At 38.2% G+C, this 283,152-nt stretch overlaps 20 protein-coding genes, 1 long non-coding RNA gene and 2 other non-coding genes across 35 annotated transcripts; 11 read left to right on the forward strand and 12 right to left on the reverse strand.

Moving 5' to 3' along the window:
- Positions 1–3,423: 3,423 nt before the first annotated feature.
- LOC148971506 (uncharacterized) lies at positions 3,424–5,074 on the forward strand. The gene has a single exon (XM_089122048.1). The coding sequence runs from the start codon at positions 3,579–3,581 to the stop codon at positions 4,980–4,982; it is 1,404 nt and encodes a 467-aa protein (XP_088978174.1). The 5' UTR covers positions 3,424–3,578; the 3' UTR covers positions 4,983–5,074.
- Positions 5,075–6,291: 1,217 nt separating this feature from the next.
- Positions 6,292–27,809, reverse strand: sun1a (Sad1 and UNC84 domain containing 1a). 8 transcript variants are annotated; one of them, XM_089122055.1, is made up of 23 exons: positions 23,555–23,681; positions 21,609–21,785; positions 19,917–20,113; positions 19,786–19,812; positions 19,161–19,394; positions 18,784–18,888; positions 17,092–17,211; positions 16,585–16,662; positions 15,819–15,899; positions 15,063–15,161; positions 14,020–14,068; positions 13,687–13,742; positions 13,443–13,585; positions 12,019–12,282; positions 10,794–10,886; positions 10,508–10,581; positions 10,255–10,399; positions 9,313–9,579; positions 9,125–9,209; positions 8,434–8,549; positions 8,152–8,319; positions 7,287–7,379; positions 6,292–6,968 (listed from the first exon to the last, which is right to left on the reverse strand). In XM_089122055.1, exons 1-23 carry the CDS (start codon positions 23,602–23,604, stop codon positions 6,852–6,854), a joined length of 2,838 nt encoding a protein of 945 aa, XP_088978181.1. In that variant the 5' UTR covers positions 23,605–23,681; the 3' UTR covers positions 6,292–6,851. The 8 variants fall into 8 exon arrangements, with proteins under 8 accessions (XP_088978181.1, XP_088978176.1, XP_088978178.1 ...); XM_089122050.1 differs by lacking the exons at positions 15,063–15,161; positions 23,555–23,681 and adding an exon at positions 27,636–27,809; XM_089122052.1 differs by lacking the exons at positions 15,063–15,161; positions 23,555–23,681 and adding an exon at positions 27,206–27,362.
- A 2,242-nt stretch (positions 27,810–30,051) lies between these two features.
- Positions 30,052–66,955, reverse strand: myof (myoferlin). 2 transcript variants are annotated; one of them, XM_089122057.1, is made up of 54 exons: positions 66,504–66,955; positions 66,348–66,403; positions 65,995–66,086; positions 61,079–61,187; positions 60,139–60,232; positions 59,705–59,838; positions 59,482–59,610; positions 58,184–58,246; positions 58,052–58,102; positions 57,930–57,960; positions 57,730–57,845; positions 57,190–57,316; positions 55,034–55,137; positions 54,889–54,957; positions 54,748–54,791; positions 54,349–54,431; positions 54,162–54,197; positions 52,903–53,027; positions 52,672–52,785; positions 52,412–52,589; positions 52,204–52,328; positions 51,330–51,439; positions 50,966–51,158; positions 49,809–49,964; positions 49,578–49,709; positions 49,328–49,491; positions 48,866–48,980; positions 48,596–48,698; positions 47,084–47,223; positions 46,831–47,001; positions 46,636–46,738; positions 46,469–46,546; positions 46,181–46,362; positions 45,753–45,911; positions 45,204–45,305; positions 44,847–45,008; positions 43,437–43,602; positions 43,087–43,163; positions 41,760–41,825; positions 40,249–40,347; positions 35,656–35,787; positions 35,235–35,390; positions 35,033–35,124; positions 34,770–34,940; positions 34,526–34,674; positions 34,268–34,407; positions 34,093–34,181; positions 33,922–34,017; positions 32,226–32,367; positions 32,043–32,142; positions 31,757–31,944; positions 31,282–31,391; positions 31,045–31,192; positions 30,052–30,947 (listed from the first exon to the last, which is right to left on the reverse strand). In XM_089122057.1, exons 1-54 carry the CDS (start codon positions 66,589–66,591, stop codon positions 30,909–30,911), a joined length of 6,198 nt encoding a protein of 2,065 aa, XP_088978183.1. In that variant the 5' UTR covers positions 66,592–66,955; the 3' UTR covers positions 30,052–30,908. The 2 variants fall into 2 exon arrangements, with proteins under 2 accessions (XP_088978183.1, XP_039509145.2); XM_039653211.2 differs by lacking the exons at positions 41,760–41,825; positions 54,162–54,197 and adding an exon at positions 40,472–40,480 and having other exon boundaries at positions 66,504–66,953.
- Positions 66,956–68,011: 1,056 nt separating this feature from the next.
- tubgcp2 (tubulin gamma complex component 2) lies at positions 68,012–82,012 on the reverse strand. Of its 2 annotated transcripts, none has more exons than XM_039653307.2 (18): positions 81,897–82,012; positions 81,517–81,689; positions 81,318–81,446; positions 80,408–80,584; positions 80,161–80,320; positions 77,185–77,392; positions 76,647–76,846; positions 75,744–75,933; positions 74,737–74,882; positions 73,663–73,843; positions 72,544–72,724; positions 72,057–72,229; positions 70,968–71,096; positions 70,765–70,885; positions 70,502–70,645; positions 69,076–69,159; positions 68,787–68,950; positions 68,012–68,264 (listed from the first exon to the last, which is right to left on the reverse strand). In XM_039653307.2, the coding sequence occupies exons 2-18, from the start codon at positions 81,664–81,666 to the stop codon at positions 68,189–68,191; spliced, it is 2,613 nt and encodes an 870-aa protein (XP_039509241.2). In that variant the 5' UTR covers positions 81,667–81,689; positions 81,897–82,012; the 3' UTR covers positions 68,012–68,188. The 2 variants fall into 2 exon arrangements, with proteins under 2 accessions (XP_039509241.2, XP_039509242.2); XM_039653308.2 differs by having other exon boundaries at positions 81,870–81,986.
- A 2,469-nt stretch (positions 82,013–84,481) lies between these two features.
- LOC148971507 (uncharacterized) lies at positions 84,482–86,090 on the reverse strand. The gene has a single exon (XM_089122058.1). The coding sequence runs from the start codon at positions 85,942–85,944 to the stop codon at positions 84,541–84,543; it is 1,404 nt and encodes a 467-aa protein (XP_088978184.1). The 5' UTR covers positions 85,945–86,090; the 3' UTR covers positions 84,482–84,540.
- A 481-nt stretch (positions 86,091–86,571) lies between these two features.
- On the forward strand, positions 86,572–91,036 carry rac1a (Rac family small GTPase 1a). The gene is made up of 6 exons (XM_039653248.2): positions 86,572–86,890; positions 87,609–87,680; positions 88,307–88,424; positions 89,660–89,722; positions 90,138–90,297; positions 90,497–91,036. The coding sequence occupies exons 1-6, from the start codon at positions 86,856–86,858 to the stop codon at positions 90,625–90,627; spliced, it is 579 nt and encodes a 192-aa protein (XP_039509182.1). The 5' UTR covers positions 86,572–86,855; the 3' UTR covers positions 90,628–91,036.
- Positions 91,037–92,041: 1,005 nt separating this feature from the next.
- On the reverse strand, positions 92,042–97,630 carry crym (crystallin, mu). The gene is made up of 8 exons (XM_039653247.2): positions 97,409–97,630; positions 97,175–97,325; positions 96,711–96,773; positions 96,526–96,627; positions 96,255–96,438; positions 93,464–93,585; positions 93,249–93,333; positions 92,042–92,453 (listed from the first exon to the last, which is right to left on the reverse strand). The coding sequence occupies exons 1-8, from the start codon at positions 97,573–97,575 to the stop codon at positions 92,389–92,391; spliced, it is 939 nt and encodes a 312-aa protein (XP_039509181.1). The 5' UTR covers positions 97,576–97,630; the 3' UTR covers positions 92,042–92,388.
- Positions 97,631–98,379: 749 nt separating this feature from the next.
- Positions 98,380–100,138, reverse strand: snu13b (SNU13 homolog, small nuclear ribonucleoprotein b (U4/U6.U5)). The gene is made up of 3 exons (XM_039653249.2): positions 99,933–100,138; positions 99,536–99,656; positions 98,380–98,798 (listed from the first exon to the last, which is right to left on the reverse strand). The coding sequence occupies exons 1-3, from the start codon at positions 99,933–99,935 to the stop codon at positions 98,536–98,538; spliced, it is 387 nt and encodes a 128-aa protein (XP_039509183.1). The 5' UTR covers positions 99,936–100,138; the 3' UTR covers positions 98,380–98,535.
- A 399-nt stretch (positions 100,139–100,537) lies between these two features.
- Positions 100,538–108,737, forward strand: uqcrc2b (ubiquinol-cytochrome c reductase core protein 2b). 2 transcript variants are annotated; one of them, XM_039653317.2, is made up of 14 exons: positions 100,538–100,656; positions 102,195–102,281; positions 103,487–103,636; positions 103,727–103,791; positions 104,042–104,098; positions 104,192–104,316; positions 104,447–104,544; positions 104,865–104,922; positions 105,013–105,108; positions 106,473–106,672; positions 106,755–106,835; positions 107,197–107,273; positions 107,385–107,538; positions 108,323–108,737. In XM_039653317.2, the coding sequence occupies exons 1-14, from the start codon at positions 100,624–100,626 to the stop codon at positions 108,404–108,406; spliced, it is 1,365 nt and encodes a 454-aa protein (XP_039509251.2). In that variant the 5' UTR covers positions 100,538–100,623; the 3' UTR covers positions 108,407–108,737. The 2 variants fall into 2 exon arrangements, with proteins under 2 accessions (XP_039509251.2, XP_039509250.2); XM_039653316.2 differs by lacking the exon at positions 102,195–102,281 and adding an exon at positions 102,316–102,417.
- A 1,772-nt stretch (positions 108,738–110,509) lies between these two features.
- mosmob (modulator of smoothened b) lies at positions 110,510–115,480 on the forward strand. The gene is made up of 3 exons (XM_039653306.2): positions 110,510–111,124; positions 114,499–114,711; positions 114,817–115,480. The coding sequence occupies exons 1-3, from the start codon at positions 111,013–111,015 to the stop codon at positions 114,999–115,001; spliced, it is 510 nt and encodes a 169-aa protein (XP_039509240.1). The 5' UTR covers positions 110,510–111,012; the 3' UTR covers positions 115,002–115,480.
- A 1,787-nt stretch (positions 115,481–117,267) lies between these two features.
- trnar-ccu (transfer RNA arginine (anticodon CCU)) lies at positions 117,268–117,340 on the reverse strand. The gene has a single exon. It is a non-coding gene; the product is annotated as a tRNA-Arg (tRNA).
- A 1,490-nt stretch (positions 117,341–118,830) lies between these two features.
- Positions 118,831–125,151, forward strand: rangap1b (Ran GTPase activating protein 1b). Its single transcript, XM_089122061.1, has 16 exons — positions 118,831–118,974; positions 119,451–119,582; positions 119,675–119,802; positions 119,879–119,938; positions 120,028–120,207; positions 120,379–120,513; positions 121,515–121,673; positions 121,771–121,884; positions 122,005–122,104; positions 122,649–122,733; positions 122,862–122,991; positions 123,094–123,195; positions 123,289–123,391; positions 123,784–123,872; positions 123,967–124,091; positions 124,440–125,151. Exons 2-16 carry the CDS (start codon positions 119,471–119,473, stop codon positions 124,516–124,518), a joined length of 1,701 nt encoding a protein of 566 aa, XP_088978187.1. The 5' UTR covers positions 118,831–118,974; positions 119,451–119,470; the 3' UTR covers positions 124,519–125,151.
- Positions 125,152–125,277: 126 nt separating this feature from the next.
- Positions 125,278–133,432, forward strand: chadlb (chondroadherin like b). The gene is made up of 8 exons (XM_089122060.1): positions 125,278–125,733; positions 126,479–126,644; positions 126,744–126,938; positions 127,018–127,319; positions 127,825–128,326; positions 129,948–130,634; positions 130,709–130,875; positions 132,906–133,432. The coding sequence occupies exons 2-8, from the start codon at positions 126,483–126,485 to the stop codon at positions 133,171–133,173; spliced, it is 2,283 nt and encodes a 760-aa protein (XP_088978186.1). The 5' UTR covers positions 125,278–125,733; positions 126,479–126,482; the 3' UTR covers positions 133,174–133,432.
- A 152-nt stretch (positions 133,433–133,584) lies between these two features.
- On the reverse strand, positions 133,585–142,182 carry l3mbtl2 (L3MBTL histone methyl-lysine binding protein 2). Its single transcript, XM_039653332.2, has 18 exons — positions 142,103–142,182; positions 141,493–141,882; positions 140,596–140,737; positions 140,371–140,504; positions 140,008–140,122; positions 138,284–138,363; positions 138,016–138,133; positions 137,052–137,186; positions 136,628–136,716; positions 136,280–136,529; positions 135,480–135,556; positions 135,248–135,352; positions 135,003–135,150; positions 134,808–134,890; positions 134,464–134,698; positions 134,311–134,376; positions 133,952–134,131; positions 133,585–133,859 (listed from the first exon to the last, which is right to left on the reverse strand). Exons 2-18 carry the CDS (start codon positions 141,814–141,816, stop codon positions 133,747–133,749), a joined length of 2,394 nt encoding a protein of 797 aa, XP_039509266.2. The 5' UTR covers positions 141,817–141,882; positions 142,103–142,182; the 3' UTR covers positions 133,585–133,746.
- A 194-nt stretch (positions 142,183–142,376) lies between these two features.
- trnaq-cug (transfer RNA glutamine (anticodon CUG)) lies at positions 142,377–142,448 on the forward strand. The gene has a single exon. It is a non-coding gene; the product is annotated as a tRNA-Gln (tRNA).
- Positions 142,449–145,680: 3,232 nt separating this feature from the next.
- Positions 145,681–176,684, forward strand: ep300a (EP300 lysine acetyltransferase a). Of its 2 annotated transcripts, none has more exons than XM_089122062.1 (31): positions 145,681–146,121; positions 150,602–151,224; positions 154,112–154,288; positions 154,389–154,710; positions 154,828–154,941; positions 155,148–155,354; positions 155,725–155,830; positions 156,005–156,136; positions 156,334–156,451; positions 156,563–156,704; positions 158,631–158,708; positions 159,421–159,509; positions 160,246–160,398; positions 160,640–161,053; positions 161,491–161,721; positions 163,444–163,612; positions 164,806–164,924; positions 165,522–165,761; positions 166,078–166,166; positions 167,449–167,559; positions 168,338–168,394; positions 168,479–168,556; positions 168,656–168,723; positions 168,833–168,983; positions 169,192–169,338; positions 169,435–169,548; positions 169,665–169,830; positions 170,050–170,217; positions 170,300–170,461; positions 170,616–170,897; positions 171,027–176,684. In XM_089122062.1, the coding sequence occupies exons 1-31, from the start codon at positions 146,028–146,030 to the stop codon at positions 174,048–174,050; spliced, it is 8,145 nt and encodes a 2,714-aa protein (XP_088978188.1). In that variant the 5' UTR covers positions 145,681–146,027; the 3' UTR covers positions 174,051–176,684. The 2 variants fall into 2 exon arrangements, with proteins under 2 accessions (XP_088978188.1, XP_088978189.1); XM_089122063.1 differs by having other exon boundaries at positions 145,682–146,121; positions 167,479–167,559.
- Positions 176,270–181,839, reverse strand: cbx7b (chromobox 7b). Its single transcript, XM_039653327.2, has 6 exons — positions 181,488–181,839; positions 180,781–180,824; positions 180,454–180,519; positions 180,302–180,368; positions 179,897–180,209; positions 176,270–177,499 (listed from the first exon to the last, which is right to left on the reverse strand). The coding sequence occupies exons 1-6, from the start codon at positions 181,554–181,556 to the stop codon at positions 177,300–177,302; spliced, it is 759 nt and encodes a 252-aa protein (XP_039509261.2). The 5' UTR covers positions 181,557–181,839; the 3' UTR covers positions 176,270–177,299.
- A 2,915-nt stretch (positions 181,840–184,754) lies between these two features.
- Positions 184,755–188,188, reverse strand: josd1 (Josephin domain containing 1). Its single transcript, XM_039653318.2, has 5 exons — positions 188,054–188,188; positions 186,949–187,623; positions 186,716–186,844; positions 185,741–185,935; positions 184,755–185,650 (listed from the first exon to the last, which is right to left on the reverse strand). Exons 2-5 carry the CDS (start codon positions 187,230–187,232, stop codon positions 185,551–185,553), a joined length of 708 nt encoding a protein of 235 aa, XP_039509252.1. The 5' UTR covers positions 187,233–187,623; positions 188,054–188,188; the 3' UTR covers positions 184,755–185,550.
- Positions 188,189–188,999: 811 nt separating this feature from the next.
- xrcc6 (X-ray repair cross complementing 6) lies at positions 189,000–195,066 on the reverse strand. The gene is made up of 12 exons (XM_089122065.1): positions 194,710–195,066; positions 194,472–194,584; positions 194,239–194,380; positions 193,914–194,165; positions 193,643–193,829; positions 192,611–192,797; positions 191,476–191,648; positions 191,197–191,354; positions 190,781–190,910; positions 190,602–190,702; positions 190,403–190,519; positions 189,000–189,414 (listed from the first exon to the last, which is right to left on the reverse strand). The coding sequence occupies exons 1-12, from the start codon at positions 194,777–194,779 to the stop codon at positions 189,215–189,217; spliced, it is 1,830 nt and encodes a 609-aa protein (XP_088978191.1). The 5' UTR covers positions 194,780–195,066; the 3' UTR covers positions 189,000–189,214.
- Positions 195,067–195,528: 462 nt separating this feature from the next.
- Positions 195,529–198,981, forward strand: desi1b (desumoylating isopeptidase 1b). Its single transcript, XM_039653275.2, has 6 exons — positions 195,529–195,913; positions 196,109–196,130; positions 196,325–196,394; positions 196,893–197,002; positions 197,788–197,910; positions 198,008–198,981. The coding sequence occupies exons 1-6, from the start codon at positions 195,826–195,828 to the stop codon at positions 198,096–198,098; spliced, it is 504 nt and encodes a 167-aa protein (XP_039509209.1). The 5' UTR covers positions 195,529–195,825; the 3' UTR covers positions 198,099–198,981.
- Positions 198,982–208,212: 9,231 nt separating this feature from the next.
- Positions 208,213–234,512, forward strand: shisa8b (shisa family member 8b). 2 transcript variants are annotated; one of them, XM_039653199.2, is made up of 5 exons: positions 208,213–208,504; positions 208,834–209,417; positions 218,404–218,525; positions 228,510–228,632; positions 233,131–234,512. In XM_039653199.2, exons 2-5 carry the CDS (start codon positions 208,858–208,860, stop codon positions 233,589–233,591), a joined length of 1,266 nt encoding a protein of 421 aa, XP_039509133.2. In that variant the 5' UTR covers positions 208,213–208,504; positions 208,834–208,857; the 3' UTR covers positions 233,592–234,512. The 2 variants fall into 2 exon arrangements, with proteins under 2 accessions (XP_039509133.2, XP_088978192.1); XM_089122066.1 differs by having other exon boundaries at positions 208,213–209,417.
- Positions 234,513–236,835: 2,323 nt separating this feature from the next.
- LOC148971508 (uncharacterized) lies at positions 236,836–237,731 on the forward strand. The gene is made up of 4 exons (XR_016147050.1): positions 236,836–236,873; positions 236,952–237,039; positions 237,439–237,576; positions 237,668–237,731. It is a non-coding gene; the product is annotated as an uncharacterized LOC148971508 (long non-coding RNA).
- Positions 237,732–239,487: 1,756 nt separating this feature from the next.
- Positions 239,488–241,518, reverse strand: LOC120463937 (uncharacterized). The gene is made up of 2 exons (XM_039653205.2): positions 240,443–241,518; positions 239,488–240,236 (listed from the first exon to the last, which is right to left on the reverse strand). Exon 1 carries the CDS (start codon positions 241,209–241,211, stop codon positions 240,585–240,587), a length of 627 nt encoding a protein of 208 aa, XP_039509139.2. The 5' UTR covers positions 241,212–241,518; the 3' UTR covers positions 239,488–240,236; positions 240,443–240,584.
- Between the last annotated feature and the right edge of the window lie 41,634 nt (positions 241,519–283,152).

A 283,152-nucleotide genomic window follows, 5' to 3' on the forward strand; every position in this document is an offset into this window, starting at 1 on the left:
AAGATGGTCTAATTTCCCAGGCTAGTGACCTTGAACTATAAACCAACAAGAGCACTTCATTTCTTTCACCATCCACTGACAGTTTCAAGATTATTTGTGGCTTAATGGCATCATCTCTATTTTTTATTCACCACCTGCCTCTTTCACACATTATTCTTCAAAGGATCCATTTGCAAGCGCCATAAGACATTTGGATTCGATTGGTGAGATGGCACTTTTTCACAAGGTAATGGCTTGAGTGGTGAGTCAACGATTGTGTTTATCATCCTGGCAAGCTGTGCTCTTTACTGGGCTAGACATTATAGAGAATCATTGACAAATCTTCTGGCCTCAAACATCTGCATTCTTTAGATTAACACCAGAATTAGAACGAATGAACTCTTTTGCTTTTACTCTTTTGCTGTTGGTCTATCAAGTACAATAGTGCAAAAAGCGCTGGATAGGGTGTAAAAATCACTGTGTTCTTGTAGAGAAAATGAGACTCATAAAAACGTATCAAAGGCATTTGAGAGTTCAAGTAGAAAAAAGTATTTTGTTCATTATGGCTTTAGGTAATTAAAAACAGTTTCCAAATACCCGCACAACGATGCAGCCTTCATCATGGTGTGGATAGCAAACACACTTAGGGTCCTTTTAAGCAGCAATTAGTCATGTGATAATCACCTGATTACGTAATATAGAATAGTCACAATAGAGAAGAAATCGTTTGATAAACAGCGAAGACATATCTCACCAAAATGTTCCAAAAAAGGATATAATATAACAATGTATTCCAATAACATAAATATATAAATATACAATGTATATAAATACAAGTACATCACATAAGATATCAATGAAATATACGAATCAGAATCTACAATATATTCTCAGTTCCAAAACTTGGATATATATTTAAATAATATATCACCTTCCTTAATTTAAACCTGGAAATTTGGTTGTTTTCAGTGTATAGACTCTCTCTATTACCCTCTTTTTGACTTAGGAACATGTCTATTATTTTAAATGTACAAGATTTTTGGGCCATGGTCTCTTACTGTAATTATTTTTTCCATTCCACAAGAGTAAATGTTAAAACTTCATGCTGATTTGCACTTGCCTTTCGCCACGATGAGCACCAACTAAGACGTAGCTTTAACTATGTGTCTCTATCCATTTACGTCTGGTGTTAATGGCTGAAGTATATTTCCTGATCACCCATAGTGCGGTCTCCTTAGTGGACCAGCACGACAACTGTCTGGATTGAGCAGAGTAGGGGACATCTTCCGTCGACTAGCCCACGACACCTCAAGAGGACTCGACGGTGATTCTCGACAGAGTCATCCCCCTCAAGGTAGCTGAGGTAGCTCCCTCCTCGTAGTTCAGTAGCATAAACCCTTGATGTGACCTAACCACAATCTCTAACACCACAATCTCACGGCAACCCGACCATATGTGCCAACCCTGTTTGGGTTTGGCTAAGGCTTTTGAAGCTCCACTGTGGTTGTTAATGCAGGTTCAATGGCAACGGTTCCATACGTAAAACACAACAATATCTGTCCAACACAAATCCTCATTCACGCAAAATACAGTACACGGGATTGACTATGCAAACTATACAAATAATCCAACAAGTTTTTCAAGAATTCTCTGCTGCTTCAGATAAGTTCTTCACTGTGTGACGCAACTCTTGGCCACTGAATCCGAATTTGAACCCTCGACAACCCACTTCCACTGGATAAACCTGGATTCTCCATCCTCGCTGTTCTGCTTCAGTGGCCAGATGAGCATACCGCAGTAGTGATGGCCGGTTCGTGAACGAATCGTTCTTTTGAATCGTTCGGTCGAACCAGTACACTAAATCGGACTGAATCGTTCGAAACAGTTCGCGTCTTGCGTCAGCGCTGAACCACAAGTTAGAGTTACTCACTTTCAGACATGCCTGACAGTCCCTCCGAATCGAAATAAACCAATCTATCTATCTATCTATCTATCTATCTATCTATCTATCTATCTATCTATCTATCTATCTATCTATCTATCTATCTGTTTTACTTAACCAAAACAGTCTTTCATATTGAAAACATTCAAACTTCATGCTTTTAAAACTTCTTCAAACTCTCTGGTTAGGCTTTTTAAAGAAAACTTAACGTTTGTCTACAAACCTTTTTAATCAAATTGTAAAGTGTTACCTTATTATATGGTAAACATCATGTACACATGTTACAAGTACAACACTGCATGATTCAAGCTTTTTTTAAAAGCCAGTCTATTACTTTTCACCTGTGAACTTTCTTTTTTTTTTGAGTGTCATCCTTTTTCTGACCTGACAACCCTACGCTCCCTGTTTCTTGATCAATCTTGACAACACAGAATAAGAAAAAAAAACATTAAATTAGTGCAATAATATTATTGAGCCCTATAAATTAAGACCTAAATCAGAACATTAATGCATACAATTGCATACTGCATTTATAATGAATGGTAACACTTTACAATAAGGTTTCATTAGTTATCTATCTATCTATCTATCTATCTATCTATCTATCTATCTATCTATCTATCTATCTATCTATCTATCTGTCTGTCTGTCTATCTGTCTGTCTGTTTTACTTAACCAAAACTGTCTTTCATATTGAAAACATTCAAACTTCATGCTTTTAAAACTTCTTCAAACTCTCTGGTTAGGCTTTTTAAAGAAAACTTAACGTTTGTCTACAAACTTTTTTAATCTAATTGTAAAGTGTTACCTTATTATATGGTAAACATCATGTAGCTACACATGTTACAAGTCAAGTGCAACGCTGCATGATTCAAGCAAATAACAAGTTAGATGGCAGAAAATTAGGCAAAGTTATTCATCAATGACAATGAGCAACAAAATTCGGATACCACATTACAACTTACAGTTCTTGACTTTTTTTGCGAAAAAAGTGTGAAGTGTTTTTTGCCGTTTTGAATTCCTTTCGACCTTCGACGATGGATTCAGTGCGGGTGCGAGCACGGGCGTGTGGTGATGCACGAGCGCGAGTGACTGATTACCATGGCAACGTGAAAGTCACGTGTAGCTACAGTAGATAGGCGATCTTTTCTCTTTGAATTTTAAATCTGTATCTATAAATACACATTGGCTCGCGAAAACCTCAACATGTCGTGAACACTTCCCCTATGAAAAAGTGCGGGGGACAAATTTACATTTTATAAAATGTGGGGGGGACACGTCCCCCGCGTAATCTACGCCCTTGAGTTCAAGAATAAACGCAATTTTAGATGAATTATTTGAAATAATTTAAAGAGCAGTTTCAAGTTGTATTGGTCAACTGGTCGAGGTTGATATGGGATTTAGAAAATAATTAGTAGCCTAATAAGTGATTATAAGTAATGTGTGTGTTTGAGCTGTCGGACTCTGAGCAGCTCCAGAAGCGGAGTTCGAACTGTGGTGACATCATAGAGAGATTTCGCCTTGGCAACTGTAAACACAAACTTTGACTTTTTCTGCTGTTGGTGTGATATTACTGCATAGATCGAACGACTTTTGAGACTTTCTGGCGAAATTGACGACGAATATTGAATTCAGCTGCAGCAATTCGGTGCCCACAATGGTGTTCAGTAAACTGTTTGGGTGTTTTGCTCCCTTCTTGCACAGAAGAAAGACACCACCGAGAGAACAGCAGTATGAAGAGCAAGGAGTTGCGGCTGGACATAGAGAAGATGGAGAAAAGAAAAGGAAGAAGAGAGAATGGAAGATCAAAAGACCAACACTTCTTAAGGAGGTCAAACCTCTGCGTTCACCGATCACATCTTCCTTCTTAAAGCCACTAGAGGGAGAACTCCCAATGCTGCCGAGTGTCTCCGGACACCTCGCGCTACCTCGCTTCAAACCTCTGCCGGCAGTGACTAAACCATCCGTTTATCCTGGGAAACCAGTTCCAGCACCTGAGGATGAGTTAACCCTGCCATATTCTCCACTTCCTCCGCAAGTGGATTCTCCTAAACCATCGGTGGCTCCTTCATGTCCAGATGAGGTTGTTTTCTTCCGACACTCTTCCTCCAAGATGCATCCATTTGCTGTTCCTCCACGTCCCACTCCAGCACCTGAGGATGAGTTATCCCTGCCATTTTCTCCGCTTCCTCTGCAAGGGGATCTTCCTAAACTGTCTGCGGGTCCTTCATGTCCAGATGAGGTTGTTTCCTTACGACTCTATTCCTCCCAGATGCATCCATTTGCTGTTCCTTCACGCCCCACTCCAGTACCTGATGCACTGTTCTCCATCCGACACTCTTCAACCCAAGTGTGTCCTGCAAAACCACAGATGGTTCCATTGGCGGTTCCTCCACGTCCCACTCCAGCACCTGATGAACTGTTCTCCATTCGGTGCCCTTCATCCCAAGTGCGTCGTCCCAAAGGACTTCCTCTGAGCCCCTCTCATGCACCTGATGATGTCGTTGCTCTGAGACGTCCTCCCAGCCGGAAGCCTCCGCTGTTCCGTTCTTCCCCGTTTGAGACACCTCCACAACTGTTTATGCTGGTTGACATCGAGGATGAGGAGAACGTGTACATGGAGGACACAGGGAAGAGCATCCTGGCCAGTGACTTACAGTCTGAATGCTCCCTAACACCAACGGAGGCTGAAATCAAACCGAGGAAGATGATTGCTTGGTTGGAGAAGGACAGTGAGGTGCAGGAGGAAGCGTGGGCGAGTGAAGTGGAGGAGATCAAGCGATTTAAGGAAGAGGACCACCACAATGAAATGGGAGACTCCAAGGCCATACAAGGCTATTCGGATGAGGCGTCTCGGATCGATGAGCACATGAGGAGGCTCTTCTGTGTAGCCTCTCCTGACGGTCCCAAGAATGAGACCCAGCACAAGGTGAACATCCAGAAGTGCAAAAGAAAAGTGCCACTTTTACTGTTCAACTGGTTAGAGGAGACGGCCAAGAAACGGGAGGAGAAGAAAAGAATCAAAGAAGCGAAGCAAAGAGATTTAAGAGTTGCTGCTTGAACGGTCGTCATCCCTCCTCACCTTTAACCTGTGTAAATAAACCTGTGTAAATAAACAATATTGCTAACTAAAAGTTGACTCTTCCTGACTATGAAAACATAAAACACGTGTAATATGAAGTGAATCAATTTGAACTAATTTGAATAAGCTAAAGGTTTACCTAGAACAGCAGCAGAGAGTGAATCATTCAATGCAGTTCATAACAGTGAAGTTCACAGATGTGGTCCTTCCAATCCATCACCTCTATGTTTATCTTGTCATGTTTCTTGTTGTTGGCAACAATTGCATCAGGCCTGCCTCAAATTACTTTTTTTTAATTAGATTTTAGTTTTAGACTTTAACTCTGTAAATCTTGGCATAAGAAATAATTGTTATTAATTATTTATTGAACCTCCAGACAAAACGGTGTAATTTTTTTTAAAGTGTCAGAGGTGTTTCATAATTTGATACATCAGGCTTTTATGGCTCAAATAATATATGATCTAGGAGAACATTGGTGTTCACACTCCAGGAGAGAAACCGGTTTTATTCCGAGCCCCAAACTTTTGAAAAAAAGATATGGTGCTTTTCATGGCCAAAAAGTAAGATGAAATTCTTGAAATAGCCTGTAATGTAAATAAATGAGATATTATTAAATGTTTTTAATAACAGTATAGCAGACTACTTACATAACATGCAAATAAGTATCAGTTGTCACTATATTCCAAATAATGTCTCAGTAAGATCATATTATAATACTTCAAAAGGTCAACATTTAATGCAATGTTATACAATGCTAAAACGTAATTAACAACAACAAAAGTTTATTGGTAAGTAAACCATAGTTGCTTCAATCCAGTTAATCTCAATCTTGAAATAATATACAATGTTTTCTTATATTTACTTTATATAAAAAAAAGATTTCACTGCAAAAAGCCACAACCTAAAGATGGACATCTTTACAATTCTACCAAAAGGCCTTTTATTTGCTTTCAAAAACAAACAAACAACAGAAGGCATTTAGTAGACCGTAAACAACAGGAGTTGAAGGATGATTTTAATGTTTCATTTTTGACGTGGAACAACATATTAGAAAGTCTCAGTTTAGTGCTTAACTCTTAGTGCAAGTCTACTGTTTATTAAACTAAAGACTGTTTAAAAATAATACATATGCTACACATAATTAAATCATAACTATTTATTTATTTTGTTGGCAGTGAAGTTTGCCACAAAGCAGAAAGACTTGATTTATCAGCACTAAGTAGGCTATTCTCTATTCTCTCCTGTCAAAAATGACTTTACCTTATACACAATAAATGCACCCAAATCCTTTTTTAAAATAATAAAAAATAGAATTTTATTTGAAAAGCCAACCTATAAAGATCACATGGCAATTACAAAATCCTTTGCATAAAGATCATGAATATCCAAACTCACTAACTTAAATACAAAAAAATAAATAGTTATATTTCTCTAGCCATTCTTCAATAGGGCACATATCAGCTAGCAAAAAAAAAAAAAAAATGAAAAGCACAAAATTGAACTTATAAACAAAATTTACATTTAGTCTAAAATACATTCTGCACTGGTTTGTTCGTAGAATTGTCATGCATTTTTTGCTGGTGAATTCTAACAGATATATTAAATGATAATAATAAATAAACCCTGATGACAGACAAAATTGGAAACAGTGTGATGCATCAGAATGAGACGAGTGCAAGTGCCGATTCTGACCTTGAGGCCTAACAGTACATGTACCAGCATGCAATCATATATTAACTGTGTAGCTCTATGGCACATTATTTGTTTCTTAAGAGTGACTATTCCTCTTTTTTCCAGTGCATGAGTGACAAATTGTCAGGAGTTCATAATGTCCCAAGTGCCTGTAAGTCATTCATCAACAAGCTTCCCATGCACCCGGAAACGGTACACACAAGTGTATTCAGGATGACCCCAGTTAGACAACACTCTCATCTCAATGATCTGAAAAGCTCTCGTCACCTCCTCCTTGAAGACAGAGATACAGAATTACAAGTTTAGGCAAGAGTCATCAAAATCCAAAAAAAGACTACAAATAAACACCGTCTCAACACCAGAGGTGGCTAAACTACTACTTTTTTTTTTTGTAAATTTACATGCCCTTGTATTCTTTAATCTTTAAAGTAATGGACGAGTAAATTTCATAATTTTAATTTCCGGGGAAACTACTCCTTTAAAGCATCCGGCTCCATGACAGTCCATCAGCCAATCAGTTACGGCTTGATTTAATTATTATGACGCAACAGGCTGATTAAATGACTGAAATAACAAAATCACAATACTTACAGAGACCAAGAAGGTCTGAAGAGCATCTCCATCTTCTTCATAGACAAACTGTCCGAGCAACTGCCCCTCTTCCTGCTGCTCTTCATCAAGACCCTTTAACAGAACACAGACTTTCTTTTTACTTTGACTCCAAGTCATCCTTTGTCTAATATATTGAAAGTAGTCAGTCAGTGCTGGGTAGTAACTGCTTATATGTAACCTGGATTATGTAATCAGAGCCAACATTTAAATGCTTGTAATTATGCAAGAATACAGTTACTTTTTTATTGAATTCATTATTAATTAATAAAAAATGGCTACAAATTATTCTTTAAATTTTCCTTTATCAAAAGTTGTGTGGAATTGCACACAGATCAGCCACTAGTCAGGCTAGGCGACTATAAATAGTGAGCACAGCATAAAATATTAATCTTTAGAGGAAAAAAAAAAATTTCAAATCAATGTTATAAACAAGTCCGGACAAAAGTCTCAATCTATTACATTACTAAATACAAATTACATTACCTAAAATGTGTAATGGAGTACAATTTGCAAATCTACTCAGCACTGTAGACATTTGAAAACCAGGAAACTTTATATAATAAAAAATAAAAAAGGTTTGGGAAACTATAGATATCATTTCCTCCAGTGGATATACACTACTGGTCAGTTCAATCAAATAAATGCAGCCTTGCTGAACAAAAGATACTTTCAAAAACAAAACAATCAATTATCCCAAACAAATGAGTGGTAGTGTACTGTATGTTGTTCTAGTTTTACTTTACAATATGTTATTTGCCAAAAGAGCTCATTTTTATTAAAAAGGAAAATCTTATTCATTGAATATATTCACTGGAGAGATGTATAAACCCTGATATGTACTTACATATACATTGAAGTCTCGTGGGGCACTGCTAATGTTGCCGGTGGGCGACAGGGATTTGGGAATATGATCCAGAGAAAAGGCTGTCGGCACGATCTTCATGGACAAGCCGATCACCAGATAACCATATGAACCTTTAAATGCCCAGCAGTTCCCAGGATGCACGTCTGGCTGAAGGGACAAATGGATGAAGAGAAACAGTGATAAATACAAGAGAAAGTGACCATTGGAAATCAAAGCTTGAGTTTACAAATGAATACATGTGAATTCTCCAAAGTTTCAGACCTGTATGACTACACGTGGTGACTGAGAGAAATACCACAGCGGGACACCAAACAGACTCATCAGTGCTGTTTTGGTGTTGAAGGACTCTGAGCAACGAGTGCTTATGATGCTGCCCCCTACAGACACAAAGAAATGCAGATCTCGTCACATTTAGGCTAGTATCATGCATTAGAAGTTCGGCCAACAGTCTGTGGGCGTGACGTCTGAGGCTAAGGCATACAAAATGGGAAACACTTTCAAAGTAAACATGAGATTCAGTCGTCATGTGATTGGTTGAATTCTACAGGCTTTCAAGGAGACGTGTATCGCGTGTCCGCCTGTCGTGACGGCAAGCCCCCTCATGGAATAAGAAGAGTTGTTCACAGCTGTGACAATGAGCGCTTATCATGACCAACTAAACCAACCAACTTTCATTAACTTTATATTTTCAAGCCACTAAACATAATGCTGAAGAAAGCTGCAATGGAGCCGTCAGTCTGAAGGACTTGATCGAACTGATGTGACTTCATTTGAAGTCAGTTTTGAGAGTTCCGGAAAAGTTTGCTTTGGCTATTAAACACCTTTGTACTACCATTGGCCCGTGGCGATTACATAATAGGTAGGTTTCCCAATCTCTAATTCGGTGTTGTACAGTCCTATGATAAGCGAAAAACTATTTAAAATCCACCCATAGTTAACATCATTACTATACCTCCAGATTCCAATGCATAGTCCACCAGACCAGTGCGGTCTTCAGAATAGAGTTTCATAGCATTGTTGACAATCAACTGTACATCCTGTGGAGAAAGAATTCAACAAAACACAAAAGCAGCATTACATATCCGACTATAATGGGTTACTTATTAATTAGCATTCTCAAACAAGTTCTCAAAAGCTTACTTTTTCAGAAAGGCCTGCCTCTCCTGTGGCGTGTAGTACAGTTTGAGTGATTGTCTCTTTAGAAGGCCTTGACTTGCCCTCCTCTACCTGAAGGGACAGGTTACCCAGAATGCTGCTCTCCAGCACGCTGAGTGAAGCCTGCAGTTCAGTGGTGCTCACAAAGTGATCAGAGAGCCACTGCAGGAGAGATTCAGGAAGCTCCAGCTCTGCTGCTCGGTCACTGCCGTAAAACAGAGACTTGATTTCCCTTTCCACCTGCTCCGACACCTGCAAGAGAACAGATCCAGGAGTTAGGACACCATTTAAGACGGTTCTGACTGAGCTGCCTTTTGGTATATTACAACTCATGTTTAGTTGTCATCTCATTTAGTTGTCAAAAAAAAAAAAAAAGATATTCTTTGAAACCTTAAATAATACTCGTTTCAACTGCTGCAAAGCAAATGTGATGCAATACATTTTATTTTAATATACATGAAATTTATAAGACCATATAATAGGAGATGTACCAGTATTAATCACAGATTAATTCAATCAACAATGAAAATCCCATGGTCATTGTTTCTCCTTTGGCTACTCATGAACAACAAAGTGAAAAACAACTGAAATGGGCATCACGGCGATGCAATACGGAATGCACGATGAGGTGGACATAACCAGCGATCGTTGCCAGCTGTTTTACGGAAGCCCGGAATGTTGTCCGTTGCTCTGATTGGTTGTAGGGCTATCCAATTGAGTAGAGGCATTTTCTTTCCCGGTTCGGTTGAAACGCGCCCCATAATCACAGCCCAATGGAGCAGTGTCAGACTCACATTCTGACTAGAATAGGAGTAAGACGACGTCACGCTAAAAAACTAGGTGGTTTTTAGAAAGGTTAAACATTTCAGGTATAAAAACTAGGCACTGCCAACACGATAGATAACAGATTGCATAGAGAGAACTTACTGAGGTTGAAAAGGAGGCCAGCTGCTCACATTTGTCTCTGCATCCCACCAGCCCCTGCACATCATCTCTGATGCGCTCCAAAGCCTCCTCTAGCCTCCTCACCTCTGCCAGCAAAACCTCACTGGAGCCGCTTTCATCCTCCTCGCTGAAGAGAAACACACGTTTTACATTACTATATCCATTTACATGGAGTAGCAGGAATATTACTTAAATGTTTGAAAGACATCATCGTTGACCATTTAAAGATATTAACCTGTGAGGATCAGGGGTGGGCGACTCAGCCTCAGGAATCTTTTGTAATGCAGGCTCTTGTTTTCTCTGCAGCTCCTAAATTGAACATTAAATTGAATCAACAGTTCTGCTGAAACTGTTGAACGTTGCTTATTGAATTAGAGGTCATTATATCACTATCAAAAAGCATGGGTGATGTAAAAGTTCAGAGTAACTTTGGGCCAGTGGTTTAGAGCCTTCCACAACAAACTAATTCCAGCAGCATGCTGATATAAACCAGCTTGTGTGTTCCTGGGACAATGTCACACCTCAGTTTTGCGTGCCAATTTCTGGAGCAGAGCCTCAGCTTCAGCAAGTCGAGCATTCTCTGACTGTTGCTCTTCTGCGTGCTTTTCCTGACGCTGCAGACAGAAGCAAAAAAAAAAGATCAAATCAGGAACTAATTTGCTAAACAAGGACTTAAGTATTCTTCAATTAACTGAATTTAATCACAAAAGAAAGGTATTACGTAACGTATAACTGAAAATTAAACCAAAAACAATATTAATGTTATGTCAGGATATTAATCTCCAGTCGTCTCTGTGCTCTGCACAGCTGGGAGTGAGTTTAGCTCACCCAAGTTACTCTTTTAATGTAAACATAAAAATTGAGAAATATGCAGGTAACAATATACACTACAGTTCACAAGTTTGGGGTCAGATTTAAAAAAAAAAAAAAAAAAAAAAATGACGTTCTTGAAGCTAGTCTCTTACACCATGTCTTAACCAGTGCAATGCGATAAGATTCCAGTAATTTCTCTGCAACTATGACACACAAAAAGCCTGCCCACACACTCTTCTGATTGGCTGTTTTATTTTTTTGCAAGCACACTGCACTAGCAACGAAGTGGTTAAGTACATGTTAAAATGCTGTATGTTTATTTAATTTGATTATTATGACCATAATCGTTTCAGTACCTCAATTTGTTTTTTAATGTTCAAACGGTTAACTCAATGTGAACAAAAGTTTATTAATTATAAACAGTATAGCAGTCTACGTGCATAAAAATAAAAATTGTCACTATATCCCCCAATACTATGTCTTATGATAATTAAATGCTTAGTTTTGTGTTCCCCTTGATACAAAGTCAAACAACCGATGCAATGTAATGCAATGGTGATTGGGAGATCTTAAAACTGATGCATCATATTTGATACTCGCATTTGAACATGATTTTTACAAAAATTATGCATTAAAGCAATCCCAAGTTGCTGCACTCCACTACACTCTCATCTTGAAATATACAAGTTATTCTTACGTCTACTTAATAAATATCTAAAGATTTCACCACAAAAAGACAAGTGTACCACGACCTGCAAGACATTTTTTACAATTATAATAAAAAGGCCTTTTACTTGCTAAAAAAGTATGAACTATTAATCAGATGAAAGGTTAACAGGCTTTTTAAAGTTTTATCATGCTGATAAATTAGAGGTCTTAGAAATGTGCATAATTATGAAGCAATAGGCTTTATGGGATTAAGCATGTTGTCACCTGTCGGGTGTTCTTGGCCTCTTTCTGCACTTCTCCCTTCAGGAGGCTGAATCTCTCCTCCAGCAGGTCTCCTATCCACTGGCCCAGGCTCTCTCGGTCTGTGTGTCTGTGAAGCTCTGATCGCAGTGTGTTATACAGACTGAGAACTTCAGTGTGCTGCTCTTCCTGCCTGATCAAACCCCCTGCCACTCGATCCCACAGCTGAGACAAGCTCTCCTCCAAATGCATCAGCCTTTCTGCTTCTACTGACAGCACTGAGGGCTTCTAAGAGGAGTGAGACATGGAAGGGGAAGATGAACACCTTAAAACAATGTGCTTATACTTTTACATGGTAACACATTTAGATCTACATTAAGCATCAACCAAAACATGAAAAAAACAAACAAACAAACACATTTGCTCATTAAAATTGGTCATATAGCCCTACTACTGGGATGAGACTGCCCCCTACCTGAGCCAAGACCGCCTGGCTATTCTTATTTATATATATTTTTTTTAACATGTTCAAGAGCCCCTGTGATGGAAATCATTGCTTTAATGTTGTTTATATGCCTATGTGATTTTTTTTTTTAAATATGCTTTAAGACCATATGCAAATTCACCTTATTTTTTCCTTAAAACTGCAGTTTACCAAAGACAGTCTCAAAAACACTGTTTGAAATCACCCATTCTCTACTTCACAAACATGTAACCAATTACATCTTGATTGTGAGGGGGGAGATTTGGGGCTTTAGCATTTCATTACTATGCTAAGAAATGGGGAGTCTCAAGAAGCAAGAATATCCTGGCATATTTTTCTGGTGATATGAAACATCTGGTAGATTTAGCAATACACTGGGTGAATTATGTATATTGTTTCTAAGGATAGTCATTTTTTTAGAAAGCAGCTGTCTGACTCTGATATGGCGAATCGGAACATGGTTTGTGTACCATTAGAAACAGATTATTAGCTCTTTGCTAACAGTCAAGCAAAAGCCTAATCTTATCAATTACCATTATGTGTCTGACGTTGTAGAGCGATACATAAAATGCGTTAAAATTCTGATACATCGAATTGTAGACGAACCCGTTTAATTCACTCCTCCTCTTTCTTCTGAATCAAATTCTGAATTAAAGCAGTATTTCCATTTGTCATTGTGCAGCGTTTACTACAGTAAAGTGAGAGTGAATCATGTAGTTAGAAGCTTGTGATTAAGTGGCGACAGGGACCAATTCGCATTTGTCATTGTGCAGCGTTTACTACAGTAAAGTGAGAGTGAATCATGTAGTTAGAAGCTTGTGATTAAGTGGCGACAGGGACCAATTCGCATATTTATGGGTCTGCATATACTAAATGAAGCAAGGGTGTAGTAATATTTTGGCATTTGTAAAGTCTACTTAACTAGCTACCATACTCAAGTAATACCTTGAAAGCTAAATACTACCTGAGAGGCCGAGTCAGTGGGAGTTTGTCCCTTCTCGGAGTCGCCCATGATCGGAGGGTTGAGATGGGATGAGTCCCTCCACTGCATCACATTAACAGCAGGCAGCATGGCCACCAGTCCAGAAGGCCCCCAGTAGCACAGAGCTATCAGGAACAGCACAGAAGAAACATGTGGAAAGATGAGGATGCAGGATTTCATTTCCATTTAGACCAATAGCCAGTAACAAATAGTATGGTATGCTCACCAAAGAACAGAAGGAAAGGTACAAGAAACAGGACTTTTGAAAGCATAGGGAGAGCCCTGGAAGAGAAGATGGTGACCAGTTACATTTTGTTAGTCCAGTTGTACTTCAACACACTGGCAGAGTTTTGGCCACTGCTCAAAATATGAAATTATTAAATTGACAAGCTTATTTAACCACACTGACTGGACATGCATTTGACACTAGATATGCATCCATCCACCTACCTATTTTCATATGCATTTTGGGATATTACTTAAAAAAAAAACACAACACCACGGTGGATTAAAATGGCAAGATGCGCTTAATTTAAATATGCATAAAAACAAATCTTACTTTGCAAAGAAATTGACAAGCCAAAAGAAACTTCCTGAGGTTGCCCTCCCTGGAAACAGACACACAGAGTACAAGATGATTAAAAACTGACTGAAGTGTGTACACTAATATAGAGCAAAGATTGGGGTTAGGGTGCACAGCGGGAAGTCATGCTCATTCACAAGAGATTGGAAAAAAGCTGACAAACTGCACAGATTTTGCACTTAATAGTTTTCATCCTGTAAAAAGACATGCCTCCTAAAATTAGAGTACATGAAACATACTGTACAGAGTAAGGTCCAGATATTTGAGACTATTGAAAACACTTCCATTTTGCATTTTTCTAAAGTCATAGATATAAATTCAATGTAGTCTGAATCCGATTTTTCTTGATTTTATAACAAGTTCATTGTACTACGAAAATACTGTAAAACTTCAAAACATCCACCCTTATCCATTCATTAAAAATCTAAATATCTTGCTCTAAAACAGAGGCTAAAATTAAGGTATGGGGAGGTTCAAAATGAAAGTGCAGAATTTCACATGCAAAGAGGATGTTTACATAAATGTGAACTGGCCCTTTTTAGCTGTTGTGCCTTTAAGACATTTAAGGACAAGACCGGATGAAAAAGGCTGAAAATATCAAGAAATGGTGCACATCAAGAAAAGACACTCCACCTAAAAAAACAGCAAAGGGGTTTAAGAGGGTAAAAGCACATGTACGCAACCCTCAAATAAATTAATATGGTCCTGAGAGCAAAACTAAAAAGGAATGTTATAACTACACCAAGTGGATATGCAGGAGAGTCCCACATGGAATCAGACCATTAGAGCCACAGACAAAAAGGGGGAGAGAAAGCAAAAGTAGCCATGCAAGGACATCTGAAAGCTCTTCAACAGGACGAACCCACAACTGCTAGGGAACAAACTGCCCTGACCACAACCTGAAAGACATTGATGCGGGGAAGGAGTTCAGAGCAGCATTTATGGGCTTGCCCACCACTTCCAAACCAGAAGCTCTAGGACGGACCAGGACTGAGGGTAAGAAGTGATAAGCATATAACCTGTCAAAACTATGAGCCACCATAATGTCCCTACAGGCTTCTGTTCCTGGGAAGACTGGGTGTCCTTTGCAAAATTATGTTTCCTTTTGCAGTCATCACCTGTTAGGATCAGTGTACGGTTGAAAATGAATAATCTGTAGGCTAAAGTTTTACTTCTACAATTGTTTTGCTGCCGTCTTCAACCAATGTAACGTCCACCACTGTAACATTTTAAAAAGAGGCTGTAACAGTGTTTAGTGTGCAAACACTGAGCCTGTGATATCTACATTCATATATGCATCACTAGCATTATACATGACATGAGGGTATACAACTGGCTCTGCTACACAACCCAGTGAGCCTCTCTAGGCATCAACCTACTAAGGTCACATTTAAACAATCAGTTTTTCCAGTTACCAATGTGGATGCACAGCAAGCGTGGCTTTCTGAGGGTGGATTAAACCATTACATCTACACTGATTTATTTGCTAGGGTAAGGGATCCAATTTGCATGGCAGTATTTCTCAATCACCAATAGTAATTGAACTGGAATCGAATAAGCGGCTGATTGTGTAAAAAGCGCAGGGATTTTGATGCACTGATTACAATTATGTTTGTTTCATTTTGAATTGTAAATCAACATTTTTATCGCTTTTTTTTTATTTGATCCAAACAATCAATTAGCACAGTTAATAGCATGCCATTAAAAACATATGACTTTCAGATATTTTTCCACCTAAAGTTGCTACTATAGGAAAGTCAAGAATGTGTACTTACACAGTATGCCGCTGAACTTTGGCTGCTCCTTTTGCAGCACTACCTCTTTCACACTCATACTGCTGTAGTATTTCTGATTGCCTATGACGGATCAGAAAGAGAACAAACAAACATTAGATGAAATCAAGAGTTCTGTACCAGTCTCGCTCCATCCCTCCAATCATAGCTCTGCAAAGACAGACTCGAGCACAAAGAGATTTGCATGTAACCAAGGCAGTGCTCATAGTGGAGAGGCACATTTGTTTATGCGCAGTGTAATCATGCTTGGCAGAACATCTGCAGGAGAAGAAAAGTTTAAGGTTATAGTGGATGTAGGCGGCCAAACACCATGGAAGACATGTGGAGACTAATGCGGCCTGTTAAATGAGTGCGAGAGGGTGAGAAAGGTCCATCAGGAAACAGCTGCTCTGCATACCCCAAGGCACCATGGGACTGCTGATGGGTAAAACCTAAAAGTGATTGTCTCACAGATTCCTCGACCAATTTAATGATTTAAAGAAAGTGTTCAGGGGATTTTTTTTTTTGTAGAGATCTTGAGAAATTTTGGATAAACTAAATCGATTCGTGGAAAGTGCTCTATAGTACACTTCCTAAGAACAGATAAAAATTTAAAAAGCGATGTGAACACTACGAACACTTGAACACTGTTGAGCCATAAAATAACAAAACGGCCTCTGTGGTGGGTTCTATTCAATGCCACAAGTGACAAAGATACACTTCCCCTTTTAGGGTGACTTCAACACGGTAATAAAAACCACTTACTAACCTGGGTTACGCACGGTTATATCCATTATCGCAACTTCAATTTCAAGACGATGTAAAGCTGGTAACCTTTGCATGATGCCTGCAAGGATACCAGAAAGGGGCCATTTACATCAGGGCTCCTCAACTGCATTTGCTTTGAGGACCAGATTATTAAACTGAAAGATTTAAGGTAGACAAATATTTCGAGGAGTATTTTCCTAGCCTCAAACAAGCCCTGGTCCAGCAGTTCATGATTTAGAAGCGTTCCTGTAAATCGTTTGTTGCAGAGAACAGGTCAGTCGCTTTTCAAGAGCCTAGTTGAGAACCAATAACCAAACATTTCTATAAAACCCAGAAAAAAAAATAGCCTCAAAAATCCCTAAATGAATAATTTTCTCTGGAAATTTATTGTCACACCTTTAAGAGTGCGAGTTCTTTAAGATGACGTTTCTGGTTGTTTGTACAGTGTGCACAGTAGTTAGGTTAAGTGGACATAATCCAGTCACCAGAGGGTCTGAAAAATCAATACCTCTGTTAGTATAGCCATTTGTAGCTCTCTTCTTCAGCATCTTCTTCAGCACAGTGGCTGTGGAGCGAGCAACTCCATTACACACTCGCACAAACCAGTGAAACACTGATGACAGCAGGCCTGGAGAAATAGACTGATATTAAACCAACACAAACTGATGGAGCTGTCTGGAGAGACTGGACTGAGTAACATGTTCCTGAAATCAACATCCTTGTTGATCCTGGAACATCACAAACTGTAAAACGATCCATCAAATCTGATTGGTTGATAGTAAAGTTTAGGCTTACAACAAGGGTTAGGGGCTTCTACATCTTTCTTATTCACCTATCATTGTCTTCACCTCAGATTTTAGGGATAAGTTATGGGTAGGGTTAGGTATAGGTTTGGACAGGAACGTTGTTCCAGGATCAACAAAAGACATTAAAACCAAGGTATATCTCTCTAACGCAGCAGAAATCACAATGATCAAGCAGAGAGCGAGTGACAGTGGTTGTGGAGAACATCTCTCCCTAATAGGCTGCTTTGCATGCATACAGAGAGTAGCTCAGCCAGGCACATGCTTTGGGTGCTCAAGCCCTTGCCCTTTTTCAAAATTAAAAGTAATTTCTTTCAAAAAAAAAAAAAAGAAGAAAATTACTGACCCAAAACTTTTGAATGGTAGTGTTTATTGGTACAAAAAACTTTTTATTGAAAGAATCCTGAAAAAAAAGTATCCAAGTATTTCACAATATTACTTTTTTCTGTATTTTGATCAAATAAATGCATGCTTGAAGAGCAAGAGACTTCTTTTAAAAACGTTATAAAGAGTAATGCATCCAAACTTTTGACCGGTACACAAACAAACATGCATCCTTTTTTTTACATTTGAGCCCCAACCTATGAGGAACTCTCTGCATGTCCCTGGGTCCTACATGTCAAAGTCCCAAAACAAACTATGCAAGTACATGAACACAAAAGCATTCTAGTCATTTGAAGGGAACTATCGCCCCCTTGAGTTTTGTGTGTTTCGTTTTCAATGCCATGTCAGCTTTTGAGGCTTTTTTCATGGCAAGGAAAAAACGAAAATAATGGTAAAAATGGTTAGTTTTTTTACAATTACATTTTTGGCTAAAAACTCAAACTACATTTTCACCCCCTTGAGCACTGATGTCACTACATTAAAGCACGTACAATCAGACAATGTTTGCAATTTTGTAGACTTCAAGTGAGCACATGTACTTGCATTAAATGTCTTAATGGTTCAGAGTCTCTACTTAACCCTGAAAGATATCCCGTGAGATTAGACAAGATTTTCCTATCCTCTTGATATCTACAGAGGTATAAAATGTCCCCATTAAAGTGAAGAAACTAGTGAAAAATGTAAAAACATTAAAGGTGCACCATGCAGAAATTTTGCAATTTGTGAGTAAGTTTAGCCACCTTCAGTATAGCTTGCTAATAAACAATTATCCTGGGCTAATCCTGGGCTATAAACCTGGGCTACACCCCAGGCCAAGTAAAAAAAAAAAAAAGGGGGTTGAGATTCATAAAAAGAGGGTTGAGATTCAGCATGGTGCACCTTTAAGTATTCAGTTAGTTTTATGTCCCGACAGTGAAAACATGAAGCAGGTGAAAGATTCCCAAACAGGCATAAACCATCAGTGAGAAACACCACAAACTACAGAGGTGAACACCAGACTAAAAGGCTGATACCTTTGAGTAGAGTCACCTGCATCAGCAGTGTGCATATGTACACCACAAATGCAGCAATTCGCCCACTGCCATGAAGGCACATCTCAGACAACATCCCCAGTACCCCTGCAGACACAATGAAGCCAAGCCTGCTCGTTTCTTTCAATATTACTTATAACAGACATGTTATCTCAGAAGCATCCAAAGAACGGACAGACTCGTGAGGCACGTTTCCAGACACCAGGAAGAACCTGACGACATGGACGTGACAAAGACAGTTGAGTTTGCACTACATTAGGAACGCATGCATAATGTAATGTGCTTCAAATTACCAAAAAAGGGGGACAGAAATGCTTACACTGCAGGTGTGTAAAAGACTTGAATTTTCAAACACTCACCTGGCTTGTGTCTGCGATTGTTGTCCCTGCAGTACAATGTAGTCTTTGGAAAGGAATCTGTGCTGGGTTTCTCCGTTAACGACGCCTGATGGCCAGGATTAGGATTATTAGGAAGGAAACTGTCGTTCTTGGAGGGAGAGGTGATGGGGCAGTCTTTGCAGAGGTAGCCATTCTGTGCTGTAGAAGTCTGTGTTTTGGCCTCCACTGTGCTGTGGTGTGCAATGATAGTTTGGTCTGAAATAAAAATCCCAAAATAGTTCAACCAAAACCAACCACAGGATAAAAAAATCACAACATAAAAAAAGCTATATTGATAAACAAATCACTAATACCAAGATCTAATCCTCTATCTCTCCCTCTATCCTTTTATCCCTCCATTCATCCTTTTATTCCATCTAATATCCATTCCTCTACCATCCAATCCCCTCTCCATCCCTCTATCTTTCCATCCACACCTCTCTCCATCCATCCATCCATCCATCCATCCATCCATCCAGCCATCCAATAGAAGCACATCAATAAAAGCATATGAACTCATGGTCTGTCTTTGTTTATTGGCTAATATTAACCCACTTAACCTATTCTCTGATCTAAGAGAATATGTTGAGCTGGAGCACAAACTTACCCTTGATGTCACAGTCTTCATCCAAACCTAATTATTAAAAAGTAAATAAATTCACAAATCAATGCTTCAGCTGTCCATCAATCTCAGTTCATTTAAACTCAAGAGTACAGCACTGGCCTGTTGGCACTGACCCCAGAAGCTGTCAACTACAGTGCGTTCCTGTATAGAGGACTCATCTAGCAGAGAGGACAGCAGAGAGGCATCACTGGGGGCACAACTGTTGATGGTGCTGTAATGGGCTTGGAGGACTGACGGTGTGGCAGACCTTGGTGTTTGAGCAATCTGTGTTGACCCTAAAACAGAGTGATAAGCTCTTCTGCTTAGAGTCCTACAATAGAAAGAGAGAGAATAAAAGCAAAAATATAGATAAATGGGAGCTTGAAATAAGTGTACAATATTCATAAGCATATCTAATGTGCTTCTACATATATATACACACACACAACACACAATTTAAATGCTATAATACTTTAGTCATTCATAACTCTGCTGTGCTCTAAGCACGGTCAAAATAAAATCTTTTTTAAGAATCAGACTATGATCATCTAATTGGGGAATACATATCAAAGTCTACACCTTTCTTAAAGGGATACTCCACCCAAAAATGAAAATTCTGTCATCATTTACTCACCGTTAAGTTGTTGCAAACCGGTATGAGTTTCTTTCTTCTGCTGAACACAGAAGATATTTTGAAGAACGATTGGAACCAAACAGTTGTGGGGCACCATTGACTTCCATAGTTTTATTACTATGGAAGTCAATGGCGCCCCACAACTGTTTGGTTACAATCATTCTTCAAAATATCTTCCATTGCGTTCAGCAGAAGGGGAAAAAAAAAAAAAAAACTCATACAGGTTTGCAACAATTTGAGGGTGAGTAAATGACAGAATTTTCATTTTTTTGGGTGGAGTATCCCTTTAACTTTTACCTCCAAATCCTGTTGCAATCTGTACAAGCAATTGAAATCAAGACCGCACCCAAATGCACATTGTTTTTTTGCATGACTCAATACAACACAGGTCCTGTACACAGCCAACATGTTATTTTTATCTGTCATGCATCTATCAATGAGTGCTTGAGATTGCTTGAGTGTGTGGAATGGAGTCATTAAGTGTGTGACAGTCGCTTAGCGTATGATGCAGAGTTTTTCCTCATTATCAACTGTATGCTGCAATATGATGACATGTATCAATTTCTTTTACAATTGCTTACAACACACAACGAGGATAATCACATATTCAGGCATTTTGAATTCATTTTAAAATTAATGTCCATTCAAGCTCAAAAAGAAAAATGAATTCGGTTTACACTGACTGTGTGCGCACAGTAAACAGCGCGTGCCAGTGGGCAGGGACAAAGACGCATAGATGTAGTAGTAGGTGTTGAATTGATTCTGCAGAGGCAGTCTTTTGTCAATGTGACAATTCCAAACAAGCTGGTTTTCTGAGATTGTTTCAATAAGGCATTTTTGGACTTACAGAATGTTTTTACAGTAAAATGACCTTTACATGTCAAATAATTGTGATTTCTCAATTCATGACCCCTTTCAAATCCGTTCAGATTTTAAAACTAGGCATATTAGTGAATTCCAGCCTTTAAGCTCCAAGACTAAAAAACTACTTAGATTTAGTTTATTTAGTTTAGTACAACAATGTAAGTTTTGTTTTAGTTTTCTACAATGTCATTTAAATTGTAGCTTTCCTCTGCATCTTCTCCAATTTCAGTTGATCATTGATGTCTTTTCCTCTAAACTTTTGTCAACATTAAAAGTTTCATCCTTTTGCTTAATTTACTGCTGATTTTTATGTGCAAACTGTACTCACTTATTATCACGGCTGTAGACGGCGCTGTGGTGGAGTGCCGAGTCAAGCAAACTATCGTCTCCATATTGACTCGTGGTGGTGTGCAGACGGAGACTGCGTCTGGACATCCTGGGCGACTCGTAGACGGGCCCAATCCTGAGCTCGCTCTCAAAATCTAGCACTGAAGAGTAGCTGGAACTGATAGAGAGAGAGAGAGAGAGAGAGAGAGAGAGAGAGAGAGAGAGAGAGAGAAAAGTGACAGAATTATAAACATCAGCTACAAAACAGACAATCAATTATACCAAGGGGGTGTAGAATGCTTGATTATGAATGGTGGACAAATGTTCTAAGTTGCAATTATTTTTTAGCAAACACACAGTATGAAATAGTTCCAGGTCTGTCACCGGAATTACAATTGCATAATATCACCTATAACAGCAAAAGAATCATAAATTCACTGACTGAGCAAACAGGACATAATATAAAAATGCTGAACTCTTTCTGTGTTTTCCTCCCAAATTATCTTCTATGGAAATCACATTTTCTTTCTCTGCATGCAAATACACGCAGGGATGTGCAAGTCAACTTGACAACCGCCGCACCACAGTAACACCAAAACATGAACATTACAACTGAAGTGAAGCACACAGCCATATCTACAAAAGAAATAAGTTGCAATTAAATCGATCGCAACCATGGAAACATTTGGATTTGTGCCGAATAAGAGGTACTCGAGTCCATAAATGTCAGCCATGTCGGCTTTGTATTCAGATTTGCGATCTGGTCACCTGTTTTTTCACAAATTTAACTACATTCTATCAGCTGGACATGGAATCTCTTTCTTTTGCCAAATCGTCACTCGCGTCTCACCCATTTTAAAAAAGGGAAATATAAAAATGTATTTCTTTCATTCACTTTTAATTACTAAGTGGATCCTTTACACTGGCAAAGTAGAAAACGCTGTAGGAAAGATTACTTGCACATCAAATTTTATTTAACAGTTTTTCTTTGTTATTAGACTTGGTAAAGCACATTTCCCACACGGCAGTAATTTAGTTTCACTTTGCTGGCAACGACAACAAGTTGCACATGAACATCAGGAGAAGCTAAAGATATCAGACAAGACAAGAGATGGTCTCTGTCCTTGAAGCATACATATTTATGTATATAATCTTTTTTTTTTTTTTTTACATTTGACCAGTCAAGAGCAACAATCCGTAAAATAACTGAATTTGTGATCGTATTTAATACATTTATTAAGAATCAGTGTAGAGTTCATTTGAGTGAAGACCAAGCAAATATTTTTCACATATTATTGTAACAGTTTATGCTGAACAAAGTGTAATCTTTTGTTACAGTAATAAGCATTAAAGTTACTGTTACTTTAACACATTAAAGTAACAGAAACAAGCACAAATGTCAGGGCATGTCAAAAAACATCTCCAGGGCCCAGTAACCACCTAAGAATTGGATTGGACAGAACAGCTGATGAACACCAAAAAAAAAAAAAAAAAAAATCTGAAGACAGAAAATGAACTCCAAACCTGTAAACCACGCACTTAAGACATCACAGCAATACACTAAAAATTAAACAATGGGTCTGGTGACTGGTCCATTAACTGTGCAGTCACCACTTCAATGTTTCCAATCAGACAGTGCCAATGGTTTATGGGCAGAAGCCACTGCCATCTATCTCTCCAGGAACAATCCCAGCATTCACGTCTGTGAACTTTGGAGCAGTTCTGCTTGCTTGAGGTCTGACAGTATGACAAAGGCCATTCAGATAGCAGCTGCCGAGCAAAACGCACTGCAAACGCAAAACAGTAACCTGCCAATATAGAATTAACTTCAGCTTACCGCTGCTAAAGTTCCAGCCTTAAATTAAAATGTAAAAAATCTGGATTCTGGCTAATGCTTTATCAATATATATATTCAAACAAAGAAAGAAGAAAAAAAAAAGAACACACAGTACAGTCCAGCCCCAGCTCTCCAGATCCCACGAGTCGTCACTGGTCATCCCATGGGAAAAATCTGCATGCACTCACAGGCACAAGGAGCTCTGGAGGGATCAAGCGAATTAAAAAGGCTTGCTCTACTTCCTGTGTTTATCTCCTGTATACGTGACATGTGAGCCACTAAACATTCCCCGTCACTCCCTCATTACCCTCAGGATCTCTGTTGCCATGTATTCATTTTAAAGGCGCATCGCTGTACTTTGAACGGGTGATGAATTGCATCTGTATAACTGCTAAAGGAGGAAATCCAGAGTCAGACCCAGTTTACACCTGCTATTAATCTCTGGTGATCCAATCATGTGATCAGCCAAGAGACACAATGTGGTGTACACCGTGCAGTAACATGCGGGACTGAGCGATGATTTTCTTCTGATCCAGGGTCAGTGAGAGTGGATTTCAGGTTAGTTAATCTGTTATTTACAGGCTAGTTGTGCCTTTATGGCTTATTTATGCTAATGCTGGTTTTCTGAATGTTTAATCTATTGTTGTGAATTCTGTTGAATTTAAATTGCCAGAATGATTGACAATTTCGATGCATTGGCAGCAAGAATGCTTAAAAAAAATAAATAACCAATCAGTTTGTCATACCAAGACAGTCTGAGACTTAAATTTTAGCTTAAATAATTAAAGTCAAGAAATTACTCGGACAAGCTATTAGAGGACAAAAAATTGCAGAACAGTCACATTTTTGCCAATAAGTCACCAGGAATGTTTCTCAAAAACCTCTTCTTATGCACAAGAAGGTATGCGCGCAGCTCCTTCTGCAATCCAAGGTTCATTCATGCTATGTCCCAACACCTGCGATGAGATGACTAGCCTGTGAAGAAGATACGACTCAACGCCAGCGATATGTTATGCCCTAAATTAATACATGATTAACTAACTGTATTTTTTTTTCTATGTACATGTACATTTTCTATGAAATCCACTGTAAAGCTGCTTTGAAACAATATGTATTGTGAAATGCAGACACTGCAGACCTATACAACTAGCCGAGCTTTCGTGCTAAACACGAAGACTGTCGCGGTTTGCTCCTATAGCTTAGGATACTAGGGAAAAAACTAACTAACAAAAAAAATCAATAAAAATAGTGCGCAAGTGATTTGGTGAAAAGCAGAGAACAGCACAGCAATTCCTTCTCAACAAAAACAACAAGAGTATTGAGCGCGGTAGCCACTGGGTTTTAATATTCATAGATCATCTAGCATATGTGATGAAGGGGATCATTAGATTCTCTTCTCAGCTTGTAATTCCTCTCATACAACAAGAGTCACGCTAGGGATGGGCAACGATTAATCGTTGATATATGTGTGTGTGGTGGTGTGTATAATTAATTATTTTGTATATATAAATACTAACACATGCATGTATATATTTAAGAAAAATGTGTTCTTAATATATCAAATATTTATACATTATATATATATTTATGCATAATTAATATAAAGTATATACATGCAAATATTTCTTAAATATATACATGCATGTCTGTGTGTATATACAAAATAATTATACACACCACACACACATATATTACGTAAATTCGTATATTACGTACACACATATTACGTAAAGGTCGATTTCAAAGAATTTTGAAAGTGACACTTTGTGCAGCCAGTTGGTGGCGCCATGCCTTTCACTCACAATGGTCTATGTAGATCAGGGGTGCCCAACCCTGCTCCTGCCTCGACTGTCCTGCACAGTTCATCTCCAACCCTAATTAAACACACCTGCCTTTAATTTCCAAGTGACCCTGAAGACATTAATTGGTTGCTTCAGGTGTGTTTGATTAGTGTTGGAGATAAACTGTGAAGGACAGTCCATCGGCAGGAGCAGGGTTGGGCACCCCTGATGTAGATCAATGACAAAATATCTAAAATATCCAGGTAATAAAATGTTAAAACAAAATATTTATTAGAAGTCACTGGATTAGATAAAATCAAATTAACAAAACATTTCGGTGTTCATCCAAACACAACCTTTAGTTGTAAACAGGAAGTAACTCTGGCAAATATACAACTACTAGTCACATGAATAGCACACAAGTATAAGTCCCATGACTTCAGTTAACCACATAGTATGCTTCCCAGAGTAGATGGTATTCCTCGCCGCTTATGCTGTATGAACAGGTCTGAGTGCTCACTGCTCACACTCGGCAGGAGGGTGACCAGCATAAGTGGCAAGGAATACCATGTACTCTGGCAAGCATAGTAGCTCTAGTTCATTTAAGTTATTTGAATTTTTCTTGGACTCAGAATAGTCAAATCTTTTGATCAAAATCAATGCATGCAGAAGTTATGCATTTCAAAAGCCAACATAAAAACAAAACAATAGGGCCCTTTGCTACTTCGGGGTTGTGCCTAAAATAAATAAAATGCCAGCAAGCTCATACAACAGCAAAAATTGTACAATGTTGGCCCGGCTTACAATTTTCTTTACGTGTTGGATAACATATTTCAACCTCTATCTAAAACGAACACATACAGAGTGATGTTTCAGACTCTGACTCCCCCACACACTCTTACACAGACAGAGAGAGAGAGTGAAATGAGCATCTATGACTAAGCATTTTTAGAAAGGCTTTTTAGAAAGGAAAATTTGAGAGGAATTTGAGAGAATCATTAAATTATGAATAACTGACAGACATTTTGTGAATATTAAGTAATTTAAAAAAAGTAACTAGCCTAGTCTGATTTTAAAATGTAGCACTTTAAAATGTAATATAATCAATTTATAAGTATTTAATGTTAAGAATCTGATTACATATGATAATCATTTACTACTCTCATCACTATAGTGTGTGTGTGTGTGTGTGTGTGTGTAATCCAAATATAACCAGCCGACATTTGCTGACAATAAACATCTGCATGCAGGTGTAGAAAGAGTGCTCATTGTTCATTTACTGCAGACATTGTAACAATCCAAAGCTGGTTAAAAATTGACAAACTTGTCCTTTTAGTTTTACACCTGAGAGCACTGGCTCTTTTTGGAAGAACATAAATCAAGAAAACAGTAAATCTTGTACTCTCATGCATCAAACTATCAGCAATGTGCTAATGCATTCAAAATACAAGCAATACAGGCCAATGTCGTTGTATTATAATCATCTTAAGCAAGTACAGATAGACTTGGTCAAACTAAATTACAGCAAAAATACAATGCTCTACTAATAATAGTGAAGAGACAAACAGGACAAGCAAATCAGGTCTAACCTCTACATGAGTGTCTGATTCTCATAATACAAGAATTAAAGACAAGCTATTTACAATTTATATTATAAAAACACATCTTTTAACAACAAAAATCCCAACACAAGTTTAAGTCTTAGCTTGTGTGGACTAAAGGAGGATGCGAGCACAACGACAGACACTCTCTCATGAAATTGCAGTATAAGCATAATGTTTTTTTTTCTTCACATAATGCAGTGTAGATATATTAAAGCTATACAAATATGAAAAAAAAATATATAAAATAATTCTAAATATTTTAAGCAACTGTAAATCGCCCAGCAGTGTGTTGTATTATTACCAAAGCAGGTTTCATGATAATAACACGCGGTCTTCTCATAGAAATGCAGCGTCTATGGAGAAACGGGAGACTTACTCGGACGGGGCAGGTGGCCTCCAACCTCAAAATCCCAGCCTTCAACAGACGAAAAAGCACCAGTTTCACCGTTAAACCATTTTAATCCATATGTGGCTGCTGCCCTCCACCAGCTCAAATATCACATCATCAAGAGCGAGCGACTGAACGAGCCAATGAGAGGAGCATCGGCGTTCCGCCGCCAAATACAAACACTGATATACACACGGCAAACAGATCCAACATTAAATAAAACACAGCATTTCACTCACTGATGATTAATTAAACCGCACAAACCACATATGTAAAATGTATAATTTCCTATAACGGAAAAGGGAAAACTAGTTTTGGGTAACGTTAAGTTAAATATTGAATGTTAAATATTGAATCAACAGCACCTGTGGAGTTGACTAGCCAGTTAGCAGCTCAAACAGAACTTAAAGTAATTTACCTGCTCAAACGTCGTTATTTTTTTCTCAGATCAGATAGGAAAGCTGACTATAAGGACTGAACTATAGTTTAGCTTTGAACGTTCGTGAGTTGAATCGTCTTCGCATCACATTACAGTATGATATCGCGGGGCTAACAGTTGACTCGTTTCTCTAATTACGCCTCAGGTGGCGATTTAAATATTACGTCACGCACTTGACCTTGAGAAACGACATCATATCCGCCAAGTATTATTGCCTTGTTTTATAAAGTTTTATTTATACAGCACCTTTATTTTTATAGCTTATATTATGACATATCCATTTTTTTTAATTTATGGAATTTATTTTAATTTGATATACTTAGGTCATAATAGAGTGCCGAAGTGATGACGTCACTTTGTAGGACAACTCGGAAGCTAGCGGCGGATGGGTTCCCTCGGTCGAAAAGCAATGCATTTTCCCCAGACTTTGGGAAAATCGCAAAAAATAAGATCTGTGTTCAACAAAGAGTTGTGACCCTTACAAGTCAATTTGAAGCCTATATAAAGATTTTAAAAAACACAGACACAATAAAGTTTAAAAAACCACAAGCAGGTTATAAATGTGTGTTCTATGTCATAGATCAAAACGTGAAAATATTTAGAGGCTTTGTTCACCACAGACCTTATTTCAGGCGATTTAGCAAAAACCCATTCAAAAATCCCATAGGCTTTAGAGCGAGGGAACCGTAATGCTAAAACGCTAACTCACTTCCGCGTTTTGGCCTATGTACACGATCCATAGTTGTTTGATCTCATTTGAATTGTGCCCTGAATTACACACATGGTGTTTAACAATTTAAAAGATACATTTTAAAGTAAAGAAAGTCGCAGTTTGATGTAAAACCGTTGAGGTATAAGACTGTGAAAATACGTAATTACAAAGACTACACATCCCAAAGGTGCACATTTTCTCTCAATGAATGAAGCTAACTTTACTGAGGCTATCTGTTATTGTTTCTAACAGTGTTACGTTATAATCGTAACGTTACGCCGTCATGCCTGAGTGTTTTGTACCAGACTGTACACACACGAGCAGCGGATCTCGTTTCGCTTCCCGGGAGATGTAGTTCATAGAGCGATTTTCACATAAAACTACATGTTACTCTTCTGTTGTATGACAAACTGTGACGTTTTTGACTTTCAGAATTATCTTTTAAATTGACAAACATCATATGTGTAATTGAGGGCACAGTTCAGACGGAATAAAAAGATAAGTTGTCTCTCGCCATTGACTACCATTCATATTTTTTGCGAAATAAGGTCCCATGAGCCGGAAGCGGAGGGGCGGGACTTAGGCTCTTATGCAGAGATGGTCCTACTGCGGAACATGCTCTGTATATTTCTATGGCATCGCTGTCGAGGAGTAATTAGCTGGTGAAGTGGATTTACTTATTGTAGAGTTAATAAAAGTTATCATGAGCATTGTTTATCATGATCAGTGTAAAGTATATGTCTTAACAAATGTCGGAAATGTTTTACGAGCAGTTCATTCATACCTATGCAAGTCAAGATCGCTGTGGAGATAAAGACCGGAAGTCAAAAGACAACGAGCACAACGCTGAAGGGGCGGGGCTACATAAGGTCGAAGTGATGACGTCACTTTGTAGGACTCGGAAGCTAGCGGCGCATGCGTTCCCTCAGTCGAAAAGCTATGCATTTTCCCCAAAGACTTATGGAAAATCGCAAAAAATAAGATGGTAATGGAAATTTCCAAACATTTCAACGACGACTAGTTGTTTAAGTTCAGACAGGTAATCTTTCTCTCAAAATCGTTCAATAATGTTTATGCATCAAGTCAACCCAGTGTGACTAAAATATCAACTTCACATTGTTTCTTTTAGTAGGATGAAAAAAAAAACATATTTAAATTAGAAAGCGATCAAAGAACTATATCTTTCCACACAGCGCGAGTTTATCTGGACACTCACTTGCCAAATAAATAAATTAGTTAATAAGTAAATAAAATAAAAGATATGCATGTATAGTATTATTTTCCAGTATATAAAAATTGCAAAGTGGCCAGCCAATAGTATCATTTAAAACACAACTTAAAACAGATTAGTATTGAGGTTGGGGCCTATACACCTTTCGTGGCATGAAGGATCACGAAGTGTAAGTCATTGTGGCATCTCAACACACTTTTTTTTTTTAAATTTATGCTATCTTTATGTTATTATTACCACATTTTCTTTGCACATAGTGCATGATCCAGAATTCAAACTCAAAACTACCACAGTTAACACAAATTAACACATTTATTACACTTTTCTAGAAATATGTGCATATTTACGGCCATTAAATGGCACTTTCAGGAGAGTTGTGTGCAAAGAAATATAGAAAAAGTAGGTCTAGCAAGTCTTATTTTTCTGTAATTCACACAAATCAAACACAAATATGCTGGCTGAATAGATTGCTAGTTGAGAAACACTGCTTTAATTATTGTATATTTATGATGAATTTGTGAAAGGTTAACTAAACAGCAGTAAAGGGCGGTAGGACCAGAAATCAAAAGAAAGGCATTCAACATACAATCCAAAGAAAATTCTAAAGAGACAACCAAATATGCCAGAAATTATTAGACTTCTGGTGTAAAACACAAGTTTGTTTTCAAATGATAAAAGGGATGCAACTTGACAGCTAAATATTACAGGAGAGTGAACCATAACAAAAGTTGATTTTTTTTTTCCTCGTCAAATAGTTACAAAAATGCAACACCCATTCTAGGCCATGGTCAAGGTGTAAATCGGCTACTCCGACAAGGCAAAATATTTACCATTAATCTTCTGACCAGTTCAATGAATTTCTTTCCAGTACATGAATATGCAGAATATATCAGTACCAATATTAGACTTACACTTGGACAATTTAAATTGACACAAAAACAAATGGACACAATTTAAACAAACATATTGTGTCTTTATTTAACAATGTTATAACTTTAAAATGATCTGAGAATATAAAACAATAAAATATTTCCACAATAGAAAACACTTCATGGTTTGTGTACAAATGTTGCCAAACATCAGTGAAACCTCAACAAAAAAAGTGAAAATTCATGGTAAAATTGAATAAAGGGTGCAAAAGAGTGATTAATGGAAAAACCTAAACAACCACATGAAAAATTAACAACCACAACAAAGCAAACACTGTATTGATTGTCTGTATGAACCCTTTCTGTTAACTGCGTGAAACCCTGATCATGCCAAATACATTGCATGGATAAAACAACAAAAAGTTGAACTCCTCCTGCACTCAATTGAAGGGTTTGACGATTTTCATGGAGATGTAGTTCTGAAAAAAACAAAAAATAAATTAATTAGCATTGTACATCTTAAGCGAAAAGTCTGAACATAACCTCTGTGAAAGGATTGATGAAGTGCGTCCTTACTGGTAATGAATACAACAAGATCCCAATGAATAATAGCACTAAGACTAGCACAATCAGGCCGATGAACATCCACTTAAACTTTCGCCACACTATGAACTTGCACGTCTTGCACGGACTTGAGAACCAAAAGAACGAGGTTTCGGGTCGCCTGAAAGGTTTAAAAGAAAAACAAATCTTGAGGTCATCTTCTGTTAACACTCAGAACAATAAACATATATAAAGCGAGAACTAAGTTACTTAGGAGGATCCAGTTTCGGATTCATATTGGGATCATCTCTGCCTTTTCCAGCAGGTCTCTCATCCACTTCCTTCTCATTCACAATCTCCAAAGTCAACTCTACCTTTCCCTGAAACAACATAAACAAGCACCAATTTTAAGGAACACAGTTGATGGACCCCATTGACTTCCATAGTAGGCAAAAAAATACTATGGAAGTCAATGGGTCTGCTCCTATTGAACAGGAGTCAAATAGCACCTTGCTTAAGTAGGGAATACTTTTTAGCAAACTAATATAGTCACAATGGTGTTGACTAGTAATATCGCAAAGTGCAAGTCTCTAAAGTAAATATTCACCACTTTTCAAGCTGAAACTTGTTAAACAAACACATAAATAAATAAGAGGATTTAAGATGCATTGGGAATTGAGTTTCCCTACTTCCTACTAATACTGCACCATACAGGAACACGATTATTTGCATTAGCTGTGCTTACACCAAGCTCCCTCTTCCCATCTTTATCCATGTAACATGGCCACCATCCTCTAACTGTCTTCTGGTCAAAAAGAGACTTGAACTGGTCTGATTTTGGATGCGTAGTTCCATCCGGCACCATGGTAAGGTTACATTTCTCGGGTGTTTTGGAAGGGTTGATGAGGTGGTGCAGATCAAGTTCAATCGCACCTGTAACACAAGATATATAATACACAAGAGGACCTACAAATGTAAAGAAAAATAAAATTGCCAAAACCTCAGAAAGGAGCTGCATACAGACATCTCACCTAAGTAATCATCCAGTGAGAATTTGTCATTATCCCATATTTGAACAATCAGCTTGGGTGGGATTCTAAACTCTGATTTGTCGAGGTTCCAGAAATGTTCCTTTTTTATTGTAAAAGAAACAGAATATTTCAATACATCCCAGTGCTTTTCATTACACATATTAAACAGCCAATCTAAATTACCTTTTTAGATACAAGACAAAGCTGCTCCGCAGGCAGGTATTCAAATCCAAAGACAAATCTCCAGTTGAAATTTCCTTCGCCATCCAAAGAACGATAATGGACATCTGTTTTTTGCTTATCTTCTTCCATACCTGGCATCCAACTAACAAAAGACACAAATGCATGAATGTATTGAAAAATGTATTCGTAAAAACACATTCAAGTGCCCCATTAGGCTTTTTTGCATATTACCTTTCATGTGGTGAATAATATAGCCATTTGTTAATGTAAAAGATTTTGAAAAACATCAAAGATCAAAGTGTAGATGGTTCTCGTCTCCAAAAATTAGCATTTCCAGTCTTATTTCCTGCTCGAACCTACGCATGTTTCAGGCTTGTAACAAATTTGCATTATCCCAGCCTAAGGCGAGATGGTCCTCACTGCACAACATGAAATCCACAGGGAGGAGTCGGATCCAGATCCAACTCCTCCCACCTTACATATACCTAAACCTACCCAGCTCCCTAACCCCACCCCTAAACCTACCCAACTCCACCCCTCAGATCTGGATCTGACTCTGCCCCCTGGATCTCCTGTACTGCAATGAGGTGCTACTGCCTAAGCTAAGGTCCTCATGGCTGCCCGTGAACACTGTCTACATTGACTCGCCCTCAAACACTAGTTGAAGCTGAGGCCTGGAAGAGTTTGTTTCATGTTGCCGACATGTAGAGAAGACACCGTTCTGCCCTACGAAAGCAAATCCACTTGCGAAGGATGAGGACTATGGTTCGAATTGATACTGTAAAGCCATCGTTTCTGTTCGAATCACTGTGTTTCAAGTGCTGAGGAAGCCTCTGGAGCTGAAATTCAGATATGGTAATGGCGGTTTCGTTTCTGACACCACTAGACCAATCACAATCTGACTAAAAAAAATCTGACCATTAAGAGCAGAGTATGCTCTCGGATTGGAGGGGTTTAGAGAAACAGAAACCTTCAGGCGCTGTTAGAAAAGAGGTAATGCTGCAATGTATATTGAGAAAATTTAAGTGTTTTTTTGAGCTTGGATGGATGTAAACCTCCAAAACAAAATTATGAATCTTTAAAAAAAGCATAATAGGGGCACTACACCAAGTGATTAAGGCTAGAAATTTAACCTATCAATCAAAGAAATATGGGGATATCTTTTAATCATAGCACATTAAGAAAAAAAATGTGTCTAAAAACATTGTGTTTGAATATGCAAATGACACTGTATCTTTAGAACTATGAACTCATTCGCATACAGAAGATAAAGCCAGGTTCAAAATGTTTGTTTCATGTTTCTTAAATGTTAAATAAATCAATCAGGGGAACGATATGAACAAAACCCTCTGTAAAATCCTTCAGTATAGAGATAGGTAAAAGTTTTGTGTATGTAAGTGCTACAGAAGTGGAGATTTTTGGCTCATTGTTTGAGAAAAACACATTTTGAGAAAACAGTTTTTAAAGATATGTACTGTTATTGAAATCTACAGAAAGACTTTATATATATATATAATTTTTTTTAAAGTGTAAAAAAACAAAACAAATCAGCACACTTAAATGTGGATTTTGGAAGTTTTCTTTCCACTAGTCTGAAAAAACATCTTATGAAAGCAAAATAACCTAAAATCTCACAAACAAATTGTTTTGTCAATAGTGTCTTGCCTTAAGAGACAGCAAAGATCATTTTACATACCCCTTTACATAGACGTCACTCATATTTTCACCAGTAATGCTGGTTTCATCCAAAACTACGTCAGACGTGTTCCAAACGATGACTCGCAGAAAGTATCTGATAAAAATATTCACCATGAGTCAATCGTCAATAAACATAGAAGTAGAACCGAGAGTACCAATTTCATCTCACTTTTTTGCTTTGCGAGGAGATATGTCAAAAGGAGGTCCAGGAGGCCCAAGGCTTTTGGGGAAAATGTCTACCCACATCTGGAGTTTTCCCTATAAAACAGATAAAGCAGTATTTTGAGCTTGCTTTCAAACAAAAAGGGGTCGATAAAGTATCACAGGAAGAACCAGGCTCACACCTGCGGGAGAGTCGGTTGGAAGCTACTTAAGAGAGTTCTGGTTTCAACATGCTCCGGAACAAAGCCTTGAGTTCTGAGGACGTGCAGAGCGAGCCGTTCACTTGGCGGACCCAGGTGTTCGTGAATTTTCTTGTTCGCTTCTGAAATGCATACATATAAGGTATAACTAGACAGCTTTGAAAGTGAAAGTGAACACATTAACAGTTTGTCAAGCCATCATAATGGTGTAAAAAAAGAACAAACAGCTTTTAAAATCACCAAAGTCAGAGAGGGAATACAATCGGCCACCAAAGGATAAAGTGTTTCCATTGTCTTCACTCCTGGGTCGACTCAATCCTTTCAAACGGGCATGATGTTCAAGAATCTGAGATGGTTTGAGCTGATCGCGCCACTGGTTTAATCCAGAACTATTTAATGGATAATACATTAGTTAAGTAATGTCTTTACTGTTGTCCTCAATGAAAATACTAAGTTTGCGTTAAGTAAATTGTATGGGTCTTACACGCAGTATGTCTGGGGTAAACCACAGTAGGAACCGAAGTGAGAAAGGAAACGGTTTTCCAAGTCAATCACCGTCTCCCCAACTTTCTCATCACGGGTGAGCAAATCAAAGTCATATACTGCAATTTTCAGGTCTTTGTCTTGTGGGAGGAAGCATGTCATTTCAAACATTCTGTTGAGAGAACAGAAAACTGAAGGTTATAGGTCAGACCTCTTCAACAGCTTGACCATCTGAATGCTCAATAAATCTATGGCATTTATTACCTGCCAAACACTGGGTTGAGTGAATACGGCACATAGTTGTCTCTGTCCTCAATAGACTTTTTCCCCAAAGAGATTTTGATGTATGGGTCACACTGAAACAGAAAATGAACGTCGCTTTTTCTTTTTACTTAGAAGGAACTCAACAAATTGAGTAACTGAAACTCAAAATTAGTTTTCTAAAATGCTAAATGGTAAAAAGTACTTTGCCATTGTTGTCTTTGGGTTGCAGGTCGATGGCTTGAACCACGTAGATCCTGACCACACACTCCTGAGAGACGCTGTCGGGCAGCTCTCTGAACTGACGTGGCGGAGGAGCCACCCCTGGATCATCTGGCAATGGGTAGACCTTAAAGGAGCCCTGAAAACAAGCAATTGGAAAGATTAGAATTAGCCTCAGCATATTAGAATGAATTATGAAGGATCATGTGACACTGAACATTAATAACATTTTATACAACCAAGAACATGAAATGCTGTTTTCAACCCATTTTAATTCTATAATGGTGACACTTCCAATTGACACAGAATATTAAAAAAAATAAATAAATAAATAAATAAAACATTGTAGCATGTAATAGTACAAAATCCATTCATTTGTAGACCAAATTAATAAAACATCTTGCCTTGAATTCTCCAACTACAGCGGGATCATCATCATCGTCACATTCCTTTTTCCCACGTTGCAATTTGAATGTTTTGCAGAAATCGGTAAGACCCATGAATTCATTTACACTTTCAAGCTCACAGTCATAAACCTATGAAAACCAACAAAACAAGTACATTGCTACAATTACTAAACAATACAAGAACTCCAGTAAAAATTCACCTTTGCGGAACTAAGTATTCTAAATTCATACAATAGATTTGTTTAAGGAACACACCAAAATTGAAGTTGTTATTCAGGGAAAATCTTTTTCCCTAATGAGTCAACCACTCTGTGAGTTGCACAGTTTTGAAAATGAACATTATAGTGGGGCGGCTAAGCGCAGATTTTCCTCAGAATCGATCACTTTGCGATAAAAGCATGAAATTTGGTACGAAGGCTCACAAAGGGGGTCTGATCAGATTTAGGACCGTAGGCGCTCAAAATTTGGCCCCTGGGGGCCATGTCGGGCATTTTTCAAAATGGACGCCAAATATGGATTTCTTAATGCGAAAATGAATTTAAAGCTGCCAGAAACCTAAAATGCAATAACACAATTCAACATAAATACATGTAAATATGACCACACTTTCACATAGAAGGTCTTTAAACTTTCAAATATAAGATATGTTTAAAAAAAAAAAAAATGGCCGCCAAATATGGATTTCATAATGTCATAATGGATAGACGACAGAAATTAACAATTAAAATTCTAGTTAAATCATTAAAAAAATCTAGTTCATTTTTAAACAAAAAGGAAAAGATGTTATGATATCTATCAGAAATTATGTACTTTTTAAATGTACATTTAAATATTTAATATTAAATTGTGAGCATATACTATCATTTTTACTTGGTAGTTTGTCAGGGACTCCTTTTTATTCCGTCAGTAGGTTTCATCTTGTGGTGGCCACAGTTAAATATTATTCTCTTTAAAATCTAGGGAACTGGTGGGTTGTTTTACTCTTGACTACAAGTGAGATAAAGGCAAAGTCAGTTGAATGTGTTTCTCACTGTTACTCAGTAAAAATAGTGTAGGCTAATACTGCAAGTAAGCAAACATAACTCAGACAGGCAAATATAACATGAAATAGATTTTAGTCTGCATGAATTTAGAGTTAGGATTCTGTGAAATAAAGTAGGTGTACATTTCCACAGAATTTCATTTAGGCTGGTTGTCTAAACTAGCTACAATTCATCCCATTTATTTCATTGTAACTCTGTGCTCTTGTATGACTTCTTTGCTCTCCAAATGCTCTAACCTTGACTAGAAATATTAATTGTAAGAACTGTTGAGTCCTGCTGGATTATTTGCAAGTGGTTTAGTAGGTAGGCCTACAAATCACATTGTAGACCGAGTTTTCCTTGCAAGAAAAATGTAAATTAGCACGATTATCATTATTACCACAATTAGGCCACTACACAAGAACTACTTTGATCCAATGCAATGACTAAAACCTTCAAATTATTTAATCCTAGATATACTGATCCCCCAACACAAATAACTGACTGGGAACTGTTTCATTTGTCAGAATAATACTCAAGAGCCACTCAGATGCCCATCAAATTGCCAATGGCAGGTCAATACTGAACGTTACAAAAATCTGGCAGGGAATCTATTAAAATTTGATTAACTTAAACAACAATATCTTAACAGATTCCACCGTTAGATAAAGGGCAAGGTATAGAGGCCACATTTATTAGGAACAATGCAAAATATCACAAATTATACATGTCGCCTTAGATTCAACAATCAAATGCTACAACAAAGAGCTGAGAAGAGAGCTTCTACAACTGATGAGCATGACACTAGAAAATGAATAAAAATTAGTTTTAAAAACCTCATTCAATGATGACATCGATAAGACTTAATGTGGAGAACCTGCAGGTAGTGAGAGACTTCATAAGGCTGCTACATTTCAAATTGATGAAAAAGTTCGAAAGTGTGCTGTTGTCCTCAATGACATCAAGCTTCTGGCACAGCTCAGTGGAGGTGACATGTTGGCTTTAGAGGCCAAGTATCATTCCAAATGTTTGGCCTCTGTAAAATAGGGCTAGATCCCAAATGACACCTCACCAGGTGAAGAGCAGTTAGGACCAGATGTATCTAGTATGGTCTTTGCATAACTTAATTAATAATAATAGTTCATTACATTTATATAGTGCTTTTTTCAGCACTCAAAGCGCTTTACATAGAGAGGGGAATCTCCTCAACCACCACCAGTGTGCAGCATCCACTTGGATGATGCGACGGCAGCCATATTGTGCCAGAACGCTCACCACACACCAGATTACTGGTGGAGAGAAGACAGAGTGATGAAGCCAATTGGTATATATATATATCTATATATCTATATATATATATAGATGATTAGGAGGCCATGATGGACAAAGGCCACTGGGCAAATTTGATTTGGCCAGGATGCCGGGGTTACATCCCTACTCTTTCAAAAGACATCCTGGGATTTTTAATGACCACAGAGAGTCAGGGCCTCGGTTAAACGTCTCATCACAACAGTATAGTGTCCCCATCACTTTACTGGGGTATTAGGACCCACACAGACCACAGGGTGAGTGCCCCTTGCTGGCCTCACGAACACCTCTTCCAGCAGCAACCTGGCTTTCTCAGAAGGTCTCCCATCCAGGTACTAACCAAGCTCAGCCCTGCTTACTCTAGCATCAGTGGGCAACCAGTCTTGGGCTACAGGGTGATATGGCTGTTGGCTATATCATGTTGTAGACTTTACAGAGAAGAAAACTGTCCACATGTGGTCTGTCCACCAATGATGGGGGGGGGGGGGGTAATCTATTCACAACTGCAGCTATTGATAATGTTGATCATGATCCATCTTCAACAACATCTCCCTCTTTCAACATCCGTCTTCAGAGAGGAAAGGAGTGAGTCGAAACATTGTTTCATCTCATAAGCCATGATGCTTCAAAAACAATCTACCATTTGCCTCAAAACTATACATAGTCTTCCCTGTCAACTACAACATTAAGACCTCATCTGTACCATCATCCCATGTTCAGTCCTTGAGCAGGCACAATGCTGGGTATATTAAGCAGGAGTTTGAATGGACAGAATGTGTCAGATCAACAAGTGACAAAGCTGGAGATCTCAGTTATTTGTCACGGGCTGCATACCATGCAACTCAGCAGTCACTGGACATTGATGCCACCTGCATTACATCATGCACACAGTTGCAATGATCAGGCACTCAATGGATGTCATCAGAAATGCAATTAATCATTTGCATCCAGAGCAAATCCCTGTGAACCCCTTTGACCAGCCACTATTTGCCTTGGCAAAGCAAATACAGTGGAAATGGCCAAATTGATATGGTGAAATTGTGATTCTTTTTGGGGGTCTCCACATTGAGATGGCATTCTCGAGGACCAAAGAAGTGGTTGGGTAGAGGCTCTTGTTCAAGCAGACGTTACCACAACAGGCACAGCTGACTCTTTCTTAAAAGTGGCCCATGTTGCTCATACGAAGAGAAGTAACAGAGGCTGCATTGTACATTTTGCAATGTGCTGCATATGATAATTACATGACTATGCATTCCTCCACTGATGTGCTGAGCTTTTGATGAATGGTGCAAGAGGCAAAAAGATAAAAGATCAGCTCTTAATCACTTGTCACTATGATGTCTAATTTTGATCACATTTACAGATAATTCATGAACCCATGTATAGTAATATTTAGTATTACAGGAGCAAATATTCAAACATATCTTATATTTTAAAGTTTAAAGATCTTCTATGTGAAAGTGTGCTCATATTTACATGAAATGTGTTATTTTATTTTATGTTTCTGGCAGCTTTTAATCCATTTTCCCATTACGAAATCCATATTTGGCGGCCATTTTGAAAAATGCCCGCCATGACCCCCAGGGGTCAAATTTCAAGCGCCTACGGTCCTAAATCGGATCAGACCCCCTTTGTGAGCCTTCCTACCAAATTTGATGCTTTTATCGCAAAGTGATCGATTTTTGCGCTTAACTGCCCCACTATTAAGGGTTGTTTTATGGACATGTTTGTGCATGCCCATAGACACCCAGTCTAAAGCTGTCACAGGCAATTCTAAAATAGTCAAAAAGTCGAGACAGGACCCATTGTCAAAATTTCTAAGTCCACCACTCTATTTCATTCAAAACAAACTACAAAATAGACTCAAGGTGTTAAATACCAGAATTATCCTTAAACAAGTTAATTAGTCCTGGTGTTAAGAACTCATTCATTCAAAAGATCAGATTCAAAAGAAAAATTTGGTTCAAAATCAGACATCTGCACTTCTCAGGACCCTTCATGAACGCACAAAGGAAAGTCAGGGCGGACATTATGATCTCCAGTGAATGACGCATTCGAAAATCGAATATAATAACGAAAATCTGTTCCTTACACAGCAAATGTACAGCTTGAGAAGTACAACTTTCGTGGTGCTTTCAAAGCCTTAGTCTATGCAATAACATACCTTAAATCTATAAAGATATTCAGTAATTTATTAAATGTAACATTAAAAAAAATATTCAATAAAATAATGTACATTGTTGAGCTAGACAGAACTCACATGTAATGTGTCATAACCTTTGTCAAGGTATGGGCGGCATTTCTCACTCTGTCCAACAGAAGCATAAAACTTACTCCACCAATCAACAGTCTCTTTCTCCTGTAAGGTAAAAAAAATGAACAGTTTCATTGTCATGATAGAGCTAATAGACATAAGATAAATTATAATCAACTTATCAAAGTTTTGTTAATTGGAAAGTGAGTAAACTTGTCACAAAACTCACCTTCTCACGCTGTTGAAACACCAGGAAATGTACACACACACACACACACACAGAGAGAAAGAAAACAATGTTAAGATTTGTTAAGATGGAATATTATTAGGCTTGGAAAATCTTTTACATATATGTAAGGTTTCAGTCTAATTGAAACTTTATCAGTGTAACAAGACAATGTTCCTTTTTCTTATATTTGAGATAAACACATCAAATTACACTAGCATTTCAAGTGTAGAAAGTAAATTTAATAACAACTTTACAAACAAATTGACAAATGTATACACTGATCAAGTTTATTTAATACTTTCCTTCATTATTAAATACATTTAGTACACACAAGGGAGTTTTACATTAATCAATAGGATAGTCAGTTAATTGAAAGCAGACAAGCAAATATGACAAAGAAAAAAATTAAACGTTGAATTCAGAAAGGCAGTAGAGAAACTGAATGTGAAAAACCCCACACTTCAATGTAATTTAGTATGATTTCATGTATAGAAGATCAGCTGCACAAAAATCAATGAGATTGATCATTCCGAGCACAACATATTGATTAGAGATTCCCTCAATTTAACCCATTGCTAACTACAGAAGATTCACACAATCAGTTGAGCGGGAGGTATGAGGTAAACTTAAAGTCCCCGTGTGTTGAAAATCAAGCTTTTAATGTTGTTTGATGAATTTGCACATGGTTTGTCTTAAAGCGTATTAAAAACAGTCAACACATTTGCTGAGTATTTTCTCCTTAAAACTGCAGTGAACCAAAGACAGTCTCAAAAACACAGTTTGAAATCAGCTGTTCTCGGTCACAAACATGTAAAACAATCTCGTCAATGTGTGATCATCAACGAGTGGATCTCTGAGCTGGTGTGAGTGAGTGGAGGCGGGGCTGATTTGCATATTCATAGAGAGACACATACTAAATCAATCAAGGGTATAGAATTACATTTAAGATATTTTATGGCATGAATAATCTGTATTTTTTTTCAAGGAAAAAACATTTAAATATGTCATTTTGGTGATCCAAAATTAGTTAAGGGATAAAATTATTGACAAGAGGACTTTAAGTGTTGGTGTTGAAGAATGTAATTTCAGTGCCTCTAGTGGCACCAAACAGAATTGCAATCTGTTCTGTGATCAGCCTGACAAGGCCAGACAGAACACTGGCTCAACCACAATGGCATCAGTTTGGTGCCGTTAGCGCTAATTCAGAAATTACACACTTCACACACACTCTGAATTACATTTACAATAATTACACAAGCCAGGCATTTTGATTGAAGTGCCTTATTACTATACATACTTGAAGTTGACTAGCAGTGCCCATTTTGTCAACAGCAGCTGAGATGCCATACATGTACTGAAATTCACAAAGTTGAAAATAGATTCATACAGCAGATGCGTACCACCATTACCGTTATGTTCCGAAAAGATTATTGTAGTCTACTTATTGTAGTAATGCTGAAATCAGGGGTACCGTCAAACATTAAGTCACGTACGTACGAGGGAATTTTGGTCCTGTCAGTGAGGCCCGCAAACATGACATTCACGAGACTAAACTTTTCTTTGACTGTTTGTGTTTATAGAAGAACCGCTTTTTGCACTTGTGATCGAACATTTGTATGCTGACACACTCGTTTTACGTGTATTTGACGCCACCTATTGTTGCGGGTGTATTATTGACATTTAAAAGTCTACACCACGGGTAGCGAACGTTGTTCCTAGAGAGCCACAGTCCTGCAGTTTTGCTCCAACCCTAATCAAGCAAACCTGAAGGTCAGGTGAACATCAATGCCTTAAGGATTACTAGAAAGCTACAGGCAGCTGAGTCTACACCATGAATATAAGACAACCCTGTTTTTTCAGATGTATTTCTTAAAAAAAAATATTGACTTGTATTCAGAACAATACGGTACATAGTTTTTCCTCACAAGTTGAGACAAAAAGGGATAATTCACCCATGAATGAAAATTACGTCAGCATTTACATACCCTCATGTGGTTCCAAACCCGTCAGACTTAAGAACACAAATAAACAACTTTTTTGTGAAATCGGAGAGCCTGCTTATCCTCCATTGACAATCCACACAACTACCGTTTTGACGCATCAAGAAATTCATAAAGAGATTGTAAAACTAATCCATATGAATCAAGCGGTTTATATGATGAACAAATATTCCCTTTTATTCGTGAAACCTCATTGGTTTTTGCAGAAGCTCAAACGTGTTGCATAACATGAGAATGAATCTAATTGGTTCTCGCACTGCACATCAGGAGAACATCCTTGAGCTTCCATTTACCACAACGGATGTGTGAGTTGATGAATAAAAGACTAAATTAAATCTGTTCAGCATTTCAATTAATTGTGTCTCTCTAGAAAAATTGGACTAAACCACTAAATTCATATGGATTGGTTTTACGATATCTTTATGAACGTTGCGATCGTCATTGCATAGCTGCCAATGGAAGGACAGAAAGCTCTCAGATTTCAAGTTCTGAAGATGAAAAAGTATGGTTTGGAATGACAAGAGTGTAAGCAATTAATGACAGAATTTTTCTTTTTGGGTGAACAATCCCTTTCAGTTCCTAAACCTACTAAACCGAGTGACTTGGTACCAGTACCTGAGCTTCTAGAAGATGCTGTCTGTCGTCATCAATGTTTACATGGAGGTCTCTTGGACCAGCTGCCATCAAAGACACTGCAGGAAAAGAGAAGAAAAGAAAAGGAGACAAAAAAAAGAATGCTGATAAATATTCTTTCAAATTTCCTGAAGGCTGTACACAAAAATCAGCAGTGCTAAGGCGACTATAAATAAAATAACACCTAGAAATAACCAATTTTGAATGAAGTTTGGACTGAATTAATTGCCAAAGTTTAATAGTTAAAAGGTGATCTAACTCACAGAATGTTTTAAGAATACCAAAACAAAAAAAGATAAATCAGTAAACAGAAAAGTGTGAAGGGGACATACTTTTTGAAGACAAGGCGACATCAGCTACTGTGACATAAGGGTCACATCGAAACTCTTCCAGGGAACTTATCGTGCACTGACCCACCACGGGCTTCCTTCCAAAGGGTCTGTGATCGATGACTTTCAGCACTATAGGGGGAGCATATATCTCTTCTTTGGGTAGAAGCTAAAGACACAAAACAAGACACTGATCACATATGGTCTATGGGTTCAAAAAAGCATTTGGAAAATTAAACCATATTTAAAGCCACACTTCGCAACTTTTTAACCTTTATAATATATTACCAAAACCCATTGAGATGGTACATCGACTTACAATAGGTTGAATGACACGTCTGCCGTAGCCTGAAGGTGTCTGTATTGCTTTTACAAGCACTTTGTAACTTCGGGTTTCGGGTAGGAATCAGAGCAAAAAAAGAACTACAAAATTCGACCGCTTTACGGCATAAGTCACTTCCCCCACCACCCACAACTTCCTCAGATTCTGACGTTAGTGCTCAACTCGCGTTGCCATGGCCGAACAAGAGCTACAAGGAAGAAGGCAACGGTTTTATCAGAGCAAGCTAAAAAAAGAAAAGTGGAGAGTGACGAATTAAAAGCTAGGACGAGGATTAACATTAGTCCAGCTTTCACTTCACTCGCTGGCGTGAGAGGAAGGGTGCTCGACCGATGCGGACGCTTGTCTGAACACAAATGCCGTTTCCAAGGTAACCCAGATAATTTCATATAAGCAGTGTAGTATTTTCTGGTATTCCAGCCATAGCCGATGGTGTTATGAGTGTAATAAAATGCCCACAGCCCAGTGTTCATTTCTACACACAAACACAGCCCGCCTCAGTGCAGGACTCGCACTTATAAATTCGACTCACGTCAAATGTAACGTTACATTAAATGTAGTGAACGTGCCCACGACTCAGTAGTACCCACAAACGCTACACACCACATGTCCCACGGTTTCTGTAAAAAGAAACCAACACACATAGAGTCAGCTCAGGCCGACAGAGTTTTCAGTGCAGTGAATGTGCCCGCTATCCCGCGCCCACATTCCCTCACAGACATGATAAGTCCCACGGGGCTCACCCCGCTCGCTCTCTCTCAGCCGACTGCTATAAGGGAATCGAGCGCGGCAAAGCTGCCCGGCCCTCCTCAAACAATGCAAGCACACACACAGGAAAGACACGGGAGGTTGACTGTTTGTTGACTTTAAATTGCGACAGTGCTGCGGAGCTTGTGGCCTCTAGGGACGCTAGACGTGAAAGTTACAGGTCGAGCGCCCCTAGTGGCTAAAAATTCCACAGTGTGGCTTTAAATTTATGTCATTGATTTTTTGCTGTCTAATGCAAAGCAAGGAAAGTTTTTATTTGAAAGAATTACTATGCCTTTTCTCAACAGGTAGAGATGGATGCTTACCACTTTGAAAAAGAGGACATTTCCTTGGAAATTAGGGCACTTCTTTATGTTCTTGATGACAGCTGTCTGAACACTCTCTCCTCCGCACTCCACCACCAGACTGGGTGAAGTAACTGGAGCCAGCTGATATGTCTTCATGTTACGTAATCCCCATGCTAGAACCTGCGAATATCAAACATCATCGTGTAAAAATTGGTGTTTGTGTGCATGTTTTGATTAAATAAATTATATTTTTTGGACTGGAGAGGAAGCTTTAATAGTACATTATCTCGACAGATTAAAGAAATAGATTTGGCATGATACGACCCCTTTTAAACAACTACCAAAAAGGACATAACGCATGAAAATGAAACGGACCTCTATGGCAGTGAGCTGCACCACCGGTCGTACCCCCTGAGGAACCATATAGAGCTTCTCTCCTCGTTTAGCAGGAGCAAGGGGAAGCTCAGTGTCATTTCCCTAGAGTAGACAACATTGGAATTATCAAGTAGAATTTTATTTTAACCACAGAGCAGTCATTAAAGGGATAGTTACCCCCCCCCCCCCCCCCAAAAAAAAAAAAAAATCACAAAAAAAAAAATCTAAATTCCTAGCATCATTTACTCACCCTTACGTTGTTCCAAACCTGCATGAGTTTCTTTCTTCTGTTGAACACAAAAGATGATAGACATCTACTGATGGTAGATATGGACTTCCATAGGATAAAATACTACGGAAGTCAATAGCTACTGTAAACTTTCTGGTGAACAACATTCTTCAAAATATCTTCTTTTGTGTTCAGCAGAAGAATGAAACATAAATGTTTGGAACAAGTTGAGGGTGAGTAAATTACATCACTTTCATTTTTAGGTGAACTATCCCTTTAATATGGTTAAATGACCCAAATTCCATGAAGAAGAAGCATACCTTGGTCTTTAAAATGAGCTCTGCAGCCACTAGAACCTCCCCAGCAGGAGCATTTTTGTACATTACAGGCTCCCAGAGGAGTTTAGGTGATCCATCTTCACCTGAAGTCAACTTCACCAAAGGTACACATGTACTTCTGCCAAGCATTTCATCTTTACCCTAACAGGATGAACAAATTGCAAATTTGCAATGCACTTGCATTCTAAAAGGCAATAATATTGAATCGCTTATATTTGTCAGGTTTAGCAGTAAACAACAAATTCTGTTTATGTGATCCATTTTTTTATTATATATAAAAAAAAGATATAAGATATTTTGTGTTGTAAATAGTGAACCATTTTTAACAATTAAATAGGCATCCTGATACAATATTGTCAATATTGTCAATTGAGTGGAGTAAAGTGAGAGCATAAATATATCAGACTGACCACTTGATCGTTGTCAAAGATTTCCATTACCACTCTGGGAGGATTCTGGGCGAGAGACTGGGGATCACCATAGATTTCCACATTTTTAAATATAAGAGTCTGATCCCATGTCGGGTTCAAGGTGCTTCGGATTGTCTCTGTTGTTTGGCTGTTATGCAAGAACGACACATGGACGTATGGATCTGCAATTTAAACCAATATGATTTTTAGTTATAATAAAAGCCAGGTCGCTTTTCCAGATTATTGTAATTTAAAGACAAATCAGCAATATCAAAACTGCAGTGGGACCTGAGAAGCTGTCTTTGTCCAGAGCAAAAAGGTTTCTGGCTTGGTAAACATAAACTCTCAAGTGGTACGCATTGGGTCCTGAAAGAAAATCAGGCGTAACGTTAATAAAATGGATATACAGAGAGAGAAAAAAAAAAATCAGGAATCTCTATCCTTAATGAACTCACCATCAAATGTGCATGATACAGTTGGCCTGTTTGCACCAAACTGCTGAACTGAAGCTTCTGCTTTGGTGCCTTTTTCTTCAACTTTAGATTCCATGTCGACGCCCTGTCAAGTAAATCAACAGTGAAAAGCTCATTATGCGGAAAATAAAAAGTAGGATAGTATTAGGATAAGAAATGGGAAACTTTGATGCTAACCAGAGCCCCCTCCAGTTTAAAAATGGCAGAGGCTCCAACTCGACCAGAGGGTGCCATCTTCCTTCTCCAGCGCCGTCGGCGGAACGTGTCAGAGGATCGCTGCTGCCTGTGGAACTTCCAGCCAATGAGAGAGGAGTATTCCCATCCTTCTGCATCTCCTGCATCCTTCTTCTGCATTTCAGACAATTAGAAAATACATTTTTATAAAGGCAAAATCTAAAAAAAATCTTTTAAATTCACAATATACACTTGCATCAGTGGCTGTTTTGACACCAGGAATCCTTTTGCGAGGGCGGATCATTCTTCTGCGACGATGAACATGGTACATCTTCTCAGCTGCCACCCAAGATTTGGGCTTATCATCAGGTGGAATGGTGACACCATATTCCCAACCTAAACTCACAAATACACATTATACAACTTTAAATTTTTAGGTAATCAAAATTAAATCTCGGTCATTTAAAACATAAATCACTTTTAATTGTGGATGCCATGTTAAAAACATTTTTCACAATGAAAGAAAACCAGGAGCTCCCAGGCTCCAGAAAAAGGCAAACGCATGTCATAAAAGGTATCTTAAAGGGATACTCCACTTTTTTTGGAAATAGGCTCATTTTACAACTCCCTCAGAGTTAAACAGTTTTACCGTTTTCAAATCCATTCAGCCGATTTTCTGATATTTAGAAGAATATCAGTAACCAGATAGTTTCTGGTCTCATTGACTTCCATAGTAGGAAAAAATATATATACTATGGAAGTCAATGAGACCAGAAACTGTCTGGTTACTGATATCCTTCTAATTATCAGAAAACCGGCTGAATGGATTCGAAAACCGTAAAACTCAACTGTTTAACTCTGGGGGAGTTGTAAAATGAGCCAATTTCCAAAAAAGTGGAGTATCCCTTTAAAAGTAGACAATTTGATTTGGGCCCTAAATTCCTTTTAAATATTCTGAAGCCATACGAGAGCTATGTGTAATGAATATACCGCATTTTTTCGCTATGTACCGATAACCTTCCCTTCTGATGAAGCATTCATTTATCATGTATGTTTGTCTGGAAGAACCAATAACGTGTACATTTACACATAAATATATATATATAAATTTATGTACATTGTATGCATATTTTAATTATAATGAAGAACTAACTTCTGTAAGAAATGCTGCAGTGGCATGAACAGGTATATATAAATCCTGTAGCAGATCTAGGCAGGTGGAGGATTTCAGAGGAACTCTGATAGCGCGCTACAGAACCAGTTTACAACAAACACTGTGCCAGACTATTTACATGTTGAGCAAACAATCTCATTGTCTGCACAATCAGCAGAGGCAGAAGTTAGCTATAGAGGAAGGCAGGATTTCAAGAGACTAGAACATTAAGTGCCAGTCTGTTTCTTAAAGCCATGACTTGAAAAGACTTGAAATATAATGGACAAGTCATATGGTCTAATTTGTGCTTCTAAAGTGTTTGTTTTTTTAAATCCATTTTATAGACATGAGAAGAAAATGAGAAAGGAAAACCGCAGTAAAAATTCGGCTAAATTTCTCATTCTGTGTTTCACAGAAGAAATTCAGTCACACTGGTTTGGAGTGACATGCGGTTGAGTAAATGACAATTATAATTCTTTAATTATTAATTCTAAATGGAATTTCTTGGAAACAGATTAAAAAAAAAAAATCCTGAATTAAAAATTCTTTTAAAGATGGCTCATTGAATATTGACAAAATGTAATATTTCTAAATAAAAAGCAAAGACAAACTTACCTTTCTCATCGACGGCCCGATTACCATCAAAAGTCCAGTTATCCTCCCACTTCCAGCCAGGTGGGCATTCAATCTCTGTAGGGCTCTGAACTTTTTCTCCATTCTGTAAATATCAAAAGGAGAACAATGAGGAATAGGATTTTTAAGGGATAGTACAAACTTTTCTGTATGTGCAGTATATTGTATTCAAATATAAACAATGAAAAAAAAAATTATGAATGTCTTGATTAGACATCTGATGTGAAGCTAAAGTTAGACAGGCTCTTTTACCACATCAGTGTAAGGCTCCGCAGCAAGCTTCCATTCTCCTCCTGGGAATCGAGTCTCATTCTCATAGACCTCATCCACAAACTCTGTGTGTCCAGCATCAGCCTCAATCAGCAGACTACCCATCCAGCCAAGGAAATCACAAATTAATGACCAAAATGTTTCTGAAGGAAACTCGTCACTATTATACTAGGTGTTTTGTGTGTGTGTGTGTCGGGGGGTATAGGGCAGATGGCCTAAATGAACATTTAAATTCCCTTTCTGACTTATGGAAAAGCAGAAATACAATATTTACCCCAGATACTACGTTATAATTTACAACGTTTACTAATAATGAGAAATACATTTGTTGCCGTTTTTATTCATCTTATAGAAAAATAGCAATAGTAATAGTACATGGAACCATCAAATAATAATTTGCTAACTATTTCTTAATGTTTGTGCTGAGGGTGTGGGACAACTTACGTTTTCTCTGGTTCAACACGCCAATCGCCTTCCCACTCCCAGCCAACAGGGGGCATGAAGTACTCCTGCTTGAGCTTAACTTTGCCTGTGACATCAGAGAACTTGCTGCGATTAAGCAGACCAGTGGTGCCCCATTTTCCCAAAACTTGAGCCTGGTTTTCATACTATAAATGAAACAATTGACATAATTAGCTCAATGACTAATGACTGCATTTCTTCATACCTCAAAGCAAAAAAAAACAATCTTTACCAGTTCTGCAAATACATTGAAAATCCCCTCTGCATAATTATTGAACTTCTTTTCTTCTGTTGCCAGCCCAAGCCACATGTTCACACGTATCTGGACGGGAATCTTCAAACCTTTTTTGTCGTCCATGGGATACTGTAAGGAAACAGTCATCATGAGGTACAGAGCATTTCATAGAGCAAAGCTTAAACGTGTTTTATGCCTTGAACAGAGCATAGTACAATCTCTCAATACCTGCATAAAAACAGTCTGATTCTTCCCGCAGAACTGCCCACATGCCTGCTCACAGTAGGATGAATGCAGCACTTGATAGGCTGGGATGCGGGTGTATGCTACCCTCTTCTCTCCTCTCAACATCCAGATAATCACATCAGGCATGCTGTTCTGAGGCTAAAAGATGTTGATACAAATTATGTTTAAATGCGATGTCTGATTAACAAGAATTATCACCTAAATTACAATTCTAATCCAGCACCAGTCCCCAACGTATACTGTACAATTAAAATACAAGCATTGGCAGAAAACCAGCTCCACACAACTTCCTGAAAGTGCACCAGTTCGCCCAGAGTTGCTTTTACTAGTAGAAAATGTTTTTCAGGTTTGTAGCATCTTTAAAAGTGTTTTGTTTGTGACTCATATGACCATGTTAACTTGATAAACAATTTTGTATTCAATTTTGTTTTCTGTGTATAAGTTCTATCTGTGAAATAATCAGCACATTTTAAATGGACAGAAAGTTAAATTCTGCTTTTTATTACTTGTATTATTATTATTATCAAAATTATTTGAGCATTTTATTTCAGCTGGTCAAATATTGTCTTGGTCAGGTTTCTTGTTTCTTACATGAAAAGTTTGGCTATGTAAGGCTAATCAAGCACTGGTGAAGTATAATTAAGAGCAATGGGTTGATTTCTTTTGTGTTAGTTATTTTTATTTAGGAATGCATCAATATTAAAATTATGTTTGATAACAAGCCGTTATTTATTTATTTTTATTTAGGGATGCATCAATATTAAAATTATGTTCGATAACACGCCGCTAATTATTTTAATTTTCATATTTAATTTATTCAGAAAAATAGCAGATTCATAAAATTCTATACTAATTTGTCTAAACAAATAAAATACAAACTTTTAAATGCCACAAGTGCATTTAGCCAAAACATTAATGTACAGCATAAACAGCAAAATGAATAGGCTACTGTTGTACAATGATTAGGTGTCTAAAGATCACAGCAAATGGCAAACAAAATATGGTAAATGAGCAAGCACAACTGAATATCTAATATTGATATTATTTATAATTGACCAATTAGTATATTAGTAAAAAAAAAAAAAAAAATCTGTGTATTTCTAATTGTAGCTCCATTCCTACACAAAATAAAACCATACCTCCTCAGCAAGTTTCAGGAGTTTGTCAAGCCAGGTTTCAATGATGCTCAAGCACTTAGTAACATCTGTGGCCTCCTCAAACAAGTGTTTGGCCCCCTCCATGATGCTTTCCAGAGCACTGTCCCGCAACTTCTTTATCTGAATATCCAGGGCTGTGAGATTGGGCTTCCCCTCCAGGTCAGGAATTTTTAAACTTGGCACACAGTAGTTTGTATTAGTTAAAACATGCTCAACACAAATAAAACACTTTCTCTTTGCCCTACATACAAGAAAATCTCCCATATTTCAATTGACAACATTCAACAGTGCATGTAGTTACATCTTGATGACTGTGGATCTAAATAAGATCTTAAGTGTACATTACCTGGTGATATCTTCCATTAACTGATTGATGAGCTTCAGCCAGATTTCTACTAGTCTTGCATCTGTAGCTTTGGACAGTACTGCAGACTTCAACATACTGAGGTTTGTTTGCTGCAAAAGTATTAAAAAGTTTCATGCTCAAAGAAAGAATTATACCCTTTCCTCACTCTCACACACACACTAAAAGTTTGGGGTCGGCAAGAAGTCTCTTATGCTCTGACAAGTGCATGTCAGAACCTTAGACTGTAAAAAAAAAAAAAGGACATTATGTCCATGATGTCACCCCGTAGGGCAAAGAGACGGGATTAGTTAAGGTGACGTGACTGCTAACAGCAGACAAACGGCTAGTAACAGCAATGGCAATCCACCTGTCACTCAAGTGACCATGCCCTTATTTATGCAGAACTTGGAAATGCACCTGTCACTCAAGTGACCACGCCCTTATTTATGCAGAACTTGGCAATCCACCTGTCACTCAAGTGACCATGCCCTTATTTATGCAGAACTCGGAAATCCACCTGTCACTCAAGTGACCACGCCCTTATTTATGCAGAACTTGGAAATCCACCTGTCACTCAAGTGACCACGCCCTTATTTATGCAGAACTTGGAAATCCACCTGTCACTCAAGTGACCACACCCCTTATTTATGCAGAACTTGGCAATCCACCTGTCACTCAAGTGACCACGCCCTTATTTATGCAGAACTTGCGTTCCAGTAACTGCAAATAAGAATAGAATGTACACCGAGGCATGATACTACGATCTCTCTTAAAAGCAGATTTGACACATTTTAAACGTTCAAGATTATAATTATTAAAAAAACAAAACAAAAAAACACTCATAAAGTCAATGTCATACAAAACATTCACTTACCAAACGGTTAGATATATACAGAATGATGTTCAGTGAGTCTAACCGGTGACTGATATCCTCCCAAAAGGATGTGATGGAAATCACAGGTTTAGTGTCGCCCCATGGCAGGTAGTAGTAATTATTACCTGGAAGAACCAAAGAAAAAAAAGAAAATAAATACCTCACATCCTATTTTTACAAACACCATATAATTCCAACTCTGCATCACCATCAAAAACAGCACAGCTGTACTGTGTGGTCGAAGCCAGAGGTTTGCACGTTTGGTCCATCTTGTTGCCATAGTTCCCGATGCTAACTTCAAACTGAATGGGCTCCCCCGGTTCTTGAATCATGGTCGCACTGTGAAACACTGCACACAGACAATACTTCCTTCTGCGCTGGTATTTCTATGCAAAGAGAAGTACACAAAGCTGTAAATCTAGGCTTCAAGAGAAAACCTAATCTGTAAGGAAACTCAAAGAGCCACACCTGAACAACCAAGATATCGTCGCTTGATATTTCTTCCACAGACTTGTCAGGCTTTCCATCAAGTTTAGTAGAGAGTTCAACAAGAACTCTCCCTCGATAAGCCGCCCCTTCACCCTGCGAATATTCACAAATCCTTCAGTGCATTTGAAAATAATTTTTTAACTAAAACATTTTTGCTGCAAATTCTATTTACTTGGGAATGTAATCATAAAATTAACCATCTGCACTTGCCTTTCCTAAATTAAGGTCGTCATATGGGTCAGGTAAGCCTGAGAACTCTCTCTGACTGCCATACAGACATATATAGCAAGGCCCAAAAGTAGGCAGGAAGCCCATCTCAGATTCCCCAGTCTCTCCTGTGGAAAAACACATCCAATTAAAAAGTTTCCAGTGGCATGATATTAGTTAGTAGTTAGATTAGTAAGGTTTGTTAAAGCATCTCAAAAGCAGAGCTCTTTAAATTAGTGTCATGAATTAAAACAAATCATTTTTAAAATGTACAGAAACCCACAATTAATGAAATAATTATTATATTAATATATTACACTCATGCTGTGATTTCAACTACATGGATAAACAATGTTAGTGATGATTTCCACACAATATGGTTCACAAATGGAATGTTTTCACAATAACAGTCGTACATTACCAGCCATTAAATAAATAGACAAATAAGTAAATAAGCATCTCTAACAAAGGCTGCATTTTTTAAATAAAAAATAGAGTAAAAGTAGTGGTATTGTGAGATTACTTTTTTGTTGTTTTTTTAATTTTGAATATGTTTCAAAATGTAATTTATTCCTGTGATGTATAGATAATCAAATTTATACATGATTTTTGAACATTTTGCCTTAGGACAACTTTAATTAACTTTTTGGATCCATTTCAAATGTTGACTACTGTATATTAACCTTATAATGACAGTGTATAACAGTTTCCACACAAAAAAGTATTAAAACAGTTCTTAACATTGATGAGAAGAAATATTTCAGCAAATCAGCAAAATAGAATGATTTCTGAATGATCATGTGACACTGAAGAAAAATCATCTTTGCCAAAGAATTAAAGTAAACAGTTATTTTAAATTTAATAATAATACATTTTTGGATCAAATAAATGCAGCCTTGGTAAACAAAAAACATAATTATGCAAGTCGGATGCTCAATTATGCCATGCCATTTTATTAAGGTGATTAAGGGTATAGTAAACGGCATTGTTCAACTTTTTTGTCATGTTGCATAACATGAAAAAAATAGCATAAGCGCTCTGTGCTAATGCTAATTCGAAAGCATGCATAGACATTTATAGTGTGCAAACTAACTGCAACCCCTTGGGTACCACATCCTTGAGACAAAAATTTGAATAAAAATAGTTGGTTTGAGAGAATAACCTGTTTACTAAAAAAAAAATTAAAAAAATGAAGTACTGCATGTTAATTGTGTGTTTGGACACAAGGGATTGCAGATCTGGAATCAGCGCAAATATTAAACCTTTTTTTGCTGAAAATTCATCTCCTGGATAATCCTCTATCACAAAGAAAACAAATAAAGATGAATAAAATATTATTTAAGTTTTGACTTTCATAGTACACAACTCAAAGGTTCAGGACACGACCCCTTTAATTAAAAAAAAAAAGTGAGAGTTTGACATGAAAATAGTGTATTCTGAACTTTATACCTTCAACTTCACCACCAGAGGATGCTATTTTGGACAGATCCAAATACGTGGTGCCTATGGCATCATTTCCAGAGAGGCGATCCCTGAGAAAGAGGGGGAGTCAGCGTAAATGTTCCAGTATGTCATTGAATCAGTCCAGCTAGGGGAGTTATCAGTTTTTCCACTGTTCCCTAAGCAGCTGTAGTCTGGTTTATGGGGAGGAATGCATTGTGGGAGAGGGTGGGACAGTCCTGCTATGACTCATACTGCCTGCCTGCGTCCTCCCAGCTCAAACACTGACCAAATTTTGACTCCCAACTCACATTCCTAGACTAACACAGGAGATTCTCTCAACACCAATTTAAAATGTTCATATCCATTGTGGCCGTACAACTTTACCACCACCACGCTTATCCTCACCAGTCAAATACAGTCAGTTTGATTCTTTCACACATGGATGGGAACTGTAAAACATGTCAAAAGGGTTTCCAATTAGAAACTTCAGGGGGCTAACAAATTAATAAAGTGCAAAAACAAATCTTTCCCAATCCAGCCAATTACCTTGACCTGCAGATTGAGCTGCTGGTTCCACTCTGGATTTGCATTCTTCTCAATTATTTGTGTACAGAGCTAAAATACATGTAACTGTAGTTCAGACAAAAGGCAGAAGAAATATGCGTGTACAGTGTGTCTGTGTGGACTGTACCTTTTTGCCAGCAAAACAGGCCTCAACAAATGGATCCACTAGATTTTTCTTGTTTTCTTCACCCCCAAATGCTGCTTTTAAAGTCTGGGTGATGGAGTCATCCACTGAAAACAAAAAGTACTTCAATGTTACATCTTACTTACAATTAAAAGTGCAGGGTTTATTCTTTCACAGTCTGAGAAAAGAATAAAAGTTATTAATTAAACAATAAGTTAACAATCTTTTGCTGCTTAAAGTGCAGTTCATTCTTTCAGTCTGAGGAAAACTACTTCGTAAGAAAAATAAGTAACTTATTTTATTATTTAAATTTTACTTACAACTTAGTTAGCAGATGTGGTTGAAGTATTTTGATAAGCAGTAGTGAGATGCAAACAGTGTTACAAATTCTGCCACTATAAAGTGGAGTTTATTTTTTCACAGTCTAAAAAAAAAACATTGGTACAACTTACTAAATACAACTTACTTTACAAAATTGTATCTACAGCTCATCTAAATATTGTCAACGCCCAGTTTAGGGCCTATATTAAGCCAGGATCAGGTTTTCCTAATGTCTTGTACCTTTAAACATGTTATCATGTGGATGAATAATCATATGCAAATCATGATATGCAGATGAGGATATGCATTGTAAAACTAGGCGTTGTGGTCTCCATATACAGTGGTCTGAATAAGTTGACACCCATGCTAAAGTTGCCTAAAAAGAGGAATAAAAAAAAAAATCATCTTTTGGATATTGATCTTAACGCCTTAATTAGAAAAATGAGGAAAACTCCAACGTTTAAGGACACCAATTTTCTTTGTGAATGAATAATGTAATCATCATAAATAAATAAATGTTTTTCCTTAAAATACAGGGTGCATAAGTCAGGGCACCCCTATGTTAAATTCCCATAGAGTCAGGAAGATTTTTTATTTTTAAAAGCCAGTTATTTCATGGATCCAGGATAATATGTTTTATGATAATATGATAATATATTAGCCTAATAGCTGGTTTGATTTGCATTGAAAGATGATCTTATGGAAAGTACCCCATGCCAATCTCAAGGCATGGTGGACTGGAAGGTGTGTGATGATGTGGGTCTATTTTAATTCCAAAGGCCAAGGGAACTTTATCAGGATGCATATTATCCTGGATCCATGAAATAACTGGCTTTAAAAAAAAAAAAATCTTCCTAACTCTATGGGAATTTAACATAGGGGTGCCCTGACTTATGCACCCTGTATTTTAAGGAAAAACATGTATTTATTTATGATACATTATTCATTCACAAAGAAAACTTGTGTCCTTAAAGGTTGGAGTTTTCCTCATTTTTCTAATTAAGGCATTAAGATCAACATCCAAAAGATGATTTTTTATTCCTCTTTTTAGGCAACTTTAGCATGGGTGTCAAAACTTATTCACACCACTGTATGGTTATTTCGGGGAGGAGACGCATATGCGCAGAATCTTCGGCTGACTGGGATTTATAAAGTGAATTCTGCGCAGGTTCTGTCGTACGCACGGTTTTAGAAGTCTGAATATTTTTTTGCGTACGACATTTTTGGCTTTGGGCGTACGTACACTTTTAGTGAGGATTCTACGCACAGTTTAATAAATGAGGCCCCAGGTCTTAATTCAATTAGGACATTTAAATAGCTTTTATTAACGTGCCTTAGATAAAAAAACATTACTGGTGTACACCGAGACAAAACAATGGCACCGACATGTCAGTGCAAGTTGCTTTCATTTAAAAATGTCTGTGAAAATGGGGGTTTATCTACTAGTTAAACCACATACTTAACTTCAATACTTAAACTACATAAACAGAAAAACATTCTGTATGATTGGTAATAAGAACGATATAAAAAAAAAACAGCTTTCTCCGATTTTTTTTCCCCAGTCATTAACTTAACTGACAGACATCTGAGAATCAGGGAACTCTATGCACGTGTTAACAGTCCCAGTCACTCAACAGTTAATGGCAGGGAACGGTTTTGTGTAAGCTAGTAGGATACCACATTGAGGTATCAGGAAGTGACTAAATGTGCCAGCTCAACAAATACAGAATCCTCAATGTGGGCCTTTCCTGGACTAACAATTGAACCCAAATCAAACCAAAGAAGATTGTCTAATCTGTTACTTCAGAGAACAAATACATAAGGAATAACTGTCATACTCTGGGGGACGTCCTCAGCCCGAAACACTTTGAGTTTAAGTGCAACCCATCGGAGAGCGACGCCAGCGGGCAGCAGCAAGTTACTCTCCACATCATCTTTATCATTGTCCTCCTCCTTCCTTTCCACCTGTCAAATAGACATTGCACAATAAGACCACTTTATACAGCGTGTATAGCATGAGCTTACACATTTTTAGGAGTTTTTTTCTCTCCAAAAATTATGACAGATAGAAAGCAGTCTTTAAGCGGTTTATAAAGTCTTCTCGTGCACTGACGTGTACCTGGGTCAGCATATTTTGTTGTTCCTGGAACAACATTCCTGTCTGAAAATCTAATCCTAACAATAGCCCTACCCCTCAACACTACCAAATCAGAGGGAAATAATAGGTGAATAACACTGATGTAGAAGCACCCAACTCTTATTGTAAGCCCAAACTTGACAAACTGTAAATGTGTCCCTCTCAAATCTGATTGGAATGTTGCACTTGGTGAAATCAGCCGCGCACAGATGCTAATATAAATGATCTTCAGGGGACGTACCGGCGGCTCATCTCCTGTTCCCAACACAAACATGCTGACTTTGATATAACCCTTGGCTCCTGAGCTTGAGTCATCTGGGTCACTCAGGAGAACCCATTTCTTCATGATACAGTGAGCTGGGGTTTAAAAAACAAACCTTTAATGATCCGTTAAACTACAGATAAAGTGTAATGATTATTTTGTGAGTATCAGATCATTACCTGGTTCATCATAGATGTAGCCAATATCAAGCTACAAAAAGAGAAATGAATTAATAAGATCATCTTGAAGTACACTGCGCGTCTAGTATAATCAAAGCACACTTTGAATTTTACTGAATTACCTTGAATTCACCCATGAGACAGTCTGATCTAAAAGAAGAAGAGTTATACACCTACACAAAAGAAGAAAAACAACATTACCGATAATAAAGAAAGGAACACTGGTCACACAAAAAAAAAGCTTTTTTTCTTACCCGGAAGCTTACAACCTCATCAAACAGTTCAGAGGGCAACATGTTGACATTGAAAAAGAATATCTGGAAAGAGTGACACATTCAGTATTTAGTGACATTCTATTTAGACTTTAGGAAATTATGGCTTTCAAATAATCAGGAATAGAGTCTAAGGCTACATTCAGACTGCAGACAAAAGTGACTCAAATCTGATGTTTTCACTTATATGCTTGTTGGTTTTTAATTAACCGCTCAAATCATAAAATCTGATTTATTCGATTCTGATTTAGACCACTGATTTGTGCTTGAAATCAGCGTATGAATGTTTTCACGAACAAATCATGATTCATCAATAACTTTCATTCTAATATGTATATTAAATTTAAAGCACTCATACACAAAATATTCACATATTCTTGGTGGCCTAGATGAAATTTAATACTTGGGTATAGATCTAGATTTTCAAATATTTAATCATATATATATGCATACAGTAAAAGTAAAAAAAAAAAGTGTGTTATAGTATGCTCTGAATAAAGACACAGGTAGATGCATATACAGCTGGCCAATCAGAAGTCTGTAAATCATAAAATCGGATTTATTCGATTCTGATTTAGACCACTTCAATGTGGAACTAAGTCTGGTACAGTTCAGATGTTTTGTAATGCAACCTCAGTCTGAACGGTCATATTGGAATTCATGTGTTTTTTACGCCACTCTAGATCGACATTAGTCGCAATCCTGCGCTGACTGGAGTCACTCCAAAGATTTCACTGTAGTTTTTTGGTCCCTCGGTTAATATGGAAGACAGCAGTGACAGTAGTCAGTGGAGGGACTGTATCACGGTGAAAGCTCTATACAAGCAAAGCTTGAGGGAAAACTAGCGTCTTGTTATTGTTCTTTTGGGGTCAGTTTGGGACTGAGCACACTGGAATCTGATATTGATAATCAGATCTCACATTTAAAAAATAATGACAACAGCCAAAAATAAAAAATTATATATATAAGATATAGATCCTATATATATATATATATATATACTGTATATATATAGGAGCAATAAATCAGAATTGAGCACTAAGGCTTGCGGTGTGAAAGTAGCTTTCAAGAACAGTTCACCCAAATATGAAGTTTGTCAATTTTTTGTCCAGTGAAAATGAGCAATTACCAAGATTACAATACAGTACATGAATAGAATTGTGTACTTAAGAATAGAAAAGGTTCTTAAAAAAATAGCTAACTAAATAAAAAAAAAATTCCATTTTAAATAAATAAATAAAATAATAATACAAATATATTCTATAATATTAATCGTGTACCTCATCAAAGTATGGGTTATTTCCTTTCCTGATCCTAGTTCTGTGTGTGTCTCCACACACATGGACTTTGACCACAGGTTTGATGTTATTTCCAGGCAACTGACGTCCCTCAATCACCCGCACACGTATCTTTGACAAAAATAACATGACTAATAAAGCATATGCAGTCAGCATTTAAAATGGAAGAGACATCTGTATATATATCTACAGAACGCTGCTATACCTGAAAATCCTGAGGTTTGTTGGCCAAATTATGACGTTTCCTTGTCCTAGTCCGAAGTTTCTGGCCAGGCTCACCAGGGGACGTGGCAGCACCCGGTGCCCCAGAATCAGTGGAGTCACCCTCTTCACCCCCAGCTGATCAGTGCACATCCACAAAGAAAAAAAAATACATAAAGCATAAAGAAAGTAAGTCATGGCATGTATCAGTCAAACATATGCAACATGGCAAACATGCAATACACATATTCAAAGCTAAAGCCTTTCACAAAATGATCTTCACGCATTCCTGCAATCGACATATAACTGTAAAAGTATCTGAAAATGCATTTCAAACAACTTTTACACATAATTTCACACACCATCAAGCATGTCATCTGCATAACACTCCATTACAAGGTCAAACAGAGAAAGCACTGAGCCACACACTCAGCTAACCTGTGTTTCCACCCATGCTGCCATCTTGTTGATCTTGTGGATTCGTCACAGCACCGGCAGGCGGCTCATAGCCAATCATCATGCTGATGGTCCCCTACAAAAGGATGCAGCTAATTATCTCATAATAATGAGTCAAATAGACTACATAAATACTGAAAAGTGCCTTGAATGTGTAAATATTGACAGCAATGTGTAAATATTGACAGCAATGCTATCATCACAAAACTACATTAGATTAAAACATTTTAATTGTTGTTTAAATATGCCTCTCAGGTTTAATTAAGGTGACGACCTAATTAAAATGAACTAGTCAATTAAGCCAGTAAAGTCGTTCATTCACTAACCAAAAGTTCACATTCAATAACTTTGCGCTTGAAATCAGCGTATGAATGTTTTCACGAACAAATCATGATTCATCAATAACTTTCATTCTAATATGTATATTAAATTTAAAGCACTCATACACAAAATATTCACATACTCTTGGTGGCCTAGATGAAATGTAATACTTAGATATAGATCTAGATCTTAAAATATTTAATCATGTACATATACATTTTATCTGGGTATGTATTAAATGGGTATAAATAGCTTAAATAGCTAGAATGTGATTTTACAGAGCGTTGTGTTTGTTGAGTGACGAAAGGTAAGGGGTGTGGAAAGTCCTCATTTTCTTAAGAAGTTCTCCTGTGCATATAAATACGAATAATCCATGCAATTATTAGTGAATGAGACCCAATAATACTTATTTGTTAGCTGAAAGTATTTTCAGGTATTTAATAAAAGAAATCGCAAAAAATGAGGATATAAGGGACTTTGAATGGCGGAATAAGTTGTGCAGGTGTAGATTAAATGAGTACAATAACATTTATTTAAAATATAACAAATATACATTTGTATGTCATTTGATTTAGGAGATTAAAAAGGAAAACAAACTTACTCCTATGCCCTTGCCATTTTCATCCACTAGAGCCAAGTTTTTCACTGGGAGAGATTTAACTTGGCTACTGGCAAGGTCTTTTAAAGAGACTTTAGCAGATCCAATCAACCTAAAACAAACAAAAAAGACAATTAAAAAAAAGGCCTGTGGAAAATCAATCACCTCAACTGATGTCCCATGTTTCTGAAGAACATAATATCTGGACTCAGTTTCAAATACTGATTGTGAATTGTGTGACTTTATTTGCATTTGAAAAACAAAGTGCAGTGCTCCATGACATCAAAACTTATTTTCATAATTTATGTTCCTGGTCTCACTGGGAATTACTCATCAGTTAATATTATTTTTTAAAAGCAACAAACAAACCAAGTTAGCCATTATAATCTTTTATAAAAATGCCCAAACTTGGTCCACCTCTGAAACAACTTTTCTTTTCAGCTGACTTCATGAATTCCTTTTATTTCTCAACCCTTTGCCTTCATAATATATTTTTTAAAAAAAAATGGAAATATATCCGATTACTCATTTAAAGTCATCATTTGATCACTTAAAACCCTTTTCTGTCAGTCCATTAAATGCTACATAATAAACAGAGGTGGCACACAACACAATGCGTAAATAAATATTATACGAGGGAGAAAAATTCTTTGTGTGCTTTCCGAAAGTCACAAGAGAGATCTCCTCCAAAAGTAAATAACGCCACCCAGATTAATAATGTGACTGCGATGACGCGTAGTAGGTCAGTATCCAGGAACACTCTCAAAGACCATTTTACATCTGAGCATTTCCCTGGCTATGAGAAACATTTGCTTTAAAATGCTTTGATTATTAATTTTTCGGCCACAAACAAAAGCACATTCAGCATTCACCTTCTTAAACCTCATTTGATTAGTGGGCTGGTGTTGCATCATTTCACAAATAACGAAGGTTGCATCCACAGACATTAGACCTGAGGCCTATGCCAGGAAGCCAGTTTAGGTCGCTAGCCAGGTATGTTTCTGTTTAGTATGTGCCAACCCTAAAAACCATGAAAGTGGTTTGGCTTTTAGCAGTGGTCATCACCACAGTAACTTACGCTTCATGCTGCTTCAGGACAGGCTATGTTCTGGGTAAGGAATCGAAATTACACGAGCAACTTTAGTTTAACTATTAAGCAGTTTGTTTTAATGTATATAAATATATACAGATCATATCTCTTTATATCTATACATTATCAACTATATAAATTAACTTCACTTGCACTGTTGTAGCAAGATATTTTTTACTTACTGTGTAAATTGTTTAACGGTAACATGGCATTTACGGTTTTACAAAGTCTTAAAATTCTGCTCTTAAATGCACTAATGTGTCAAATTCAATGTTAAATTCAATTCAATGCATATTTAAATTAATAGTTTAAAAAAAAAAGTTTTAAGAGCAGATATTACCATACTTCCTCAGACGATTAAATTAAGAAGTAATTTTTTTCCCCAAGTTCTCAAATGATATGTTTAAATATGCAGATGATGCACTATATAAATATGCACTAATTTGCAAATATTTCCTAGAACAGAACAAACTAAACACTGGATAAAGTCAGGTTCAAAATTCAAGAGTCAAGGGTTTTTACAGAGGAGATTTTGAATCTCTTTTCCATCACATTTCCGTTTTTTTCATCAGAAAATACAAAATGTATAAAATGAAGCAAGTGATATGAACAAACCCCTTTTTAAAAAGCTTAAAAGGGATCGTTCACCCAAAAAATAAAAATTACCCCATGATTTACTCACCCTGAAGCCTACGTGTATATGACTTGCGCCTTTCAGACGAATGCAATTGAAGTAATATTAAAAAAAATGTTCTAGCACTCCCAAGCTTTACAATGGCAGTGAATGGGGGTCCTGATTTTAAAGCCCCCCAAAAATTGCATCCATCCATGATAAAAGTGCTCCACACGGCTCTGGGGGGGGTTAGTCTTCTGAAGCAAAGTGATGTGTTTGTGTAAGAAAAATATCCATATTTAAAACTTTATAAACTAAAATAACTAGCTTGAGCTTCCAACAGATGGCCGGGCACATTGATTTACGGTGAAAGAGTGACCCTTGACCTGACGAATGACATATTGACAAACACGGAAGCGCAGAGTACAGAGCAAAACAAACCCCCAGTCATGAATTAGAAATCTAAAACAATAATTTTTAAAGAGAAATTTTGGACAACTAAATACTTTTTTAGATTTAGATATGTTTTACACAGACGCATCGCTTCACAACAGGCCTTCATTAACGCCCTGAAACTGTATAGATTACTTTTATGATGGATGGATGTACTTTTTGTGCTTCAAAATCTAAACTTTCATTCAATGCCATTATAAAGCTTGAAAGAGCCAGGACATTTTTAATAGAACTCGCCTGAAAGAAGAAAGTCATATACACCATAGAATGGCTTGAGTGCGAGTAAATCATGAGTAAATTTTCATTTTTGGGTGAACTATCCCTTTGTCATCAACAATTTACACACAAATTAATTTTGCCAAATAAATCTTTGCTTATGAAACGTTAATTTATAATTTTATTTAGAAGTATTTCATTTATTGTAATTAATTCTATGCAACATTCATGCAATTGGTTTTGAAACCAATTCTGCTTGGGTTCCTTAAATGAAGCCCATGTTTTCATTGTAAAAGTTCTTACAAAATGTTCAGGGAAAGTCTCACAACATCTTATGACAATTAAAACAATAATTGCATTGAACAAAATTCTCAAACTTCAACCTAATAGTCAAAACCCAATGATCTCAAGTTTCAAACAAACATGGCAAAGCAAACATATAAAGCAAAGGTAACCACACCCTCCAACATGTCCCCTCATCCCATTTCCTTTAAGGAATGTCATTTCTGAGATCCTTAAACTGAGGTGATTCCAAGTATGATTAATATTTATTATCCTCTTAATAGCAATGATCAAACACACTTCCTGTACTTTAGCACACACATTAGAGTAGGCTATTTCATTGGGAATTAAACTCTAAGTGCACTGCTCACTACAACTCTGAGCCTTGTGGGAAGCAGACTAGATCAGTGCCGTGATGTTCTTCATTTGCCAGACTCTCAAACGGAATTGATTTGGAATGCCACAATGCTACTTTTGTTCCAAAGAGAAAAATGCATGTGTCCCACAAAATGTTGCCAAATACGTTGCTGGAACAACATCTCAGCAACATTCTGGAGCTAAAATCTCAGACTGTCCAAAATTATAATAAATTTGATCAGCCTTCCCCCATCTCTAAAATCTGATTAATTGATAACAATGTTGTTCCAAAACTAACAAAGATGTTGATCCAACAACATGTCCAACAGGAAAATGGCCAACAAAATCAGTTAAAGATCCCATGAAATTTAAAATGTTGAGTTTTTAGAGCTTGTAGTTCATGTCTATTAGGTTGGTAATGCAAGTTAAAGGCTATTAGATACGTTCTGCTCCAAATTCCTGTTTCTGCTAGTCCAGCCCTTTCATTGTCATTATACACAATACATTGCCACTGTCTGGGAGACTCTTTAAATTCCACTGATATTAGAGATAAACTCAACTGAGCAATAATGTTGTTGTTTTTCTCCGATTAGCCCATATTAACTACTTATGTGCTATCCTGCAAGTTGCAACACCATAACTAGTGCTCTTTCAACATAGAGACAGGTAAACAAAGAAACATCATATAATGGTGTTCTTGAGATCAGTAAAATAAGCTACATGTCAAGGCCCAAAATATTAGCTTTTTCCTCCAGTATCTTCAACATAATGGTTCTTTTACTTTGGTAACCTAGGTATAGTTGTCAGAATAATAAAATGAGAGAGAGAGAGAGATCTTGCTTTATAAGTATCTTAATGTCACTAGTGTAATTTCTATAGTAGTATATCAAAATACCACAACGAACTGAAGATGGTGATTAATAATTGCCAGCATTTGACAATAGAACATAATTATATAATGTGAGTCAGAAATGATATGGGGTCAGGGGTAAAATCTAATATAATGTATATAACACACATTATATTCTGTTTTAGACACAGTTATTGCAAACTATTTTGTTAATGTCAATATTTCTACTTATTAAAGCCTTTTCGACTATTCGAAAGAGAAAGGAATAAAATTAATCTGACAAAGTATGACAAAATGATAAGACAAAGAATGTCAGGAAAAATCAAAGAGAAATGAAAATGAAAAACCTATGGAATGAATGAAAGACCCACTTGACGTCAGCAAGACAAATTTGCATGAAATTGCATGAATGTAAATTTCAGAGGGAGTTATGTTCCTCTTTGTGTTCGCCATTGGATTTTCTCCAATGCCGTTCTCACAGAAAAAAAAAAAAATCTAGAATAACTGGAAATGCATGAAACTTATAGCCAAACATGGTGATAAAGAGTTAAGACCATACTATTTACTTCAAGTCATGTCTTTATAGAAGAACTGCATTTCAGTAACTAACAATCATTTTTATTCATCCAGTACTGTGAACTAAACACCTCAATTCCACCCCGCATTGTGAGCAGGTCTGAACACAGCCGTGAGGGTGTGTTTGAGGTGCATGGTATTACAGTGTCGGACTGAGAAAACCAAGATTAACATGGTCCATAACTACCCAGAAATGCAGCGACAACTTTAAACGGTGACATCAATACAGAAGTGACAGGGAATTAGACGTGAATCTAACCAAGAGAAAGAACTTATGCAAAACTTTTGTATTGAACTCTACATTTTAATGAATGGCAAGTCACTTTGAGTCCATTCCAGGAGGTCAAAACTCTTGAATTTTATAAGCTAATACTTCTGTAGTCACACAACTTGTATTTGATTAAGGTGGGAGCTAGAGTTCAACACCACACTGTTTAACACATTGAAGGTATGACTCAATTGAGCAGTTGAAAAACACTCACTTGTCTTTGCCAAGAGTCTCGTGGTCTTTCACAAGCACATCAATGTAGGAGGAAGAATCAAGAGGAACACCTTTTAAATCAAACTCAAGTGTCTAAAGGGGAAAAGAGCATTAATTACATTTTTTTTTTCAAAAACTTGCCATGCACAAGATTCCTACGCATGCAGGTAGCTCAGGTAGCAAATATGAAATTAAAAACACACAAATTATTAAAAAAGGTTAAAGAAAACAAAAAGACAACAATCAAAATTAAAATAGTTTGCATTCAGTTTGTAACTTATGTCATAAACAGCAACTTTAATCCCATTCATTTGTAATTAGCGATAAAGAGTTTCATACAAAGCATCAACAGACCTCATTCCACACTGGGTTCACTTCATTGCTAATGGACTTGGTTTTCTTCTTTTCGTCTAAAAATTACAAGAAAGCCAACAGGTCAAAACTAACAGTCGGTGCCGCTATTTTGCAGTTAAATTGCTATACATGGAAAAAAATAACAGACTTTCTTACCTTTAAACACGACAGATGCGATGGGGTCTGGACTGCCCAGTTTCTTCTTGGGCAAACCCGCCGCAGATTCCACTGCCACGCGCAACATGACAGTAAAAAGCACAACAAGCTTTCATTCAATGCACTTTCATAACGATGTCTCTCTGTAAGTGAGACTGTGGGCTCATTGCAGTCAGTGCCCTTATCCTTTAGAGTTTGTAAAGGGTGTGGACTTCTCTGGCACAAAGTGGCAGACTGCCTACCTGTTCAAGTTCACTTATATTTGCAGAAATGATGCGCAAATATTGGCTTTAAATTACGAAATTATTTTTTATATAACATAAATGTTTGCCCAAATACACGTAAAATTATAATCTCTGCTATTTTAAATTAAAATTTAAGAGATGAGACACAAGCGCCACCTAGCAGTGCATTGAACGAATCACATAGATCAACTTAGTGTTGTACACGTCAAATGAGCATACTGTCATATTGTAAACGGTTTGGGTGTGTTGTATGTTATGAGGGATAAGTAATTGGACATCATTAATTCTTCTACTACCTTCAGAGAGCCTGGGTTCAGATTCTGAATCTGCACACTCGAGTTTAGGACGAACAGATTTTTGTGCGGCTTGAAAGCACCACACTCTTCCCTAACTTGTAGTTCCGATCATCGAATTTGATTGGCTGAGCGGCGTCCCACATGGACAGAACACTTGTACTGTTTGTATCCCTCCGCTTGTGCCTGTTTACGCGTTCAGATCTATTATTTCCAGTCTATGGTTCAGAGACCACTGGCTGGAAGTCTGTGTGCATTCATTTTTCTGCAGTTTAAATTATATAATAATACCAGCAATTGGCATCTTTATCTGTATTATTAGTAACTGAATAATCCACTCAACCAACTTGGTCAAAAGGAATTTGATCAGATTTCACATATCGATTGAGTTAAATTCAGAAAATTAGTTGTTTGGAAGAAAAATACATATTTTGAAATTGGATGAGAAGAATTCAGTCTTCAGCACGTGTTGTCCAAAACATTTTAGTAGAATTGTGATACCTTCCATCTTAAAAAATTATAATAATAATACAAAAATACCAAGAGAATGATGGATTTCAGGAACAAAATGTATAAAACTGAAAACTGGTCAAATAATTCACCATTTGTATCACTATATATACATATGTATAGCTCACACTTGATTTAACTGTTAGATTGATAAATTATATAAAGTAGAAAGATTAAGCCTTTAAGTACAATAAAGATTTTGTTCCCATAAAATAATTCCCCAAACAGCTGTCAAACATATTTATGCTGTTCTTTACATAGCTAGAAGCCAACATTGTCATATGTAGTCCCATTTTGAGCACTGGTAATAATTTGGATTTTGTAATCTGGAAAAGTTTGTATAACTGTCAGAGACATATTAAAGTATGCCACACTGTGGCTCCTCCTTCTCTTATTAGTCGAAATAAGTTTATGAAAGTAATCTGGGTTTAGAATAAGAGGCAGAGAAAAACAAATAAAGGACAAAAGACAAAGCAACATTTTTACTTTATTATATTTGGTTTTTAGTCAGATGGAATTTATATAAGACCATTAAATACATTTCCATTATAGAGGAGAAATTCTTAAGTCCTTTGTTACAGCACCATGTAAAACATTGAACACTTTTAAAACACAGCAGACTTTCAAATGGACAACGCTACGAAGCAGTCTTTTGGCTCCTTTCAATGGCCATTCGCTCCAGTCTCTCTGTGTAAAAGCCATTGAAGTCCAGCCTATAAAAAAATCTCATTATTCATCAAACCTTCAAGACTGAATTTAAATGAGGATCGTCTAAGCTCTTAAATAGTAAGATTTCAAAAGCTTGTGCTACACATTTCTATAATCACTTTTAAAAGGATAGTTCACCCAAAAAAAATGAAAATTCTGTAATTATTCATCCTCATGTCATTCCAACCCTGTAAGATTTCGTTCATCTTTGGAATGCAAATCTCTTTGATGAAATCTGAGAGCATTCGGTCCCTCAATTGAAAGCTACTCAACTACCATTTTGATGCTTGAATAATGTGAATAAAAGCCTAAATTAAATCTGTTCATCATATAAAGCCAACATGCAGAAAATTTAGACTAAATCGCTTGATTCATTTGGATTAGTTTTACGAGGTTTGGAACGACATGAGGATGAGTAACAAATGACAGAATTTTAATTTTTAGGTGAACTGTCCCTTTAAGACCAGGTTAAATCAGTAAGCACTAATACATTTACGATTTACTGAAAGGTTCCTTCCACAACCCACCTGTAGATGATGTTGATCATGCTGTGTTCACAGTCATTGGTGCTGTAAATGCTGAGCTTATCCAAAAGATCCAGCAATAAGGTGCTGAAGTTACTGTCAAACTTGCTGATGGTCCCCTCGAACCCGGAGTCAGACTGGAGGGCATCCACATACTCAGCTAAGAACTGAGATGAAGACAAATAGATAACATAAAAAGATTAATTTGTTTGGGTTTTTTGTTGTCTGTTTTTAAAAAGCTTTTTTTTATTTTCGGTATTGTAGAATTACTGATTAAATGCCAGTGACTCACTTTAGTGGCCAGTCTTTTTTTCTCAGCCTCGTCTGTCCGTTCCGCCTTCATCTCGCTGTCTATCTTCATGCTCTGAGTGAACCGCTGCAAAACAAATCAACATGAACTCTCCAGCATTATCCTGACCTTAAAGAATAAACTGCATGATTAAATATTAAAACAAAAAAATAAGTTTAGCTAGAAGATCTATATTCTAATTATGTACACTACCTTTCAAAAGTTTGGGTCATTGAGAATATTATTTTTAAATAAATTACTTTTTTCAATCAAACAAGAATGCATCATCAAAAGTGACAGTAAAGACATTTATAATGTTACAAAAGATTTATACTTTTCGATAAAAAAAAAAAATATGTGAATTAAATCTGACATTTCTAATCAGCATATAAAAAATGTATTACGGTTACCACAAAAATATTGAGCAGTAAAATTATTTTAAAAATTGCTAATAATAGTAAATGTTTTTGAGCACCAAATCATCTTATAAGAAAGATTTCTGAAGGATCGTGTGATACTGAAGACTGGAGTAATGGTGCTGAAAATTCAGCTTTGCATCACAGGAATATTTTAAAGGGATAGTTCACTTTGAAATTAATTTTTGGTTTGTTTTAGCTTACCTCAAGGGCATCCAAGATGTAGGTGTCTTTGTTTCCTTATTAGTTTCAATTTTGATATTTTTAGGTCAAACCATTCTTGTCTGTCAGTCATATAATGCAGGTCTATGGTCACCACCTCAAGGAGCATACACAGAGAAGTCCAAATTAAACATGATTTAATGACTCGTGAATATAAGTACACATTGATGGCCTAAGACACGAAATGAGCGGTTTGTGTGAGAAAACGAACAGTATTTATATGGTTTTTACCTGATGTAATCACAGCCACGTCCAAGTGATCTGAGGGCGCGGACGCTTTGTGGCTGTGGTTACAAGAGGTAAAAACTATGTAAATGCTGTTCATTTTCACACACAAACCACCCGTTTCGTGTCTTAGACCATCAATGTGTACTTACATTTACGAGTCATTGAATCATGTTTAATTTGGACTTCTCTGTGCATCCTCTTTGACGTGGTGACCGTATATCTCCATTATTTGACTGATAGACACGAACGGTTTGACCTAAAAATATCAAAATTGTGGAAACAAAGACACCTACATCTCGGATGCCCTTGAGGTAAGCTAAAACCAACCAAAAATTAATTTCAAAGTGAACTATCCCTTTAAAATGCATTAAAACAGAAAACAATTGTTTTAAATTGTAATACTATTTCACTGTACTTTTGATCAAATGCATTCATGGTAGGCATAAGAGACTTTCAAAAACATTTAAATAAATCTTACTGACAGCAAACATTTGAATGACAGTATATTTGCCAAACAGGTTTTTAGTATTCTCAGTTATTTCTCCAAAATGTCTGTATTTTACCTGCATGCAGTTGGTGAACATAACACAGACAGACATGAGCTTGGAGAAGATCCGCAGCAGCTCAGGATTGGTGAGCATACAGTCCTTCAGACAGTTATCCAGGAAACTGGTGTGATGACACAGCACGTCGTCAATGTTGGAGGCCTAAAAAAAGACAAGTGATTTAAGCACACAATGTGAATTCATTTTTAATAAATTATATATTATAAATCTCTTTCTAAACATATATAAATCTAGACAGACAGATTGACTCATTGACTCACAGACTTCAAGTTGTTCTCCATGATGTGCCATGTGGGCTCCATAACCTCAAACATCATGTAGTACTGAATGTTCTGAACAAAGTTGAGCATCCGTTGTCTTAATGCAAAGGCCGCAGCAAACCTACAATCAACAAGAGCTACTTAATACGATGCTCACTTGAAGATACACAGACTAAAACTAAATGTATGTACAGTAGTCTCACCACTTAGCAGAGTGAAGTGAATATTGCTTAGCTGTTTTATTGCTGATCCACACATTACAGAGCAGCCTCTCCACATGCTTGCAGTAGAACATGTGCCTGAAGAGCATCTGGTATCTTGTCAGGGCTTTCCTGTACAACAGAGCATTGCTCTTGTTACTTGAACCTACTGAAACATCTACAGAGGGATATATTTTGCCCTCAATGGTTAAATGTACATGGGAATGTGCATTTCCGAACTGAAACATTTCCGATCGCGTAGTGTGTATTGTGCGTCATCTCTGATCCCATGGATTCTTATCGCAATGACTGGATTTCCCCCTACGAAAGTTCACGAACAACAGTAAATGTGGCCACTCTTTAATTGCATGGAATATAGGTTTGGAACAACATGTGAAGGGTACATGACCACAGGCACAGGTCCACAGCAACAATCACAAGCTGAAGCTGCTTGAAATGAAAGTAGAGCCCGACCAATAAAGGATTTTGAAGGCCGATACCGATACAAATATTTTTGGGTTTTAAAATCCGATATTCCGATATATCGGCCGATATTTTTTTTTTATTAAATATTGTTGGATTTCACACACATGTAAAAGAAAAGCTAACGTTTCTGCACAAGATACGTTTGATACTTTTTCTCTATGTCTAAATGTTCACTCCTCGCAAGTATAACTTACATTTTACAATGCAGGGACTGTATCTAGAGATATGCTAGTTATAAATACAGTAATCATTACTTTATTTAGGCAGAGAAAGTTCATTGTGGTTTCCAAGCTCATTAATGTTAACGTTAGCGGTCTTCCACTGATGATAGTGGTATTAGCTAGCTTTGTGGTTGGCTAGTCTATGATGAGCCATAATTTGCAATAGATAACATCATACTGCAAATTGTAAAACATACATTTTCAATATAACAGGCCAAGGAGAGATGATTAAAGCGTGTTTCGTCCATTTTTTTTATTTTTTTTAAATATTAATTTATCGGCCATTATAACTGCCGACACCGATATTATGGAAAATGCCTAATATCGGCCGATATATCGGTCTGGCTCTAAATGAAAGCTATCCAGCCATATAGGAAAACCGTACCTGTTGATTATGAGCGAAAGTGGCCACTTGACGATATAGTCGAAGGAGAAAGCTTCCAGGCCGCTAAGTGACACCTCTGTGGGCTCTGCATTAATGATGGCTTTCTCTTGTTTGGTATCTATAGCAAGAACACGTAACAGCTGGGTGATTACGTCATGGGGCATCAGGTCAATCTGGAAGAGAACCATTATCTTAAGTTAACGATGAACTGTTGCCTATTTTTGGACTCTTGTACGTCATTTTACATACGTAAAAAAATAACCTCTTACCATCCCTCCAAATAATATAACCATTTAGATGGGTGAAAATAGCCACTTTCATACACGAAATGTTTTCTTGTAGGGCTTCATGATTTGTGGTGGAATTTTGCTGATACATTTATCACAAACTAAAAATCTAAATTAAAATACAACATTACTCCTGTAATATTTAACTTACAGTAAAATAAAATAAAAAGAGTATTTAAGAACACGGATGAGCATTCAACCTTTAAATCGTCTTTGAAGGGGTCTGTGTTGGCAGTGCTCATCCTCAGGGCCAGCTCCAGCAGAGCCTCCAACCGTGGAGGAACGATGTCATCAACCTGCTTCTTCAGTTCCTCCTCCGTCAGGTCCATAAAATGCACGAAAAAGTCTCCTTTATCCATTAAAAAGTAATGCTTGATTGACCTGCACCATAAATATAAGAAATAAGGGGATTTTGAGATATTCAGTACACCACTATTAAACAATTCCAAATAATCTGTTTCTCATATTATGAGAATACTTTGGTTTTTGCACGTATACATGTTTCTCAACTGGTGGGTCATGACCCAAAAGTGAGTTGCAAGACCGTTCTGAGTGGGTTGCAGAGTGTGCAGTTAAAAAAAAACCAAAAAAAACTTAATTCTCAATGTTTTACTGAAGCGAGACTTTTATTTTGAAAGACAGAAAAACTACTGATTTAGTATTTGCTGTCAGATGAGATATTGTCAAGCTATATGTCCTGCTTTAGCTGGGAAGGGTTTGCATGCAGTTATGATGTACATTCGATTCGTCAAGAGTAATTTTTTTAACTGTTCATGTTAGTAGTGTGTATTTACAATGGTCATCAATTTAGTAACTTTACTATATCAACAAAAACTAGTTTGGGACTGCTATTTAGTGCATTCATCAGTGTTAGTGATTTTATATATTAAAAAAAAATATATATATATATAAAATATAAAAAAAAATATAACAATATAAAAAAAATATAAAAATATATATATAAAAAAATGTTGTATTAAGTAAAGTGTACTTGGTGAGTGTGTGCATTTTTCAAAAAAAAAAAAAAAATTTAAAATAAAATTAATATTGGCTTAAATTCCTAAAAAAATGTAGTCATTCAATGACCGTGGGAAAATGTGTATACGTTCTGTACGTGCACAGCCTGATTTTTCTAACTGCTCTATACACGCAACTTGCACTAATTAGTTTGCACTAATTAGTTAGTTTACAAGTCACAAAAGAAGCAGAGCAAACGACAACCAGCTACTGCAGATGGCAACAACCGATCCCAGCGCTCATAACATTTGTGTGAAGAATTTCAGAGATACCCACAACAATTTTAAACCTTTACGTTTTACCTCAGGCGTGAAACAAGCTCCTTTTCCTCCATCAGGAAGTCAAGCAGAACCTTGCTGGCATAATAATATGCTTTTTCAATCTGCTCCACATATGCTCTCTCTTTAAGTGTGTAGAGAACCTCTTTAGCATCTGGACAGGTAACGTCACGGCCGCACTCTCGCACAACATTCAGATACTTGCCTGAAATTAGAAAAGTTAGGACTGTTCATGGAAAAAATGCATTTAGTCACTTTTCAGCTGGGCACTCAAATCATTAGAAATTGTTACCATCGTTCCAGAATTGCTCTCTAGCTTTCTATCTACATTTTGGTACTGCGCTAGCCTGGATGCCAGCCCGAACTCCACCCACAACATTTTTTGGTCGGGAAGTTCGGTCTGGACTCGATCCATTGAGGAGTAATTATGATCAGGCAAAAGATGTTCGAGCCAATCAAATTGCCAGGGCGGGCTTTATACGATGATGGACAGATGATCTTCAGGGACGTAATCATCACGTTATCAAAGAGCGCTTAACTGGTTTCCCTCAGAGATGACTGCAGCTGGAGAATTGAGATGTATAGATTCTGCTGCCGCGTCTGTTTTTAAAATGAATCGACAGCACATTAATTTTAATAGACAAACAGAAAACTGCAATCAAGGCATTTGTCGATCGGAAAGAGTTTTTGCCGTCCTTCCTACATGATTCGGCAAAAGTGTAACTTATCAGCTGGCTCCGACGATCGCTAAGAAGATGGGACGTAATGAAAAGCCTGGGGTTGTTGTGGTTTCTCCTTTGGTCACACTCATGGAGAGGTAAGTAAAAGAAGCAACACTCGTTATTTTACTTCTAAAAAAAGTAAGTTCTGTTGACAACTGTGAAATGCAAAGTAGTTGACTTACTGCGTTGCTCTGATTGGTTCTAGGTCTACCGACTATCCAATTGAGTGCAGAGTTAGTTTTTTTCCTGGTTCAGTTAAGACACGCCTCATAATCAAAGCCCAATGAAGCAGTTTCAGACTCATATTCTCACTAGAATATGAGTATGACAAAGTCAAGCTAGAACTGAGCTAATGCTTTGTATAAAAAAGCCTCACCTGTGTTTAATATCTTATCTGCCATTTTCTGAAGGAATGATGGGATCCTGTGCTGGACGATAGTGTATCTCTGATCCCAGTATTTGTCATTATAATCCTCCTGAATCTTCTCTTTTTGCAGCTCATGCTCCTCAACCATGAACTCACTATAAAAGCAAAAAACATAAATGTAATAAAGTTTATTTTACTAAATTTAATGTGGTACAATGTGGTCGTATCAAATCATTTTTTTCATGGTCAGCAAAATGCTGAATTTAAGAACTGGCTGCCTTTCAAGCCACGAGTGTGAATTTGACTGGAACTGCCCGAGATCTACAGGATTGCTGAATTGGAATTTAAATGGGATGACAGGATGCATCAAAACAAACTATTATAATAATATATATAATATAACAAAATGGAGCATTCTCAAGTTACCTGATACATGAAATATAAATTAAATACAAATTTCAATAGGTGGCATCTCATAACATATCTTACTAATACCCACTAAATGTTTCTGGAAACACTCAATGGACACTTTTCACAGACTGTGATTATGAGTTATTAACATCATAAATCTAGCAACATTTTTTTATATATTCATTTTTTTTTTATAAATGTAATATACATTTATAACACAATAATTTGTGTTTTTTTTTTACCTAAATTTCAGAGAACAAATTAACTCTTTAACAGCTTAAGGAAATAACAGCAAGTTTGACATCTCAAAATCACAGAAAAACTATAATGAATTATTATTATTTTTCTTTTAAAGCAAATGGGAATGCAAAAAAAAACATTCCGCTTCTGAGAACCCCAGAAATGTGAAAAGGGTTCATATTGTGTATAACATGTTTATTGGTAATTCAACAAGTGACCCTTACAGCACTAACACATTCAATTCAAAATGCAATTATAATTCTGGATCCTTTGCAACCTCAATTCAAATTCAGAAATATTTAAAAGGTGTTCCCAATAGAGTTCTAAATATCTCAAAGCCCAGTTGGTCAGAGGTCACATTGTACCTGTATGGGTCTTTAATGATGCCCCTGTAAATCCACTTCTCAAGTATTTCAAAGTACGGGACGCTGGCTGCTTTAGTCAGATAGAGGCAGAGCTCTTGAGCCTGGCTGTCTCCGGTGTAATTGAAAGTGCGATCGTGAAGCAGGCTGAGGGTCGAGCCACCCATACATTCACCCTTGTCAACAGAGGTGGCTGCATTAAAGAGACCAGGGAGAAAGCACATTAGCATGTCAACAATGCTATTTATTTACTTATGCTATCTATCTATCTATCTATCCAGCAGCTTCAGAACAGTCAGTCAGTGCGCTCAACTCATACTAATTTTTTACGTCAGTTTAATATAATTTAAGTTGAAATTACTTATATAGCCAAGTTGATTGTACTAAACTTGTACAGTGTATTATGTAAAGGATAATGCTAGCAATTTGCTAACAATATTGTAATGACTATTGCTAAACCAATATACATTGGTTGAGACATTCTAGCAACATGCTAAGATGTGCAAGCAAAATGTTAAACCATTCTAGCAACATCTTAAACCAAGTTACCACCATGCTAAAAATATATGTTAGAAACATGTTAAAGCATGCTAGCATTGTGTTAAAATACACTAGAAACATGCTAACAATATTCTAAAACATGGTAGAAACATACTAGCAAAATCCTAAAAGGTGCTACCACCCATCAAACTATAAACTTCATTTGAAACTTTTCAGATAAGGCTTTTGTCAAGCCAACATCAAAGTTTGTCCGGACCAGAATGCTGTTGCAAAAGATAATGAATTAAGAATGAACATGAAAAATATATTATGACAATTTATAAATGAACTCGTTACTCCTGTTGACACATGCAAAATGCTGAGCGCTGCTCTTTTAACAGTAACCACACATGTTGAAAGCGTTACCAATGGAGGCCAGGATTTCCATGGTGCGCATGGTGGGCTGTATGTAGAACCAGAGCTTCTGCAGGGAGAGCGTGCCCTGTCCGTGGAGATGCTCCAGCTGTGTCACCAGGATGAGGTATTCCTTCATCAGAGTCCTCATGGCTGCAGTCAGAGCGTGATTCACCTGACCGTACTCAAACGATGACTTCTCCTCTGTGAAGCTGGCCATGGATTATGCAAATGATTAGTGTGAGAAATGAAAATTTGACCATAAAATATCAAATATCTTTTAAGAGAATCATTTCAATGGGCCAATAAAATCCCCTGACATTATTAGCCACAACCCTGCAGAGTTTAGATTCAACCCTAATTAAGCACACCTGATCAGCTAATCAAGTCCTTCAGGCTCATTTGAAAACTGCAAGTGTGTGTGTGTGTGTGTGTGTGTGTGTTGAAGCAGGGTTGGAACTAAACTCTGTAGGTCTGTGGCCCTCCAGGAACTGAGTTTGACACCAACACAGGACTAATATATATATTAACCGTAATATCGTTCACAGACCGTGTGATAGTGGAGTAACAAGATGCGACCGGCAATATTCGGTTGACCAGCTCTTTGACGGACATGTCGAGGGAAGGGTCTACTATGAAAGATCGGCTCTGTCTGCCAAGCACAGGCTGAGCTGTGATGTCTCTCCCATCCACACCAATCAGCACGAAAAGCAGGTCCTCAACCAGAGCTTGTTCCTGTGCTGCCAGCGGCATTGTACCTGAAATTAAACTTGTTAAAGTCACCATGAAATCAATTCGATTTGACGCTTCTTATTTTTTTATATATAATATTACAGTGTTAATTATAAATGATTTATCCGAGCACATCTTTATTACTTTTTTATTTTATTTAATTCATGTCCCTTTTTAATCAAAAACATTAATTTCCCCACCTCATGCAACAATATCTCTTCTCTGATGACACGTGCTCTGCCACGTAGGCAGGGGAATAAACACACTTTTCCAACATGTCTAAAATGTTATTCACCTCTAAAAATATCATTGAGGTGAACACTGATATCTTAAACATGTACATTTTCTGAGGAAACTGTGTGAACATGTTTTATTGAACTTGTCTTAAAGGGTAACTAAACCTTAAACCAACTGTTTTTAGTTAATGATCTGTAAGACTGGGGCTTTATTAAAGTGATACTCCACCGGGTTTTCATATTAAACTATGTTATTCCCTTAACTAAGACGAGCTGATGCATACCTCTCTCTCGTCTCAGTGCGTGCACTCTATCGCTCTATATTGCCGCAAAACTATGTTAGCACTTAGCTTAGCCCAGTGCATTAAATATGGGCCAAAAAGAGAAGCGACCAAACACTTCCTCGTTTTCCCTATTTAAACACAGTTACTCGATTAGTGTAACTCGACCTAGGCTGGAGACACAAAATAAAACGTTGTGTTTTTCTAAGCGTTTAAAATTGATCACTATATTGTATGGCGGAATACCATAAAAAAGTGCTTTAGAGCACTTCAACTTGGCGCAATAATACCTTCACTCGTGAAAAGTCCTCTTACCGGCTCCCGCTTCCTCGCTCTCCCCCTCCCTCTTATTTCCGTCAATGCAGCCAACGTGACATGCGACAAAGCGGAAGCCAGTAAGAGGACTTTTCACGAGTGAAGGTATTATTGCGCCAAGTTGAAGTGCTCTAAAGCACTTTTTTATGGTATTCCGCCATACAATATAGTCATCAATTTTAAACGCTTAGAAAAACACAACGTTTTATTTTGTGTCTCCAGCCTAGGTCGAGTTACACTAATCGAGTAACTGTGTTTAAATAGGGAAAACGAGGAAGTGTTTTGTCACTTCTCTTTTTGGCCCATATTTAATGCACTGGGCTAAGCTAAGTGCTAACATAGTTTTGCGGCAATATAGAGCGATAGAGTGCACGCACTGAGACGAGAGAGGTATGCATCAGCTCGTCTTAATTAAGGGAATAACATAGTTTAATATGAAAACCCGGTGGAGTATCCCTTTAATGCTGTTCATCGATTTAAGTAATTTGTCTGACATTTGGGTATAAAGTGTTTTTTAAATTCTACAATATATGGTGTAAAAATGTCTGAGTGCTGCCCTCTTCAGGTTGAACAATGGCTACTGCAGTTGAAGTTTCCTATTGGAAGCTGTGGTGACCTGTGATGTAAGCAGGCACCAGCTAACCACGTCCTTGCCTACAGAGAGACGAGTCTCAGGTGCACGCCCCCCGTCCGCAGTTTTCCAGCATTTATACTGCCAGTGGGTGGAGTCAGGCTCTGACCAGGGGTTTAGTTCCCCTTTAATGTTCCCCTATGATGTCCATATAAACGACCAGGTGCTATTCAGTGTGTTATATAGCTGTTTGTGAATTTAAAACGTCTGCAAAGTTTCAAAAATCATAGTGCCTGATAAATAGTTAACTTCCTTAAACGAGTTGTCAGTAATTCCATTCCTACTTCTTGTACAAACCTATGAAGGTTTGAAACAAATTTGCATAATGCCAGCCTATGGTCTTCATTGGCTGCTCACAAACAACGTCTACTTTGACCTGCAAGAGATTTTTAAGGTTTATGTCGGAGAAGTCTGGAAGGTTTACGTCGTTGGTTTACATGTCGTGTTTTCTGTATTGTGAATGCAAATCCACTCTACTTGACGGTAAAACCGAAGCCATCGTTACTGTTTGTATCGTTGTGTATACAAGTGCTGAGGAAGCCTCCGGATCTGAAATTCAGATATGATAATGTTTTTTTTGTTTTTTTTTTGTTTTTTTTACAACACGCGCTATAAGCTGTAGACAAATCACAACATATTGGGCCATCTGACCAATCAAAGCAGAGTCGGCTCTCAGAAAGGAGCCGCTTAAAAAGACAGAATCCTTGATCAAAACCATTTCAGACACTATGAGAAAAAATGGTGCTAAAATATATATTACGAGAAAATTGAAGTGTTTTCATGTAAACATATTGAACAATCCAAATTCGCAGCAAGATAGTTGGGACTGATTAAGTAATATTGCACAAATATGAAATAAGAGTAAGTACTGAAATTCAACTTCTGCTTTCCAGCCGGGGTTTAAACTTTCTAAATGTAAATCAAATAGACAGAATTTGTTTTTTGTATTGTAACTGCAGCGATCACATTTTAAATGCTTGATTATAATGTGTGGTATTGCATGTATGCCGCCGTATATGGATTTACTTGGTGCCCTCAAGAACAATAAAGTAAAGAAATTGCAGAAATTAGCAAACCAAACTGATCCAATCAATTCCAGATTGACAAAATCAAGTCCTGCCCTAAATTATTTTGCTCAAGAAGTGGTTTCACTTGGATAATCATCACAAAAGGGAATAAAGGAGAATTCTGTCACATCTATAACCAGATATGGTATCTACTGTTTCTTAAGTGAAATCAAAAGTGTCCATATTATCTATAATCTCTAATCAACCACAGTAACAATTCCCTATTCATCTAGGGCTCTAATTTTAGAAAGGCCTGTCACATACCAACAGCCACCAAGTGATCTCCCACAGGGGTGGGGCTAGTGATGAAATCCCCAATCAGTGCAGGCCGGTCATACACCCAGTTTGGAAACACAGGGTTCGGCTGAGTGGGGTTCTTCTTATTGTGTCTGTCTCTCAGCATTTTACGGATTACTTCAGAAGACTGTGCAGGAAAACAAAACCATTGTTCATTGATGCAATGTACTGGATTAATGGACATTAATGTCATCTTTGCGTTTCGTCATAATACCTGAGGCACACTGGAGCTGGCCGTGACGTTTCCCAGCTTTTTCCGCAGTTCCTCCAGTTCTTGCATGGACATTTTGCTGCTGGTTGCAGGAATGCTGTACGACGTGGTGGTGCTGGATGCTGCATTTGCAGACATTTCTGATCTTTCTTTGGCATTCTGCTGCAGGAACTTCAAAGTCTGAAGAGTAGAAGCAGCCATGGCTTAGAAAAAGTGTTCCACAATGCCCCAACATCAAAAGGAAAAAAAGGCCTGGTTTTAGGTCCTAACTTTCTAAGTTTCTAAGTCTTACAAGTTATTCATCAAAATTGTTTTAGTCATCAAAACATTTCACTTTGATATCCGTCACAATAGCGAAGAAAAGACTATCGTAACTTCTTTTTCATGCTGACTTTAAGTACATTTTCCCTCCAAATTCGAATTTCCATATTGCTTATGGATGTTTTACTTTGAAGTTCTATTTTTGTAAGCCCAGTATGTGATTTGTATTACTGTAATGCTGTTATTATATGGTTACTACAGTAAAACCAAACACAATCCATTTTTAGTTTAAATAAGAATAAATTGAAGGCAGTGCAATATATTCCGCCATGCCATGTTTAATTCGAAAAATATATAGCATCATTTATTAGCATTACTGTAATGACAATTGTGATAATTGTCATTAGAATAATGTAAAAAATAATCATTCAATATCAATGTTCCTAAAATAGGTTTCATCTTCATCTTGCAAAATATTATTTCTTATTTACTTTTGTGTTTTTGGTGATATTATGCGACCTATACGTATTTTTGACAAGGTTTTGGAAGATTCAAATATTGCTGTTTAGAATGTAATAATGAGTAACATTCATTGATCTATATAAAGACTTTAATGTCATTTTATATAGATCAGTGGTAACATTAAACATACCTCTTTATCCTCAGTGAGTTTGGAAAGCAGATACACCAGTGGATCAAGGTTGCGTGCATTCTTTGACTTCAATTCATCATGTTTCCTCAAGAAGTCTTCAGGTGTTTTGGAGTGTTCTGCCAATTTGACCTGTAAGACAATGTGAATTAGTCTAGCAGTGCATCCAGAAAACGTGTAACGGGAGATAAAACACGTTCACCTTAGCACTGTGTGCAGAGACTGTAGTGGTCACATATCCAGTCCTGTTCTTCTGCAGTAAATCAATGTAAACCTCAGCACCATCTCCTCCGCGGACATTAAGCAGTCCGAGAAGTTCATTGACATCATGATGAATTCTGAATTCACTCATGACTTCTGAATAAAAATCAGAACCTGAAAACAGAAATAGACACAAGTGAGAAACGAGAGCAAGCTCAATGAATGAATGAATGAATACATCAGGTAACAACAACACTAACGTTATATCTGGATCACCGAATTTGCTGATGCTATTTATTTACAGCTAGCAATCTATGTAACGTTATACATTCATAAATACAACGTTTTGTTAACCTATAAAAAAATACCCTGTTATTTTACCTAGTAGTTGTCTAATTAGTCCTTTTGGACAACACGTAACGCATTTGTTGATAAACCAGCAGCGTAACTGACAACACCATAATAATAGGAAGTCGGAAACTGTGTCATTTTGTAAAATTCCGCCAAAAGGCATTATTTTTCAAAATAAAGGTCCTTCACTTGTATTCTACCCATGATTCCACCAGTCTATGGATTCCACCCGTATGATTCCACCTGATAAAATATAGCAGAATATTTTTTTGTTGTTTGTTTACAGTTACAGGTATGTATTTTAAATGTTAAATTTGTACAATCAGTATAACGTGTATTTTTACAAATATTTTAACATGCCTTTTTCTGCAACCTGCCTACGTTATGGAACTTAGTCTGCACTCTGCATTAATGCTGCCTCTGTGGATTGTTTTAAGAAACTTCTTTTTAGTCAAGGTTTTTTATATGTAGCCTTGTTTGATTTATTTTGTTCTGTATATGTTGTAGCGCTTTAGTTTGAGAAAGGTGCATAAATAAAATGTAGGCCCCTATTATTGTTGTTGTTAAAATTATTTTAAAATATCCACAACAATTGTTTAATTTGTACAATTTGATGGCTTAGATTGTTCATATTTAGGCTACAGCATTAATATAATAATAATACACAATAATAATACAATTTCTTATAATGGAAGAACAACAAAGGAAACAAACAGGGTCATCAGCTGAGAAGAAGAAGAGGAGTGAGGATATGAAAAGGTATGGGAGGCAAAACAGAGGAAGAGGTGGATAAGACAGTACATGTTTCTGATGAAGTAAGGACCACTGTGGACCATGTGCTCATTCATGACCTCACAATGGCTGAGGCGGGTCCGAATGTTGGGAGAACAACAATTTCCTCAATCATTCAAGCATTTCTTAAACAGCATGTATTTCAACAATGTGCACTCTACTCTAATACTGTACTTACTGTAATGCTCCATATTACTGTAGCATATTACATTTGCATTTTACTGTAAATTGTACAATATACACTTTATAAAGATACATATCACAAACAAACTGCGGTAGAAACTGCAGCAGCAGAGAGTGTGTTTATTGTTTGGGACGGGTCGGGATATGTGTGTGTAGACCGGGATCTGACTGAGATTTTAGGGTGGTGGCTGTTTGTTTAACTGGAGCAGCAACAACAGAAGTAAATGCGGTGGAATGCGGTCGGCTAGCTAACTTTACTCCTGTTTAAGTTGGCGAGTTTGGATATATTTATGATCTTATGCAAAGGATTTTGTAACTGCCATGTGATCTTTATAGGTTGGCTTTTCAAATAAAATTCTATTTTTTATTATTTTAAAAAAAGGATTTGGGTGCATTTATTGTGTATAAGGTAAAGTCATTTTTGACAGGAGAGAATAGAGAATAGCCTACTTAGTGCTGATAAATAAAGTCTTTCTGCTTTGTGGCAAACTTCACTGCCAACAAAATAAATAAATAGTTATGATTTAATTATGTGTAGCATATGTATTATTTTTAAACAGTCTTTAGTTTAATAAACAGTAGACTTGCACTAAGAGTTAAGCACTAAACTGAGACTTTCTAATATGTTGTTCCACGTCAAAAATGAAACATTAAAATCATCCTTTAACTCCTGTTGTTTACGGTCTACTAAATGCCTTCTGTTGTTTGTTTGTTTTTGAAAGCAAATAAAAGGCCTTTTGGTAGAATTGTAAAGATGTCCATCTTTAGGTTGTGGCTTTTTGCAGTGAAATCTTTTTTTTATATAAAGTAAATATAAGAAAACATTGTATATTATTTCAAGATGGAGATTAACTGGATTGAAGCAACTATGGTTTACTTACCAATAAACTTTTGTTGTTGTTAATTACATTTTAGCATTGTATAACATTGCATTAAATGTTGACCTTTTGAAGTATTATAATATGATCTTACTGAGACATTATTTGGAATATAGTGACAACTGATACTTATTTGCATGTTATGTAAGTAGTCTGCTATACTGTTATTAAAAACATTTGATAATATATCATTGATTTACATTACAGGCTATTTCAAGAATTTCATCTTACTTTTTGGCCATGAAAAGCACCATATCTTTTTTTCAAAAGTTTGGGGCTCGGAATAAAACCGGTTTCTCTCCTGGAGTGTGAACACCAATGTTCTTCTAGATCATATATTATTTGAGCCATAAAAGCCTGATGTATCAAATTATGAAACACTTCTGACACTTTAAAAAAAATTACACCGTTTTGTCTGAAGGTTCAATAAATCATTAATAACAATTATTTCTTATGCCAAGATTTACAGAGTTAAAGTCTAAAACTAAAATCTAATAATTAAAAAAAAGAAGTCCTAATTTGAGGCAGGCCTGATGCAATTGTTGCCAACAACAAGAAACATGACAAGATAAACATAGAGGTGATGGATTGGAAGGACCACATCTGTGAACTTCACTGTTATGAACTGCATTGAATGATTCACTCTCTGCTGCTGTTCTAGGTAAACCTTTAGCTTATTCGAATTAGTTCAAATTGATTCACTTCATATTACACGTGTTTTATGTTTTCATAGTCAGGAAGAGTCAACTTTTAGTTAGCAATATTGTTTATTTACACAGGTTTATTTACACAGGTTAAAGGTGAGGAGGGATGACGACCGTTCAAGCAGCAATTCTTAAATCTCTTTGCTTCGCTTCTTTGATTCTTTTCTTCTCCTCCCGTTTCTTGGCCTTCTCCTCTAACCAGTTGAACAGTAAAAGTGGCACTTTTCTTTTGCACTTCTGGACGTTCACCTTGTGCTGGGTCTCATTCTTGGGACCGTCAGGAGAGGCTACACAGAAGAGCCTCCTCATGTGCTCATCGATCCGAGACGCCTCATCCGAATAGCCTTGTATGGCCTTGGAGTCTCCCATTTCATTGTGGTGGTCCTCTTCCTTAAATCGCTTGATCTCCTCCACTTCACTCGCCCACGCTTCCTCCTGCACCTCACTGTCCTTCTCCAACCAAGCAATCATCTTCCTCGGTTTGATTTCAGCCTCCGTTGGTGTTAGGGAGCATTCAGACTGTAAGTCACTGGCCAGGATGCTCTTCCCTGTGTCCTCCACGTACACGTTCTCCTCATCCTCGATGTCAACCAGCATAAACAGTTGTGGAGGTGTCTCAAACGGGGAAGAACGGAACAGCGGAGGCTTCCGGCTGGGAGGACGTCTCAGAGCAACGACATCATCAGGTGCATGAGAGGGGCTCAGAGGAAGTCCTTTGGGACGACGCACTTGGGATGAAGGGCACCGAATGGAGAACAGTTCATCAGGTGCTGGAGTGGGACGTGGAGGAACCGCCAATGGAACCATCTGTGGTTTTGCAGGACGCACTTGGGTTGAAGAGTGTCGGATGGAGAACAGTGCATCAGGTACTGGAGTGGGGCGTGAAGGAACAGCAAATGGATGCATCTGGGAGGAATAGAGTTGTAAGGAAACAACCTCATCTGGACATGAAGGACCCGCAGACAGTTTAGGAAGATCCCCTTGCAGAGGAAGCGGAGAAAATGGCAGGGATAACTCGTCCTCAGGTGCTGGAGTATGACGTGGAGGAACAGCAAATGGATGCATCTTGGAGGAAGAGTGTCGGAAGAAAACAACCTCATCTGGACATGAAGGAGCCACCGATGGTTTAGGAGAATCCACTTGCGGAGGAAGTGGAGAATATGGCAGGGTTAACTCATCCTCAGGTGCTGGAACTGGTTTCTCAGGATAAACGGATGGTTTAGTCACTGCCGGCAGAGGTTTGAAGCGAGGTAGCGCGAGGTGTCCGGAGACACTCGGCAGCATTGGGAGTTCTCCCTCTAGTGGCTTTAAGAAGGAAGATGTGATCGGTGAACGCAGAGGTTTGACCTCCTTAAGAAGTGTTGGTCTTTTGATCTTCCGTTCTCTCTTCTTCCTTTTCTTTTCTCCATCTTCTCTATGTCCAGCCGCAACTCCTTGCTCTTCATACTGCTGTTCTCTCGGTGGTGTCTTTCTTCTGTGCAAGAAGGGAGCAAAACACCCAAACAGTTTACTGAACACCATTGTGGGCACCGAATTGCTGCAGCTGAATTCAATATTCGTCGTCAATTTCGCCAGAAAGTCTCAAAAGTCGTTCGATCTATGCAGTAATATCACACCAACAGCAGAAAAAGTCAAAGTTTGTGTTTACAGTTGCCAAGACGAAATCTCTCTATGATGTCACCATTCGAACTCCGCTTCTGGAGCTGCTCAGAGTCCGACAGCTCAAACACACACATTACTTATAATTACTTATTAGGCTACTAATTATTTTCTAAATCCCATATCAACCTCGACCAGTTGACCAATACAACTTGAAACTGCTCTTTAAATTATTTCAAATAAATAATCTAAAATTGCGTTTATTCTTGAACTGACCAAAGTATTAAAAGGGAGAATGTTACATAGGCTACATTTTTTACATGTTATGTTACTATTGTTTTATAGCCTATAACTTAGATATCTATACAGCCTTAACTGGAATTGAATCAGGCATTAAATTAACTACAGTTACTTCCGATCATGCAAGGCATGAAAGTTTTGATAATATTCATAATCGAAAACTGTATTGTTTCCGGTTACAGTGTGAGACGTAGATCCGCTCCAGTCCACCAAGAGGCAGCAGAGAGTGTGTTTATTGTTTGGGACGGGTCGGGATATGTGTGTGTAGACCGGGATCTGACTGAGATTTTAGGGTGGTGGCTGTTTGTTTAACTGGAGCAGCAACAACAGAAGTAAATGCGCTGGAATGCGGTCGGCTAGCTAACTTTACTCCGTCGAGTTTTAGCGAAAATTCACATTATCGCTCAACTTTTATCGACTCATCTGTTGTTTTGTGCGTGTTGAATTTTGAGGACGGGTCATCCCGGTCAGGTCAGCGTTTATTAATTCATTCACAGATAAAGCTAGCGGGATAGCGTGCTAAGTGAACACAGATGCAGGCCATAAAGTGTGTGGTCGTCGGGGACGGGTGAGTTTTCCCATTTTTTCAGTATTATATTTGTCTTGGAATAATGTTTTACAGGTATCAGCCGTTTCTTGGTTTGTTCTCTTGTGTTTTGAGTTTAGGTAACTTGAGGGCCTTTGATTTGGGAACTTTTCGTGCGTGTTGAAACGTTAGCTCACAGAAATTTTAAAATCACGTCTATGTAACTGCTATGTGTATAACGTTAAGTTATACAAGTTAGTTAACTTACATATGAGAGGTAGCTTACAAAGACGAATACAAGTTCCCATTTATATATAACGTTATAGCTCATTAAATCTGTTTTCCACTATGTAGCAGCGAAAAGTACTTGTGAATGATTCTGGACTTAAGCTTTTAAATGTCCGTGTACTTGTGGACTGAGTCAAACTGTTTTATTAGTGTTTTTCGCACGGTGTTGCTAAACTAACCTTAGCCCTTCCCTAAGAGTTTTCCTTTAAATGTTACGTCATACAGTATACTTGAGCAAATGCTGTCTGTCTGAATGTGTGGGAGTGCTGCAGTGATTAATGAAGTCAACCAAACCCACTTCTATTATTCATATGCAGTGTCATGTTTAAAATAATGTTTTGCCCTAGTATATTTTAATATGGATATGAATCATTGTTTTGCTGAAAAGCAAATATAGAAGATGGTATCAATTTATATCACACAATCAGATGTGTAATTGGTGATTTTTGAGATGTTTTATTTCTTCCCTCAGGGCTGTGGGAAAAACATGCCTTCTGATCAGCTACACCACCAATGCTTTTCCTGGGGAGTACATTCCCACTGTGTAAGGCGACCTCATTCTTAACCTGAGTTTCTTAAAGGGACAGTTCAACCAAAATGAAAATTGTCATTATTTACTCGCCACCATTTCTTTCAAACAAGTGTTCTTCAAAATATTTTCCCTTTGTGTACTGCAGATTGAGAATCATACAGGGTTGGAAGTTTTTTTTTATTTAGGAGTGAACTGTCCCTTTAAAGTAAAACAGAAAACTTTATTAATATGAGTATTAAATATAAAATAATGATTTTCAATATGTTGTCAATTTATATTATAACATTTACTAATTATAATATTTAATAATTAGTTATATTACAATCCTACATTAGTATTGTTTCTGTTCTTGATTCCAACATCTACTTTGTAAATCTACAGTCCTGGTCTTATTGTGAGAGTTTCAACTGTGTGTTATTCTAAGTAAAAAAAAAAAAAAACTAGCTCCACCATAACTTTTTTTTAAACACCTCCCCTTCATCTACCTGGTAGTCTCTTCCCAATGGATAAAAAAAATGTTTACCCATGAAATAATCTGTTTATTCATAAATATGTCAGATATGAAGCTGCATTTCACATTAATTTTAATGTTTGCACTTGCAGTGTCTCTGAAATATATGCTATTAACTTTCATTCAGTTTTGATAATTACTCTGCCAATGTGATGGTCGATGGAAAGCCGGTGAACTTGGGACTGTGGGATACAGCAGGGCAGGAGGATTACGACAGACTTCGACCGCTTTCCTACCCTCAGACGGTACTGTCATTAATAATAGAGCTGAAACTGGTGTATTGCAATATATAAAAAATTAGATGTTTATTTGAGTCTTATCAGTGGACCCATTATTTCCAAAATGTTATCCAAATGGCTTTTTGCTGTTACAGCAAAAAGCCATTTGGATAACATTTGAGAATTGTGACTCTTTGCCTTAACAGGATAGTTCACCCAAAAATGACATTTCTGTAATTAGTTACTCACCCTCATGTCGTTCCAAACCTGAGACTTTCGTTCATTTGAGCGGTTTAGTCCAAATGTTCTGAAGAGACTTGATCACTTTATATGATGAACAGACTGAATTGAGGCTTTTATTCACATTTAAACATTGACAGCAAACAAACAGAAGCTCACCCGAACCAGCTTGGTACGCGAAAACAAACCTCACTGGTTCTCTCTGAAGCTTGAACGGCTGCGTAGCACGAGAATAAATCTAATCGGTTCACACTTGAGCTTCCGTCTACCACAACTGATGTGTGAGTTTAATGATTATATGTCAATAAGAGCATAAATTCAACCTGTTCATCATATGAATTGAGCGGTTTAGTCTGAATTTTCTGAAGAGACACGATCACTTTATATGGATTAGTTTAATGGTCACTTTATGAACTTTTGAAGCATCAAAGTGCGTAGCGTAGCCAAGTAGTTGCGGAGGGACAGAAAGCTTTCAGAATTCATTATAAAGATCTACACTTGTGTTCTAAAGATGAATGAAAGTCTTACAGGTTTGGACAACATGAAGGTGAGAAATTAATGACAGATTGTTAATTTTTGGGTGAACTATCCCTTTATGTTTTGAGAGCAGGAAGAATCTCAAATAGTTTGATGACATACTGCTTAGGAAGTGTGATAAACACTAAGACTTAGGATGGTGAAATGTTTAAAAATAGCCCAGGTCTTGATTCCTGGCAGGCTAAAGTGATGTTGCTCAGAGCATTAATGGCTGCTTTGTGTGGTCGTTGTCTCTTTTACTAAGGCTGTGAGAATGAATGGCTCAATTCTTTGCTGTTGTCATCTAGGCACAAACCTCACTGTGTTTTTTTTTGTTACTCTGTTTCACTTGGGCAACAAGTGAAGTCAATTTACAGTTCATTAATGCAACAGTCTAGTCAATACTGTGTTTTACAGATAGTTGTATAATTCTAAAAGAAAATAGTTGAACATTAGACGGAATAAAAGGAGGGTTTTGTCTGATTTGTGTTTTTCATATCTTCTAGGATGTGTTCTTGATCTGTTTCTCTCTTGTGAGTCCAGCTTCGTTTGAGAACGTCCGTGCGAAGGTAAGCAGGCCCTTGCATATTTTGTTCTTTTAGTCAATGTAGACGACTTTCGCAATGATCACAATGAATGGAAAAGAGGAAGAAGCTCTAAAAATAGTCGTCTGGCTTGACAGATTGAGCAAATGTGATTTTAAAGCCTCAAAATAGCATGTTGATGCTGTAATGAAGCAGACAGAAGGTTCTTTTAAACTATTATATCTGTAAAATGTGACAAATGACATTTGCTGTTGCTGGTAATGAGTCTGTGGTGTTTATCCACGGGTAAAACATAGGTTAGGTTTGAAAATTGCACACTAGCATACTGTTAATATTTCTGGAATTTAGCGCATGTATATTGTGCACATTTCCTCTACCAATTGAATGATTTTGTGTTCAATGGAAGCTCAACGTGTGGCTTTTTTTTTCCCCTCAACAGTGGTATCCAGAGGTCAGACATCATTGCCCCAACACTCCCATAATTCTCGTTGGGACTAAGCTTGATCTGAGAGACGACAAGGACACCATTGAAAAGTTGAAAGAGAAGAAGCTCACTCCCATCACCTACCCTCAAGGCCTCGCTATGGCCAAAGAAATAGGTCAGCACTTCAATAATACACTGCTCTTTACACGTGTGTATGTTAGGGCTGGGTTGACGATATTGCTGCATCGATTTTATTTCATCTTCAATTCAAAATCTCCATTTTAAATTGTGAAGTGCTCATCCGAGGTTGAGTATACTTCGCCAAGCCGTAGCTGTCTGGATCCACTTTAAGTTTTCTTTTGTTTCGGCCGCAGGAGCTGTGAAGTACCTGGAGTGCTCAGCCTTAACACAGCGCGGCCTTAAGACGGTGTTCGATGAAGCCATCCGTGCGGTCCTGTGCCCGCCTCCTGTGAAGAAAAGAAAGAGGAGGTGTCTTATCTTGTGAACTGACTGCACAGACAGCACCAACTGCAATCTGAGCTCACCTGAGAGGAGAACAATGGAGGCAGGGATGATGGGAAATGTGTGTTGGGGAAGAAACATACAGATATTTCTCTCTCTTGCATTGTAATTAGAATTACACCACTAACTAGCTGTTAAGACACCTGAGTATGTGCTTCTGAAGGATGGGACCAGCATTCATAGTTGTTTCCCATCATACATTAAGAAATTCCTGCTGCCTTCTAATGATTTTCTTTATTTTCCCCTCATTTTGATGTTAAGAAACTAAATACTCCTTTCTGTTCCTTCATCTTTGTGAGCCCATTTATATTGTTTACAATCTGCATTTTTGTAGAAAATGAATTATTGCCAAAAGTTAAACCAAGTCGTTGATTTCAATTTGCTCACACTAACGATCTCTTTTTCTTTTCTTTTTTTATTTCTAAAGGGAGGGGGTTTTAATTGTGTACTTGTAAGAGTCAGAGATTGCAGTAACATTGAAGGAACTACTTTACTAGAGGACAGCTGAAGAAAACACTTTATTGGTTCGATGTGTTATGGTTCCCATGTTGGAGAGTTTATTTTGTTTAACTGTATAAGAAACAAACCTAGTTAAAATGCATATAATAGCTTTGTTTTGTCAGCATATAGCCTATTTTCACTACTGTATCTGAATATTCCGAAGGGCAGATCTTGTTTATTCTCTCTCTGTATTTTAGTCAGTCTGGCAGTGTTTTATCCATTTTACAGTCCAAGTATTGTATTTAGACTACAGATCTACCAGTGCCTAGCTTCAGACCAGGATTTTGTTGGTAAGCTTAGCATGTCAGAAATATCTATATTGTAGACACTGTCATGGGGTTTATATATCCTCTAAAGATTGATATCCTTCCATGAACATTGCTACTGATAAATGCAGTGGATATTTGAGAACAGTAATTCAACTTATTTGTTGTAAGACTTACGGACATCAAGTATTAAACTTACAGTTGGTCTTGGTTAAAAAGAAAACGGTTGTAATTTGGCACATGGAATGTTTCAATTAGAAAATTCTGTAACAATGGCAGTTTGAAATGCTTATTCTTGCTTTACTGTCTCCACTAAAACTACAATGTATTAACCTTTATGTCTGAAATAGAAACCCAATCTAAAAACGTTTGTCTTTGTCTTTTGTTTTTCATGTCTGCTGAAATCATTAGTTTATCTACGTAACTAGGCCCAGGAATTCATTTGTCACAGTGTTGGCTATACCTCATTGTATTTAAAAAATGGTTTTTAAATCTAATGTAGTACATACAATAGAGTATGTGATATCTGATGCAGCACAAGTCATTTTTATGTAAAGAGGGAGAGCGGTTTTGTTTGCATGATTGTTCATTGTGGGAAAGACACTGCCACCACCATGGCAGATGAGACTATTCCAGTCAAGTCCCCTTTATTTATATAGGAGATTGTTTCAAAGCAACTATAAAGTGACAACAGGAAAAGTATGCATTTCAGCTTAGGTCATTTGAGTGTTAATTCAGTTATCATTAATTATTAAATTAGTTCAATTTGTCTATAAAGCAGCTCAGCCAAAAATGATGTCATCGTCCAATTCAGTTCTCAATGTACAGTAAAGTGTCCCCAACTAAGAAAGCCAGAGGTGACAGTGGCGAGGAACCTGAACTCCATCAGGTGACAGAATGGAGAAAAAAGCCTGCAGGTTCAGTTGGGGCCAGTTCTCCTGTTGTGCAATCAGCGGAGGAAACTGCTGGCTGCTTCTTCAATGTTCGCTGTTCCACTTCTCCAGCACAAGTTTGGCTGAGACAGCATCTTGTATCCCCATGCCTGCATTTAAAAATGCAAAATATCCAGTCAACACAAATAGCTTTCTCCAGTTTCCACTGACACAAGACAAATTTATCCTTCCAGGAGCCTTATTTTTGTAGATGTGCATAGAATGATCTTAATTGTGAACGTACAACAATTTCCAAACGATTCATAGAACGACCGTATGTACAAAAATGTTCCTAAACGCATCTCCCTTTCTAAATCAACTTAAGTTCAAGCACATAAGTTTATCAATGTTAAATGTGTGTATGTGTACTATTTACAATGCAGTTTCTAATTTACAACTACTAATAATAATAATGCATATTGTGATTGTCTTATTATCATTTATTAATTCAATTTTTTTAATCGAATTACTATTTAAAATGTATTTTATTTTAATCACTGGTATATATATATATGTGCGCAAAAGGTTTGAATGCACAACGTACACATTTTCACATCAAATTTCTTAATTTCGAAGTAGAATGAAATTCATTGAATTTAGAATCAAATCTGATCTCGTGTGTTTTATAATTGAGGCCCCTGGACTAAATTGTGCTTACCAAGAAATGCAACTCAACCCAAATTTCTGGTTAAAGATCAGCAGGCATTGCTTGAGCTTACATAATAAAAATTATAAATAGGAAAAAAGTCTTTATCGTCTCTTGAGAGGATTGAAATGCAAACATCAAGCTTTTTAAGGCATGTTCAGCTACTATGAATTCCTATCCTATCAGTGACGAGAATGCTTTTCTCTTTAGTACATTTTGATCTTGATTTTTGGATCACAGCTGTGGAAAAACAAGTTACCCAGTGACTTGAATACCGTAGTCTTCTCACGCTGAGCAGGAAAGGATCCATTTATAACTTCTCCGAGCTCTGCGAAAACTTGAGCCTGGGGAAAAAAATAATGAGAATTTAAATGTTTAGGACTTTGGACATGTATTGTAAGGTAACTCAAATAAATGTTGGTGGAATAAGTTGCATTTTATTGATCCGACAGCATTAGAGGGAGTGATGCATACTCCAGACAGAACTATGTCTCCTGACTCTGCTGTAGCCCCCTCTCTGCTGTCCACATACACCACAGCCTCTCTCATCAAGACGTCATCCAATTCCCTCCAGTCTGGACGACAAGCGCCAACCGCTGTTACAAAACATCACCGCAATATATTAAAAAACGATGTAGTAAACAACTATGATGGAAAACAACAGTTTACTTTCTTATTCTATTACTGCACAGCACCCAGAGAGGCCACTATTAAGGCAGCGAAATTAATCTGGTCATCTACATTTCATTTTGGCCTTCAATACATGTTAAAGTCACCATGAAACCCAAGTAGCGATTGTTATTGTTTTCCATATTGTGACTATTTAATGGATTGGAAAAAAAAGGCCTGACTTGATTCTATGCATCGGTTATTGGTTGGATTTTGAGAATGTTGGCGTTGCACTCAACAATGGTGGCAGGTAAATCCAAGCTTGCAGGGGTGGGGTTCACAGATCTAATCAAAATTATTCAACCCCCATTGCACATCAGGGTTATTGGCAAAATGTATGACTTTCAGCTGTTGGCAATGAACAAAACAAACGTAATTGAAATAGCTTTTGGTAGATTTTCTGCTACACACCTGACGTCTCCAGTCGACACTTGCAAAATTCTACTTGGTTGATGCCTAAGAGTAGCTATTCTGATCACATAAAATGTGAAATAAAATTGAATCCCGCCTAAGCGTCTCACACTGAGTTGAACAACGTCTCGTTCCTGGCATGGCAAAGGTGACATGATACATTACATCATTTTCCTATAATATGATTATATGCATGATTCAGCAAACCCTTCTGTTAACGCAAACTCTGATTTCTTGAGATGTCATGAGTTTATAAATTTAGATATTTGTCTAGTTTCATTTCTCCTTTTGTTATGTTCGGACCTGATTCAGACACACTGATTGACTGAGTGTTTGGAGACATTTCAGGTTTCAAAAGCATATAATTGTTAATCCTGCAAAAACACAACAAATGTTTAATTGGTTTCCCCAAATTCAACTGAAAATGTCACTTGACTCAAAATTTGTCAAACGCCTAAATAGAATCCCTCACAACAGCACAAATCTGCAAAACAGGTTGTCTCAAGTACATCTGATGCAACTAACCAAGGGCTTCATTAGTTGCACCAAGTGTACTTGGGCTAGAACACATGAAATATCTGACCTGGCTGGGTTTGTTGAGTGTCACGTTTGACTGCCTGTTAGAAATATGGCTAAGTCAAAAGAGTTGTGCAAAAAGTAAAGAGGATAAATCGCACTGCATGTGCCCTAAATGTTCGGAGAAGTTCTACATATGTCACCAGAGAGTCTTTCATTTCATTTGACTTGATTACCACAATAATTTCAACTCATCCTTTTTTTTTTCTTTTTCTTTTTTTGAAAGAAGCAAAATCGAGGTTCCAGTGAGGCATTTACAATAGAGGTGAATAGATTTTTGAGGATTTAAGCAGAAATGTAAAGCTTATTTTTATAAAAGCACTTACATTAACTATTCTATTAAAATTTGTATGTAAAGTTGCTCATCAATTTACAGTTTACAGCATTATACTGTCAAGGGAACAAAGTTGTAAAATTGAATACGACTTTACACAGACAAGATAACAAAAGTTATTTTCTAAAAACTAAAATCATGTTACTATGCACATTGTTTACTTTACTTCTTGTGACTATATTACTTAAACAGTATTTAGATGCAGCTTGCCTGCACAAATGGAAGCAAAGTGTCCATTGGCTGTACCCTTCAAAATCCTTCATTCTGAAGGGCCCTTTGAAGTAGCCAGTTTAGAAAAACCCTTCAATATGTCGGCCATGACTGTTTGAAGTGCCCTTTGGAGGTGGATTTTTCCTGTTTGGAATGCAAACTAATAATTAATTAGTGTTCCTTGAAGTCATTGAATTTCTTTATGCGACAGTCAAATCAGTTTGTGGTTTTACGTGAAGGTGAAAATGTTCCACACGCAGATTGTGACGAGAAGCAGGGCGGGGAAGAGAGCCATGAGAATGGAGCGCCACACACGCCACACCCGTCTCGAGTCCCACGAAGGAGCTCCGGAAGGATAAAAGGATGAGTAATGACAGTGAAAGATGAAAGAGGATCAGGTGACACGTCTAGACTTTATATTGTTGCTTTATTTTTGTTTTTACGGCAGTCGTCGTTCCCGTCGTCGAAACTCGGGAAGGAGGAACGTGCAGGAGTGACGTGAAGGAGGAGAGAGGACCAGGCTCGGACTTTATGTTGTTGCTGCATTTTTAGTTTATGTTTTGTTTCAGTTATCCATGAAAGGCTGGAGTTTTATTTTTGCTCCTTTTTCCCTGAACAATGAACATTGTACTCAGATTAGGTTTGTGTTCAAGTTGGTCAAGCAAATTTGCCACTTTCACCAAAAGAAAACTGCTTGGTTTGAAAGGGATTTCTGTGGGAGCTGTGATATGTACAGTACATTACTACACAATTTATTTTTAAAGCTATATTTTGGGGCTTTTCATAGAAAATCATAGGAGAATGAACTTAAGGTAAGGACCTTAAGCTGGAACATGTACTGGGATTGCCCACGTAGTTATGGCTCTGTAATATTGCTACACTTTTGACAATGGACGTTATTTTGCCTGCTAAATTTCTCATAAATATAGCTAATATGACGGCATCTTTACAGTTAACTTTTGTCGTGACTATATTCACAGTATAGCATAGGCACTTGTAGCGTATTGCATAACAATAAACAATATCCTAACAAAATATCTATTGGAAATCTGTGGGCCAACTGACCTGCTACGTGGGCACCTGATTTGACCCACTCGCCAAAGAGTATCGGTTCACTAGCACCTGTGGCAGTGACTATTACATCAGCTCCCATCACAGCCTCCTTCACCGAAGAACAAACTCTAACAGGGCCTTGGAGATCATTAACAAACCGATGAGCCATTTCTCTCCTTCGACTCCACACTCGGACCTGAAATAAATACAACACTGGATGACACACAAAAAATTGTTTATAACCTGGATATATGGACATACTTCCCATGTTCAGACTAATTACCTCTTTGAACTTAAAGACCTTAGTAAAGACATCATAATGGCTTCTAGCCTGTTGCCCTGAACCAAGGATACACAACACCTTTGAAAGAGCTGGCATGAACAGCTGGAGAGAGAAAACATATTCAGAATAAGTGACTTTATATGTTACAACATAACAAATTTAGGTTCTGTTTGAGATGAACCTACTTTAGCTGAAATGGCTGACACTGCTGCGGTTCGTTTGGCTGTGATGGCCTCCCCATCCATTATCTGACATTAGAGATACAGTTACAGAACTAAAGCATTTCTAGAGCAGAACTACTGTATGCTGTTCTAACATTTACTTTCCTTTATATGCTCTGGATTTATCCAGTTATTTATTGTAGGATGGTATTGTGGCCATCCATCCTCCATAGTAAAATGACTGATCATCACTAATGGATGGGTGGGAGGATAAATGAAATTCAGACATCCAATGATATTAATATTTTCTATGGTTAACATGTTTTACCTCTATGCTACAATTTTTTTTTGTTTGCAAGTTTAGTTCAAGGTTTTAAATAGACACTTGTGATTGACAAAGATGGCAATTTAGTAAATCTCAGACATGTGCACACGACGATATGAAGGCAATCTGTTTTCCCAAGGAATGAATGAGCTTTATGTCTCACCGCTGTGACATGCCCATGCTCGGGATCGAACAGTAACAGTGTGGCTTGAGTTGATGGTAAACTGGAGCCCTGTGCACGTTGGTAGAAAGTCACCATCTTTGTGCATAAAATACCCTCAGCGGCCAGATATGAAGGCATCACGCCTAAAAACCTGACGAATGCATCAAGAGTTTACTTCTATAGAAATATGTCAGTAAACGATAGCAATATTTTGAAACATGGATTCATTCATACCCATTGTGTTGCTGTATGGGGACCACAGATCTCACAGGCTGGATAATTTCAGAACTGTCCCGTTTAGAAAACGTTCCCATGATAGACTCCAGTCTGGGAATCAGATCGTCGTAACTGAGGCAATGTTCCACCTCATGTTTGTTTAATAAGACGGGAGACTCTGCCATATTGGTATCAAAAACTTCTCGGTTTGTTTGTTTTGGACTTTGGTTCCAAAGTCACGTGGTTGGTTCGTTTGAGTCCAACACGCGCATTTTCACCTTATATCTAAAACAAAAGTCTTCATACATAACCACAAAGAAAAACAAATAAATAAAACATTTGAAACGCGACTTTAAACGTTTATGTTACATATGCATATTTACCCCCAAACACAACATGTGGCGTCACACTTCTTTGTGAACAGCTCACTGGTGTCATTTTCAGACCTTCGTCCAGTTATTTATGTAACAAAAATGTAAAAACTAATGAAATGTAATACAAATATTGTTTCTTGTTTGGAAGTCACATGGCTGAATGTACAGCCAAACAAAACTACGTTTTAGTCTTTTTTCTCAAACTCAAATTGCAATGCACAATTAGTAACCATCAAAAACCCCCATCACAATTAACCTAAGATGTTTTAGCTTGAAGAAAATGTATTGGCTTAATGGAAGATTAAATGCTTCAGTTTTGTTCACTTTCATTTTGCGTGACTTGAAAGTCATCAAGAAAAATTACGCATTAAAAATAAAATAAAAAATAGACCAGTTTAAGATGTCCACCAAAATAATCTTCAATCTTATCTGGCATCTGTCAGTATTTATTGTACTTGTATATACCATGGAAAAAAAATGCAATAACATTCTCCAGTTAGCATTAGATAACACCAGAAAATAGAAGACCATTTTACTTAAAAAAAAAAAAAGCCAGCGTTTAAAAATGTTAGATGGGTTTGATAAATGTTCATACTGCACAAACAACCAAACAAATTTAATTTTAACCGAACTTTATTTCGGCTGTCAGAAACTGAGGATCATACTCAACATTGCTTAATTTTAGCATGCAAGAAAAACAAACAAAAACAAAGTAAAAAAAGAGATCACTGTTTAAAAAAACCTGAAAGCAAAGGCGTAAAAGGTATGAGCTCAAACTAAGAGTCTTTCAATAGACATCTGCACAGACTGAATCTGAGGTTTCAGCTGCGATCCCTCTTTGATGGTGACTGATGTGGCAATGACAGGTCTTGACACTCCACATGCACGTCCGAGAGCTTGTTTAGAGCGCACAAAGACATACGGCACGTTCTTATCCTCACACAGCAGCGGCAGGTGTAGAATGATCTCCAGAGGTTCAGCATCAGCCGCCATCACAATGAACTCAGAAATCCCACGGTTAAGAGTTTTAGTGGCTGTGGAAGACAACGAGAGTCAGAAAAGGCACAAGTAACATTCCCAATATGTAGATAATTTAGCTGATCTTATATTAAGTTACTAATTTTGTGTAATATTTGAGGTTATCAGTTATTTTTGTCTCCCATTCTAATAAATTCTATCAAGTTCTATTAACTCTATAAGTTAATATAATGAAAAATAAATGTATAATAACTTTGAATGGATATATTAAATGAAATTACACACTTCGGTCAAGCAGGAGCGTGAACGCTTAAGATTCTTTAAAAATGTGTATCAAACTATGCAAATATGACAAACTTATAAATTACATCTTTTACAAAACCAATTAAAAATGTTTTCATGAAAGTGGAATACAATAATACATGAAATTTAAAGAATATGAAATAATAAGTGTAGGGCTAGATGAATTACACATAGCATATTCTTATTTGTATGTATTGTACACGCAAAAGTATTGCGATTTATTAGATGAACCTATATTATATAACTGAGCTGAGATCAGTTAAAACCATTAAATACTCATCCATGGGATCACCAGATCAACGCCATCCAGCGGCGAACCATCGGAATTTAGTTTTTTATATATATATATATATATATATTAAAAAAAAAAAAAAACTTCACGAAGTGTTTCGAAAGCGCCCATTGCTAGTAGCCTAAAATGCACTATTTTTTTTATCATAGATGTTACTGGTCTTAATGGAGAAACATCCATCACGTGGAGGTACTTTACCTTCATTGGCCCCTTTTCTCAGCTGTTTGTAGTTCGACGCCTGCTGCACAAGGTCCAAAATGGTTTTGGAGAGCGTGGCGTCTGCCAGAGGATAGGCTTTAGGGTTCACTTCAGCTTCAGTCTGTGTGAAGAATAAACACAAAACAACAAATAGTTATCAGCAAAACACCCAACTAACGTTACACAAATTTAACCGGGGGACACTTAGAATCAGGTCAACAATGTTTGTATTCAGATATACAGCTAAAATGGATAAAAACATAAACCTTAACTTTTTAATAAATGTTTACGGTTATGAACATTCCTTTGGCAGGCATAATTAAAACATCTAAACGTTGAATGTAGTGAACGAATCAGAGAAATAACGTTACTATAAAGTCCCACATGTGATACTCACCATCGTGTTTGTTGCGTTTGCGCCGGTGACTAACTTGGATACACACAGGTCCTCTCGGCAATAGCTTCACGGAGGAGAGTACTATTTACGTGAACAGAAAAAGGCTAAAGCTGACCAAATAAACTAAATAAATCGTTTTAATGACCAACGCAGCTTAGAGATTTGCCCTGCTACCCGCTTTCCTGCGTCTCGTAACACGTGTTAGTGAAAAACATACTGCGCATGCTCACGCTTCAAACCACTTCCTGTAGTCGATTTTTTTTTTTTTTTTTACATTTCATCATGAAAGTCCTCTATGTGAAAGTCATGGCTTACAAGATGTTAAGGTTTAAAAAATATTATAATAAAATATTTTATAAAATATCTTATATACTAATAAAAATGATTCATTAATCATTCATGAATCTTTTGTTTGGAGCTTTAACTTACTGGAGGTTTTAACTGCATTATCTCGGGTCAGTTTTATCCATCGCTGAACATGCAGCGTCAGCGGGTTTTTATTTTATTTTTATTTTTTTATTTTTTAAGGGATCAAAAGAAATGCAAATAACACGAACAGTAGGTGGCGACATGTGCTCATGACACCAGCACGCCATTAAAATAAAAGAAGAAGAAGCAGAGAGCGAAGCATTGTGGGTAGGACATCTTTAGGTCAGCCATTACTGTGGTCTGTCTGAAGGAGAGAGAGAAGATGAGGGGGATCCGGGGAATAAGCCAGTTATCGGTGAGAATTTTATTAACACGGTTAAAGATGACTAGTAGAGGTTCTGCTGCATAGTTTTGTGTCTTGTTTTGTGAAGGCGGTGCAGACTTTGGGCTTGGTTCTCAAGATGATATACCCGATGACACACTTGGTTTACTAGAGATAGAGTTGTCGGTTCAGCTCTCAACATGTCATTTTATAATTAATTTGGTCATTATATCCATATTTTAAATTCAGTTATGTATTGCAGCGGCTTTCAGTGTTTTAGATGCAACGGAACCACATCCTAGATTTAAAAGACATCTATAGTTTCTTGAAAACCAACGATTATTTTTATACTCATTATAGCACTGTACTGTTAGATGTATAGTTTTTTAATTTTATTTATACTTTCGTTTTATTTATTTGTATTTATTACGCATTTTTTCTTTAAACATTTCAATAGACCTATAACGTTAAGCATTCCTTTCCTGATATGACAGCACTTCAAGCCAGCAGTATTAGAGCAGGAAGAGTGACATCATGAAATAAAGTGTGTGTGAGAGAGAAATGTTTACTCATCTTAGTTATCATGCTATTTATTAATCCCAAAGTTTAATAGCTTGTATGCACACACACATACATGTAGAACTGGTACAAATATTTTTGTGAAATATTATTACAAGTTTTAAAATACTGGTTTTCTATTTTAATATACTTTAAAATATAATTTATTTATGTGATGTAAAGTTGAATTTTCGTCAGCCGACTCCAGTCTTCAGTGTCACATGATCCTTCAAAAATCATCAATGTTGGAAACAGTTGTGCTGATTAATATTTTTTTATGACCTATGATACCTTTTCAGGATTCTTGGACAAATAAAAAGATTTTAAAAAGAACAGCATTTATAAAAAAAAAAAATAATAATAATAATTATTGTTCAAAAGTTGGGTCAGTAATTTTTTTCTTTAAAAAAAAGAATTAATACTTTTATGGATGTGTTAAATTGATAAAAAGTCATATTAAAGATTTAGTCTATCTATATTGTTTGAAAAGAATATTTAGAATAAATGCTGTTCATTTTAGCTTTTTATTCATCGTTGAATCCTGGTAAAAGTATCAGGTTACAAAAAAATATTAAGCAGCACAACTGTGTCCAACATTGACAATAACTGAGTATCAAATCAGCATATTAGAATGATTTCCTAAGGATCATGTGACATTAAGACATTAAGAAAATTCAGCTTTACATCTCAGAAATAAATAAAAAATTTTAAGTATATTAAAATAGAAAACCATTGTTTTAAAGTGTAATAATATTTCACAACAACATTACAGTTTTTTCCTGTATATTTGATCAAATAAATGCAGGCTTGATGACCGTAAGAGACTTTTTTCATATACATATATATACATGCATAGGAAGGCCTGTATCTCTCTTGTTTACCCAAGCATCAACCCTATTGTTTGTGTGAAATACGGGTTAAGTAGCCATCCTGTGCCTCGCTCTTCCCCTCTTTATTCTGTTATTTTGCACACACTCTTTCTTCAGAGGCGTGATGTCTTTTGTGATTTTCAGAGGAGGCTTTATGCAGCCCAGGCTGCCCGTAAGGTGGATGTTGCGGCAGCCGTGGAGCCAGTAAAGTTTCTGCCGCAGGAAGTGCAGGTCAGTAGATGATGATTTGTCTCTCTCTCCACAGAGACGCTTCTATGCGGCCACTCAAAGGGACCAGCCCTTAACTGTGCCTCTGTCAGGCGTCAAGGTCTCGGCAGGTGCTCCTCGCATATACCAGGATGTTCATGTATGTGTGCGTGGGGGGGTTCTGTTCTAATATTAGGAACTGTCTATGAAATTTGAAGATTTGAATTGAATTTGCCTTGCCCGTGGTGAATTTGAAATATGTGCTGCAATACCAGGAAGAGTTAAGTAGTTGGATGCAAGTTTGTGATTAAACAAATTATTTTATTCAACTTTTTTATGTAAAAGTGTTCCCTTAAATGTACAAGCCGTCGTTTTTAAACTGAACAGATATGTTCCAATAATTTGTTTGTCATTGTTTTCAGGTAACTTTAAATAAATGTTAACATCAACATTTTCACATGATTACATAAGCTATATCCACATAAGTGCACTAATATTAAACTTATTCCATAGTCTATTAATTCTATTCAATTATTTATTGAATAAATATTATAAAATATGTGTGAACTTAATCTCTATAAGCAGTATTTCAAATGTTAAATTTCAAATCTTAATTGTTATCATTTTATAGAAATAGTCTATGTTGTGTGATTGTTCACGTTTATGCGTAATTAACCTGAAAAATTGAATTAATTAAAAATAAATCATGCAGATGCTATTTAGGTGTTTATTAATGTTGATTGTTTGTCTGTTTATAGAGAAATATTGAATTAAAATGCAAATTTCAACTTGGTGATATAAATTTTTTTTAAATATTAATTTTTATTAACTCCCATATACAAACAAAATATAATATGCAATTAAGTTAAACAAATTCTCTATTCCTTTTGGAACATCCATAAGAAATACACTTTCTAATAACATAGAAAATAAAATAATGAAAATTTACAGGTGAAATCAATCATCTGATGACGGGTCATCATTAGCTTGTGCAATGAGATGAGTAATGACAAGAGTCTTTTAGTCATCTGTGCTAAATATAAATAAACATAATGTTGTTAAACTTGTCAAATGTTTGATGAAAATCAAAACAAGTCTTCTAGTCTATTGTGTCACATCAGTAATTTTATATTAATGTTCAACCTAGCTTGTAAATGCCAAAACAATATTAGTAAGCAATTGGAACAAATTAGAAGGTGTAAATACACTCTTTCTTTTCCTCATTCCAGGTGACAAAATTGTCCAGTGGGTTAGTGATTGCTTCCTTGGAAAACTATTCTCCTGCTTCTCGGATTGGTGTGCTTGTCAGGGCCGGAAGCCGATATGAGTCGATTGACAACCTCGGTGTTACACACATGCTTCGTCTGGCTGCCAGTCTGGTATACATCGATCATGACTCTGTTTGACTGCTGTTCTGCTAGTGTGCTGTGACTCTATTAGCATTCACTTCTTTATCCTGCTGATTCCAGACAACCAAGGGAGCATCCGCCTTCAGGATCTGCCGCGGTGTTGAGACTGTTGGGGGAAGCTTAAGGTCAGTTTGACTGTGTCACAGAATATTGTCTTCTGAACTTCTATTATTTATGAGATAATAGTGATTCTCAACTGGTTTTGCTTCAGGATCCACTTTTACCTTCTGTTCTTTGCCCTTTTCCTGTTTAAGACCTTATCAGAACAGACCTGCCAATCACTGGCATAATATATTTGGTGCATTACTATGCTCAAAGCATATCTGTTATGGTATACTTAGTAAGTAAATGTGTATACTATATTTTTATGTGCAGTGTGTCAAGCTCCAGGGAGAATGTGGTGTACACTGTAGACTGCCTGAGAGATCATATGTGAGTAGTAAATATGATTAGTTTGATCATGTGTAAAGATTAGTGTGATCTCTTCTTCCACCGAAATCATGTTGTCTGTGCGTCCTCTCACAGTGACACTGTAATGGAGTATCTGATCAATGTGACCACTGCGCCGGAGTTTCGTCAATGGGAAGTGTCAGACCTCACTGCCAGGGTGAAACTGGATAAGGCACTTGCCAATCAGACTCCACAGATTGGTATGCAGTGTTTAACCCTCTGATGGTCACTTTAGACCTTTTTAGTTCTGTCATTGGTTTATGATACACTTTGGCGGATGGCAGTTCTAATGTTTCCACTTCCTGTTTCTATTTTTTATTTGTGTTTCAGGTGTCATCGAGAATTTGCATGCTGCAGCTTATAAGAATGCCCTGTCCAATTCCTTGTACTGTCCAGACTACGTGATTGGCCAAATCACCACAGAACAGGTCAAACAACATATTTGACTTAAGTCACTTAATAAGTCTAATTTATATAATGCCTGAACAGTCAGTAAACCACTCAAAATGGTAACACTAACATAATAAAAATCCATTCTTCAGTCTTTAAAGTTTAATTTTGTTGCTTAATAGCTGATAGACACGCTTGTGACCACACATCAATCCCAACATTCTTTATTAATGCATGACGTTGCTTAAGAACAGTAAACAAACAAATATTTCTACCACAGCAAATAATTGTGTATAACGCATTACAAATAAAAGTTAAACGTTGCTGTTTTCTGTATTTTTTATGTCCTCTTACATAGATGCACAGCTTTGTTCAGAACAACTTTACAAGTGCAAGAATGGCCCTTGTTGGTCTTGGTATGTAATTATATTTTTTAAAGAAAAACATTCAATGTGACCCCAAAAAGGCAATGAATTGAGTCATTTGTACTGTATGTTATTGAGTAGGTGTGGATCATGACATACTTAAGCAGGTTGGCGAGCAGTTCCTGAACATCCGCAGTGGAGCAGGCACTGTTGGATCCAAAGCTGTGTACCGGGGAGGTAGAGAGCATTATTACTACTAAAACTGTAATAAATGTTAAAAATACAACACACAAAACACATGACATTATTGTAGAACTAGTGAACGATCGATCGTGCCATCTGCTGCCTACATGGACAGCGACACTAAAAGGAATAGTTCATAGTTCAATAGTTGGTTCCAAACCCATAAGAGTTTTGTTTATTTTTATATTTTTTATGAATTCTGAGAGATTTCTGTCCCTCAACTGAAAGGCTATTCACACAAAACTCTGATGCTTCAAAATGTTAATAAAGAGATTGTAAATTAAAAAAAAATAAAAAAAAATCCATATTTCATTAAGGCTTTTATTCACATATTGGTCAACATTGGTCAGAGAACATACATACGCACTGAAATGTGGTAAACGGAAGCTTGTAATGTAAGATAGTGTTCCTCACACAAAAGACATGAGAGCTAAATAACAATCCAATACTTTTATTTAAAAAAAAAAAAATTAACTTGTTGGGTTTGTCTTTTTTTCTTTGAGTTAATGTGTTTGTTAACGAACACTAAAAGGTTGACAAAATCAACTTTTAGCAAAATACCTTTACAATGTATAGGCTTTCTCAGTTTGCTTAAAGTGTTTATATATATATATATATATATATATATATATATATATAATGCATTCTAAATGTATTTTTGTGCATTAATAATGTCTTGTAATGCACCTTATAATACATTGTACAGTTTAATGAATAATTGTAACCACAGTTGTATTACATTATAATACTTATCTATTCACTGTTAGGTCTTTAGAAAATATAATGCATTGAAACACATGATAAACAACCAATTTCAGATGTATCTAGGATTTAGCTACATGTTATTTATGAAAAGATATAATGCATATTAACATAAGCCACTTTTCCACTTTCTGGCCAAACCGTTCTCATTACTTAACCGTTCAATTCAGTGCCGATCCAGATGTGGTTTAATTTTACAATACATATTGTTTTAAAGCAGCTTTACAGTGATAGCAGGAACAATTATGTTTAAGTCAGTTTAGTGTTGATTCATTTCCATTTGTAAAGGTCATCAATTATTAAATATTTTCATTTTGTCTATAAAGATAAAAAAATTATGTAATTCAGCTCAGTTCTCATACATGGCATTAGTACAGTCAGATCAATAATTTTGTTGAATATTAAGTGTTCCCAAATAAGCGAGCCAGAGGCGACCGTGACAAGTTAATACAAATTCTCCTCTGCTGTACACTCAAAAGTATGTATGTGTTCTTCACAAAAACAGTGCATAATTTTAGGAAATATTATAAGTAGGTGAATTGGAATGCCGCATCTGACTCGCTGTGTAATGCTGGTCTCTGGCTCTGTTTGTTCAGGTGAGGTGAGGCATCAGACTGGACAAGGACTGGTTCATGCGGTGGTGACGAGTGAAGGTGCGAGTGTAACATCAGCTGATGCCACAGCGTTCAGCATACTGCAGCATGTGCTCGGTGCAGGACCGCGTGTGAAGAGAGGCTCCAACACTACAAGCAAACTGAGTCAGGCCATCTCAAAGGTCACAGCTCAGCCCTTTGACGTGAGTATCACTTTGAGACCTGTAGCTCATAAAAGGCTTTTATGAAGGACTCTGTAACTGTGTCTGTCTGGCTTTGTTGCAGGCCTCTGCCTTCAATGCCAACTACACTGACTCTGGTCTGTTTGGAGTGTACACCATCTGCCAGGCTAACACTGCCAAAGACGTACGTGTGATTTACATTACGTTCTGGTTTTAACATTAATTTAAGGCCCTCGGTTTGTTTCCAAGAAACATCACATTAAATTATGATTGAAGAAGTCATAATTAAGATATTATTCAAGAAGCAAGAAATTAATATCTTGATTTTGGGAACAACATTGCCAGTTACTGTTTTTGGAAATAGTTCCACCTATCTTTATATCTATCTGTCTATCTAGAAACTTTATTAAAATAGCCAGTGATTAATGTACATGCAACATTTTGTTTGTAATAACAAATTAGGCTGGATTTCACAACAAAAGCTAGTGGTGTTACCCATGAGAGTAAGAGTTTTCTATTTAAAGTAGGGTTTTTCTTCTGTTCAGGTCATTAAAGCAGCGGTCGGTCAAGTGTATGACATTGCACAAGGAAACCTTGCAGCGGCTGACCTCAGTAGAGCTAAGTAAGTTTGCATCATCTTGATAGCTTGAGAATTAGTGCAGTACTTTTTATATTGTACACATTACATATTTGTTTGTTTTCCTGTGATTATTAATGTATTTCGTCTGAGCAGGAATCAGTTGACGGCCGAGTACCTGATGTCTATTGAGAGTTCGGAGGGCTTAATGGAAGCGATGGGATCACAGGCACTGGCAGAGGGTACCTACCATCCCCCTGAGGCTGTGACCCAGAAAATTGATGCTGTGTCTTCGGCTGACGTTGTCAATGTAAGCAACTAGGGTGACGGTATCCCAGTGCAAAGGATCTAGTATGGGAACAGAAGAATATCATACTATATTTCAATCCTCGGTGAAGACAACCTTTTACCACTTTACTCCAGGTTGCCCCTGGGAAACCACCGACTAGTGTACTGTACATAATGTTATGGTCAAATATAATTCCAATATCTCCATTGGTTTTATTTATAATTGACTTTTCTATAAAGGCCCTGGTATACTTCGTTTTCCGTGTTCCGCTGTGTCTCGCGTCGTGTCCACAGTTTTCAGAGTATACTCAAGCGCAGATATTTGCATCGATGGATAAGTGACACATGCACAGCTTTTTGTCATTTACAGGGCTAATGAAAGTTGCAGATCTGTCACTGCATACAAAGTTTGCAAGAACCAAAACAAAAACAAAGGAGAGGGATAGGCAGCTTTATTTACTGCTTTGTATCTGTCTTTCCACACTCTTTTTTGACTAATGCACAGAAATCACAACTGTGCATATTGCCACCTAGTGGACTCTTCTGCATGGACACAAAAACTGTGTCCTGATGACAAAAATACATCAAACGGACAGTGCGCAGGCCGTCAGAGAACATGGATGGGCCTTTTTGAAGGCTTTTCTAAAAATGTATTCTGAAAATAGTAATAATAAATAAGTGGGTTAGTGTATATTGCTAATGTAGTATATTTAAGGCATTTTTAAATACATGTATTTTTTTTCATAAGGCTTTTATCATTTGGATTTTAATTTTGCATAACAAAATTGGTCTCATTTGTTTTTCAGGTGGCAAAGAAATTCATGTCTGGCAAAAAGACTATGGCCTCCAGTGGAAACTTGGTCAACACACCTTTTGTTGATGAAATCTGATGGACAATCAGTATTCTCGTACATTTTATCTTTCAACAGTGTCTAAATCTCAATTTCACTAAAATAGAAAATGTCCTTTATTGTTCCTGTAAAAAAAAAAAAGTTATCAACAGTTGGTCTTGATACTTATAAGTAAGAACTCACTTGTCCATTTGAAATGTATAGAAGTAAATTAATAAAGTATATGCCGACACCAACAAATATTTATGAAACAAGATTTTGATCCTTAAACCTTGAGATCTGAATATAAAAGAATAATGGTAATAGACAAGAGGAATATTACTGGGTTTTGGCAATAAACTGGGTTCAAACCCATATGAAACCTTTGAAATGTCAGTGTTTGTTTTTAGATTTTGATAAATTGTAAGTGCAGTCTCTGTAAAATTATTTAAAAAATCATACATTACGCAATACTCATGAATGACTGAATATCAAATGTAGCTTTAGTTCTGGCAGGTCAAGCTCGCATCAGCTGAATCTCAGCTAATCTACGTTTACCCATAGCAATACAATGCCTATCTCATATATAAGCTCCTTCAGTATTATCAACATCTATCACGTTTCTCATTTAATCTAAATAAATTAAATGTTTCTCCTTCAAAAAAAAGATAAAATAATAAAATATGTTATTTAATAGCCTTGTTGCATATTTTACACTTATACAAACATTAGTTTACACACATTAAAATGGATACAAAAAACCCCACTTAATTTCATCATCCATTAAAGCAGATATTATTTCCACCCGGTTATAATTAAATTTCCAGAATAGTACAGTTATTGTTTTCTCCTTATAATATTTTAGGTCAGTCCAAAGCATCTTTGCATGCATATATATATATATATATATATATATATATATATATATATATATATATATACATGCATGTGTGTCAGTAGCTTTTAAAAATGTTGGAAACATACTTTTTTAAATGTTTTTGAAAAAATGTCTAATGCTCATTTATTTGATCAAAGATACAGGAAAAAAAACAGTAATATTGTGAAATATTATTACAATTTGAAATTGTGATTTTCTATTTTAATATGGGTTAAAATATAATTTATTTCTGTGATGTAAAGCTGAATTTTCGTCAGCCATTATTTCAGTCTTCAGTGACACATGATCATTCAGAAATCATTCTAATATGCTGATTTATTATCAATATTGGACACAGTTGTGCTGCTTAATATTTTTTGTAACCTGATACTTTTTAAGGATTCATTGATGAATAAAAAGTTAAAAAAAGAACAGCATTTATTCCTAATAGAAATCTATTTGAACAATATAAATCTTTACTATCAATTTTTAACACATCCTTGCTGAATAAAGTATTCACTTCTTTAAAAAACTTTGAACAGTAGTGTATTGTTGCAAAATATTTCTATTTTAAATGTGTATAAGATATATCCTCTCACTTTCGACTACTTTTTTTAATCGAGACAAATTTCGCAGATATTTGACGAACAAAAATGGAACAATGACTCCCTGAACAGAACAAGAGTCAATATGAAAAATCACATATTAAACATCCAACAAATCACATTTTCCCACCTTAGGCATTAAAGACCTTTTATTATTTTAAGTTTTTTTTTTCTTCCAGATTTAAACACCTTTTATTCTCAACCCTGTTAACAAACAAAATGGAATTGGTTTAAAAAGAATTTTACACAAAACAACTTCTAACTACTGCTCACGTGTCCCTCATTACCATTTGACAATAGCATATGTGTGTATGTAGTCTCTTTATTTTTTGTAAAAAAAATAAAAAAAAGTCTTCAATTTAGATGTTTACCTAAAATCACAATTTGTTGTCCTTAACTATACAGTGGTATTACTGTATTCTACATAATAAGTAGGCCTGTACTGAGTCCTATTAATAACGTGTATACTCTAGGGTTAGTGTTTAGTTTAGGTCAGGTCAGTTGCATGCAAGTATGCAGTGATATAAATTCAAGCAAATATAAGATAACTTCTATTTTGTTCATTGGCATTTCTAACGAGAGCACAACTGTCAAAATCAGACTGGTGACGTCATGTGTTGCGTCATGTTCTCCTGCCCCCTCCGTTATTCCTTACAAAGGGAAAACATCTCGCGAGTAGGGTTTTGTTATGAAAGCTTCGCGGACGCTGTTTTACGGTATATTAGTTTAAGCCGAAACGCGGACAATAAGACAAGAAGAAAAACTGCAGTTATCGGCAAAGCACGACATATTTGCCAGCGTATCCAATAGTGATGCGTGAACAGACTCGTGCGCTGTGGAATCTTTTCCAATGATATCCATAAATCAAGAGGGAAGATCCAGCACGGACGTAACATCGGAATACTTCTGATTTTCCTCACAGCGATGCTCAAGTATTTGATGTTGTAAATGGTCAGCTCTGGAGTAACGTTACTTGAGGAGTAATACTTCATAATGGGATGATGTACTGTGTGTTGATACTGCTGTTTGCATCATAATCCCTCAACTGACAATCAGATGCTATCTTACTGTGATGAACTCAGATCATCTCCATGAGGTTCCAACTGGAAAGAGAGAGTGAAAGTTGTCTCATACAATCCCAAACATTTAACAGACCTCAACTCATGAAGGTCACAATCTGAACTATGAAAATGGATAAACTCACCATTATTTCAGGATGTCTCTTTCTCGCAGCAGATATCTTTGCTATTGCAAGTATTGCAAATCCAGATTGGATCAATACAGGCGGCCAAGAGGGTAAGAAACTTAATGTTCAGTTAAATACTATGGTAACTCTCTAACTCTTTAGGTAGAGCACACGTGTATCTGCATGTGCAATGTTTTTACACTTGAGCATGAAGAGCATTGTGTTTGTCTGCAACACAGATCCATTTAATCCAAATAAAACAATTAATCTGGCTCTAATGCATTTATTTATGCATTAAACGAGCACATTTTCCCTGCTGTAGTTGTTTGGACACATTACAGGTCACAAAAATGGCTCTATAATTTTCCTTTCTCTATACACAAACATTTATGGGTAGAACAAATAAATATATAAAGCATCTGGCATTAGCTGTTAAAAGCCAGTGATTAAATGTTTTGCATTTGCATATGTGCAGAAGAACGCTTTTAAGGGAAATGTGTTGTTGATTATTCAGTGTGTTTGTTGCTGTATTAATGAAATCTGCTGGGAATTGTCTTCCACAGAGATGAGATCTTCAACACAGCAATTATTTAGTTGGAAAATTGTTCTGTTATGCAAACGTGGTAATAATATTAAGAGAATGTTGTTGCTGCAAATGATTTCACAATGGATCCTAACAATTTCCACTCAACTTTAACTCTCAAAAAAGACAAAAATATGAATTCAACTTTCTGACTTTTAACACATTATGGTTTTGCAGAGTTTAGTTTTGTTGAAGAAGAGGTTTATTTATTTATTTATTTATTTATTTGTAATTTCACAAATTATTTTGAAGATACTCTCCCAGACGAATATGTCACAAAACAGATGTTCACCAGCCGTTTCTGTTTTTTTTTTTTTTTTTTTTTTTTTTTTTTTTGTCCCATAGAGACGTAGCAGAGAACAAAAAGTACAATGCTCACTGAAGGCTGAAAACATTCACTGCACAAACTTATAGGATGATCTATCTATCTGTCTGTCTGTCTATAATATTTTTGTATAAGGATGCTGAACTGTAGTGTACACACTTTATGTTGCAATGCGGACATAAGCTATTTTCTGTGCTAGACTTCATTAGCTGCTATAGGTAAATAACTAAGACTAGCAAAGTGACATCAATACATTAAAATAATATGGTAAGAAATACCAATTTGCAAAATCAAGCAGCATAATTGTGTACAGCTAAAAATAACTGGCAGCGGATGACACCGGAAGCGGGACACATTCAATTTACAAAAGGCTGCTCTTGCTCTCAGTTTAAAAAAAGATGGATAATTTACCATTCTCCCACGCACCCTATGTCAAATGTAGCTGTGCCACGTTCTTCTCTGTCGTATCACTCCCGCTCTTTTTTGTTCTCCCTTAATAAAACAATGCATAACGGTATTTCATGTCCAAAAAATTGTTACTGGTAAGTACTGTAGTTTGTGTTAAACTGTAGTACATTTACATTTTAATAATGATATAGCAAATGAAACACAAAATTTACTAAAATATATATAAATATAATAGAAATATATTTCAAAGACTTGTGCACTAGACTAGGCTACATTAAAGGTGTTATATGTATTTTTTAGCGGCCTCTATCGGTACTGTTTCAGATTGCAACCAATTTTTACAAGAGCGTTCGTGTTCTTGCGCGTGCTCGAACACGAGCGAGCTCTAATGGTGCACGGCCAAAGCATCACACAACATGCTTGAAACTCATGTGAACTCCCACTGCAACGTTACAATAATAGGCTACATTTATCAGCTTGACGTTGAACTATTTCTCCATACTCGTACCATGATAACGTTACATTTGAGGTGTTACCTAGCATTAGGCATTTCGCTAACTATTCGTGTATCTTTCACCATCAGCAATGTCAACATAGCAGACTGATCTAATGGAATTGCGTGTGAATGGGACGCCAATTCGTATTTCCATTTTTGGCGTGCTATCAACACGCTTAATCGCTTTTCAGCGTGTTTATGAATGCCGTTGACTTAACGTACTGTATTACTGGATATATAAATATATGACCTTCCCCAACCCCGTCCCTAAACCTACCCGTCACTGGGGTTAATACCATTTATGAGTCTTCCCCACCATCATAGGGAAAAAAATATCGCTCCCCAGATGTAGAACTATATTTTGCTTTGTTTTGCTCGGACATTTAACGCCGTTACATACAAGCGGAATCACTCGGACATTAATGGCGTAGACTCATGCGGATAGCTCATAATGCTTATAGATAACACGCCACTTGACTTGAAAGTGGCTTGTATGTTTACGCAAAAATCATCATGTCATTTTAAACATAGATGAATGTATAATATGATAACGAAAACGGTTAGTGACCTAAACGGAACAATTTCAGTGTGTTGGAGTGTGTGTTGTGCTGGAGGCAGGAGTTTTTTGGTGTTATCAGACTCATGTCGTTCGCTGCAGTCTCGTCGCATAGACTGTTTATAAAAAGGAGAGAGGCTCGGGAGCACGCATGCACGTCACATCCGATGGATTTCGCAGAAAATCCGACTCGGAGACTTAACATAGAAATAGGAATACTGGCCTTCAGAGGTAATAGCAAAACCCGACAAGTGGATCATTGTAATGTGTGATTCCAACCCTTCCCATGCAATAAAAAAGGATTCATTTTAGAAGAAAAGTTACATATAGCACCTTTAACAAAGCTGATGGTAGATTTTGAGAAAAGGGGGTAAACAACTGTTTTTATGGCATCATGATCACCCTAAAGATGTGTAGGGAAACAACAGGATATCCTGTGCAATGACTTTAAATACAACATAAAGCTGGATATATGGCAGTTTTTCGACCAATTACTCATGTTTTGTTGGTGTTTGTTGGAGTTGGTGTCCAGCAGACCTCCAAATTAGATTTTTACATTGGTCTTTTATATTGATCATACAGCTTAACTCCAGCCTACTGCTTCATATTTGATACACACAGTTATCGAAGTTATCAAAACAAAACAAAAATATAATTTATCAAATAATTTAAATATCAGTAACTGCAGTTACAGGCTAGTTTTTCAAAAGATTTTCTAATGTCCTGAGTCACAAAGCTTTCAAAAACAGTTTGATTTAATATTTAATTTAATCAGTTGTTAGTGTATTTAAACAGATTGAATACTAATTCACTCTCTTTCCTCAGCTCAATTTACAGTAAATGACATAATTTAGTGTGGAATTCTGAATATTATAAGAGACTCATATATAACTAGTTCTTGTCTTTGTCCATGTTACAGGACATCCGCATATCATATTGACATGATATCATCATTATGTCCTTTTGTAAAGTTCTTTAAGGAACATGACATTATTTACTCACCCACCTTGTTATGTCATTCCTGTATGCTGTTTTATCTTCTTGTGTTATGTGCTGTTAAACAAAGACTTCTTTTACTCTTTAAAGTCATGACATTTTCATGTGTTTTGCATGTAGGAGCTCTTACTGTGGGTCTAGTCAAGCAATGCCAGACCATCCATGGTAGAAACAGGATATGTATCTCCCCGAGCCTTCCTCCAGAATGGGTCATTACCCTGTTCTTCATTATCTTGGGCATCGTCTCGCTCTCTATCACATGTGGCCTGCTTGTGATCTCACACTGGCGGCGAGAGGCAACAAAGTATGCCCGCTGGATTGCTTTCATGGCAAGTAAGTTACCTAATGGGAAAATTGATGTGCACAAATAATACAAGTTTGTTGTTTGGTTTTGATAACCTTATGTTATTATAATTATTGTTATTTTGCTTTTCATAGTGATCCTCTTCTGCATGGCTGCCCTCATATTTCCAGTTGGATTTTACATCAATCAAGTCGGAGGACAACCTTACAAATTACCCAATAATACTGTTGTTGGGTCCTCATATGTACTTTTTGTTTTATCAATATTTTTCACAATAGTTGGACTTCTTTTTGCGGGTAAAGTCTGTCTGCCTGGCTGACAATTCCTCTGGTTTTAAGATTTTTTTTATGCTAAATTTTTTAACTACTTGACTTTTTCAATGCCAGTGTGGTTCAACTTATGACATACAAATAGCCAGAGGCGGACAGAGTGCACAGCTTCATAGCTTGAGTAAAAGTACAGATACCACTTGCTAAATTTTACTCGAGTACAAGTAAAAGTACTACAGTTAGATGTCTACTTAAGTAACTTGTTTTTAAAAGTACTTGAGTATCAAGAGTACAAGAGTACATTTCCTAAATATTGCATTACTACTGCCACAGTGCTTACATTTATGTACAGAAACGTCCTACATGGAGTTGACATGGATGAAAAATGTTTATGTTAATACCTTGGAGAATGTAAAAGGAATTGAAAGTAAAATCAAGTCAATTTAATAATTTTAGTGACTCGCATATTTCAATATAAATAACTTGATGTGTTTTCTGAAGATGAATGAAAGTCTTGCATTTTCAATTCAAATGCGAGTTCTGTCTCTCTATAGACTGCTATGCAACTATCACTTTGACGCCTCAAAAATGTCATAAAGAGAATCGAACACTTAAGTCCAAATTTTCAGAAGAGACTAAATGACTTTATATGATGAACAGATAGAATTTAGGCTTTTATTCACATATAAACATTGATCACCGAACATAAACAAAATTTTTACCATGTTGCTTTATTTAACATTAAAGAAAATTTCTGAAAATTGAAATAGTCTGGTGAGGTGGGGCCACCAGCTGTGTCTTCATCCGTTGTTTCGTCCATGGTTTCGGATTTCTTATCTAAATCTGACCATAGAGTTGACTTTGACGGAAAGCTGAAGGTGATTGCTGAGAGGCTGTCCCAATCAGTGGCGCCTGCACAATCCACAATCCAATCACGAGTTTTCTTTTATCCTTTTTTTTTTAGAAGTAGTAACAGGTACTCAAAGTTATGGATAGAAATGTAGCGGAGTAAAGAGTACAATATTTGCCTCTCAAATGTACTTGAGTAAAGTCATGAGTACTCCCCCAAAAATTATTCTCGACTCTTGAGTAAAGCACAGATCCCTCAAAATTGTACTTAAAGCTACACTGTGTGATTTTTACCCCTCAGATCACTTGGATGTGGCTATGGTTACAAGAGGTAAAAACTATATAAATACTGTTAGTTTTCTCACACAAACCGCTCGTTTTGTGTCTTAGGCCATCAATGCGTACTTACATTTACGAGTCATTTGAGGTGGTGACCATAGACCTGCATTATATGACTGACAGACAAGAACGGTTTGACCTAAAAATATAAAAATTGAAACTACTGCGGAAACAAAGACACCTACTCTTGGATGCCCTTGAGGTTAGCTAAAACATATCAAAAATTAATTTCAAAGTGAATGATCCCTTTAATTATAGCCTATTCTTCTTATAAAGTATTATTTCCGTAGTAGGTCTTCTATTTTTTTTTTTTTAAAGTATGCTAGGGTGTATTTCTTTTCCCAAACGGTTTAGTATAATTGAGAGAAAACTTACGAAGCTGTAAGAAATCCTTCAAGGTATCCGGCCAAGAAGTATGTCATTTCATCGTTCTCTTGGGATTCTCCATAACCAGCCTGCACTTCCAGCACTCCCCATCCAGAAACAGATAAACTATCATTGAAATAGCCAAATGCATCTCCGTCCTCTTCCATTACATCCTCTTTCAGCACCACAGACCTTTGAACAGCATCCCAATATACGGTGGCTCTCTGGACATCTGGTAAACAGAGAGATCACACATCAATAAGCGTTGAGGGTTTAATCGCTAGATGTTTGATTTTTTTTTATTTATTTTTTTTGGTATTATCTTATTGCATCTCGCTTAATAACTGAATGCTCAATAGACTAATGGACAATGGTTTGTTGTAGCTCCGATCGTTCCACCTTATTTAACTTAGTTTGTTTTCATGCTAGACTTATGGTGTTATGCAAACATGCAGAAATTAATAATAAAATAACCATCAGTATGACCAAAATGTGACATTAAAAGAGTACAATTTAATTTAAGACACTTACGCTGATCTTTTACAAAGGTCACCGTTAGGACGCACAAAATAAATCCCTGTGTAACGTTAAATCGACTCATGTTTCACACTGAATCAAGTTTTCAGTATCACGACAGCTAATGATCGAAGAACTTGCGAATTTCCATGCGATGAATGCTGGTTCGCATGGTTTTCTTATGTGTATAGAGTAGACCTACATTGAACTGTTTATCACCTGTTGTTTCGCCAAGGAAAAAATGTCCACCCCAGATGGGACTCGAACCCACAATCCCTGGCTTAGGAGGCCAGTGCCTTATCCATTAGGCCACTGGGGCTTTCGTCATAAAAATGCTAAATGCCGGTTTAGAAAGATGATGCAATAGAAATGTATGTTACGTATTTAAATGATCATAAATATTACTTATATATTTACTTTGATATATCGCATCTAAAAAGTCTCTGATGCGTATAATTAATACATAATTATTACTCGCTATTCAGAACGTTACACATTTACGTATTAACCGGTGTTTGTGTTAAATTCCCTAGTTTAGACATTTGTAAAAAAAAAAAAAAAATACATATATATAAAATATGTATTCAGGGCCGGCTTTGCCGACAGGCGACACAGGCGGCCGCCTGGGGCGCCATCTGCTGGACGGGGCGCAAATTGCAGAATTGAAAAAAAAAAGTGAATTAAATGTATCGTATCATGAAAGCTGCGCACACGCTGTACACTTTTACTGTACATTGTCTACACTACACACTGCTTGTATTTGTCCATTTCTTTTACAAGATTATACAATCCTAAAAAACGACTGACTCCAGGCAGCTGTCAAACTCACGCGCGTTGCTCAGCAACCGGGAGTGGCGCGAAAACATATGTTATGCGCGAGCCAGATATCTGACAGCTGGTTTTAGCGCTTTAGTTTCCTCGGTGTAATACGCACGGTTCCGTGCCTTCGGCTCAAAATAGTCCTCGTCGGCTTTGTTTCGCCCGATTCGACATGTTGACAAGGGGATGCCCGCGTATATTCAAAATGGTTGTCACGCGCTGCTTTGTTTACGTTATGTGTATCTGCAGCCGGCCGACAGCGTCGGTTTTCCTTTATATCTGCAGAAATAGACAGTTGGCTCATTGCACGCAGGCGCAGAATATAGCTGACAGTCGCCTGTAGTTCTCTCGGTGTGTTCAAGTCATGGTTTAAGTGCAGCTTTTTACCCCGGCTTTGATCAGCGCTAGTTCGTCGGCGTTATATTAACCTTCAAATGGTCTTCGTTTCCTGTTTACACTTCTGGGCTTCGGGGTCTAACGTTACACGACCAACAATTGATTGAGTAATTGTACAAAACATATAATTTTTTAATCATACAAATATTATATATATATATATATATATATATATATATATATATATATATTTTTTTTTTTTTTTTTTTTTACTTCTCATCTATTCATTAATGCTGTGTTTTTGGAGATATAAAGTACTTTTGTATCCATATACCACACAATTCCTCAACTACATTAGCTTGCATGAATTTTTTTTTAACGATACATTATGCTGTAGTACTAGGCCTTCATTTCTGTGTAAATATTTTCAGATTTATGCTGGATTTTTTTTTGACACATGAAGAAAATATTTTTAGTCTTTTTTTATTACTATTTTTTTTTTTTTTTTTTACATTGGGGGGGGGGGGTTAAGGGGACTCTCGCCTTGGGCACCAAATAACCTAGAGCCGGCCCTGTATGTATTTATATATAGATATATACATATCATATAAATAATGGTGTATTCAGTACGTGCAATAATAACAGTCACAAAGTTATAACACGACAGTTGGAGCTTTTATTATGTACGTGACGCCACTTTCAAAGAACTGCCGCCTCCATGTGCCTCCTGTTGTGATGGTTCTGTATTTCTCTTATCAGGCTAGTTATCTGCTCTCCCCCGTTAATAACTGAGCCCAGGTATACGATAAACATTCTTAAGTATACCAATTCTGTACGATTTTATTTTTAGATTTAACTTAGGTTGCTGCGCTTTAATGGCTAGTTTGAGGTAATGTATGTATGGGATTAAAGCTAAGTGGCTAATTCGTTGAGCTAGCATGAGCGTGTGTTTCAGCCAGTGTACATAATATTAGCACGTGTGGGACAAAGTGAGCTCAGCATCATCTGTTTGGGATTTATCGAGATGTAAAGTGCAACAGCCCATTGTAAAATTACCGTTTTCATCGTCGGTATTCTAATTATATGTAAGTGACAGTCTAGCATATTGAGCTAATGTAACATTCCTGTTAATGAGTTAAAAAGTGTGGATGTAAATTATGCATAAATACACATGCTTGCGAGATCTACTTAGCGGTTGTATGAAGTGTAACGTTAGTGTACATGCTGGTGCTATTTTTTTGTGATACCTGTTCATGTTTTAATAACTTTAATAGTACAAAACAAAGGGAACGCAATGGCCTCTGGAGATATTGCTCAGATTACTGAGGCTCTGGCCAAGACGCATGTTGGAGAAGTGGAATTAAGTTATAAGGGACGAGGGCTGAAGTTGGACAATGCTGAGTCGGGTGAGTAAACCTCTCTTTTAGCAAATACATTCACCATGTTGTCTCAGCACATCAACACTCATAATTTTCCCTCCTTTTCTGTGATGTTGCAGTGACAGAGATGGTGAAGGAGATTGAACAGTGTCAGGGTTTGCAGTCCCTCAGATTAGAGGGAAACACACTGGGGGTTGAAGCAGCACAGGCCATTTCCAAGGCTCTTGAAACTAAAAGTGAATTGGAGGTACTTTTAAATGGCCATTAGACAATTTCACTCTGATGTGCTAATTGCTGTATTTAATCTTGATTATTTTTTAAAGCAATGTCATTGGAGTGACATGTTCACGGGTCGCCTTCGCTCTGAAATTCCACCTGCTCTGGTAAGAAGATATTCATCTAAAAAAGTTCAGTTTTACGTAATTGCTATGAGTAAATATCTTATTTCCAACATTTTATTCAAATCCTTTAGAAATCCTTGGGCAATGCTTTGATAACATCTGGGGCCAGACTGACTCAGCTGGACTTGAGCGACAATGCCTTCGGCCCTGATGGTGTAAAGGGAATTGAAAGCCTTCTGAAGAGCCCTGTGTGCTACACTTTACGTGAGCTCAGGCTTAATAATTGTGGCATGGGCATTGGAGGGGGGATGGTAAGTTTAGGCTGAGATTAACTCAGAAATGCTGTGATATACTTTTTTAAAGACAAACTCGTCATCCTTTGCTTATGTTAGTGAGATGTTTTTAACATGTCAAGTCTTTTTAAAACTCATGGAAAAGAGGGAGTATGTGATATGTTTAATTATTGATGTATTTTCTTAAAGGTCCTGGCTTCTGCATTGACTGAATGCTACAAGCAATCTAGTGCAGCTGGCTCCCCCCTGAAGTTAAAAGTCTTCATTGCTGGACGTAATCGTCTGGAGAATAACGGTGCCACTGCACTTGCCAAAGCGTTTAAGGTAATGAGACAATGTTTATTTTATAAAACATTAACATCCATGGAAGAGCTGTAGTTGCTAAACTTTTAATCACAAAAAAAATGGTGTCATGATCATAAAACCTGGATTGCAGAAGACTAGAAATGACTGATGAATCATCATTAACATTATTCCCAAGTAACAGAATTCATGTTTATGTATAGAGAACCCACAAGTAAGCAGAACTCGGGCAGTCTGGTTCTAACAGTCAAACATAGGTGTGTGGATCAGTGATCGCTTTGGCAGCCATATCTAGGTATTCGGCTGGCCCCATCATTATTACCGTCAAGGATTTGGTAGTCAGGTGCATCCTATTGTTGCCAAACAATGATGCATTTTTCAAGATAACAGTGCACCCGTACACGCGCACACACAGCCAGAACAGTTCAGACTTTCTTTTAGGAGCACTAGATGAACTTCATTTACATTTATTCATTTAGCTGACGCTTTTATCCAAAGCATCTTACACTTGCTATACATGTCAGGGGTTGCACACCTCTGGAGCAACTAAGCATAGAGCAACTAAGTGTCTTGCTCATGGAAACATTGGTGTCTCACAGTGGATTCGAACCCGGGTCTCTCACACCAAAGGCATGTGTCTTATCCACTGCGCCTGCTCCTCCTACCTCTTAGAAGCAATTGAAATATGTTCTGCTAGACAAATGATTCAACATTCAGGTGAAAACTATTCAAAAATTGGAGGCTGTATTAAAGGTCCAACATCATATTAATAAAGAGATATCTATTTCACTGGTGTCCACATTTTGTCCAAGCCATGTGTATGTTTGTGTGTAAGAGAGAGTGAGTATGTACAGTGTATGTACAGTATATATAGTTTTATTATCATAGGAAAAAAGTGCATTTTAAATATATATTATATATACTGTTTTTACGAGACTTCTTTCAGAAACATTACCCTGTGTTATAAAATGAAAGTGTTTTATGATATTTCTTTTGTTCTACATTTGTTCTGTTTTTTACAGGTGTTAGGCAGTCTTGAGGAGGTCCATATGCCACAGAACGGAATCAACCATCCTGGTATCACGGCTTTAGCCGCTGCCATGAAGCACAACCCAGACCTCCAGGTCCTCAACCTCAATGACAACACTTTTACTAAGAGAGGATCGATAGCCATGGCAGAGGTATGTTGTGCAATATGTCTCTGCATCATGTAAAAAATGTATATATGGTTAGAACAGGTGTTAAATATTGGCTGTTTGGGATTTCTTCCATTTTCAGAGCATTAGGTACCTCCGTTGTCTTAAGGTCATCAATTTTGGGGACTGTCTGGTACGCTCAGAAGGTGCTATTGCTATAGCAGGGGCCCTTAGAGATGGACTGCCATCCCTCAGGGTTAGTTAATGCATAATACCAACGTTAAATCTTGATAAAATGCACACAAACACTTCCTTTCAATGTCTCAGCATCTTGGTGTTTTTTGTAATAGGCATTCTAACAAAATCTCTTGTGTAGGAGCTAAATTTGTCATTTGGAGAGATTTGCGAAGCTGCCGCTTTGGTAGTTGCAAAGGCTGTTCAGGGTAAAGCTGATCTGGAGAAACTGGACCTTAATGGTAAAGTATTTTTTCTGTCACAGTATTTTATTACTACAAACATATATTATACATCATATTTACATTACTTAATGATTTGATTTTAAATTATTAAAATCATTTGAGACAAACTGTTTTTTTTCACCCTCACTTTAACCCCTTACAATTGATTTGTTCACAATTCGATTGAGAGTTTTCTTATTAAACGGTCTGTACACTTACAATGTTCTCAATGCTTCGTTTTGTTGGGACCCTCATTATGGTACTGTGTTAGTGAGGGGCTATTTTGAGCCTTGTTAGTGGTATTAACTAGCGATTTCTGTTTACTTAATAAATGCCCTCATATACTAGCATTATATGCTAAACAGTTTTAGGCATAAAACTCTTTACATTCGATTATCATGAAAACAAATCTCAGAGAACGGTCGACAAGGTACCAATGTTTTATTAGACTAAAGGTTCATTTTGCACTAGAGTTCACCTTTAATAACAACCCGATGAATTCCATTTGGTGTCAAAGTCAATTATTCTGTGGTAATTTGATCTTGTCTGGGTGCTTGTTTAGGAAACTGCTTTGGAGAGGACGGCTGTGAGGCTCTCAGGGAAGCGATGGAGAGCATGAACATGGAAGAGTTGCTGGGCTCGCTCAGGTATAGATCTGGGTCTTTGTGAAAAATGTAGCTTATTTGTCATGTGCAAATAATTTGAAGCCAAATGCATGTTTACTATATTTGAAATATTTTCACACTGAGAGTAATAAAAGATGTGATTAATGCAGTGATGATGAAGGAGAGCCTGATGAAGATGATGGAGAGTCTGATGAAGATGATGATGAGAAGGAGGATGATGATGAGGGGGAGGAGAAGGAAAATGGTGTCAATGGAACAAAAGATATCATTGAAGAAAAGGTGATCCTAGCAAACATCTGCATGAACCGCTAAACCTGATGTGCGTCAATAGCTGCTTATATGTTTTACTTTGGCAAACCACCGATTTTTACTTGTCCACAGGAAGAGCCTCGCTGCAGTTCTGAGTTTACATCCTTCCTCATCTCCCCGTCGGCCGAGAAACTGATATCCTTTGGAGCCAAAAGGATCCAGCTCATTGAACAGGTACAGTGTTGAATTGTAAGGCCTAACTGTACATCAGCAGGACAGTTTAACTTGTTCTCCAGCCGCCTGAAATCATTTTCTCTTTTTTCTTAGGTTGATGTTTCAGATGCTAGTAAGGTGTCAGAAGTTTTTCTCAAGACCTCCTCTGTATATGAAGATAAACCGGAAGTAAAGCAAGCTGTTTTTGAGACCACTGGTATGAGCAAAGTGCTTACTACCATCGATTCAATTAAACATTTAATAGGAGACAGCCATCTACTTGTCCTCATGTCATTCCATATATTTTTCTTTTGTGGTGCTTAAAACAAGATATTTTGAAGATTGTTGTTAACTAAACCATTTTAGTGACCATCAACTTCAATTGTATGGACAAAAAATATCTCAAAATAGCTCTTATTCAATTCAATTCTAATGTATTTGTATAGCGCATTTCAGAAATGTACATAGAAAAAATAAAGTTAGTTAGTCATGTATTAATTTTTGGGCATATTTCATACAGTTTTAAAAAAAAACATGAGGTTGAGCTCTTGTTACTGAAAATGTTGAATGCCATTGTTTTTAAAACCAGCTGTTCATCTTGTTGCGTAGATGCCCTGTTAAGGAAAGCCTTTTCCAACTCCCACTCTCAGTCTTCTAGTTTGATCTTTTCGCTGATAGTGAAACTGGGACTTTTAAAGGTACTACGCGCTCTGACGTGATGTTCAGTTCAGTTTTTCATGCATTTCTCCCTATTTTGTCGGTGGTGTGAATTGCTGCTGATTTCTTTTCCAGAGTGAAGATAAAAAGATAAAGAAGGTGTCTGTTCTGCCTGGACACTTGCTCGCTTTGGAGCATGCAGCTGCACAGGAGTTTTTCCCAGTGGATCAGGCTGTCATTCTGGAAGCATTTGTGTCACGGTTAGTTTTGTGTTCAACGTATGATGTATGTCTAGTCTTGTTGCATTTTTCTGACCAACTGTACTGTAATAATAATTGAAGAGTTCAGATGCAAAAGCCTCTAAGTGCCATTTGAAATTTTCTTCTAAAATGATCATTTTTATCAAGCTTGTATATTTAAGTTCAGTAATTTCACTTAAATGGCAATGAAGATTACCTATTAATTGTCATTTAAGTGAAATTACTGAACTTAAATATACAAGCTTGATAAAAATGGTCATTTTAGAAGAAAATTTCAAATGGCATTTAGAGGCTTTTGCATCTGAACTCTTCAATTATACTTTAAGCTTTTGTATTTTTGTTTTCCAGAAATGGCAAAGTCTTAGAATCCTGCTCCAGTGCCAGAGATGCTCTCAAAACCACATTGGTGAAAAGGACCACTGCTTAAATCTTAAGCCCCAATGCAGAGCCACTGAAATTACTCAATACGGGTCAAATAATAATAATAAAAAAGAAGTTGAATAGGATGTATGAAACTCTCTAAACTAATGATCTAGTTTATCTTTGATCAATTTTGGCATGGAGATCTCAGACAACTGCAAAGTACAGTGATAACTAGTGCCTCATGATGACTAACCAAAACTGAATTTCCTTACAGAAGAACTGTAGACAGTTGGAGTAGCTTTGAAGAGTGGTGTGTTCTTTTGTCTCTTTTTAGAAATACTGTCTATTTTTATACATAAAAGGGAAAATATGGGAAAAAAGGCACTGGATGATTATTAGGGCTTAATTATTGCTTAAACCTTAAATGATTATGTTATAACTGTGAAATTTCTGAACAATGATTTTAAAGCATGTTCACTCTCTCATGCCTTGGATTATATGTGCCATATTGTGAAATATTGGTGGCGGAATTTGTTTAAAACCAAATTCAAGTATAAACACTGAAGGGTATTTGGATTGAAGTGAAGTAAAGGTGGTTGGACATTAGTGTATTTAATACTACAACTGGTATGCACTGAATATTATATTTGCAACATTCCAATTTGTTGTTATTAAACTTTTTTTCTTGAGAGGAAAATCGTGTCGTCTGTGTAATGTTCTAAATTTTCAAATTGAAACCCTTTATTCACCCAGTTACAGATCTTGTGATTATAAAGTCCTGTAGGTCAGCTCTCACTCCATTGCCCTTTTACGCAACGCCTGAGTAACACAAATGCCCCAAGTTCACTGAGCCTTGAGGATTTCGGCAAACTTTTCTCAGTATCTTGGTTCTGAAAGGAATATGGGCGTTGAACTTGAATCCTTTGCAGGGAACCTTCTCTCCTCCAGCGGTTTATTTATGTGAGACTACGAACAGTGCGCGTCTTTGTGTGCAGCGGTCTGAAGTCTCTTGAGGCTCATCGAGCATATTTCGCATTTGGAAATCAGCTTCTTGGCTGCTTCGTTCGCGCTGCCACTTTCTCTCTAAAGAAACAACGTTTTAAAATGCTTTTCTCTGCATTTATTCAAGAATTTATTTTATAAAGAGACTATTGTTTATGACTGAGCCTTTACTGAGGCCTATCATAACGTTTCACTTGATGATATTAGCTAATGAATGAGGATTCATTCTTACCGACAAGGTGCCGAATTTTTGAAGACTTTTTATTGCTTTTTCAGAGTAAGTTGTTGAATGTTTTATTATTGAAACATATTATTGTACATTTAAAATTAGAATTGATTTCAATGAGCTGAGACTAACAGCAGAAACCTGGCTTTAAACAGTTTGTTCAAATGTTTTCAACACATTTCAAGTGTTAACACTAAGATGAAACGGAACCATTAACGGAGAAGCAAAGAAATGTGATGCATAAATAGATTATTGTTTTGAATAACAATTCTGATTTATGAATTGATTTTAATCAAATTAATAGTTTTTTAAACAACTTAACAAACCTTGCCAAAATGTATAGTTCTACCTTTTAGTTAGTTCTGTATAGTCTTGTTTTACTGTATCCCAGTGGGTTTATATTGTATTCAATTGTTTACACTTATTGTTAAAAAAAAAGACAAATTTTAGAAGGTTTTAAATTAAATGTTGCTGCTAGAAAACACAAATTTTTGTAGCCTACTTTTGACTCAAAATCTTAGACATGGCTATTATGAGAGAATCTGCTAAGATTTGACATGGGGAGTTTGCTCCTGCAGTGCTTATTTTGACATTCAGTTGTGAGGCATTGAAGGAGTTGCATTCAACCATAAATTATATGAATGCCTCCAATCCAACCAGTTATTTTGCAGCATTAGCAAACTAATCTGACAACGTTTAAATGAATCTGGCTGAGGTTTTTCTTACAAAGTAATCTGAAAACTCAAAAATGAATTCAATATTTTAGATGTTGCAAATCTCCTCTTGTTTTACACAGGAAGATGTGTAGCCTTCCCATGTTGCTGGTTATAATATTGTTTGCCCTGAAGATCCATACAGTGCATCCAGGCAAATGTCCCAAGTTCTGTATCTGTGACAACATCCAGCTCACAGTTGCTTGTGTCAACAAGAATCTCACTGAGGTTCCACCTACCATTGATGAGGTAATCTGTGCAACACCGTGATCACTAGGGCCTTATTTTTGATTCGTTTCTTTTAAATGACTTGCATTGTTTTAATGCTCTGTTCTTTATATCTCCAAGATAACAGTGAAACTGGACCTGAGAGGAAATGACCTGCAGGAGCTTCCTACAGGGGCGTTCACACACATACCTTACCTCACCCATCTGTCTCTGCAGAACAGCAACATCCAAAGAGTTCGGGAAGGAGCTTTCCGCAGACTTGGCCGGCTGGTCTTTCTTAACCTGGCCAACAACAAGATTGAGATCCTGTACCAGGTAAAATGGATTGGCCCTTGTAGCATTAACCTGGACAACCTTTGCATGCATCTCATCATTTTCTCTCCTTATAATCCAGGAGTCATTTGATGGGCTTTCCTCACTGAAGCAGCTGATTATTGACCGAAATAGAGTGGAGGAGATCCAGCCTGGGGCTTTTTCACAGCTTGGCGTTCTCAACCTCCTTTCCCTCACACACAACCAATTGGTGTACATTCCTAACATGGCATTCCAGGGCTTGCAGAACATCAAATGGCTACGTCTCAGTCATAATTCCCTCAATTATTTGGCCACAGAGGCGTTTGCTGGGCTCTTCACTCTTACTCGTTTGAGCCTGGATAACAATGCACTGCAGTTCTTTCCCACTGAGACAATGACACGGTGAGCTTCAAGAAACATTCTGGGTTTAATAGTTATTGCATCATGTGTCATGAACTAACAATGAAGCGGGTCTTAAAATTAGGTAAATACAGCCTCAGATGAACAACACATGAATATATTACATTGTATCATTATTTATTTACAAAAAATAAAGCTAAAATGGAGATGTCATATGTGACTCCTAGAACCACCTTTTAACTCAAAGTAATCATTTTCAATATGATTGAAAATATTAAATCGACCTTGTTGAATTTATGCCATGTAGAACCTCGTTCGAGCCCCTTTTGCCTTCAGAACTGCTCTAATTATTTGTATACACACACACACACACACACACACACACACACACACACACACACACACACACACACACACACACACACACACACACACACACATACACACACACACACATATATATATATATATATATATATATATATATATATAAAAGCTGAGCAGTATTTCTTGCCATCATTTTTCCCATTATTTTCTTTCTCTCCAGACTTCCAGAAGTAACTCGCTTAGAGCTAAGCTACAACCCCATGACCTACCTTGGAGAGGAGTCTGTATCTATGCCCAAGCTTACTCACCTCCTCCTGGATCACAACTCCCTGCAAGATTTTTCAAATGCAGCTATCCTGCTCTCTCCTCGTCTCGCTCATCTGGACCTAAGCCATAACCAGCTGCGCATCCTGCAGCCAATGGCCCCTGGCTCTCCCAAACTGACTCGCATCAATCTGGCAGGCAACCCCATCTACTGCAGCTGCTACATGCGGCCTCTGCGCGAGTGGGCGATACGGGAGCGCGTTCGCCTGGGTGGTACATGTGGAGGTCCTGCACATCTGTCCGATGAGAATCTGGAAGCGGTACAGCCAGTTGATTTGCGCTGTCAGAGCCAGGAGGCCATGTTGAGGGCTGAGCTGGAGGAGCAGAGTAGACTGCCTACACTGCCCACAACCCCACCCCCAGATAAAGTCAAATGCCCAGCCAACTGTCAATGTGAGGTGAGCGAAAACTTAATACTATAATACCACTGTCCTGATATCACAATGAAAAAGAAAAACTCATTAAAAGAATAAAACTAGGAAGGAATAAAGGAAGGAAACATCTACACTCACCTAAAGGATTATTAGGAACACCTGTTCAATTTCTCTTTAAAGCAATTATCTAATCAACCAATCACATGGTGATTGCTTTAATGCATTTAGGGGTGTGGCAATCTCCTGAACTCCAAACTGAATGTCAGAATGCCTTGCTAGTGGTCAGAGGAGAATGGGCCGACTGATTCAAGCTGATAGAAGAGCAACTTTGAATTAAATAACCACTCGTTACAGCCGAGGTATGCAGCAAAGCATTGGTGAAGCCACAACATGCACAACCTTGAGGCGGATGAGCTACAACTGCAGAAGACCCCACCGGGTACCACTCATCTCCACTACAAATAGGAAAAAGAGGCTAAAATTTGCAAGAGCTCACCAACATTGTACAGTTGAGGACTGGAAAAATGTTGCCTGGTCTGATGCGTCTCGATTTCTGTTGAGACATTCAGATGGTAGAGTCAGAATTTGGCGTAAACAGAATGAGAACATGGATCCATCATGCCTTGTTACCACTGTGCAGGCTGGTGGTGGTGGTGTAATGGTGTGGGGGATGTTTTCTTGCCACACTTTAGGCCCCTTAGTGCCAATTGGGCATCGTTTAAATGCCACGGCTAACCCAATCATTGTTTCTGACCATGTCCATCCCTATATAGCCACCATGTACTCTGATGGCTACAATGTACCTCTGATGGCTACTTCCAGCAGGATAATGCACCATGTCACAAATCTTGAATCATTTCAAATTGGTTTCTTGAACGTGACAATGAGTTCCCTGTAATAAAATGGCCCCCACAGTCACCAGATCTCAACCCAATTGAGCATCTTTGGGATGTGGTGGAACTGGAGCTTCGTGCCCTGGATGTGCATCCCACAAATCTCCATTAACTGCAAGATACTATCCAATCAATATGGGCCAATGCCACATAGAATTAAGGCAGTTCTGAAGGCGAAAGGGGGTCAAACACAGTATTAGTATGGTGTTCCTAATAATCCTTTAGGTGAGTGAGTATATAGTGCTTTTATTTTGTACCGTTGTACACCCAACACACGTGTTCAAGGTAAGAAAGATATGTCATCACTTACTGCTTCATGGTTACAATTTATTTTTTAGTAATTAAACTGAAATAGTTCTTGAGAATATAAAAATGTAAAATATAAAAAGTCCTATGAAACCAACATGAATTCAATGTGAACATTTCAATTAAATTGACACTTTAAAAAAATAAAAATGTAATTAAAAATGTCTATTTTAAACACTAGTTAGTATTCATGGTTATTATAAATAATTTTTATTATTTGAAATAAAATAAACGAACTGAAATAAAATACCAAAAAGTGATTTTATCATTTCTGTTTATTTTTGGTTGAAGTACTAAAATAACAGTGTGTAGACATCTAAAAAAGAAAAAAGAAAACTTGAACTAAAAATTAAAATACAAATGTGAACTATACAACTATAATAGTATAACAATGATTCTGAAATAACACTGACACACATTGTCATTGACCCACATACATTTTGTAGGCTGACAACCACCACTCTTCTTGCGAAAACAAAGGCCACATCAAGATCCCTCATGGTTTTTCACCAGACACACGCTTGCTGGACTTGCGGGGCAACCATTTCCACTACATCCCAGCAAACAGTTTCCCAGGTGTTGCAGAAGTGGTTTCCCTTCATTTGCAACGCTGCAAGATCCATGAGGTAGAAGATGGGGCTTTCAATGGTATGAAGAGTCTAGTCTACCTCTACCTCTCAGAAAATGAGCTTACTTCATTGAGTCCCGAGGCGTTTAAGGGGTTGCCCCGCCTCACTTACCTCCATCTGGAAAAGAATCGTTTCACCCAGTTCCCCAAAGGAGCATTCAAGCTGTTGCCTGGTCTGCTGGCTCTGCACATGGAGGACAATGATATTGCTAAACTGGAAGCAGGACTCCTGACCGGTGCTGAGAAACTGAGGGGCCTCTATCTCACTTCCAATGCCATCACGACGATTGCTCCTAGGGCCTTTGATCCGGCACCTGACTTGGATACTCTTCATCTAGGCAGCAACAAACTGAAGGAGGTTCCAAGTGAGGCTTTTTCTAAAGCCGGCAGCCTAGCAGAGCTTAATCTCTCTCGTAACCCTATTCGCTGGATCGGAGCAGGAGGTTTTCAGTCAATCGCTGCCACACTTAAACATCTTTACCTTAATCATATGGGTTTAGAAAAGGTAAGGACAAAACCATTTGCTAATGCTAAAACAAGAACGCCAAACTCGGTTTAAATCTCTCTTTCCTTTTGAAGGTATCTAAAGATTCTCTGGCAGGACTGGGGTCTGGTCTGCGCAGTCTGTTTCTTGAAGGGAACCAGCTTGAGGAGCTGCCGAACTTGAGTCCACTCACAGGACTCGAGGTCATAAACTTGGCAGAGAATCCACTGCTCTGTGATTGTCCACTGCTGCCTCTTCGCAAGTGAGTTTTGCTTGGAAAATGTACACTACCGTTCAAAATTAAGAGGTCACAGAGGACCTTTAATTAACAAAGATGGATTTTAGTTATCAAAAGTGATGTAAATGCAAAATACATTTATATACTTTGTTTTATTTTAACTTTCTATTCATCCTGAAAAAAATGGTCCCACAAGAATATTAAAGCAGCACAACAGTTTTCAACATTGATGATAGAAATGTTTCTTACCAAATCAGCATATTAGTGTGATTTTTGTAGGATCATGAGACACTGAAGACTGAAATAATGAAATAATGGCTGCTGAAAATTTAGCTTTGCCAAAGGCATAAATTGCGCTTTAAAATATATATTTTTTAAATTAAATATGTATATATATATATATATATACATACATAGGTTATTATGTCATCTTGCCTGTCCTGTGATTTAAGGCCTCAATATCCTCAGAGCAAAGTCCTTTTTCATTCTTCGCTTAGAGGTATAAAGTTTGCAATACCTTTTCAGCAATATACTGTTGGCGAACATCCCGACACCGCACACTGCTTAGAATGGCATCTGGATGAATATGTAAATGCGCTGCAAGCTTTTCTCTCAAAAACACAAAAGACAGAAAACCACGGTTAAGAAAGGATCTGATTGTAGCTATGAGGATGTTTGCACAAGCTCTGCAATTCGGCATTATAGTCACGTCGTGTTTATTTATATACCACTGTCCATAATATATTGCTTTACAATATTAAACATGAAAAAAAAAACAGTGTCAATGTTGCTTTCAACTAAACCTTAATTTTCTGCAATAAAGCAGCTCTCGACTTAGTTTTTACTTGCTTATGTCCTCAACTGACTTAAGTCGGAGCCCCAGCACACACATACCTATTATGTATTCGCCATGAATCAATGGTAGTTTGAAGGTTTTTACCAGCCAGAGCAAAGTTTGCTTTGGCAAGCTGTTTCCAACTCCCAAAACAAACTCCAAACAAACTTTGTTTTAGCCTGATTTAGTTGGAAATGTCATCACAGCAGTTCTTCGATTAAGCTTGAAGTACACTACTACCAGTCAAATGTTTTGGATCGGTAAGATTTTTTTATGTCTTTAAAGGAAGTCTCTTCTGCTCACCAAGGCTATTTATTTGATTTAAAACAAAAAACAACAACAGTAAAATTGTTTTCTATTTTAATATATTTTAAAATATAATTTATTTCTGTGATCAAAGTTGAATTTTCAGCAACATTACTCCAGTATTCAGTGTCACATGGTCCTTCAGAAATAATTCTAATATGTGGATTTGATGCTAAAAAATGATCAATATTCAGGATTCTTTGATGAATAGAAAGTTCAAAAGAACAGCTTAGAAATAAGACATCTCCAAACGGACGAGGCTTTTAAACTTGACGCGCTCGCCGTTGTGCTATTCTGTGAAACGACAGGGGGCGACTCTGAGTAATTCTCCTCTAAACCACCAGGAATCAGCAGTGAAGTAGTAGTTTGCCGTTTGTTAATTGTTAGTAGTTTATTAATTGCTAATTCTTAAAAAGAGTAAATGCAGAAGGTTTATTGTAGCCTACTTTCACTGCATGTAAACTAGTTAAACAACTGAAGCCTTATTGGAGAGTGTTTAAACCTTCATTTCACCAGCAGGGCTTACTTCTGCTATTGTAGGCTTATTTTGTAAATGTAACCAATTACTTTAGACAAGTGCAAATTAGGTGCTTAATTCAAATGTGTTCCTGTTCACAAAATGAGATTTTATGGTCGCCCATCAATGCAAATGTCTCTGTCATATTGCATTTCTGTTAATAGATACTCAACATTTCTACACATTGCACCTTTAAATTGTAATATTATTTCACAATATAACTGTTTTTGTTATTGTTGTATTTTTAATCAAATAAATGCAGTCTTGGCGAGCAGAATACTTCTTTTAAAAACATTTAAAAATAATTCCAATCCAAAACTTTTGACTGGCAGTGTATATCGGGCCTTTACTTCAATATGATACATATGACCCTTCTATTGTTCCTTCTGCTTCTAGGTGGATTGAGCAGGTGAATCTGAAAGTCAGAGCCACCTGTGGCTACCCTCCAGAACTCAGAGGTCAAAGGGTCAAAGACGTCCATATTTTTAAGAGCTGCCCAGGGGAAAAGCCTCCTACTCAGCACCCCAAACCAACTAAGGCCACAAAGACTGAATCTGCTCTAATCAGTCCTCCAAAAGTCATTAAGATAGTTAGAGCCAAAGGCAAAAGTGTAAAACCTAAAACAGTGCAGAAAAGGACCATGAAGAAAAGGATGTCAGTGTGATCCTGCTGTATTTACACTGCCGTTATTGATTTAATCACCTCACAATTTACATCAGTGAGGGTGCTAGTTTATTTATGACTGTTTAAAGTGTAGGCTAGAATTAACCTGCTTAATGCAGTTTTACTTTACAAGCGATCAACTATGCTGGTCAATAAAAATGATAATATTAATACTCTTTAAAACCCTTAAAAAACTGATCTTACCTTGCGTGTTATTATAAAAAATGTTCTGTTTTCAACATTTATGATGAGTCTTTAAAGGCTTATGATATGAGCAGATATATAATAAATTAAAATGTGTCATTTTAATTCAGTATCTTCCATATTACGGAATGATTCCGTATTGCAAACATCTACATTTTAACTCCGTAAACTTCAATTCTGTTGTGAAAAATGAATTAAAGTCAGAAAATGCCTTAACACACCTTATGTCATTTTAATACAAGATTCAGAAAATGTGCACTGTATAAAAATAATGTCACTCAACTACACCTGTAGTTTTACACTAACAGCTTGGTTAATTATATAACTACCAGTGATAAAGTAGCGATCACTGGGAACCACCGGTGGTGGGTTAAACCGAGACGTCTTCCTGTTTGAAGATTGTTAAGGCCGCTGGGTTGGTGCTTTCTTCACTGGATAATATGGGGGTTTCCATTTCCTCCACCTTCACTTTTACTGCGATAACTGTGTTAGACAGGGAGACAGGGAATCCATGTCAGAACTACTAAATTTACCAAATAAATACGTTTTATATTTTAAGATGAAATGCTACATACTTTCGTCCTCAGGTTCAGCCTTTATTTGTAAGATGGGGGCTGTGACGAAGGGTTTGCCAGCCTCTTGTTGTTGATTTGTGACGTTTGGTTCCTCTTGTGGTCGATTCGTCTCTGGATTACGCCGAGTAGGCTGGGTTTTAGACATGCATTTATTTGTGTTTTTCTTTACAAATCTTCGTCCTACAGTGACAAATACAGAATAGTAAGAGAATGAATGAAGGATAATGACAACACAATGCAAATCTACTCAAGGGGAATTTTATGTAAAGGTAACCATCATGTGCTTTAACTGTCTATCATTCAATATTTAATATTTATTTTTTAAAGAAGAACTAAGAATAAAATGAAATAAAACATACTCCTTTTCCCCATAAAAGGTTTTGGCTTTTTGCTTGTGTTCAGGCGTTCCTGACCCTGAGGTGGTTCTACACAGAGAGCACAATATAACATGAAAACCTTTTCAAAATTGTCGGAGTACATGTATGAATACTGTGAGAATTACAATAATATACCTGGTCCGATGGGTGGCTGCAGCTGGTAGCCAGTGATTTCACACCAGCCCACAGGGTAAATTTCAGGCGACTGACAGTCTACCCACTGATCAAACTCAGGCTCCCAGCCATCAAAGTGGAGAAGGAGAAGCCGGCCTACGCAGCGCCTGACAGTGGCCACACACACCAGCCGGGGCTCCATGAGGTCCACTGCCTCTAGCTTCATGCCTGGGGTAAAGCCGTGGCCTACATAATCCTGGGAAAGACGTACGAGGAAGGGACCACAAGACCACCTTAAAGAACATTAAACCTACAGGTGCAGTAACGCATTTTATGTGGCTCAATTGTCAAAATAAAAGGTTTACCGTGTTGAAAAGTCTTCGTGGAGCAGCTAGAGTTCCTGTTTCTTCTAAATATTTTGCCCATGTGAAAGTAGTATGATCATAACCTGATGAGAAAGGAGACCATGTCAACAAACACTGTGTGAAATTGCAAATATAGGCTTCAATATTGATTTTTGTAGCAAGAAGACCACTGGAATAATCGGTTGAGCACATTACCAGGAGGTAGAGTAAGAGGGATGTCGTTGCTCTCGCAATATCCAACAGGTAAAATGGCATGCGAGCTGGCATGGTAGCAAAACCAGTCAGAACCGTCACCGATCTCGACACCATCAATGCCTACCATGATGTATCCATCCAGCAACAACTGAGCGATAAGATTAGCCAGGTCAGTGCAATTACTTTCAACAAGGCGATGTGCAATATTCATTTTAAGTCATAAATAAATAGTGGCCGTGTCGTACCTTACGGACTGATGCAACGCAGATGTTTCCAAGGTTAAGAGGATCAACTGCTTCAAGTTTCATGCCTTCCTCAAAAAACGTATTTCCCAAATAAACGGTCCTCAACTGTTTTCATAAAGCAAGGAATTATACATACTACGGTAGATGATTACATGACAAGATTTTTAAACTAACATTAACACAAAATCTATTTTTTTTAAACAATATTTTAGGTAATGATATGCGTACTAACCTTCTTAAACTGATCTGGCACACTGTTTTGAGGGACTTTACGAAATGCTGGATGGCTACCCATGTTGACATTCACATCTGTGTCAGAAAAACCATGCATGACATCATTACAAATCACGAGGTATTTTATCTCACACAATTGTTTAGTTCTGTTCCACATTTTTTTTCATTTTTGGGTTCCATACAAAAATGTAGCTGTAAGAAGGCTAGATGATGACATTATAAAAATGCAGCCTCTGATTGCTGCCTACTCAAAACTGTTGAGATCAGAACAGAAAATTGATCCATAAGGAAGAACGTGCATACTGTAAAAGTTTTGCATAAATTGCTATCATTTTTAAAGGGTTAGTTCACCCAAAAATGTAAATTCTGTCAGTATTTACTCACCCTCATGTTGTTCCAAACCTCTATGTGTTTATTTGTTCTGCTGAACACAAAGGAAGATATTTGGAAGAATGTTTTAATCAAACAGATCTCATTCCCCATTGACTACCATAGAATGTATTTTTTTTCCTACTATGGTAGTTAATGGGGAATGAGATCTGTTCGATTAAAACATTCTTCCAAATATCTTCCTTTGTGTTCAGCAGAACAAAAAAAAGAATATTTGAATAATTATTTTTAATTCTAATGGAACAATATCAATATATAAAAAAAATGTTCCCTCCCCACATCCTGTTCGAAGCTCTGTATTTTTCAAACTCATGTAAAGCTTTCAGACTCTTCATGTTTGTACTGACATTTTGTCTATCTGTGGGTCTCTAGGCTTGACTCAATCCATCAATGCCAGTTTCTTCTCACCTGTTTCTTTGATTGAGTGCCCCACTCTTTCAGACCAGCCTACAGGGTGTACTAGAGGACTCTGCGTGTGACACCAGAAATCTGAGAGCACCTCGCCCGAGGGTCCCAGTCCCCCATCCTCATACAGCAGTCTGAGTCGCCCTCCAATGACAGTATCCACCACTGCCAAACGGGTACGGCACACCTGCGAGCGATCAACCACCTCCACGCGAACCCCCTGTCTGAACGTACACCTCAAACTGTCTGCCATCTGAAACACATACAGATGGGTAACAGAGGAAGACAGTTATGCAGCAACTAAAGAAATCAGATGGCATCAATGGTTTACTAATTTCCAATTGCCTTCACCTTGACATGCAAGTCAACAGGAAGTGTGTGTGCTCCAACTAGTCTCTCCATCAGGTAGGATTTCCAGTCTTTAATATGCTGATGGATCTCTGTAGGACAAAAAAGGGTCATGATTTGGTCCCCTTTTCGTCCCCCAGGTTCTATCTGACATTTTTGTCAAAATTGAGTTATTCACATATTCTTATTCTGTGACAATTTATTTACATTATGTGATGTGTTTTGTTTTGTACATTTAGGGTCCCTGTTATTTTTATGTTTGAAAGAAACTTGTTCCTCATACACATTTTCCTATATGGAATGCAAATACTTTGAAGCTCAATATCTCAAAACTGTTCAGAACGCAGATAGAACCTTATAATTCCAAGGGGACGATTTAGCATTTTTATGGCATTTTTACCTAATGACCTACGGTGTAAACATTCACCTTGAGGAGGGACCAGGAGCTTGCTATTCACTGCACACCAGCCTATAGGATGAACATCAGCCGTGCCTATGTTACACCACAGGTCAAACCTGTCATCATCCTCAAAACCCTCATAGCGCAGAAGAGCCTTATAGCCTGAGAGAAACACATCACATCATACAAAATATACGACAAAAGAAAATGTAAAATAACATTTATTACATTTCAAACTACTTTGTAAATGTGTAACTATTAAAACCTCTCGGTTTCAATTTACAAATAACTTCCAAAAACCTGCCCAGAGTCATTGGTTTATGAATCACAGTACACTATATTTTTTGTTATTATTCAGAAAGAATATTATATTGTTTAATGAATATCATTTCTTTATGGTTTGGTGTTGGTGGTTACTAGTCTGTTAAACTTGTTAAATTCTATTCTGACTAGAACTAAAGATTTGGGTCAAATAAAATAACTATAAATTATAAATATATTATTCATCTTTTCACACTGAGAGATTCATTCACAACTATTACAAAAGGTGGAAGAAAAAAAATAAATAAATATCACTGATACTCCAGAAGTAAACACGATGCATTAAGAGCCAGGGGTGAAAACTTTTGAACAGGATGAAGATTTGATTTGTCTTATTTTGTTCTTTTTGTCCTCTCGTCCCCCTTTAGCACTGCCCTTCAGAAGCTACTTCCATGTTTCCCAGAAGACAAAATAAGTACACTTTATCCTAATCTTCAAATTCAAAAAGTTTTCACAATATTACTTTTTTTGTATATTTGATGAAATAAAAGCCTTGGTTGATAAAAGCATAAGAGACTTCTTTCAAAAGTCTTATCAACCCCAAACTTTTGAAAAGTAGTTTAATTTTAAAATATATAATATATTGATATTTTAATATAAATAAAAATAATAAAATGTTTATTTGCCTTAGTATTCAGTTGTGGTGGAGGAAACACAAGAGTTTATATACCTGTCAGCTGTACAACAGTGGCGATCCAGTACACCTTACTAGGCAAGGCTGTATGGGTGTTCAAAACCTCCACTTTTAACCCCACAAAGATGTCATCCCATTGAGCGCAGAGTGGTGCCTGTGATAATGCACCATGATAATGCAATAAGTATAATGTGAAGGAGATTTACACATATAGGTAATGTATCATGGTTTTCTACATCTATCACATTTATCCATCACAGGTTCATTTCCTGAAGGAGAAGTTCGGTAAATAGAAATAACTCACGTGTCTGAAGCAGGATACAGGAGCAGCGAGGAAGCCACTTTTCTCAAGGTAACTACCCCAGTCAAATCCAGCCAAAGTAGCTTGGAAGACAGAGCAATATGAACATTAAAGGGTTAGTTCACCCAAAAATGAAAATTAATTCATTAATTACTCACCCCCATGCTGTACCAACCCCGTAAAACCTTCGTTCATCTTCGGAACACAAATGAAGACATTTTTGATTAAATTTGAGAGCTGTATCACTACCACATAGGCTGCTTAAGGGATTGAAACTTGACGGCCCAGAAAGTCATCGAAGAAAATGTTTAAATATTCCACGTGACTACAGTGGCTCAACTATAAGTTTATCAAGCGACGAGAATACTTTTTGTGCGGAAAAAACAAACAAAAGTAACAACTTTACTTGACTATTCCTTTTCTGAGACGAGAGTTCAAGTCAAGAGATTTCCACGACGCATACGCGAGAACTACCTTATTTTTCTACTACTTCTTGTTCAGTTCTCGTGCATGCGTCGTGGAAATCTCTTGAACTCTCGTCTCAGGCCCAGAGGGAAGAAAAGGAATAGTCAAATAAAGTCGTTATTTTTTTCGCACAAAAAGTATTCTCGTCGCTTGATAAACTTATACTTGAGCCACTGTAGTCACATGGAATATTTAAACATTTTCTTCAATGACTTTCTGGGCCGTCAAGTTTCAATCCCTTAGGGCATCGGTTCCCAACAGGGGGGTCGCGGCCCACAAGGGGGCCTCAGTGAGCTCTGTGGGGGGGTCGTGGCATATTTTGAAAGTTTGAGCAATGAGCATTAAATAAAAGTCCTTAACTTTTTTTCTGTTCAAAATTGACAAAATCTATATAATGAGTGAGTTCATCATGAATCCATTTTCCAATCTGTGTTTTTGTCTTATCCTGAACCACTATGGTACACCTATAATAAGTGTTTACATTGCTACTATTTTACACTGGTTCGGATCGCTGCCGTTGCGGCGAACTACAGTACCGGCGTGACTCGTCATAGACGTACACAGAGAGAAGTAGTTTCCGGCTACACTGTTCTTTCCGAAAGACGCATTATTCTGTTAATAAATGCAAGTTTATTATCGCTCGCTATAGCGCCAAAAGTGTAAAAATAAAGCCTCACATTGATAAAGCCTCACAGATAACAGCCAGACAACAGTCATTTAATAGCAGATATTCTTTTTTTTGATCTAAACACCAGTGTGAATATTTTTATTTTTGCATTTCAAATATGGCCAACTAATAGGCTTCTCCTAGGCTTACGTTGTTAAATTACAAAGGGCCTACTGATGTTTTAGTCATTGTATTTTCAATATTATAGGCTATTATTTGTGCATAAACAAACCGTTTGTTTGAAAAAAAAAAAACACATTTTGTTATCCTTGCTGCAAGCTTACAAGAGTGATAATATCATTAAATGTGAAGGGGGGCCCTAAAATATTTTCTTGGGAAAAAGGGGGTCACGGGCAAAAAAAGGTTGGGAACCACTGCCTTAGGGTGCCTATGTGGTAGTGATACAGCTGTCAAATTTAATCAAAAATATCTTAATTTGTGTTCCGAAGATGAACAAAGTTTTTACAGGTTTGTTACAGTATGCGGGTGAGTAATTAATTATGTAATTTTCAGAACTATCCCTTTAAAACAGTCAAAATTACATTTGTAAAGCTCACTGTAGTAAAAAGCAAGAGGGATTTGTGTGTTTTCTTACCATCTTGTCCAAATGCTCTGCTCTCCTGATGCTGCTCATTGGCATTTGACTGTAGAGCCTCGGTCTGTGATTTCAGACACAGTTTGTGTGATGACTTCTTTTTGGGTGGCCTTCCCTAAATGCAAAGATACACACACAAAAAATGTAATTACTGTTTGAATAAATACAGTGAGAAAAATAAGTATTTGAACACCCTGCTATTTTGAAAGTTCTCCCACTTAGAAATCATGATTTCTAGTTCATGATTTCTGGTTCTCCCACTTAGATCTCCATGATTTTTAAGTGGGAGAACTTGCAAAATAGCAGGGTGTTCAACTTATTTTCCTCAATGTACGTATATAATTCTATGACAGGAAATCCCACCCGGAGGCGTGCAAGAATTGACGCTTTTCTGGAGCAGGATGAGTATGAACGTGAGCAGGACAAACTGCAGAAGCGCTTGGACCTGGAGAAGAAGGTGTTTGTAGTGCCACTGGTTCCACACATTTCACATTTAACTGCAAAAAAAAACATGAAATTGAGCGGGGTTTACATATACTTTTACGTGGTACTCATGCGAGTTCGTTAATATTGGGGTTTCTGAATCACCTATTCCATCATTTTCTGCCGGAGAGGAAAGTGTCACATGATTATTTACTCCGTCATCGCTGGAAATCGGCTGACTGTGGTCTGCTCCATCAAATATTTGCTCTTCTCCATCGTTCTGATTGTAATCCATAAATGTCTCGTCCTGTTCATCATTTTGAAAGAGCAAAGTTAATTATTCATTAATCAAAACGTGTTACATTTTTATCAAATTATATACACGGCAATGGCAACAATACACTATAAACACTGAAATGAATCTGCAGCAGTCTGGTGGTACAGGTCAGTGCTCTTTAAGTTGATTTTTGTTCATTATTATTGCAATTTTTAATGCGATGTGCTTTGAGAGATGAGGTAGTTTAAAGCCATCAGGCTTTTGTGTGCTCCCTGATGCATGTGTTCAAAGCTAGCCCGATATTGCTAGCCTCCGAAAATTGCCTAACCTACCTTTAAGCAAATGCCCTCATTGAAAAGCCATTGCTGTTTCAGAAAAACATCAAAGACATAATTCAGTTTTTGGCAGATTGTGTAAGTTTATCCACACAGCTTAAACATTTAAAGAAAACAAACTTGTAACGTTACTAAATTACTTTATCAGTATTTGTGCAATTCTTGCTAACTTTTGATTGCTGACCAGTGGATTTATTGTTTATCTGGTAAAATGTTTGTTGCCCAGGAATGTACATGTTAAGTTAAGACCTATGAAAATATAAAATAGTTATTTAATATTGTAATAATGTTTCACAATATTGCTGTTTGTATTGTTTTGTTGATTAAATAAATGTAGCCTTGCTGAAAATCTTTATTATTACAAAAATTTGACCTGTACTATTCATGTCTCCCACCATCAGGCTTTTTCAAAGATTCTACAAACTAAACAAAGAGGAATCAGACACTCACTGAAGCAAACTGTTGAGGTTCTCTGGGTTTCCTTCTCGTACTGCACGGTGGTCGGATAAAAACAGTCGGGACAGCTCCCTCCCTCAGTTTCAGCCCTTTGAATCCCATTGTTTTTGCAACGGCATAAGACTTCGGGTCAAAGCAGTCCCTGCTGAAGTGCTCAGAGCATAAATGGGAGTACGTCTTGGCGACCCAAGTTTTGCGGGTCTTCTGGACCTGTTTCTCCCATTTGCGGAACTCCACGGGGTCTTTGGGAAATCTGAACATCGAGACATTCTGCCCGCTGATCTTCCCACAACCATAAGCAACGCATTTGTTGGGCATTTGTAAATTGTATAGAGGTCCTCAGCGTCTTCAGGAATGCAGTGTGCAGCTTGCTCCAAAGGTTGACTGCGAATAACGTTTAAGAAGCAATCCAACAGATAATAACATTATAGCCTACCACATTGGTTTACTGTTTCTTGCACTCATTCAATGTTGCAAGCAAATAAACAAAGCTTTGAAGAACATTGGAGAGTTCTGTATATAAATCGTAAAATATGACTAACACAGACGAAGATTCAGAGCAATTCTATTAACATTGTTGTGTGTAAAAGAAAGCATTTCTTACCTACTTCGCCTCTTGGAAAATCCTTAACAAGTTAGAAAATTGTGAATAGCAGTTAGTGCATTAGCGCCATCTTCCGGACTGGAGAACTAGATATTATCTTCCAAAATGGCTTTACATATGTCTGATTTCATAAGCTGGTTGTTTGTCATACGGTGATTAGTAAAAAAAAAATTAAACACACAGTGAACAATTAAATGTTTTTATTGTATGTGTGTGTATTTAGGTTTATAATATTGACATATTCATATACACTAGTATTTGTACGGAAGTGTATGGTTCCATGGTGTAATGGTTAGCACTCTGGACTCTGAATCCAGCGATCCGAGTTCAAATCTCGGTGGAACCTGTCTTTTCCGTTTTTGAGAGGTAAAAACAAATCAAGTAAGGTTTATTGTATTGTTCGTTTCACAATGCTTAGTTACAAATTTTGTACTGATAAATTCTTTTTTGTTAGTTTTTTTTTGTTTACTGTTTTAAGCAGCCGTCAAATAGCCTATAGCAAATTTTGCTGAAAGTTCACCAGTGATTAAATATTTCATTTATCCTATATTCTATAGAAAACAATTGAAGAAAAAAATAGTTTTGAATAACTATGGGCTAGATGTGTTTTGAGGGCCTCCAATGGCCTATGACTGTAAGAAATAATTATTACAAGTCAAATGTATCTGAGAAAGTCTATGGCCCACTGAACAGTTTTTGCAAAGTCTGGGAATTTGTATTAAACAACAGATGGCTGTGAAAGACTATTAGAGGTGTGAAATAAATGTCACTTGGAGGCTTATTGCCTCTGGGAAAGAGTTGATTGTCCTTGGAAAATTTTACATAATGTTTTCTTGCCTCTGAGAAAGGGTTGACCATCAATTGGTATTCCACAATTAGACAGAGAAAGGCGAGATAAGTAAAACATAATTGTGGGAAACAGGAGGGGTGAATCTTACCAGAAAATAAAGTCACTTGGTTATTGCGACATAACAGATAAGTTACGGCTTTGTTCAATAAAGTCTTATTTTGACTTCTGGAACTTTGCCTCTTTAGCTTCATTTGCAAGAAATAGACGACTTTCTCCACAACACCAGCAAACTAACTGTAAGCGTAAATTCTTGTTTTCTTCCTCATTTGCCATCTTATTAGTGATATAATGTGAATTTGTTATTTAAAAAAAGTATAGACTATACTTAAAATTATACTTCTACAAATTCAGTATGACAAGCTATAGAATCTGTACCTGTATATGCAGCTCCTCCTTTCTACTCAGCTGAACTGCATCAGCAATGATGTAGATTAACATTACACTTCTATATGTGAAAAGGTACAATTCCTTATTCAATTACAGTTTATTCCCAGCTGCATGCTCACACAAGTTTTCAAAATGGCAGGAAATTAACTAACTTGAATGTTTCCTTTGTAAGCAGAGATCCTATCAACCTGTGAAGGCCTCGTCGACATGACAGCCATCGGCACAGATCCTCAGCAAAAACTACAAGAACCAGACAGGTCCTCCGCACAGACCATACGGCCAGCTTCGGCTCCATACCAGCCTGATGAATCCGATCTTCAAACAAAAGGAACTGAACAAAATATTTGAATGCTACCGAACCAAAATCTGATTTCTAACTTGTGATGCACCCTGAATCATAATCACACGTGTTTATTCGTTGGAGGAGAATGGGAAAACTCCCAAGTTTTTTTTTTTCTCCATTCTGCTCTGATAGAGTTTGGGTTCATTGCCAGTGTCGCCTCTGACAAGAACAAATTTTGTGTGGGGCTTGATTTTGACCATTTGAGTCAATGTGATTTTTCTATGATCTCATTTGAGTGACAGGTTGTCCCACCATGATGAAAGTGCACAACTGGGATGGGAGGGGAAGTAATTTTGATTGAAGATTACTAGGGCTCATGGATTAAAATAATAATAATGTCCACAGATAAATCATATTTGGCTTATCATAAATTCTGCAATATTCCATAAAAAACAAGAACTACTTTGATTTCATGGCTGTTTTAAATTGAAACAGTACGTTTTATGTGAAGTTTTTTGATCAAACGTCTTTTGGCCATCAAATTCTTGCTATTTTTGTGTGCAGCACGCATCAGTCAGTGAATGAACATTGGGTCAGCCGTGGGTGTGCTGTTTAAGGCAACCATAACCTTGAAAAGTAACTTACCTTAAAAGAGCAAGAATAAAGACAGCCAAGATGCATAAAGTGGGGTCATTAAATAAAATAAAAATATTATTTGAATCATAGATTGCCAAACTCAGAGGCGATGTGGTGTAATTTGGGACTATGCATAACTGTCCTGGAATAATTGTCAGAAAAGTTCCCAAAAGGTGATTTGTCTATTTTTAGGCATGGACATTTTTAGGCCCATAGCACTTCTTCCTTTCTAATATATTGATACAAATTGTAATTGCTCTGGATTGACTGAATTTGCTTCATTTTGTCTTAAATGTCTTAAAACATTTGTTATTGACAAATCACTTTTATAAAATAGAGCATTGGGGAGCCTTTTCACTCCAAATCTCTTTAAATCACATCCAATTCTTTGGTAAAGTTAAAGTATAGACAAATATTATGAGGATAAAATATGCCTGCTGTATTATTGCTAGCCAATGATAAATCAAAAGCAATAAGACATTCAGTTCTTCCTACAAAGACTGATAGAAAGTCATTTTAATGAATTTCAATAATTTAAAATGGCAATCTGTTTATAAGAATTATAGTCATAATAATGATCATATTTTTTCAAACTATGTAACACAATTTAGGTATCATAGCTGTCATTCAACTGGGTACAACAACCTCAATTTAAAAGACGAGTAGGCCTTAAATATTTGCCCCCGGTTTCACGGAGGCTTAAGACTAGACTAAAATGCATGTTTGAGCATATGTCAGTGCCATTGTTTTGTATCAAGATGCAAACTAGTAATTTTCCTAAGGCATGTTTATAAAAACTAAGGTCTAATCCTGGCTTAATCTAAGCCCTGTCTGTGAAACCGGGCCATAATATTTAATAGGTGCGTTCATCGACCCCAGAGGGTTCTTGTGTGACTAAAAATGAACAAATTCTTGAAAGACAGATTGACTGATACATAGAAGAATGTTGTTACAGAATAAGGTGCTGTTTTATTTTCAACATTTCAATGCAATTCTTGAATCAATTAATCAAATCAAAATAGGCTCATTCTTAAATCAGTTCTTGGCTTCATGTTTTGCATAATAAGTTAAAACACTAATCAAACTGGAATATTGTTGGTTATTTCTTTTTAAAGAAGCTTGTTTCAAGCCTTTGGATTTAATAACTGTTAAGACCAACAATCAATGTAAATCTATTTGATTTTTTTTTTTTTGTGATTTTTGAAATTGTCATAACAAATTTATTCTAATAAGATAAAAAGTCTGTAATGAAAACATTGCCGGAACTAAAATAACAACTGACATCTGTGAAAATTAAAATTCACTTATTGACACAATTTAACTTCCATTTGATAGTGACAACCTCATCCGACTCACTCTACAAAACACACCTCTGTTGCGAAAAGATATGGCAGACGAGCAAATTATTTCAAATACATCATCGCGCAATCCTGTAACTCTTGACGGGACTAGATGAGTTCTTGTAGAGCCGCTGCGAGTGTCTTTTTTATCCTTTCTTGCCGAGCCGACTCCCCCTACCTCCTCCTCCGCTTGCAGAATTGTATAAAGAACAAAAATCGGACTGGGGAGGGGGGTTGATACGCTGAAGCTGAAATCGAGAGGCGAACCCAGGAAAGAGGAGTATTTTGTACACGGGACTTTCCCCCCCTTCGTCCCTAAAAAGGAGGGGGAAATGTCATATTTTTAAAAGCGATATTTTTAAAATCGAGGATTACGAATAGGCTTACGCGCCTATCTCGGAGGATATATATTTTAATTCGTTAAAAAATATGGCCGAGAACGTTCTGGACTCTGGCCCGCCTTCAGCCAAGAGGCCTAAACTGTCCTCCCCGGCACTATCTGCCTCAGCCAGCGATGGAAACGGTAAATATTTATTTTGTTTTATTTTCACGATACCGAGATATTTTAATCATTGATTGTTAGTTTTTTATGTACCGTTGCACACTCAATGCGTTTAAGCGGGGAATGTTTTTTCCCTCTTAGTTTTGTCACGGGCTAGCAAGGCTCAGGCTAGTTTGGGAAGCTAACGACGTCGTATCCGCACGAGACTTAGCTTTAGCTTGTCATTCCAGCTAGGTTAGCATTAACGCTTCTCCGATCGCTGTTGGGATTCACTCACAGCGGCAGACCAGCACACGCTGTCCCTCAGCCTGGGTCTGTGCTTAGTGTCAACTGGTGTAAATGTAAAACTAACGGGTGCAATGGAAAAACACAATAGTTCTACGGTGGCAACAACAGTAGTGGGATTTGTTGTTTGTTTTCAGTGAATTATCAGTTTCGGTTTGGTTCTCACTCGCAAAGAGTTTCGACCAGTTCTTCTTTTATAATTACAATGTACTAAGTTTTATACACAAAATTGTAACAATAAGTAGACAAATGGCTTCTGAAAGGTGTCTTGACATTTCATCAATGTTTCATTATTTACTAATAATCGACAGCGTTTAACACGAATTAGCCTGCTAAACTGAGTCAATCAACTTGAAAACTTTCTGACTGCACTCAAACGCTGTTGTTTTCACAACTGCCCTTGTGTAACGAGCACAACTCATTGCGGTTTCATCAACATAATCTTCTGTTCTCTTTAACGTTAATAAATGTGATTAATATTGGATAGCTAGCTGGTCAGCTAATAACAGTCTGATGCTGAAGGCCCACACAACAACTCCCTGCCATTGTTAGCTAGATGCATATTAACTCATTCCTCATTATTTTAAGGTCCTGAGGCTTTTTCAGTGGGTTTAGATGAATTCATGAACTCGTTTATGGAGCTTGAATTGACTTAACGATTGTGTGATTTGGAGGATACAAATGTACTTGTGTTGTGTTTTAGTGAGTTCGCTTGCTGGCTCAAATAGCCCTTCGTGCGTCGGTCATTTTTTTTTCGGATCTTGATTTCCATTGTTCAGCCATAACAAAACTGACGAACCTGTCTCTTAAAAATAAAACATAAAACATTTAACGTTAATGCTAGACTATGTGAATTGTTATCATGTAGGCGTCTTGTTGTTTCTTATTAAATGGTAAAGCTTCGAGTTATTATACTTGCACGTATCTTCAAAAGCGAACTACGTTCCCTTTGTTGATGTCTTATGTTTTCAACCTTTTGTTCAAAATCGAGTTTGATCCGGTTCTGACACTTAATGGAGTTTATTAAGTTGGACAAATGCAAATGCACCAGAGTCTTACGTTTTTCATACACAGTATTCTTGGCGTCAAATTGTTTTGTCTGTGGAGTGAATGTGTCGTCTCTATCAAAGCTTCTGCACTTCATCTTCAGACCAGCACAATTTCATGGGCAAATTGACCATTTTCACCCGTTTACCAATGGTTGATTTGTTCGAGGAGACAATTCTATATTTTTCATACATGTATGTTAGGAAATTAAATGCTGTTTCGTTTTTTTTTTTTTTTTTTTTTTTACTTTTGAATGGATACAAATGGTGATTGCAGTACTTCCTAAAAGAAGAATCTAAATAGTGACTACATTAATACTTCACATCATAATTCAACAACATCTCATCTTTGTTTGGCTCCCTGTCAAACCACAGCCTGCCATTGAACCGTAAGTCATTAATAGGGATGCACCGATATAGCTATCGGCCGATTAAAGCAGTCGATGATCATGGCCGATTTATATCCTGTCAATAGAACGGAGGTGGAATCTTGTTGAATTGTTCAACGTGACAATAATGCATTAACAGTTTTAAAAATAGCGATGTTAAAGCAGGCTCTAGTTGACCCTATGAAACATCTGTAGTTCAAGACAGTTCAAGCTGATTTTTCCCTACAACAAACATTAATTGTAGCACGTCTTCTATCTAATAATCGCAAAGAGCTGTGTGATTTAAAAATAAAATAAAAATTATTGATAAGAAACAAAGTCTCAGCTTTCAAATTCTGTTAAGTTTATTGGGGCTGTGCGATTAATCGTGATTATTTTTTTGATTTTGGCTCCAGCGATTATTTATGAAAAAACTAAACAATGATTGTACCGCTGCCACTGTCTATATTCAGGGTGTCACGATTCTCAAATCCTCGATTCGATTACATTTTCGATTCTAAGGTCACGGTTCGATTTGATTCTCGATTTTTATCAATCGTCTTACATGCCGCTTCATGAGGCACACGCAAGGTCTCTCGCTCTCTCCCTCACTGCCATGCGTGCAATACGGTTTGGAGCACAGGTTGTTTTTTTGTTGTCTCGGCATGCACGCTCACTCTTGCTCGCTCACTCTATTCCGGGAGATTTTAACTGATTTGCGTGCATCAGGGAGCCGCTATCAATATGCGGGAGACTCCCGGGACTTCCGCGAGACTTGGGATGTCTGCAAACTGTGGCTTTATTGAAGCGTAAACGTTGTCAACATAACTCACTGGAAATCCAAAATACTTCCACACCTGCGACTTCAATTAAAGAGGAGGGGGTTCAAGTTCTGCTGATGGGTCTCCTGAATCTGCAGTTGCCATGCTATCTTTTGAATGGCTCTAGCTAAGTTAGAGGAGGTTGACCATGGACTTCAACACGCGTGTTTTTTTTTTCGCTTGGCAAGCCAAACGGATGTGACATGGGGGCGTGGCAGCATCGACGATTCCATTTTTTAAATCCAAGTTTGAGATTGTGAATTAATTTCGATTTAAAATCAAAATCGTGACACCCTTAGTCTATATTTAATGTAGTATACAACAATATTATTTTCAATTTTATTAATTTATTATTTATCTGAATACCATTGTTAGTACGTCTTGCTGAAAAACTTAAAGCGCTGTATTTGATTTGTCAGTCTTGATTGTAATTAGTTTATTCGTTCTTATTGCTGACTCTTTGCTGAAGTATCGATGATTGTGAAATCTCACTCATATGAAATAAAATTTTATCACTCACCAATATTCATGGTAAATAATCGTCATTTTTAAATTAACAAATAATCGTGATTATGATTTCTGTAATTCAAGCAGCCCTATATTTTATAACAAAATTCAATCAATAAATGGCGTTTTGACTCTCTTAAATGTGATGTGATTTATGTAGTGAATGATGTGACAAGTGGCAGCGCGAGTCTATTCTTTCACTTTAATACAAGTTATACCATGAAAAAACTTGCATGAACATTAAAAGATCTGTTGAAAAATACAGTACAACTTACCGAAATGCATCATGTCTCATGTAATCGCTCAATCGATGTTTCAACTGCTGAAAGATATCAGTAAAACAGCTTGTGAACAAGAAAGTGTTCACAATGTTCTCTTTGATCTCATATTAAATGAAAAATTACCATGTAAAAATTCTTCTGATGGGAGAATTGTTGGAGACCATTTTTATCCATTTCAGCTGCCCATGTTCCATGTTCATGCACTCTAGAACCAGGAACAGTACCTATAAAGATGACTATGACGAACGCTTATATAGTGTCCACACCAATGCATGATAACATTCTGCTTCTAATAAGTGTGCACTGCAGTTGTCGTCTGCCACTTTAAATGCTCAAGCTGGTACTTTAAAAATTCTGGTTTGCTTTCAAGGTTTTTATTGTGCTTCAGTCAGTCAGTCAGTCAGTCAGTCAGTCTTAGGTATCAAATTAGGCTAATCTACATTTTTATGTAACTGGTTTAAACAAGTCTTAAAGAAAAAAATGTGATGTCTTACTTAAAAAAAAAAACTAGTATTAGAGGTTTATGCAACCAACCCCAGAGATGTCAAAGAGTTTGACATATTATTCTCAGACTGTGAATCTGTAGAGAGACCAAGGGCCAGATTTATGAAAATCTTTGAAGAAGGAAGTTCTTTAGATAAATTCTTAGAAGGTTGTAAGAATGTTCAAACTCTAATTCTTGACAAATATTTATGTTAGAATTAGAACATCTAATTTTTTTCTTAAGAAGAAAATGACACGCTTTGGTGTTAGTTGATTGAAAGGCTTGTAGTGCTGAAAACTTGCGGAAAAAAACTTGCTTATCATAATAAGCATGCAGACCATTTTCGTCTCGACTGGCTTGACGGGCTTTAATCACTCAGTGTAGTGTTTTTTTTTTTTTTTTTAATGTGCTGTGTCAAGTTAAAGCAGTTTTTTTAAAAGAGCCTGTCTCTTTCCCTATTCGTTTGCGCTCCGTCTTTCTTGAGTGAATGAGTCCTGTATCTGTATGTGCTGCCTCGATAGTTCTAGCCAGAATGAACCCGTCACATTTTGGAAATGCAAAATATTCTTATTTTCTAACTTAAGTAAAAAGCAGTTAAGAAGAAATGTATTCTTAAGAATGTTTCGTGAAACCGGCCCCAGGACCAAAAATCTAACACAATATTCTCCCATCATTAATCTCGCTTTTAATTTCTCATTTCCTGCTGTAGATTTTGGCTCGCTTTTTGACCTGGAGCATGACCTTCCAGACGAGCTGATCAGTTCCTCAGAGCTGAGTCTAGAAAATGGAGGGGACCTTGGCCAGTTGCATGGCAGTTTGGGTAGTGGGGGCGGGGCCATTGGAGGAGTTGTGTCCAGTGGCCAGGATGCAGCGGCCAAGCACAGGCAGCTGTCGGAACTCCTTCGGCACGGACCCGGACCTGCAGGACCGCAGCAGGGTGCGATGGGCGGCCCAGCAGGAGCCTCAATGGGACTTTTTGGGAATTTGAAGGCTTCTCCGGGTACCCAGGGCATGGGCCCCCAAGGGCAGCAACATCTTTCCCCACAACAGGCAGCCCTTATGCAACAGCAGCAGATGGCAGGGATGGTGGGCAACATGAACAGGAATATGCTCGGATCTCTGAAAGGCAATGGACAGCAGCAGCCTGGAGGGCCCGTACCGCAGCAGCAAAATATGCTGGGAGCACAGATGATGAACGGATCGCCCAGAATAGGACATCACAACCCGGGCATGGGCAGCAACAGTAACCTGTTAGCAGAGGCTCTTCAGCAGCAGCAGACAGTAGGAGGCCAGGGTGGACTGAGGGCACAGCAACCTGGAGCAATGAACAAGGTAATGACATCATCATCAACATTGGCCTGAAGTGTCGTGCACACCTTAAAAAAATGCTTTTAATTTGGCCATGTTGTATCGTTTCTGTTAATTTATTAGGTATGCACAATATATCTTTATCATGTTATTAGTATTGGGACAATATATTTAGTACAATAGATGCATAATATATCAGCCATCACCATATCAGTATTGGCTGATTTATTAATTTTAATGTTATTGTTTTTGGTCTGTAAATCATTTTTCCTGTAAAAGAATGTTGTGAATTCTTTGTACGCCCGTGTTTTACCTCGTTGTTTCAGGAAGAGCGCATGCACAACGGAGTTACGCCTTCATGACTAGCATAGTCAAGTTCGCTTGTCTATTCTGAGCCTTTTGTTTTGAGCAATTGTAAGTTGAAATATGACATTAATAGCTATGATTAGGAATGTCATATTACGTAACATTAGAAAGAGAACACTTATTGTAATAAAATGCTGTGAATTCTTCGGGTTTGGTTGCCGTGTTCAGCGCGTTGTTAACGGGAAGAGCGAATCCACAACAGGAAATTCGCATTCTGACTAGCACGTAACTTAGGTCAATTTCAATTGTGCATTTTGTGCAGATATAATTTGTAATATATATAATAATATAAGTATGCATTTCATTGAGTTAATTAACTCGCCACCAAATCGCTTCGGTTGCCTGGTGTTTATTCAACTCTTCAGCTTCAGTCACGCAGCTCAAACAGCAATGCTGTTTTTATAATATTGTAATGTAATATTATTTATATTATATTATATTTTTTATTTTTCTCTTATTTTTTATCAACAATATGGTTTAATTAAAATAATTTCATTATTTATTCGCAAGTAATGATGTCCAATAAGTTGTTTGCATTATTTTATTTATTTGCAAGGAAATATTTCTTTTATAAACAAAGTTGGCCATAGGAGTGTAAAATTAATCTTAAAACCTGCACTGGTTCAAACTGTATTGTTTGTTTATGTTGAAGTACTAGGGATATGGCTTTTAATGATGAGACACTTGTTTTTGTAATTAGGCTCTCCAAAATTATTTGAACATTTTGATTTACATTTATTATAACTATTCCAAAAAAACTATTATCTGGACTTCCGCTGTGAAGGAATATATATATTTCTTTCAGGGGCACAGTAGTGTTTTGTAAAAGGAAAAAAAAATCAAACCTTAAATAGTGATCAAAGATGAGAATATTGGGTGGTGATGGTATGTATTTATTATATTATATTATATATAAATACACCCACACATACACACATATATATGTGTGGGTATATAAATATAATTATAATTATAATTATTTTGGATAAATAAATACACACATGCATGTATATTTTTAAGAAATATTTGCATGTATATACTGTATATATATTTATACATAATTTATATTAAATATTAATATTTTATATATATTAACACATTTTTCTTAAATAAAAATATACACATGTGATTGTATATAAGTGCAAAATAATTATACACACGACACACACGTATATTATGTAAACACAAACTTTTATTTTGGATGCGATTAATCATTTAAAAGATAATGCTTTCGGGTACTTTTTTTTTTTGTATCACCTCCGGCGAGGTTCTGAAATGTGACGTGAAAACAATGCTGACTGCTGATTGGTCAGAGAGAGTCGTCACCATTCACATCATTGCATGCGCCAGATGGAGTATCCAAAATTTTGAAATAGTTTGGCCAGAGATAGTGACTAAACTTACTACTATTATGGCAACTCGGAAGAATACGCTGTGGTCAAATGAGGAGGTGCAGACTTTCCTTTGTTTGGTTGCCGAAGAGAGGTTCCAGCGAGAGCTTGACAGGGTAACGAGGAACGAAAGGCGTTGCTATGACGGCCGGGTACTATTTGTGGCGGTACTGTCTGCAATGGGAAATGGAGCAAAAAGCGAGTCGAGTCGAGCTGGTACTGTTAATGGAAAAGCGCCAATAGTTACATTTTACTGTAAAGTCAAGTTAAACCAACCTTTGTTATGATGGGTTGGGTTGTTGTAGTTAAGGCCTCTGAATTGCTTTGTACAAATGTAGGCCTGTCACGATAACAAATTTTGCTGGCCGATAAATTGTCCAAGAAATTTTTGCGATAATCTATAATATTGTCGTTCTGAGATTTACATCTAAAATATCAATTTTACAGTCTATGGTCTAGAATCTAGATCCAGGGGCCGGCCCAGCCAGAGGATAGTGTCGGAAAATATCAGGCGGGTCGGCTCAAGTTCGGGCTCGGGCAGAGAATCTAAGCTCTAGTTCACTCCTCCTACGCTAACTGTTGTCATCCAGAGAGAGAGAGAGAGAGAGAGCAAATGGAAATGATAACGGCCGGAAAATTTGTCAAGCTAATTTTTTTTATTGTAAAATTAATTGATTTATTGAGACAGGCCTATGTATATCTGACAATATAGTTGTTGTTTTTTTCTTCAAATGAAATGGTGAAATGCTGAAAAGTAACATTTCAGAGCAGCTCCAGAGATGAAGTTCATATAAAGCATCCTCCTATAGAAAGAAAGCACACGTTAAAATGCCACAAGTGTCACGTGCACTTAAGTATCACACCAAGAGCAAAGACATGCCGAACAACATGCATAGGCCTACTTCATATTTAAGTAGCGGTTTACTATTAACAAAGACTAGTTCATATCACAATTAGATTAAGTTTACAGCCCTACTCTTAAGTTATTCACTCAAATTTAGCTAAATTATGTGACCTTCTGCGTCACACAGTAACTTCCATTTGTATCATGACTGTATTCCGCAATTCTGTCAGTGTGATATCTACTACTTTCATCCACAGGTTTTTCTTTTTTTGGAAAAGTGTTGTCATCTCCCTCTCTCTGTGTGTTGCAGATGGGGATGAATGCAGGTTCAGGCCCCTATGGAGGCCCATATGGTCAGCCTGCCAGTCAGGGTCTGGGTGTTGCAGGGCTGGCCCCTCAGCTCCAGAACAAAGTAGGTCTGTCCAACAGTCCGGCCCAGTTTAACCTTGACAAGAAACCCCAGCCTATGCAGGGCATACCTGGCATGGTTTGTATTCGTTCAGAGCCTTATATGCAGACATTAGACTTCTTCCTTTTTTAAGCAATCACAAGACATCTTAATGTGTGTTCAATTGGGATTTCCACAGCAGGCTACTCAGCTCTCCCCAGCGGGCGCTGCCGGAGGCACGGGAGCAGGCGGCATGTTGCCTAACGCCCAAGGAACTCTCGGCCCCGGATCAGGTGCATCAGCCGTGTCTGCAGCAGCGGTGGGAGGTGTTCCTCCTGCGGCTGATCCTGAAAAACGCAAACTCATACAGCAGCAGCTGGTGCTTTTGCTCCATGCCCACAAGTGCCAGCGGAGGGATCAGGCCAACGGGGAAGTACGGCAGTGTAACCTGCCCCACTGTCGCACCATGAAGAACGTCCTCAACCACATGACGCACTGCCAGGCTGGCAAATCTTGCCAAGGTGAGTGTATAAACTGCACGGAACTGAAACAGCGCGACTCTTTTGTTTCTGTTGTTCTGCCTATTTAAACAACATGACGCTTACTAATATTGGGTTTGTGTTTTTATTGCTTTTTAGTGGCGCACTGTGCCTCTTCCAGACAGATAATATCTCACTGGAAGAACTGCACGCGGCATGACTGCCCTGTATGTCTACCTTTGAAAAATGCAGGAGACAAGAGGAATCAACAGAGTGAGTGTTTGATGGGTTGAGATGTATGAAACACCATTTTTTGAATCTATACAAACATAGAAATGTACTTTGTTGCTTTGTAGTAACATGGCTATTAGAATATTTTCATTGTCCTTAATGTTGCAGAATTGGACATTGCAACAGTTAGACTCTATGGTAACTGTCTCTTTTTTCGGTTTATTTCTGCTTTCTTTACATGGCTTCAGCTCTGCTAGGCACTGCAAGTGTGGGGTTAAGTTCTTCTTTGGGTAATGTAACTGGTGGTTCGCCCAGTGCCTCCAATCTCAATACCCAAGGGCAGATAGACCCCAGCTCCATCGAGAGGGCTTACGCGGCCCTGGGCCTAACATACCAGGGAAACCAGGCTTCCCCTCAGCCTGTCCAACAAACACAACGGGCAATGAACAGCATGGGTAATGACAGAGGTTTCAGATTTTATTTGAACTATGAGTTTGGGGTCTTTTTTGGGGGGACACATTGATCAAAAGTGAAAGTTAAGACATTTTATAATATTACAATTATTAATATTACTTCAATCAAATCATTAATATTAGATTTATTTCTGAAGAATCACGTGACACTGAAGACTGAAAATTGATAAACAGTTATTTTAAATTGTAATATTATTTATTTCACAATATTACAGTTTTTACTGTATTTTTGATCAAATAATGCCTTAGTGAGCATGAGAGACTTCTTTTTAAAATATAAAATATCACCAACCCCAATTTTCTATTAGACGTGTAGTGTAAGTGTCTCTTCTCATGACCTTTCTTGTTACAGGAGCGAATTCCATGGGAGTAAATGGGGCCGTGGGTGGTCAGTCTCAGAATCAGCAATCTAACCTTCTCCAGGATACAATGCTGCATCTGAACATGAACTCACAGAGGTAAACAAACCCTTCGGTACACCTCGCGTAACTAATCAGCATTCTGTCCTCTACGTTCAGAGAGTCTTAAAATCTCACAGTAACACTAATCCGCTGTAGCAGGCGTGTACAGTTTTAATAAGTTTATATTCAAACATAGAGTGGTCGTTATTTGTTTCTATCACCTTTCACTAGTCTGATGAATGACAATGCTGTGGGTGGTGTGGGGTGTATGCCTATGGCCAACCCAGCGGCCAGTGCTGGCATGAGGAAGAATTGGCATGAGGACATAACCCAGGATCTACGCAACCACCTGGTCCACAAACTGTAAGTTGTACACTGGTTTGTGAAAATTCTGAAAGTTGCAGTATCATTTGTCTTTTTTTTTATTAGTCACCTTTTATAGTGGAATATCTTTAAAACAAGTACTTAATTAGTTATTTATTCAATATAACCACCGACCAAGGCTTTTGATTAATATGGTTAACATTTCGGTGTCCCTTTCTGTTGTCCTCTTTCTTCAGAGTCCAAGCCATTTTTCCCACCCCAGACCCAGCTGCACTGAAGGACCGGCGGATGGAGAATCTAGTGGCCTATGCGCGTAAAGTCGAGGGGGATATGTATGAGTCTGCTAACAGCAGGGTGAGTACATTGTCTTGTTCATGTCTGAACAGGACATGAACTGATCATGTCTGTTAATGATTTGTCTTTTATCATAATCACTGGTTTATAAGTCACTATCACACTTCTCAGGCGGAGTATTATCACCTGCTGGCAGAGAAGATCTATAAGATCCAAAAGGAACTGGAAGAGAAGCGAAGGACGCGGTTACAGAAGCAGGGCATGATGCCCACTGGGATTGGTCAACCAGGGCCACCCACAGGACTGCCTACTAGTGAGTACTCGTCCATGAAAGGTGCCCCTCCTATAGTAGAGCTAAAACCATAGATTTGTATAAGTTATGGGTTGGACGCATCACAGCTCCTTCTTACCAGTAGCAGTCAACCGTTCCAGTGGAGATTACAAGAAAAATTTAATTTTTAAAATCAAATTAGATAACCAAATCTAGTACTCAAAACTAGAGCCCGACCGATAAAGGATTTTGAAGGCCGATACCGATACAAATATTTTGGGGTTTTAAAATCCGATATTCCGATATATCGGCCGATATTTTTTTTTTATTAAATATTGTTGGATTTCACACACGTGTAAAAGAAAACCAAACTTTTCTGCACAAGATACGTTTGATACTTTTTCTCTATGTCTAAATGTTCACTCCTCGCAATTATAACTTACATTTTACAATGCAGGGACCGTAACTAGAGATATGCTAGTTATAATTACTTTATTTAGGCAGAGAAAGTTCATTGTGGTTTCCAAGCTCATTAATGTTAACGTTAGCAGTCTTCCACGGATGATAGTGGCATTAGCTTGCTTTGTGGTTAGCTAGTCTATGATGAGCCATAATTTAGCAATAGATAACATCATACTGCAAATGGTAAAACATACATTTTCAATATAACAGGCCAAGGAGAGATGATTAAAGCGTGTTTCGTCCATTTTTATTTTATTTTTTAAATATTCATTTATCAGCCATTATAACTGCCGATACCGATATTATGGAAAATGCCTAATATCGGCCGGCCGATATCGGTCTGGCTCTAATCAAAACATTATTAGCATTCATTCTTTAGAAAACTAATTCAAACAGAAAAGTAAATGGTGAGTGTGCTAGTGCGTGCCAGGGTCAGTTGCGTTTCCTCATTCGCATGCATCTGTATCTGTTTAACTCGTATAACTCCTGTTTTCTTCTCTATTGAGCTGACTGAAAGGATAACAGTTATAGGGAGATGGCAGAGATCACTCAAACCTCCTCAGATCACTTAATATTTTGGAAAATTAAAAGAAATGCTCACTCTTTCTAAAGAAATGTGATGTAAACATGATATTTTATCCATATTTTTCTAAATTTGTGAGCCTTTGGACTTAAAGGTCCCCTGTCATAATTTTTTTTTAACATTAATATGAGTTCCCCTAGACTGTAAATGGTCCCCCAGTGGCTAGAAATTTCAATCTGTGTAAACTGAGCTTTGGCTATCTTTCTCTTCCATTGAGAAAATGAAAGCTCAGATGGACTAATCTTGAATCTCCTCCGTTTGACGTCATACGGAGGAAGTCTCGTCTTTAAACCTCTAAATTTTGTGAGTCACTCATGAAATTGGGAAGATTAACAGAATATCAAGTTTCAAAATAGATCTGTGCATTAAACAAATTGGTGTTGGGTGAATATGTTTAGTGTAGTTTTAGTATAGCCTTTAATCACTGTCAACATTTATCTAGATACATTTATCTGACGCATGTTGCATTCCTTATGTGAATGATAAATAATATATCAGTTAAATCTGTATATTTGTTTTAATAACTTTAATATAATTTAATAATCTCAGGTAATAAGTAGCTGGAGTAGGCTACTTACAGTTTAATCATTTAAACTAAAACTAAAATAAAAATTAACTAACTAAATAGTATTGCTTTAAAATACCGAAGTGGATCAAAACATTTCATCAAAGTTATACATGAATTTTGAACAATACCCGTTCTTGTTTTAGGACAACTAAAGTGTTGCTGCATACAGTTAAAACTTTGTAAAATGAAAATAGTACAAAGCATCATGACAAATTAAGTTTTTTGTCTCCTTCACTGACGAGCCTTTCGATTTTCCGGCCCTAATAGGACATAATGTCAACAGAACAAAAGAAAACTGCGATTAAGTGATTTCATAGACTTGTTTATTTTTTTTGTTTTGCCCCTCTATCTGTAGATGGTCCTCTCTCAGATCATTCGATGGTGCGGCCTGCTGGTCCAAACCAGATGATGAACAGGATGCAGAATGCTGCTGGTGTGTATATCTCACATAGGCGCATGCACACATTATTTATTTATACACACACACACACACACACACACACACACACACACACACACACACACACACACACACACACACACACACACACATATTTGTATGTTTACTGAGATTATATACATTTTATTTTGTGTCAGTAATTTTTTCTTTTTTTTAAAAGAAATTTAATTAAATGCAGTTTTTTTTTCAAGTGCTGAGTTCTGTTCGCTCTCGCAAAACCTCTCATTATAAAACAAAGAGATGATGTAAGAGAATCATGCAGTGTGTATAGACAACTTTATTGATTTTCAAAGAAAAGTTGTGAGATTGCAAACTGAGATGAGTGACAGCTTTTTAGTGATTGTAAAGTGAGCGCTCTTTCACACTTTCAAGGCTATATAGCTATAATCCGTTGAATACAAGTATTGTTTTTTTATGCTGCTATGCTGACCAATGGCCAATTACATGCTGAAAGTAGATCTATTTGACACATTTTGTATCAGGGGTTCCTGCTCCATGTCTCTATTGCCTAAGAGGCCAATGCCCTGAAAAACGTTGAAGACCCCTGTTTTACAATATTACTGTTTTACTATATATATATATATATATTTTATCAAATTCAGCATTGGTAAGCATAAAATACTTTTTGAATGGTAGTATATATGTACAGATGTATTAAGTCTCCTTTCTGCTCTGTGATTTGCAGGCATGAATCCATTTGGGAATCATATGGGAATGCAGTCCATGGGCCAGAGATCTACACCTCCTCTTCCACTCAACACGACTCTTAACCAGGTTATTACTGTGACTAGAAATGATAGCTTTTGTACTTTTGTTATTTATTACTCCATAGTAGTTCCGTGGAAGATTGTTTTAAAGCTGCAGTCTGTAGCTTTTTTGGGTTAAAAATTATCCAAAATACATATTTGAGAAAATGCATAACGAGCCAGTGTTCAAAACGATCTGCTTGCCTTAGCTCGATCACCATCTTACAATCACCAGTGACAACGGATTCACCCACTGTAAAATGCAGAAGACTTTGTTCGGACATTGGAGTGGTTACAGAAAAAAAAAAGAGACTGCAACCGGCCCATGCGAAAACAAGGATACATATCGGAAGGACATTACATGTAGTCACACAATGCGTTGTTAACATGCGTTGTGCACAGTTTTGCGTGATATGATAAGCGATTGTTAGATTCAATCAGTGGGATTTACTGCAATGTCAGAACCAGAAAAAAGTGGATGTTTCTTACTAGTTCAGATGATATTTTCCAGTGAAAAGTCTTATGTTGGTCATACTTCCAAAAAGAATAATCTGAGAATCTGAATGCCAGTATCCACATCGGCGTGTCGACTAACAGCCTCATACTTTCCTCAAACAATTAATTAACAATTAACAATAATTCCGCGAATGACTGCAATTGCAGATTTTGAACAGAGATGGCGACAAAGAGGAAAAACGCCAGACTGCAGCTTTAAGTGTGCACAAAATATTACGTCTAAATGCTGAATGTTTTGACTGTTTCAGGGAAGCATGGGCACTGGGAGGATGCCACAACCAAATGTTGCACAGATGCAAAATCAGTACATGCAACCAGGACAGTTTCAAGGCTCAAGTCCTGTTCTTGGTGGTGGATCTGTTGACATGGCACACCAAGGAAATGATGGCGCTATTACTCAAGTAAGAGAGTATAGATTTTCTCTGAATTGTATTAACTTAATCATGTTCTTAATGTCATCCTAATGCCATTCAATTATGAATTCTTATTGCTTTGAGAAAACACAGTAGTGTTACTACTACACGCATATACACAACTGTTGTTTTTTGTCATTTAAACGTTCTAGAGCTGTAATGCACCATATATGATATTAGTTCAGAACTGCTTCATGAATGCATTCCTTTGCTCTTTTTAACTTGACAGCAGGGGCAAATGCCTACTTTATCATCTTTACCAGTCGGCAGTCCTTTAGCCCAGCCTGGGTCTGCTGGTGGGGCAGGCAGCGGGTCCTCGGGTCCCAACAGCATAAGTGGGGTTCCTCCGGCATCCACCCCAACACAGTCCATCAACCTCCCCCACTGCCCGCCCGTCCACCAGAATTCTCCTTCCCCAGCACACAGCCGTACACCCACACCCACTCCCCGCTCCCAGACACCCCAGCCCCATACACCCGGTCTACCCCAGTTACCCCCGACCGGCAGTCAGCAGCAGTTACATCCGTCCAGCAGTTCTGACAATGCCATGCAACCACAGCAGCAGACATTAGGAGGACCTTCTCCCGCTGTTTCTCAAAGTGGCCTCTCCACACCAAATCCCAGCCAGCATCCCCGCACTCCAGTGAGTACTGTTGCTCTATATACGACGAAACTGTAAATGCACACGTAGAATGGTCCTAAATGTGAACGCACAACCATTTCTGAGATGTGTGTGTATATATATATATATATATATATATAATATATATGAGCACAAAAAGTCTGTACACATGCTCTTCAGTTGGTGTATGCAAAATAACATTTTCATGTCACTTTTTGCTTGTTATAAATCCTAATTTGTTCCTCAATTTTGACGGGATGAGATCCCTGGAATTTAGGATCAAATCCAATTACTTATGCATTTGAAAATGTATTTAAAATCTGAGAGGTTTCAAAGATGTTCGTATTTATTTAGACTGTATCGCGGTTTTCACTTGTGGTCTTAGATTTGGGATCCTTCTAAAGCCATAACACTTAATGTTTTACCTTTTTGACCCTTTTTGTCTTTTCTTTTTTCAGTTGTCTCATAAGGGTTCTCTGCCAGTGGACGGCCAGGCTGCTACCCCTGCCTCCGTCAGCAGTGCAGATGGATCATTTCAGCACGGTCCTTCAGACTCCACAACCCCCTTTGAGCCCAAGGTGGAGGTCAAGCAGAAAGAAGAGGAGGAGGATGAGGATGAGGATGAAGAAACCATGGTGGGAGGAAGAACTGGAAAGCAGGAAGACATTAAATCTGAGGAAAAGCCTGAGGTAAGATCCAGAGGTTGTATTTTCAGTAAATAAGAATTAAAGTCTGAATGGTGTTGATTATCTGACAGTCAGACATGTTGTTGTTATTAGTAACAGGGCTCAACAATAACGGAACAGAAAAATACACACAACAAAGCTGTTAACTGAACGTAAACAGATGAGAAAGAAAACGTGTGTAACAGTATATTGTGTCCATGCATTTTAGTCTTAAAGTTACAGCAGCCTAATATTTCTGCTGTTGTCTGTCATTAATGTTAATCGAACAAAAGACAAAGAGAAAATCACTCACTGATCTTGACTTGATTTATAGCTTTAACAAAGATTAATCTATCTTTAATTTAAATGGTGAAGACTTTGTGATGTTATTTTATATTTGATTATTCAATTTCTGTACTTGAATAGTGTTAAACTTACCTGAAAATCTTAAAGCACAGGTTATTTCACTTGTATCTTTTTTCTGTTGTATTTATGAGCTGTTGCTTTTAGTTGTTTTTTTTATTACTGAATACTCACTTGTCTTCAATAACCCTCTACATTGCGAGTAAATCCCATGCATATAAGACGAAATTTCACATTAGGCAAGTTAAAAATGTCTTTAATTATCAAAAGGCTGGTATGTTGTACGATTTCACTTACCTGTGATTGAGTTAGAGGCAAAAAATAAGTTTAGTGCCGATATAATTTCATTGCCTGAGATTGCCCTTTGTCTATTTGCCTTACACACACACTCAACCTGAGAGAAAGAGAGGCTTTTACGCATGCGACGCACAGCGAATTGACGCGCTAGATCTAAATGCAGACAATAAGGACCGCCCGATGGTCAAGAGTTGACAATGCTAGATTGGTTCAGTGCTGTGTCATCATGAAAGTTTATCATGTGCACATTTTTTTTTTTAATCCTCGCTAATTTAAACATTCAAGCACAAGAAGACTGCCTGCTTCGAATGGCTTCGAAATCTGTTTTTAATTTTAATCAAGCAACAAAATAATCACTGCAAAAATAGTCACTGCTATTCATTGAATAACTTTGTTACTTTAATAAGGATTCATCTACATTTAATTTGAGGACTATTTTAATTTATTTTATTTTCAAATATTTTAATTTATTTGAAACCGAATTTTAATTGGACTATGCAGTGTTTTTAGATTATTTTATTTAAATGCTGTACCTAATTAGCCTGTAATCTGTATCTGACTACTGTTAGATCTTTCTGAAAAACCTGGAAAGCACGGTTTATTTTATTTGTATCTGTGCTCTGTTGTGTTTATTTTTGCTATTGCTTGTAGTTTGATTATTTGTTCTTATTTCAATACAGACTGTTTACTTGTCTTTTCTGTACTTTTTGTGTTATATTTATATAGAATTGTTTCATTTGCATTACTTGTAAAAAGTCTGGCGAGTAAAATAAAAAATGAACTAGCCAGTGACTCAAGCTTCAGTGTGTCCGTAGAGGGTTGTTCAATAATATTTTAACTTAATATTAGTTAGGCTAGTAGTTTTTTCTGGGGTATCGCATTTGGAATCAATTCCAAATTGTGAAATGTCACCAGTATGTACATTTTTTTGGTGGCTTATTTATTAGAATACAGCATTACATGGGTCAAACAAACATTTCTTTTGGTGGAGCAAGTTAAAATTTGAGCCACTGTAGAAAAAAATCCTTGGACCCTGTAGATGATCTTAAAATCATTCCATGTGAATTGACTGCTTTCTTTTACCAGATAAAGAAAGAGGAGCCATTGAGTGATGGTGTGCCAATGGAGACATCTTCCACTGCAGCTGGGGAGGACAAAAAGCCAGAGATAAAGACTGAGCCTAAAGAAGAGGAAGAGGGTTCAGGGTCCACAGTTACCCACAGTTCACCTTCGGGAGTCCCCAACAAAAAGAAAAGTATGATTAGACTCCACTTGGGTATTTTAGCTGCTAGGGTTGACTTCAGTACAAACCAACTGTTGGTTCCTTGGTGATTATACTGTAGAATAAAAATATAATAGGCAACAATTTAACAACATATTTAATGAATCTCACACATTAATGGATACGTTTTGCTGTCTGTTTGACTACAGATGACTTTGTAATTTGAGGCTTGTGCTTACATTTTAGCCATCACCAATGACTGAAATGTCAAACGGGGCAAATGTTTATCTAGAGAATTGTTTTTTATTTTTTTTGCCAGTTGAAATATTTTCTTGTGTGCCACAGGTTAGGTACCTCTAGATTTCACTGAGTAGCTTAAAGGGTTATTTCTCCCAAAAGAGAAAATTATGTTATTAATGACTCACCCTCATGTCGACCCAAGTCCGTTCATCTTCGGAACATAGTTTAAGATATTTTAGATTTAGAGAGCTTTCTGTCCCTCCATTGAAAATGTATGTATGATATACTGTCCTTGTCCAGAAAGGAATACAGACATCATCAAAGTAGTCCATGTGACATCAGTGGGTCCAAATTTTTTTTTTTATTCAGCATACTTTATTCAGCATTGTATACTCTTCCGGTTCTTTTGTCAAGCCGCGTTAAGTGACGCTGCTGACATGTTATCAGTGCATCTGAGCTCCATTTACAGTCTGAGGGAGAAGTACGCTGTAAACGAAACAATCTTTTGTTTCAAAAAAGAAGAAGACTTGCATTTTTTTGGCCCAGTCATATTAATTTGAACCCAAATACATGGACGCACCAGATAACCTGTCAGCAGCTTCTCATGTCATTCGTGTCACTGAACGCGGATTGACAACAGAACCGGATAATACAGTGCTGAATAAAGTCGTAGTTTTCGTTATTTTGGACAAATATATTTTTCGATGCTTCAAAAAGTTCTAACTAACCCAATGATGTCGCATGTCCTAGTCCAAAAAGGAAATCAAAGTAGTCCATTATATCGTACATACATTTTCAATGGAGGGACAGAAAGATCTCAGACTTAATCTTAAATATCTTAAACTGTGTTCTTGGAACGGCATGAGGGTGAGTCATTAATGACAAAATTTTCATTTTTGGGTGAACTAACCCTTTAAAGTGTGTTTTTTCAAATAATTTAAGAATTTATGTAACAATTCTGTGTGTCTTGCTTGCTTTTTCATTAGTTTTTAAACCAGAAGAGCTGAGACAGGCCCTGATGCCCACACTGGAGTCTCTTTATCGCCAGGACCCCGAGTCTCTGCCCTTCCGCCAGCCTGTGGACCCTTTAGTGCTGGGAATACCAGTACGTGTGCTTTCTGGTGCATAGCCACCTTAATATAATGCTGTTTTTGGTTAAATGTACAAAACCGTACTAATATTATACACTACCATTCAAAAGAGTTACAAATGTTTTAAAGGTCTCTTATGCTCACTAAGGCTGCATTCATTTGATCAAAAATACAACAAAAACAGTAATATTGTCACATTATTATAATTTTAATTTAGTTTTTACATAAATTTTCAAATCCAATTTATTCTGATGACGGCAAAGCACACAAGTTTTCAGTGTCACTTGATCCTTCTGAAATCATTCTAATATACTGATTCAGTGCTCAATAAAACGTTTCTTAATAATTCCAAATAACAACATTTACAAATATTTTGAAATAGAAATATTTCGTAACATAATCAATGTTTAATGTGTCCTTGCTGAATAAAAGTATTAATTTATTTTATTACTTTCCTCCCAAACTTTTGAATGGTAGTGTTTATATATTGAATGTTCATAATTTTTCGGATATCAATACATTTTCTAAATGTTAAGGTCATTCTCTTATTTATGTAAATGTACGATTCTACTGAACTGCTATTTAACGTTGTCACTTATGGCAAATCACAGGACTATTTTGACATTGTGAAGAATCCTATGGACTTGTCTACTATAAAACGGAAGCTCGACACGGGCCAGTATCAAGAACCGTGGCAGTATGTGGATGACATCTGGCTCATGTTTAACAACGCCTGGCTGTATAACCGCAAGACATCCCGAGTCTACAAGTACTGCTCTAAGCTGGCGGAAGTGTTTGAGCAGGAGATCGACCCTGTCATGCAGAGCCTTGGCTACTGTTGTGGGAGAAAGGTAAAAAAGAGGGTGCAAGAGTGTTTGCACACATTAAATCGTCGTTCTAACATGATGCCTGTTTTATAAATAAGTATTTTCCTTAATGCTTTATATACCATAGGCGTTGAGCTAATCAAATTAGCTTTCTCATCCAAAGAGTTTGTCATAATATGGGATTTTGTGTCAAATCAACTTCAGGTCTTTCATATCAATATTTACTTGCTCTATGCTCTGTTTTTACAAATACAGGTATTTGTCAGTGTTCTCTTTATTTTCACTGTGTTCTCTGCATTTTCATCATGTTCACCAGATGTTTTTTTGTTTTCTCTCACAGTTTGAGTTTTCCCCCCAAACTCTGTGCTGCTATGGGAAGCAGCTATGCACTATACCACGAGATGCTGCTTACTTTAGTTATCAGAACAGGTAAGGAACTTACGACTGAGGCCAACATCAACGGACACGCAAGCATATATATTTGAACGACCCGTGAAATTAGTATTTATTACATATGCATGTGAAACAGCTGTTTTTCCGTTGTACCTGGCCACATAAAGTGAAGTGACTTGCACCACGGTTGATAAGAGTGTCTTCTTATCCCACCTTTTCCACCAATCAGTCCTTTGCATTGTAAAATCCTATGTGTGTAAAAAGACCTGGCATTTTAAAGTGTGCTCCTAAAATGTTTTAATGGGGATCATCAGGGCTGTAACAAACAGTTTTTTTTTTTTTTTTTGCGCACATAGCATAAAACATCCGTGTTACAAAATTTTCAACCTCTGCAGCACCAGTGCAATCATTGTGTAGCCTGTTACCATCTCTGAAAACAACCCTAAGTAGTGCAGTTTATCACTTAAACAAGCATGTGATTGACAAAGGATATTAATGTTTGAACAAAATTTCATACACAAATATTATTGTTATATATATTGTTTACTCCACTTAAAATTTGTCAACGTTTCTTGAATCAAAAATAGTAAATTTCACTCTTTTTGTGATCCTTTAAATTAAATGGCCTGTTTGGGCTGGTTGACCTAAACGTGGTTAGTCATAAGGTAATGTGTCTTCATAGTACCTAGAAAAATTGTATGTGAAAGAGTTGTATATTTTATGATATGACCACTTTGTCATGAATTTTACAATATGTACGACTTGACACTGATCAGTGTAACCATGACTTAAAAGGAGTAATACTTATCTTTTGAAAGAGCACCTTTAAAATGCCTGTTTGCTTGACATTGTTGCTACGGTCTTTTTGTTCTTGTTTATTGTGCTCATGTGTCCATAAGTCACAACACCCTTCGCAACTGATTCTGCTCCAGTTTTGCTATAATGGTTTTCTCATTATACATGTAAATGCTAATCTGTGCTTTGCTTTGGCTTTCTGCTTGTCTGTTATTGTCTCCCTCCTTATCCATTCATTTCTGTCTTGTCTAATGTTTTTCTTTGTCAACCCTTGTCCTCTTCTCTGTACTTTGCCATTTGTTGTCTGCTATCGCCTGCTTTCATCTGACCAATCATCTGCACCTAAACCCCTCCCTGCTCAAAACCCCTGCTCAAAAATCCTGCATCATGATTGGCTCCTCTGGCGATGACCCTGTCCTGCGCTCCCCCTTTGGCCTGCCTGCCCTGCCTTGTCCTGCACTGATTGGTGGCTACCTCCGCGTTGCCTCTCTGTGATTGGCTGTGGTGTTGGCGCATGGTGTAGTTCACCAAAATATGGGCTTCTTGCTGACAGGTACCACTTCTGCGAAAAGTGTTTCAATGAGATCCAGGGGGAGACTGTGTCCTTGGGAGATGACCCATCCCAACCTCAAACGTAAGTGTCTCACCATTTCACACCATTTTTAATTAGTGTTTTATTACAGCATGATCTTTTTTTTTTCTTTTCAGCTGTATAACAAGAAAACAAGTTTGTCTAATCTGTCTAGTGTTTGCAGTAACAAGACCCCCACCCATATTACGTTTGATTGTATAGAGGTCCTACTGCACTTATCCGTTATAAAAGAACAACTCTTACATATAACATCAGAGGTTTCTGTTGAATTTTCTGTTATCTACAAACTGTTTAACAAAAGTAGTACATTTTAGGAAGGCAAAAAATGTCACTTTAAAAATACCTAGAGTTAAAAAATATTACTGATTGACAAAAAATTTATAGAAATTGAAAATTGAAATTGAAAATTTTAAATTGACCGTGACGGGTCATTTTAATTTTTAAAGTAACTTATTATCTGCATTCAACTACACAAGTAAAAAAGGACAAGCATTTAATCCATTGAATGTGTCCAGAATCTGTCCCTTGCCCCCCCTAGAATGGGGTTGTATCCATCCAAACCATAAAAATCAGGTGTAAATGATAGGGACTCAGAATGCATTATGTAGTAAAGTGCCATCCGATTGCGGTCTGAACACCGAAAATGTTTGTGAATTGCCATGTAAAGGGGTAATAACTTTTAATGTAATAACTTTAATGGAAATTAATTCAGTCAACAAGTAGTCTTAAACTTGTTATTGATGCACCCTTTGAGATTTTTCATATTGCATACATAGTCGTGTCTTGTTTTAATTGTGCTACAATATGCATATATTTCTAGATCGATCAACAAGGATCAGTTTGAAAAGAAGAAAAATGACACACTCGACCCTGAGCTGTAAGTCCATATAAACTTTATTTAAAGTTTTTTGATCTCAGCAAAATTATCAGGATTAATACTTTTTTTTTTCTCTCTCTGCAGATTTGTGGAATGTATGGATTGTGGTCGGAAGATGCATCAGATCTGTGTTTTACACCATGACACTATATGGCCATTAGGGTGAGTTTTCTGAACTGAAATTGAATACTGACTGTGGATTTTGAAAGGTGTTTCTAACACCAACATGTGTCCTACCTTTTTCTCTTTTCCCTCATTTAGCTTTGTATGTGATGGTTGTCTGAAGAAGTCTAACAAGACCCGTAAAGAGAATAAATATGCTGCTAAAAGTATGTGGTTCCATTTCAGTGTTTTATTAACTTCAATTTTCTCCATGTATTTTCTTCTCACTGATAATTAAACAGCTTTTTTTTTTCTTTTCTTTTTTCTTTTCCTCAGGGCTTCCACAGACCAAACTAGGCATGTACTTGGAAACACGGGTTAATGACTTTCTGAAGCGACATAATCACCCAGAGTCTGGTGAAGTGACTGTTCGTGTTGTTCATGTCTCGGACAAAGTGGTGGAAGTCAAACCAGGCATGAAGTCTAGGTCAGACAGGATGATTATGAACAGACATTGGTTTAATACAACACATTTATCTGTTGGACATTTCAAAAATAGTTACTTTAATACACATTTTGTAATTTTATATTCTTCCTGTGAACCTTTATTTGTTTACTCTGATTAATAATGTAATATACCTCCCATGCAGACTTTTAGCATTGCTTATTTGTCTACTTGGATTCCTTTTTTACAGGTTTGTCGATAGTGGAGAGATGTCAGAGTCTTTCCCATACAGAACGAAAGCTTTATTTGCATTTGAGGATGTTGATGGTGTTGATGTCTGCTTTTTTGGGATGCACGTGCAAGAGTATGGCTCAGATTGTCCACCCCCTAATCAAAGGTCAGACATATGTAATTGCTCTTATTATTATTATTTGATGGGACTGTTTTTATTTCCTGCTAAACTTTTTTTCCTTTCTTATCCTCAATCATCTAGACGAGTTTACATATCCTACCTGGACAGTGTCCACTTCTTTCAGCCACGCTGTCTGAGAACAGGCGTGTACCATGAGATTCTTATAGGGTATCTGGAGTATGTCAAAAAACAAGGGTAAGATGATCCTCCCCTGTCCTACTGTTTCAGCAGTATTTTTACTTTAATAGATGTTCACTATTTTTGCTTTGTGAAATTTTGAATTAAAACATTTTGGATTTTGTTTTTCTTAGGTTTACCACAGGACACATCTGGGCTTGCCCTCCTAGTGAAGGAGATGATTACATCTTCCATTGTCACCCTGCAGACCAGAAGATACCCAAGCCCAAGCGGTTGCAGGAGTGGTATAAAAAGATGCTGGATAAAGCGGTAGCAGAGCGCATCGTGCATGACTATAAGGTACAATTTAAACATTGTGTTCTTGTAAACATTGAAAAAACATTTGAAAAGTTGAAAAAAAAAAAGTTCCGGTATATTTTTTCAGTATGGGTGTGTGTGTGTGTGTGTGTATATATATATATATATATATATATAATACATACAATACATATGTACTAATATATATATATATATATATATATATATACATTATTTTAAAAAATATTTTTTTTTTTACAGGACATCTTCAAACAGGCAACAGAGGATCGTCTCACCAGCGCCAAAGAACTGCCCTATTTTGAGGGTGATTTTTGGCCCAATGTGCTTGAAGAGAGTATAAAAGAACTGGAGCAAGAAGAGGAGGAAAGGAAGAGGGAGGAGAACAGCACGTCCAATGAGAGTGTTGATGTTAGTCTTTAAGCTATTAGTCTTGAGGTTTTGTTACTTTCTAAAAGTTCTTTCACACAACAAAACTTCTCTGTTTCTTCAGACAACAAAAGGTGACAGCAAAAATGCCAAGAAAAAGAACAACAAGAAGACAAGCAAGAACAAGAGCAGTTTAAGCCGAGCCAACAAAAAGAAGCCGGGGATGCCAAATGTGTCCAATGACCTTTCACAGAAACTCTATGCCACAATGGAAAAGCACAAAGAGGTATGAAGAAGACTAATGCCTGATTTCAGCTTTGATGGTCAAACATTTAGCGTTTGTTAAGTGTGGTGGCATCCTAATCGGGATCTTTTGTACTTTGTTCAACATATTTCATACATTTTTTTTTTTTTTTTTAATCCAACATTTTTTTTCCAAGGTGTTCTTTGTTATCCGGCTGATTGCAGCACCCAATTCCAATGCTCTCCTACCCATTGTTGACACGGATCCTTTGATGGCGTGTGATTTGATGGATGGTCGTGATGCCTTCCTAACACTTGCACGGGATAAACACCTGGAGTTTTCTTCAATGCGGCGCTCCAAATGGAGCACTATGTGCATGCTGGTTGAACTGCACAACCAGAGCCAGGACCGCTTTGTGTATACCTGCAATGTGTGCAAGCACCATGTTGAAACTCGCTTCCATTGCACTGTGTGTGAGGTGAGGACAATAGAATGGGGGGAGTGGGAAGATAGTAATGATTTACGATGTGATCTTATGCCATTTTTTTATGCCTTTTGTACAGTTCAAAAACTTTGCCATTTAACGATTTTATTAACTTTTCCACAGGACTTTGATCTCTGCATCACTTGCTACAATACAAAAGGTCACGAGCACAAGATGGAGAAACTGGGCTTAGGGTTGGACGACGAAAGCAACAGTCAAGCTGCTTCCTCAACGCAGAATCCTGGAGACTCACGGCGTCTCAGTATTCAGCGGTGCATCCAGTCTCTAGTGCATGCTTGCCAGTGCCGCAATGCCAACTGCTCACTTCCATCTTGTCAGAAAATGAAACGTGTAGTTCAACATACCAAAGGCTGCAAGCGCAAAACCAATGGTGGTTGTCCTATTTGCAAGCAGCTCATTGCACTCTGTTGTTACCATGCAAAACACTGCCAAGAGAACAAGTGTCCTGTGCCATTCTGCCTCAACATCAAGCAGAAACTGCGACAACAACAGCTCCAGCACAGACTACAGCAGGCCCAGATGGTGCGTAGAAGAATGGCCAGCATGCAAAGGACAGGCCAGCAGCTTCCAGGAGGCAATGGTGGGCTGCCATCTCCTGGGAACAGTAGTACTACTGGTCCGAGCACACCAACACCAAGCAGTCAGCCTCCTACCCCACAGACGCCTACTCAGCTATGCCAGCCTCCAGCAACTCAACCTGGGGTTGGAGGTGTTCCATCAAAGCAGCAACAGCAGTTGGCAGGGATGGCCCATCAGTACCAGCAAATGCCTGGTAGTGGTGGGATGATGAACTCCCTGCAACAGCCCATGATCCCACAGCAACAGCAGCAAACATCTGTTCAGCATCTTCAGCATGCCAACAACCTTCCTCCATATGTACAAAGACCTCCAGGCTCCTCTCCACTCTCTCAGTCAATGGGAAAGCCAGGAATGGTGCCAGGCAGCTTCCCTCAACAGCAACAGTCGAGTCTAGGGCAGCCTGTATTGCAGCAACATCAGCAACCAGGCCCTCCACCTGCTGCAGTTGAAATTGCCATGAAAATTCAACGAGTCGCAGAGACTCAACGGCAAATGGCTCAGCAAAAGATCCTGCAAAGAAACCAAGCTCCTGGCATGATGCCTCCACATGGCCTGCATCAGGGTCCCCAGACACAAAGCCAGATGGGCATGAACCTTCCTGCAGGTGCAATGGTTGGACCTCAGGGAATTCCATCCCAGACACAAGCAGCAGTGGCACGAACTCACATGGATCAGCAGCAGGGAATGATTACAACAGGCATGCAGCAGCACCAGCCAGGAGCTCAGACTCAGCTCCCTCAAGTCCAGTTGCAGCAGCCCCAGCAAGGAGCACCCCAACTTCAGGGGGCGCCACAGCAGCCGTGGACTGGTCCTGGCATGCCTCCTCAGCAAAGACCTGGGGTAATGAACCAAATGGGTCTGCAAGGAATGGTTGCACCTCAGCAACAGCAGCAGCAAGCAGTTGTTCAACAGCAGCAACAAGGGCATTCAGGTCTAATGGGTATGATGAGTGGCCAAGGAGGGGCCGCACTTGCAGGCGCTGGCCCTGGAAGTCACTCTCAGGCTGCCTTAATGGAACTCGTAAAAACCTTAAGGTTACCCAACTCTCCCCATCAACAACAGCAAGTCCTGAATATACTACGTTCAAACCCTCAGCTCATGGCAACCTTTATCAGGCAACGAGCTCCTAGGTACCTTGGTCGAGGAGGGCCTGGAGCAGGAGGTGTGGGTGTACCTGGAGGACCCGGTGGAGGTCCAGGAATTATCGATGGCCAGCAAATGAATGCCAATCCTGGGGCAGTTCAAGGAAGTATGCATATGGCACAAGGAAATAGTATGCCAATGAATCAGCTTCAGCAGCAGCAGCAACTTCAACAGCGGTCTATGATGAGTGGAAATTTGCAGCAACAACAGCAAATGGCAGCATTACAGCAACAACAGCAGCAGCAACAACAACAACAACAGCAGCAGCAACAACAACAACAAGGTGTTATGCCCAATCAGGGTGCCAACATGTCTAACATCTCCCCCCAGTTCAGAGAAATGATGAGGCGGCAACTGCAGCAGCAACAACAACAAATGCAGCAGCAACAACAACAACAACAACAACAACTGCAGCAGCAACAACAACAACAACAACTGCAGCAGCAGCAGCAGCAACAACAACAACTGCAGCAGCAACAACAACAACTGCAGCAGCAGCAACAGCAACATATGGGAAACCATGCTCAGTTTCAGCATCCTCAACCACCCCAACAGCAGGGTTATCTTGGCCAGTCTGGAATGCCCTCACAGCAGCCTGGTCAACCTCAGCCTGGCGGACTTCAACAGCAGCAGGGAGGGACCCAGCCTGGGACCCAGCAAAACTACTCTGGGTCTGTGTCCCATCAGCAGGTTGCAGCTGCTTTGCAACAGAGACTGCAGCATCAGCAACTCCAAATGCAGCAGCAGCAGCAACAGCAGAGTGCTATGGCAGGACTTCAAGGTTCTGATGGTGGTCCTGGAGGCGGTGGTTCCCTCCAGCAGCAACAGATGCAATCCGCTCCTATGGGTTCACAATCTCCGGCCATGCTTCAGCAAGCTTTGCAGCAACGGATCCTCCAGCAGCAACAGTCACACCTTGGAGGAGGATCTCCTGCTCAACACAATCCCATGAGCCCTCAGCAGCCCCAGCAACAGATGTCCCAGTCTCCCCATTTGCAGGGCCAGCAGTTGCCTAATTCCCTAAGCAACCAAGTCCGCTCGCCCCAGCCGTCGCCTCGGCCCCAGTCACAGCCGCCAAACTCTAGTCCATCTCCTCGCTTGCAACCTCAGCCATCACCTCATCACATCTCGCCCCAGACCCAGACCGGGTCGCCTCACCCAGGTCACCATCCTCAGCATCACAGCGGCATGGCTGCTGTGCACCCTCCACAGCAACAAGCGCTGACATCCCAACAGCAGCAACAGGCTAATGCGATGGACCAGGGCTCATTTGGAGCAGACCAGAGTGCCATGCTTTCACAGCTAGGTGGGATGGGAGCCTTGCATGGGCAAGGGACAAATGACATGATGACAAATAACCAAGATATGGGCTCGAACATGAATCACTCGTTAGATTTGATGTAGTGTTGCAGGTCTCAAAGAACTGTCCTGATTGCCAGATTTTGGTAGCAGATCTAGGATTTACAAAGGTTGTCATCGATAGTATTATTATTACTATTATTATTATTATTTAATATTTTTCTTATGTAATTGAAAAGAACTGAACTTCCTATGGGAGATACTACATGTGCAAGTCAACAAATTAAGTTAAATGAATGGTAAGTTATTGCTGTTAATATATAAAAATATATAAATATATTTTTTGCCAATTGTGTTCAAAGGGGTTTGGGTTAAGGGATGGGAAATATTTCCTCTTGGTATATGACCAGAAATATTTTTGGGGTGAAGAAGTCTGCCTTTTTTATAGATATTTTTTAAGATTTTAAAAGTGGCATGAAATTAAAAAGCAAAATGCGTAAACAAAATTGACTATTTTGTTTTCTTTTTCCTCTAAATAGTCAAAAATGTCATCAGTTTTGGAGAGTATTAGAATTATTCTCACAAATGTAAAGATTATGATGGCATTGGTAATAACTGTTATTTATTACTCAGCTCTTTTGGTTGGCTAATAGATATTTTCTTGTTCTTTTGTTTTGGACAGTTGATGGCATATGCTATTTGAATCTCCTACAATTCTTGAAGAGTATATTTTTGTTAGTGATAGAACCTGACTATAAATGGATGAATTTATATTCTTTATTTTTATTTTTTTTATTTGCTTTTTTGAGGGGTGGTTGGGGCCTAAATGAAGTTTTGATAGTGTTTGGGAAACGATAATGTGTTTTCTGATGGCTTGTTGCATGGGAAATATCTGTCCTCCTATGCATGTCGCAGTTTTCCCACCCTCATACACCCTGTCCTATGAATGTTTTCACAATGCCCTCCTCCTCAGTAATGGAACCTGATTGATACTACATGTGTGCGTAGGACAGTGCAGCGATCTCTACTGAGAAGACCAAATGCTGATAAGGGATTATGGATTTTGCAAATAATCACCTTGAACTACCCTCTTCCATCGACTCCAAGTCCTCTTTTTTTTCTCCCCGTCTCTCCAGTAAGGAATTGTTGTTCTGACTCTTCACGCGCATCTCTAGTGTTCTGAACTTTGGGATTTAAGTGATCTCCTTAATGTATAAAGAAAATTCTGAACTGAAAATAAATTACTGAAAATGAAATGTCTTTGTAAAAATATATACACATATGTGTGAATGGAGGTAAATGGACAGATGTTTCTTCTTGATTCAAGATGCTTTGAGCTGAAGAACTATGGGCAGCTTACACTTAACCTGTGAGATTTTTATACATAAATGGAGCTCAAATCAGACAAGCACCAATGCGCCTTTGTATGTTTACTTCATTACAAGGATTTCATTAGTGTGTACTAAACCAACACTGTCTGTCATATCTTCATCCTGTGCACAAATACAGAAAGGAAGAGACAAATAGTTTTAGATAAGGGAGTGGATGGTCTTTTTGATGGTATATGACAATAACCTATAAATGAATTGTTTTCTCTTGGTTAAAGGGGTGCTGGATGATTACACACAACAGAGGCAATACGGCGTTAAGACTTATTTTATAAAAATGAGGAGAACAATATTTGTTTTATAAATATAGATATATAGATATATTTAATTTTATTTTTGAGAATAAAAAACTTGAAGCCAATTCAAGAGTTGATATTGAATTACACTTTTTCAAAGATATTGATGATGCAACATGACACTGCTGTTATACCATATACATCCATCTTTGGGAATAATGAGTAATATGGCATTTTGAGGAAATGTCTTGTGAGTGTGTATAGAGGTATACAGATTATGATTCACTGTACTACAAACCATGGCAAATTTGCTTTGATCTGTAAGTTTATTTTGTTATTCTTTTCTAAAAGACGGACTGGAAAACCAATCGTATAGTTTTATGGATCCTAGTTTTGACCACTTTTCTCTTGCTAACACTTTGGTGCTTGCTGAGAGGAGCAAAAACTGTTGCTCTGACTTCAGTAGTTTTACTGTTTGTTTGTTTTGCTGTTCTTTTTTAAATTTATTATGGTGGTCAGACGTTTTGCCAATTATTTAATTGTACATTAAAATATGTTTGCACCATTCAAAAATAATTGGCTTTTGGTGTGGTGTAATTCTTACATTGTAGAAGTGAAGCTAAAACAATGTCAAACAAAGTTCATTAATCCATAGTACCACGCATCGATGATTAAATATAAAAAAAAAAGCATTTGATGATACAGTTACACCAAAGTTTTATTTATTTTTGACATCATAATACCAAGTTTTCCATTTTAAAGTGCAAATACTCTGAATAGCAAAAAGCAACCACAAACATTTGGCACAGACAGTTTATCAAATGTATACAGGTCACATGAAGTCAGATACTAAACCGTTGAGCTTCCAGAGATAGACATTCATCGAGGCTAAATATACATTCACCTCAATATAGAAAAATGTCTCCAGGTCTCAGTTATCATCTTGGACTAAAATAACACCAAAGATTAACAGCAGTCAAGTTAAATCTAACATTGTAGACAACTGTGCAAGATGGTGCAGAGTCATACTTGGCAAGAATATACACAAGAGGACCAAGGAACGTGTCAAAAATTGCACAAACACTGTGATAGATGTGAGATATTAGCAAGCAATAGTGTTGGGAAAAAAAAATGCAACTTTATTTCATACACACACACACACTAAAAGAACTACATTGTGCAATGACAAATAAAACTTTTTCACACCACAATATTGTTTATTAAGTCTAAAAGATTTTAAGTATTGGGAGACCACTAATTTTTATTTACTGCAAACGAGGTGTGCAATTTTAGGTCAAGATTAGAATAATATATTTGTTGACCAAGTATATCACGTATATGTATGGATATTTGTGATAGACTGGCTATTCAGAATATTTAGTTGTGCAAATAACTCTGTACCAGCATTATCATTTAATCTAAGTACTTGACCAGACTAAATCAAGCTTATCTGTAAACTACAAAACATGACAAAATCAGATTTGTTTCATGGCCTCAAAATCTCATAATACTATCAGGATTGTACTTAATTTAATCATCGTCACTGTGATTGATTGCAATCACCATCCTGAAATGTTTTAACTTGATTAGAACTAATAGTGCAAATAAATGTAGTCTGAAACAGTGGTGGAAGTTGTGCAAGCGCATCATCAAAGCAAAAAAAAAAAAAATGGATGTACCGATTCCCTTTCTCCTTCTGATGGCTCACACCATCCTCAGTCTCTGTAATGTCAGATCTCCAGCTCCCAGCTCCTGAAGAACCCCCTTGCTACCAAAGCCTCTCTAAAAGTCACAGTCAGTGAGTTGATGGTGATATCTGTCACAGTTACCTCCTCTGGGCCCATAACTGGACTCCAGTCCACAGATAAAGGAGATATTGTCATTGCCTCTGATTCAGTGGTTGGACTCCAGGCTCCCCTCCTGACATGCTCTGAAACACAGAGTAGAATTTGTACATATTTACACCTTCATGTGATATAAATGTTTAAGAATCATGATTGAGAACAATAAAGTATTGTAAGAGATCCTGTTTTAGACATTGAAAGGAGTAGTTCACTTTTAATTTTTTTTGTGTGCTGATACTCACCCCCATGTCATCCAAGATATCCATGTCTTTCGTTCTACAGTTGAAAATAAATGAAGGTTTTTGATGAAAACATTCCAGGATTTTTCTCCATATAATGAACTTCAATGGGAACCAAACGGTTCAAGGTCCAAAAGACAGTTTCAGTACAAACTGCAAGCTGTTCAAAGGGCTTTAAACGATTCAAGACGATGAATAAGGGTCTTATCAAGCGAAACGATCGGTCATTTAAAAAAAAAAAAAAGAAGTTTAAGTTTTATAAGCTCAAACGCTCGCCTTGTTCTGTTCTGTGACGCACGTTCGTGACTCTCCTGTTCGAACTTGTTCATCAAAATGAACGAATCTTTTTTCTTGTCATTTTGTTGATTCAACGAACGACTTGACTCGGAAAAAGGTTCGTTCATTTTGGACAGGACAGCGCATCACAGAACAGAGCTAGGCGAGCATTTAAGCTTATAAAACTTACACTTTGTTATTTTTTTTAAATGAGCGATCGTTTCACTTGATAAGACCCTTATTCATCGTCTGGAATCATTTAAAGCCCTTTGAACAGTTTGTAGTTTGCACTGAAACTGTCTTTTGGACCTTGAACCGTTTGGTTCCCATTGAAGTCCATTATATGGAGAAAAATCCTGGAATGTTTTCCTCAAAAACCTTAATTTCTTTTTGACTGAAGAAAGAAAGACATGGATATCTTGGATGACATGGGGGTGAGTAAATTATCAGCAAACGTTTTTTTAAAAGTGAAATACTCCTTTAAGTTAATCTTTTAAACACCTGTGTGGCTGTTTAGCTACCGTCTAGAGTGAATTTTAGGTTATTTTGTCATGCAGCATCAGAGTCTGATTGCCTCGTCCCTCTGCTATGTAAGGAAAGCTGCGACAGTTGAGTGCATGAAGTGTCCAACATTCCACACTTTGTTTTTCAGCAAATAAAGTATTTTTACTGTAATTTAAATGTAATTAAAAAAAATATTACAAATTTGCACACTACATGTCACTTTTAGCATGTCTGTATATTAATACCCATAATTAATTTACCAATTTTCAGTGTCCAAATTGAACAGAGTAAAAAGTTAACAGAGTAAAACAACTTGTACTTTTAATAATAAATATTATTATAATATTAATGATGAATATACTTGAATTATATTATTAGTGGTAGTAGCAGTATCCCTATGACAGTAATATACAGTATTACTATTGTTGCAATACAACTGTACTGTAAAATAAATCTAAATTGTATTATTTTACTTTACAATAGGAAAATTACAACAGTTTTATTTCACTTACAAGAGTTAAATCAAAAGAGTTATTTGGCGAAAAGTATTACAATTGAACCAAGACTGCCACTGATGCCCTTCTTAACTTAAAAGGGTAACTTAAAGGGGTGGTATAATGCATTTAAGTAACTTAAAGGGGTGGTATAATGCATTTTTCACAAGATGTAAAATAAGTCTTTGATGTCCCCGAAGAGTGTGTACGTGTAGTTTTAGTTTAAAACACCACAAATATTTTTATATAGCATGTAAAAATTGTACATTTATAAGGGTGAGCAAAAACGCGCCGTTTTGTCTGTTCCTTTAAATGCAAATGAGCTGCTCGTAGCACAGAGGGCGGAGCTTCAACAGAGTCCTTTTACCTCACAGACATCCACTGAAAATTTTCCATCTCAAAAATCCATCTTTTTTTTCACAAAGATGGAGATAGTCAAGAAGAAGTGACAACATGTAGAAGCAACAGGACATTTCTGAATGGTTAGTTGATGAATTTATGTAACTTATGTGTAGTTATCTTCAAGTCATTGATTAGCATATTCTGCATTGATAATCAATAAATTGTGTTTCGGGGGCGGGGTTTATGTAAATTCTAGGATCGGTGATGTCACTGACTAACCCGGGAGGAATGTCATGTAGTCGTTTGTTGTAGTCCCCTGATTTCTTTAAAAGCAAATATCTCCTTTTGTTTGAACTTTGAGCATTGGAACCTTGCAGATGTTTTTTTTTTTTTTTGCTCAAACAGCAACATTACACACTAACTAAAGTTAGAATAGTGAAATAATAATCAACCACCCCTTTAAAAAAACATATAGTTGCATGATGCCCCTGCTTACTAGTTTATGGATCTGTTCAAAAAGAACTGTTTGCTTGATGTCAACTAATGTTGGGACAGTTTTTTCTGTAAGGCTGACCAAAAACACTGCGGTCTTGCCTATGTCTGCCCTTTGGCCAACTAGCATACTTACTTTTTAAAGTATTGCTGCCAGTTTTAGTTCCTTCTGGTCTTGTGTCCTCCTCCTCTTCCTCCTCCATAACCCCCTCATCATCATCATCATCATCATCATCATCTTCTTCTTCATACCTTCTGTCCCATTCTTCCTCAAAAGTCTCTCTGGATGTTTTCTTCTTTTTCTTGTGATGGGCTAATCGTCGATATATACAAGTGCCTGAGGACTGGAACCTTGGGTCAAGAGACCGAGTCAACGAGAGCGGCAGATGCGCTGAAGATTTCTCTGAACCTTTGTGTGCGCTGCGTAGATCCATTGCGTAAATGTTCCTCTTTGAGACACCAATATGTGGATAGACATGCCTTTAATGACAGGTAAGCAGGGAAACACTCACAGAAATGAAGATGTTTTAGGGGTCATTACCTGCACGAGGAGTCTTTTTGGTTTTGGCCCTCTTTTACGCCACCCCACTGATCTGTCTTTCTGTTCTCTGTGTGCAATTTGAAAATGCAGTTTGATGAATTCAAATACTAGTGGTCAAAGAACAAGGATGTTTCATTTTTATAATTGCTTACTTTTCCTCATATGCTACAACCAGTCGAGGGTCTAGGATGTGCTCCTCTGGCTCCCATGTGCTGTACCTTTGAAATTATATATATAAAAAAAAAACATTAAAAAAAGGTCACATATTCACATTGACAAGAGATGTAAATAAATACCACAGCTGCTAGAGAAATGATTGTAAAAACTAAATACATTTTAAAGAAAAATATACACAAAAGGATCATTTGAGACATTTAGAAATAAAGCTTATTCAGTCATTTTCCTTTTTATTTAAAAATGGCTAATAATGATAATAATAATGATAATAATAATAATAATAATAATAATAAAACACTTACTTTGGAGGCCAGCCCTTCCACTTTAATAAATACTCCACATGACCCTTAAACATAAATAAATATAAATCAATGCTTAATTAATATTTTCATTATATTAAAATATCTGGTGATATTATATCATCAGTTTACATTAATAAAATGTTTATTTACACATTTCGAATGATTGTTTTGTTCTTTGTCTCGAACGTGTGTGATTACGTAATTATATGCTTGCGTCATAAGAATTATGAAGGGACAACCCATAAACTAACAGCTCCTCCTTTTTATTTGAATACAGTCCTGACATTTTACATATGAGGATAAAAGTAACGGTAATTTAACGCGCGTCATTTTAAGCAGAATGCATATTTTAATATTAGTTGTTAATTATAAGTAATTGAGACCGACGTCTGCTCACACCAATAACCTCACATGCTGTTTTAAGATCAAATAAATCTCATATTCTGTATCAAAATGGCCAAACTTTACAATAAACGTTAGTTATAGATCCCCAAAGGAAAATAAAACTGCGTAGTCTAGGATCGCCACCCAATTCCAAAAGCGTGCTCTGCGACATGCGTCATCATCAAGTTATTAGGCTACACATACTTCCACGTTGTTGTAAGCAGACGTGTGTGAGTCCTCGCCCCTTTAACATGTTGTATGTGTGCTGCGGGCACGGATTTTAACTGTCAACAAACGCACAGCTACACGGGCATGCCACTTACCTTTCTAAGTCTTTTCTTAATGATTGATTCCACAGCGAACACTTGCTCGCCGATTGCCGACAGTTCCATTGGTAAAGTTATTCCTCTAAAAAAATAATGAAGTAGCTGTCAATTTGAATTTTTCCTTCTTGTTGTTAAAATAAACGTGATGTACAAATCCCATGCACAGTTATAATGGCTGCACACGTCCACTCTCTTCCGCTGCCTTGTTTACAATTCAGTATTTTATTCTTCTTTGCACTGCTCCATTTCCTTGTTCTAGAAGAGTACGGTGACTTTTTAAATCTGCGACACATCTGCAGCGTGCAGCGCGCCCCCGCGCGCCTCACAGCGGATTGACTTTCGCCACTGTTGGTTGGATAAACCACCAGGCAGGCACCACATTAGTTTTGTTTCACTCAGGATGTATGTGATACTGCTTTTCAGATTCAAATGATGAAATAGAGAAAACAAAGACATGAATGTGTATTACAAGCATATGTATCCATGGGCAACTCGAATCTAATCTCTCCTATCCAAAGATGTATACCTCCTCAACCTCAAAGAAAACAATGTTTCTTATGCTATTTGCCTTTATTTGATCAGAAATAATATTGTGAAATATAATTACAATTTTAAATCATTATTTTAATATATTTCAAAAAAGTGATTTATTCCTGTGATGGCAACGCCGAATTTTCCAGTCCTCAGTGTCACATTATCATTCAGAAATAATTCTAATATGGCGGTTACACTTTATTTTTTAACGTATCCCAGTTGCAGTGTCATTATACGTTTCCACTCACCTAAAGGATTATTAGGAACACCATACTAATACTGTGTTTGACCCCCTTTCGCCTTCAGAACTGCCTTAATTCTATGTGGCATTCATTCAACAAGGTGCTGAAAGCATTCTTTTGAAATCTTGGCCCATATTGATAGGATAGCATCTAGCAGTTGATGGAGATTTGTGGGATGCACATCCAGGACACGAAGCTCCCGTTCCACCACATCCCAAAGATGCTCAATTGGGTTGAGATCTGGTGACTGTGGGGCCCTAAAGTGTGCCAAGGAAACATCCCCCACACCATTACACCACCACCACCAGCCTGCACAGTGGTAACAAGACATGATGGATCCATGTTCTCATGAGTGGTACCCGGTGAGGTCTTCTGCACTTGTAGCCCATCCACCTCAAGGTTGTGCGTGTTGTGGCTTCACAAATGCTTTGCTGCATACCTCGGTTGTAACGAGTGGTTATTTCAGTCAAAGTAGCTCTTCTATCAGCTTGAATCAGTCGGCCCATTCTCCTCTGACCTCTTGCATTTTCGCCCACAGGACTGCCGCATACTGGATGTTTTTCCCTTTTCACACCAGTCTTTGTAAACCCAAGAAATGGTTGTACGTGAAAATCCCAGTAACTGAGCAGATTTTGAAATACTCAGACCAGCCCGTCTGGCACCAACAACCATGCCACTCTCAAAACTGCTTAAATCACCTTTCTTTCCCATTCTGACATTCAGTTTGGAGTTCAGGAGATTGTCTTGACCAGGACCATACCCATAAATGCATTGAAGCAGTTGCCATGTTATTGGTTGATTACATAATTGCATGAATGAGAAACTGAACAGGTGTTCCTAATAATAATCTTTTAGGTGAGTTTAAGTACTAGGTAATATTAATTAACTACATGTTCTTACTATATGGTTAGGTTAGGATTAGGGTTTGATGTTAGACGTAATTATGCCTATTTTATAGTTACTATTATTGTAATATTATTGGCCAGTCTTTACTAATTCCTTCCCACTCTACTCTTATTAATGGAATGTAAAATAAGTAGAGCAATAGCACAGCAGAGTAACTGTCAACACAAGAGGACGATGTCTGAAATGGATGGCTTGGGCTGTAGACAATGTGTAAAACATATTTTGTTCTCTGACGAGTCCACCTCTGACGTGTCTATCCCACATACATGGGAGTTACAGTGTGGAGAATCCCCAAAGAGGCTTAACACCTGGACTGTTGCTGCCCAGATTCAAGCATAGGGCTGGAACAGTGATGGTTTGGGCAGCAATATTATGTCATTCCCTACTGTGCTTGAAGGGCATGTCACTGTCAAATACTACCTATCTGGAGGAACATGTGCGCCCACTGTTTTAAACATTGTACCCTGAAGGTGGGCCCATGAATCAGCATGATAATGCACAAATACATTCAGCAAGACTGGTATCAGAATGGTTTGATGAACATGAATTGAAGTTGAACATCTTCCATAGCCTGCACAGTCGACAGATCTGGATTTTATTGAACCACTTTTGGGGTGTTTTTTGGGGGGAGCGAGTCACACCACCAGCATCACACAATGACCTGGCACTATGCTGGAAGAGGAATGGCTCAAAATCTTTCTGGCCACAGTCAAGGACTTGCATCTGCTACTTCCAAGATTAATAGATGTTGTATTGGCTGCAAAAGGATGTCCTATACCATCCAAATACATTTTTGTGGTCTAAAACCAGGTGTTGTATCCCCTGTATTTTGTCAGGATTCATGGCTGAACAGAAAGTTCAAATGTACAGCATTTATTCAAAACAGAAAACTTTACCTTTGATCAATTTAACAGTGCTCCTTTCTTTCAAAAGAAAGAAGATAAGACCACCAAAAACGTTTTAACAGTAGTGTAGATGATGTGAACAAGATAGATGATGCACCACTACATTGTATACATACAAAGACATTTTTAATGATGTCACAGCACATTTTACATCATACATAAAGTGCCATCATAAGCATTTTATTCGAATGGAAAACAATGGCATGAGCACATGTTGTCCCAATCTCCCTTAAAAAGGGACGTGGGGATTTAGATTGTCATGGCAAAAGAATCTATTCGTCTCTACAGTATTACAAAGCACCCTGTGTATGGACATGTGGAATGTTCCTTTTAAGTTGCAGTATCTGATTTGAGTGTCTATAATCTTTTTGAAGTGTTTTACACATATGTGTTGGCTTTTAATAGGTGAAACTGAATCTGAGGAGGATCTGAAGATAACCTGAGATGTATTAAACTTCCCTTTGTGTAATCTGCTCCCTCTGTAAACAGTTTAAGGCCATGTTAATCCAATATCAATCAAAGATGAATTAACTTGAAAGATTTTAGAGACTTTTCAAACTATTAGCATTTGCTATGTAAAAGTACATACAACTTTCATTTTTGGCAGTTGACTTTTTTCTTTCTTTTTTTTAACTACCAACACTCACCTGTTCTATTTTTCCTACATGTAGTCTAGGTAGGATTCAACAAGTCTAACCTTAACCGTTTAACAAGAAAGAGTGTCGAGAGCAACCATTTAAGGTAAGAGATTAACAGAAGTGACCGTTTGGTAATTTATGTTATAGGAAACTAACACAAAACATCCAATTACTGTGGTGCCATGCTGTACTGTGATACACAGGAAACATCTCATCTGTCACAATGCCATTAAATGTGTAGGGAACGGTTAAGCACGGGCTACGGGTGTTCCTTCTCTAAATCTTAATTACATGCACTAAATAAGTACATATGCACCCGTGTTCAAAAAATCCAGTTGGTTGAACAAACACCTTTTTACGGTGACCTGCAATGTGTGGCGGACAGTTCACGATCACATGGATGCACGGGAAATCACATGGAAAGAGAGAAGAAGTGAGGATGACAGGTGATGCACGAGGAGAACACATCACTAAGAATTCCATAACCTCTCACTTTCAAGTCAGAAAACAGTACAAAGTAAAAGAAGTAATCAACATATAAAAAAATGCATCAGAATCCCAAATACCAAACAAAATTCTCTGCGTAGTGTTTCGTTGTCTTGTAATATCCCTGTGTGTGTTCTTTGCTGCTCCGGTCTCAATGGCAAGAGTTCAGTGGGGTGTGTGTGTGTTTGTGTAAACAAAGTCTGAGCAGTGTGCTTTCATGACTGGTTGAGTGCAAATCCATTTGCTGCTCTTTAAATGGGTCCCTGATTGAACCATATTTCCCTCCTGAGCGTGAACTTGAGATACCTCCAAAAACTAAAAAAAAAAAAAAAAAAATCCAAAACATTCATCAGTTATCAGACCTCCACGTCTGGTGGACTTCCACCTCCTCTGGCACGACCAATAGGAGTTCACAGTTCTTCCCTCGAAGCTGGTGACGCAAGAACTTCCTGCGAAATGATCAGAATGACAGCTAGAGGTAAAACAGACCTTCGCGTTAAAACTGGCCGCTAATTTCTCTTTTGGCATTGCACACCTACCTCAATTCATCAGCTGTTCCGATAGCATGAGGACTGCGCAGTTTGGAGTCCAAGTTATAGTAAACTCCTCCCACTTCTCGAACTCCAATCCAGTGCTGCCGTTTGAGGGGCAGTCGCAACGGCCCCCAGCGCAGATTGGATGGCACATTCAAGATGAAACCAGTGACGTTTGGCAGAGCAATGCTGCCAACGTCCCTGTGGGACAACAGATACATATGACATTAAAAACAAAACAAAAATACATAGGACCCTCTTCTATGATACACCTTTTCTAACTTCTGGGGCATAGAATTAAAGGGACAGTTCAACCAAAAATTAAGATTCTGTCACTCAGCCTCACCAAACTTTTATGACTCTTTCTTCTGAATATCATGAAAGAACATACTTGGAAGATTCCTATGACTTCTATTGTATGGACATAGAATTTCAATATAGGTCAATAGGAACCAAAACTGTTTGATTAATGCCATTTAAAAAAAAAATCTTTTGTGTGCTGCTAAATAAAGAAACACAGGTTTGGAACATCATTTTCATTTTTTAGGGTTATTATAATGTTACTTTCTGTGTTATACAACAGTATACAATTACAACTACTTAAAAAATAGTTATACAACAGTCTTGGTATCATAATGGGAAAAAAGTCGAAGTAAAATAAATTGAGAATTCTTGAGAATATTTTAAAAGATTTTGCCTTAAAAAAATGTTTTTTTAACAGAAGCCATTCACTGCTTTTTTGTATGAAGAATTTTGGTCTGTCTAATCATGTCATGTATTGCACAAGAACTCATGAACTCATGACTTTGTGTAAAGGTCAAGAAGTCTCTGAAATTATCAAATACTAGAAAGGCAGGCAAATAATATCATGTTGTGCAACTTTTCTTAAATTATTTGAAATGCTTTCAAAACCAACACAAAGAGCACATTTCTTTGGCACATGTGATTCAAACTAGATTTTGAAATAGTATAATAAAATACCTTCTCTTGTCCCACCAAACAGCCTCAAACCCCCGAGTCTGCAATGCAGCCATAATGACATTCACATCATAGTTCCCATTACCCAGCATGTTTTTCTTGTGTGGTGTGACCAAAGTGCTAGGCGAGAGCCTGAAAAAAAAAGAGGAAGCAGAAGTGAGCACAAAAAAAAAAAAAAGGAAAGAAAATCCCCAAATTAGAAAACTTCGAATATAACAATACATCTTAGCACTGACCTTTGGTAGATGTCCTGAAGTGCATCACGGCTGAATGCTGCTCCGTCCTGGAAGACATTGTTTAGGGCATGCAGAGCGCACAGCTCTCGATGCTGCTTTTCGTGATAAATGGCGGGAGGTTGTGACGAGGCGGGGGGCGTTCCAGCATTCGTTCTTTCCTCTAGCTCAGACCCACGTCCACCAACAGCTTCTCCTTTCTGTTTGCTGACCTTCCATGGCATACAACCCAGCTCTTGAAAACCCCCGACCCCCCTCCCCTTACCAGAACAAGGAGTACTCCCCATTCCTGCTGCTATGTCACCACTACCATCTCCACAGCAACCTCTCAGCTGCTTGGGATGAGTAGCAAGGGGAGGGGAGTTAGCTACTGGGATGAAAGGTGAGCCAGCGCAACTCGCAGTGAATCAGTGAAAATAAGAAAAGCGCAAGCAGAAATCTTCTCAAAAGCACACTCGGTTGTGTCCCCTTTCTGTGTTCTTCATGTTGTTATTGCACAAAGACTTGCTGAGCACCATAGTAACCACTAGGGCAGAGAAGTTCTTTCCATTTTGGCTGTCACCGGGATGGAAAAGACAGCTTGACTCGTACAGCTGACCAGGACTAAATAGGTCAGCAGTGCAGGATCCTGGCAACTGCCATAGAAGACCACTGTGAGAACTGCAGAGATAACCTTGGCTTTAGAGAAGAAAGAAACACAACAAGAGACTGATTATAAATCAGATATAAAAAAACGACAGCAAATACTTCAGTACTGTGCATTAATTAGCATTTAACCGAGTGGCAGGTCTAAACAGGAACCCGTTTGACACCTCGGAGGCTAATGTGAGGTTATGCCCAGGATGACTAACGTTACATTGGGAATGGCTGTACAAAAACTTCCTGCCAGCAGACAGGATGGGTGTATGACTTATTAACGGACAGAAACGATATTCAACACTTCGTACGCAAGTTTAATAAGATATTTTAAGACATGCCCTTTTCCTCTTTGAGCTTCTCAAGTAACGTTAGTACGTTCAGACCAATTTGACAGACACTCTGGCTACGTGCTAGCAACGTTTCAAACGGCACCTTTCAAAGTGTCAGTGTAATCATTCCCAGCACATACCTCTGTCTGCATACGATATGTTACAGTCTAGGTTGCTTTCATTCCTCAAACTTGGTATTCTCGCGTCCACACCGTGAGTTGTTTATTCCTTTGTCTCTTGTACTTTTTCCTTGCAGCTCTCTGGTTCGACGTGAGCATGCGCAAAACGTCATTGGCTTTCCGCTGGCTTGCGTCACGAGCAGGTTGCATCCCATGGGACTGTCAAAACTGTCTCTTTTCAGTCTATGTCATTGGTCAAACGCGTATCGGTCGCCCACATGACCTCCGTTAGGAAATTACCAAGACTCAATTTACCTTTTTTGGACATTAATTTCCTTTTTTTATTCCTAATAGAAATGATTTGAGTATTGTTTGTGGAGTCAGTTCTGGGCTGTATAAACAGCCCTCTAGGTCTGCCGTGTTGTTTTAGCAAATCCAGACATAAACATTTAGATATGCTGTGATTTCCAACATCTGTGGCAAATGAGTAGTCACCCTTCGGTTTGTTTGCATTTCGTGCTAATGAGAAAACAAATGACAATGCCAGATGACTTCATTCCAGATGTTCTGGAAACCCACAAACTACTAAACGGGTTATTAATGCCATAAAATACCATAAAATATGGCATAAAATAATAAGTACCATATATATATATATATATATATATATATATATATATACACACACACACACACAAATTAGCTGAAATAATCCATAAATATACATTTGATTTGTTTCATTAAGAACAGGCCAAGCTCAATTTATCAGGCATAAATTATGCATCCATTCTATAGTACCAACATCCTTAATAACAATGAACAATAATATTAAAAGTTTTCATACTAATCGTAATCCAAAACTTGAATCAAAGTGTATTTTGAAGTGTTTCATTATTTTTGTTCCTTTAGTGTAATGCATTCAATTATGCCAATACTGGTTTAATAAAGATTAAATAACAAAGTGAAATACACTGTCAAAACTACAAAATTCAAGCTTTTATTGGTTACGCTATGACAACAGTGACAATGCTGAACGAAATTATGTGACAAAGGCAAGACTGAGTCAAATCGACAGTCGCTAAAAATGTGCAGACATACAAATGTTTCTGTATTTATTATATGAACAAGTATGTAATCAAGGTGTCATGTTTTCCCCCCAATTATGGTGAAGGCCTTATTAGTTTATTTAGAGAGCTGCATGGTCAGGGCATCTATAAGCTCCTGTTTCTTGGTTCCTGTTGTACGTATTCCAAACTGCTTGCATGCATCTTTTAGCACAGGAACGGTCAGTTTGCCCAAGGTGCCCTTTGCCACATGGTTTTTCATCTCTTCCTCAGACATCTCAATTTTTGGCTTCTTTTCGGCACCACCACCAGATTCAGCTGTGCAAAAGGAGACAATTCAAGATGCTGTCAGTGTCATCCTTCAAAGTTTCTGAAAGTAGTGGCAACAATAGTAAAACAAAAAATGTAGTAAAAATATTTTGCACACTGCAATTCTCTGGAAGTAATACACTCATTTCCAATGTACAATGAACGATGATGCTCTGTCTTTGCACCTGCAGTATTCCATAGTGTTATTATTAATTAGTCATGTTATCAGAAGGACAAAAAAAAAGGAAAATTATTATATTGACTATATAATAATAATGATTATTTAAAATTATATTTTATTTAAATGAAACAAATAAAGAAATATTATTATTATTGCAATTACTGTAAAATAAAAAAGCAAGTATTTCATATTTTTATAAACATTTATTTTACAGAATATTTATATATTTTACTAATATGTGTGGCTGTCTTGCTTCCTTTCCCTTCAAACCTTTATTTATTTTTAGTATGATTTAAAATAAATTTACCCTTTATTTACCCTTTAGTATTTGGCAAAAGGGTTAGCATGTATTGCAATTTAAAATGAATGTACTGAGTGACCAGAGATGGAGTTTTCTGTGAAATGAGCTGCTCTGAGACACTGAAAACGCCAGCTCATGAGCTGCTCACGCTTAAATGGACACAGTGCCGCACTTCAGTGGTCAGTTATTATCAGCCAGCTGGGGAGATCACCATTTCATTTACTCGCCAACACCGATTTGTTAATTGTTGACCCTGGAGATTACGAGCATGTTCTGAATCCGCATACAGCAGCTCAATGGCACCGCTAGCTTGTGCAGTGCTGTCAGAAGCTAAACTATATATGCAAGAAATAAATGTATTTGAAAACAGAATTTTTTAAATGGGATTTACACAATTCACCTGGTCATACTTTTTAGGTTGAAAAATACATAAATCCATATAATTATGAAGAAAATCTAATAAATACATCCCTCATTCATGCTTTAAAAAAACATAAAACCATCTGAAATCTCACCAGGTTTGCGTTTAGCTGCAGGCTTTCCCTCTGGGTTATAACCAGGAGGATAGACTAAATCTTTAAACTCTTGAACCAGCGGGCCAAGACGATCATCAATCATTTTGACCTTGGGCACTGAGGGAGCATAAAAAGTATGAGAACATAGAAGGATAAATAACAAGTGATCCATTTAAAATAATCAGAACACAAGAAATACTTGTTAAATCCTCAATGGCCTCAGGTGCAAGCATATCAAGAGCCAAAGCCTCCAGATTCCTGAAGTGCTGTTGCAACATAGGGTTTTCAAACGCATCACTCCTGTAAATACAGAATACTTGCAGTAAAAATCAACTAAAAATCCATGATTGAAAAATCCAGTTGTAGTAAACCACACACCTGTATTTAAAGCGGAGCTTATGCACGATCTCTTTCATCTTATCCACCTGCTCATCTGAGGCTGTGGGACCCTCGTGAACATCCAAAGTGCGTATGTCATCAGCAAAGGGAAGTAATATCACATGGAAGCCTAAAATATAGGATCCCACAATTTGATATCACTTAGCCATTCAATTGAATGTAAAAAGTTCAGTCTAAATCAGGGATGGGGCCCCTCTCCTACAGAGATTAGCTCCAACCCTAAACAAACACACCCGAACAAGCTAATCGATGTCTTCAGGATTACTAGAAAGTTATAAAGCATTTTAATCCGGGTTGCAGCTAAACTCCGCAGTAGAGTGGCCCACCAGGACCGAATCCTGCCCATCCCTGGTGTAAATGAACATATCTAACAGTCTTGACTGCAGTTACACTACCTGGAGGTGTTGCCTGGGTTTGACACTGATCCAGTTCTTCTCTCTGGGGAACTAGTGCTACAAACCGAGGTGGCGTGTTACGACGAGGGATGTATCTGCACAATGCAAATACATTTTTTTCACTGCACTTCAAAAGGAGAGCTGTAAACATACAGGAGCTTCCTATAATAAGCAAAAGAAAAATAAGGAACGGCACATCAACTTTGCAAAATATGAAAATAAACGGTTAAGAAAATATATGGGTTGAAGTGAAAGAGATAGGCATCAACAAATGAACACCTGCCTGATATCTGCTCTTCCTCAGGGTAAATGAAAAGTGCGGGTCGTAAATGATGGTGCAGTTTGAGCCGGTCCATGGGCTTAAACCCCATCAGCACCAAACCTGGATCATCAAACTTCTTAATCTCATCCACCTCATCCTTTTCCATCACGATCTGTTTCTTCCCATAAACCTGCATAGTTAAGTAGTAAGTTAATATACACTGAACAAAATTATAAACGCAACACTTTTGTTTTTGCCCCCATTTTTCTCAAAGGTCTAGGACTTTTTCTATGTGCACACAAGGCCTATTTCTATAGGCGGATCTTTTGTGACGTCATTGTTTATCGCGTTGCATCATGGGAATCGTGTGGCAGGAAACACCGCTAGATACATGCTGTGTGGTCGATTGTACGGCTTGATGGGGGCCTGATAAAAAGTTTTTCATTTCATTTTCAATAAACAAATAAGAACACTGATCAATGTAGACTTACTCGGCTTTGCAGTCGCAGTGAGCAGTGATTATTTATCACCCACTGGAGATGTGAATCACACTGTGACTGCTTGGCCAGGTCTAACCTCTGCGTATTCGTATTTCCAACACGCATAATCGCTTTTAAGCGTGTTTGTGAACGCCATTCTTTGGTTATGCAAACCGATTGTTGCAAGCAGGCGCTGTCCAGGTGGCTGGTCTCATGTGATCTTGGAGGAAAAGATGCTGGATGTGGAGGTCCTGGGCTGGTGTGGTTATACGTGGTTTGCGGTTGTGAGGCTAGTTGTGTGTACTGCCAAATTCTCTTCCTTTGGAGACAGCTTATGGTAGAGAACATTCCAATCACAGGGAACAGATCTGGTGGACATTCCTGCAGTTAGCATGCCAATTGCATGCAACCTCAGGACTTGCGATATCTGTGGCATTGTACTGTGGGATATGCCACACCTGTGAGGTGGATGGATTATCTCAGAAAAGGGGGAGTATATTTAGACAGATTTGTGAAAAATATTTGAGAGACGTAGGTCTTGTGTGTACAAAGAAAAAGTTCAGCTCATGAAAAATGGTGGCAAAAATATAGTAACTTTAAAGTAAAAGGTCACCTAAAGCAAATAAAACAAATTTTTTATAGTTCTGATTCGAAGTGACATCTAGTGCTGTACCTGTGCCCTCTTCATATCATTTGGCAAAAGTATGCCCCCATTATGGGTGTGAAAGTAGCGGGTTTTAGTGCGCACGGGTTCGTTGTTATCTCTGTAAAGTCTGACGGCAGAAGGTTTGGTGGCAGTCCTGGCCAACACATATAAACCGACTGCCAGATTGACACCTTCTCCAAGCGAGAATGTTAACCTTGAAAACAAATAGGGTGTAAATCAAACACATGGACTCAAAAAAAAAACAATACTGCATTTTTTTACATCATGAAATCAATGTTTTTTTTCTGGAATAATACAGTTTTTTACGATAAATTATTTCTAATAATTGAATCAACACAGCAATTGAAAAAATGACAACGATTCCAATAATCCAATCAATTCTCAATGTATAAAATCAAACCCCACCATACATTTTTTATTCTCTTTTGACCAGCCTTTTTATTTAGATTTGACCAGCCTTTTTATCAAATTTGAAGTTTGAAACATTATTAATGCTAATAAAAAATAAATAAAAAAAAAAAAAAACCTAAAAAAAAAGAGAGAAAAACTCTCTCACTGCTCTTTCCTGAATCATTTTTGGAACTTTAATAAGAATACAAGTAAAGTTAATTTACACAGTAAAGACTATGTATTGTCTTTTTATACATGTGATTACTTTATACATCTTATGTAGTATTATTTCTTGTGCTTGAAGTTTTTCCAGGTAGGTCAATTTAATTTGTGTCTGTTCTATTGTGTTTTTTTTCTTTGCTCATTCTTTGTCACAGTTTACTGTACACAGTTTTTTTTAGGCTAGTATTAGTTTTTTTAATGAAATTGAAAATGATGAAAAGAATTATGAAATTCTAATGGCATCAAAAAAGTTGATATCATAAAAATATTCTTTAAAGCAAAAATGTTGTGTCATCTATATTGTTTTCGTGAAATAAAATTACTTATAATGTGATATAAGATTTTATCATATCGCCCACCCCTTCCTGCGACCCTTCATAAAACAAGTAGTTTGGAGAATGGATGGACATGACGCAGTGCCTTTACCTGCTTTGAGCTCTTTTCTTCAACTCCTTAGCTCTGACCCTCTTCTGCAAGTCCTCGAGTTTCCTGGAGGGCTCAGTCTGGACACCAAGCTCGCTTTCATCCTCTGGAGGGCTAACAATATCACAGAAGAACAGGGAAACGTCGAACCCTCCAGGCTTTGTGAGGTGCATCAAGTCTATGACCACACCTGAGGAACAAACAGAACACAGGCTATACAATGTCCATCATTCGCCACTGAAACCGTGTCATTTTCCCCTTCTATTCGGCCTACCTGTCTCTTTAAGGTCAGCAGCTTTCGTACGAGCCTGTCTGTCTTTAGCACTGTCTCCTCCGTGAGGGTCATCCCTGCATGTGAAGATCATGAGGCGCTTGTGTGACAGTCGCAACTTGATGTCACTGTAAAGGTTGGAGCAGCACCATAGAGCCTCTCCGAGGGAAGTTTCCCCACTTCCTAAGATATTTCCAGCCAACTGAGCTCCTTTCTCACCCAGTAGTTTATCAATGTCTTGTACACGCTGAGCTCCTGAGAAGGGAAACGTGAGATAGAATGACCATCATACACGCAATCTGAAAAGCAAAAAGATTGAGTAACCCACCAGGAGAATCCAAGTCGTGGTAAACGTAGACATGCTTGAAGGAGTTTCTGGGGTTCTTGCTCTGCTCAGTCCCATAGAACACCAAAGCGACCAGATCTTTGTCACTGCTTATGATCTTACTAGTGTACACACTGCGCACACACTACATACAAAGGGAGAACCACGTCAATTAGAAATGCCCAGAAATAAAAAACAAATTTAATGAAAATAAAAGATAATGAATTTAGACTCACCTGCATAGTCATGTCAAAATTTGATGGCTCTCCATCCTCACCCTTGATGAACATCTCTTTGGATGCATCGATCAAAAACACCAAGCTGTCACGGCCACTGACTTTGTAATCGCCTATTGATCAAAAAATTATAAAGGCTTTATGTGTAATCACATTTTAAATTTCATAAATGCAAGTTTAATGGAGGAAAAAACAAGCAACTTATAAAGACTCAATAGATGCAGTTAGCTTTGCTAACCTCCAGAATCTTCTTCGTCCTGCTCATCATCAACGTCTTCGTTTTGATAGTACTCTCTCCAATCCGCCATTACTCTTTGCTTAGTTTAAAAACCGCGTCAAGGTTGCTTTCAAATACAGTTGGGGGAAAAACAGTTTATCTTACACTTGAACCAGGAACTTTTATCTTTTGAGTAAGAGAACTTTGTAACCATTTGCGCCCGCGCATGCATCCAGGGCGCCACAATTTGAGTGACACGTCCACTAGCGTATCAGAGACGACTATTGAATAGCAAGAACCAATGACAAGACAAGAGCGAAGTGATTGGTTAATCTAAGCAAGAGGAAGTAAACAAACGTTTCTGAGAACCGCTTTAGCGGTTTAGAACGAATCGTTCTTTTCACTCGGATCTTTTCTATGAACGGATCCAGAGACGGACTTTAGACGGATATGGATGAATCTCAAAAAATGGTCTGAAGTTCTGAACCAACTGAACAGTTTGTTCACGAGCTAATTTAGAATAAAACCCCGCATAAAATGTAATCGAAAATTGGCAATAAACAGCAAAATGTGCCATATATGTTTTTTTTTTACTGAAACGTTGTAGCAAGCGCATGTTTATAACGACGAGATGTGATTTTATGACATAGAAAATTGCTCTACCGGCATTTTGGACTGCTTTAATTGAAAACAACTGTTCAAACGAACCGATTCGCGAAACTGACTAGTTGATTCCGGTTGATTCAGTTGTGAGCATTAGCAGTCGTGCGTGTTTTAGTTTGCCATCTAGCGTTTTGGAGGTTATTACAGATGTTTGGCAGTATCTCTGCTGCCATTGGTCGGGTCTCCAATGAACAAGCAAATTTGTCACAACCGGCATCAAAATATCCTTAGTCACTCTGTGACAAAGCTGCCTTTGAATGCTGCGTCGGACCTGTTCAATATTCTCTTAAAATAATTTAAACTCAACACGAATGCGTTCGTTGTGTGAATGTTTAATGCGATGATGGGAATTTGAGCCAGCAAAACAGCGAAGTCTTGTTTTTCTAGTACGGAGTGAGCAAAACTAAGTTTCAGTTTGCTAGCAGTAGCATTGGGTTTTTGTTAGTAAACACACGTTTGTCTAAAGTCGTCGCGATGGCTGATGGAAGTTCTTACAACGTAAATTTGTACATTTATGACCTGTCAAAAGGACTGGCCCGTCAGCTGAGTCCCATGATGTTAGGTGAGTTCTTCAGATGGCCGGAGGATGTTTGGTGATGTTTCTAGTTTTTGTGTTGAGATTGTTTTTGTTTATGACCAATATTTTTTCATATATTTTATACTAAGTTACATGGTAAATCAAATATACCTTATTTAAGGCCACCTTTAGAAAATATGTTAAGAAATACTGACAACAATTCTTTATCTAAACTGACAGGAAAGCAAGTTGAAGGAATATGGTGAGTATTTAACCTTTTTAAAACTCTATAAACTTGCTTATTATCAGGGAGCAGAATTAGATAAACATTGCGGTCCAAAGGTCTGAGACCATTAGTGAAAATGCTCAGGGTTTGATTTTTTTCTTCTTATAATTTTATAAATAAGTAAACAGTCTTTATTTGAATGTATATTGTTCTTTGGTAACTTAATGAAGGCACACATCAATAGTGGCTTATGGGGAAGAGTTTTTCTTTGGAGGAGGAGGCATCACAAGCTGCTATCCGGTAAGAAATGATTGGATCTTTATGCATTAGACTACAGTTCATTTCTTAAAGTCGCCATGAAATTAAAATAGAAATTCGTATTTTCTATGGAATATTTTAAATGAGTTGTCTGTCGATCGTCATTATATATATATTTTTTTTAATTCATGTGCCCTCATAATCTTTTATCAAAACGTCCCCTCCCTCTTTGCAATGACGTGTTCTCGTCAGTTTGGGGGCGGGACAACCTGTCACACACATGAGATCACAGCAGTTAGTAATATCGAACCACAATCCAACGAACTAATCAATTCCTAATGGACAAAATTAAGTCTTAACTTTTTTCTTGTTTGAGAAATCTTGTTGACTTCACACAATAGGGAAGAAAAGACTATCACAAATTCAGTTTCATGCCAACTTTAAGAAATCTGCAAGTTGAAGGCTACGTTATATTTGGAGACATTAAAAACACAACAGGGATTTAACCCATCATAATTAAGAAATACTCTCATGTTTCAGGGTGGTACTATTCTAGGCGTGCCCGATTCCACAGTGAACCTTGGAGACACCGAAGTTCCCCGGGACCTCTTTCTGGAATATCTGTCTTCTCTCAGGGAGTCTACTTACAGGTCAGTATTTTTTTTATTTTTTATTTTTGCATTAAACAGGAAACTAGGGAATATATCACAATACAAAACTGCAATAATATGTATCGTGGATAGTTAACCCAAAATAAAAATAAAGAAAAAATATAGACTCAGTACCACATTAAACTACTATATATAATGTTGAATATAATATATAATAATGCAATGGGGGAATATTTGTGGGTCCCGATAATGCTAAATGTCTTATGTTACCAGTAGAAAGTGGCCTATACATTATTTTAAATATATCTATTCAGTGACACAGTGAAAGCATATTCATCTAAAATAATTCTCTCTTCAGCTTCAGAATCATGAATGTTTTTATTCTAGTGTCACTATTGCCTTGTGCTTTGGGTTATCAGCACCAAGTCCAAGCCTATTCATTTACACCCACAAACAATGTAATCTCAAATTTAGCATTTTAATCAACATTAATTTTTTTGTTAACTTTTTATCTTATGTCTTTGGAGTATCTCAATAATATCGTATCATGAGTTCAGTATTGTGAAATGTATCGAATTGTGACATGAGGGTTCCCTACAGGAAACTGCAAGTATGGTTGAAACTGTATTTTTTATTTTTATTTTATTTTTTTCAGAAATATTTTTCTTGTTTAATATTGAGAGAAAATATGGCAGGCATGTTTGAGAAACCTTTTTTTGTTTTGTTTTTTTGCTTTTCTGTTTGCACATGTGTAAAGGGTGTCAGACTCAGAAATGACACCCTTTACACAAGTAAATCTGTACTTCTTCCTCTTCTTTCCACAGGCCTGAAAAATACCACCTTTTTGAACACAACTGCAACACCTTCAGTGCTGAGATTTCACAGTTTTTAACAGGATCAAAGATTCCCTCATACATCACTGACCTCCCATCTGAGGTGCTCGCTACGTAAGTTTGCCCGTACAACTTTGCAATTAAATATTTCATTGACACTAGTAAATGTAATAACTGAATTGAATTACCTGTTTTTTTTTTTTTTCCATAGACCTTTTGGACAAGCGCTCCGTCCTTTTCTAGATTCCGTCACTATCACACCATTGGGGAACAATGGCATGAATGGATATGGCCAGAGGTAGATTGGGCTGCATCTAGGAATGTATTATTACAACATTTATAAAGAGTCACATAGTGCCTTTTCAGATAAAGAGAATCGTGTAGACAAAAATAGCTCTTATATAACAGCAGGTCTTCCAGTTTTTCTGCTCAGTGCCTTTTCATAATGTGACTACTTTTCAGTCTATTGAACTTTTTAACATTTCCTTCAGTGATCTTTGATGCGTACAGATGCACCTATTAGTCTGTATAGTTGACTTTTCAGTACAGCATTTACAGCTCTGATGGCAACAAAACCAAACCAAAAATATATATCTATATTTTATTAAACTACAAGTAATATATAAATAGATTTAATGTGCCAAAGCAAATTCTAGTAGGATTCCCCTCATCGGTCTGCAGGTGTCTCTGTCCTACCTCAACAAGATCTGCAACTTCAGAAGCAATAAAGGATGAGAATAAGGTCACTGATTTTTAAAAAATATGCTATTTTGATTGATGTTGAATGTATAGAAAATTAGACAATTCATTCTTCTTTACTGTTAATAGAGGTCATAATGTGCACTACTCATTTCCAGTCAGTCCCTCCATACATGTTTAATCAGTCACTTCCTTTGTACTTTGCTGATTATTGATTCTTTGTTTTGTAAATCTAAACCTTCCCAATCCTAGAATGCCTTGAAAATATACAATATACACTCAAGATGGTTTAAAGAGATCAGTGTTATAGGAAACACAATAAGTGTGACAAACCTAATGAGTGTTTTTAAAATGTGCAAGTATGACCAGCAATGGATGTTGTATTTCTCAAGTTTTTGACTCCTGTCATTTAAAAAAAAAATGTTACTCTGGTTGTAAATGGTCAAACTCTCCTAAGTCCATAGAATCGGTGTAATCATAAACGCATTACAGCGCCATTAGTAATTTAAGCTAAAAAAATAACATAATTTTAGATTAATTTCTAACTTGATATTTTATATATGGTAAACATTCATTATTCATAGTAAAATATGATTTATTTCATTTAGTTCAGGTTGTGCTGTCTGACGTATCTGTGTTCCTGTTGTTCTGTAAATATATATGAGCTCTTTATTCCTTTCTGCCTCAAAACCGCATTTATGTATTTATGAGTTTAATATCATTGTGTCCCTGTTTGAAAAACATTAAAGACAATATGAAACTATGAGGCGAGTTTAAGTGAACCCACGTAAAACTTAAACTTGAACATGAGAAAAAAAACCCCTCACCAACAGTGGTTTATAGACCAGTTTTGCAAGATGTAAACAAAACTGGTCCAGAAACACTTCCTGTTTCAGTTTGTTACTGTTTTCTTTATTTCACATGTAAAGAAAACATCTTAAAGATGTTTTTTTCACTTTTTGATTCAGTTTTATATGTTCTGTTGGTTGTATTTTATCCCAGCTTTTATGTAGTGTTAAAAAACTGAAACAGGAAGTGCTTCTGGACCAGTGTTGTTTACATCTTGCAAAATGGTCTATAGGGAAAAAAGCTAGATGAGACAATAGGAATATTAGGGCTATTTATACGCAAGGACTAATGAGAAACAATAATCAAACAATGTGAATAATCAAACAATGAACAAATAGCAAACAGCAAAGAATCACATGACAGGATCACATGAGGACAAACCAGGAAACTTGACATTGACTAAACTTCAAAATAAAAGACCTGAAAACAAAAAACGTGAACAAAACTCACAATTTCAGGTGTAAATGTTTCCAAGGTCATTTAAAAATATCCTTTATGATTGTTTTGAATTTTAAATCTATTTGGCTAGCTTTAAGCAATGTTTCAGATAAACGTCTAAGATAAATGAATGATTCCAGAGCCAACACATTAAAAGTTGTCCATAGTTACAATTAGCTAAAAAACTTTACACATATACTGTACAAGTACAACAGTCTCTACTTTTAATGTTGCATTTGAATTGCATCATCTTGTTCACATCTTCTATCATCATCTTAAAGGTTCTTTATACATAGTGAAAATATGCTGATGTTAGTCATTAGTCAGGCAGTCTTTAAAAATACAGAAAGAGAGCTTTGTACTCTATATCCAATTATTTGCTTAAAGTTTTCCTGCTTTTTGGTCTTGTAAATCCACCAAATCAGATACAGACTCTTATTTCTAATATCATGTATCGTTGGCACTAACATGGTTTTCTTCTGGTGTTCGCTCACACAATCCCTGACGTTTGATTTCATGGGCCATGCCACTAATTAACCACAGCAGCTTTTCGGGATGTGATCCTCGCGTCCAATATTACTGTCACAAGCTGATAAAAAGATTTTACTTCTAATACTTTCAGTCCCATTAAAATAAGAGGGGAGTAGGGCAAGGGAGAGCGTGAGACTGACTCCAATGCTCATGAGATGAGCAGAGACATTTGACAATGTGTGTTTATAGCATACAAAACACATTTATAAAACTTAAGCCTTAAACTGTACAGTAGGTGGTTAAACATAATCTGACTGTTGATGTCTTCATCTGCAGCTTGGTCTGTGGTTTACATTTAAAAAACAAAACAAAAAAAACGAGTGTTAGTGTTATTAATATAGTTGCATGTTCTCTGACGGCAAGTTTGATGGCTTGGGTTGAATATCCTTTAAAGGGTTTGTTCACCCAAAAATGAAAATTCTGTTAGTATTTACCCTCATGTTTTTCCAACCCTGTTCATCTTTGGAACACAAATAAAGATATTTTGGATTAAATCTGAGAGCGGGATCACTCCTCCATACTAGTCCATAGGCTTCTTGAGGAATAGAACTTGCTGGCCTTGAGGAATCGAACTTGCTAGCCTCGAAAAGTTATTAAAGACATCGTTAAAATAGTCCAAGTGACTACAGTGGCTCAATCTTAAGTTTATCAAACGACGAGAATCTAATGACTGCAATATAGACTCATTCAACATTGTCCAATAATCTATGAAATATGGTTAAAGATTTAATATAAATTGAGAGATTAGAATTTACTTTATAATTATTTTGCAATAATATTAATTATATCAATAATAGTTTCAAATGAATATTGAATGAAAGTTATTTTGTAGTGTAAGGTTTTCAGATGCTTTCACAAAACATTTGATGAAAAATCATGTGGATTAATATCAGATGATAAATCCCATGGTTGCTATTCAATCTGATTTTTCTTGACGATTGCGATACAAATAATTAACCTAACTCAACTTTAGCATTTTCACTTACAGTACCTTTTTATGATTTATTTTTGCTTTTAAAAAATACAATTCTATATTTGCACCACTTGAGCAAGGTAAAGAGTGTTTGATGAGTTTGAGAGGATTAAAAAGTACGGTAAATAAAAATAAAAAAAGTTCAAGATCTCACGTCACTGAAATGATGAGCCATTGTAAAAATTAATTTAGAGAGAGGACGAAATAGACAGTTCATTCAAATTCAATCCCCTGTCTAATACGCTTAAGATGTTCATATTTCTAACTGGGAGATAAAAAATTACTCAACAGTTTGAAAACCTTTAAACCTTAAAACCTTTGTACTGCTTTAATTCTTAAACCGCAGGGAGAAAAGAAGAAGCCCCTGGCATAGAAGTCCCACATTCATTCCTCTGGATATTTAAAACATTATCTGCTTTCAGGGTAAGGCTAAACTTACTGATGCAAAATCCCGTAGTGCTATAATCATCCTGTTTCTGAACCGATACTAAGATTTTAGACCCATCAAAAAGTAGGTTAAAAAAAGAAACCTATTTGCTTGGAAGGAAGGAATGAGAGTGAGTAAATCATGTTATTGAAATTCTGAGATGAGTGGCAGGTTTTCTCAATGGATCCAGGTGTTTCTAAACCAATTTACTATAATAAAGAACTGAGCACAGAGGAGTGACTGGCTATTTGCATCTCTTTTCACTTGGAAAAGGTCAAGTTTGACAGAGAGTCTACTGAGACCTCAAACAGACCTGACTGTTTATGAGACATTTAAACACCAGAGATTTTCACGAAAGGGAATGTGGTTGATTTCCTTTTTTCCTTCTCTTTAATATCATTACCGATTCAACGCAATGTATAGGAATACCAGTAATACAATTTACAATTATTTCAATAATAATGTACGATGAAGAGTGTCTAGAAACCACTCTGTTTTATCATGTGCAGAATGAGGCCTGCATTGTCTTGTTTCCCAGGAAAGATGTCATCTTGATGCTATTAAATGTTTTTGTACAAACTGAACATAATGCCTCGTCTTGGGACGTCTTTTGACCATACGTCAAGAAGATCCACATTTTAGGGTACCCTTAAACGTCGGTCAGATGACGTTATCAGATCCTAACCCTACCCAGACCTAAACATACCCCGTCACCTAACTGACATTAAAGGTAAAGCGTCAGTTGTATGACGGCCCGGGACCGTCATCTAACCGACGTTTAAGGGTACCCTAAAAAGGCGGATGTTGACGTATGGTCAAGACGTCCCAAGACGTCAGTTATATGACGTCTTGGGATGAGACTGTGTTAGCCTCCACATCAGTGGTACCTACCTGTGCAAGTCATATACTGTTTGCATTGATGCACCCACAGGACATATGTTTTCTTTGCACCTGTCGCTGATGAAAGTCTGGATAGTCCTTTTCATCTTCGGGACTGAGAACTCAAAATCAGTTTTCCCCCAAAACAAGGTGAAAAGTGAATTCATCTGGCCATCGGACTCATAATAGGCTTAAAAACATAATATACCCCTGAATATAATTACAATGTCGATTTCATACTACACCACTGTTATAATTTCATGTTCATTTAAAAAACAAGTAACAATAAAACCATATAAATTAAATGCTGTCTAGGTTACGAACCATTTAGCTCGACCCATCAATACACGTACTTCTGGATTGCTTCATTTCTTCATCATATTCTCCTTTTTTGTTAGTCTGATCTCATATTCCGAATTCCATTCAGTGGAGAGACTGTATAATATATTCTCCATCTTATAACTAAATATATAGAGAGTGCTGTATACTAATACTTCTCCATATCAGCACTGTCAAGGCTATATTTCACGCTTCAGCAATTCATCCAAGACCTTGCATCTGACAGCATTAATTTTAAGCACAGAAGACTCGCACTGCAGTCTTTTATACTTTTACAAAAAATAAAATAGAGAAAGGCTGACAATGACATATGAATAAATAACTAAAACGACAGAAATTTTAGAAATAAAGAAAAATGAGACCCTGATGTGAGTTGATCAGAACATCGATCAGAGCCTTTATCTGTTGACAGCTCATATTTGATAAAGAGGAATCTAACGTCTGACCCCAAAACAAAATAGCAACTACGAATGATTTACAAGTAAAATGGCATGCTGTCCTTGTTGCATACAGGAAAAATGAGATTCAATGAAACACTTAAGTGAATGAATAAAGGGCAAGATAGAAAATGCACATAACACTCACAAACACCGAGTTCAATTCAGAGAGCAATGTATTCTGAAAGGACACATTTATCTTCCATGCACAGAGCAAAAAGTTCTGGCTCAGGATACGTATTAAATTAGGGGGATTATTCAGATTCAACATCATTTTAGCCTTATGATTGTTCTCCCAAAAATAAAATTTCTGTCATCATCAAACAATGTAACTGCAATGAATGTGTAGTAAATGCTTCCAAAATGTCACAAAAATCCTTCTAAAGCCAAATAGGAGAACAGTTTGACCAGGCTGGGAGACTAAACTAAACCAGCAAACCATCTTAAAACGGTTTTTGCAGCAAATCAGAGTGTCATAAAGTGTTCCACCTGACTTGTATGCTCGTATCATCTTCATTCACCCCTTGTGATCATTTATCAAACATTTCCACTAATCTGATAATGCCTTAATTTTCTCAGTAAGTGTGTGTGTCTATGCCTTAAGCTCCTTTTAATATTTTTTTTGCTATGTTTACATATCATGATTTCCCCTGTGTTCTGTGTGTTCTGCAGTCCAGGACTTTTATTTTGTATATTTTAGTGTATTTTATGTTTCCATTGCTCCCTGTGCTCACTTCATCTGGTTTGTTCCTGTTTGGCTTCATCCGAAAAACTTAAAAATGCTGCGACAAGGTTGTTCCTACCCAGTCACTGGCCATGCGAATGTTTGACAAACGCAGCAATAGCCGCCACATCAGCGCAGTCTCATCCCAAGTCGTCATATAACTGACGGATGTGGATGTGGATCTGGATGTGGATCTACCCTTATCCAAGAGCTCCTGTAGGAAGGAGAGAACCTCCGACACCCCACAATCTTGTGGATCCAGGTTGTGAGCTGAGCACCAGCCTGAGAACACGGACCACTTGGAAGCATAAAGCCGTCTACTAGAGGGGGCTCTAGTTTGCGTAATCGTGTTTAACACTCCGTCGGGGAGACTGATGGGTACCTGTTGATGGCACACACATGCAGAGCCCAAAGCTCGGGTCGTGGGTGCCAAATTGTACCCCCGGCCAGTGAGAGTAGATCTCTCCTCAATGGGACAGGCCACGGAGCCAAGCGCTGAAGCTCCGGAAACCAAACTTGGTTCGGCCAGAACGGAGACCGTTCTCCCTGATATGCTTGATTGCCTGTGGTAACAGCGTGATCGGAGGGAAAGCATAGAGCAGGGGCCTGGGCCAGTGATGGGCCAGCGCGTCCTTGTATTTTGTGAAGCATATTGGACACTGAGCGTTGTCTCGAGATGGAAAGAGGTCTAGTTCCGCTGTGCCAAAGGTGTCCCACAGCAGCTAAACTGTCTGAGGGTGGAGGAACCATTCCCCTGGGGGAACGTTGTCCCTGGACCGCCTGTCTCGATCCACATTCAGATGGCCTGGCACATGAGTCACTCTCAGCGAGAGAAGGTTTTGCTGGAGGGAGGCATTCTGTGCATTAAGGTTCTGTGACCACCTCAGACCACCCTGGCGATTTATGTACTGTAGGAAACCACCAACATGTTGTTTGTGCGGACAAGGATATGGTGGCCCTTTAGAAGGGGAAGGAGAACCGCAAGGCCTTCATCTCTAGACAGTTTATGTGCAAGCTCTTTTCTTGGCTTGACCACAGACCAGAAGTCGTTCTTCCCTTGTAGAGGGCGCCCCAGCCCGAATTGGAGGCGTCTGCGAAACCACTTTCAGTTTTGAGATTACCCCCAGGTTTACACCTCTCTGATACCAGTCAACCGCCTTCCAGGGCTCCAGAGCTGTGACACAGTTCTGAATTACCTTGAGACGTAAATGACCAAATGCAGATGCTCCTAAACGCAGACCTAAACGAAGAAATGAACAAGTTGTGAATGGACTGTGTGTTTGGCACGCGTTTTTTAACTAAGAAATTGCATACTTAACCTCCGATTGTCATGGTAAGGACAACGTTGTTTTTAGTCTTGGAAACTATTTTATTGGACTTGACCACAAAAATGTACACATAGATGCCAAATTTTTCATTATAGTTATAACAGAAGCAAAGATATGGGCCTCTCAAATATGATCGGTGGACATTTTTTAAAAATGTGCGTATATAAGATACAAAATGTGATCTCACTTGTGCCTTAGGATAAATTTATTTCTATGGGCCTAAGGTACTTCCATACCAAAGGGGCCCTTTGCACTTCACTTAACCTCCCTACTATAGCAGGACACATTCCAAGGTAGAAAGGCATCAAGGCACGTCTGAATCCAATGTTGACTTTACTTCCTGTCTCCTGAGATACCTTCATCTGATACATTTTTGAAGGCAACACAAATGTATCCTTCGCTGCTGACAGTTCTAGAAAAAGAAATATGTCGTCTGAAAGTTGCGGTTGCTGATCAGTTTGTGTGTAAATGTACGTTTTTAACCAATTAAATATTTGTTGTTGTTGTTGTTGTTTTTTTTACTAAAGCTCGCTTTATTTTGATGTTGATCATTAAACTGTTATTCTGCCACAGACGTCTGTTTAGTGAGGTACCTTTGTACACAAACGCTGCCTACAGACATTGCCTATAAGGTAATGAAGCAAGTCAGCAGTTTTAGATGCAGTCTTTGTTTTAGCTGCCTTGTTTCTTACCATAGCAATTCATTACCCTCACCTATTCTTTGTTAGCCTCTTCTTACCCAGTTTATAGGCTAACCTTGTGTTTCAGTTGTCTGTCATTGTCCACGTGTGTTTTTGATTAACTGTTTTTGTTCCTCATTTGGATTGTCTTCTTCCTAGTCTGGATTATTGTCATCTTTTTTCCCCCTGTTTGGATTTACTGTTTGAGAGTTTGTTCAGTAAAACTCCTGAGAATAGATATTCGCCTCTATTCTTCCCTGTCACGCTCATAAAAAAGGTACAAAAGCTGTCACTGGGGCTGTACCTTTTCAAAAGGTACACTTTTGTACCTTAAGGGTGCATATTGGTACCTTAATGGTACATATTAGCACCTAAAATGTACATATCAACACTTAAAATATACATATTAGTACCTAAAATGTACATATTAGCACCTAGAATGTACATATCAACACTTAAAATGTACATATTAGTACCTGAAATGTACATATTAGCACCTAAAATGAACATATCAGCACCTAAAATGAACATATCAACACTTAAAATGTAAATATTAGTACTTAAAATGTACATATTAGCACATAAAATGAACATATCAACACTTAAAATGTACATATTAGTACCTGAAATGTACACATGAGCACCGGAAATGTACATATTAGGACCTAAAATGTACATATTAGCACCTAGAATGTACACATTAGCACCAAAAATGTACATATTAGCACATAAAATGTACATATTAGTACCTAAAATAGTCAAAAGTGTACCTTTTGAAAAGGTACAGCCCCAGTGACAGCTTTCGTACCTTTTTTCTGAGAGTGTACTGTAACATAATACCAATTCTGCAGAATTCTACATATTTTCTCAAAAAAAAAAATCAGTGCAGAAAGAGTTACAAACGAAATGTCTGCAAAAAATTCCATGTGGCCCTGGATTTTAAATGAGTGATGAGGCATACAGTCACAATGAATTATTGTAATGATAAAAAAGTATGACAACATTTTTAATAGAGTACAAGTCACCAAGACGCATTGCAATCTCAAAAAGGACAGGCAAAAAAGGGCAGAGTAGGAAATATATATTAAGAGAAAACCAAAGGAGACCAAAAGAGATCTGTGAGATGTCTTATTCATCCTGTCTTTCTTCCACTCTTCAGAAGCTAGGTTATGTTTGTCACATCTTAACCCTGTGTAGAAAGCTGATCAAAGACAGTCCAAGCCCATCACAACTGCACTATTTGTGCAGAATGCAGGAAATTATGAATGCAAATGGTTGATTTATGTTAATATTTTGACAGTGGATAAGTTGGACATTTTCTGTCAGTGCACTAAAAATGTTGGAGAGGAATGCTTATAAGACATGGTGAATACTGTTGTGCTGATGGACAGGGGGTGGGGGACACTTCAAGGGGATTTTGTCATCAAAACACATAAATGTAAATTTATGTTCTAGTTTCATTTGATGTTCACACAGTTTTCAAGTTACAGGCATGTGTGACAGCGTATTACATTACACTAACAACAAGCAACATATACTGTATGTGTATGTTTATATTAAAATGTATGCCACATGAACAATTTTTGTGTAAACCATGTCACATAACATTTTGATTATGTTTTTGAATATGTTTTATATCTTCAATTCAATTCAAACTAATTTTTTTGTGTGTGTGTGTTCATGTACAGGGTCGGTGAGATTTTTAAATGTTTTTAAAATAAGTCTCTTATGCTCACAAAGGCTGCATTTTTTTTTACCAGAAATACAGTAAAAACAGTAATTGTAATATGTTCAGTTTTGTCTTCATTTTCACTGCAGTGTTCAGTTCCTGCCTGTGTTCCCTTTGCATGTTTGTCTCCATGGTTTTTGATTGAGTCATGCACATGTTTCTGGTTATTTTAATTATCCCTGCGTATTTAAATCAAAAATGTTCTTCAGTATCTAAAAGCCTGTGAACTAAACTATCTTCAGTATTGTACTGTAGCTGGATGGAAAATCTCTCTTTCTCTCTCTCTCTCTCTCTCTCTCTCTCTCTCTCTCTCTCTCTCTCTCTCTCTCTCTCTCTCTCTCTCTCTCTCTCTCTCTCTCTCTGATATGCTGAGAACAGAAGGGAGGAGTTTTAATTTGAATCCTGAACTGTTGCCTTTCACAAGGCACAGAGACAGCACTCTGAGTGGATCGCTGTGGATTAAAACACCTGTCTGTGGGTTCACTCGCTCTACTGGAAAGGATTTTGATGGCAAATTACTGCAACTGCTTGTTTACAGAGGTGAAAAGAAAACTCAAAAGGAACTAATGGTGAGCACTGAAAACAAGTGTTGAATTACAATGGAAAAAATAAAATGAGACTCATATCTGGACAGGACCAGGATCAAGTATTTATTTTCTCTCCGAAAGGTCAAAGGTAATGCAGTTGCAATTAAAGAAACTACCGTTTTATACCACTTCTCAGTAACTATTTTATACCACTTTTCAGTTACTATTTTCTTTTTAATTAAGCAAATACTTTTTTTCTTGTTAACAGTGCATTTTCATTGAAACGATTCTGAAATAAACCTTTATTTATTTGAAAATATAACAACCTAAATAAATATTCAAACATTCTAAAAACATTACTGAATCTCTAAATTCTTTGAAATATTCTTAACTATATCTATTTGTATGACAATAAAAGTCATTCAACACTTTCAAGAATTCTTCTTTTAACAATCATTTCTTGGGTATCTCTCAAAGTGAGGTAGATCAGTCAGGTGAAGCATGGCTGGAAATTGTTTTTTACTTCATCTTCTGCTCACTGCCATTCTGGGACGGGCTGCTAAAGCACAGGACGAGACTTCTACTGATATGGACATCCAAACAGCCAGTCAGACCTTAGATCCTTTGTTGATTTCTGTGACATCAGAGGGGCCTCCAACTTTGACCACACCTGGAGAAGTGGAGGAGGATACTGTGCCATCCACTGGCACCCGTTGCCGGGGTTACTATGATGTGATGGGCCAGTGGGACCCTCCCTTTAATTGTAACGCAGGTATCTTCTTGTACTGTTGCGGCACTTGTTACTACCGGTTCTGCTGCCAGTTCCGCCAGCAGCGACTGGATCAGACCTCCTGCTCCAACTATGATACTCCCATTTGGGCCAACACTGGAAAACCTGTGGCCACCAACACTGAGGTGCAGCCAGACCACGAGCGGGATCGAACTCACATGATTGTGTACATCATCTGTGGTGTGGTGGCCATCATGGTCCTGGTGGGAATCTTCACCAAACTAGGGCTGGAGAAGAGCCGTGGAGGCCAGAACGATCTCAGTAACTCCAGGTAAGTACAAATTATTATTATTGTTATTATTATTATTATTTTTTTTTACAAAATATAGTGAGCTGCTCTACATCCTAAATAAAATGTAACCTAAAATATAACCTCCCCTTAAGCCCTAACTGTCCCACCGGTGGGACACCATCTAATGAAAAAAAAATCATAATCAAATTACTAAGCAGCAACCACTGAATTTAATAACACAAAATATGTATAATTTTAATGTGTAGAATAATATTATCACTAATCAACTCCTAAGAAGTGCCGAGTAATCCCTCTAAAACGGAGTGTACCGCTAGCTGTGATAAAAAAAAAATATACTTTTCAAAAATATTACCTTGATCAACTTAAAATAGGTGTCATTTGAAAGCTTAGAGTCTGAAATTTACACTGAATGTAGCCAATTTGATAAACTCCTAAGTAGTGATGAGTTATTTGCTGCTAAATAGAATTTATTTTTTTCATAATATATAAAATACTTTTTTGTACTATGTACTGCTAAACAAACAGCTCATGAAACATTCACAGATCATTAAAAAAGACACCTAATTTTTTTTACAGCATATTATTACAATTAAGATGAGCCCAAAGCGAACATAATCTATTGTGTTTATGACAAGATATTCTCCATGGAGGAACAATTTCAAAAATGCCAATTAGGGTGGCTTCAAGAACTGAACAAACAGGCTACATGGGTTCCAAATGCTGTAAGAAAAGATATGCAAAATAATAATAAAAATTACTGTATATATATTTTTTGTCTTTTATCAGCAGTTTCTCAACAGTACAATGTCCAAATGTAATGTAATTTATGTTTTCAAAAAAATGTGAAAAGTGTTCTATCAAACATTACCTACCTTTTGACTCTTCTTGATACAGTTTAGAGTTATGAGTCTTTACTTTTATGTGCGTCTCTCAGACAAAACAACTTCATGGCTTAAGGGGTCCATACGAGAATATTCTGAAATGGTCCAGTAATAGGCTACAAAAATAGTGCTCTCTTAATTAAACAAACAGGCGACTACTCACAATTGATTCCAACAAAGCTTACCGCTTAACTTGATCACTGCTAACCAAACATCACAATACTATACAAAGCACACAAAAATAGTATGTAAAATAGTCATTTAATACTTAAGATGTAAATACTTAAAGAACCATATGCTGCCAACACTAAAATCAAAGATTCTTTCTTGGCATATTTGGATCCGATAACATCATTTCCATTGCACAAAATGTTTTTATAATGAAAACAAATGATATTAAAATGTTCTTCACACTAAGAAAGTTCACTGAAAGGTTCTGCAATGTTTCTTCTATCACTGTGAAACTCCCCTTGTGGGACTGTTGAGTGCTCCTTTTTGTAATAGCTTTTGTAAAATGATGTAGACCGCTTACTAGGTTTTGGAACAGAGCTGTCTCAGAAAAGACGGAATTTTTTCATGTTAAAAGTGCTTATTTTATGTTCGTATTATTACGTTCAGAGTGTGTTGGTTAACCAAAGCTATTTTGGTCAAGGACATTTTGGCCCACCTAAACATCATATACAGCAAACTAGTACAGAATTGACTAAAGCCATTAATATGTATGTGGCTCTTCATGTAGGCTACAACAAAAGAGTTGAAGAAAATTAGCAAAGTATTGTCCTAGGATTACTTTAATATTCATGTCATCGATGCAACCCATTCAACTAGAATATTTTTTCTGATGTCTCAATTCCCAGTTCCTTTCCTTACAAATGTCAAATTGAACCAATTGTTCCCAGCTTTAAATATTCAAAATCCCTTTATTAATATCAAATTACCTGTCATGTGCAATAAAACACATTTATAATTCTCTCAGGGATCTGCCGTGACTCCATTTTAGACATGAAATGACCCAATAATGCAAACAGCCCTATCTAGGTGAACACATGTGGAGGACGGAAAATATTCATCCGAAGATTAACATTTTTTCGAGGTTAACAGCTCTCCAAGATTTCCCACACGCTAAAAACTGCACACCAGATTAACTCTTCTCACAAGATTAAGAGTTCTCCTGAGATTAACACTCTGCTTTAAAATGAAACCAACATCTCTACAGATTAACGCTTTTTGACGCTGCTCTAGACATCTTATACAGTTCCATTCACACCAGTAAAAATAACCACAAACAATTGCTCAGATGTTGAATTGTGCTCCTAAAATATTTCCCACTTTCATTTTCAGCCATACCTTAAAGTGTCCCTATTTGATTCAGAGGTTCTTATTTTTGTTTTGGAGGTCTCCTACAATATGTTTACATGCATCCAAGGACAAATGCACTTTGTTTATAATATATATATATCGCATTATCGCTGCATCACCTCATTTTTTTACAGTCATGTAAGGCCTGCTACAGTAAATCGATCCAATGGCGGTAATCGATTAGAGGTGAAGGTCTCACACGTATTCCGTCTCTTCCCATGACAAAGGGATTTTTAAATAAATGCAATACATTTTATATTATGTATTAACTCGTTAATTCATCTGACTCCATAAATGAAAAGGTTTTTTTTTAATGATATCTGTGCATCTACCTGAACGTTTGACTATTCCTTTTAACTCAAAAAAGTCTGTTAGAATAATCAAATATAACAATTTATTGTGTCAGGTAAATGTATTATTACAATTTCATAATCAATTGAAAGATAATCAATGCAAACCATCAAATGTTCTAGAACAAAGAGGAAAATCCTTTATACAACAGTGAGTTAAGAGTCGCAAGACCCTCAACCACACGGGCTAATGTGAATACAGAAACGGCCCTGAGCTCTTCTTGCATTTTCCTTATATAGCCAGACCTCATTTAATATGTTAAACATGAGTTTAGTGGAAATTTACTGTGTTCACCCCTCCAGATTTACTGGGGGTAGAAGTTGACCGTTTGCAAGAGACAGTTGAAATTAGCATTCATGAATTTTCATCTTTTGGAAGTGCCTAGAGACCACATTCCTTTGTGTGCAAGTAAACACTAAACACATGTATAAAACTTTATGATAGTTGTTCAAATAAAACCTTATAGATTCTTGTGTGAGTGTGGGTGATCTCTTCAAGAATGGGGGATACAGGGAAGGTAGGGTGACCAACTGTCCTGTTTTCCCACATGTCCTGTTTTCATATAACAATATAACAATTTTCTATCCATACAGAGGAGGCATAACCTACTTTAAATGTATTGAAATTAATAAGGTATCTTTGTGTAAACTTCGAGTATCATTTGAGTTGGCCCATGTGTTTGCTGGGCCGAGTGTCCTGGTTTTTGGTAATCAAAATATGCTCACCCTAAGGGAAGGAGTGTGTGTGTGAGAGGTGTTTTTTTGCAAGCAAGGTCCTTCGTCTCATAGACCTGTGGTGAGGAGGTTGATCTGTTCAACCAGTTCTTCCAGTCATACGGTCTGAAATGGTTCGATAAAGGATTCGGTCTCTCTAAGGCTATGTTTACACGGAAACGATTCTGAAGAGAAAACGCAAAAGTGGCGTTGCGTCATCACTTTTTATTCTGCGTTTAGACGAGCGTTTTGTGAGTGAAATCCGCGTGCAAATGGTGACGCAAAAGTGTGTGAAATTCAATGTAGTATGCACTTCAGTCGGCTAGGAGTGCATACTACAACAACACCAAGTCCAAGCGCCTGCGTACAACCTTCACTGTCATGCAGACTTTTGCGTTTTTACCGTTTACACAGGAACGCGGCGGTGGAGCATTTTTAAGATTTCCACTCTGGAGGGTGGTTTCACTTTTTTGCGTTTTTAAGCCTCAAAAACGCCGTCGCCGTGTAAATGAAAGGCACATCCGATAAAATATTTTTACGTTTTCACCCGCGAGCGTTCTCGTGTAAACATGGCCTAAACCTCGCTCTCCGAGAGCCTACTCTGTTCTGATTGGTCAAAAAACTCAGTCTGTTGTGATTGGTCTACCGCTTACAGCTCATGTCAGAAATGATATGGCCATTACCATCTGAATTTTAGCTCTGGATCTAGCTCTGGAGCACAGTGCAGAAAACAGCATCTTGTTTCGAAAACATGTCTCAACATGTCGAAAACATGCACTAAACTTCTCCAGGCCTTAGCGACTACAATGTGTGAGGGCAGGTCAAAGTATGCTGTTCACGGGCAGCTAATGAAGACCTTTGGATGGAAGGAAGACTGGAATTACTTTCATTTGGGAGATAAACTTCATGTATTGTGCAACTTTGCAGACCTTTTACATTTATAAACGGCTATATCCAACAAGTATAATATTTGAAAAAGGATAATAGGGGGACTTTAATATCTGAATGTTACACCAGTATTTTAAATTCCCTGAAAATCTCTAACCCTTAATTAATCGGGGAAGAGGAAAGCAGTATATCAATCAGCCTAAACTTATACAATCCATACTTTGATCATAGTTTTGTTATGTAAGCACTGAAATGACCTATATTGCTATGTGTATCATTGCTGAACAATGAAGGACATACTAAATCATTGGGGATAAAATAATATAGACCACACAGAGAATGTGAGTCATGATAATATGAGACATAATGCACTGCGGATTCCAGCAGTGATCTGGAAATCCATAATTCAGATCACATCTTAAGCAGCTTGCCGATACCAAAGGCAAGATTCTGAACCATACAATATCCCATCCACAGTTAAAGAAATGAATCAGCAATCAGCATGCTGGGCAGAGTTTTCACCCATACGGGTGTCCGGAGGGGCTGAGATCTTTGAGATATCACATTTACATAATGTGAGACCTTCTGGATCAGAAAGGGGCACATCATTTTGAGTCAGACTTTACCTAAAAATTGTTTAAGTATTGTAGATGTAAAAAGTGTGTAAAAAATTCCAATGACACCTTCACAAATCATTTGCTTAAAACTGACAATTCTGTCATTATTTACTCAGCCTCTGCCATTCAAAATACATATGACTTATTCCTGTGAAAAATTAGTTTTCAAAAGCCCAAACGTCTTTTCCCATTGATCACTGGCTGTCAGGTTCAGTTGCATTTTTTTAATTGATTGTAGGTCTGCTTGCATGCCCTCAAAGGCTTGGTTGTGGCTGCAGAAAATTGAAAAAATGTGTTAACAGTAATAAGCAAATGTACATATTTTCTTGTGGAGTTTTCCCTTGCCATTGCCATGTATCTATTGTCTAATAGTTGTATGGCTATTTTCAGCTTCATTATATCATGAAAAGTGCTAAACAAGGGAATCTGAATTGAATTTGAAATAATTTAAACATTTAAAGCATCACATCTAAAAATTGTTATATATTATAGGAATATTAAATAAAAATATTAAATAGTATAATGTTAATATTTAAATAATTTTGGCCTCACTACAACACCAAAAGCTAATTCAGTTGTCATAATAATTAAACTCCACTGTATTTTTTTTTTTACTATTTAAATGCTGCATTGATGAAGATATTGCCTTTGTTTGTTATTACATTAAATTTCCATATCTGGGGTGTCCTTGACATTAAAAACCCCCAAGTCCCTGAGACTATAATGCAAAGGAAATGTACTGACACATTCAAATCAGAGTTTTCTGTTTACTTTTTGAAAAATGGAAGGAGAGAAGGACAAAGTAAGGAAGGATCAAGCTGAATACTTCTCTTCCAGCTCCTCCTTCAAACCCCTGAGCTTTAACCTGTGTCTTTCCTGCGGCTCCAAACTGTCTCAACTCACTTGACAAGAATGAGATGTGGCTGTTCATAGCTGTGTTTGTGTGTTAATGTGTGCGTACAAGTGTGTCTTTGTGTCTCTCTGATTCTGAAGACGTCTCTCTCGCATGGTTGAGCCTTAGTGGGTGTGCACTGACATTTGCGTCCTCCTGCCATTGACCCCCCTCCGCCTCTCTCTCATCTCCATCGTGACTTCAAGGCCCTCCTGTTCCTCTGAGTCTAAAGTGAGGGTCTATGATCTCTGACTAACTACTCATTACAGCTTTCTTTGGGCTTTTTTCTAGCTTTAAATTTGCCTCCTGGGTGACATGATGATCTAATGCAAAACTTTATGACTCTTACAATAGAAATAGCTGACCACATTTCTTGTTAAAGCTGCAAAACCAGGTAGGGGGTCACCTAAATTAGTGGTAGTTGTTTACAGTAAAAAGATAAAGGGGAAAAATGACAAAGATAGAGAGAGGATGACAAAAGGGCAACCAGTACAGGACCAAATACCGGAAATTAACAGTGCGAAACAGGCATACATTTCTAATGCTTTTCCAACGTTTTTACCATGTCAATAAAATTGTCTAAAAGAAAGAGAAAAAATGTTTTACTCTGAAAAAATGTTTCAAATGTAAAAAATGTTTTAAATGTAACCAAAGTAAGAAATACTGTAAAAAAATATATTTTCATGATTTGTAATCACAACATTTTTTCTTTTGTCAAATAAACTTAAATAATTTATGTAGTTCAGATAACATAATATTTTGAGTTTCCGGTGATTAAATCAATCTCCTTCATTGTATTAACTAAATTTTTCCATTTCAATGAACTTAAAATTTTAAGGCAACCTGGTAACTTAATTTTTTAATTTAAACCAACAATATTTTTTTACAGTGATATGAACAGTTGCCTAAATTTCTGCTGCAAGTATACTAGAAATAGTGAGCAAATTATTTCACATTAACCTGCAGATTAAGTAGGCTAAATGACATGAGGGGCTATTGGGATGGCACAATGTGAATTTGACTAATTGGTTATCTGCGGGTTACACATTATAAGAGTAATTCAGTTCTACATATAGCATTAAGCGAGACAAAGCTGTTCCTCAAGCAATATAATTAGATATGGCATTTTATGAATAATTGCTGATAATCTCACTCAACACAGATCCAAAGATACAGAACGCTGTTCAAGATAAAACACAGTGCTAAGGAAATACGACAGGGCTGCATGTACAAACGCTCATTGGAATGACTGGGCTGCAACCAGTTATATTACTACACTAAATTATGTAGAAATGATTATTACAATTAAGTGAAACAACCATAATAATTATTTATTCAATTCAAAAAGACATTGTTCTGTAATTTGTTTTAGTTGGGTAGCAATCAGCTCTTTATTCAAAGGCTGAACCTCTTTAGGCTCCCATTGTTTTTATTAATGTAAAAGAGTAGCAATACTGGAGAGCACGTAGATGTGAATTTGAGAACTTGTACAATAAATATCTTGTACAATAAATATAGTGAGTCCCCATACTACAGAAAAGCAGATGAGCACAGAATGCGTTTTCAGAAAGTTTCCCGTCCACACTGAAATGCCGGAAAAGGCACGTACACACTACAACATGAAAACTGCGTATTCATATCCACTTTCTCTCAGAGAGAAAGAGAGAAAAATATGCGTTTTCAAAAGAAAACCTATTAGTGTGGACAAGGCCTGAGAGAGACAGAGGATGATACAAATTGGCCCTATTGTGATTGAACAATCATGTCAGATATAGCACTGCTTCTGACCCAGCATGGCTGACTGGCAGAACTGAACCCCTCAGGAAGGACTCAGTGGCGCTATCACAGGATGCCCTTTTATCAGATCTCCTACACGGTCTACGAGACACTGGCCTGTACGTTATATTGTCTGCCTCTTCGCCTCAGTTTTACCTCTGCCGGTAGTGTAATCACAGGCTTCTGTTTGCACTGGATGGAGGACCTTAGCTGTAAAAGATCCTCACAGCTATAGGTGAGTGTGAGAATTATACAAATATTTATAAATATACAGTACAGTAACTGCGATACCAGGGCCAAGCCCTGAAGCTGCAGCAACAGCAGTGCAGAGCCAGAAGAACAAAAACAAAAATAGGGCGAGACGGCCACCATTCAACCCGAAAGAAGTCATATAACCATTTCAATAACTCTGAAGCTGTTCAGTTAAGCTAAAAAAAACTGCATAGAAGTCTAGAAGAAACAGATGATGTTTATCTTCTAGTTTGAGTTGAGGTTTACTCTCCTCAGGAGAATTCCATAAACACTAGGATGGGATGCAAACAGAGATGGCACAGGAACGGCTGCTCCCATCCAATTGCACGGCTATTTGCAAATGGTTTTTCTGTCTTCCCTGGAAGAAGTCATCACCAGGGGGGTGACCATATTTTCATGCCTTTCTGATGTGTTGTTTTTCTTAGGCCGTGGTGGCCTACTGCCACTGGCATGGGCCAGCCAAAGGCCACTGCGCTTGTGCTTGACAATCACATTAGATCTCATCACAGTCCCTTGTTGGTTAAAGGGTGTTGGACAGAATTAGAGAGCTCACTAGGGATACAAGTGGAGGCCGTAGGAAATGGAACAATAATGGAGTGTCAAGGATTTGAAGAACACATCACCCAGGAGGACACAGGGATGCAGGAAAAGGTTCAGGAACTCTGCAAAGCCAACATAACTGCAGTCCTGTGAATGCAAAGAGTTGTTAACTGCTTAGACATATTTATTGTTTAATTTGAATAGTGTAATTGATTTAAAGTGCATCCAATAAGTAGAGAGAACATACTGAGTGTGAATTCATTGACTCCCTGCAACACAAACAGTCTGTTGACTGTCAGGAGATGCTAAATGACAGTATTGATAAAATATGACAATATGCTGATTGTTCGCCTCAGGACTCACAGCTCCAAACCACTAATGTTATACTGATATGCACTGCCAGCTACAGATCTTTACCCTTTCTTTTTCAGCAAAAGCGGAAAGGGATGTGATTTTTATGGACAGTACATTGCTCTGATTAAATGCTCTGTGAGAATATGTCAGCAAAATGAGATCCAATCTAGTTAGTGTCATATTCTGATCTGTAGTGTTCATTTATAAATTTAAAAATAGAATTTTAATTGTTCTTCCTAAAATTAATTTTGGAATTTAATTCTAGTTCCTGTCACCTCAAATCAAATATAAGAATTAAACTGTAAATATAAAAGCATTCTTGATTCAATCCTGAATAATATCCCCGTTGTATCTAATGTTTGGGTAAATGTCTCCTCACAGGACTCTGCAGGAGTTGCTGAAGCAGCCAGGAGGGGAGGTGAGTCCTGTGGATGGACCATTGAGCAGCAGCAAATCTGTTGGTGCAAATAGCATCTCTGCCAGGATGCTTCGTAGCCGCAGCGGTGAGATCACTTACTCTGTTGTTGTGGAAAAAAAAAACTGCTATAGATTCTGAATTTCATCACTTTTGTACATGTCTGCTCGCACAGCTTCCCAACGGGGCTCACTTTTCCCAAGAGTATTGCATGACAACGTACACTGTGAATCACTGGCTTATAGCTGCTAACTTGGTAACACTTTACAATACGGGTGCACTAATAAGCATTAATTCATGCTTAACTAATGCACAGATAATACTGAATTTATGTGTAACTAATGATTATTTAAGCTATTCATTAATGATTACCACATTAGGAACTAATTTAGAGTCTGTAAGGTAATGTATTAGTTCATACATGAATTGTTATTAATTAAATTTGTCATTTTGGTTTAATTCCATAATAACTATTTTTGTTTAATTAATAGTAATAGACTAGTTAATAATGGTGTGCCCCAACAAGTAAAGTCATAACATAATGATACCTTTGCAAATCATTAGCTAATGATTAATTAAAGCAGACAACTGGAAGTTGAAGTGCTTTGACTCATTGTGGTAATTAACACATTAATTTACACTATTAGTTAATAAAATATGTTATTAAGTAATTAATACACAATGACGCATTGAATTAATAGCAATTCATGTATTACTTAATCTATTAATCATATAGACTCTTTATTAGTTGCTGAATTAATGATTAGTAATCATTAATTAATGGTTTAGTTCTTCATGAGTTTTACATTAACTCATGATTATCTGTGCATTAGTTAAGCATGAATTAATGCATATTAGTGCAACCGTATTGTAAAGTGTTACCGCTAACTTCTTTCTGTTCTTGTTGATAGCAAAAAACAACAAATATTTGTTTCTCCCCACTTGCGTACCAAAACCCGTCCACAGACCTGAAGAGGTTTTCACCACGCTCAACTAGTTTGTCCTCTCCCTGAAAGAAGATACGGTGAACATACGGTGAAGTGCACTAAAGACACAGACATGTTTAGCGGGATTCGTGTGCTAGTGGTGGTGACGTACAGTATATCAAACGCGTCGAAAGCACACAAAGTCACACAAAGTCTAACACAAAGTCGTATGAAAATTCTACCCGCTAAATTGTAGCATTCTTTACACAAAAAAATTATTTGAAAAATTCACAGACAACATATGTTCACATTCATTGCAAAATTCAAATGGGATTAGAAAATAATTATTTTCTCTCATTCACTTGCATTGACGATTTTTCAACCTAGAGATCCAGCGGGGTTAGCGGAAGGGGCGGGACTTATCAGCTCTATAACATAGATTCCTGCCTCGTGATGACAAACCGGGTCGAGAGTGTAACTCATTATAATATGCAAAACTGTTATCCAATCACAGCAGTGGGCGTTTACTTCCAAGTCTTCATTGCGCGACGCCCATAAAAACCGAGCGTTTTTGAGCTGGGCTTAAAACTAGGGTAGAAAATAGCCTATTACAATATTCATTTTGATGTTTTTCAATGTAAAAACCAAGCGAACGTCATAAGTCGACCTCAGACAACAATGTAAAAAATTAAAAAGCCAGTTCATGACCCCTTTAAGTATTTTCAGAGTCAACTGAAGAGTTCAAGCCACCCCAGTCCAAAATATGCTTCAGCGATAAAAGAAACAACAAATTAAAAAAAAAAATTCAATTGTAGATAAATAAGTGCATGTGTTTTCTCATACACAATCAATGGCTGGTAACCAAATGGTTGAAGGTTTGAATCTTGCAATGTCTTGCAAACAAATCTTTGAGCTATCACAATTATGCACTCAGTTTGAGCAAATCACATCTTATAAGGATAGAAAACCCCAAAATAAAAATTCTGACATGTACAAGTACCCCGATGTTGTTCCAAACCTGAATGACTTTCCTTCTTCCATGGACTGCATTGGACCCCACTGACTTTCAAAAGCTCAAACAAAATAACTAAAAAATTAAAATAATATATAAAAATATATTTACATATATTTTGTTTATACACAATATTTTTAATGGGTGATGAAAATTCAGCTTTGCCATTAAAATTAATAACTTGCATTATATTGTTATTTATATATGAGAGAGAGAGAAAGAGAGAGAAAATCTGAATATCAAAGAGAGAAAAATGTGTCTATATATTTTTTAATATGTATACTTTAATATATTATACAGTAAAAAACAACTGCAATACAATGATTTATTCACAATTTCATTCATTAATCTTCAAATACTTCAATCAGAATTATTTTGTAGTGGGCATAAAATACTTTTATTGAGATTCACCCTCACCCTCATAACAGTTAAGGTTCCCGGGTGTGCATCTTGCACTTGTAAGATCCAGATAAAGTGCCTCTCTCTCTCTCTCTCTCTCTGGTTATCCTTGGTCTTCTACCCCATAATTTCCATTTCTACTCAAGAGCCAGAGAAAAATAAATCTATAACCTAACCTCCTTTTCCCATCTTTAAACACAAGCGAGGTCGTCTCATCTGCGATTGCACTGGGTGGATTTACACTGGGCGTGAGACAGCTGGCTTCAAACCGACAGTTGATGTAGGGTTTATGCTGATATCCAGTGTGTGTACCAGGCTTAACCGGCACACTTTCCTCTGCTCTTTATGAAAGGGATTTAAGTTTCGCTCCACAGTGCTTAGAGGTTTAGTGATGTGACTGTACATATCTCACTACCTACTTTCTGTGTCCTCAGTAATAGTGTGAAGATTATAGTGCTTGTGCTGTTTTTGGTCTTGATCTAGGAAGGTGACATTTAATGTCACGGTTCAAAAGTCACGTCTTCACATTGGCTTTTAATTCAACTAAATTGGGAATATAACACGGCCACGGTGCCTGGAAGAATAAGTGTGATAAACACTAGATGGTTCAAGGGCTTGAGGCGAGGCTGTGTAATCACAAAATGGCTGGAAAGAGATGTTGGATATTGTGGCACCAATAGCAGTATCAGCTGAAGGTGAAAGTCAACATAAAAGCAAAATCAACCTTATTTACTTACCTGAAGCTGAAATTCATGGCCCTATTGAGAACAGTTCAACAGAGGATGAATTAAAAATAAGTAAAACCTATAACATCTATAACATGATATTTTTCATCCCATTGATTTCCATAGTAGGAAAAAAACTGTTTGGTTACCGACTTTCTTCAAAATATCTTATTTGTGTTCAGCAGAAGAAAGAAATTCATACAGGTTTGGAACAATGTGAGGGTGAGTATTTCATGCAGGTCAGAGACGGGTCTTTCAAGCAGAATTTTCATTTTTGGGAGAACCCAAGAGTGTATCATATGCTTTCAATGTTTCCCCTCACATTTTTTTCTCTTCATTCTCCATCTTAGATGCCAAAAGAAACAAATATTGTATTTTATGACCGGGGACATAAAGCCCCCCCTGCAAAAAAAGGTGGAGTTATGAGCTAATGCTCAGGCTCCTGGAGTCTTTATCCGGAGGGTGAGCGGGACTCCAGGGCGGAGCCTACAGTTCAGGCAATCAGGGCGGAGTCTGCTGTGCGGGAGGAAGGGCGGCCTTCTTGGTCTTTCCGCTAGAGCCTGGCTTCACTTACCCATTCTTGGGTGGAGTTATAGGCTTACGCTCAGGAACAGGTCTTGGGACAGGAATAGGCTCTGACATGGCAGCAGCCATCCTGGATGAGGGCTCGGGTGGCGGTCGTCTTTACCGAGGGATTGGGCGGTGAAGTAGGGGCCATCTTTGTCGAGGGCACAGGCGGCGGCCATGATGGGTGCTTCTCAATATCCCTCCTCGCCTCCCCTCTCCATCCAATGACCAGGAAACCGTGAATCTCCGGAAGGTTGGTCTCGATGGGACGAAGCCCTGGAAGGGTGGTCTTGACAGGACAAGACCCTGGAAGGGGGTCTCGACGGGATGAGACTCAGGAAGGCATTCAGGAGAGGACTGTGTAAATGATGGGAGAGGATGTGGAGTTCTGGAAGCGGATCGACTGAGTAAGAGTGCATACAAGACGTATTGCTCTAACGTGCAGCCATGCACATTCCACGGCATTCGAGGGGTTCGTCCAAACTGAAATGAGCAAATCATCCCCCATGTAGACTGTTGAAGCCAGCTCCAGGAAATCCTCCACATATTTCTCAACTGGACGGCCATCTTGGGTATAACAAGTCTATCGGGCGGAGGAATAGGCTCCTACTGCAGTCAGTTAGAGTCTGTCTAGGTTTGGTCTTCTGTTACGGACCAGGGACTCACAACACGGATGGTAATGAAGAGAAACAGGTTAATTGTAGGTAAGAGGAAGTATGAATGTTGGATAACTGAAAAAGTCACGGACGAATGAAGAATAGGAATACTAATAGTCTTATGGTGTAGCAGATGGTTATGGATGTCATGGATGACAGGATATATGGCAACGGGAGCACACACCGGTTCAGGCAGAGTGGTGAGTCATTGGAGCACAAGGAGGGAGACGATGGGGACTAGAAAGACGATGAAGTCTAGGAGAAACATGGGTTGAAGACAGAGGCACGTAACCACACCTGTCGAAGGTAAGTGTAAACGGGTAAGTGGGTCCTAGTGTGTGCTTATATGCTGCCTGTGATTACTAGGAGATGATGTGCAGGTGCAGGTGACAGTGATCTCTGTGATTTGGAAGTAAATGCAGTTGAGGGCCAGGGAGGATAATAGGAAATGTAATGACTAACTGGTGACTAGCTTGAGGTTTAATCTAGCATGAAGTCTAAACCTCAAGCCTATCTACATTGAGCAGAGGTTAAGCATCAGAAAGAGTGTTTATGAGCACATGTGCAATGGCATGACATCATACAACACAAAGACGAATGGTCCAATTTTAGACTTCCCCTTATGCAGTCCGCTCTTTAATTCTCTGCCTCTGGCATTTCAGGCTTTGTTTTTATATGCCACCACACACACTCACACGCACACTCACAAGGAGACATACCTCACACTAAAGCATCAAAGACGTCTACATTGCTTCAGGGCTAAGAACATACACAACAGGCCTTCAGTGGGAAATGGTGGCACTCCAGTGAAGAGCGTGAACAATGACGCACAAATACACAGATGCACCCGTCCCATATTAGTGCATCTCTGCTGCACATTCTCAATCCCCCATTCAATTCCCATTGCCATCCCTAAATATGACAGGCAGGATGTTTACCTTTGAGTTTACATGGGCTTGAGAAGTCACTTTTGGGATCTCACTTTGTTTTGAGTTATACATCAATCTGTTCTTAAAGCCAAAAAACTTCAGCTAAATGGTAACTCAGTTCACTTCATAACATTAACAAAGTCGTAACATGGATGCAGTTTGGAAAAAACATATAATGGGATGGAATGGCTATAGGCGAGACTTGTCGGTATATTATATATTATATATATTATATGTATATATTAAATACATATTTAAATCTATATTTTAAATAATATGTTTTACGTATTTATTTTACGCTATTTTGTTGTATGTATTAACAATGTTAATTTATTTTAATATTAATTTAGTTTAGCACAGGCCTACTTGATTTAATTGTATGTATTTTATCTATTAATCATCTTTACATTTAGCAATTTATTATACATTGTGCTCCCTTGCAATCTAAAAAAACATCCAAGCTTATTTCTAAAATATTAAAGTATAGTGAAAGTTCTGCACATAGTGGGGGATTCTTCACTGTGGGTTATGGTCAACGTTTTATTTATACGATTATAAAATGTATATGTATTTTGAATTAGGCCTACTTTTTATTTTTACAATTTCAGTTTTTCATTTTAATACTTATTTCTAACTTGTTATATGCGGTTATTAAATCTGATTCTGAATCATTGTATTATTTTCAGTTTTTTACGATAATCGCTGTTTGCTGATACCATTAAAAAATAAAATGGAAATAAAAACAAAATTCTCTGTTACTTTTCTTATAATGACCTGCACATAGCAATAAAGATGCTAGGGTGCTTTTTGTGGTATTTATGGGAACGGGTTGGAAAAATTAGTCTCTTAATTGTCTCCTAGGGCTCTGGCTGTCAGGGTACAAGGCACACAGAGATCGAGGTAAGTGTCGTGAATAGAAGACATCTTTATTCAATGGTGCAACATATCATGGTGAGTATCAGGAGTGAGAAGACATGAGGTCCACAATAGGTGAGTTCAAACACTACAGATGATTAAATAGATGACTGCCTGAGGGAGTTTTGTGCATACTCTGCCCAAATCAAATGACTCCAGATGTTTTGATTGGAGTGGCAGAACGTACGGAAGAAATGACCAACATCTTGGATTTTTCATTCCGTTTGTCCATTTGTTTGAGGATGATAACCTGATGACAGGCTTACAGTCCTTTCATAAGGGTGAAGAATGCTCGCCATGTATGAATCTTCAGTAAAAGTTGGCGAAGCCTAGGAATCTCTGGAGCTCCTAGCCCTACAGATTGAGGAGTGGGCCAAGACACGATAGCTTCAGTTTTCCGATCATCCATTTCCACTCCTCGTTCATTAAGCTGATAACCCAGAAATTCAACACTGGACTGATGAAATGTAAACTTTTCAGCTTGTAAGAACAGAGTAAATTCTCTGAGCCGTTGGAGTATTAAGGACATGTAATGTTGATGTTTAACAGGATGTCGATGGGTTTCGAACGGAAATCACTGTCAGCCGAGGGGGTTGAGTTGGACATGTACGTAGAAGTGACCTTCAACGCCACAGTACAAACATAACTTCAATTCTCTACGATGGAGGCGTTCAGTTTAGGAAAGTCGGTGAGTGTCGACTTGCATTTTCTCCGGTGGAGTTTCAGATACTGATTTAAGAGAGCTTGATGGGACGTGGCATGAGAGAGTAGAGTATCTTGATAACAACTCTGAGATCTTTGATGTAAACGGAGAGTTTGTAGCATGAATTTTTCCAGTCCCAGGTTATCATCGTGTATAGAAAGTTGGAGACAGAGTGCAGGATTTAAACCTCGGCGATAAACAGAAAGGAGAGCTTTTTCATTCCAGCCACTCAATACTTTATAATACTTTGAGACGGATTTCTGATCTTGTCGAAGCTGTAACAATTTATCGCTGATGGAAGAATCACTGATTGGTTGTCCAAACACTTCTTTGAAATGGTTAAGAAAGCTCTGCAATGATGTGGTAACCTTAGATTCTTGCATCCACAGTGACTCAGCCCATCTCAAAGCTGATCCGTATAACTGTTGGATGATGAAAGAGATCCATGACCAATCTGTAGGATACAGATGAGTTTGCTTTTCGATGGGAAGTGAACACTGCAACAGGAATCCATTAGCGATGCAGACTAGCGTGGGAACGGGATTAGCAGAAGCGCTGCCTGCTTGTGGTATCGAATTCTCAGCATTGGTTGGAGGTTGCACTGGAATGGCAGGGGTTGTAGGCTGTGTAGGATCCATACCGTTTTTTTTTTGGGTTGGGTCAAGCCTTCTATCAGGATACAAGGCACACAGAGATTGAGGTAAGTTAATATAACACAGCTTAATTCAATAGTGCAACATATCAAGGTGAGTATCAGGAGAGAGAAGACATGAGGTCCACAATAGGTGAGTTCAAACACTCCAGATGATTAAATAACAGTCCGTTCTGGGATATTAATACTGGTCTTTTCTCTTACGGGTTCTGGCATTGGTTCAACGGCTGGCAAGCGGATTTAGTGGAACACTGGAAATCGCTGGATGTCAGGTAACAAGTGGATACGGACAATGTTCTGGCAGGTCACAGATCAAGAAGCCAGAGGTTAGTCAATCACAGGTGAGTATAATTTAACGTTCAGAAGTTTTACAGGTATCGCAAGGAATCGACTACTGAGGATAAGGGTCAGTTCCTGTTGGAGACTTGACAAGGAACTGGGGTATTGCAGCGTGTTTTATGTGTTGGTGGAATGAGGTTGATTAATGTGAACAGGTAATCAGAATTCTGGGGAGAGTGATCGTTGTGTGGTGAGGGATGCTGAATCTGATTGGTTCCAGACATTGGCGGAGCATTAACCATTGAGTATTAAGCAAAGCAGATGGGAATTTTAAAAACTCGTGACCCTCATTTTTGCTAATGGCTGCTTTTAGGTGAAGGACTTTGATAGTGATGCCGTGCAAATTGATCGAACATAATTTATGAATCATTACCCGCTAAATTGTCTAGTGTCCTGATATGCATTAACCACCACAGTAGATTTTAACCCACAAATGCGGGTTGCTGGGGGTTCATTTCAAACCATTTAAATTTTAAACTATGTATATAAATTTTAATACATATGTATATGAACAAAATGATTTTAGTTCAGTAATTTTTAATTAGTAATTCTAATTTTAGTTTTTCATTTAATATTTGTATTTTATTTTATTTCAATGATCAATTTTTTTAACAGTTTTAGTTAATAGTAACAACACTGGCTATTTAATAAATAAATAAAAATCCTAGTTTAGGCCTGCACTTATGGGGAGATATAGAAAAGGTATTTTGTAAATCTGGTTATCTTTGATAGCACAGCAACTAAATGTTTATCATACATCAGATTTAGAATTGTACATTTATGGTCACATGGAAAGCAACAATGCTGTGCGCTTTAGGACATTTAGGAATCTGAAAACTGTGCAGCAACGTCTTTGAAATATGCTAAACCCCTGAGTACATAATGCACACAGCCCTAAAAATATTACATAATGTATCAAAAGCTGTTATTACCCCTCTGGACTTCCTTACAATGATTTTGACTTCAAAGGTCTAGTCAGAAATACCTAATGAATACATTAACTTGTACAGAGTACACCACTCTCACTCATCTATCCCTCTTGCTCAATTAGATCACATATACTTAATCTTACGAACAATCTAGTTTGATTTCTCTTTGTGATGCTTAAGCCTTGCATCCTGCTTCACCCCGACAAACCCTCTTCATTATTTCCTCCCTTTACTCTTCATCATTATCAAACACAGCCGTGAGTGTCAAGAGGGCACATAGATAATAAATGGTGGTTAATATCACTGCTGATGTTGTATTAAAGCTATAATGTCCTTAGGGCATCACACTCTTAGTTGATCAAGGTTTAGAAAAGAGACCTGGTGAGAAGGGTAATACTTCCCTTAAACAGCATAGAAGACAGCTAATCTACACCTGCAGAGACTAAAAAGCAGAGAATAGCTGAAATCATCTTTAGCAAGCTTGGTTTAACCGATGTAATTTGCATGAAAATAAACATTAGAATTACCAGACATGCCTTTGATGCACCATGATGACATCAGAACGGTCCCAGACAGAGTTTTTGGGTACACTTGTCTGAATTAACACAGGGAAGGGTATGCCGTTGGCTTTAATGCAACATTCATTTAAAGCATGAAAAACGCAAATCACCACTGCTAGGAAATGCCAGGATGATTTCAGAATGTGTAACACAGGTTTGGCCTAAAAGAACTGCTGTCCACATCTCTCAACACATCGCTCATGTTAAATGAGATGTGACTAATGAGTAATGGAACAAACAGGAAAAAAGAAAGCAACATCCAACATTCATTAAATGCATCAATGTCCTTCCTGTGCCATCACCCACAGCTTACAAAGAAAATTAGGTCATTCAGGCTGGAGCATCTGAACCACATTTCAATGGTCAATATAGGGTCGCTGCATACAGAGCAGATTTAGTTCTCTATTGCAGTTCGACAAAATGACTCAATCTACAACATGTTAATGATCCTACAGAAATCTTTTGTGCTTAAGAAACATTTTGTTTTATTATTGATGTTTAAAGCAGTTGTACTGATTAATATTTCTGTGGAAAATGTGATATATCTTTTTTTTCAGCGTTCTTTGAGAGTTCAAACGAACAAATTTACTTCAATGCATACTTCAAATCATTCATCATACTTCAAATCAAAAAAATTACTTCAAATTAATTCAATGCATATTTGCTGAAATCTTAATGACCTCATATTTCATTCATGAAACATTGTACCCTTATATACCAAATTTTCATTTTAATGTTCTTCTATCCTTCTGTATTCCAGAACAGTACCACCTAAACAATGCCGGCTTCCCTTTTGGTACACCGGCCGGACTCTCTCATCCTCAAAGCAACCTCAGCATACCAGGCCTGGCGCTGAATAAGTACAACTCTCTGAAAGCAGTTGGTAAGAACAGTGACATGCCACTATGTACACAGACATACTTTATTCACAGATTCTGAATAATTTCATGCTCTGCTGGATGGCATAAACAACAGTCCCTGAGTTTGACTGAAAAAGTCAGCTTCTATTGTGGTCAGGACCTGTCATGATCACCGTCTTGCTTTGTGTTAGGACTTTTAAGTTGTTGTGTTTTCTGTTCTAATTCTTTCTGTATTCATTGCCTATTGGGGAGAGCGGGGCACAACCTAACGCATTTTGGTTTTGGCTCAATTAATTAAAAAATAATTAGGTTAGATTTTTCTTTTTTTTTTACACAAGCAATTACACATCTCTGCTACAAATAATCTAGTTCTTTTAGGTCAAAGAGACTATTCATTCAAATATTTTGATGTTTTTATTGTTCACGATGCATAGTATATATCTTTGTTTGGAAGGCAATCAGTGGACACTTTCACACACAAAACCCATTAAACTGTGATTAAAGTTTCTTATTCTGGTAAATGTACCACATCCGCAAATTCACACAAAACAGCTACAGCACCAAAATGCTGTGAACTTTTAGTAATTTGCAGGATATTATCTTTAAATAGCCCCTTAACGTCAACTATTTTCTTCATCTGCTCACATGGAGAAAAGCTCTTTTGTTTCAGGTTTTGTCTAATTTGCTGGTATTTTCTCTACAAAATAGATAACGTCTTGGTTACTGTTGTAACCTCTGTTCCCTGATGGAGGATATGAGAGTTTTCTGCACGTTACCACCTCAGATAGGGGAAGGCGCCGCTATGTACATCTGGCCATTTTCCTGCTGCTTACCTGATAACACACAGGAAAAAAACGGGGCTCAAACCTGGAGATTCTAAAATCTCACATAAGTATTGTGTGTCGCCCAGCCTGCTGCTCTGTAGACGTCTGTTAAGAGAGACACCGTTCGTGAGAGACGAGGATGCACCATTTCACCATTTTTGAAATCAATACAGGGAATAGACCAGAAGCCAATGCAAGTTCCTAAGCACACCAGATATGCTGACGAAAAAAAGTGTGTAAGAACACGTGCAGCTGAGTTCTGTATGTGTTGCAGTCGCTTAATAGACTTTGCAGGTAGGCCAAGATAAAGGGCATAACAATAATCAAGCCTAGAGGTCACAAGTGCATGGACAAGCCTTTCAGCATCAGGTAATGAAAGAAAAATATTAAAAAGTATTGGGCCAAGGACAGACCCCTGAGGAACACAATGACATACCTGTACAACATTAGATTTATTGTTTTCGACAAACTGGGTATGATCAGTGAAGTAAGATTTAAACCATACCGGAAATACCAAGCCAAGTCTTGAGTCTCTCAATCAATATAGAGTGACATCAAAACCCCTGATCAAAAACCAGATTGAAAAGGTTCTAAAAGCTTGTTCATGGACAAGTGAGATTAATGAAGTGACACAACAACACGTTCCAAAACTTTGGACAAAAAAGGAAGTTGAGATATTGGCCTGTAATTAGACAGATCAGACACATCACACCAAGACTTTTTAAGAACGGGTGTGATGGAAGCAACCTTAAGTGCTTGGGGAACAAGTCCAGTAGTAAGGGACTCTCATTTGATCTCATTTTGCATTCTTTCTTGTGTGACTCATTATGTGGGTCTTTGTATTCTCAGGTGAGAATCACCTAATTATACCGTTCACGCCCATTCACATATTGCCCTTCCAAAAAAAAAAAAAAATGTTTTTCACAATTTAAAACAATTCACAGTTTTATGTGAATGATTAGGCAGGATGGTTTTCAGATCATTTTGAAGAAAAAACTCAAGTCTTGTGGACGCATATTTAGTTTTTAGTTTTGTTTAGGCCTTATTTCAGAAACTTTCCTTTTTAGTTTTTTCAATAACCATGCTTAAACAATATTCTCTCAAAAATACAAAAGTACATACATGTTGCTCATATATTATGGAGTGTAAGAGTGTAATTTCAACTTTGCCATTAATATGTTTTGTAAGCAACTGAAAAAAGCACAAATGTGAGGGCACATTTGGACCCCTAAAACACCTTAGACCCCTTGAGGTTAAAAGGATATTTCACTTTAAAATTAATGTTTATGTTTTAGCTTACCTTAAGGGCATCCAAGATGTAAGTGTCTTTGTTTCCGCAGTAGTTATTTTGATATTTTTAGGTCGAACCATTCTTTCTTGTCTGTCAGTCATATGCAGGTATATGGGGTCCACCTCAAAGAGCATGCACAGAGAAGTCCAAATTAAACATGATTTAATGACTCGTAAATGCAAGTACACATGATGGCTTAAGACACGAAACGAGCGGTTTGTGTGAGAAAACGAACAGTATTTATATCGTTTTTACCTCTTATAACGACTTATAATCTGAGGACGCGGGCGCTTCGGTGTGCACAAGCGCTGGAAGTGATCTCTCGTGCGTGTATGTTACTCTTTGTTTACACAGAACAGAGATTTTAGGTTAAGACAGGTAATTCAAATGGTACTCATTTGCGCTTATCCGGGATGTTTTAACCGTCGTAAAAGAAAACAATTACGCATGAGATAGAGAATCAAAGACACTTCTTCTCGGCTTCGAAGAACAAATCTGAATGAGTGGATGCAAGCCACCTCCTGTCATACCTGTATATCTGGGAAGTGGAATGGAAAATTGTGAAGCTGCTTTGATACAATCTGTATTGTAAAAAGCACTATACTGTATAAATAAAGGTGACTTGACAAAATAACTGCAGCACATGCTTGTAACGAACAGAATATTATTTTTTTATTTGTGAATGCTAATACAGTTTATCATTACAGTTACTGTTCTTGTCTTCAACTGAATTTGCTTCTTCAAAAAAAGCTGTGGGTTTGAGAGGTTTTTTGTCCATTTAAGCATTAACCTACCCTATATTCTGGGAACATGTCAAGCCAATAGTGTCTGGATCACAATGATTCAGTGACATAATGACCCACACATTATACATGCACATAATTAGATACTTTCATCTGTATCTGACAGTTCACAAACAAAGAGCTGATGCCAGAATGGTCTGCAATCAGCACACCATGGTGAAGGTGATGATGAAGATGATGCACACTGACAATACAGCCTTTGGAGTAAGCTCAAGGATTTCCAGATGTCATCTATTTGAATCACTTTGTAGCATGAAGAAAGTAATGAATGAGAAAAAAGGATAAAAATATAATTTGATGGCTATGTTATTTGAAAGAATGCCATTTGACATCAGTTTATAAATTTGATACTGGATTTGATGAGGCGAAGACCTCATCCTCAGGAACTGTACTCAATTCTTTTTTTTCTTTTTTTTTTGTTTGTGATTCAGGCATCTAGCCAGATATATAATATGTCCCCTGACATACACACCTTCTAAAACCTTCTGATTTACTCAATACAAGAACAAACTGAACAAGTGCATCTAGCAGACATTAATTCAGCGAGACAGGGTGAGCAGCTCGCAGGTAAATACCGTGAGAAGAGAGATAACTCATGTCCAAAGCATGACCTTTAAACATTTCAGACAACATAAAGTCAGTGTTTAATAAAATAGACAAGCTCTCAATGTACATTTCAACAGGAATAGAGATACTGCTGTTTTATGTCCTTCATCAAGACATTCATTTTAAAGTTGATACGCCTAACATGGTGGTGACATGCAACATGTATTTATATTTCTTCAACAATGATAAACACCCTTAAAAGGGTTAGTTCACCCAAAAATGAAAATTCTGTCAGTATTTACTCACCCTCATGTTGTTCCAAACCCCGTAAAAGACCTTCGTTCATCTTCGGAAGACGAATTAAGATATTTTTGATGAAATCTGAGAGCTGGATCACTCCTGCATACTAGTCCATAGGCTTCTTGAGGAATTGAAACTTGCCGGCCTCGAAAAGTTATTAAAGACATCGTTAAAATAGTCCAAGTGACTTCAGTGGCTCAATCTTAACTTTATCAAACGACGAGAAAACTTTTTGTGCGCAAAAACAAACAAAAATAACGACTTTATTCCGAAGATGAACGAAGGTCTTACAGGGTTGGAACAACATGAGGGTGAATAAATACTGACAGAATTTTCATTTTTTGGTGAACTAACCCTTTAAGAACATGTTGATGAAGAAATTATATTTTAATGTTTTTCAGTGTGCTCGCAAAATGGTTACTTTACCCTGAGTAACTTTGTTTTCACGCACAAAATTTTACATTAATTCAGAAAACGTTTACGTTCCTTGAATAAACTTTGAATTCACTCAAAAGATTTTTTCATTTGCTCACCAAACTTTTGCACTCACTCGCAAAACTTTCAGATACCCAACAAGAAACTTGCATTTGCTCGCAAAATATGCCAAGCTTTTACAAGCAAACTTAAAGTTTAAAGAGAGAACCCAATAGCAGTGGAATATAAATTTTCCTTTTCCATCCCCCCTTGTAAAACCCAAATATGCATGTACACATTTTTATGTTTGTCTGTCTAACTTCTTCCATTTCTTCTCGTCCAGCCGATACTGCAAGCCGGGGTTACTACAAGAGCTATCCACTAATGGATTTCTCCCAGTATCAATCCCCTCCTGTACCTTTCCAACCGATGTCAATGCACCCAAAAGACAAGTCCTATCTCCACCAGGTCCTCCCCTCCCACGACATCCATTCCTCCCTGTCCATCTCAATCCCAACCAACCATTTGGAGAGGACCCGCATCCCAAAAACCATCACCCACCCTCAACTTTCCAGCTCAGCCTTCAAAGCTTGGGATTCTGGACAAAAACATATCCACCGACAGACCTCACATCCAGGACACTCTGTTCGCCGACAGATCTACAGCAGCAGGAGACAGTACAGCATAGAAACACTACCGGAGTTCATCTCCCAGCCCACGGTCTACGGGGGACAACCGCTGTATCAGCCCCATCCCAAACTTAAGGCCTATCAGACCAACAGCAAGACGGAGGTCACTGTCTGAGGAAACAGGAATGAAAGAAACAACACTGCTGACCGTTAACGGACTGTATGCGCAGTGACTGAAATGTCAGGACTGTGTAGTCCCCCCCTTCTTTTAGTGCTAAACCACTCTTGTCAATGTGTACAGTATATGGTTTCTCTGTCTTTTGTGTCACTGACAACAATGAGGTGAGACCGGAAGACAGGAATGGGTTCCAAGGCCACATTAACTCAATGAGGACAATGCCATCATCACGTCAGCGTAAATCTAAGTCATCAATGGACATTATCCTGGCAATCTTTAAACACAACCTCAGGATCAATTTTGTGAACAAAAAAGACAAAATAAACCTGTTCTCCTACCCCAGAAGATGCAAACACCCGGATGTCCGGTCTCACATTTAAGTATGAGGATTTAAGTGTGTTGAGGATTTTATGCTCACAAAGAAAAGTTTTTTGAGTTACTAAATTTCACGGTCTTCCTCTCTGGCATGGGAAGTCTTGTTGCGAGAAAGTCACATTAAAGCTACACTGTGTGATTTTTACCCCCATCTAGCGGTGAAAAGGTATATGACCATCCAGTGAATATTAGTTTCTGTTCCTCTCAATTCCGATTTCGTTTTAACTCCTACGGTGGCCAATGTAGTCCAAGATTAACATGGCTTCCAGTTCGACCTCGTCCATGAGTGTTAACTCAAACGTAAACTTGAATTAACGGGTATGTCCCTCTTTGGCTAATGTACATTCAAGATGGAGGGGCAACATGGCGACCGACATTAGAACCCCTTACCCGTATGTATTTTCAATGGCATATTATACACTCACGAGAATACTTTATTACTTGAACAAAGTAAATATGCATTAATGAGCTCATATATTTTTGAAAGAACTAAGTGTTTTTAGCTAAGAATAAACTAAAAGAGTTACACAGTGTAGCTTTAAATCACTAATTTGTTATAGGGGAATGAAGTTGAGAAAAACCACAAAGACATAATAATCTCGTTTCAGTGGGTTACCTACTTTGTAGAAAAGAACCACGTGAAATTCTCAATGGCACCATGAAACATGTTTATACTGAAAAAGACATTCCTGTAAAGCTAAAAACATGGATTTCTTTTTCTCAATCTTTTTTTAAAGTTTAATTTAGAAATGTTTGACTTTATTTGGACAGAACTTAACAGGAAGACAAGTGGGATGGGATCGGGAAGGAACCACAAGCCAGGACTCAAATTCGGGTCTCCCAAAGCGCAACTGCACTACATTCGGGAATGCTGCCCCCAAGGCTTTTGACTCTTTCTTAGATACATTTTTTTGTGGAATTTTAAGAGAGAAATTGTTTTATGAGTCTACACATTCAAATCACTCCAGTCATGGAGTGAAGACAGCATCAAACATCCAACTTCATCTTATCTTCCTGTTTTTATCTTTTGATTGCTTAAAATAATCTGATCTCCTCTGTTTTCAAGACCGCCAATGTAGAGTCCGCCTTAATGTCATACTGAGTAGTTCACCTTTTAGTTGACCAAGGCTAACTGTCTCATGGTGTGAGGCTTAAGAATTGATGCCATGCAGCAGCTCTGAGTAATGATCTGGATCTTACAACTGGGAATGAAGCACATCATTCTTGTAAAACAAGCTATGCAATGGCAAAAATATCAGCTCTAGTGAATTAACCATCCTTGAAATCAAGATCTCATGGCAAGCCTTGCACTGTTTACCTTCTATTCACGTATCCCTCCTTTTACTTGGATTAGTGGAGTGAAATACCAGAACTTGTACCTCAGATAGGCAACAAGGTATCCGACAAAAAAAAAAAAAAAAAAATTAATAAGATCTACTTTAATACCATAGCAAGTCTGATGGGGAAAAGTCTGATACTTCAGAATCTAATCTAATTGTGTTGCATAACCATCTGCAGTGTAATCAGGAGATTTAAATACAGATTCTGATATGCTAAAAAAAAAAAACACTAGCATGATTGAAAAATTGAAAACCCAGAGTGATTACAGAAAGCATTGAGTGGGGAGGGAAAATCACTGTTATTCAGATTACTTGTTAATTGAACTGTCGTATAAAAGCAATACCACACTCACAGTCTGGATATCAGCACGGCTGTGATTACCTGTGGCCTTGTGCCTACAGCCAATCAGATGTGCTGATATATAGATCATCAGCACTTGCTTGTGTGATGTTTCTTAAATGTTCATAGTATTTAATTCAAATATTATGTAGGCTACTTATAAGTGCTACCTATCTGTTTCGGTACTGTGTCGTGCTTTACTTTTATTCAAGCTTTTTATTCAGATATTCATGTGATCTGAACGCTTTTCTGTTTTCATGCTTAAGCATATGAAATATATTTCTGTATTCATGTACATTAATTGTATTATTTTAATTATGTAAGAATTGTATTTACGATTATTTAAGATATTTAAGACACTTTGTTCAGAAACGTTTAAAGATATCAGAAATAGGGGTGTTTGTATTACATTGATAATGCCTGTGTTGGTAATGCACTGTAAAAAATGTGGTAAGGGCTTTGAACAACAATTGGGGAAACCAAAACTGGAATGACAAGCTGAAATCTTTTTTTTAAAATAGGGTTTTATAATCACATTTTGACTAAATATGAGTTAATAAAACAAACAATAACAAGAAAAGTAATGCATGAAATTGTAAATCAACATTATCAGATTAATTTGACGTAAAACTAGTGTAGATTTGTACTTCAAACAATGTCTCTTTTCAAAATAAATTTGTCAGACGTCGAAATGCTTTTGGAGGATTTTGGTTTGGTTTTATTTAGGTTACTTACTTCACCTTAGTGACCTTACCTTTACTTTAATTTACTTACCTTTAACCATCAGCACTCACCATGCGGATGCTGGTACATGTAATGGGGTCACTGTGATATTTGATATTTGTCCAGTACAAACCACAAATAGTGCACTCTAAAAAATGCTGGGTTATTTTAACCCAATTTTGGGTAAAATATGGACAAACCCAGCCATTAATTTTTAAATGACATTTTTTTACCCAATGGTTTGTCCATATTTTACCCAAAATTGGGTTAAAACAACCCAGCATTTTTTAGAGTGTGTAAAAAGATTTGACACCTATGACTGCAAGAAAAAGCAGCCTTATCAGATGTTATGTCTTATCGCCCTCATTACTAATTGTTTTAATGATGTGGAAATAAGTTTTTGTTCTGCTGTTAATGTCAGTCACATTGTATAAAAGACCTGAGGAGATTGCTGTACAGTTGTATATGTTGAGCCATTATAAGGGACCAGAACCAGAAAAGGTAGGTCTAAAGTCATTTGAATTCAACAATACTTGTGAATGGTGATGTTTTCTCAACTGTTTTGATGTATTAAAAAAGGAAAAATGAAGGCTGCCGTATTTGCATTGGTTTTGATATGCCTGGGAAGTTCATGGACATGTGCAGAATCCCAGCCTCTTGGTAGCAGGTAAGATCATATTTATCAAATCATTTTCAAATAATACATTTAAAAATGTGTCAACACTTTATGATAAAGTTCCATTTGTTTGTTAGTTAAAATAAACTAACTTAAGAATTTATTCATTTTAGTTTATGTTAATTTCAACATTTACTATATTATTAAAAGCAAATTATTTAAATATGATTTATCATAAGCTTACACGAAATAACAATGAACAGCTGTATTTTTATTTAATAACATCACAAAGATACTGTAACAAATGTTTTAGGCCTAATGTTAGTTAGGTTTACACAATAATAACATTAATTAAAAATGAGGCCTTATTGTAAAGTGTCAAGACAATTGAAATAGAAGATTGTTTTGTTTGTATGCTTTATTTATTTTGTTTTCAAATATCATTAATAGCTCAACAAATGACATGCCGAAGTTTAGCCGTCGTTATGTTGAATCAACCATTGCAAGTGACATGAGCAAAATTGTGGACTCGATGGTTCAGAAAAACTTTGTAAACTATTTGCTCAATCAGAGAGAGAAGAAGAGCGAGTAAGTTCGGGGAAGTGGACAGCATGTATATGTTTATGCTATATATTCAGGTTGCATAAAGTAACAGGCAGCATCTGATGCTCATTTACAGACCAACTATGGCAGATGATTCAGACACTCGCATCTTCAATGACCTGCTGAAAAAAGAGTTTTGAAAAAAGATTGCATTTTATCATGTTTTATTCATGACCCACAGGAATCAATGAAGCTACACAGGACGTGTCTCTGAAGCGACCTGGAGAACCAACCCTTGAATTTGAAGAGCAAAGGCGTGTTGGATATGTGATTTGAACACTGACATCTCAATGCCAAATTATCTGGAATTCACCCCTATCTCAATTTCTTGTCATGTATCAAATGAAAGTCTGTTACTAAATCCTAATTAAACTGTTTTCAAAATCATCATTTGTGCTTTTTTAGCAGTAGAAAAAAGGCTGCTTGAAGTCTTCTCTTTTTTTTTCAACTGAAGAAAGAAACTGGTTTGGGAAAACATAAGGCTGAAAAAAGGGTGACAGAATTTTCATTTTTGGGTGAACTATCCCTTTAATATGTATGCATGTCAACACAGGCGTTATTTGGGAATTTTGTTTTTGTTTTTTTTTTGTCAAAATTAATTCTGTCCTCACCTCTCTTTGAAAGCAACTGAGAGATAAAACTTATCAAATCCAACATTCTTCATAATTTAATTCATAACACAAAACACATTTGCACCACCCAGAAGATCAAGGCCTGATGTATAACCGTAGTGTATAACCCTTGCCATACATTCATTAGGATTTGTATTTAAAACAAAAATGGTGTTAGGGGATTTACAGTTAAAGACCTAAGGACCAAATATGATTAATTAAGACCTGGAGTCAGAAGTGCAGTCAATTTAAGATGAGTAAGATTTATAATAAATTAAAGAAAAGTTTTTCTGAAGATATTTGCAGTTTCATCAGGCAGAAGTCAGCTTCAAGACTCATGAAGTTTGTGGGCCGCTTACAGTTACAAAGATCACAGCAATTATACCCTTCACCAAGGTCTAAGATAAGTCCTTGCTTCAGGTTGAATGATTCTAATTGGCTAAGAAAAAGAAATTTTCCACACATAAACCGATAGACAAGCATATCTCAATCGATTATGCCTCTGACACTCGGACCCTGGAGTTAGGCATGTTGTGACCTTCCAGGTCGCAGATTTGGGTTGCTGGGCGCCAGCATGTCCCAGCCATGACAAGTCAGTCAAACTCCAATAATGCCATTGTTCCTTAACCTGTAACCAAGAAGACTTACACAGACACACAGCTTTTCCAAGGTTGGATTTGGCCAGGCTCTAACTATAAAAAGGAGTCATCTCAAAACATCAAGATAACATGTTCTTTCTCTCAAGGAGTTAATCTAACAGTAAAGTAAAGCTTTAACAAAGAAATGGTCCCTTAAACTATAGACTTCATATGACCCCTGTGACCTACAGTAGTTGTCAGGGTACCCTAGAAAAGCAGATGCATGTATTGACACTTTAAGTCCATAATTCATTTCTAGAAGTCGGGCTATAAATGAGCAAGCACTGTTACTGCATTCCTGGCCATATCAACTCATTTGATATTGAGAAAGAAAAATATTGATTAATATCTTGATCATAATCTCTCATTACATTTAAATTGAAGCATCGTTGGATACAGCATCCAGAATCCACTTCTTCAGTGGCATAAATCTGGTTTATTATAGTTAACTAAAACTAAAACCATAAATTATGTTACCTATAAAATACACTTTAACTGATATAAAATATATAAAAAAATAACCTATTTTTATTGCAACATTTCTCATTTGCATTTAGTTTAACTTGATAGCATATACTTAAATAATTAAAACAGAAAAAATATCAATAGACTACATAAATATTAAAAACTAATAGGAATAACAAAAACACAACTAAATGACTTAAGCTAATTTAAAATATGAATAAAAAACTATATTTAATACTATCTCAAAGTGGTGGAACTATCTCAAAAATAGCATAAAGCTATCCAGCCACAAAGAAAGGTACGACATCTAGTGGTGAACATATGAAGTTACAGGTGAAAAGGTCCCATTTCAATTTTGAACACGCTCACAGACAGACACAGTTGTGTTGAGTTGTTGGATAAGGGGAAAAAAAAATCTGAAATATTTATTACATATTAAAAATATGTTTTATTTGCTTTAAATGTTTTCCATTGCATATGTTCTTGTTGCACATGCAGCCACACGACTTGTGTTTGTTGATAAGCTGGTGTTTCATGGCTGGATCATTGACGTATCTTTCGTACAGTAACTGCCTTTTTTTTCTCCTCTCTTCTGATCTTCTTCTTCTCTCTCAATGCAGTGACCTTTTTCTGTAACATTTCACAAATGAGAAGAAGTGCATTCTGCTTTCTGCTGGACTTCTGGCTGATTTTGCTGCTGCTTTCAAGCTCCTGTACGTGTGTCTTTTCCCCCTTTGCCGGAGTAATAGCTGCTGCCTGCTCTGTCTTTCTATCTTCTACCTTTGCTCGTCTTTCAGGCCTTCTCTTTTCATCTTGTCTTGTTTTTGTATGTGTGGCTTTTGCACTGTCTCCATCCATCCCTATCGAAGCAATCTTTCGCTCCTTTTTCATTCTCCTTTCTTGTCTCAGATCCACGTCCACAATTTCTACACTGTAAAAAAACACATATATATTTTCATGATTTGTTATCACAACTTTTAATCTTTTGTCAAATCAACTTAGATAATTAAAGTGGGTCATAGCATAATTTCCTTCATTGTATTTACTCAAATGTTTTATTTCAATGAACAGAAAAAGGCAATCAGGTAACTACTTTTTTAAAGTTAAACCAACAATAATTGTTTACAGTGTACACACCTCTCCATTTCCATTACAAGAGTTTTATCTTCAGACTCTCTCTTCTCTTTTATCATATCTCCCCCAGCTTTGGTATCTTCTGCAGGACTGACATCAATCCAAGCATGTTTTGGCGTTGGTGGTGGAGATGCACCTGGAAGTTTTATGGTGTAAGAGTATGTCTGTCTCTCTCTTTCTTTCTCCTTTGAGGTGGATGCTCTTGCTCCAGCTCAGCTCGTGCCATCTGGACCATCAGTGTTTCTGCCACAGTGCAGAAAGATTTTTCCTCCTCAGAAGGTGGAGTGAGATGCCAAGGTGCTTCCTGGACCATCGGTGGTTCTGCCACTTCAGTGAAGAAGCTTGGCAATTCCTTTTCAGGATCTTCGAACTGAGCCATCAATGGTTCTGCCACAGTGGATACAAATGGCAGTATTTCCTCCTCAGCATGTGCCTCTTGAACCAAGAACCAAGGTAGAGAGTGTAGTGGAGCCACCTGGATCAACGATGGCTTTGCCACGGTGCAGGAACGTGGAAATATTTCCACTCCATGTGGAGTTTGGGATTCAGTCTCCTCCACTGGAACCATCAGTGGTTCTGCCGCACTGGAGAAATCTGGTGATATTTCCAGCTCAACAAGACGGTCCTCAGAGTCCATCTCCTCCTTAATGTCTGTATCTTCTGGAGGTCTCTGGATGGGCTCCTCCTGAATGCTGCTACGTCCTTCGCCATCACTGCTCTGTCTTGACAAGAAGAAGCTGAAGAACCCAACAAGTTTGCTCAGTAATGCCATTTTCTCAATGGATCGCAATGGATCACAATTGACAGGCACTTATCCAAAAATCCAAGCAAATCCAAGCAATATCACCAGCAAAATTCAATTCTCTGATATGTCTGCTATGATATGCCTACTTCTGCAATAGATTGATAAAATATCCAAAATCCGATTTGAAAAAGCAAATATCAACGGTCTGATATCAATGCTAAACGCTGTGTTTTCCTTCTGAACTCGACGGACTGAAGCTCTACTTTGTTTGCACTGTAACCGCGGCCGAATAGTACTATGACGTCAGATTGGAACTCTGCTACATTCGAAACCCAGAAACTCAGTTTAACATACAAAAGTTGGTGTTTTTAAGTGTAAAAAACATGCCATAGCCTAGTTGTTGTGCGATTGGATTCACTAATGTCAATCGTGTAATCTTCACATAAATGTGCTTACACGTTCGCCAATAGGTGGCGAGTTCATCTGTGCATGATTTGAATCTATGTTTGATAAATAAAATGAGAAGATTATGGAAATGAACGGCACGTTACTGTTTTTTTTTTTTTTTACAAAAACCACAAGGGGATAGCTACATCAAGCACAAAATAAAGTAAAATAAAAATAACAGTATAGGCTACTAGGCCTAAGAAAGGCAGTAAGGGATAGAGTCTAATAAAAAACAAATAACAATTCACAGAACATGCACATCAACTACAAATACACAAAATTAGTACAAGTAATTAATAGCTAAATAACATTGGACATAAATACATGAATAAATAATAATCTTCAGACAATCAGGAGGTAATTTACAATGAAACCATAATTTCTTTGAGCAACAAAGTAGTTTTATCAACTTTCTTATTAGCTGATAAACAAAGAGAGTCATAAAATAGTTCTAAACCAACACAAAAAAAGAAACTATGTCCACAGCAAGAAGAAAATCTTTTTCTATGACTAGAAATTTTTTCCAGAACTATGTTACGCACTTACAGTACTTTGCATATCGTACACTTATTACTATAGCCTACTGCATACCTACATAACTATTTTGAATATTGAATTTACTACATTTGATAAAATATTATATTACAAGTGCAAGTTTTATGTAGACGTGTGGGTTTGGGGGGTTGTTTTAAAAATCCAATAAGCTGTTAAATATCACTCTATGATAGATAGACTGATATTTACATGAACAGCGCCCTGGGTTGATAATTATTTCCGATGACGTGCCACATTTTAATTAATGACAACGATGATTGTTTGTAATAATTCCGCTTTGTGTTCTAAACTGCATACAAGTACATTTTATGAGCGAAGATCCCACGGAATCTTCCAGTCCGAAGGGTGTCGCTATCAACACATTCACCAAAACATTAGTGTCGATGAGCCCTAACTCGTGTACAGAAGAAACAATACACTTCTGTTGATGTCTTTCCGGACTGTTAGAAACTTTGTAGATAAAGTGAATAATTGACAGAGAACAACACTATTCGTTTGTTTTATTGTAATATATCTACTAGTTTAGTTCGCCTTCCCTTTTCATATTCTGTCTCGATTTGTTTGGCTACTATGTAGCTCGTAGCCGATCAGCAGAATAAGAAGTCAATAGTTTAGAACAGGAAAATAATAACGTTACCATTTAATTTTGTAGTATTAAAGTGATTCTGATTTAGACATCATGCACAGAAGAAACTGGCAGAGGTATTATCACAGCACTTCTGCGAGATTTACTAACTAGGAAAATCATTTTGCATGTTCTTCCTGCTAATATGTTACTGTCACAGGCAAAGTATAAAGAGAGAGGTAATGTCCTGGCCGAGGATCAGATTGCACAGGTGCGTGTACCCTGATGAGCACGACATAGATTTTGAACGAAAGGAAGCTTTATATGTAAAACAACAGTATCAGATATGTGTGTTGTCCCTGTAGATGTCAAAACAATTGGAAACCTTTAAGGTGTCGGTCATGGTTGTCGAGGCACAAAGCAGGAAATCACATTTGTCTCACACAGCACCACTGAGCCTCTACTTGTCTTGTCACATACTTGGGATAATCTGGGATACGATAGATGTCTTACGCCCTCTTTTGGCTATACCGCACAGTACATCACATAATTCTCTGTCGTTTTACATTACTTCAAAAATATACTGTTTTATTGGGCACACGCACTTGTTTGTTAGTCATTGAACATATTTACGTTCTGAGGATAATTGGGATAATTCTCCCAAAAATATCTCTCATTTTATCACCTTCTTCCAAATCTACAACTCATTGGAACTCATTTCGTCTTTCAATTTAATTGAGTAGGCCTATGGGGAAAAATATGCCATGAACATTGAATGAGACGGTCAGTCCCCAACATATCCTTTAGAAAATCATATATATTAGGGGGGAGTTGCCTAAATGTCCCTTTAACACTATAGGCTAATGGGCTTTATGCACAGCTGCACTACTTCCTGAACTTAAGCCAGCTCCTTGTTTCCTGTCTGCCATTATTGGCCAAATTGATTAATCCAGGTGTGCCTGACCTCAGTAGTCACAGCAACAATAATCAGACATACCTGAATTAATCAAGTTTGCCCAATAATGGCAGACAGGAAAAAAGGAGCTGGCTTAAGTTCAGGAAGTAGTGCAGCTGTGCATAAAGCCCAATCCCAACCTTTTCCCTCATAACAGAAGTCTTAATTCTCCTCACAGCAGCTCATTGGTGTAATCCAGAGTTTTGGGAAGATTGGAGAAACTTAATTTTTCGCCCCAAAAAAAAAAAAACGTAAGGGGTACCACTGTCGTTTTTTTTTCGGGCCCAATTTTTTTATATGTTTCGATATCTCAGCTCTGGAAGGGGCTAGAGCCTCCATTTTTGCACTCAAGTCTGTCTCATGGCCCTCTATCAGAATCCAGAGTTTTGGGAAGATTTGAGAAACTTAATTTTTCACCCCCCCAAAAAAAACGTAAGGGGTACCACTGTCGTTTTTTTTTCGGGCCCAATTTTTGAGTTTCGATATCTCAGCTCTGGAAGGGGCTAGAGCCTCCATTTTTGCACTCAGGTCTAAGTCTCATGGCCCTCTATCAGAATCCAGAGTTTTGGGAAGATTGGAGAAACTTAATTTTTCGCCACAAAAAAAAAACGTAAGGGGTACCACTGTCGTTTTTTTTTTTCGGGCCCAATTTTTGAGTTTCGATATCTCAGCTCTGGAAGGGGCTAGAGCCTCCATTTTTGCACTCAGGTCTAAGTCTCATGGCCCTCTATCAGAATCCAGAGTTTTGGGAAGATTGGAGAAACTTAATTTTTCACCCCAAAAAAAAAAACGTAAGGGGTACCACTGTCGTTTTTTTTTCGGGCCCAATTTTTTTATGTTTCGATATCTCAGCTCTGGAAGGGGCTAGAGCCTCCATTTTTGCACTCAAGTCTGTCTCATGGCCCTCTATCAGAATCCAGAGTTTTGGGAAGATTGGAGAAACTTAATTTTTCACCCCCCAAAAAAAAACGTAAGGGGTACCACTGTCGTTTTTTTTTCGGGCCCAATTTTTGAGTTTCGATATCTCAGCTCTGGAAGGGGCTAGAGCCTCCATTTTTGCACTCAGGTCTAAGTCTCATGGCCCTCTATCAGAATCCAGAGTTTTGGGAAGATTGGAGAAACTTAATTTTTCGCCCAAAAAAAAAAACGTAAGGGGTACCACTGTCGTTTTTTTTTTCGGGCCCAATTTTTGAGTTTCGATATCTCAGCTCTGGAAGGGGCTAGAGCCTCCATTTTTGCACTCAGGTCTAAGTCTCATGGCCCTCTATCAGAATCCAGAGTTTTGGGAAGATTGGAGAAACTTAATTTTTCACCCCCCAAAAAAAAACGTAAGGGGTACCACTGTGGTTTTGTTTTTCGGGCCCAATTTTTGAGTTTCGATATCTCAGCTCTGGAAGGGGCTAGAGCCTCCATTTTTACACTCAGGTCTAAGTCTCATGGCCCTCTATCAGAATCCAGAGTTTTGGGAAGATTGGAGAAACTTAATTTTTCACCCCCCCAAAAAAAACGTAAGGGGTACCACTGTCGTTTTTTTTTTCGGGCCCAATTTTTGAGTTTCGATATCTTAGCTCTGGAAGGGGCTAGAGCCTCCATTTTTTCACTCTGGTCTAAGTCTCATGGTCCTCTATCAGAATCCAGAGTTTTGGGAAGATTGGAGAAACTTAATTTTTCGCCCAAAAAAAAAAAAAAACGTAAGGGGTACCACTGTCGTTTTTTTTTCGGGCCCAATTTTTGAGTTTCGATATCTCAGCTCTGGAAGGGGCTAGAGCCTCAATTTTTGCACTCAGGTCTAAGTCTCATGGCCCTCTATCGGAATCCAGAGTTTTGGGAAGATTGGAGAAACTTAATTTTTCGCCCCCCCAAAAAAAACGTAAGGGGTACCACTGTCGTTTTTTTTACGGGCCCAATTTTTGAGTTTCGATATCTCAGCTCTGGAAGGGGCTAGAGCCTCCATTTTTGCACTCAGGTCTAAGTCTCATGGCCCTCTATCAGAATCCAGAGTTTTGGGAAGATTGGAGAAACTTAATTTTTCGCCCAAAAAAAAAAACGTAAGGGGTACCACTGTCGTTTTTTTTTCGGGCCCAATTTTTGAGTTTCGATATCTCAGCTCTGGAAGTGGCTAGAGCCTCCATTTTTGCACTCAGGTCTAAGTCTCATGGCCCTCTATCAGAATCCAGAGTTTTGGGAAGATTGGAGAAACTTAATTTTTCACCCCCCCAAAAAAAACGTAAGGGGTACCACTGTCGTTTTTTTTTTCGGGCCCAATTTTTGAGTTTCGATATCTTAGCTCTGGAAGGGGCTAGAGCCTCCATTTTTTCACTCTGGTCTAAGTCTCATGGTCCTCTATCAGAATCCAGAGTTTTGGGAAGATTGGAGAAACTTAATTTTTCGCCCAAAAAAAAAAAAAACGTAAGGGGTACCACTGTCGTTTTTTTTTCGGGCCCAATTTTTGAGTTTCGATATCTCAGCTCTGGAAGGGGCTAGAGCCTCAATTTTTGCACTCAGGTCTAAGTCTCATGGCCCTCTATCGGAATCCAGAGTTTTGGGAAGATTGGAGAAACTTAATTTTTCGCCCCCCCAAAAAAAACGTAAGGGGTACCACTGTCGTTTTTTTTACGGGCCCAATTTTTGAGTTTCGATATCTCAGCTCTGGAAGGGGCTAGAGCCTCCATTTTTGCACTCAGGTCTAAGTCTCATGGCCCTCTATCAGAATCCAGAGTTTTGGGAAGATTGGAGAAACTTAATTTTTCGCCCAAAAAAAAAAACGTAAGGGGTACCACTGTCGTTTTTTTTTCGGGCCCAATTTTTGAGTTTCGATATCTCAGCTCTGGAAGTGGCTAGAGCCTCCATTTTTGCACTCAGGTCTAAGTCTCATGGCCCTCTATCAGAATCCAGAGTTTTGGGAAGATTGGAGAAACTTACATTTTCGCCCCAAAAAAAAAAAACGTAAGGGGTACCACTGTCGTTTTTTTTTCGGGCCAAATTTTTGAGTTTCGATATCTCAGCTCTGGAAGGGGCTAGAGCCTCCATTTTTGCACTCAGGTCTAAGTCTCATGGCCCTCTATCAGAATCCAGAGTTTTGGGAAGATTGGAGAAACTTAATTTTTCGCCCAAAAAAAAAAACGTAAGGGGTACCACTGTCGTTTTTTTTTTCGGGCCCAATTTTTGAGTTTCGATATCTCAGCTCTGGAAGGGGCTAGAGCCTCCATTTTTGCACTCAGGTCTAAGTCTCATGGCCCTCTATCAGAATCCAGAGTTTTGGGAAGATTGGAGAAACTTAATTTTTCGCCCCAAAAAAAAAAACGTAAGGGGTACCACTGTCGTTTTTTTTTCAGGCCCAATTTTTGAGTTTCGATATCTCAGCTCTGGAAGGGGCTAGAGCCTCCATTTTTGCACTCAGGTCTAAGTCTCATGGCCCTCTATCAGAATCCAGAGTTTTGGGAAGATTGGAGAAACTTAATTTTTCACCCCCAAAAAAAAAAAACGTAAGGGGTACCACTGTCGTTTTTTTTTCGGGCCCAATTTTTGAGTTTCGATATCTCAGCTCTGGAAGGGGCTAGAGCCTCCATTTTTGCACTCAGGTCTAAGTCTCATGGCCCTCTATCAGAATCCAGAGTTTTGGGAAGATTGGAGAAACTTAATTTTTCACCCCCCAAAAAAAACGTAAGGGGTACCACTGTCGTTTTTTTTTTCGGGCCCAATTTTTGAGTTTCGATATCTCAGCTCTGGAAGGGGCTAGAGCCTCCATTTTTGCACTCTGGTCTAAGTCTCATGGTCCTCTATCAGAATGCAGAGTTTTGGGAAGATTGGAGAAACTTAATTTTTCGCCCAAAAAAAAAAAAAAACGTAAGGGGTACCACTGTCGTTTTTTTTTTCGGGCCAAATTTTTGACTTTCGATATCTCAGCTCTGGAAGGGGCTAGAGCCTCCATTTTTGCACTCAGGTCCAAGTCTCATGGCCCTCTACCAGAATCCAGAGTTTTGGGAAGATTGGAGAAACTTAATTTTTCGCCCAAAAAAAAAAAAAACGTAAGGGGTACCACTGTCGTTTTTTTTTTCGGGCCAAATTTTTGACTTTCGATATCTCAGCTCTGGAAGGGGCTAGAGCCTCCATTTTTGCACTCAGGTCTAAGTCTCATGGCCCTCTATCAGAATCCAGAGTTTTGGGAAGATTGGAGAAATTTACATTTTCGCCCCAAAAAAAAAAAAAGTAAGGGGTACCACTGTCGTTTTTTTTTCGGGCCAAATTTTTGAGTTTCGATATCTCAGCTCTGGAAGGGGCTAGAGCCTCCATTTTTGCACTCAGGTCTAAGTCTCATGGCCCTCTATCAGAATCCAGAGTTTTGGGAAGATTGGAGAAACTTAATTTTTCGCCCCAAAAAAAAAACGTAAGGGGTACCACTGTCGTTTTTTTTTTCGGGCCCAATTTTTGAGTTTCGATATCTCAGCTCTGGAAGGGGCTAGAGCCTCCATTTTTGCACTCAGGTCTAAGTCTCATCGCCCTCTATCAGAATCCAGAGTTTTGGGAAGATTGGAGAAACTTAATTTTTCGCCCCAAAAAAAAAAACGTAAGGGGTACCACTGTCGTTTTTTTTTCGGGCCCAATTTTTTAATATGTTTCGATATCTCAGCTCTGGAAGGGGCTAGAGCCTCCATTTTTGCACTCAAGTCTGTCTCATGGCCCTCTATCAGAATCCAGAGTTTTGGGAAGATTGGAGAAACTTAATTTTTCACCCCCCCAAAAAAACGTAAGGGGTACCACTGTCGTTTTTTTTTTCGGGCCCAATTTTTGAGTTTCGATATCTCAGCTCTGGAAGGGGCTAGAGCCTCCATTTTTGCACTCAGGTCTAAGTCTCATGGCCCTCTATCAGAATCCAGAGTTTTGGGAAGATTGGAGAAACTTAATTTTTCACCCCAAAAAAAAAAACGTAAGGGGTTCCACTGTCGTTTTTTTTTTCGGGACCAATTTTTGAGTTTCGATATCTCAGCTCTGGAAGGGGCTAGAGCCTCCATTTTTGCACTCAGGTCCAAGTCTCATGGCCCTCTATCAGAATCCAGAGTTTTGGGAAGATTGGAGAAACTTAATTTTTCGCCCCCCCAAAAAAACGTAAGGGGTACCACTGTCGGGTTTTTTTTCGGGCCCAATTTTTGAGTTTCGATATCTCAGCTCTGGAAGGGGCTAGAGCCTCCATTTTTGCACTCAGGTCTAAGTCTCATGGCCCTCTATCAGAATCCAGAGTTTTGGGAAGATTGGAGAAACTTAATTTTTCACCCCAAAAAAAAAAACGTAAGGGGTACCACTGTCGTTTTTTTTTCGGGCCCAATTTTTTTATATGTTTCGATATCTCAGCTCTGGAAGGGGCTAGAGCCTCCATTTTTGCACTCAAGTCTGTCTCATGGCCCTCTATCAGAATCCAGAGTTTTGGGAAGATTGGAGAAACTTAATTTTTCACCCCCCCAAAAAAAACGTAAGGGGTACCACTGTCGTTTTTTTTTCGGGCCCAATTTTTGAGTTTCGATATCTCAGCTCTGGAAGGGGCTAGAGCCTCCATTTTTGCACTCAGGTCTAAGTCTCATGGCCCTCTATCAGAATCCAGAGTTTTGGGAAGATTGGAGAAACTTAATTTTTCGCCCAAAAAAAAAAACGTAAGGGGTACCACTGTCGTTTTTTTTTCGGGCCCAATTTTTGAGTTTCGATATCTCAGCTCTGGAAGGGGCTAGAGCCTCCATTTTTGCACTCAGGTCTAAGTCTCATGGCCCTCTATCAGAATCCAGAGTTTTGGGAAGATTGGAGAAACTTAATTTTTCACCCCAAAAAAAAAAAACGTAAGGGGTACCACTGTGGTTTTTTTTTCGGGCCCAATTTTTGAGTTTCGATATCTCAGCTCTGGAAGGGGCTAGAGCCTCCATTTTTGCACTCAGGTCTAAGTCTCATGGCCCTCTATCAGAATCCAGAGTTTTGGGAAGATTGGAGAAACTTAATTTTTCACCCCCCCAAAAAAAACGTAAGGGGTACCACTGTCGTTTTTTTTTTCGGGCCCAATTTTTGAGTTTCGATATCTTAGCTCTGGAAGGGGCTAGAGCCTCCATTTTTGCACTCTGGTCTAAGTCTCATGGTCCTCTATCAGAATCCAGAGTTTTGGGAAGATTGGAGAAACTTAATTTTTCGCCCAAAAAAAAAAAAAAACGTAAGGGGTACCACTGTCGTTTTTTTTTTCGGGCCCAATTTTTGAGTTTCGATATCTCAGCTCTGGAAGGGGCTAGAGCCTCAATTTTTGCACTCAGGTCTAAGTCTCATGGCCCTCTATCGGAATCCAGAGTTTTGGGAAGATTGGAGAAACTTAATTTTTCGCCCCCCCAAAAAAAACGTAAGGGGTACCACTGTCGTTTTTTTTTTCGGGCCCAATTTTTGAGTTTCGATATCTCAGCTCTGGAAGGGGCTAGAGCCTCCATTTTTGCACTCAGGTCTAAGTCTCATGGCCATCTATCAGAATCCAGAGTTTTGGGAAGATTGGAGAAACTTACATTTTCGCCCCCAAAAAAAAAAAAACGTAAGGGGTACCACTGTCGTTTTTTTTTCGGGCCAAATTTTTGAGTTTCGATATCTCAGCTCTGGAAGGGGCTAGAGCCTCCATTTTTGCACTCAGGTCCAAGTCTCATGGCCCTCTATCAGAATCCAGAGTTTTGGGAAGATTGGAGAAACTAAATTTTTCGCCCAAAAAAAAAAAACATAAGGGGTACCACTGTCGTTTTTTTTTCGGGCCCAATTTTTGAGTTTCGATATCTCAGCTCTGGAAGGGGCTAGAGCCTCCATTTTTGCACTCAGGTCTAAGTCTCATGGCCCTCTATCAGAATCCAGAGTTTTGGGAAGATTGGAGAAACTTAATTTTTCGCCCCCAAAAAAAAAACGTAAGGGGTACCACTGTCGTTTTTTTTTCGGGCCCAATTTTTGAGTTTCGATATCTCAGCTCTGGAAGGGGCTAGAGCCTCCATTTTTGCACTCAGGTCTAAGTCTCATGGCCCTCTATCAGAATCCAGAGTTTTGGGAAGATTGGAGAAACTTAATTTTTCGCCCAAAAAAAAAAACGTAAGGGGTACCACTGTCGTTTTTTTTTTCGGGCCCAATTTTTGAGTTTCGATATCTCAGCTCTGGAAGGGGCTAGAGCCTCCATTTTTGCACTCAGGTCTAAGTCTCATGGCCCTCTATCAGAATCCAGAGTTTTGGGAAGATTGGAGAAACTTAATTTTTCGCCCAAAAAAAAAAACGTAAGGGGTACCACTGTCGTTTTTTTTTTTTCGGGCCCAATTTTTGAGTTTCGATATCTCAGCTCTGGAAGGGGCTAGAGCCTCCATTTTTGCACTCAGGTCTAAGTCTCATGGCCCTCTATCAGAATCCAGAGTTTTGGGAAGATTGGAGAAACTTAATTTTTCGCCCAAAAAAAAAACGTAAGGGGTACCACTGTCGTTTTTTTTTCGGGCCCAATTTTTGAGTTTCGATATCTCAGCTCTGGAAGGGGCTAGAGCCTCCATTTTTGCACTCAGGTCTAAGTCTCATGGCCCTCTATCAGAATCCAGAGTTTTGGGAAGATTGGAGAAACTTAATTTTTCGCCCAAAAAAAAAACGTAAGGGGTACCACTGTCGTTTTTTTTTCGGGCCCAATTTTTGAGTTTCGATATCTCAGCTCTGGAAGGGGCTAGAGCCTCAATTTTTGCACTCAGGTCTAAGTCTCATGGCCCTCTATCGGAATCCAGAGTTTTGGGAAGATTGGAGAAACTTAATTTTTCGCCCAAAAAAAAAAAACGTAAGGGGTACCACTGTCGTTTTTTTTTTCGCGCCCAATTTTTGAGTTTCGATATCTCAGCTCTGGAAGGGGCTAGAGCCTCCATTTTTGCACTCAGGTCTAAGTCTCATGGCCCTCTATCAGAATCCAGAGTTTTGGGAAGATTGGAGAAACTTAATTTTTCGCCCAAAAAAAAAAACGTAAGGGGTACCACTGTCGTTTTTTTTCTTTCGGGCCCAATTTTTGAGTTTCTATATCTCAGCTCTGGAAGGGGCTAGAGCCTCCATTTTTGCACTCAGGTCTAAGTCTCATGGCCCTCTATCAGAATCCAGAGTTTTGGGAAGATTGGAGAAACTTAATTTTTCACCCCCCCCAAAAAAAACGTAAGGGGTACCACTGTCGGTTTTTTTTCGGGCCCAATTTTTGAGTTTCGATATCTCAGCTCTGGAAGGGGCTAGAGCCTCCCTTTTTGCACTCAGGTCTAAGTCTCATGGCCCTCTATCAGAATCCAGAGTTTTGGGAAGATTGGAGAAACTTAATTTTTCGCCCAAAAAAAAAAACGTAAGGGGTACCACTGTCGTTTTTTTTTCGGGCCCAATTTTTGAGTTTCGATATCTCAGCTCTGGAAGGGGCTAGAGCCTCCATTTTTGCACTCAGGTCTAAGTCTCATGGCCCTCTATCAGAATCCAGAGTTTTGGGAAGATTGGAGAAACTTAATTTTTCACCCCAAAAAAAAAAAACGTAAGGGGTACCACTGTCGTTTTTTTTCGGGCCCAATTTTTGAGTTTCGATATCTCAGCTCTGGAAGGGGCTAGAGCCTCCATTTTTGCACTCTGGTCTAAGTCTCATGGCCCTCTATCAGAATCCAGAGTTTTGGGAAGATTGGAGAAACTTCATTTTTCGCCCAAAAAAAAAAAAAAACGTAAGGGGTACCACTGTCGTTTTTTTTTCGGGCCCAATTTTTATATCTCAGCTCTGGAAGGGGCTAGAGCCTCAATTTTTGCACTCAGGTCTAAGTCTCATGGCCCTCTATCGGAATCCAGAGTTTTGGGAAGATTGGAGAAACTTAATTTTTCGCCCCCCCAAAAAAAACGTAAGGGGTACCACTGTCGTTTTTTTTTCGGGCCCAATTTTTGAGTTTCGATATCTCAGCTCTGGAAGGGGCTAGAGCCTCCATTTTTGCACTCAGGTCTAAGTCTCATGGCCCTCTATCAGAATCCAGAGTTTTGGGAAGATTGGAGAAACTTAATTTTTCGCCCCCCAAAAAAAACGTAAGGGGTACCACTGTCGTTTTTTTTTTCGGGCCCAATTTTTGAGTTTCGATATCTCAGCTCTGGAAGGGGCTAGAGCCTCCATTTTTGCACTCAGGTCCAAGTCTCATGGCCCTCTATCAGAATCCAGAGTTTTGGGAAGATTGGAGAAACGTAATTTTTCGCCCAAAAAAAAAAAAAACGTAAGGGGTACCACTGTCGTTTTTTTTTTCGGGCCCAAATTTTATATCTCAGCTCTGGAAGGGGCTAGAGCCTCAATTTTTGCACTCAGGTCTAAGTCTCATGGCCCTCTATCGGAATCCAGAGTTTTGGGAAGATTGGAGAAACTTAATTTTTCGCCCCCCCCAAAAAAAACGTAAGGGGTACCACTGTCGTTTTTTTTTCGGGCCAAATTTTTGAGTTTCGATATCTCAGCTCTGGAAGGGGCTAGAGCCTCCATTTTTGCACTCAGGTCCAAGTCTCATGGCCCTCTATCAGAATCCAGAGTTTTGGGAAGATTGGAGAAACTTAATTTTTCGCCCAAAAAAAAAAACGTAAGGGGTACCACTGTCGTTTTTTTTTCGGGCCCAATTTTTGAGTTTCGATATCTCAGCTCTGGAAGGGGCTAGAGCCTCCATTTTTGCACTCAAGTCTAAGTCTCATTCATGGCCCTCTATCAGAATCCAGAGTTTTGGGAAGATTGGAGAAACTTAATTTTTCACCCCAAAAAAAAAAAACGTAAGGGGTACCACTGTCGTTTTTTTTTTCGGGCCCAATTTTTGAGTTTCGATATCTCAGCTCTGGAAGGGGCTAGAGCCTCCATTTTTGCACTCTGGTCTAAGTCTCATGGCCCTCTATCAGAATCCAGAGTTTTGGGAAGATTGGAGAAACTTCATTTTTCGCCCCAAAAAAAAAAAAAAAAACGTAAGGGGTACCACTGTCGTTTTTTTTTCGGGCCCAATTTTTATATCTCAGCTCTGGAAGGGGCTAGAGCCTCAATTTTTGCACTCAGGTCTAAGTCTCATGGCCCTCTATCGGAATCCAGAGTTTTGGGAAGATTGGAGAAACTTAATTTTTCGCCCCCCCAAAAAAAACGTAAGGGGTACCACTGTCGTTTTTTTTTCGGGCCCAATTTTTGAGTTTCGATATCTCAGCTCTGGAAGGGGCTAGAGCCTCCATTTTTGCACTCAGGTCTAAGTCTCATGGCCCTCTATCAGAATCCAGAGTTTTGGGAAGATTGGAGAAACTTAATTTTTCGCCCCCCAAAAAAAACGTAAGGGGTACCACTGTCGTTTTTTTTTTCGGGCCCAATTTTTGAGTTTCGATATCTCAGCTCTGGAAGGGGCTAGAGCCTCCATTTTTGCACTCAGGTCCAAGTCTCATGGCCCTCTATCAGAATCCAGAGTTTTGGGAAGATTGGAGAAACGTAATTTTTCGCCCAAAAAAAAAAAAAAACGTAAGGGGTACCACTGTCGTTTTTTTTTTCGGGCCCAAATTTTATATCTCAGCTCTGGAAGGGGCTAGAGCCTCAATTTTTGCACTCAGGTCTAAGTCTCATGGCCCTCTATCGGAATCCAGAGTTTTGGGAAGATTGGAGAAACTTAATTTTTCGCCCCCCCCAAAAAAAACGTAAGGGGTACCACTGTCGTTTTTTTTTCGGGCCAAATTTTTGAGTTTCGATATCTCAGCTCTGGAAGGGGCTAGAGCCTCCATTTTTGCACTCAGGTCCAAGTCTCATGGCCCTCTATCAGAATCCAGAGTTTTGGGAAGATTGGAGAAACTTAATTTTTCGCCCAAAAAAAAAAACGTAAGGGGTACCACTGTCGTTTTTTTTTCGGGCCCAATTTTTGAGTTTCGATATCTCAGCTCTGGAAGGGGCTAGAGCCTCCATTTTTGCACTCAAGTCTAAGTCTCATTCATGGCCCTCTATCAGAATCCAGAGTTTTGGGAAGATTGGAGAAACTTAATTTTTCACCCCAAAAAAAAAAAACGTAAGGGGTACCACTGTCGTTTTTTTTTTCGGGCCCAATTTTTGAGTTTCGATATCTCAGCTCTGGAAGGGGCTAGAGCCTCCATTTTTGCACTCAGGTCTAAGTCTCATGGCCCTCTATCAGAATCCAGAGTTTTGGGAAGATTGGAGAAACTTACATTTTCGCCCCAAAAAAAAAAAAAACGTAAGGGGTACCACTGTCGTTTTTTTTTCGGGCCCAATTTTTGAGTTTCGATATCTCAGCTCTGGAAGGGGCTAGAGCCTCCATTTTTGCACTCAGGTCTAAGTCTCATGGCCCTCTATCAGAATCCAGAGTTTTAAAAAGATTGGAGAAACTTAATTTTTCGCCCAAAAAAAAAACGTAAGGGGTACCACTGTCGTTTTTTTTTCGGGCCCAATTTTTGAGTTTCGATATCTCAGCTCTGGAAGGGGCTAGAGCCTCCATTTTTGCACTCAGGTCTAAGTCTCATGGCCCTCTATCAGAATCCAGAGTTTTGGGAAGATTGGAGAAACTTACATTTTCGCCCCAAAAAAAAAAAAAACGTAAGGGGTACCACTGTCGTTTTTTTTTCGGGCCCAATTTTTGAGTTTCGATATCTCAGCTCTGGAAGGGGCTAGAGCCTCCATTTTTGCACTCAGGTCTAAGTCTCATGGCCCTCTATCAGAATCCAGAGTTTTGGGAAGATTGGAGAAACTTAATTTTTCGCCCCCAAAAAAAAACGTAAGGGGTACCACTGTCGTTTTTTTTTTCGGGCCCAATTTTTTAGTTTCGATATCTCAGCTCTGGAAGGGGCTAGAGCCTCCATTTTTGCACTCAGGTCCAAGTCTCATGGCCCTCTATCAGAATCCAGAGTTTTGGGAAGATTGGAGAAACTTAATTTTTCACCCCCCAAAAAAAAAACGTAAGGGGTACCACTGTCGTTTTTTTTTCGGGCCCAATTTTTGAGTTTCGATATCTCAGCTCTGGAAGGGGCTAGAGCCTCCATTTTTGCACTCTGGTCTAAGTCTCATGGCCCTCTATCAGAATCCAGAGTTTTGGGAAGATTGGAGAAACTTCATTTTTCGCCCAAAAAAAAAAAACGTAAGGGGTACCACTGTCGTTTTTTTTTTTTCGGGCCCAAATTTTATATCTCAGCTCTGGAAGGGGCTAGAGCCTCAATTTTTGCACTCAGGTCTAAGTCTCATGGCCCTCTATCGGAATCCAGAGTTTTGGGAAGATTGGAGAAACTTAATTTTTCGCCCCCCCAAAAAAAACGTAAGGGGTACCACTGTCGTTTTTTTTTTCGGGCCCAATTTTTGAGTTTCGATATCTCAGCTCTGGAAGGGGCTAGAGCCTCCATTTTTGCACTCAGGTCTAAGTCTCATGGCCATCTATCAGAATCCAGAGTTTTGGGAAGATTGGAGAAACTTACATTTTCGCCCCCAAAAAAAAAAAAAACGTAAGGGGTACCACTGTCGTTTTTTTTTCGGGCCAAATTTTTGAGTTTCGATATCTCAGCTCTGGAAGGGGCTAGAGCCTCCATTTTTGCACTCAGGTCCAAGTCTCATGGCCCTCTATCAGAATCCAGAGTTTTGGGAAGATTGGAGAAACTTAATTTTTCGCCCAAAAAAAAACACGTAAGGGGTACCACTGTCGTTTTTTTTTCGGGCCCAATTTTTGAGTTTCGATATCTCAGCTCTGGAAGGGGCTAGAGCCTCCATTTTTGCACTCAGGTCTAAGTCTCATGGCCCTCTATCAGAATCCAGAGTTTTGGGAAGATTGGAGAAACTTCATTTTTCGCCCAAAAAAAAAAAAAAAACGTAAGGGGTACCACTGTCGTTTTTTTTTTCGGGCCCAATTTTTATATCTCAGTTCTGGAAGGGGCTAGAGCCTCAATTTTTGCACTCAGGTCTAAGTCTCATGGCCCTCTATCGGAATCCAGAGTTTTGGGAAGATTGGAGAAACTTAATTTTTCGCCCCCCAAAAAAAAACGTAAGGGGTACCACTGTCGTTTTTTTTTCGGGCCCAATTTTTGAGTTTCGATATCTCAGCTCTGGAAGGGGCTAGAGCCTCCATTTTTGCACTCAGGTCTAAGTCTCATGGCCCTCTATCAGAATCCAGAGTTTTGGGAAGATTGGAGAAACTTAATTTTTCGCCCCCCAAAAAAAACGTAAGGGGTACCACTGTCGTTTTTTTTTTCGGGCCCAATTTTTGAGTTTCGATATCTCAGCTCTGGAAGGGGCTAGAGCCTCCATTTTTGCACTCAGGTCCAAGTCTCATGGCCCTCTATCAGAATCCAGAGTTTTGGGAAGATTGGAGAAACTTAATTTTTCGCCCAAAAAAAAAAAAAAACGTAAGGGGTACCACTGTCGTTTTTTTTTTCGGGCCCAAATTTTATATCTCAGCTCTGGAAGGGGCTAGAGCCTCAATTTTTGCACTCAGGTCTAAGTCTCATGGCCCTCTATCGGAATCCAGAGTTTTGGGAAGATTGGAGAAACTTAATTTTTCGCCCCCCCAAAAAAAACGTAAGGGGTACCACTGTCGTTTTTTTTTCGGGCCCAATTTTTGAGTTTCGATATCTCAGCTCTGGAAGGGGCTAGAGCCTCCATTTTTGCACTCAGGTCTAAGTCTCATGGCCCTCTATCAGAATCCAGAGTTTTGGGAAGATTGGAGAAACTTACATTTTCGCCCCAAAAAAAAAAAAACGTAAGGGGTACCACTGTCGTTTTTTTTTCGGGCCAAATTTTTGAGTTTCGATATCTCAGCTCTGTAAGGGGCTAGAGCCTCCATTTTTGCACTCAGGTCCAAGTCTCATGGCCCTCTATCAGAATCCAGAGTTTTGGGAAGATTGGAGAAACTTAATTTTTCGCCCAAAAAAAAAACGTAAGGGGTACCACTGTCGTTTTTTTTTCGGGCCCAATTTTTGAGTTTCGATATCTCAGCTCTGGAAGGGGCTAGAGCCTCCATTTTTGCACTCAAGTCTAAGTCTCATTCATGGCCCTCTATCAGAATCCAGAGTTTTGGGAAGATTGGAGAAACTTAATTTTTCACCCCAAAAAAAAAAAACGTAAGGGGTACCACTGTCGTTTTTTTTTTCGGGCCCAATTTTTGAGTTTCGATATCTCAGCTCTGGAAGGGGCTAGAGCCTCCATTTTTGCACTCAAGTCTAAGTCTCATTCATGGCCCTCTATCAGAATCCAGAGTTTTGGGAAGATTGGAGAAACTTAATTTTTCGCCCAAAAAAAAAAACGTAAGGGGTACCACTGTCGTTTTTTTTTCGGGCCCAATTTTTGAGTTTCGATATCTCAGCTCTGGAAGGGGCTAGAGCCTCCATTTTTGCACTCAGGTCTAAGTCTCATGGCCCTCTATCAGAATCCAGAGTTTTGGGAAGATTGGAGAAACTTAATTTTTCGCCCCAAAAAAAAAACGTAAGGGGTACCACTGTCGTTTTTTTTTCGGGCCCAATTTTTGAGTTTCGATATCTCAGCTCTGGAAGGGGCTAGAGCCTCCATTTTTGCACTCAGGTCTAAGTCTCATGGCCCTCTATCAGAATCCAGAGTTTTGGGAAGATTGGAGAAACCTAATTTTTCGCCCAAAAAAAAAAAAACCTAAGGGGTACCACTGTCGTTTTTTTTTTCGGGCCCAATTTTTGAGTTTCGATATCTCAGCTCTGGAAGGGGCTAGAGCCTCCATTTTTGCACTCAGGTCTAAGTCTCATGGCCCTCTATCAGAATCCAGAGTTTTGGGAAGATTGGAGAAACTTAATTTTTCGCCCCAAAAAAAAAACGTAAGGGGTACCACTGTCGTTTTTTTTTTTCGGGCCCAATTTTTGAGTTTCGATATCTCAGCTCTGGAAGGGGCTAGAGCCTCCATTTTTGCACTCAGGTCTAAGTCTCATGGCCCTCTATCAGAATCCAGAGTTTTGGGAAGATTGGAGAAACTTAATTTTTCACCCCCCAAAAAAAAACGTAAGGGGTACCACTGTCGTTTTTTTTTCGGGCCCAATTTTTGAGTTTCGATATCTCAGCTCTGGAAGGGGCTAGAGCCTCCATTTTTGCACTCAGGTCTAAGTCTCATGGCCCTCTATCAGAATCCAGAGTTTTGGGAAGATTGGAGAAACCTAATTTTTCGCCCAAAAAAAAAAAACCTAAGGGGTACCACTGTCGTTTTTTTTTTCGGGCCCAATTTTTGAGTTTCGATATCTCAGCTCTGGAAGGGGCTAGAGCCTCCATTTTTGCACTCAGGTCTAAGTCTCATGGCCCTCTATCAGAATCCAGAGTTTTGGGAAGATTGGAGAAACTTAATTTTTCGCCCCCAAAAAAAAACGTAAGGGGTACCACTGTCGTTTTTTTTTTTCGGGCCCAATTTTTGAGTTTCGATATCTCAGCTCTGGAAGGGGCTAGAGCCTCCATTTTTGCACTCAGGTCTAAGTCTCATGGCCCTCTATCAGAATCCAGAGTTTTGGGAAGATTGGAGAAACTTAATTTTTCACCCCCCAAAAAAAAACGTAAGGGGTACCACTGTCGTTTTTTTTTCGGGCCCAATTTTTGAGTTTCGATATCTCAGCTCTGGAAGGGGCTAGAGCCTCCATTTTTGCACTCTGGTCTAAGTCTCATGGCCCTCTATCAGAATCCAGAGTTTTGGGAAGATTGGAGAAACTTAATTTTTCGCCCCAAAAAAAAAAAACGTAAGGGGTACCACTGTCGTTTTTTTTTCGGGCCAAATTTTTGAGTTTCGATATCTCAGCTCTGGAAGGGGCTAGAGCCTCCATTTTTGCACTTAGTTCCAAGTCTCATGGCCCTCTATCAGAATCCAGAGTTTTGGGAAGATTGGAGAAACTTAATTTTTCGCCCCAAAAAAAAAAACGTAAGGGGTACCACTGTCGTTTTTTTTTCGGGCCCAATTTTTGAGTTTCGATATCTCAGCTCTGGAAGGGGCTAGAGCCTCCATTTTTGCACTCAGGTCTAAGTCTCATGGCCCTCTATCAGAATCCAGAGTTTTGGGAAGATTGGAGAAACTTAATTTTTCGCCCAAAAAAAAAAAAACGTAAGGGGTACCACTGTCGTTTTTTTTTCGGGCCCAATTTTTGAGTTTCGATATCTCAGCTCTGGAAGGGGCTAGAGCCTCCATTTTTGCACTCAGGTCTAAGTCTCATGGCCCTCTATCAGAATCCAGAGTTTTGGGAAGATTGGAGAAACTTAATTTTTCACCCCCCAAAAAAAAACGTAAGGGGTACCACTGTCGTTTTTTTTTCGGGCCCAATTTTTGAGTTTCGATATCTCAGCTCTGGAAGGGGCTAGAGCCTCCATTTTTGCACTCTGGTCTAAGTCTCATGGCCCTCTATCAGAATCCAGAGTTTTGGGAAGATTGGAGAAACTTACATTTTCGCCCCCCAAAAAAAAAAACGTAAGGGGTACCACTGTCGTTTTTTTTTCGGGCCAAATTTTTGAGTTTCGATATCTCAGCTCTGGAAGGGGCTAGAGCCTCCATTTTTGCACTCAGTTCCAAGTCTCATGGCCCTCTATCAGAATCCAGAGTTTTGGGAAGATTGGAGAAACTTAATTTTTCGCCCCAAAAAAAAAACGTAAGGGGTACCACTGTCGTTTTTTTTCGGGCCCAATTTTTGAGTTTCGATATCTCAGCTCTGGAAGGGGCTAGAGCCTCCATTTTTGCACTCAGGTCTAAGTCTCATGGCCCTCTATCAGAATCCAGAGTTTTGGGAAGATTGGAGAAACTTAATTTTTCGCCCAAAAAAAAAAAAACGTAAGGGGTACCACTGTCGTTTTTTTTTTCGGGCCCAATTTTTGAGTTTCGATATCTCAGCTCTGGAAGGGGCTAGAGCCTCCATTTTTGCACTCAGGTCTAAGTCTCATGGCCCTCTATCAGAATCCAGAGTTTTGGGAAGATTGGAGAAACTTAATTTTTCGCCCCAAAAAAAAAACGTAAGGGGTACCACTGTCGTTTTTTTTTCGGGCCCAATTTTTGAGTTTCGATATCTCAGCTCTGGAAGGGGCTAGAGCCTCCATTTTTGCACTCAGGTCTAAGTCTCATGGCCCTCTATCAGAATCCAGAGTTTTGGGAAGATTGGAGAAACTTAATTTTTCACCCCAAAAAAAAAAACGTAAGGGGTACCACTGTCGTTTTTTTTTCGGGCCCAATTTTTGAGTTTCGATATCTCAGCTCTGGAAGGGGCTAGAGCCTCCATTTTTGCACTCTGGTCTAAGTCTCATGGCCCTCTATCAGAATCCAGAGTTTTGGGAAGATTGGAGAAACTTAATTTTTCGCCCCAAAAAAAAAAAACGTAAGGGGTACCACTGTCGTTTTTTTTTCGGGCCAAATTTTTGAGTTTCGATATCTCAGCTCTGGAAGGGGCTAGAGCCTCCATTTTTGCACTTAGTTCCAAGTCTCATGGCCCTCTATCAGAATCCAGAGTTTTGGGAAGATTGGAGAAACTTAATTTTTCGCCCCAAAAAAAAAACTTAAGGGGTACCACTGTCGTTTTTTTTTCGGGCCCAATTTTTGAGTTTCGATATCTCAGCTCTGGAAGGGGCTAGAGCCTCCATTTTTGCACTCAGGTCTAAGTCTCATGGCCCTCTATCAGAATCCAGAGTTTTGGGAAGATTGGAGAAACTTAATTTTTCGCCCAAAAAAAAAAAACGTAAGGGGTACCACTGTCGTTTTTTTTTCGGGCCCAATTTTTGAGTTTCGATATCTCAGCTCTGGAAGGGGCTAGAGCCTCCATTTTTGCACTCAAGTCTAAGTCTCATTCATGGCCCTCTATCAGAATCCAGAGTTTTGGGAAGATTGGAGAAACTTAATTTTTCGCCCAAAAAAAAAAAACATAAGGGGTACCACTGTCGTTTTCTTTTCGGGCCCAATTTTTGAGTTTCGATATCTCAGCTCTGGAAGGGGCTAGAGCCTCCATTTTTGCACTCAGGTCCAAGTCTCATGGCCCTCTATCAGAATCCAGAGTTTTGGGAAGATTGGAGAAACTTAATTTTTCGCCCCCCAAAAAAAACGTAAGGGGTACCACTGTCGTTTTTTTTTCGGGCCCAATTTTTGAGTTTCGATATCTCAGCTCTGGAAGGGGCTAGAGCCTCCATTTTTGCACTCAGGTCTAAGTCTCATGGCCCTCTATCAGAATCCAGAGTTTTGGGAAGATTGGAGAAACTTAATTTTTCGCCCAAAAAAAAAAAACGTAAGGGGTACCACTGTCGTTTTTTTTTTCGGGCCTAATTTTTGAGTTTCGATATCTCAGCTCTGGAAGGGGCTAGAGCCTCCATTTTTGCACTCTGGTCTAAGTCTCATGGTCCTCTATCAGAATCCAGAGTTTTGGGAAGATTGGAGAAACTTAATTTTTCGCCCCCAAAAAAAAACGTAAGGGGTACCACTGTCGTTTTTTTTTCGGGCCCAATTTTTGAGTTTCGATATCTCAGCTCTGGAAGGGGCTAGAGCCTCCATTTTTGCACTCAAGTCTAAGTCTCATTCATGGCCCTCTATCAGAATCCAGAGTTTTGGGAAGATTGGAGAAACTTAATTTTTCACCCCAAAAAAAAAAACGTAAGGGGTACCACTGTCGTTTTCTTTTCGGGCCCAATTTTTGAGTTTCGATATCTCAGCTCTGGAAGGGGCTAGAGCCTCCATTTTTGCACTCAGGTCCAAGTCTCATGGCCCTCTATCAGAATCCAGAGTTTTGGGAAGATTGGAGAAACTTAATTTTTCGCCCCCCAAAAAAAACGTAAGGGGTACCACTGTCGTTTTTTTTTCGGGCCCAATTTTTGAGTTTGGATATCTCAGCTCTGGAAGGGGCTAGAGCCTCCATTTTTGCACTCAGGTCTAAGTCTCATGGCCCTCTATCAGAATCCAGAGTTTTGGGAAGATTGGAGAAACTTAATTTTTCGCCCAAAAAAAAAAAACGTAAGGGGTACCACTGTCGTTTTTTTTTCGGGCCCAATTTTTGAGTTTCGATATCTCAGCTCTGGAAGGGGCTAGAGCCTTCATTTTTGCACTCAGGTCCAAGTCTCATGGCCCTCTATCAGAATCCAGAGTTTTGGGAAGATTGGAGAAACTTAATTTTTCGCCCAAAAAAAAAAAAATAAGGGGTACCACTGTCGTTTTTTTTCGGGCCCAATTTTTGAGTTTCGATATCTCAGCTCTGGAAGGGGCTAGAGCCTCCATTTTTGCACTCAGGTCTAAGTCTCATGGCCCTCTATCAGAATCCAGAGTTTTTGGAAGATTGGAGAAACTTAATTTTTCGCCCAAAAAAAAAAACGTAAGGGGTACCACTGTCGTTTTTTTTTCGGGCCCAATTTTTGAGTTTCGATATCTCAGCTCTGGAAGGGGCTAGAGCCTCCATTTTTGCACTCAGTTCTAAGTCTCATGGCCCTCTATCAGAATCCAGAGTTTTGGGAAGATTGGAGAAACTTAATTTTTCGCCCCAAAAAAAAAAACGTAAGGGGTACCACTGTCGTTTTTTTTTCGGGCCCAATTTTTGAGTTTCGATATCTCAGCTCTGGAAGGGGCTAGAGCCTCCATTTTTGCACTCAGGTCTAAGTCTCATGGCCCTCTATCAGAATCCAGAGTTTTGGGAAGATTGGAGAAACTTAATTTTTCACCCCAAAAAAAAAAACGTAAGGGGTACCACTGTCGTTTTTTTTTTCGGGCCCAATTTTTGAGTTTCGATATCTCAGCTCTGGAAGGGGCTAGAGCCTCCATTTTTGCACTCAGGTCTAAGTCTCATGGCCCTCTATCAGAATCCAGAGTTTTGGGAAGATTGGAGAAACTTAATTTTTCGCCCCAAAAAAAAAACGTAAGGGGTACCACTGTCGTTTTTTTTTCGGGCCCAATTTTTGAGTTTCGATATCTCAGCTCTGGAAGGGGCTAGAGCCTCCATTTTTGCACTCAGGTCTAAGTCTCATGGCCCTCTATCAGAATCCAGAGTTTTGGGAAGATTGGAGAAACTTAATTTTTCACCCCAAAAAAAAAAACGTAAGGGGTACCACTGTCGTTTTTTTTTCGGGCCTAATTTTTGAGTTTCGATATCTCAGCTCTGGAAGGGGCTAGAGCCTCCATTTTTGCACTCTGGTCTAAGTCTCATGGTCCTCTATCAGAATCCAGAGTTTTGGGAAGATTGGAGAAACTTAATTTTTCGCCCAAAAAAAAAACGTAAGGGGTACCACTGTCGTTTTTTTTTTCGGGCCCAATTTTTGAGTTTCGATATCTCAGCTCTGGAAGGGGCTAGAGCCTCCATTTTTGCACTCAGGTCTAAGTCTCATGGCCCTCTATCAGAATCCAGAGTTTTGGGAAGATTGGAGAAACTTAATTTTTCGCCCAAAAAAAAAAAAACGTAAGGGGTACCACTGTCGTTTTTTTTTTCGGGCGCAATTTTTGAGTTTCGATATCTCAGCTCTGGAAGGGGCTAGAGCCTCCATTTTTGCACTCAGGTCTAAGTCTCATGGCCCTCTATCAGAATCCAGAGTTTTGGGAAGATTGGAGAAACTTAATTTTTCGCCCCAAAAAAAAAACGTAAGGGGTACCACTGTCGTTTTTTTTTCGGGCCCAATTTTTGAGTTTCGATATCTCAGCTCTGGAAGGGGCTAGAGCCTCCATTTTTGCACTCAGGTCTAAGTCTCATGGCCCTCTATCAGAATCCAGAGTTTTGGGAAGATTGGAGAAACTTAATTTTTCACCCAAAAAAAAAAAACGTAAGGGGTACCACTGTCGTTTTTTTTTTCGGGCCTAATTTTTGAGTTTCGATATCTCAGCTCTGGAAGGGGCTAGAGCCTCCATTTTTGCACTCTGGTCTAAGTCTCATGGTCCTCTATCAGAATCCAGAGTTTTGGGAAGATTGGAGAAACTTAATTTTTCGCCCAAAAAAAAAACGTAAGGGGTACCACTGTCGTTTTTTTTTTCGGGCCCAATTTTTGAGTTTCGATATCTCAGCTCTGGAAGGGGCTAGAGCCTCCATTTTTGCACTCAGGTCCAAGTCTCATGGCCCTCTATCAGAATCCAGAGTTTTGGGAAGATTGGAGAAACTTAATTTTTCGCCCCCCAAAAAAAACGTAAGGGGTACCACTGTCGTTTTTTTTTCGGGCCCAATTTTTGAGTTTCGATATCTCAGCTCTGGAAGGGGCTAGAGCCTCCATTTTTGCACTCAGGTCTAAGTCTCATGGCCCTCTATCAGAATCCAGAGTTTTGGGAAGATTGGAGAAACTTAATTTTTCGCCCCAAAAAAAAAAACGTAAGGGGTACCACTGTCGTTTTTTTTTTTCGGGCCTAATTTTTGAGTTTCGATATCTCAGCTCTGGAAGGGGCTAGAGCCTCCATTTTTGCACTCTGGTCTAAGTCTCATGGTCCTCTATCAGAATCCAGAGTTTTGGGAAGATTGGAGAAACTTAATTTTTCGCCCCCAAAAAAAAACGTAAGGGGTACCACTGTCGTTTTTTTTTCGGGCCCAATTTTTGAGTTTCGATATCTCAGCTCTGGAAGGGGCTAGAGCCTCCATTTTTGCACTCAAGTCTAAGTCTCATTCATGGCCCTCTATCAGAATCCAGAGTTTTGGGAAGATTGGAGAAACTTAATTTTTCACCCCAAAAAAAAAAACGTAAGGGGTACCACTGTCGTTTTCTTTTCGGGCCCAATTTTTGAGTTTCGATATCTCAGTTTTGGAAGGGGCTAGAGCCTCCATTTTTGCACTCAGGTCCAAGTCTCATGGCCCTCTATCAGAATCCAGAGTTTTGGGAAGATTGGAGAAACTTAATTTTTCGCCCAAAAAAAAAAAACATAAGGGGTACCACTGTCGTTTTTTTTCGGGCCCAATTTTTGAGTTTCGATATCTCAGCTCTGGAAGGGGCTAGAGCCTCCATTTTTGCACTCAGGTCTAAGTCTCATGGCCCTCTATCAGAATCCAGAGTTTTTGGAAGATTGGAGAAACTTAATTTTTCGCCCAAAAAAAAAAACGTAAGGGGTACCACTGTCGTTTTTTTTTCGGGCCCAATTTTTGAGTTTCGATATCTCAGCTCTGGAAGGGGCTAGAGCCTCCATTTTTGCACTCAGGTCTAAGTCTCATGGCCCTCTATCAGAATCCAGAGTTTTGGGAAGATTGGAGAAACTTAATTTTTCGCCCCAAAAAAAAAACGTAAGGGGTACCACTGTCGTTTTTTTTTCGGGCCCAATTTTTGAGTTTCGATATCTCAGCTCTGGAAGGGGCTAGAGCCTCCATTTTTGCACTCAGGTCTAAGTCTCATGGCCCTCTATCAGAATCCAGAGTTTTGGGAAGATTGGAGAAACTTAATTTTTCACCCCCCAAAAAAAAACGTAAGGGGTACCACTGTCGTTTTTTTTTCGGGCCCAATTTTTGAGTTTCGATATCTCAGCTCTGGAAGGGGCTAGAGCCTCCATTTTTGCACTCTGGTCTAAGTCTCATGGCCCTCTATCAGAATCCAGAGTTTTGGGAAGATTGGAGAAACTTACATTTTCGCCCCCCAAAAAAAAAAACGTAAGGGGTACCACTGTCGGTTTTTTTTCGGGCCAAATTTTTGAGTTTCGATATCTCAGCTCTGGAAGGGGCTAGAGCCTCCATTTTTGCACTCAGTTCCAAGTCTCATGGCCCTCTATCAGAATCCAGAGTTTTGGGAAGATTGGAGAAACTTAATTTTTCGCCCAAAAAAAAAAAAACGTAAGGGGTACCACTGTCGTTTTTTTTTTCGGGCCCAATTTTTGAGTTTCGATATCTCAGCTCTGGAAGGGGCTAGAGCCTCCATTTTTGCACTCAGGTCTAAGTCTCATGGCCCTCTATCAGAATCCAGAGTTTTGGGAAGATTGGAGAAACTTAATTTTTCGCCCCAAAAAAAAAAACGTAAGGGGTACCACTGTCGTTTTTTTTTCGGGCCCAATTTTTGAGTTTCGATATCTCAGCTCTGGAAGGGGCTAGAGCCTCCATTTTTGCACTCAGGTCTAAGTCTCATGGCCCTCTATCAGAATCCAGAGTTTTGGGAAGATTGGAGAAACTTAATTTTTCACCCCAAAAAAAAAAACGTAAGGGGTACCACTGTCGTTTTTTTTTTCGGGCCTAATTTTTGAGTTTCGATATCTCAGCTCTGGAAGGGGCTAGAGCCTCCATTTTTGCACTCTGGTCTAAGTCTCATGGTCCTCTATCAGAATCCAGAGTTTTGGGAAGATTGGAGAAACTTAATTTTTCGCCCCCCCAAAAAAACGTAAGGGGTACCACTGTCGTTTTTTTTTCGGGCCCAATTTTTGAGTTTCGATATCTCAGCTCTGGAAGGGGCTAGAGCCTCCATTTTTGCACTCAAGTCTAAGTCTCATTCATGGCCCTCTATCAGAATCCAGAGTTTTGGGAAGATTGGAGAAACTTAATTTTTCACCCCCCAAAAAAAAACGTAAGGGGTACCACTGTCGTTTTCTTTTCGGGCCCAATTTTTGAGTTTCGATATCTCAGCTCTGGAAGGGGCTAGAGCCTCCATTTTTGCACTCAGGTCCAAGTCTCATGGCCCTCTATCAGAATCCAGAGTTTTGGGAAGATTGGAGAAACTTAATTTTTCGCCCCCCCAAAAAAACGTAAGGGGTACCACTGTCGTTTTTTTTTCGGGCCCAATTTTTGAGTTTCGATATCTCAGCTCTGGAAGGGGCTAGAGCCTCCATTTTTGCACTCAGGTCTAAGTCTCATGGCCCTCTATCAGAATCCAGAGTTTTGGGAAGATTGGAGAAACTTAATTTTTCGCCCAAAAAAAAAAACGTAAGGGGTACCACTGTCGTTTTTTTTTCGGGCCTAATTTTTGAGTTTCGATATCTCAGCTCTGGAAGGGGCTAGAGCCTCCATTTTTGCACTCTGGTCTAAGTCTCATGGTCCTCTATCAGAATCCAGAGTTTTGGGAAGATTGGAGAAACTTAATTTTTCGCCCCCAAAAAAAAACGTAAGGGGTACCACTGTCGTTTTTTTTTCGGGCCCAATTTTTGAGTTTCGATATCTCAGCTCTGGAAGGGGCTAGAGCCTCCATTTTTGCACTCAAGTCTAAGTCTCATTCATGGCCCTCTATCAGAATCCAGAGTTTTGGGAAGATTGGAGAAACTTAATTTTTCACCCCAAAAAAAAAAACGTAAGGGGTACCACTGTCGTTTTCTTTTCGGGCCCAATTTTTGAGTTTCGATATCTCAGCTCTGGAAGGGGCTAGAGCCTCCATTTTTGCACTCAGGTCTAAGTCTCATGGCCCTCTATCAGAATCCAGAGTTTTGGGAAGATTGGAGAAACTTAATTTTTCGCCCAAAAAAAAAAACGTAAGGGGTACCACTGTCGTTTTTTTTTTCGGGCCCAATTTTTGAGTTTCGATATCTCAGCTCTGGAAGGGGCTAGAGCCTTCATTTTTGCACTCAGGTCCAAGTCTCATGGCCCTCTATCAGAATCCAGAGTTTTGGGAAGATTGGAGAAACTTAATTTTTCGCCCAAAAAAAAAAAAACATAAGGGGTACCACTGTCGTTTTTTTTCGGGCCCAATTTTTGAGTTTCGATATCTCAGCTCTGGAAGGGGCTAGAGCCTCCATTTTTGCACTCAGGTCCAAGTCTCATGGCCCTCTATCAGAATCCAGAGTTTTGGGAAGATTGGAGAAACTTAATTTTTCGCCCCCCAAAAAAAACGTAAGGGGTACCACTGTCGTTTTTTTTTCGGGCCCAATTTTTGAGTTTCGATATCTCAGCTCTGGAAGGGGCTAGAGCCTCCATTTTTGCACTCAGGTCTAAGTCTCATGGCCCTCTATCAGAATCCAGAGTTTTGGGAAGATTGGAGAAACTTAATTTTTCGCCCCAAAAAAAAAACGTAAGGGGTACCACTGTCGTTTTTTTTTTTCGGGCCTAATTTTTGAGTTTCGATATCTCAGCTCTGGAAGGGGCTAGAGCCTCCATTTTTGCACTCTGGTCTAAGTCTCATGGTCCTCTATCAGAATCCAGAGTTTTGGGAAGATTGGAGAAACTTAATTTTTCGCCCCCAAAAAAAAACGTAAGGGGTACCACTGTCGTTTTTTTTTCGGGCCCAATTTTTGAGTTTCGATATCTCAGCTCTGGAAGGGGCTAGAGCCTCCATTTTTGCACTCAAGTCTAAGTCTCATTCATGGCCCTCTATCAGAATCCAGAGTTTTGGGAAGATTGGAGAAACTTAATTTTTCACCCCAAAAAAAAAAACGTAAGGGGTACCACTGTCGTTTTCTTTTCGGGCCCAATTTTTGAGTTTCGATATCTCAGCTCTGGAAGGGGCTAGAGCCTCCATTTTTGCACTCAGGTCCAAGTCTCATGGCCCTCTATCAGAATCCAGAGTTTTGGGAAGATTGGAGAAACTTAATTTTTCGCCCCCCAAAAAAAACGTAAGGGGTACCACTGTCGTTTTTTTTTCGGGCCCAATTTTTGAGTTTCGATATCTCAGCTCTGGAAGGGGCTAGAGCCTCCATTTTTGCACTCAGGTCTAAGTCTCATGGCCCTCTATCAGAATCCAGAGTTTTGGGAAGATTGGAGAAACTTAATTTTTCACCCCCCAAAAAAAAACGTAAGGGGTACCACTGTCGTTTTTTTTTCGGGCCCAATTTTTGAGTTTCGATATCTCAGCTCTGGAAGGGGCTAGAGCCTCAATTTTTGCACTCTGGTCTAAGTCTCATGGCCCTCTATCAGAATCCAGAGTTTTGGGAAGATTGGAGAAACTTACATTTTCGCCCCCCAAAAAAAAAAACGTAAGGGGTACCACTGTCGGTTTTTTTTCGGGCCAAATTTTTGAGTTTCGATATCTCAGCTCTGGAAGGGGCTAGAGCCTCCATTTTTGCACTCAGTTCCAAGTCTCATGGCCCTCTATCAGAATCCAGAGTTTTGGGAAGATTGGAGAAACTTAATTTTTCGCCCCAAAAAAAAAACGTAAGGGGTACCACTGTCGTTTTTTTTCGGGCCCAATTTTTGAGTTTCGATATCTCAGCTCTGGAAGGGGCTAGAGCCTCCATTTTTGCACTCAGGTCTAAGTCTCATGGCCCTCTATCAGAATCCAGAGTTTTGGGAAGATTGGAGAAACTTAATTTTTCGCCCAAAAAAAAAAAAACGTAAGGGGTACCACTGTCGTTTTTTTTTTCGGGCCCAATTTTTGAGTTTCGATATCTCAGCTCTGGAAGGGGCTAGAGCCTCCATTTTTGCACTCAGGTCTAAGTCTCATGGCCCTCTATCAGAATCCAGAGTTTTGGGAAGATTGGAGAAACTTAATTTTTCGCCCCAAAAAAAAAACGTAAGGGGTACCACTGTCGTTTTTTTTTCGGGCCCAATTTTTGAGTTTCGATATCTCAGCTCTGGAAGGGGCTAGAGCCTCCATTTTTGCACTCAGGTCTAAGTCTCATGGCCCTCTATCAGAATCCAGAGTTTTGGGAAGATTGGAGAAACTTAATTTTTCACCCCAAAAAAAAAAACGTAAGGGGTACCACTGTCGTTTTTTTTTTCGGGCCTAATTTTTGAGTTTCGATATCTCAGCTCTGGAAGGGGCTAGAGCCTCCATTTTTGCACTCTGGTCTAAGTCTCATGGTCCTCTATCAGAATCCAGAGTTTTGGGAAGATTGGAGAAACTTAATTTTTCGCCCCCCCAAAAAAACGTAAGGGGTACCACTGTCGTTTTTTTTTCGGGCCCAATTTTTGAGTTTCGATATCTCAGCTCTGGAAGGGGCTAGAGCCTCCATTTTTGCACTCAAGTCTAAGTCTCATTCATGGCCCTCTATCAGAATCCAGAGTTTTGGGAAGATTGGAGAAACTTAATTTTTCACCCCCCAAAAAAAAACGTAAGGGGTACCACTGTCGTTTTCTTTTCGGGCCCAATTTTTGAGTTTCGATATCTCAGCTCTGGAAGGGGCTAGAGCCTCCATTTTTGCACTCAGGTCCAAGTCTCATGGCCCTCTATCAGAATCCAGAGTTTTGGGAAGATTGGAGAAACTTAATTTTTCGCCCCCCCAAAAAAACGTAAGGGGTACCACTGTCGTTTTTTTTTCGGGCCCAATTTTTGAGTTTCGATATCTCAGCTCTGGAAGGGGCTAGAGCCTCCATTTTTGCACTCAGGTCTAAGTCTCATGGCCCTCTATCAGAATCCAGAGTTTTGGGAAGATTGGAGAAACTTAATTTTTCGCCCAAAAAAAAAAACGTAAGGGGTACCACTGTCGTTTTTTTTTCGGGCCTAATTTTTGAGTTTCGATATCTCAGCTCTGGAAGGGGCTAGAGCCTCCATTTTTGCACTCTGGTCTAAGTCTCATGGTCCTCTATCAGAATCCAGAGTTTTGGGAAGATTGGAGAAACTTAATTTTTCGCCCCCCAAAAAAAACGTAAGGGGTACCACTGTCGTTTTTTTTTCGGGCCCAATTTTTGAGTTTCGATATCTCAGCTCTGGAAGGGGCTAGAGCCTCCATTTTTGCACTCAAGTCTAAGTCTCATTCATGGCCCTCTATCAGAATCCAGAGTTTTGGGAAGATTGGAGAAACTTAATTTTTCACCCCAAAAAAAAAAACGTAAGGGGTACCACTGTCGTTTTCTTTTCGGGCCCAATTTTTGAGTTTCGATATCTCAGCTCTGGAAGGGGCTAGAGCCTCCATTTTTGCACTCAGGTCCAAGTCTCATGGCCCTCTATCAGAATCCAGAGTTTTGGGAAGATTGGAGAAACTTAATTTTTCGCCCCCCAAAAAAAACGTAAGGGGTACCACTGTCGTTTTTTTTTCGGGCCCAATTTTTGAGTTTCGATATCTCAGCTCTGGAAGGGGCTAGAGCCTCCATTTTTGCACTCAGGTCTAAGTCTCATGGCCCTCTATCAGAATCCAGAGTTTTGGGAAGATTGGAGAAACTTAATTTTTCGCCCAAAAAAAAAAACGTAAGGGGTACCACTGTCGTTTTTTTTTTCGGGCCCAATTTTTGAGTTTCGATATCTCAGCTCTGGAAGGGGCTAGAGCCTTCATTTTTGCACTCAGGTCCAAGTCTCATGGCCCTCTATCAGAATCCAGAGTTTTGGGAAGATTGGAAAAACTTAATTTTTCGCCCAAAAAAAAAAAAACATAAGGGGTACCACTGTCGTTTTTTTTCGGGCCCAATTTTTGAGTTTCGATATCTCAGCTCTGGAAGGGGCTAGAGCCTCCATTTTTGCACTCAGGTCCAAGTCTCATGGCCCTCTATCAGAATCCAGAGTTTTGGGAAGATTGGAGAAACTTAATTTTTCGCCCCCCAAAAAAAACGTAAGGGGTACCACTGTCGTTTTTTTTTCGGGCCCAATTTTTGAGTTTCGATATCTCAGCTCTGGAAGGGGCTAGAGCCTCCATTTTTGCACTCAGGTCTAAGTCTCATGGCCCTCTATCAGAATCCAGAGTTTTGGGAAGATTGGAGAAACTTAATTTTTCGCCCCAAAAAAAAAACGTAAGGGGTACCACTGTCGTTTTTTTTTTTCGGGCCTAATTTTTGAGTTTCGATATCTCAGCTCTGGAAGGGGCTAGAGCCTCCATTTTTGCACTCTGGTCTAAGTCTCATGGTCCTCTATCAGAATCCAGAGTTTTGGGAAGATTGGAGAAACTTAATTTTTCGCCCCCAAAAAAAAACGTAAGGGGTACCACTGTCGTTTTTTTTTCGGGCCCAATTTTTGAGTTTCGATATCTCAGCTCTGGAAGGGGCTAGAGCCTCCATTTTTGCACTCAAGTCTAAGTCTCATTCATGGCCCTCTATCAGAATCCAGAGTTTTGGGAAGATTGGAGAAACTTAATTTTTCACCCCAAAAAAAAAAACGTAAGGGGTACCACTGTCGTTTTCTTTTCGGGCCCAATTTTTGAGTTTCGATATCTCAGCTCTGGAAGGGGCTAGAGCCTCCATTTTTGCACTCAGGTCCAAGTCTCATGGCCCTCTATCAGAATCCAGAGTTTTGGGAAGATTGGAGAAACTTAATTTTTCGCCCCCCAAAAAAAACGTAAGGGGTACCACTGTCGTTTTTTTTTCGGGCCCAATTTTTGAGTTTCGATATCTCAGCTCTGGAAGGGGCTAGAGCCTCCATTTTTGCACTCAGGTCTAAGTCTCATGGCCCTCTATCAGAATCCAGAGTTTTGGGAAGATTGGAGAAACTTAATTTTTCGCCCAAAAAAAAAACGTAAGGGGTACCACTGTCGTTTTTTTTTTCGGGCCCAATTTTTGAGTTTCGATATCTCAGCTCTGGAAGGGGCTAGAGCCTTCATTTTTGCACTCAGGTCCAAGTCTCATGGCCCTCTATCAGAATCCAGAGTTTTGGGAAGATTGGAGAAACTTAATTTTTCGCCCAAAAAAAAAAAACATAAGGGGTACCACTGTCGTTTTTTTTCGGGCCCAATTTTTGAGTTTCGATATCTCAGCTCTGGAAGGGGCTAGAGCCTCCATTTTTGCACTCAGGTCTAAGTCTCATGGCCCTCTATCAGAATCCAGAGTTTTTGGAAGATTGGAGAAACTTAATTTTTCGCCCAAAAAAAAAAACGTAAGGGGTACCACTGTCGTTTTTTTTTCGGGCCCAATTTTTGAGTTTCGATATCTCAGCTCTGGAAGGGGCTAGAGCCTCCATTTTTGCACTCAGGTCTAAGTCTCATGGCCCTCTATCAGAATCCAGAGTTTTGGGAAGATTGGAGAAACTTAATTTTTCGCCCCAAAAAAAAAAACGTAAGGGGTACCACTGTCGTTTTTTTTTTCGGGCCCAATTTTTGAGTTTCGATATCTCAGCTCTGGAAGGGGCTAGAGCCTCCATTTTTGCACTCAGGTCTAAGTCTCATGGCCCTCTATCAGAATCCAGAGTTTTGGGAAGATTGGAGAAACTTAATTTTTCACCCCCCCAAAAAAAAACGTAAGGGGTACCACTGTCGTTTTTTTTTCGGGCCCAATTTTTGAGTTTCGATATCTCAGCTCTGGAAGGGGCTAGAGCCTCCATTTTTGCACTCTGGTCTAAGTCTCATGGCCCTCTATCAGAATCCAGAGTTTTGGGAAGATTGGAGAAACTTACATTTTCGCCCCCCCAAAAAAAAAACGTAAGGGGTACTACTGTCGTTTTTTTTTTCGGGCCAAATTTTTGAGTTTCGATATCTCAGCTCTGGAAGGGGCTAGAGCCTCCATTTTTGCACTCAGGTCTAAGTCTCATGGCCCTCTATCAGAATCCAGAGTTTTGGGAAGATTGGAGAAACTTAATTTTTCGCCCCCCAAAAAAAACGTAAGGGGTACCACTGTCGTTTTTTTTTCGGGCCCAATTTTTGAGTTTCGATATCTCAGCTCTGGAAGGGGCTAGAGCCTCCATTTTTGCACTCAGGTCTAAGTCTCATGGCCCTCTATCAGAATCCAGAGTTTTGGGAAGATTGGAGAAACTTAATTTTTCGCCCAAAAAAAAAAACGTAAGGGGTACCACTGTCGTTTTTTTTTTCGGGCCTAATTTTTGAGTTTCGATATCTCAGCTCTGGAAGGGGCTAGAGCCTCCATTTTTGCACTCTGGTCTAAGTCTCATGGTCCTCTATCAGAATCCAGAGTTTTGGGAAGATTGGAGAAACTTAATTTTTCGCCCCCAAAAAAAAACGTAAGGGGTACCACTGTCGTTTTTTTTTCGGGCCCAATTTTTGAGTTTCGATATCTCAGCTCTGGAAGGGGCTAGAGCCTCCATTTTTGCACTCAAGTCTAAGTCTCATTCATGGCCCTCTATCAGAATCCAGAGTTTTGGGAAGATTGGAGAAACTTAATTTTTCACCCCAAAAAAAAAAACGTAAGGGGTACCACTGTCGTTTTCTTTTCGGGCCCAATTTTTGAGTTTCGATATCTCAGCTCTGGAAGGGGCTAGAGCCTCCATTTTTGCACTCAGGTCCAAGTCTCATGGCCCTCTATCAGAATCCAGAGTTTTGGGAAGATTGGAGAAACTTAATTTTTCGCCCCCCAAAAAAAACGTAAGGGGTACCACTGTCGTTTTTTTTTCGGGCCCAATTTTTGAGTTTCGATATCTCAGCTCTGGAAGGGGCTAGAGCCTCCATTTTTGCACTCAGGTCTAAGTCTCATGGCCCTCTATCAGAATCCAGAGTTTTGGGAAGATTGGAGAAACTTAATTTTTCGCCCAAAAAAAAAAACGTAAGGGGTACCACTGTCGTTTTTTTTTCGGGCCCAATTTTTGAGTTTCGATATCTCAGCTCTGGAAGGGGCTAGAGCCTTCATTTTTGCACTCAGGTCTAAGTCTCATGGCCCTCTATCAGAATCCAGAGTTTTGGGAAGATTGGAGAAACTTAATTTTTCGCCCAAAAAAAAAAACGTAAGGGGTACCACTGTCGTTTTTTTTTCGGGCCCAATTTTTGAGTTTCGATATCTCAGCTCTGGAAGGGGCTAGAGCCTCCATTTTTGCACTCAGGTCTAAGTCTCATGGCCCTCTATCAGAATCCAGAGTTTTGGGAAGATTGGAGAAACTTAATTTTTCGCCCCAAAAAAAAAACGTAAGGGGTACCACTGTCGTTTTTTTTTCGGGCCCAATTTTTGAGTTTCGATATCTCAGCTCTGGAAGGGGCTAGAGCCTCCATTTTTGCACTCAGGTCTAAGTCTCATGGCCCTCTATCAGAATCCAGAGTTTTGGGAAGATTGGAGAAACTTAATTTTTCACCCCAAAAAAAAAAACGTAAGGGGTACCACTGTCGTTTTTTTTTTCGGGCCTAATTTTTGAGTTTCGATATCTCAGCTCTGGAAGGGGCTAGAGCCTCCATTTTTGCACTCTGGTCTAAGTCTCATGGTCCTCTATCAGAATCCAGAGTTTTGGGAAGATTGGAGAAACTTAATTTTTCGCCCCCCCAAAAAAACGTAAGGGGTACCACTGTCGTTTTTTTTTCGGGCCCAATTTTTGAGTTTCGATATCTCAGCTCTGGAAGGGGCTAGAGCCTCCATTTTTGCACTCAAGTCTAAGTCTCATTCATGGCCCTCTATCAGAATCCAGAGTTTTGGGAAGATTGGAGAAACTTAATTTTTCACCCCCCAAAAAAAAACGTAAGGGGTACCACTGTCGTTTTCTTTTCGGGCCCAATTTTTGAGTTTCGATATCTCAGCTCTGGAAGGGGCTAGAGCCTCCATTTTTGCACTCAGGTCTAAGTCTCATGGCCCTCTATCAGAATCCAGAGTTTTGGGAAGATTGGAGAAACTTAATTTTTCGCCCCAAAAAAAAAACGTAAGGGGTACCACTGTCGTTTTTTTTTCGGGCCCAATTTTTGAGTTTCGATATCTCAGCTCTGGAAGGGGCTAGAGCCTCCATTTTTGCACTCAGGTCTAAGTCTCATGGCCCTCTATCAGAATCCAGAGTTTTGGGAAGATTGGAGAAACTTAATTTTTCACCCAAAAAAAAAAAACGTAAGGGGTACCACTGTCGTTTTTTTTTTCGGGCCTAATTTTTGAGTTTCGATATCTCAGCTCTGGAAGGGGCTAGAGCCTCCATTTTTGCACTCTGGTCTAAGTCTCATGGTCCTCTATCAGAATCCAGAGTTTTGGGAAGATTGGAGAAACTTAATTTTTCGCCCAAAAAAAAAACGTAAGGGGTACCACTGTCGTTTTTTTTTTCGGGCCCAATTTTTGAGTTTCGATATCTCAGCTCTGGAAGGGGCTAGAGCCTCCATTTTTGCACTCAGGTCCAAGTCTCATGGCCCTCTATCAGAATCCAGAGTTTTGGGAAGATTGGAGAAACTTAATTTTTCGCCCCCCAAAAAAAACGTAAGGGGTACCACTGTCGTTTTTTTTTCGGGCCCAATTTTTGAGTTTCGATATCTCAGCTCTGGAAGGGGCTAGAGCCTCCATTTTTGCACTCAGGTCTAAGTCTCATGGCCCTCTATCAGAATCCAGAGTTTTGGGAAGATTGGAGAAACTTAATTTTTCGCCCCAAAAAAAAAAACGTAAGGGGTACCACTGTCGTTTTTTTTTTTCGGGCCTAATTTTTGAGTTTCGATATCTCAGCTCTGGAAGGGGCTAGAGCCTCCATTTTTGCACTCTGGTCTAAGTCTCATGGTCCTCTATCAGAATCCAGAGTTTTGGGAAGATTGGAGAAACTTAATTTTTCGCCCCCAAAAAAAAACGTAAGGGGTACCACTGTCGTTTTTTTTTCGGGCCCAATTTTTGAGTTTCGATATCTCAGCTCTGGAAGGGGCTAGAGCCTCCATTTTTGCACTCAAGTCTAAGTCTCATTCATGGCCCTCTATCAGAATCCAGAGTTTTGGGAAGATTGGAGAAACTTAATTTTTCACCCCAAAAAAAAAAACGTAAGGGGTACCACTGTCGTTTTCTTTTCGGGCCCAATTTTTGAGTTTCGATATCTCAGTTTTGGAAGGGGCTAGAGCCTCCATTTTTGCACTCAGGTCCAAGTCTCATGGCCCTCTATCAGAATCCAGAGTTTTGGGAAGATTGGAGAAACTTAATTTTTCGCCCAAAAAAAAAAAACATAAGGGGTACCACTGTCGTTTTTTTTCGGGCCCAATTTTTGAGTTTCGATATCTCAGCTCTGGAAGGGGCTAGAGCCTCCATTTTTGCACTCAGGTCTAAGTCTCATGGCCCTCTATCAGAATCCAGAGTTTTTGGAAGATTGGAGAAACTTAATTTTTCGCCCAAAAAAAAAAACGTAAGGGGTACCACTGTCGTTTTTTTTTCGGGCCCAATTTTTGAGTTTCGATATCTCAGCTCTGGAAGGGGCTAGAGCCTCCATTTTTGCACTCAGGTCTAAGTCTCATGGCCCTCTATCAGAATCCAGAGTTTTGGGAAGATTGGAGAAACTTAATTTTTCGCCCCAAAAAAAAAACGTAAGGGGTACCACTGTCGTTTTTTTTTCGGGCCCAATTTTTGAGTTTCGATATCTCAGCTCTGGAAGGGGCTAGAGCCTCCATTTTTGCACTCAGGTCTAAGTCTCATGGCCCTCTATCAGAATCCAGAGTTTTGGGAAGATTGGAGAAACTTAATTTTTCACCCCCCAAAAAAAAACGTAAGGGGTACCACTGTCGTTTTTTTTTCGGGCCCAATTTTTGAGTTTCGATATCTCAGCTCTGGAAGGGGCTAGAGCCTCCATTTTTGCACTCTGGTCTAAGTCTCATGGCCCTCTATCAGAATCCAGAGTTTTGGGAAGATTGGAGAAACTTACATTTTCGCCCCCCAAAAAAAAAAACGTAAGGGGTACCACTGTCGGTTTTTTTTCGGGCCAAATTTTTGAGTTTCGATATCTCAGCTCTGGAAGGGGCTAGAGCCTCCATTTTTGCACTCAGTTCCAAGTCTCATGGCCCTCTATCAGAATCCAGAGTTTTGGGAAGATTGGAGAAACTTAATTTTTCGCCCAAAAAAAAAAAAACGTAAGGGGTACCACTGTCGTTTTTTTTTTCGGGCCCAATTTTTGAGTTTCGATATCTCAGCTCTGGAAGGGGCTAGAGCCTCCATTTTTGCACTCAGGTCTAAGTCTCATGGCCCTCTATCAGAATCCAGAGTTTTGGGAAGATTGGAGAAACTTAATTTTTCGCCCCAAAAAAAAAAACGTAAGGGGTACCACTGTCGTTTTTTTTTCGGGCCCAATTTTTGAGTTTCGATATCTCAGCTCTGGAAGGGGCTAGAGCCTCCATTTTTGCACTCAGGTCTAAGTCTCATGGCCCTCTATCAGAATCCAGAGTTTTGGGAAGATTGGAGAAACTTAATTTTTCACCCCAAAAAAAAAAACGTAAGGGGTACCACTGTCGTTTTTTTTTTCGGGCCTAATTTTTGAGTTTCGATATCTCAGCTCTGGAAGGGGCTAGAGCCTCCATTTTTGCACTCTGGTCTAAGTCTCATGGTCCTCTATCAGAATCCAGAGTTTTGGGAAGATTGGAGAAACTTAATTTTTCGCCCCCCCAAAAAAACGTAAGGGGTACCACTGTCGTTTTTTTTTCGGGCCCAATTTTTGAGTTTCGATATCTCAGCTCTGGAAGGGGCTAGAGCCTCCATTTTTGCACTCAAGTCTAAGTCTCATTCATGGCCCTCTATCAGAATCCAGAGTTTTGGGAAGATTGGAGAAACTTAATTTTTCACCCCCCAAAAAAAAACGTAAGGGGTACCACTGTCGTTTTCTTTTCGGGCCCAATTTTTGAGTTTCGATATCTCAGCTCTGGAAGGGGCTAGAGCCTCCATTTTTGCACTCAGGTCCAAGTCTCATGGCCCTCTATCAGAATCCAGAGTTTTGGGAAGATTGGAGAAACTTAATTTTTCGCCCCCCCAAAAAAACGTAAGGGGTACCACTGTCGTTTTTTTTTCGGGCCCAATTTTTGAGTTTCGATATCTCAGCTCTGGAAGGGGCTAGAGCCTCCATTTTTGCACTCAGGTCTAAGTCTCATGGCCCTCTATCAGAATCCAGAGTTTTGGGAAGATTGGAGAAACTTAATTTTTCGCCCAAAAAAAAAAACGTAAGGGGTACCACTGTCGTTTTTTTTTCGGGCCTAATTTTTGAGTTTCGATATCTCAGCTCTGGAAGGGGCTAGAGCCTCCATTTTTGCACTCTGGTCTAAGTCTCATGGTCCTCTATCAGAATCCAGAGTTTTGGGAAGATTGGAGAAACTTAATTTTTCGCCCCCAAAAAAAAACGTAAGGGGTACCACTGTCGTTTTTTTTTCGGGCCCAATTTTTGAGTTTCGATATCTCAGCTCTGGAAGGGGCTAGAGCCTCCATTTTTGCACTCAAGTCTAAGTCTCATTCATGGCCCTCTATCAGAATCCAGAGTTTTGGGAAGATTGGAGAAACTTAATTTTTCACCCCAAAAAAAAAAACGTAAGGGGTACCACTGTCGTTTTCTTTTCGGGCCCAATTTTTGAGTTTCGATATCTCAGCTCTGGAAGGGGCTAGAGCCTCCATTTTTGCACTCAGGTCTAAGTCTCATGGCCCTCTATCAGAATCCAGTGTTTTGGGAAGATTGGAGAAACTTAATTTTTCGCCCAAAAAAAAAAACGTAAGGGGTACCACTGTCGTTTTTTTTTTCGGGCCCAATTTTTGAGTTTCGATATCTCAGCTCTGGAAGGGGCTAGAGCCTTCATTTTTGCACTCAGGTCCAAGTCTCATGGCCCTCTATCAGAATCCAGAGTTTTGGGAAGATTGGAGAAACTTAATTTTTCGCCCAAAAAAAAAAAAACATAAGGGGTACCACTGTCGTTTTTTTTCGGGCCCAATTTTTGAGTTTCGATATCTCAGCTCTGGAAGGGGCTAGAGCCTCCATTTTTGCACTCAGGTCCAAGTCTCATGGCCCTCTATCAGAATCCAGAGTTTTGGGAAGATTGGAGAAACTTAATTTTTCGCCCCCCAAAAAAAACGTAAGGGGTACCACTGTCGTTTTTTTTTCGGGCCCAATTTTTGAGTTTCGATATCTCAGCTCTGGAAGGGGCTAGAGCCTCCATTTTTGCACTCAGGTCTAAGTCTCATGGCCCTCTATCAGAATCCAGAGTTTTGGGAAGATTGGAGAAACTTAATTTTTCGCCCCAAAAAAAAAACGTAAGGGGTACCACTGTCGTTTTTTTTTTTCGGGCCTAATTTTTGAGTTTCGATATCTCAGCTCTGGAAGGGGCTAGAGCCTCCATTTTTGCACTCTGGTCTAAGTCTCATGGTCCTCTATCAGAATCCAGAGTTTTGGGAAGATTGGAGAAACTTAATTTTTCGCCCCCAAAAAAAAACGTAAGGGGTACCACTGTCGTTTTTTTTTCGGGCCCAATTTTTGAGTTTCGATATCTCAGCTCTGGAAGGGGCTAGAGCCTCCATTTTTGCACTCAAGTCTAAGTCTCATTCATGGCCCTCTATCAGAATCCAGAGTTTTGGGAAGATTGGAGAAACTTAATTTTTCACCCCAAAAAAAAAAACGTAAGGGGTACCACTGTCGTTTTCTTTTCGGGCCCAATTTTTGAGTTTCGATATCTCAGCTCTGGAAGGGGCTAGAGCCTCCATTTTTGCACTCAGGTCCAAGTCTCATGGCCCTCTATCAGAATCCAGAGTTTTGGGAAGATTGGAGAAACTTAATTTTTCGCCCCCCAAAAAAAACGTAAGGGGTACCACTGTCGTTTTTTTTTCGGGCCCAATTTTTGAGTTTCGATATCTCAGCTCTGGAAGGGGCTAGAGCCTCCATTTTTGCACTCAGGTCTAAGTCTCATGGCCCTCTATCAGAATCCAGAGTTTTGGGAAGATTGGAGAAACTTAATTTTTCACCCCCCAAAAAAAAACGTAAGGGGTACCACTGTCGTTTTTTTTTCGGGCCCAATTTTTGAGTTTCGATATCTCAGCTCTGGAAGGGGCTAGAGCCTCAATTTTTGCACTCTGGTCTAAGTCTCATGGCCCTCTATCAGAATCCAGAGTTTTGGGAAGATTGGAGAAACTTACATTTTCGCCCCCCAAAAAAAAAAACGTAAGGGGTACCACTGTCGGTTTTTTTTCGGGCCAAATTTTTGAGTTTCGATATCTCAGCTCTGGAAGGGGCTAGAGCCTCCATTTTTGCACTCAGTTCCAAGTCTCATGGCCCTCTATCAGAATCCAGAGTTTTGGGAAGATTGGAGAAACTTAATTTTTCGCCCCAAAAAAAAAACGTAAGGGGTACCACTGTCGTTTTTTTTCGGGCCCAATTTTTGAGTTTCGATATCTCAGCTCTGGAAGGGGCTAGAGCCTCCATTTTTGCACTCAGGTCTAAGTCTCATGGCCCTCTATCAGAATCCAGAGTTTTGGGAAGATTGGAGAAACTTAATTTTTCGCCCAAAAAAAAAAAAACGTAAGGGGTACCACTGTCGTTTTTTTTTTCGGGCCCAATTTTTGAGTTTCGATATCTCAGCTCTGGAAGGGGCTAGAGCCTCCATTTTTGCACTCAGGTCTAAGTCTCATGGCCCTCTATCAGAATCCAGAGTTTTGGGAAGATTGGAGAAACTTAATTTTTCGCCCCAAAAAAAAAACGTAAGGGGTACCACTGTCGTTTTTTTTTCGGGCCCAATTTTTGAGTTTCGATATCTCAGCTCTGGAAGGGGCTAGAGCCTCCATTTTTGCACTCAGGTCTAAGTCTCATGGCCCTCTATCAGAATCCAGAGTTTTGGGAAGATTGGAGAAACTTAATTTTTCACCCCAAAAAAAAAAACGTAAGGGGTACCACTGTCGTTTTTTTTTTCGGGCCTAATTTTTGAGTTTCGATATCTCAGCTCTGGAAGGGGCTAGAGCCTCCATTTTTGCACTCTGGTCTAAGTCTCATGGTCCTCTATCAGAATCCAGAGTTTTGGGAAGATTGGAGAAACTTAATTTTTCGCCCCCCCAAAAAAACGTAAGGGGTACCACTGTCGTTTTTTTTTCGGGCCCAATTTTTGAGTTTCGATATCTCAGCTCTGGAAGGGGCTAGAGCCTCCATTTTTGCACTCAAGTCTAAGTCTCATTCATGGCCCTCTATCAGAATCCAGAGTTTTGGGAAGATTGGAGAAACTTAATTTTTCACCCCCCAAAAAAAAACGTAAGGGGTACCACTGTCGTTTTCTTTTCGGGCCCAATTTTTGAGTTTCGATATCTCAGCTCTGGAAGGGGCTAGAGCCTCCATTTTTGCACTCAGGTCCAAGTCTCATGGCCCTCTATCAGAATCCAGAGTTTTGGGAAGATTGGAGAAACTTAATTTTTCGCCCCCCCAAAAAAACGTAAGGGGTACCACTGTCGTTTTTTTTTCGGGCCCAATTTTTGAGTTTCGATATCTCAGCTCTGGAAGGGGCTAGAGCCTCCATTTTTGCACTCAGGTCTAAGTCTCATGGCCCTCTATCAGAATCCAGAGTTTTGGGAAGATTGGAGAAACTTAATTTTTCGCCCAAAAAAAAAAACGTAAGGGGTACCACTGTCGTTTTTTTTTCGGGCCTAATTTTTGAGTTTCGATATCTCAGCTCTGGAAGGGGCTAGAGCCTCCATTTTTGCACTCTGGTCTAAGTCTCATGGTCCTCTATCAGAATCCAGAGTTTTGGGAAGATTGGAGAAACTTAATTTTTCGCCCCCCAAAAAAAACGTAAGGGGTACCACTGTCGTTTTTTTTTCGGGCCCAATTTTTGAGTTTCGATATCTCAGCTCTGGAAGGGGCTAGAGCCTCCATTTTTGCACTCAAGTCTAAGTCTCATTCATGGCCCTCTATCAGAATCCAGAGTTTTGGGAAGATTGGAGAAACTTAATTTTTCACCCCAAAAAAAAAAACGTAAGGGGTACCACTGTCGTTTTCTTTTCGGGCCCAATTTTTGAGTTTCGATATCTCAGCTCTGGAAGGGGCTAGAGCCTCCATTTTTGCACTCAGGTCCAAGTCTCATGGCCCTCTATCAGAATCCAGAGTTTTGGGAAGATTGGAGAAACTTAATTTTTCGCCCCCCAAAAAAAACGTAAGGGGTACCACTGTCGTTTTTTTTTCGGGCCCAATTTTTGAGTTTCGATATCTCAGCTCTGGAAGGGGCTAGAGCCTCCATTTT

Source organism: Pimephales promelas, chromosome 17 (assembly GCF_988280905.1).
Source record: "Pimephales promelas chromosome 17, fPimPro1.hap1.1, whole genome shotgun sequence".
Taxonomy (NCBI): domain Eukaryota; kingdom Metazoa; phylum Chordata; class Actinopteri; order Cypriniformes; family Leuciscidae; genus Pimephales; species Pimephales promelas.

What these genes read in the sequence shown, in the direction of transcription:
- uqcrc2b (XM_039653316.2), top strand. Translation starts at nt 100,624, where the DNA reads ATGAGGGGGATCCGGGGAATAAGCCAGTTATCG. An exon ending in TCACAGCTCAGCCCTTTGAC is followed by an intron (nt 106,673 to 106,754) that starts GTGAGTATCACT and finishes GCTTTGTTGCAG; the next exon opens with GCCTCTGCCTTCAATGCCAA. An exon ending in AGGCTAACACTGCCAAAGAC is followed by an intron (nt 106,836 to 107,196) that starts GTACGTGTGATT and finishes TCTTCTGTTCAG; the next exon opens with GTCATTAAAGCAGCGGTCGG.
- LOC148971507 (XM_089122058.1), bottom strand. Translation starts at nt 85,944, where the DNA reads ATGGTGTTCAGTAAACTGTTTGGGTGTTTTGCTCCCTTCTTGCACAGA.
- xrcc6 (XM_089122065.1), bottom strand. Translation starts at nt 194,779, where the DNA reads ATGGCGGATTGGAGAGAGTACTATCAAAACGAAGACGTTGATGATGAG. An exon ending in ATTTTGACATGACTATGCAG is followed by an intron (nt 194,381 to 194,471) that starts GTGAGTCTAAAT and finishes CTTTGTATGTAG; the next exon opens with TGTGTGCGCAGTGTGTACAC. An exon ending in AAGCTCCGCTTTAAATACAG is followed by an intron (nt 190,703 to 190,780) that starts GTGTGTGGTTTA and finishes CTGTATTTACAG; the next exon opens with GAGTGATGCGTTTGAAAACC.
- crym (XM_039653247.2), bottom strand. Translation starts at nt 97,575, where the DNA reads ATGGCAGAGTCTCCCGTCTTATTAAACAAACATGAGGTGGAACATTGC. An exon ending in GAGACATAGTTCTGTCTGGA is followed by an intron (nt 93,334 to 93,463) that starts GTATGCATCACT and finishes TTTTTTCCCCAG; the next exon opens with GCTCAAGTTTTCGCAGAGCT. An exon ending in TACGGTATTCAAGTCACTGG is followed by an intron (nt 92,454 to 93,248) that starts GTAACTTGTTTT and finishes TTTTAAATGCAG; the next exon opens with GCATGGGGATACAAGATGCT.
- ep300a (XM_089122062.1), top strand. Translation starts at nt 146,028, where the DNA reads ATGGCCGAGAACGTTCTGGACTCTGGCCCGCCTTCAGCCAAGAGGCCT. An exon ending in AATCTGAGGAAAAGCCTGAG is followed by an intron (nt 161,722 to 163,443) that starts GTAAGATCCAGA and finishes TTCTTTTACCAG; the next exon opens with ATAAAGAAAGAGGAGCCATT. An exon ending in GACACTATATGGCCATTAGG is followed by an intron (nt 168,557 to 168,655) that starts GTGAGTTTTCTG and finishes TCCCTCATTTAG; the next exon opens with CTTTGTATGTGATGGTTGTC.
- rac1a (XM_039653248.2), top strand. Translation starts at nt 86,856, where the DNA reads ATGCAGGCCATAAAGTGTGTGGTCGTCGGGGACGG. An exon ending in CGCTTTCCTACCCTCAGACG is followed by an intron (nt 88,425 to 89,659) that starts GTACTGTCATTA and finishes CATATCTTCTAG; the next exon opens with GATGTGTTCTTGATCTGTTT. An exon ending in CGCTATGGCCAAAGAAATAG is followed by an intron (nt 90,298 to 90,496) that starts GTCAGCACTTCA and finishes TTTCGGCCGCAG; the next exon opens with GAGCTGTGAAGTACCTGGAG.
- snu13b (XM_039653249.2), bottom strand. An exon ending in GAGAAAAGGGGCCAATGAAG is followed by an intron (nt 98,799 to 99,535) that starts GTAAAGTACCTC and finishes TGTCTTCCACAG; the next exon opens with CCACTAAAACTCTTAACCGT.
- LOC120463937 (XM_039653205.2), bottom strand. Translation starts at nt 241,211, where the DNA reads ATGGCATTACTGAGCAAACTTGTTGGGTTCTTCAGCTTCTTCTTGTCA.
- mosmob (XM_039653306.2), top strand. Translation starts at nt 111,013, where the DNA reads ATGAAAATGGATAAACTCACCATTATTTCAGGATGTCTCTTTCTCGCA. An exon ending in CAATACAGGCGGCCAAGAGG is followed by an intron (nt 111,125 to 114,498) that starts GTAAGAAACTTA and finishes TTTTGCATGTAG; the next exon opens with GAGCTCTTACTGTGGGTCTA. An exon ending in CTGGATTGCTTTCATGGCAA is followed by an intron (nt 114,712 to 114,816) that starts GTAAGTTACCTA and finishes TGCTTTTCATAG; the next exon opens with TGATCCTCTTCTGCATGGCT.
- cbx7b (XM_039653327.2), bottom strand. Translation starts at nt 181,556, where the DNA reads ATGGAACTGTCGGCAATCGGCGAGCAAGTGTTCGCTGTGGAATCAATC. An exon ending in TTAAGAAAAGACTTAGAAAG is followed by an intron (nt 180,825 to 181,487) that starts GTAAGTGGCATG and finishes TTTATGTTTAAG; the next exon opens with GGTCATGTGGAGTATTTATT. An exon ending in GTTGTAGCATATGAGGAAAA is followed by an intron (nt 180,369 to 180,453) that starts GTAAGCAATTAT and finishes AATTGCACACAG; the next exon opens with AGAACAGAAAGACAGATCAG.
- josd1 (XM_039653318.2), bottom strand. Translation starts at nt 187,232, where the DNA reads ATGGGGAGTACTCCTTGTTCTGGTAAGGGGAGGGGGGTCGGGGGTTTT. An exon ending in CTTCAGGACATCTACCAAAG is followed by an intron (nt 186,845 to 186,948) that starts GTCAGTGCTAAG and finishes TTTTTTTTTCAG; the next exon opens with GCTCTCGCCTAGCACTTTGG. An exon ending in GTTTGGTGGGACAAGAGAAG is followed by an intron (nt 185,936 to 186,715) that starts GTATTTTATTAT and finishes GTTGTCCCACAG; the next exon opens with GGACGTTGGCAGCATTGCTC.
- l3mbtl2 (XM_039653332.2), bottom strand. Translation starts at nt 141,816, where the DNA reads ATGCCCAACAAATGCGTTGCTTATGGTTGTGGGAAGATCAGCGGGCAG. An exon ending in CAATTCTTGCACGCCTCCGG is followed by an intron (nt 140,123 to 140,370) that starts GTGGGATTTCCT and finishes CTTTGCATTTAG; the next exon opens with GGAAGGCCACCCAAAAAGAA. An exon ending in ACCTTTTATGGGGAAAAGGA is followed by an intron (nt 134,132 to 134,310) that starts GTATGTTTTATT and finishes TTGTCACTGTAG; the next exon opens with GACGAAGATTTGTAAAGAAA.
- chadlb (XM_089122060.1), top strand. Translation starts at nt 126,483, where the DNA reads ATGTGTAGCCTTCCCATGTTGCTGGTTATAATATTGTTTGCCCTGAAG. An exon ending in AGATTGAGATCCTGTACCAG is followed by an intron (nt 126,939 to 127,017) that starts GTAAAATGGATT and finishes CTTATAATCCAG; the next exon opens with GAGTCATTTGATGGGCTTTC. An exon ending in CCACTGCTGCCTCTTCGCAA is followed by an intron (nt 130,876 to 132,905) that starts GTGAGTTTTGCT and finishes TTCTGCTTCTAG; the next exon opens with GTGGATTGAGCAGGTGAATC.
- rangap1b (XM_089122061.1), top strand. Translation starts at nt 119,471, where the DNA reads ATGGCCTCTGGAGATATTGCTCAGATTACTGAGGCTCTGGCCAAGACG. An exon ending in ATGGACTGCCATCCCTCAGG is followed by an intron (nt 121,885 to 122,004) that starts GTTAGTTAATGC and finishes TCTCTTGTGTAG; the next exon opens with GAGCTAAATTTGTCATTTGG. An exon ending in GGAGAAACTGGACCTTAATG is followed by an intron (nt 122,105 to 122,648) that starts GTAAAGTATTTT and finishes GTGCTTGTTTAG; the next exon opens with GAAACTGCTTTGGAGAGGAC.
- desi1b (XM_039653275.2), top strand. Translation starts at nt 195,826, where the DNA reads ATGGCTGATGGAAGTTCTTACAACGTAAATTTGTACATTTATGACCTG. An exon ending in GCATCACAAGCTGCTATCCG is followed by an intron (nt 196,395 to 196,892) that starts GTAAGAAATGAT and finishes CTCATGTTTCAG; the next exon opens with GGTGGTACTATTCTAGGCGT. An exon ending in CTCAGGGAGTCTACTTACAG is followed by an intron (nt 197,003 to 197,787) that starts GTCAGTATTTTT and finishes TTCTTTCCACAG; the next exon opens with GCCTGAAAAATACCACCTTT.
- LOC148971506 (XM_089122048.1), top strand. Translation starts at nt 3,579, where the DNA reads ATGGTGTTCAGTAAACTGTTTGGGTGTTTTGCTCCCTTCTTGCACAGA.
- shisa8b (XM_089122066.1), top strand. Translation starts at nt 208,858, where the DNA reads ATGGCTGGAAATTGTTTTTTACTTCATCTTCTGCTCACTGCCATTCTG. An exon ending in AACGATCTCAGTAACTCCAG is followed by an intron (nt 209,418 to 218,403) that starts GTAAGTACAAAT and finishes GTCTCCTCACAG; the next exon opens with GACTCTGCAGGAGTTGCTGA. An exon ending in CAACTCTCTGAAAGCAGTTG is followed by an intron (nt 228,633 to 233,130) that starts GTAAGAACAGTG and finishes CTTCTCGTCCAG; the next exon opens with CCGATACTGCAAGCCGGGGT.
- tubgcp2 (XM_039653307.2), bottom strand. Translation starts at nt 81,666, where the DNA reads ATGAGTGAATTCAGAATTCATCATGATGTCAATGAACTTCTCGGACTG. An exon ending in TGTTACTCCACTATCACACG is followed by an intron (nt 76,847 to 77,184) that starts GTCTGTGAACGA and finishes ATCCATGGCCAG; the next exon opens with CTTCACAGAGGAGAAGTCAT. An exon ending in AGATAAGATATTAAACACAG is followed by an intron (nt 73,844 to 74,736) that starts GTGAGGCTTTTT and finishes TTCTAATTTCAG; the next exon opens with GCAAGTATCTGAATGTTGTG.
- sun1a (XM_089122055.1), bottom strand. Translation starts at nt 23,604, where the DNA reads ATGACCAGTGACGACTCGTGGGATCTGGAGAGCTGGGGCTGGACTGTA. An exon ending in AAATGGCTATACTAACAGAG is followed by an intron (nt 16,663 to 17,091) that starts GTATTGATTTTT and finishes GTATCCTTGCAG; the next exon opens with GCATCATGCAAAGGTTACCA. An exon ending in CTATGCATTGGAATCTGGAG is followed by an intron (nt 8,550 to 9,124) that starts GTATAGTAATGA and finishes TTGTGTCTGTAG; the next exon opens with GGGGCAGCATCATAAGCACT.
- myof (XM_089122057.1), bottom strand. Translation starts at nt 66,591, where the DNA reads ATGTTGCGCGTGGCAGTGGAATCTGCGGCGGGTTTGCCCAAGAAGAAA. An exon ending in TCCTGAAACTTGCTGAGGAG is followed by an intron (nt 49,965 to 50,965) that starts GTATGGTTTTAT and finishes AACATCTTTTAG; the next exon opens with CCTCAGAACAGCATGCCTGA. An exon ending in TCCAACCGACTCTCCCGCAG is followed by an intron (nt 34,182 to 34,267) that starts GTGTGAGCCTGG and finishes TCTGTTTTATAG; the next exon opens with GGAAAACTCCAGATGTGGGT.